This window comes from Mangifera indica, chromosome 8 (genome assembly GCF_011075055.1).
Source record: "Mangifera indica cultivar Alphonso chromosome 8, CATAS_Mindica_2.1, whole genome shotgun sequence".
Taxonomy (NCBI): domain Eukaryota; kingdom Viridiplantae; phylum Streptophyta; class Magnoliopsida; order Sapindales; family Anacardiaceae; genus Mangifera; species Mangifera indica.
In genome coordinates, this window is record NC_058144.1 from 10,829,557 (window position 1) to 11,092,444 (window position 262,888).

At 32.6% G+C, this 262,888-nt stretch overlaps 30 protein-coding genes and 2 pseudogenes across 46 annotated transcripts; 19 read left to right on the forward strand and 13 right to left on the reverse strand.

Annotated features, from left to right (window-relative positions):
• Positions 1-2,602: 2,602 nt before the first annotated feature.
• Positions 2,603-4,091, forward strand: LOC123222952 (F-box/kelch-repeat protein SKIP25-like). Its single transcript, XM_044645982.1, has one exon. The coding sequence runs from the start codon at positions 2,847-2,849 to the stop codon at positions 3,996-3,998; it is 1,152 nt and encodes a 383-aa protein (XP_044501917.1). The 5' UTR covers positions 2,603-2,846; the 3' UTR covers positions 3,999-4,091.
• Positions 4,092-5,841: 1,750 nt separating this feature from the next.
• Positions 5,842-8,122, reverse strand: LOC123223355 (phytochrome-interacting ankyrin-repeat protein 2-like). The gene is made up of 4 exons (XM_044646510.1): positions 7,776-8,122; positions 7,484-7,611; positions 6,520-6,691; positions 5,842-6,376 (listed from the first exon to the last, which is right to left on the reverse strand). The coding sequence occupies exons 1-4, from the start codon at positions 7,894-7,896 to the stop codon at positions 6,162-6,164; spliced, it is 636 nt and encodes a 211-aa protein (XP_044502445.1). The 5' UTR covers positions 7,897-8,122; the 3' UTR covers positions 5,842-6,161.
• A 122-nt stretch (positions 8,123-8,244) lies between these two features.
• LOC123223354 (ATP-dependent DNA helicase Q-like 2) lies at positions 8,245-16,413 on the forward strand. Of its 2 annotated transcripts, none has more exons than XM_044646508.1 (20): positions 8,245-8,375; positions 8,449-8,669; positions 8,837-8,983; positions 9,072-9,287; positions 9,638-9,742; positions 9,861-9,965; positions 10,242-10,364; positions 11,116-11,204; positions 11,510-11,546; positions 11,625-11,658; positions 12,526-12,578; positions 12,660-12,737; positions 12,823-12,888; positions 13,043-13,109; positions 13,202-13,255; positions 14,105-14,212; positions 14,683-14,747; positions 14,989-15,067; positions 15,664-15,884; positions 16,028-16,413. In XM_044646508.1, the coding sequence occupies exons 1-20, from the start codon at positions 8,312-8,314 to the stop codon at positions 16,226-16,228; spliced, it is 2,133 nt and encodes a 710-aa protein (XP_044502443.1). In that variant the 5' UTR covers positions 8,245-8,311; the 3' UTR covers positions 16,229-16,413. The 2 variants fall into 2 exon arrangements, with proteins under 2 accessions (XP_044502443.1, XP_044502444.1); XM_044646509.1 differs by having other exon boundaries at positions 8,265-8,375; positions 8,454-8,669.
• Positions 16,414-16,912: 499 nt separating this feature from the next.
• Positions 16,913-18,615, forward strand: LOC123222927 (protein MOS2-like). The gene has a single exon (XM_044645953.1). It carries the CDS (start codon positions 17,054-17,056, stop codon positions 18,305-18,307), a length of 1,254 nt encoding a protein of 417 aa, XP_044501888.1. The 5' UTR covers positions 16,913-17,053; the 3' UTR covers positions 18,308-18,615.
• A 4,451-nt stretch (positions 18,616-23,066) lies between these two features.
• LOC123222929 (acyl-CoA-binding protein-like) lies at positions 23,067-24,588 on the forward strand. Its single transcript, XM_044645957.1, has 4 exons — positions 23,067-23,225; positions 23,917-24,034; positions 24,118-24,180; positions 24,270-24,588. The coding sequence occupies exons 1-4, from the start codon at positions 23,214-23,216 to the stop codon at positions 24,347-24,349; spliced, it is 273 nt and encodes a 90-aa protein (XP_044501892.1). The 5' UTR covers positions 23,067-23,213; the 3' UTR covers positions 24,350-24,588.
• An 825-nt stretch (positions 24,589-25,413) lies between these two features.
• LOC123222928 lies at positions 25,414-28,426 on the reverse strand. 2 transcript variants are annotated; one of them, XM_044645955.1, is made up of 4 exons: positions 27,746-28,426; positions 26,389-26,444; positions 26,106-26,298; positions 25,414-25,812 (listed from the first exon to the last, which is right to left on the reverse strand). In XM_044645955.1, exons 1-4 carry the CDS (start codon positions 28,337-28,339, stop codon positions 25,462-25,464), a joined length of 1,194 nt encoding a protein of 397 aa, XP_044501890.1. In that variant the 5' UTR covers positions 28,340-28,426; the 3' UTR covers positions 25,414-25,461. The 2 variants fall into 2 exon arrangements, with proteins under 2 accessions (XP_044501890.1, XP_044501889.1); XM_044645954.1 differs by having other exon boundaries at positions 25,414-25,815; positions 27,746-28,425.
• A 6,001-nt stretch (positions 28,427-34,427) lies between these two features.
• LOC123224086 (formin-like protein 14) lies at positions 34,428-44,440 on the forward strand. 2 transcript variants are annotated; one of them, XM_044647614.1, is made up of 18 exons: positions 34,428-34,583; positions 34,795-34,920; positions 35,030-35,733; positions 35,813-36,034; positions 36,281-37,608; positions 37,719-37,842; positions 38,679-38,750; positions 40,210-40,308; positions 40,397-40,438; positions 40,936-41,016; positions 41,104-41,154; positions 41,229-41,310; positions 41,411-41,505; positions 41,775-41,846; positions 41,964-42,080; positions 43,281-43,349; positions 43,428-43,494; positions 43,829-44,440. In XM_044647614.1, exons 2-18 carry the CDS (start codon positions 34,848-34,850, stop codon positions 44,017-44,019), a joined length of 3,489 nt encoding a protein of 1,162 aa, XP_044503549.1. In that variant the 5' UTR covers positions 34,428-34,583; positions 34,795-34,847; the 3' UTR covers positions 44,020-44,440. The 2 variants fall into 2 exon arrangements, 1 of the variants encoding a protein (XP_044503549.1); XR_006503897.1 differs by lacking the exons at positions 43,428-43,494; positions 43,829-44,440 and having other exon boundaries at positions 41,989-42,080.
• Positions 44,441-47,710: 3,270 nt separating this feature from the next.
• On the reverse strand, positions 47,711-58,983 carry LOC123224104 (urea-proton symporter DUR3-like). 2 transcript variants are annotated; one of them, XM_044647636.1, is made up of 10 exons: positions 58,604-58,983; positions 58,150-58,257; positions 57,973-58,068; positions 57,803-57,885; positions 57,503-57,723; positions 57,123-57,385; positions 56,768-57,006; positions 56,018-56,667; positions 55,899-55,923; positions 47,711-48,023 (listed from the first exon to the last, which is right to left on the reverse strand). In XM_044647636.1, the coding sequence occupies exons 1-10, from the start codon at positions 58,781-58,783 to the stop codon at positions 47,768-47,770; spliced, it is 2,121 nt and encodes a 706-aa protein (XP_044503571.1). In that variant the 5' UTR covers positions 58,784-58,983; the 3' UTR covers positions 47,711-47,767. The 2 variants fall into 2 exon arrangements, with proteins under 2 accessions (XP_044503571.1, XP_044503570.1); XM_044647635.1 differs by lacking the exon at positions 47,711-48,023 and having other exon boundaries at positions 55,429-55,923; positions 58,604-58,977.
• A 5,408-nt stretch (positions 58,984-64,391) lies between these two features.
• On the reverse strand, positions 64,392-67,793 carry LOC123224105 (urea-proton symporter DUR3-like). Its single transcript, XM_044647637.1, has 9 exons — positions 67,476-67,793; positions 67,063-67,170; positions 66,883-66,978; positions 66,713-66,795; positions 66,413-66,633; positions 66,033-66,295; positions 65,676-65,914; positions 64,926-65,575; positions 64,392-64,832 (listed from the first exon to the last, which is right to left on the reverse strand). The coding sequence occupies exons 1-9, from the start codon at positions 67,653-67,655 to the stop codon at positions 64,552-64,554; spliced, it is 2,121 nt and encodes a 706-aa protein (XP_044503572.1). The 5' UTR covers positions 67,656-67,793; the 3' UTR covers positions 64,392-64,551.
• Positions 67,794-76,866: 9,073 nt separating this feature from the next.
• LOC123224108 lies at positions 76,867-80,647 on the reverse strand (annotated as a pseudogene).
• Positions 80,648-86,417: 5,770 nt separating this feature from the next.
• LOC123224107 lies at positions 86,418-92,265 on the reverse strand (annotated as a pseudogene).
• Positions 92,266-101,262: 8,997 nt separating this feature from the next.
• Positions 101,263-104,691, reverse strand: LOC123224106 (urea-proton symporter DUR3-like). The gene is made up of 9 exons (XM_044647638.1): positions 104,432-104,691; positions 104,019-104,126; positions 103,839-103,934; positions 103,669-103,751; positions 103,369-103,589; positions 102,992-103,251; positions 102,636-102,874; positions 101,886-102,535; positions 101,263-101,791 (listed from the first exon to the last, which is right to left on the reverse strand). Exons 1-9 carry the CDS (start codon positions 104,609-104,611, stop codon positions 101,511-101,513), a joined length of 2,118 nt encoding a protein of 705 aa, XP_044503573.1. The 5' UTR covers positions 104,612-104,691; the 3' UTR covers positions 101,263-101,510.
• Positions 104,692-109,778: 5,087 nt separating this feature from the next.
• LOC123224405 (ubiquinol oxidase 1a, mitochondrial-like) lies at positions 109,779-111,244 on the forward strand. Its single transcript, XM_044648060.1, has 4 exons — positions 109,779-110,192; positions 110,287-110,415; positions 110,580-111,068; positions 111,185-111,244. Exons 1-4 carry the CDS (start codon positions 110,013-110,015, stop codon positions 111,242-111,244), a joined length of 858 nt encoding a protein of 285 aa, XP_044503995.1. The 5' UTR covers positions 109,779-110,012.
• Positions 111,245-113,594: 2,350 nt separating this feature from the next.
• On the forward strand, positions 113,595-115,864 carry LOC123223971 (ubiquinol oxidase 2, mitochondrial-like). The gene is made up of 5 exons (XM_044647462.1): positions 113,595-113,812; positions 113,907-114,035; positions 114,228-114,716; positions 114,827-114,876; positions 115,732-115,864. Exons 1-5 carry the CDS (start codon positions 113,633-113,635, stop codon positions 115,862-115,864), a joined length of 981 nt encoding a protein of 326 aa, XP_044503397.1. The 5' UTR covers positions 113,595-113,632.
• An 11,548-nt stretch (positions 115,865-127,412) lies between these two features.
• Positions 127,413-128,974, reverse strand: LOC123224353 (ubiquinol oxidase 2, mitochondrial-like). The gene is made up of 4 exons (XM_044647991.1): positions 128,506-128,974; positions 128,283-128,411; positions 127,708-128,196; positions 127,413-127,598 (listed from the first exon to the last, which is right to left on the reverse strand). Exons 1-4 carry the CDS (start codon positions 128,950-128,952, stop codon positions 127,533-127,535), a joined length of 1,131 nt encoding a protein of 376 aa, XP_044503926.1. The 5' UTR covers positions 128,953-128,974; the 3' UTR covers positions 127,413-127,532.
• A 6,247-nt stretch (positions 128,975-135,221) lies between these two features.
• LOC123223972 (ubiquinol oxidase 1, mitochondrial-like) lies at positions 135,222-135,810 on the forward strand. The gene has a single exon (XM_044647463.1). The coding sequence runs from the start codon at positions 135,322-135,324 to the stop codon at positions 135,808-135,810; it is 489 nt and encodes a 162-aa protein (XP_044503398.1). The 5' UTR covers positions 135,222-135,321.
• A 36-nt stretch (positions 135,811-135,846) lies between these two features.
• On the forward strand, positions 135,847-136,806 carry LOC123224335 (ubiquinol oxidase 1, mitochondrial). 2 transcript variants are annotated; one of them, XM_044647970.1, is made up of 3 exons: positions 135,847-135,969; positions 136,125-136,613; positions 136,729-136,806. In XM_044647970.1, the coding sequence occupies exons 1-3, from the start codon at positions 135,907-135,909 to the stop codon at positions 136,738-136,740; spliced, it is 564 nt and encodes a 187-aa protein (XP_044503905.1). In that variant the 5' UTR covers positions 135,847-135,906; the 3' UTR covers positions 136,741-136,806. The 2 variants fall into 2 exon arrangements, with proteins under 2 accessions (XP_044503905.1, XP_044503904.1); XM_044647969.1 differs by lacking the exon at positions 136,729-136,806 and having other exon boundaries at positions 136,125-136,668.
• Positions 136,807-147,152: 10,346 nt separating this feature from the next.
• LOC123222310 lies at positions 147,153-149,927 on the forward strand. Its single transcript, XM_044644997.1, has 5 exons — positions 147,153-147,531; positions 147,617-147,747; positions 147,978-148,103; positions 148,300-148,427; positions 149,402-149,927. Exons 1-5 carry the CDS (start codon positions 147,321-147,323, stop codon positions 149,664-149,666), a joined length of 861 nt encoding a protein of 286 aa, XP_044500932.1. The 5' UTR covers positions 147,153-147,320; the 3' UTR covers positions 149,667-149,927.
• Positions 149,928-150,302: 375 nt separating this feature from the next.
• Positions 150,303-152,645, reverse strand: LOC123223974 (protein CYCLOPS-like). The gene is made up of 8 exons (XM_044647464.1): positions 152,619-152,645; positions 152,467-152,519; positions 151,627-152,324; positions 151,452-151,495; positions 151,305-151,350; positions 151,152-151,200; positions 150,904-151,032; positions 150,303-150,787 (listed from the first exon to the last, which is right to left on the reverse strand). Exons 1-8 carry the CDS (start codon positions 152,643-152,645, stop codon positions 150,664-150,666), a joined length of 1,170 nt encoding a protein of 389 aa, XP_044503399.1. The 3' UTR covers positions 150,303-150,663.
• A 1,886-nt stretch (positions 152,646-154,531) lies between these two features.
• Positions 154,532-158,838, reverse strand: LOC123223742 (putative pentatricopeptide repeat-containing protein At1g31840). Of its 3 annotated transcripts, none has more exons than XM_044647082.1 (2): positions 155,672-158,838; positions 154,532-155,507 (listed from the first exon to the last, which is right to left on the reverse strand). In XM_044647082.1, the coding sequence occupies exon 1, from the start codon at positions 158,190-158,192 to the stop codon at positions 155,778-155,780; it is 2,415 nt and encodes an 804-aa protein (XP_044503017.1). In that variant the 5' UTR covers positions 158,193-158,838; the 3' UTR covers positions 154,532-155,507; positions 155,672-155,777. The 3 variants fall into 3 exon arrangements, with proteins under 3 accessions (XP_044503017.1, XP_044503016.1, XP_044503019.1); XM_044647081.1 differs by having other exon boundaries at positions 154,532-154,992; positions 155,262-158,838; XM_044647084.1 differs by having other exon boundaries at positions 154,532-155,067; positions 155,262-158,838.
• Positions 158,839-158,961: 123 nt separating this feature from the next.
• LOC123223743 (ATP-dependent Clp protease proteolytic subunit 4, chloroplastic-like) lies at positions 158,962-162,258 on the reverse strand. The gene is made up of 3 exons (XM_044647085.1): positions 161,736-162,258; positions 160,962-161,463; positions 158,962-159,316 (listed from the first exon to the last, which is right to left on the reverse strand). Exons 1-2 carry the CDS (start codon positions 162,122-162,124, stop codon positions 160,980-160,982), a joined length of 873 nt encoding a protein of 290 aa, XP_044503020.1. The 5' UTR covers positions 162,125-162,258; the 3' UTR covers positions 158,962-159,316; positions 160,962-160,979.
• A 13,698-nt stretch (positions 162,259-175,956) lies between these two features.
• Positions 175,957-181,008, forward strand: LOC123224052 (probable methyltransferase PMT20). Of its 4 annotated transcripts, none has more exons than XM_044647545.1 (8): positions 175,979-176,403; positions 177,777-178,069; positions 178,188-178,336; positions 178,442-178,637; positions 178,788-178,998; positions 179,188-179,863; positions 179,964-180,041; positions 180,579-181,008. In XM_044647545.1, exons 2-8 carry the CDS (start codon positions 177,800-177,802, stop codon positions 180,796-180,798), a joined length of 1,800 nt encoding a protein of 599 aa, XP_044503480.1. In that variant the 5' UTR covers positions 175,979-176,403; positions 177,777-177,799; the 3' UTR covers positions 180,799-181,008. The 4 variants fall into 4 exon arrangements, with proteins under 4 accessions (XP_044503483.1, XP_044503480.1, XP_044503481.1 ...); XM_044647546.1 differs by lacking the exon at positions 175,979-176,403 and adding an exon at positions 177,280-177,297; XM_044647547.1 differs by lacking the exon at positions 175,979-176,403 and adding an exon at positions 177,325-177,439.
• A 5,060-nt stretch (positions 181,009-186,068) lies between these two features.
• On the forward strand, positions 186,069-190,046 carry LOC123224283 (mechanosensitive ion channel protein 10-like). Its single transcript, XM_044647900.1, has 5 exons — positions 186,069-187,372; positions 188,593-188,716; positions 188,842-189,134; positions 189,491-189,580; positions 189,666-190,046. Exons 1-5 carry the CDS (start codon positions 186,156-186,158, stop codon positions 189,919-189,921), a joined length of 1,980 nt encoding a protein of 659 aa, XP_044503835.1. The 5' UTR covers positions 186,069-186,155; the 3' UTR covers positions 189,922-190,046.
• Positions 190,047-196,091: 6,045 nt separating this feature from the next.
• Positions 196,092-200,146, forward strand: LOC123223906. Of its 5 annotated transcripts, none has more exons than XR_006503887.1 (11): positions 196,101-196,351; positions 196,597-196,773; positions 197,454-197,501; positions 197,591-197,630; positions 197,709-197,809; positions 198,433-198,625; positions 198,701-198,799; positions 199,099-199,216; positions 199,407-199,534; positions 199,681-199,734; positions 199,864-200,146. XR_006503887.1 is itself a non-coding variant. In XM_044647374.1 (10 exons), exons 1-9 carry the CDS (start codon positions 196,292-196,294, stop codon positions 199,525-199,527), a joined length of 957 nt encoding a protein of 318 aa, XP_044503309.1. In that variant the 5' UTR covers positions 196,102-196,291; the 3' UTR covers positions 199,528-199,534; positions 199,681-200,146. The 5 variants fall into 5 exon arrangements, 2 of the variants coding, with proteins under 2 accessions (XP_044503310.1, XP_044503309.1); XR_006503888.1 differs by having other exon boundaries at positions 199,983-200,146; XR_006503886.1 differs by having other exon boundaries at positions 196,102-196,351; positions 199,954-200,146.
• Positions 200,147-205,462: 5,316 nt separating this feature from the next.
• LOC123223905 (scopoletin glucosyltransferase-like) lies at positions 205,463-207,262 on the forward strand. The gene has a single exon (XM_044647373.1). The coding sequence runs from the start codon at positions 205,601-205,603 to the stop codon at positions 207,191-207,193; it is 1,593 nt and encodes a 530-aa protein (XP_044503308.1). The 5' UTR covers positions 205,463-205,600; the 3' UTR covers positions 207,194-207,262.
• Positions 207,263-207,468: 206 nt separating this feature from the next.
• LOC123223908 (transmembrane protein 45B-like) lies at positions 207,469-210,641 on the forward strand. Of its 2 annotated transcripts, none has more exons than XM_044647376.1 (3): positions 207,469-207,628; positions 208,106-208,542; positions 209,914-210,641. In XM_044647376.1, exons 2-3 carry the CDS (start codon positions 208,196-208,198, stop codon positions 210,407-210,409), a joined length of 843 nt encoding a protein of 280 aa, XP_044503311.1. In that variant the 5' UTR covers positions 207,469-207,628; positions 208,106-208,195; the 3' UTR covers positions 210,410-210,641. The 2 variants fall into 2 exon arrangements, with proteins under 2 accessions (XP_044503311.1, XP_044503312.1); XM_044647377.1 differs by having other exon boundaries at positions 207,471-207,628; positions 208,007-208,542.
• A 1,574-nt stretch (positions 210,642-212,215) lies between these two features.
• On the reverse strand, positions 212,216-216,499 carry LOC123223909 (MOB kinase activator-like 1A). Its single transcript, XM_044647378.1, has 7 exons — positions 216,349-216,499; positions 214,168-214,216; positions 213,838-213,946; positions 213,549-213,642; positions 213,023-213,156; positions 212,652-212,815; positions 212,216-212,427 (listed from the first exon to the last, which is right to left on the reverse strand). The coding sequence occupies exons 1-7, from the start codon at positions 216,369-216,371 to the stop codon at positions 212,353-212,355; spliced, it is 648 nt and encodes a 215-aa protein (XP_044503313.1). The 5' UTR covers positions 216,372-216,499; the 3' UTR covers positions 212,216-212,352.
• A 14,202-nt stretch (positions 216,500-230,701) lies between these two features.
• On the forward strand, positions 230,702-234,296 carry LOC123222798 (growth-regulating factor 5-like). The gene is made up of 5 exons (XM_044645763.1): positions 230,702-230,826; positions 230,932-231,098; positions 231,182-231,428; positions 233,514-233,980; positions 234,059-234,296. The coding sequence occupies exons 1-5, from the start codon at positions 230,708-230,710 to the stop codon at positions 234,085-234,087; spliced, it is 1,029 nt and encodes a 342-aa protein (XP_044501698.1). The 5' UTR covers positions 230,702-230,707; the 3' UTR covers positions 234,088-234,296.
• Positions 234,297-240,409: 6,113 nt separating this feature from the next.
• On the reverse strand, positions 240,410-243,627 carry LOC123222862 (cadmium-induced protein AS8). Its single transcript, XM_044645850.1, has 4 exons — positions 243,548-243,627; positions 243,212-243,458; positions 242,929-243,135; positions 240,410-240,604 (listed from the first exon to the last, which is right to left on the reverse strand). Exons 1-4 carry the CDS (start codon positions 243,548-243,550, stop codon positions 240,591-240,593), a joined length of 471 nt encoding a protein of 156 aa, XP_044501785.1. The 5' UTR covers positions 243,551-243,627; the 3' UTR covers positions 240,410-240,590.
• Positions 243,628-245,106: 1,479 nt separating this feature from the next.
• LOC123224325 lies at positions 245,107-247,289 on the forward strand. Its single transcript, XM_044647960.1, has 4 exons — positions 245,107-245,559; positions 246,385-246,480; positions 246,587-246,635; positions 247,109-247,289. Exons 1-4 carry the CDS (start codon positions 245,218-245,220, stop codon positions 247,195-247,197), a joined length of 576 nt encoding a protein of 191 aa, XP_044503895.1. The 5' UTR covers positions 245,107-245,217; the 3' UTR covers positions 247,198-247,289.
• Positions 247,290-248,642: 1,353 nt separating this feature from the next.
• LOC123222696 (protein PAM68, chloroplastic-like) lies at positions 248,643-250,852 on the forward strand. 2 transcript variants are annotated; one of them, XM_044645602.1, is made up of 2 exons: positions 248,643-248,928; positions 249,985-250,852. In XM_044645602.1, exon 2 carries the CDS (start codon positions 249,997-249,999, stop codon positions 250,687-250,689), a length of 693 nt encoding a protein of 230 aa, XP_044501537.1. In that variant the 5' UTR covers positions 248,643-248,928; positions 249,985-249,996; the 3' UTR covers positions 250,690-250,852. The 2 variants fall into 2 exon arrangements, with proteins under 2 accessions (XP_044501537.1, XP_044501536.1); XM_044645601.1 differs by having other exon boundaries at positions 248,647-248,928; positions 250,003-250,852.
• A 3,740-nt stretch (positions 250,853-254,592) lies between these two features.
• On the forward strand, positions 254,593-260,099 carry LOC123222965 (protein BREVIS RADIX-like). The gene is made up of 7 exons (XM_044645998.1): positions 254,593-255,409; positions 255,663-255,813; positions 256,413-256,573; positions 258,209-258,588; positions 258,818-258,944; positions 259,115-259,464; positions 259,562-260,099. Exons 3-7 carry the CDS (start codon positions 256,457-256,459, stop codon positions 259,638-259,640), a joined length of 1,053 nt encoding a protein of 350 aa, XP_044501933.1. The 5' UTR covers positions 254,593-255,409; positions 255,663-255,813; positions 256,413-256,456; the 3' UTR covers positions 259,641-260,099.
• Positions 260,100-262,888: the final 2,789 nt, after the last annotated feature.

The window sequence follows — 262,888 nt, forward strand, 5'->3', positions numbered from 1 at the left end:
ACATTAACAGCTCATGGGTGGGAAAACTGGATTTTCATCTGGCGTGTGTGGTATTTTGAGAACGCATCAAAAGTTGGGTGGGAAATAGTCCTTCTCCCTAAATTTTATCATATATAATAATATAAATAAAAAATAATATATATTATATAATTTATTAAATTAATATGATATAATAAATATATAATACAGTATATATTATATAATATAATATAATTATAGATATAAATTAATATATTTATTTTAAAAAATAATAATATAATAATTATATATAAAAAAAATTAAAAAATTAATAATATTTTTTAAAATAATTATATATTAATTATAATTTTTTATTATTTTATTTTTCTAAAAATATATCACATAATATGATAAAAAAAAATTGATTTTAATATATTATACATTATATGATTTCATTATTATAATTGACAACGTAGAACAGTTTTAGTTAACCCGTGATCAATTATTTTTGTTAATAATTTCGTATTTATCACTAAAACTATATTAATGCTATATGTGACGGTGCGAGGCCTAGTTGATGTGAATTTACGTACATAGACTAAAAGCACACAATATATTGAATCTTATACAAGCGACAATAATGTCAATTGAAATTATTACATAATTCCGTATATGCTATATGATATAGGTAAGTAGTGTTGATTAAGTGGGTTAATGTGTAGGAGAAATAGAGACCAAAAAAACAAATATTACGTGGTTTGATCCATTATTTGAGTATTTAGAGTTGACAATTTTCAATATAATTTGTTAATTGGATATGATATAATATAAAAAATATTAGGTTAAGATTGAGTTTTTTGACATAAATTTATTTCAGAGCATCCTGATATGACTCGAAATTAACTCGGATAATATTAGAGTTTACACAAAAATAACTCGATACGACATGAATTGACTCGAATATTTTGAAGAAATATTATGGATAAATTAATGAAATGTTGATAAACAATACCAATAAACAATAGTTGAAATCTTTATAGAGTATGTATAGTTATATTTTTATATAATTATAGTTTTTATATTATTATTTATTTTTATTTAAATATTTTAATTTATTATTAAATAAGATTATAAATGTATTTTAAAGGTTTTACTTATATTATAATTACATGTTATACCTTTTGTGTATAGTTGTATCTTTGTATAATTATAATTACTTATATTATTTTTTATTTTTATGTAAATATTTCATTTTATTATTAAGTAGTAAGAATTTGATTTGATTAGTCAAATTATCGATGTGTTTTAAAAGTCTTAAAATGTAAAATTTTAAACTATTTATCAATAAGACAAAATGTTATATTATCTGTTTTATTAATAGTATGTTTGAATAATTTAGTAAAAAAAATTAATACAATAAAAATACTGTTAAGAGTTAAAATAAGAGATAATTTTAGATTAATTTAGATTGGATCAGATTAGTTCGAATATTAAAGTGTTGAGTTAGAGTTAAAAAATTTTAACATGATTTTAAATTGGGTTTGGTTATAGTTAAAGATTTTTAATATAAAACTCAAACTGATTTAATACAAATATAATTCGATAATACGAATTATCGAATCTACGGGTGTCTATATTCATAGTCATTGACCGAATTAATTGTGGTTGTGAAATTACCATATGAGTCTCATTTTGGGGAGCAGTCTTTCAATATAACAGTTGTATTTACGTGGAATAATTGACTTGTGATAATAAAGCAAGAGCTTTTGTATATAATTTATGGCATAATTACGCGGTTCAACAGGCTCACGGCACTGAGTAGTTGCTGTAAAGAAAGCGACCTTGTTATAAACAACATCAAAAGAAGAGAATTTTGAGTATGCTTACAAACTTTTGTGGCTTACCCAACAAAAAAAAAAAAATAATAATACTAAACTTTTGTAATTTTATAATGGAGAAGAGGATGATAAAATGAGTAAACCCATTTATAGAAACGAAGAGATAATTGTAAGGGTATAATTGATATTTTAATCATTCTTGTAAGGGTAAAATAAATAATTCATTCGTAATTTTAAGCACAAATGTGGTTATATTGCATGTAAGATGGTGCGATTGACCAAAATCATACTCAGAATAATGCAATCTAATGATATGAGTAAATTTCGTTAGAATTCTATATTAGATAGTGTGATTTAACATAAATTGTATTATTTTGAGTATGATATGACTAGATTATCTTTTGAGACTATGATTTAAGATTACGTAAATCGGCCATCTCATATGCAATTTCAATCATATCGCACTATTTGAATTGTGACATGGTCTATATGCCACTTAAAAACCCTATTTTTATTGTATGGAATGGTGCCGATTAGAGTTTTGACATATTTTAAGTGAATAATTTCTAATATGGGGAAAGATGTATTATATTTAAAGGGTAAAAGTGATATTAATCTAAAACTTGTGAAAAAGTGTAAATAAAGCAAATCTTGGCTGAGAAATTGTTGAGCCGCCCCTTTCAACCGAGATTTTTTGTAATGCCGGCTCATCCCCGGGCCCCAACCTCCCTAGATTTGTTCATTTGGATCATAGTCAAAGATTCATATTAAAAAAGAGAGAGAGAGAGAGAGAGAGAAAGTTTCATAAAAATATTATTAAACTTTCATGCAAACACCTTAAAATGAAAGCGAAATTGGAAACACGGAGCAAGCTTTCTCTGCAGCAATTAATGGCATCACCTACTTTAATTACAAATAAATAAAGTTTCTGAATTCAGCTTTTGGCTTTAATTTTTGGTCCAGACTTATGACATAAACACAACGAACTGCCCATCCGTTGTCGCCAAAACACAAGATACAAAACACAAGTCCGGTCGTCGCCAATTTCTCATGTCTCAAACTGAAACTGATGTCCATTCCAAGCGCCAACATCGGACTCAACAAAAAACTGACGATAAGCGGCCGCCTTTACTTCCCGGACTTCCCGATCAAATCGCTCAGATTTGCCTCTCCAGAATCCACCCTTCTATTCTCTTCAACATCTCCCGTTCTTGGAGACGGTTGATTTACTCCCCTTCTTTCCCTCCTTTTCTTGCATTATATTCTCTTTTCTCTTCCAAATCTGATAAAATTCTTCATTTTTACTCGTTCGATCCCATTTCTTCCTCCTGGGAAGCTCTTCCTCCTCCGCCGTCCAATCCTCCGATCCACCTCCTCCTCCATCACCCTTCTTTTTTATCCCGGAAGCTTCCGATTCAGTCCGTTTCCGTTTCCGGAAAGCTCGTACTTCTCGCTGCTACTACTCATAATTTTAACCCCGCCCTCACGCGTCCTCTCTTGTTCAATCCCATCCACCGGAACTGGGTTTTTGGGCCCCCGCTCCTGACCCCACGCCGCTGGTGCGTTGCCGGCTCGCTCCGCAACGTTGTCTACGTGGCGAGCGGCATCGGATCTCATTTCTCGACCGACGTGGCGAGGTCGGTCGAGAAGTGGGATCTGTGGAAAACCAATAATAATAATACTTATTATCACAATGGTGACGTGGGGAGCTGGGAGAAGATGAAGGGGCTTAAAGATGGAAGATTTTGCAGAGACGCCATCGATGCCGTGGGGTGGAGAGGGAAGCTATGTATGGTAAATGTGAAAGGGTACGGCGCCAAGGAAGGAGTAGTTTATGACGTTGATGGGGACACGTGGCGGGAGATGCCGGAGGGGATGATTAAAGGTTGGAGGGGTCCGGTGGCGGCCGTGGACGAGGAGGCGATGTTTATGGTGGATGAGAGAAACGGCGCATTGAGAAAGTATGATGAAGGGAAGGATGATTGGATTGAGATAATTCAATCCAATATGCTCGTCGAAGCTCAACAGATTACCGGTGGCGGTGGGAGAGTTTGTGTTGTTGATAGGGAGGGTGGAATTGTGGTGGTGGATGTGGTGGCAGCACCGCCGCGGATGTGGGTGGTGGATACACCGAATGGGTTCCTAGCTTTAACGGTTCATATCCTCCCTCGGATGAGCCAGCCGGTTACAAGCAAGTCTTGATTGATTTTATTTTATTTTTTTCCCGCAATTTTTTATGAAATTGTTGAAAATTTCTTGTAAGAGATCATAATATACACAGATTTAAATTATTAATTATTAATTTAGAAATTAATTTAATAGGTGCTTGCGTTAAAAGTGAAAATTTGTCGATTGCTTGCAGCACAGAATGTAGACTTAGATTCTTAACTAATTTAAAGACTCAAGGACCAACTTTTAAAATACATATCGCCAATATCTCGTGAGATGATATAAAACTGTATTTATAGAATAAAAATAAAAATAAAAACTAACCGACTTATTTTATATACATAAATAAATATATATATTTAATATATATTATCATATAATTAAATAATTTTAAATTAATATTAAAATAATATTTAATTATATAATAATCTTTATAAATATGTATCAATTTATTTATTTAAGATATTTTTGTATAATATTATTTTATTTAAAAATTACTCTAATGCTATCTACTCAATTTTATTTTGTATAAATAAATTACACCATTTATTTTTATATATAATGTTTAAAACCAAGCCACAATTGCCGGTGGCCACCATTAATTTTGGTGTTTCCCTGTTTTGGCAGAGAAAATGTTTGACAAATGTCCAAGTGGCGGTCTAATCAGTCATATTCTCAAACTCAAAGTTTCAAACCATTAATATCAGTTCACATTACAAGACTGAAATGCTCTTGTCATGAGACAGGCTCTCCACTCCAATTGTTAGTATTTGTTCCCAAAGGGTGACTTTGGTAGGCCTGATATGGTCGAAATTGGTTTGATTTTAAAAGTTGATTTGATTTGATTTAATTTAATTCAATTTTTTTTATTAAAATTTGAATTGAATTTAAATAAAAAGATTTGATTTATTTTTTAATTCGAACTGAGCTAAACCCAAGAGGTATTCAGGTTAATTTAATTTGACTCGATTCAAATCTAATTTGAATTCGTGACTCGAATTAATAGTTCAAATTTATGGTTTAATTCAATTTGAATTCATTACTCAAATCAGCTCGAATTTAGTAGTTCAAAAACACAACTTTATTCTGCTCGAATTAGAAATTTTAAATATTATTTAGATAAAATAACATCATTTTATTAATAAACCGCAAACTCAAATCACAAATTCGAGTTATACAATTGAGCTATCAATTTGAACCATTAATTCAAACCGAATCGAACTACGAATTCAAATAATTAATTAGAGCTATAAAATCAAGCCAAACTCAAATCAAATCGAATTAAATCATTTTTTATCTGAACCGAATCTAATTTTGGCTTAACGAACTCAAACTGAATTTCAACCAAACCATTTCTATCAAAATCAAACTCAAACCAAGGAATGTTCGGTCTCATTCTAACCCAAATCCGCCCCTAGATTTAGGTGGTAAAAAGGTCAGATTTCAAGGTGGAGAGGTTGGATTAAGTCTCCCACATTATACTAAGATAATACTCTTATCTAATCCATTGATTATAAGACCAGCTATTAGACCTAAAACTTGACCTACTTAGACTAGTTAATTTAACCTAGAAAGAACGTTTCAACTTAAGTGAAATTCTTCCTTCAAAAAAAAAAAAAACTAGGGCTCCCATGAATGTTGGCATTGTCCGCAAATGTGCTGCCCCCTTAACCTGATTACGTACATTTGTCCATTTCAAATGATTTGGGCCAAATTGTTTAGCCCATCAATTAAACCCACTATATGATTTAGGACACTGCAAAGATTAGAATTAAGAAAGCATCAAATTCATTGCCCCCAAGGTGGGGAAAAAGAAAAAAGGATTTTCCTTGCCCAATGTAAAGAACCAACAATCTAGTTATAACAGCTAAAGGCATACACAGAAGCACCAACCTTAATCAAGTTCGTATTCAGTTCTTGGACACAAAATACAACCAAAGCCTGATTGGCTACTAACATCGTTTGCTTATAATGTGAACAAGCATCTGAATCATACAACTATTATTATAACATCACCCATATTAGAAGTGAAACCATTATCATAACATCACCCATATTAGAAGTGAAACCAAACATCATCGCACAGCAGACTTTCCTGGACATAGGACGAGACTATAACGCATAAAAAGTTGCAAATACCAAACCAGAAGAAAATGTAACAAGCTTTCACGTGAATGAGATGGAAAGCAACAGCATTCAGTTCTCGGAGCTATAAGAGGTCTTGCCTGCAGATAGATTTTCTCTTTGAAAACGGTTCATCTCCTCGTATGCCCATTCAAGACCAGGACAATAATGAAGTGGTGGATTGAATCTGCTATCGTCGATGTTATCCGGCAAAAATGCTCCATTCTCAATCAGGAATTTAACAGCTTCCCTCTTTCTTTCTTTGGCTGCAATGTGCAGTGGGGTCCCTGGTTTTAGATGTTCATGAAGAAATGGTTACCATTAGAGTTGAGTCAGTAGCACATAACATTATAAAGTAAATAGTTTCTCTTACAGTGAATTGCCGAAAAAAAAAAAAAAAAGAGTACTTATTATTGATGAGAATACTTACAGCCACAAGCACCCTTGGTTCTAGCATCAATGTCAGCACCCTGCTCAAGCAATTCATCCATGACTTCAATGTGGCCGCCTTGAGCAGCAAGGTGAAGTGGGCTAACCCCATTTGATTTGGGGCCCCATGCCGACACATTCACATCCATTCCTTCATTAATAAGTTGCTTCACCTGCTCCAAAGAAAATTTCAATCAACAACTATTCACCCATGCTGAAATTCTTGGCACAAAATGATAATCAGGAATCATCGCAACTATGATAGAAATCAATAATCTATTTCCTGAACAATATACCAGCCTCATTTTAGCATTATAATATAAAAAGTTAAAGGAGAAGATCAAAGACATAATACAAAACAAGAATCAAAAACTAAATTTTCAGAAGGATCTATGGAGAAACTAAACAATTAAGAAGCACCCAACTGTCAAAGTTTGTAAAATCTCCTGAAACCATAGTTCTGTGGTTACAAGCAACGTCGCATAGAAAGAAAGGAAGGCAAAATTAAAAAACACTCGTAATGATTTTTTAAGATCCGCAATTTGGGAGATTCATGATTTATTAAGTCATTAGTTCATGATCTAACAGTTGAACCCATAAAGATAGGAACCAGCACAAAATTAAACTCTACCTCATTTAGAAAGTATGTCTCTCAAATGGGTTAAAACTAATCAGTTAGTCTTCTTGATGTAAGCATATGAAGGCAGGAAAGAGAAAAAAAGGGTTAAGAAAAGAGTAATAAATACAACCTAAGTGCAACAACAGACGACCATCCAGCTATAATTAGAATACAAATAAAATATTCCCAAGTTCTCTTAAGCATTCTTCTTGTTTCCGGTCTAACAATTAATTCCAAAAACATATAAAAAAAACCCAAAAAAGAAAACATCTATCTAAAACAAAATTTAAAGCTATTTAGAAGGAGATAAATAAGCGTAAATAAATCAATAAATAAAACAACTCACCGCTTTGAGGTCACCTTTACGAGCACTGATATGAAGGGAGGTCCAACCCCTATCATCCCTGTCCACCAGAGACCTAAAGAATCGCTTTTTAGACAACTTACGCTGAAAACAAAACGGACCCAGTTGCTCTTGGGGTATGCTGTCAATCATCCTTTCCAATTTTCTTAATCAAACCGCCAGAAACCAAACCCTGAAAATTCAATTATCCTTTTGTTCGCAACAGCAAATTGACTGAAAACAAAACAACGAACAAAGAAGCCGATTTACATGATAGGAGAAAACAGAAATTAGCGAGAAGAAGAGGTGTGATTGGCAACGCAATAGGGAGAGAACGGATTGAGACCAGGACCCAAAACGCGAAGATTTTGACGCACGACGACGGAATTAACTACAGATAAAGATGAAATAAACATAGTAATCGATTAAGAATCCTAAAAACACAGAAATTTATCTGAATATTCGTAGATTAAAGAGAGATCAATTAGACGAATCCGGGTTTGATAAGAAGAGATTTGGGAGGAAACATTAAAAGCTAAAACTTTTGCCCCAATTGCAAAAAGAAGGAAGAATTTTACTAGAAATGAATTGAAAGAGAGGGGCCAAGGAATACTTTTACACCGGATATCTTTCCTTTTTTCGACAATGCCAGTTCAAGTTCTAGGGGATTTGCTCTATTCATGGTAAAAAATATTGGGCTTTGATGGGCCTGTCTCGTAGCCCATGATATTTTATGGGCCGGTTTTTCTAATGGAGAAATAAAACCAAATTTACATAAATATATTTATTCCTTTGCTCGCGCTCGGTCTCCCTCAGTCGCCGTCGACGACGATGGACACTGAAGAGATATTGCAAGAGTTAGATACCGTTAATGTTGAGCTCCAACTTGTGCAAGGTGAGGTGTAAACGTATTTGAATCATAAAATTCGAATTTATTTTGAAATTTTTACTACTAATTAACATTACAGACCAGATAAAACAATTGCTTGATCGGCAAGAGAAGTTGCAAGAGAGGCAATCGGAACTGAAGGCTTTATTGGAAGCATGTGAAGCATCGGTGAGCCGTACACAGTGTGGTGGCTCGGTTGGTGTGGAAGACTGGTCGGGGCATTTTGAGTGGGACTCTCGTGCCGATGACGTTAGGCTCAATGTGTTTGGAATTTCTACTTATCGTGCTAATCAGCGGGAGGTTGTTTAGTTTGGTTTCTGAATTACTTAATTTATTGTTATTGTTGTTTTATGCTTTTTTTAGTTGGTAGTAGAGTGGGGTTCAACATTTTGATTGCTCTAAGTGTGCATTAAGTGTGCAAAAGCAGATACTTGGTTGACTAGTAATTAATTTTCTATCTTTACCAGATTGTAAATGCTGTCATGAGTGGAAGAGATGTTCTGGTGATTATGGCTGCGGGTGGTGGCAAGAGCCTTTGCTACCAACTTCCAGCTATCCTTCGTGACGGAATTGCTCTTGTTGTCAGTCCATTGCTTTCTTTGATTCAGGATCAGGTGCTATTTGCTTATTTATAAATAAACAAAGTGTTGTGTACAGACATTTTGCTTTATATAGCTTTTCTTACAAACTTCAATGCTTTAGGTTATGTGCTTGGCTGCTTTAGGTATTCCAGCATACATGTTGACATCAACAACTACTAAAGAGAATGAGAAATTCATATACAGGGCCCTTGAAAAAGGTGAAGGGGAGCTAAAAATATTGTATGTCACTCCAGAAAAGATATCAAAAAGCAAGAGATTTATGTCGAAACTCGAAAAAAGTCATCATGTTGGTCGTTTTTCTTTAATTGCTATCGATGTAAGTATATGATTCAATGTTTTAGACTTGACTTTCAATGCGTGCACGTTTGTGTGTATATATATATACATACACACACTTTTTTCAATAAAAAAGTTATTTTCACTGTAGGGTTCTTGACAGACAATAATTCATAGTTTGTTGTAGAAATTCTATGGAATCATTTTGATGCTTGCATATGGTATATATCATTGTGCGTGTTGTATGATAAACTTATCATGTGACAGCAAAAAAACTTAATTTTGATTATTAGCCACACTTGGTATTCTTAATGTTGACCTGTTGAATGGTGATCTCATTTAGTAAAGTTCATCAACAGGAACAGTTTGATTGGTTGGGTTGATTTGCAGGAAGCTCATTGTTGTAGCCAGTGGGGTCATGATTTTCGTCCTGACTACAAGAATCTTGGCATTCTTAAGACTCAGTTCCCCAATGTTCCTATGGTGGCTTTGACTGTATGCCAATTTCTCCCTCTTTATAAAATATCTATTTAAAATGACGATCTATTGTTTGTGTACTAGCTGCAATTCTTGGGTTAATTTAATGAAGTTTGCTTTCTAACCTACATTTCAGGCAACTGCTACCCAGAAAGTCCAATATGATCTAATGGAGATGTTGCACATTCCAAAATGTGTTAAATTTGTCAGCACGGTCAACAGACCAAATCTCTTTTATATGGTATAGTTACTGGTGATCTTTGTTTGATCTGTGTAGTTTCCAACTTAACAGTCTAGGTGCTAATGTGGTGATTTCATTTGAGATGATATATTGCCAGGGGTACAGATTTCTTTGTGTAGGATCTACATAGCATGTATTTGTTACTGGGGGGGCTGATTTTGATGTTCATGTCATCCTTTGGACCCTTGGTTTAGTTTTAATCATCTTCTCTCTTTAAATGAATTTGTTTCCGTTTCTTGAAAAAAAAAAAAAATTATGGTGACTCTCTCATTGCAGGTACGAGAAAAATCATCAGTGGGAAAGGTGGTTGTTGATGAAATTGCTGAATTCATACAAGAATCTTATCCAAAGAATGAGTCAGGGATTGTCTATTGCTTTTCTAGAAAGGAATGTGAACAGGTTCATAACTTTCAATTTTGTCTGTCTTTTTGGTCCTTTTTATTTCATCTCATTTGCTTCATCTTGATTGGGAGTGGTTTTTTTTTTTTAAAATTATGGATTTTGCTTTAGTCATATATCTGTTGGATTAGGAGTTGGCAGTTTCGTTAAATTATAATAATGTTAGAGTGTCTAAGACTGTATTTGACCATACAAGTTGGACATGCAAATTGAATTAACCTTTTGAAATCAGTATGATAGTAAGACAATAATGTCAAAATCGTAGAATTGTTGTGTATAAAACTCTTTTAAAATGAACCTGCCTTGACTTATTCTTGATATTCAAGCACTCTTGCAAGGAATTTGGACTCAACAAGATGCCACATATTAGGTCCTTTCAATCCATTGCACTACGGAATACTTAAAACAAAATAGTACAAGGAATCATAACACATAGTTAACTCCTGCTAAATTTGAGTCTCTCCCTTGGAATTATTACCCTGTAAAAACATTGAAATCATTTCCAAGACATTATCTGGCAACAACCTTAATTCATATGGCCTCCTGTTTCCCGGGTGTTTTAGGTGCTCATTTTCTTTGAAGGTTGCTTTCTGATTGATGGGATGAATTTTAATTTTCATTTTGAAACTTGAGATAGCATTCTTATTTTAATCTAAACATCTGTGTTTTAGTCTGTATTGGATGTGCTAGGAAATATCTAGCGTTTAGATGGAGTGAATGTTTATTTCTAGCTCATTGTCAAGAGTTGTAGGTTGCTCAGGAGTTACGTGAGAGAGGAATTTCAGCTGATTATTATCATGCAGACATGGATGTGAATGTTCGTGAAAAAGTTCATATGAGGTACAAATATATATTAAAGTACTGTTTTTCCTAAGTATGTTTTAGGAGCTTAGTGAATATCTTAAAAAGGTGGTATCAGGTGCATAGTATTGCCATCTTAAATATACTGCTCAGTTAGAAGACATTGTAATACAGTATAATTTTGCTTGCTATACAAAAAACAATACAAGTGTCTTTACTGAAGCTTTCTGAAGCTATAAAACAATGAGCAGTACACCGTTTCTGTCATGGCTTTACTTTATGGTCTCATATATATGCTTAATTTATTGAATCATTTATACGTTTCTTTTTGAAATTTATGAAAGGTGGAGCAAAAATAAGTTGCAAGTGATTGTTGGTACGGTATGTAAAATTGTGATTATCAGTTTTTATTGGTGCTGATATTGCTTTATGGTTCTAATACTTTTGCTTACATGCCAGGTGGCATTTGGTATGGGGATCAACAAACCAGATGGTTAGTATTGTGAGTTCAAATTTGTGCAGCTGTTAGCACTAATTGTGAATGAGAAGCAGACTGAATTCTAGCCGTAATTCTTGGGTTTTCACTCTTTTGTGTATGAGAACTTTAAGGCATTTCTTGAAAATGGACTAGTCCATCATATAATATCATTTATATGAGAAAATACAGTATTGGCACAGTAATGTATCTTTATTTGCTAAAATGAACCCAAGGAAGAGTAAAACAGAGTTAAATTATGGCACTTTTCCATTGGGCATTACTTGTACATTTTGATTGATTGTTAAACCAGATTTTCTTGCGGTTCAATCGGTTGTATGACAATTCTTAGAAATATCTGCACATTGAGTAAACATATACCTCAATTGTATGAATTATTGTTCTAATTCTTCCAACAGGTTCTTTTTACTGGAACATATGTAATTAGTGTTTTAGTTGCGTGAATGTGAACATTTTAATAGAAATGAATTGAAACTAAATTTCTTCTGGTTGTGCCTTGTTCTTTCACCAGAAATGCATTTTATATTAATAATTCCTCTCTTAATTTTGGCATTATCTCTCTCTTTTTGTTTTGCCCATGTGACTGGAATCTTCTGGCTGTGAGTGCTTTTGCTTCACAGAAGTTTCTTTTCTACCTATTCGCCTTCACCACTTCCCCAATCCGTAATTTATTAACATGCTTTCTGTGCTGTTTATTTCTAGATCTATTCACAGATACACCCAACACATATTGCCTTCTTATTAAATATGAATTTTCCTCTCTATTATGTTGCTCTCCTGTTTTCAATGTTATAATAAATTCTTGCATTTCAAATATATGTTTCTATACATGTTCTTGTATTTAATATAACTAGTTGCTTGTAGTCAGGTTTGTCATCCATCACAGTCTGAGCAAATCAGTGGAAACATATTATCAGGTTCTTAATCGTTCCCCTGTAAGCAATATTTTTTTCCTTTTTCCCCATATATTCTTCTTTCTGTAATTGATTTTGCTGCAGGAAAGTGGCCGTGCTGGACGAGACGGACTTCCTTCTGAGTGCCTACTCTTTTTTAGGCCTGCTGATGTTCCTAGGCAGGTACTATATAGTTTGGCATTCCGAATATATGCTATATTTTCTCAATTATTCCTTTATTTGTAAATTGTGACACTTCTGTGAGCAGAGTTCAATGGTCTTCTACGAGAATTCTGGATTGCAGAATCTCTATGACATTGTACGATATTGCCAGGTACAAGCATTTGTACTTCTTTAATTTTTTTATTTACTATGGTATTGCTATCAACCAATAAGGAGTGCATGAGCTGTTGTTCATCATTGCTTTGAATGATGGACCTTGAAATATTTTATCTCTAGACATTAATTGATCTGTATACTTGTACCAGTCTAAAAAGCAATGTCGACGAAGTACTTTTTTTCGGCATTTTGCTGAGCCATTACAGGACTGCAATGGTATCATTTTTTGTTATTGAAATTCTGGTGACTTGTTCAAATTTTTTATACTGATTTTTGAATAATATAGTGTTAATGTTGTGTTTTCATAGGGATGTGTGACAACTGTGCATTCTCAAGTGAGGTTAAAGAAGTTGATGTATCTCGTATGTTTCCTTTTCTATTAATTTATACAAATATATGGTTTCTGGTTTTATTTTTAGGCACTGATCTAATTCAGTCACTATATGTCTGATATTATTAAAATTTTGAGTGTGTTCTACCTTTGCTTTTAAAATTCTTACATTGCCCCTAAGGTAAACTATAACTTTTTGCCTTAGTTAATGGTACCTTTTTGGAACTCCATTATTGTCCTTAAGAGATAATAACTCTTATGGCACGGTTTTTCCTTGAGCGGTAAAATCTCTTATGGCTTGGTTACCATGCTGGATAGTGGATAGTACACTACAAAATTTTGGTACTGTATTAAATGCTTCAAGGCAGGTGTTTGACACACTTCCAACTTGGGACTGTATTCAGTAAAATGATCAAATATTATAACGGAAGTGCACTAAGTAGTACCATGGGGTCGGGTTGGTTAATTTAGTGTATGGTTGTGAGTTAAAGAATTAAATTCTGCTGCCTATCCTTAACAACTTAAATTTTACAGTGGTTGGTTAGTGTCCTTTCCCAGCAAGTAGTCTTAAAGCGAGTTAACAGGTTTGAGTCCCAGATTGTTAGGGGAGATTGTGGGCTTATGGAGGCCATGAAGCACTCTGCAACTGTGGTTGTTTATAGTCAGTGTGCTGCTTCTAGCCAAAATTATATTTTCCAACTATTTATAATTATTTTACTGAAAAGTTTAAATCTGTTCTATGGCCTATATTCAGCTGAAACTTTCTTGATGTTACAGGCTTACTCTCTTTATTTTTGTTAATATAAAATTGATATCTAATGAACGAATTAGAAGGCAAATGTAATTGCTTTATTTCTGCATAATACGCCTATTTTTGCAGGTCATGCAAAATTTATGGTTTCTTTCCTGCAAGACATGAAAGAGAATGATCAGAGATTGACATTGTTGCAACTAGTGGACAAAATGAAAACTAAGCATAAGGAACTAGGTAGGTTTTGTGCCTCTTGTTGTGCCCAGGATGAATGATCAAAATTCTCGTGTTTATGAACAATAGAAAGACATGAAACAGAGCTATCTTCAATATCTGGGTTGGTAAATGGGTGTTGCATTAAAAACTATAGAGGGTCTCTAGGCTAATTTTTTGGCTATTAAAGACTTGGAAGATAAACCTTTATGGGTCTTTTACAGTATTCTTTTTTGCTTAAAGAATACAAAATTGTCTTTTAATACTGATATGGCATAAGTTGCTTGTGACAGTTATAATTTTCAATAATTGTTCCTTAACATTGTGTAATATAGCTATTGTAATGATAGTATATTTTGTTCATGTTAAGACTTCTATGTCCAGCTCTATCTTAATCATGTAAGCACTTCTTGGAGTTGATGCATCACCATTAATGTTATTTGAATTTAACTTTCCTTTAATTTGCCTTTCCCTTCTCTGACATCTGATATCAGGTTCTGACCTGAAGAAAGAAGAAATACAACAGCTTGTGTTAAAGCTTATCGTAGATCGTGTTTTGGTAAGATATAGACCCTTCAGATATGGAATCTTTTCATATGAGCTAGCTTCTGCTTATTTACTTGTCTGGCTTAAAAAACTATGGAAAATGTTCTATTTTGTTATAGATTAAGTGAGTGTTTTATTTCAAACTTTTAAAGACATAAGCTCAAATAGTCATTTCTAATAAAGGGAACAGAATTCAATCTGTTTATGGTCTTACCATTTCAGCTTGTAATGGAAATCTGTTTTTTTTTTTCCAGAATGAAGAATTTCAGCATACAGCTTATTCTACAAATGCTTATGTAACAGTAGGACCTCTGGCAAGACAAGTGCTGCTAGGTATGTGGCTTTTTTTTCCAAGGAAGATGACATGTTATACACTTTGAATAGGAGATTTCTATGATTAGATTATATACTACTATTTAACACTTTAATATTTACTCCTTTTCCTTGTTCATAGAGAGCTTTTCTTCAATGGATATGTTCATGATGATTTGGATGCTCAATATAAGTTTAAAACATGATCTTAGGCTATTTGTCTTTTAACTCTAGGTCATTTATGCTCATTCATTTTCAACATTTTTATACTCTCATCACATTCATCATGGAAGATTCCATGGCAAAATTTTGCATTTGTTAGAAAAATTGTCATTTATACAGATCGATTACAGTTAGGAGGGAGTCAATGTGCTAATAACATGGTCTGTTACTTGCCTTTGTTGAGTTCAAAAAGAGATCCTCAAGATGAAATTAAATGGCCTCCATGTAAATTGCTTTTGCTTTAAAACTTAAACAGAACTAAATATTCCCTTCCAGATTAACATATGGTTGTCTTCGTCTAATATATTTCATCAGATAATATAATCATATTCAAACCCAAATATTCATGTGCTATATTTTACAATTATTTTTTATGATTGACAATTAATTAACAGGGAAGAAGATCATTAAACTTGAGATTTCTGGCGGACTGAAGAATACGAATGGTGGAAAGAAATCAACCAAATGCAGTGTCGGCTCATCTTCATTGGAGCTTAAGCTTTATGAGCTAAGGAAGGAACTTTCTGCTGCTGATGGAGGAATACTTCCTCATTCTGTTTTGTCTAGTCAAATGATCAGAATTATAACTGCCCAGAGGCCCAATTCGATGGAAGAGGTAAGTTTCAACCATGTCAGTTTTCCCTATGAAGAGATGCATATTTAGTGACTTTGATGTTGAAAACTTCTACAAAATTATCAATTTAGGGATCATTATAATAATCGAAATCATAACTGTATATCATCTAATGTCATTCTCAGTTGGAGAAGATAATTGGAAAGTTGAAGACAGATAAGTATGGGACCAAAATTCTTGAAGAAATCAGCAAGTGCACCATTGCGGACCAACCTGATGACTATGCTGCGAGTGAAGGACAAACAAGTGAAACTAGAGCTAAGAAGCGCCTGAAGACAGAAAAGGTGCTTGTCATTGTTGAGAGTAGCGATGGTGAAGACGTGTGAAAGACTCCGGAAAGTTTTGTGAATTTCCTGAGAGCAACGATGATTTAGTGTGAAAGGCTCTGGAAAATTTTGTGAACTTCCTGGAGCTGCTGCTACTAACAATCATCAATGCCGGCAGAGACATCTGAATGTAAATGTATGTTATGATTTAAGCTATTTTTAATATAACTTTTCCAGTTTTTGAATATCTATTTTTCGGCATTTTTGGCACATGTATTATGCTCAGTTACAGCCTAGAAAAACACGCACCTAATTGGCATTTCTGGGTCTAATGGGATAAAAAAAAAACCGCCTTTCGTTTATTTTCTGAAACAGAAATATTATAATTTGGGTCTCCGTAGTTTTGAACTTGATTTGTCTCCTTTTGAATTTGAGTTTTTAATTATTTCGTTATTAAAATGACATCATTTATATATATATTAGTCGAAATAACTTTGTTTTGTATCAAAATTTTTAATTGACAAATTTAATAAGTAGTTTAAGCTCGAGCAAATTTGTATAAGATTGATTTGTTTTAGACTCGTTTAAACTGAATGTAAACTTGAGCTCGAATAGACTTAGTTTGAATCTAGCCTTACATCAATCAATATAATGAACTGTTATTCTATATCAAAGGTTGGGGGTGTTTGTGTAGTTTCAGAAACTATTGGGTCTACATGAGCGAAAACATGAGAGGAAAATCCTTTGGAAAAAGAATGGCTGAGCGTTATAACTTGACTATTAAATCGTGTTCTGAGGCGTCGATGTAATTGTAGCAACACAACGAACGAGTTGCAGAAGATAGAGGGAAATTTGAAAGCTGTGTATTTGCTTCTCTCTCTCTCAATGAGTTCCAATGCCACTAAAATTTCTTTCTCTGTTCAATCAAAATCGAACCGGAAACAGTCGAAAACAGTGCATCGTCAACAACATGACGATCAACCTAGTAAACACTTCGTCACCGAATTCGATCCAAACCAAACCCTAACCGACGCCAGCCCGAAGCCCAGACTCATAATCCCTCCCAAAGCCAATGAATCGCGTCCGCACAAGAAGATGAAGAACATCGACCTCTCCAACGAAACCTCTGATCAACTTCAGTTGGAGCTTCATAGCACAACCGAATGTACTGACGGTGGTGCCGGTCAAATTATGTACGGTCTTAATTTGAGGAAAATTGTTGGCGGCAATAAGGATGAGGAACAAGCGGCTGAGTCTGCGGCCGCGTTTGAGCCGGTAGAGAGGGTGAAATCGAAGGATGTGAAGTTCGATTTGGAGGGATTGCCGGAGGACGAGGGGTTTAAGCAGTATGAAGATATGCCGGTTGAAGATTTTGGTGCTGCGTTGCTTGCTGGATTAGGTTGGTATGAGGGTAGAGGGCTTGGCAAAAACCCTAAGGGAAATGTTCAGATTAAGCAAACTGAGAAGAAGAGTTTTGTTTCTGACTATGCTATTGCTAGTAAGGACAATAGGATAGAAGAGAAACGCACTGACACAAATGGAGGTGATAGAAAGGATAACCCAATCAAACATCAAAGTCAGGAGAGTGAAGATAGAGATAGAGAGAATAGAAATGGGAGCCAAAAGCATAGGGAGAGCAAACAGAGAGGCAGTATTAATAATGGGAGTGAAAGAAGTAGTAGAAAGGGTGAAAAGAGAGGCAGTAGTAATGATGGGAGAAAGAAAAGAAGTAGAGAGAGTGAGAAGAGAGTCAGTAATGGTGATGAAGAGAGGGTTTCTTGGCTTAGGCGTAATATTAGAGTAAAGATAATAAGCAAAGAGTTTGAAAAGGGCAGATTTTATTTGAAGAAGGGAGAGGTGGTGGAAGTGGTGGGGACTTCATGTAATATATTAATGGATGACGCTAGAGAGTTGCTAAAAGGTGTTGATCAAGATCTTCTTGAGACTGCATTGCCAAGGAGCAAAGGCGGCGTAGTTGTGTTGTATGGAAAGCATAAAGGTGTATATGGGACTTTAGTGGATAGGGAAATGGATAGAAATACCGGTGTAGTTTTTGATGCTGATACAGAAGATTACTTGAATGTAAAGCTAGATCAGATTGCAGAGTACACTAGAGGTCCTAGCAGCTTCGAGTATTGATTCTCTTGCTTTAACAAGATGCAAGACCTGTTTGATGGGCTTGCGGTGTGCCTCTGGTCAATTGGTATTTCAACCTGTACCTCCTGTTAACACATTGGCTGATATATAGTTCTTTCAATGAATTTTTTTGTTGTATTTTAGTATGGTAGTTGTCACTGTGATCTTTCTATTTGAGTATTTGTTCTGTGGGAAGAGCTATGCTCGGTGATTTATTTGTTGTATTTATAAGTTTTTCATTTTATCAGCTACTGGTTTTTGTTCTTAGAAGATATTTGCTGGAAATTATTAAATCATTGATACAACAGTAATGCTGACTCTATGGTGCAATACTGAGATAAATTGAAGTTTTGAAATCTTCTTTAATAGGTAAACAAATGTTTTGCACATTCATGATCACACTCTAATGTTCAGTGTTTAGTAACTTTTACAATCACAGAATTCTTATCTGTAGACAGAGATGTGAGGAGATCACTGGATTTATGAAATTCGTTAAATGATTTTTTTTGGTCATCTTTGACAATCTATTTGTTGTCAATCTATGTTTGGATATTTTTATTGTCCATTTAATAGTTAAGTAACTGTTTTGGCTCCTTTAGTTTGAACCTTTGCCATTATGGTATTCAATGCATATTATATAGTTTGTGGCCATTGTAACTGGATATGAACTTGGTGTTTGCATTTTATTGGCATAGGAAAATTTTTTATCCTCTGACATTTTAGCAGTGTAAAGGTGATTGATTTTACAATACAGTTATTGGGTCAAGTGTGATGCACAATTGACTATTTTGTGTTTTATGTGCGGGAAAATGATGTTAGAAATTGGGGCGTGCATCATGGAGGGTATGCTTGAATAAGAAATCATTCTTTGTTTAGTTTAATTCTTTAATTGCATTGAATTGATCCTTAATGGATTCATAATTTTCCAAAATCTTTTGGAATTCAGCCGAGGATTGGATAATCCATTTGAAAAGATCAGTAAGTGTAGTGTAGATTTATATTGTAAGTTTGAATTTCTTGCTTCAATGGTTTCTTTTGCGAGAATTGACACTTGTGATTGGATCCAAAGAAGAAGCTCAGATGTTTGTTTTTCACCATATTGGTGTTTGTAGTATAAGAGGCAAGGGAAGAGTAATGAGCATCCTTTTTTGGTCTCTTGATCTTGAAGTGCTATGCATTGTAGATTGCTGAATTGTGTTTGGACTTTGGATGTTCTGTTCCCCTGCAATTTCTTACTCGTTGAATAACTTTTTGGGTTGGTTATGGAAAAGAGTGCTGCTATACTTTCAAAGTCTATTTTGGGTTATTTGGTTGGAAAGGAATATTCGAAGATAGGGAAGAATAAGAGTGATAATAAACAGAGATTTAATTTTCAGTTTTCGTATGGGCTTTTGCTAATTATTTCTGAGGAATTGTTTTGTATATCCAGATTGTGATGTTGCTTGTCTGTTCTATATTTTTTCTTCTTTTGTTTCTTGATAAGAAAATTATATTCTATTCAAAATAATTTTGATGAGAACATATTGGAGTTGTTCTTTTTTGGTTGGAATAATAATTTTAGATGCTTACATAGTGATGGAGTAACACTTATTAAGAACAGTGATGATAATAATAAGGTTGAGAGAGATTGAAATTTGATTGTTAGTCTTGATAGAATTATTTATTGTTTGGACTCTGAACTTAAGGTCTATATCTTATTTATGGTTATTTTATGAACAGTGAAGAATCATTAGAAAGGAAGGAACTAGGTTTTAAAATCCTTTACAAATTGTCTTGTATTTTCAATAAATCTTGTGTATCAACAAAGCAATCTAGTGTTTGAAGAATACATTATGTATTGTCCCCTTCAAAATCACAGTCACCATGGCTACATCCTCAGTTGCTTTGGCTATTGGATTTACTTGTATTGCTAATCTTGGTTAAGAACTGAAGTGGTGGTTAGGTAACTCATTTCTTTTAGGGGCATAAAATCTTTTCAACTTTTAGAAATCCCAGATTTCAGTATGTACAATATGATGGATGGTTTTGTTTTGATAATCGTATGTATGATGAATGTTATTTATGAAGTTTGTTATAGGTATCTAGCAACATGCTTCTTTGTATTTTTGAGAGAGAACATCATTAAAGACCGACCGCTCTTCCAACCACTATCCAAATTCTACAATGAATTTTCAACTGTATTGCATTTATTAGAACATTTTCATGTCTGCAGAAGTTAGGTTTATTTCATACCATCAAGATTTGCAATGTGCCCACATCATATTTTATCCATTTATCATGTGCATTGAGTTTTAATATATTTTTGTTCATTTGTAACTCCATGATTTAGTTGATATTTTCAGAAGAATAGGATGAAAGAAGATATAGGCTATCCAAACTTTAAGATAGGATCATGTTTAGGGTTTATGGGTTTTTGTCATTTTGTGGTTGGGAGATTTTAAATTAAAAATAAAATCATATTAAATCATATTATTATAATACACGATTAGATACTTAAAATTGGGTAGTACGCATATCATTGTTTATGATAACCTACTTTGGTTTATAGAGATGTGATACGATCAAATACGAGTAATGGTAAACCTAATTGGGTTTAGAGAGCTGTGTGTGACATAATGAAATTTGAATCATCTTTTTCTCATAATCTTACACTATAGTATGATAAAATCATCATTATTTTATTTTGTCAACAACCAATTGCCCCAAAGTGAAGTAAGAAATAAGAATACGCGACTTAAATTAATATTAAGAGTGAATCACGTTACGTTTTCCGGCTGAAGATTGGTCTTAAAACACTCTGCCACCCTTAAGTGATAAATAAGTGTCATATGATTCATAAATAATTTTCCTGTTCAAAATTAAACTCCCATAATTAAACAACAATATCAAAAATTGAAATTATTGTTTTTTCCCTATGAGTTCATTTTTTAAAAATTATCAAAAAATCTTAAATTAACTAAAATAAAAATACAATAAAATTATATATATATATATATATATATATATATATATATATATATATATATATATATATATATATATATATATATATATATATATATATTTATATTTGGGTATATGGATGATGTATTATTGTATAATTAGATGATTTTGAATTAAAGTTAAAATAATGTTCAATTATATAATAACGCATCATCTGTATACTTAAATTGTGTATAAAAAATATATACATATAACATTGTTCTTAAAAATACCTTATAAATATCTAAATTATGTAAGAAACTTTTTATCTTCTTTTCTTTCACCGTCGTCTATTCTTCCATCTCTTTCTATATATAAAGTTGTCTTTATTGTATAATTGTATATCAAAGGTCAAACTATAACTTCTAAAAATATTAAGGTTTTCTTTTTTTTAATTTTTAGATGCTATTAGAAATTCAAAAAAATTTAATTATTTTTTAAAATATTTAAAATATTAATTTACTTTTTAATAGTTTTAAAAATGATACTTATACTCTTAAATAATTGAAAAAAATGAAACAAATTATGGATGTAAATATCATATTATAATTATTGAGATCACATTGTAGTTTCAAAATATATAAAAGTTTGAAAAGATTTCAAAAATTGATTTATAAATTTTTAAATATTTTTAAGAGTTATATTACTATATTTAAAATATTTGAGCCTAATAAAAAGTTATTATTATTTTTTAAATTAATGAGTAATAAAATTATTATTTTACTTTTATGTCTTTAATTTTTTTTAAAACCAAATTTGATTAGAAAATTTGATATTTAGGACGGGAAAAGGTTATTTACTCTAATATAAATTATGCAGCACTGGACAGAACAGATGCGCAAAATATTTGCCAGATTTTAATGGTGCCAAATGTGGGTGAGCAGAGGGCAGCTGTCAAGACAGAAATTTTAGGATGCTTTTAGGTGCAATTCATTTGACTTTGATTAGGGATGAGAATTTCGGCATAAATCTAAGATTTTTGAGCTCCTCTAATCTTAATCGATAGGAAATTCTCTAATAAAAAGAGAAATAAAAATGAAAAATATTTTTATAATCAGAGAGGAAGATATATATGTTCTCTCTTTATCCTCTCCTCCCCCGATTATGTCTTTTATATTAATATATTTATTTAAAATATTAATATGTTTTTATAATTTCATATTTTTTATATTATTTAAATTTATTTAAAATAGTGTGTTAGTTTCAATTTTAGTTAATTTTATTATTTAATATATTTATATTGTGTTTAAATGATACGGAGAATAGATTTTTTCTTGTGAGAATGAAAAGAGATTTTTCTTTGTAGAGAGAGGACAAAAAATCTTTTTTATCCCCATAATAATAATGGGCCGAGAACAAATATTGATATCCAAAGACAAAGAATTGAGATTTCCTTGTCACCCCCTCTCTATTGCCATCCTTAAGTTTCACCTAAGTCTCCTTTTAAAATGACACTATTACTCTTAACAATTTCAGTATAAATATTATTTAATAAAATAAAATACAATCATAATAAATACAATTTTTTCTTTAACAATTATTAGATGAAAAAATATTATTCTGATTTATCTACTAACACATTTGATTCCCCTCAACTGGTTTCTTACACAATTTATTTCCCATCACTACTTTATTTTCTTCATACTGTTTTTTTATTTAAAAGATAGATCAATAAATATAGCAATAAAAATAAATTAAAATATTATAAATTTTGTTGGCCACTTCTGCTCATTGTCAAGCATCTAACAACAATAAAGGCCACGCCCACATGGCATGTACAATGTCAAAACGAATATGCTTCTTGCTCCGACTCATCCGCCCTATTTATTCTAACACTCCACCCCTCAAACTAGAGCCATTGGCGTTACGTTCTGAGTTTTAATCACTTTAAAGAGAGAAGGGAAGCCATTCCAACGCCAAATTCCTAATGGGTTTGAAGGTATAATTACTCCTTTTTCGTGTGTGTAATAAAAACCAAATCTTTCGTTTCGTTTTGTTTGATCTGTTTTGTGTTAGACTGGGATGAGATTTTTGCATGTTCTAATAGCTGGATTGAATTCAGGCTTTCTTTTTGTGCCTCGCGTTCTGTTTTGAGTTTGATTTGTTCGATTAGTTTCTTGTTAAACAGGATCTGGGTTTTCTTATCCTCTGTATCTACTGTTAGCTATACTGTATTAAGATTTTTTTTTATGGATAATTTCTAGTAAAACGATTCATTTAATTGATTTCTTTCGATCACTTAAATCACGGATCTTTATCTTCTAGATTTTTTCTGTTGATTGCTGGCGTTCTTTCGTTGGGTTTGATTTTAAAAACTGTTTATATGTTGTTTCTTTTTAATGTGTTCCTTAATCTTTGTAGGATGATGATGTATGGGATCTTTTAAATTGCATTTCGTATTATTATTATTTTTTTCATATTTGGGCATTTCCTCACTAAGTAGAAGATCTTACAATTGTCCCCAGTTTAGAACTAAGTGAAGCTTTCATAAAGTTTGCGGTTAGCAATGTTTAGACTAATTCTGTGCGGTGTATTGGATGTGTTTTTTCTTCACCTTTTTGCAAAACATATATTGTAAACAATTATTATTAAGTTTGTGAGTTAACTGTGAATCTCTTTGGGTTTCACAGGAGGAGTTTGAGGAGTATGCTGAGAAAGCTAAGACCCTGCCAGAGAACACAACAAACGAAAGCAAGCTTATTCTTTATGGACTGTACAAGCAAGCCAATATCGGACCAGTGAACACTAGTAATTATCCTACAGTGTCTGTGAAAATATTCTTTTTTATATTCTTTAGTCTTCCTTATTCTTAATTGATATCCGATTTGCAGGCCGTCCTGGAATGTTCAACCCCAGGGACAGAGCGAAGTGGGATGCCTGGAAGGCTGTTGAAGGTGGTTTGATTTATGGTTTTGATAACGTGAGAGAAATTTGCTTGTGACATTTATTAGCTGCAACTACTTACTGGTTATGTTTCTGGCAGGGAAATCGAAAGATGAAGCCATGAGTGATTACATTACCAAAGTAAAGCAGTTGCTGGAGGAAGCTGGTCTTTCTGCTTGACATTTCTCTGTGTTCTTGGCTCCTGAAACTTGTGCTTTAGAAGTTGAAAATAAGAAGTCATAAAAACTATTAGTTGTTTGGGAACTACATTTAAATTAAGTTTTTAAATTAAATATGATATGTACTTCTGTTAATTTCAATGGTAATATGATTATGGTGGCCTTGTTGTTGAGCACATGGCTGCAGGAGCCTTGGCTCTTTTTTCAGTGCTTAATAACTATGTAACTGATTTCCTGCAACTCCTGTTTACTTGGGATGTTTTGGTTAGAAATTTTGGTACATCCATACCCCTTGTATTTGATTGTCACTGAAATGCCCAAATCATCCGATCTTAACATTAGACTTAGTAAATGAAATTAGGTTTCTTTATCCAGATCTAGTTTCATCTAACGACAAAATAAAATAAGATCTTTTGCATTCACATTTTAAATCATTAAATACATCTTCAACAATAGAATTCTTACCTCAAGTTTCATGAACCTTAAAGGATAGTTATTGCCGTTGGAGCCACCATCGGGGCATTAATGAGCATTAATGGGAGTCCCAACTGCTTCCTGAACCTAATTACTATGGTATAATAACTCCCAATTGTTGCTTATGTTGACATCTCTAAAAATTTTGATCAAGTAAAAGAACAAAACAGAAATAGAACAAGAAGCTATTATTATCGTGACTGTCGAATTCTACACTTCAATCTGGCAAAAGATGATTGGAAACCCTATCATAGTTTCGTTATTTAGAAGCAAAATGGAATAACGCAGTTGGCATTTAATTCTCACCAAAATTTTCCTGCTACTAGATTTAGTCTAACTCTTCCTGACCTGAATGTATCAAACCAAATCCGGTAATATGGAAGACAAAACAAAATTACATAAGCTTCGCAAGAACCTTGGATCAATACAGGTCATTGCATTTTCATGAATTGCAGTAAAGCTTTTTTTTATTTTTTTTTGTGATAACTTGGTAGATCAGTATGCGAATTGACCGCACGTTAAGATAAATGCAGAACAATTTCATCTTAATATTAGACATCTTACTTCATCTTTCTGGTTTTAGATCAGCATATAATACTTTTGTTAGATCAAGATTTGGGAAATACCAATCTTCAGATTCTATTGAACAAAAGGATATCTAGTAATGTAGCATTCCCTTATAGGTGAAGCGCCATCTCTGGCCAGAATGCCTTCAAGATCTCCGATAATTCTCGCCAACCATATCTCCAAATTTCTCTGGACTTCTTTCAAATTGTTTCTAATGCAGTCTAACGACCGTCTCGTGGTTAAATTGGGTTGGCTCCCTAGCTCATCATCATAGAAAGATTTCCCCATCTCAGTTTGTAATGCAGTAAGCTTCTGGGCAGTTTCAGATGCACGCTGCTGCAGTCGAAATGCTTCAAGCAAAAATTCTGTTTGCCTTTGCGTTCGAAACTCCAGACTGAGTGTGGATTCACAAGGGTCACTAGCCTGCTGTAAATGTGAGGAGTAAATAGACTTGTGCAACACACATCATTAAATCTCTAATCACCAATATCAACCTAAAAATATGAATATAAGACATTGGGAACTGGTAGGAGTGAGAATGTGTGTGACAGAGAGAAATATTCCAAGCTCAAAATATGCGGTCCAAGCCCTATTGGGAAGGGAACTCTTCTGTATCATTCTCAACCAAACTTACATGTTTTCTATGGTTGCAATCAAAGTTGAAGAAGAATGCAAACAATTCTAATAAAATGTAATGTGAGGCAGAAAAATCTTACCATTCTTCTGCAAAGATCATCTATCTTCCCAGCAAGAGCTTGATATCTCTTAGCCTGCTTTCTCATTACTGTCGGCACCTTTGACAGATCATTTTTTCCTAGCTTTTCCATATTCAGTAGCTCCTCTTCAAGTAGCTTTAGTTTAGAGGAAACTCCTGTTGATTCACCATCTACCTTCCAAGGGGATTCTCTTCTGAAAGGAGACACATGTCGGTTTTTTAGTTAGCATAGTGTTGCAGCAATTATTACCTCAACAAGAATTAGTTTCTACTGTTCAATTTACCTTGCTACAAAATGCTTCATATGGTAAAGTGATTCAAGGGATTCATACTGTACATCCTGCAAGTACATTAATTTTTAATCAAAACAGAGTAAACACCTTCACTACAGATCAACTGACTAGTTAAAACCGTCTAGTTCAAAATAAATATATCTATATATTTACCAATTCAAATCATTTTCTATGCCTCCATTTCATCTAAATTGTTTTATTCATGATAGGAATTGATTATTCTCATGTTGAAAGAAATGCAACATGATAGATAAATGCTGACAGATGCCAATAAAGTTTAAAGGACGAAAAGTCCCCTCATTATCTTAAAGAAAATAAGTTCAAGCAGCAGCAGGCCAAAAATCTATTTGCACATCCATACTGATACCATGTTTAGACAGGGAATTGGGTAAAGAATATAAGTAGAGGGGAATTGTGGGAGGAAGAAAAATTTCCGTATTAACACTTCAAAACAGCACAATAATCAATTTACACATCCTTACAGATACCATGTTTAGACAGCCAGGGTATTTGGTAAAAAATATAAGTAAAGGGCAATAGTGGGAGGAAGAAACATTTCCATATTAACACTTCAATACAGCACATAGATATCTTTCTAGCAAAGTATATTCACTGAAACAACTAAATCATGTAGTCAATCCCTGGTGTTCACTGGAACATGGGATGAAAATGGACCACTATTTTACCAAGAATGCAATATTATACAGCTTATTGTATACTTTTTTACCTAGTTAATGTTTAAATTCAAACATGCACATATTAAAGAATTCAGTCTGGTTGTTAACAGACTCCCTGTGGTCCAACTCCATCAACAATATTATCAAATTGAGCAAATATAAGTAGAACCCTTCTCCTGAAACCACGGATAAGAGTGGTCCCATCAACGCTGAAGTTACATTATGAGCAGCAAGAAACTGGCATCACGCTTCTAGTTGCTACCAAATTAATTATATTATCATATCATCTAGTTACTAAGTAAGGACAAATTGCAAATTTCGATAAGTACAAAAGATGAGACAAAAGGAAAATTGTTCAACGTTCAACCAGAAACATTAGCAATCAGGAACTCGAAAGACCCTTGAATCTTTCATTTTAAGTATTCCAATTGAACTTCAAACAAATTCAGCTTTCAGAAGACTCTCTTTGTCAAGAACATTCATCAACCATGCCATATTTTCTCATTTTCTCGAAGACCAAACACATAATTAAAATTTTAGCATTGAACATTAATCTACATGAATTATGTAAATATGAGAGGAAAATATTTAATTTTTAAATCTTTTATAGGTCGAAATACACTCAAACGATAAACCATTGACAAAAATTATGACAGAAACAGAGCTCAAACCTGCCAAAGACTAGCTTTCTCAGCCCAAAACTTGGAAGCAGAGGCCAAAAACTCAGAGGTGAATCCAAAATTACCATTCCGACCATCATCCCCACCGTAAAACTCCCTACTCCCATACCCACCTAATTGATCCTCTTCTTCTTCAAACTCACAGCCTCCTCCTCTTCGAGACATAAACCCAATCATTTCCTCAAGCTCCTCAACTCGCCTCTTCGATTCCGCCTTCTCCCTCTCCATTTCCTCTATCTTTGATCCGAACCTCGCCATCTCCTCATTCGCGGTGTCGATCTGTTGCAGCAGTCGCCTCTCCTCCGCCTGCCACGTGTTCCTGTGGGTAGCAAAGATCTCCACCACCCTCGCATTCGCCTTTGAATCCTCCTTCCTCCGCGACTTCATGAGCCTTAGCTGCTCCTCCGCCGTCATCAGCCGCGCTGTAAGCTCCCTCACTTGAGATTCCAAACTAGGTATCAGCAACAGAGACTTCTCCGGAAACAAAGCTAAAAATAAAGAGAAACTTAAGCCGAGATATGAACGAAGAATCTTCTTCGTCTCTTGCTCTTCTTCTTCTACCTCGACGAGCTCATGCGCAGCCATTTCAGTATTTTAAAAAATTTTTAGCATTAATTTTTTTTAATTGCGGGGATTGTCGTATTGCTTACGCTTCAAAGGAAACGGACAACTGACAGAGTGTTGTTGCAGACTTCATATCTCGAAAGCTTCTTCACTTTTTTACCTGTAACTTGTTAAACCGGTTTCTAGTAACCCAAGGGAAATGGATAATGTTCCAACCCTTGTTTTATAGGTAATTACCTTTGGCCCCCTTTTTAATTCCGCTTGAATGTCTGATTTGCCTGGTTTAAGATTTAAGATTTTTGAGCATGCTTTGGAAAATTTAATTACTGAAATAGGATTATTTTAGAGTTCCAAATTATATTAAAATATTTTGAAATGATTCTAAAAATAATATAAAAATGATTTAATTTTAGATAGGGTTTTTGTTATTCATTTTAAATAGATATCAAATTTAGTACTAATTTGAAGTTTATATAATATTACCTGTAAATGTGTTTTGGTTTATTCAAAGAAAGTGACCCTATATTTATTTCCCAAAAGCATAGGGGCTAATCAGTAATACCCAAAAAATTTGTTGGATTGTGAGATTATTACTCTGTAAATTAAAAAAAAATATTTATACGAAAAGTTATGTTTGAGAAAAAGTATAATATATAGTTTTATATATAAATAATTATATATTATTATATTATAAAAATAATATAAAATAAAATTATTTATATATGAAATTTATATACCTAATATTACTGTTTTAAAAATTTTAGCGAGAAGAAAGAAATTTTAAGTTTGAAGGATAAAGCCCGGTGAGAATGATGTAAGGAGGCAAGCACATGAGGATTAATTATGGTGAAAATAAATAATAATTATCCAAGTAATTATGGTGATTTACCAGAGCTAATGATGCTCTTTGTTCGCCAAATCAATCATTTATCATGTAAATAATATTACTCTATTTTTCTAATATTATTTAATTAGAATAATAACTTTTGCCACCCACGTTTCACTAAATACTTAAAATAATTAAAATATCCTTATCATAAATTATCATTGATTCTATTTAATATTATTTAAGGTTTATGTTTGTTTTTCACTCTTATTAGTTACAAATTAATATTAAAATATAACTTCTTCGAATTATATTTAAAATTTGCATGAGAAAAATACAGAATGTAATTTATTGCATCCATTTAATTTATATGTTAATATATGAAAGTGATGATATAATTTATTTCAGAGATATTGAATTTTTATCTTTCTTTTTTTTAATTGTGTGTGTCACATCTTAAATTATAAACAAAAATATTACAATAGTAATACATTTTTCTAAAATACCTCAATTGATGAAACTCATATAGAAATAAAAAATACCACAATAATAATTTCTCTTTTTTCTCAGCCTTCCAATAAAAAAAAATCTCTACAATATAAAAAAAATCTTCAATAAAGAAAAAATTTATAATTGAACAGTAAAACCTTTGAGAAAAAAGTCATTATAAAGGATTCAACTTAAATACAACGGATGGAAATGTAGGATTTTAACAAGAAAATTAAAATTTTTAGATCATGTTCACATTATATGTAATGATGGTAACATAAAATTTACATGTTGTTTTAATAAATAAAACATATAAACATATAAATTACTTTGTATCTTGTAATTTGATTTGAAGTTAGAAAGTTTGAATCACTAAAATAAATGATCTCTTGACTTGCACCCTTCAAGAAAGAAAAAAGGAAGAAAAATAAAAGCTTTCTTGGCAAAAAGAGAAGAAACAAAATGTATCATATTTTCTATATTTTTCTCTTATTTATTAAACTAAAATTTGATATTTATCAAGTTAAATTATGTGTTTAATTCTCATTGATTGATAATTAAGAGTAAATCATAATTTAACACATGTTGAATAATTTGTGCCTAAAATTATTAATGCAACTTTCTAAACAATTTAAAAGGTGCAAAATGACAATTTTGCCCATTTTTCAAATCTTATTTGAAAACACATTTTTTATCCTCGAAAAGTGCTAGCTAACCATAGATAAATATTTTCAACTTCATAACACTATTTTCTTCCTTGAAATATGGGTATGACCTTCAAGTTTCATAGTGACATAGTCGTAGGCCCCATATCAGATAATACATTTCATTATATCATTGTATAACTCAAAACTATCTTTAACCGATATACTTCGTTTTTCGCTACAAAACGAAACTCCCACTGATTATATTGTGTTATCTAGCAATGTCCTATGACATCTATATCACAATGAACTACAAGTTTCACATAATGTCAAATGAACATTTCTTATTCACACTTACCATATAGTCCAATCCCTCTATCGTTACATCCCGATTAAACTTGGATTCATAGAATGTCAAAATCTAATATTTAATCTTTTCGAATATCAAGTAATACATCATAACGTGTCACATCAAAACTCTCTCAATGTGGTCTTTTATCTACACTGGCCAGTGTTTTAGATTTTCATGTTTCTCGATATTCATATGAGAACTCGGAAGCAGTCGAACTGACGGATCCCTATATGATCATCACTTGTCCTCTCGCTCAAACAACATATTTTCGAATATCAAATAATACATCTTTTGGAATATCAAGTAATACATCATAACGTGTCACATCAAAACTCTCTCCATGTGGTCTTTTATCTACACTGGCCAGTGTTTTAGATTTTCATGTTTCTCGATATTCATATGAGAACTCGAAAGCAGTCGAGCTGACGGATCCCTATATGATCATCACTGGTCCTCTCGCTCAAACAACATATTTTCGAATATCAAATAATACATCTTTTCGAATGTCAAGTAATATATCATAATGTGCCACATCCAAACTCTCTTAATGTGGTCTTTTATCTACACTGACCAATGTTTTAGATTTTCATGTTTCTCGATATTCATATGGGAACTCGGGAGCAGTCGAGCTGACGGAGCCCTGTATGATCATCACTTGTCCTCTCACTCAAGCAACATATAATCAAAGCGGCTTCTGAACGAGACGTGATTAGCCTCATGGTATACACCGTATGAACCATACGTTCTGGAACAAAGCACAACTGTGATATCTCAAGTCAAAGGATTTATACACTAGTATGATTTACAATATATCATTGACTACATATTAATGCCCATGTGATTATCGTTTAACGATCACGTTCGATAAACAATATAATATAATAACTTTTGATCAATTCTCTAATCATCAAATGGTTATATTGTTTACCCATATGTATATACATCATGTCTAATATCATCCACTGATATACTGTGGTGATATAACACACACCCACTATGCAATACTATTGCCCAAACAGATTGCCTATGCAGAGAACAATTTGATGACGTTTATTAAAACTCATCGGAGACTTTTCACATGTCATATGTATGTAACTAATATGAATGTAATATACAACTACAACATAGATATAAAAGTAACGTAGAAAACATGTAAAGTATGACATAACTCTTCTTTTATTAATAATGTATATACAAAATATACAACCCTTGAAACTAATAAAACGATTGGTTTTTAGGACATATTCTAACAGGAGAGACGAAAATTGTCAATTTTTTTTTTAGATAATTCACATTTGTCGCAAAAATTTTATAACAAAATCATCCACATTCAGGTCAATCTTGATTCAAACCCTTATGTTATGTGTTTTCTTATTTAACAATTAAAAATCAAATAATATAAGGTAGGTTCATATTTATGACTTTATGTGAAATATAATTTTGTTGTAATTTCATATTGTTAAATTATTTAATATTATAATTTCATCTTGTTATATTATTTAATATTATTATAATATTGTATTGATAGTTAAAAAATACGAAAATTCAGTTTTGGATAAAAACCAGATGAAAAACAAGTTGGTTAGTATTAATGGCAACCCCCTTGATCCCACATATCTTTAACACAGGAGGGTTGGTGGCGTTGACCCCTGACTTTTCGTCAACCTATTCTTTGCCTGGTTTTTATTTATAATTGAATTTTCATATTTTTTAACATCAATATAACATTATAACAACATTAAACAAGATAACAACATGAAATCATAACATTAAATAACATAACAACATGAAATTACAACAAAATTATATTTTACATGAAGTCGTAAACTTGAATCTATCTTACATTATTTGATTTTTAATTGTTAAACAAGAAAACACATAACATATAGACTTGAATCAAGACTAACTTAAATGTAAATGATTTTATTTACAACAAATGTGAATTCTCTAACAAAATTTGACAATTTTCATGTCTCCCTCCTTTGTGTCCAAATTAAGCCTTTTATAATAGTTTTTTCTCACGAGTTTTATTAATCAATCACATATGTTTTCTCTATTAAATTTTTTTTTTTTTAATATTGTAGAGATTTCTTCATTTGTTGGAAGAGTGAGGAAAAAGAGAGAGATTACTATTGTGGTTCTTTCTGTATGAGTTTTATTAATGAGAGTATTTAAGAAAAATAGATTACTATTATGATATTTTTGTTTAAGGTTTGAGATAGGTGACATATATATACAAACGGTTTAAAAAAGGGTAAAAAATTCAATATCTCTTTATTTTAACACTTTTAAAGTTAACAATAAAAAATACCTATTTTGGAAAGCAGAAACATAATTATTGAATGTTAATAACAATATGATACTGAAAACCATTTTCATATCAAGAGGACTATTATTTTCCCCAAAAAGTTAAAAAGAAAAACAATCAAGTATGATAAATGAAAGTAAAACTAAAGTGTGAAAAAGAAATAAAATTTTAGTTTTTTAATAATATTATTAAAATAATAATTTTATTCTTAATTATAATCAAAAATTTTAATAAAAATTAGTTTATGGGTAAGATTTAAAATTTTAAAAAATTAATGAATGCGAGTTTAGAATTATACCATATTTTGTGCACAAAAAACTCTTTTGAGCTATTTTATTTTAGCACTTTTGAGTTAACAATAAAAATACCAGTTTTGGAAATAAGAAACATAATTATTCAAAATGTTAACAACGATATGATACTGAAAACCATTTTCATATCAAAAAGATTATTATTTTCCCCAAAAAGTTCAAAAAAAAAAAAAAAAAAACCAATCGAGTATGATCAATGAAGTGAGTAGATGAGAAAACAGGAAGCCCTCCTTTGGCACTACAATTATTATAAAATCGCTACAAATCAGAGAGAATGATGAAGACAGAACATAAGAAAAGTGATTTCAAAGGAACTTGTTCTAATTAATTAATTTGGACCAAACAGAAGGGTATTATAAAAAATGAAATTCCAACATATTTGATATAATAAATTAATTTTGAAGCGGAAAATGAAATTTTATAAAAAATGAAACCCAAACATATTTGATATAATAGTTATAGATTTGATTATTGTGTCTCAGATATACTTATTTAATAAAATGGGATAAGAACCCAATCATAAAAAATTAAAAAATGAGATTTTAAGGTTTTGAATAAGGTCAATTTGAGAATAGTACAAAAATGTATACACTAGATACACCGAGGCTTGAATTCAGTTTGATTTATAAAATTGAGGTTCATAAATTGTGGCACCCTATGAGGAATTTATGTGAGTCCTCAAAAAATATATGTTTAAAAGCAATATGACTCGAAATTCAATTTGAGTTTAACTCAAACTTAATTTATTTATTCAAATAAATTTAATCATTGATTAGAACTCAATTCTATTTAAGTTTAAATTTGACTTGCGTGATTTAAACTCAATCAAAAATAATTTTGATAAATTTAGGGAATATATATATGAACTTGGGATTTAATATTAATGGTTGATTATTTTTGATTGATTTTTGGATTTTGTTTGAACGGAGATGATGAATTTGAATTTGGTGGCTATTTGTTAAAAAACTGATTTTTTTTTCATATTTATTTTATTTATAAATTTAAATAAGTAAAAAATTACTCTTGTGAGGGCAAAAGTGTTATTTTAATACGTTAAAGATGGTAACCTAATGGTAAAAATGGACAAATATGAAATTACCTTGTACTGGACCACATGTAATTTAGGTTATCTGTGGGCACCAATAGTTTTGGGCCCAAAAATGGACAACAAAATTACAAATTTAACATTCGACAGCAACGGCAAAGTCATGTCTCCTCTCGTCTCTTCCGATTGGTCCTAAAATTGAAAGTGAAAGTTCTCAAAGTGAAAGTGGCGGTGCCATCTTCAAATCCAACTCGTTCGGACTTCATAATGCACAATTTCTCCTCTCTCAGGTTTCGCCTTCTATTAATTAAACGTAAAATATATTTACATTTCTTTATCAGTGCTGAGATAAGTTAAAAATTGAACTGAATTCTGTTTATTTCATTATAAAAAAGAGAAATAAAACCCATTTGGATACTCGGGGTCAGCTGTAAAAAGTTTAAGTTTTGATCGTTTTCAAGTAGAAGGATTATTCAGGTTACGCATTTTCATTTTGTTCAGGTTTCAGCTCATTGTTGTGAACCCAAACCCCGTTTGTGATTGAATTGACAGAAATGTCTCTTCTTAGTAGATTCTTTTACAGAAGACCTCCTGATGGCTTGCTTGAATTTGTTGATAGAGTATATGGTTAGTGTTTGTTCCTATTGAGTTGAGTGGATTTTGATTTGGGTAGTGAATAATTTTGTTAGAGTTTATTTTTATATGTGGATTTTCGGTTTTTTTTTTTTTTTTTCAGTTTTTGATTCATGTTTTTCGACTGAAGTTCTACCAGTTGGAATGTATCACATATATCTTCATGAAATTATAACTGATTTGCATGAAGAGTTTCCTGATTCATCATTTCTTGCGTTTAATTTTCGTGAGGGTAAGAAGAGGAGTCAGTTTGCTGAAATTCTATGTGAATATGATGTTACTGTCATGGATTATCCGCGACAGTATGAGGGTTGCCCTCTCCTTCCAGTGTCTTTGATTCAACATTTCCTTAGAGTTTGCGAGAGTTGGCTTATGATGGGGAATCATCAAAATATTATTCTTCTGCATTGTGAGAGAGGGGGTTGGCCGCTACTGGCATTTTTGCTTGCAAGTTTTTTGATTTTTGGAAAGTTTCATAGTGGAGAGCATAGGACTCTTGAAATTGTTCATCGAGAGGCACCTAAAGGTTTCTTGCAGCTCTTGTCTCCTTTAAATCCACTTCCTTCACAGCTTCGTTATCTTCAGTATGTTGCCAGGAGAAATATTACTCCAGAGTGGCCACCTCCGGAGCGAGCACTTTCTTTGGATTGTGTTATTCTTCGAGCCATTCCAAACTTTGATGCACAAAATGGATGCAGGCCGCTTATTCGTGTTTTTGGTCGGAATCTCCACAGTATGGGTGGTCTTTCAACTCAAATGCTCTTCTCCATGGGCAAGAAGAAGAAGACCCTTCGTCATTACCACCAGGTGTGAGGTTTTCTGTTGTACTTGTATTTTTCTCCATTATTTGCATACTGGTGCTGACATGAATGTCTTCTTCTTTCAGGCAGACTGTGATGTGATTAAAATAGACATACAGTGTTTTGTGCAAGGAGATGTTGTATTAGAGTGTGTTCATTTGGACTTGGATCCTGAAAGGGAAGTCATGATGTTTCGAATAATGTTTAACACTGCATTTATCCGATCCAACATAATGATGCTTAACTCCGAAAACTTGGACATTCTTTGGGATTCAAAAGAGCAGTATCCAAAAGGTTTTCGTGCAGAGGTGAATAGACTTTGAAGCTTAACTATATATTGTGGATATATGGGAGAAGGGAAAGGCAAATGATGACAGTTTTTCTACAAAAAAGGAAAAAAAAGAAAAGCAGTATTATGTATTTATGGAAGTTTCTTCTCATTTCGCTCTTCTTTCCCAAGATTAAGGACACTAAGAATTTCAGCAAGATTCTAAGACTTTGTTTTTTTTTCCCCTTTATCCTTTCATCTAACAAAAATAACTTTTCAAGTTCAGGTTTTGTTTGGGGAAGTTGATAGCATCTCCCCTCCAGAGGCTCCGACTACAATTTTAAATGGAGAGGAGAAAGGTGGACTGCCCATTGAAGCTTTCTCTAGGGTTCAAGAACTTTTCAGCGAGGTTGAGTGGGTTGATAGCAGTGATGATGCTGCCCTTTGGCTACTTAAACAACTATCTGACTTAAGTGATGCAAAAGAACTTTCAAGACAGCAAAATAGTGGAAGTTCATATACGTCACCTGTGGATTCTGAAGAAGAAAGCACTGCATCTTGCGTGGCTGAGGCTGATAGTTTGGATGAGGCATTTGATGTTTTTCCTAAGCCCATAGCAGATACGGAGAAATTACTGCCTTCAAATACTACTAATTTAGTTACCTTTACTTCTGAAAATGGTGGTGCACACAATAATATTGTTACTTCCGAACCTCTAGATCAAGTTTATGCAGAAACTATTTTATCTCCACTTCATCCACAATCAATAGTTCCTACTGATGGAATTTTACCTTGTTCCCCTCCATCACTATCTCTGTCTCCTCCCATTACCCACATATCGGACCCACAAACTCCCCCACTTTTTATATCTGAAGGAATTCCCGCACCACCGCTGCTGCCACCAGCACTACCATTTTCTAATGCCCTCCCACCACCACCACCACCACCTCCTCCTCCTCCTCCTTTTAATTCTTCTAAAGCCATCCCACTAGTCCCACCACCACCACTGCCCCCTCCCCCTTTTAATTCTTCTAAAGCTATCCCACTAGTCCCACCACCACCACCTCCTCCATCTAATTCTTTTAAAGCCCTCCTATCAATCCCAACACCTCCACCACCACCTCCTCAACACAATTCTTCTAGAGCCATCCCACTAGCTCCACCACCTCCCTCACTTACTTCTAAATCTAGTCAACCATCCCCTGCACCTCCACCACCTCTATTTTTGGGCAATGCTAATAATGCACCACCACCTCCACCTCCACCTCCACCGCCTTTAGGACCTACAAAGTCAGGTTCAATCCGGCCATCTCCACCACCAGCTCCCAAACTTCCTACTGCTCCTCCTCCTCCTCCACCAATTCCTGGCATGAAGCCAAGTCCTTCCACAATACTTGGACCAAAAAACTCTACAGTGCCACCACCACCTCCTCTATCTATTGGAAAAGGAAAAGTGACTTCAGAGCCAACAAGTCTTGGCAGAGGTCGATTAGCCAGTGGAGGTGGTATTGCTCCTAAGAAAACTTCATTAAAGCCCTTACATTGGGTGAAAGTTACTCGACCAGTGCAGGGTAGTTTATGGGCTGATTCTCAGAAACAGGAAAATCAGTCCAGGTGCGCTAAAGTTGGTATATTTATCATACATCACCTCTTTGATAAATTCTTTTAGATGCTAAAAAAACATCTTTCTATTGTCACCTGATGATCTTGAAAATTCTGGGTAGGGCCCCTGAAATAGATATGATGGAACTTGAAAGATTGTTCTCAGCGGTGTCAGATGCAAGTGGAACTAACAAAGTTGGAGTTCGACGTGGTTCTAGCCTCAATAAACCTGAGAAAGTGCAATTGGTAATGCCATTTTTTCTTTTATTTTCTAAATTTTTTTTGGTGAAAAAGGTTGCATTTATTGCTCTTATTAATTGAAAAGAAGGTATAACTTGACCCTCTGCATCCATAATTTTCATTAGTAACATTACAGATTATATAATCAAATGAAATTTGTTTATCGTACTTAAGAAGAAAAAAGGAAAGAAAACTAGCAGTATTAAGAGAAAAAAATTTGGAAGATCCTTGTCTACCTGAAATAGAGATGAAAAAATAAAAGTGGTATGCATGAGAAAATGGATGGGAAGTAAAATTATGCATCATAAAATTAAAGTTAGATATGCTATTGACTAATATTGCCTGCTAGTTTTTTAAAATTCTTTGTTTTCTTTCAAGCAAATATCTGAAATTTTAGTAACTACTTAGGGATAATTTATATCTGAAATTTTAGTAACTACTTAGGGATAATTTAGATCTTAGGCTTTCCAAAAAACCTGTTTTGCATTATGTTTGTCCTTGTGTAAATTTGATGCTTCCTTGAGAATTCAAAAGTATACTACGATCATATTTTTGTGTGTATATTTTTCTTTTTACTATCTTACCTAAACAAATCTGAAAAATCGCTGAAACATTAATTTTGACCTTGGCATTCTATTAACATTGGAGGATGAAAATTGTTTTAAGGGAATTGAATGAATTTCTGATGATATGGTACCTTCCTGGTGAGCCTGGTTATTGAGAAATGGCATCATTAGCGATAAACTAAAAGTTGCCAATTTCATTTATGCATATACATTTGAGATTTTTATTCTTACTATTGGCATATGGATCAAGTTTGTTATTTTTGCTATATTTGACAGGTTGACTTGCGTAGAGCATATAATTGTGAAATAATGTTGACGAAAATAAAAATTCCTTTGCCAGATATGATTGTAAGTTCACCTCTGCTCCATGCTACATGTCTTAATATTTTTTTCACTGACTCATGGGAATATCAATTTTCATTGAATCCATATTTCATAGTCTTTATGTAAAAGAGTTTGTTTGTCAAAAGAGCTCTTAAATTCCGAGATTTATCTCTTCATTTTATATGGTACTACAGTATCACATTTTGATTATGTTAATGTCTTTGTTTCAATCAAGTGTTAAATGTGCTTTAGCTATCTGATTGATTTCCAAATGATCTTAGTACTGTATTTTTAACCAAGGAATATAATGATATTGCTGCATCCATGAACTTAGAAAATATTGCAAATTACCTCTACTTCTGCAAACTTAGAGAAGTCCCTTTATTAAAGTTCCATGCATCACACAGTGCTATGAGATAGCACTGGTCTTCTCTCCATTTTCTCGAAATGTATTTGTTTCTGTTCAGGTTTTCTGTCACTTGCCTTTCTTGGAAGAAAATGTCAGGGATGGCCAGTTGTGATATTGACATCTCAGGAATTTATTTTGTGCAAATTATTTATGTTTTGCATCTTGCCTGATCTTGGTGTGCAAGTTGATTTAATAATCTTGTTGCTATGCCATGATTTGAGGTGTGGCTTTAGTACACCATACATGAGAGGTTTCTAATTCAAGAGCTGGGGAGGTTTCTGATCCCTCTGAGGCAATTAAGTTTTGCTTCTTATGTTCATGAGTAAGTTGTAGCAATTTGTATTTAGATTGTCGAATATGGATGTACAAGTTCAAATGAAAATAAATTATACTACAACAATCAACATGTTGCATACTGTCAGAAATGGTTTGTTATTGTTTGGGGATGCGGAAGTGATGAATGTATGGACTGCTAATGTTAGGATACATTTTGGTGTTGATCATTTGACTGGTTAGGGACGTGGATCTTGACTGGAGATATGGTAAGAGTGTGATGTGAGAGGTTTTGGAGGTTGGAGCTATATCTTTAAGGCTTTGTTAGTACTGTATCTTTGATTTCTTATTTCTAGTCCTAAATGATTGTTCACATAGGAGCTAGGGAGTGTGTTGCCTTGCCATGTTTCTTTGCAGTTTTCTTTAGTAATATAAAAAAACACGATATTGATGTTGATTTTTGCAATTCTATGATGGAACTTTCCATCTTGCAACAATTATCATGATTCATATTGTTGTGGTATTTATCTGGTAAGCAGTGATATTCGTGAGCCAAAAATCAATATTTGGTAAAAGTGGTGAAAATTTTCCTGTCATTAGTTTGGGGACTAAGACAGTGGTTACTATATTTATTTTCTGCTAGAAAACTGACTCTATTCTTTGTCCCAATTAATTTTGCTTTCTCTCTCTCTCTCTCTCTCCCCCTTTTTAAAAATTAACTTGTGTTCCCTCTTATATTTGATTTTTGAACATTTTATTCTTGAAATTGATGTTCTTTTTCTGTTTTGTTTGTGTTTCCAGAGTGCAATTCTAGCTTTGGATTCTTCTGCTCTAGACATTGATCAGGTTGAGAACCTAATCAAATTCTGTCCCACTAAGGAAGAAATTGATATGCTGAAGGTAATCCTATATGTTCATATGAACCTTTTACAGAGTAAGTGATATGTTTCTGTATATATGTCTGACATGTTATTGTTTCCATTTTCAGAATTATTCAGGTAACAAGGACATGCTTGGAAACTGTGAACAGGTCTGTTCAGATGACTTATGTCTTAAAAATAGTTTCACTCATTAAATTTACATATGATCTTCTAGTGTGAGAGGGACAGAGAGAGATAGAGAGATGTTCCTAGGTGTCTACTTATGTATCACTAGGAGCAAAAGCTCACAAAAAGTGTCATTTTTTTCTTCTTTGTTTTTTTTGGATACGAATGGATCTTAGTTCTTAGATCAGACATTGGCACTTAAGAACCCCAGATGGGTTGGCAGGTTCACAAATAGACCAGTTGGTAAGTGCTACTTGACTAGTGTGTGGATTTTTCTGGTTGACTTGATTGGGATGATTGGATCATTTAGTAAGGTTTTGAGGGGTTACTTTGATTGGTTTGTAGACTGGTTCTCCAGTTTTCTGGCTGATTTGATTAGCTTGGTCCAGTTTTTAAAAACATGACTTATGTAATTATCTTGAATATGTGCAGGTACCTTTTTTTATTATTCTAATATACTTTTCATCATATGACGTTTCAGTTCTTCATGGCATTGATGAAGGTTCCACGAGTAGAAGCTAAGTTACGAGTTTTTTCCTTTAAAATCACCTTTTGTAGTCAGGTATACTTCCAGGCAGTTCGTATATTGAATTCTGCATACTATTATTATTGATGGTATACGGTGTTTAATTTCGCAATTTTATGAAAGGTTGAGGATTTAAGACGTAACCTGAATACCATTAATGCTGCTTCCAGAGAGGTAACTTCAAAATTAATATTGTAATATTTATGAATATACAAATTATTTGCATTCTATCTTGCTCATATTTTCAGGTAAAAGAATCGGTGAAATTGCGTCAGATAATGCAGACTATTCTCACATTAGGAAATGCTTTGAATCAAGGCACAGTTCGAGGTGCAACTTTGTTGGTTAAATTTTAATTTTTGACAGTCTTGTGCAATTTGCTTCTGATGCCTGTATTTTTATCATTGGTTTATTTTGTATTGTATTGCAGGATCTGCTGTAGGGTTCAAATTGGACAGCCTTCTCAAATTATCTGACACTCGTGCCAGAAACAACAAAATGACTCTAATGCATTACTTGTGCAAGGTAGAATAACTAAAATAATGTTTCAAGTTTTTACCTGGATCATAAGTGGGTATTGTAAAATAGTAATTTAGTTCTTCTCTCTCAGACTGTTGGGAGGCAAAATCTACCACAGTTAATTGATACTTATCAGGAAAAACGAACCTAATGCTTGTGTCATAATTCATCAAAAGCATTTTCTAAAATCCTGCATTATGAATTTTCCATTTGGCATTTTTGATGTAAGAATGGGTTTTTTTGTGATAACTTTGTAATATTTTTGTCTTCATTAGCTTCTTGCTGAGAAAATGCCGGAGTTGCTGGATTTTGACAAGGATCTTGTTCATTTGGAAGCTGCATCGAAGGTATAATTATTTCTGTTTTCTTATTAGGATTAACTTGTTAATGATAGCCTTGCCTTTCTGCTTCAATAGCGTGCTTTTCTTGTTTTCATTAACTTTTCCTTCACATCAAATAACTAGATTCAATTGAAAATTCTGGCTGAAGAAATGCAAGCTGTAAGTAAGGGTCTTGAGAAGGTTGAACAAGAATTGTCAGCTTCAGAAAATGATGGTGCTATTTCCGTGGGCTTTCAGAAGGTGAGAATAATAATGACACCTGCTCACTCTATAAAATAATCTTTTGTATAAAAAACACATGGTTAAATATTTTAAATAGAATAAAATCAAGGAAAATTTCTGTACCCTTAAGATTATGGCATATGTAGATTGATTCAAGCAACTTGCTAACTATCTCTTGTGCAATAGTTTTAGATATATGCCTCAGTTAATTCATAATTTGGTGTTTCCTTTAGTAGAGATTCTTGCTTTACTTCCCAGCTGTATGAGACAAAATAGGACATTAATACCCAATAAGGAAATTTTACTGGTTAATCATTGACTTTATCCTGGATATCAATGGTATTGTTACTAGTGGCCATTTACTTATTTATGTCTTGTTACTGGTTGATTCTGTGTGGTCCATGTGTTCTCATGTAAACAGCATAGAATCCTTACATAGATGGGTTTTAAAAATCCTTTGATTTGAAGTTAACTTGATCATAATCAAAATGCAAAGATCTTAAAAGTATAATCTGTAGAAGATTCAGAATCAGCCAGTCTTTGTAGTAATTTGAATAATCTCAGAAATCCACTAATGTAGGCAGAACTGGAAGAACTTGGCAGATAGGAACTGAGCAAGACCAGTAGAGACATGAATACAAACCACTAGCAAGTGTGCTTAAGGAAACAACTTGGCCTGATCAAAACTGAACTTAAGCTGCTATTTCAAGTAGTTTGTGTTAATTCATAGCCTGATTAATTTTTCCTTGATAAATAATTCTTCAAATTATGCAACAGAATTTTGTGTGAACAATTTGATCATAGCTGTGATTATTGGGTCTAAGGTTCTCTGCTGTTAACACAAAATTGTGTATGTTTCCTTTTTCTTTCCCCTCTAAAGAGGTGCTTGGGAAAGCGCATTTTAACATAGTTAAAATATTTTTTCTTACCTCACCCACTATCTTCTTTAACTAATAATGATAATAACTTGCATGGTTTTACATATCTTGTTTCATTCTTTTGGAAGAGCATCATAGATCTAAGTTGTGTTGTTAAGTAGTTAAACTATGTGAAGAGCTTATTTCATCTAAGAGAGTGTCCTGTACTAATTCCACAGTGAGCTTGTTTCCTTAGACGTGAACTTTCTTGATGAACATGATAATGATGTTCAGTAGCATGCCAAAACATTTTTTAGCAAACATGTGCTTTGCATTAACATATAAACTTCCTGCTTTTCAGGTGTTGATAAATTTTCTTGACACTGCTGAAGCTGATGTAAGGGCCCTTATATCCTTATATTCTGAAGTGGTGAGTCTAAGATTTCAGCCCGTATACTGAAGTGCATTTTAGCTCTAGTTTGCATCTTAAGAACGGATTCTGTTTCAGGGGAGAAATGCAGATTCATTGTCCCATTACTTTGGTGAAGATCCAGCTCGGTGTCCTTTTGAGCAAGGTTTGATACATTTTTCTATAATTTGTCTAAACTACCAGTACATTTGATGAAGAAGAATAATCAAAATGTTTTTTCACCTCTATGATTTTTCTTTATTTTTTTGTGTTTTGTGGCATTTGTGCAACTGTCGAGTGAAGTTGGTAATAATTCTGCAATTGATTAGAGTTTTGCTTGTTCTCCTATTTCTAAGTAGATGAAGTCAATGCAAATCATTCAATATTTTCTGTCTATATTGCTCAGAGTTAGCAATTTGAGGGAATTCTTCTCTAAAATGATTATTGATCAAATTACATTTTCCTATAAATTGGTGATTCTTTATTGCTTCTGAATGCAGTGACACAGATCTTGGTGGTTTTCGTTAAGATGTTCAAAAAGGCACGAGAGGAGAATGAAAAGCAGGCTGATGCAGAGAAGAAGAAACTTGAGAAGGAAGCCATGAAAGACAAGGCAGCAGCTAATTTATCTGCGAAGAAAGACGGTGTCTCTACTTATAATTTGAGACATAATATTCAAGTTCAGAAATAAGACTCCTGAATACACCTCAATGAATGCGATGGCAAGCACATGTTAGCAAGATGCAAGAGCTGCATTAATCATTCAAAACAGAATGATGAACTTGATTGTTTGTGGTGTTGCGCAGCTTCTTCACTGTAAACTCTGCTGTCTAATTTGCAGCAAAATGGGGTTTCTCTCAGTCAACCTTGAAGAGAGTTGAAATCTTCCATGAAGCTCAAAATTTTGATATGGGGTGGTCTTTCCATAATTATGTTTTGAGCTGTAAATAGTCTATGTGAAAGACAATTTTTCAACTGGAAAGCATGTTCATAAATAAATCCCATTCTGCATTATAACCATAGAGGTGTAAAAATTTTCAGCAATTCAAATTATTTATTTATTTGCTGGGTTGTAAGACATTATTATTTGTCTTGCCCCGCACAATTAACTTTAATTTCCCATTATATTCACATCTGCAATGTCTGAATGAAGAAGGCAAGCCTTACCAGCTCAAAAATACAATTTTATATATTTTACTTTTATGTTTAAAGTCTGTAATCGACTTTCTCTTATGATATTAATCTAATAAACTTATGTTTAAATTTAATCTTCCTAATTATTAAAGCATTTATGGTTTTGAATATTGGAATTTCCCATTTAACTTTGGTGGTTTTGTTTTAGGGTTTTAAAATAAGAAATTCTGTTTAAATTCCTTTTTTGTTTGAAGAATTTGATGATATGATATATATATATTGTCCATATTATTTCACAACTCACATTGGTTTTCATCTTTGCTTTGTGATATCTGAACCTGCTAGGCAAGCGTTATCGCCTTAACATGTGGATGCTTCTCTCCTTTTCTTAGGATTTAGAAGTCTGCAGGAATTTTACAAATTCATTAAACAATTAATATTAATTTATCAAACCTATATAAAATATGTATCCATGAAATTTTCTTTATGATATTAAAAAGGAGTAATATTATATGTATTTATTTTTTATACAAAATTCGTATATAAAAATAATGTATTATCATATAATTAGTGATTCTGAATAATGTGTTATTACGTGAAAAAACAATATCTAATTACATAATTTTGAAAATAGACATTTCACGTGCATACTTAACTTTGAAAAGTGACTTTTCCACCCTTAAAATCTTGGGTTTTCTTTTCTTCGGTGATGGCCACTATCTCTGTCCTCCCTTCTTCTTCTGCAACCACTGATGACTTTAATGACTTGTGAAGAAGCTTCGACGACAACCAATGAAAGACGAATTGAGGACTAATCGAAGGGCATAGATTAAATGTATATAAATATCTACAAGTTTATATGTGTTATCACATGTGTTATTTTATTTTTAATTTAAAGTTATTAAATCATATGATGATATATATAAATATATATATATATTTATATATTTAAAATAAAAACATATAATATTACTTATTAGATAAATTTGTATTTCTGGTAAGATTTTTATTTTGTCTAGATTATTGACTTAATTTATCGGGTAACTCTTATTTAACGTTTGATTCCAACATAATAACCCTCTTTGTCTTGTCCTACAGAATGAAATATATATTTGTTACAGTAAAATTTGTGTTCATCGTTTAATGTAAAAAAAAATTATGGTAAAATAAATTTATTTGCTCATGTGAAAATTCAAGAGAGAATCTAATCTTGGGCACTATCAGATTATTTTCCCATTTAAACTCTGCTTTTTCTTAACCAGATGACATAAATAAATAAACTCTCCTTGTCTGACACTGAATTAACTTTTATTTTTGTTTTCAACTTTCCTAATTAACTTGAAATTCTCTTTGATTTTCCAATTTGGGTGATATAAATAAATAATGTCCTTTTATTTCTTAACTCAAAATTTTGTTTTTCTTTCAGTTTTCTTCTTCTCTTCTCTGCACTTTAGAATTTTTCTCATCAATTTCTAGAGCTGGAAGGTTGGTGGTACTGTCTCGAAGTTCACTCTTGCAAAGTAGTAAAATATAAATTTATATTTTTGTTTTAGTTTCATTTTTTTTTTTAACTCTCTAATTATGTTTTTATGTTTTTAACATCAAGCAAATTTAGGGGATTAACTTAATTTTTTTTTTCTTTTTCTAATTCTCATAATGGTTAGAGTAACAGTAAAAGCTTGTAATACTAATAAAAAAACTTATAACATGAATATAATGTTAATCTAACAACTTTATAATATCAATTATACATGAAAATTTAATGATTTTCAATTCTATTCTATTGTTTCTTTTATTATGAAATTCATAATTTTGGTTCAACAAAAAAAAAAAAAAAAAAAGCAAAAATATGTTAGGATTGTTGTAATCTTGCCTTTCTTTTTCTCTTGACATTCTGGTTCCATAATTGCTCGGATTGTTCTGAATTTTTTTTTTTTTTTTTTTTTGCATATTTTGGTGGAGTAGTATTATATGTATAATTTTATATATAAACAATGATATATTATCATGTGATTGAATATTTATAAATTAAAAATAAAATAATACCCAATTATATGGTGACGCATCGTTATTTGTATCTATATTATTATTGATTTTTGCGATTGTAATTAGAGGAGTACTATATGCACAAATAATGAGTACAAACTTGTGCATAAATAATGACATATCATTATGCGATTGGTTGTTGTTTTATCTCTAATCAATACTATCTAATCACATAAGACATTATATTATCAATAAAATTATGTGTACAATTTTATGCACAAATAATAACATGCGATCATATGATTGAGTAATTTTAAATTCGAGATAAAATAACATCTAATCATATGGTGACATGTTTTTATTTGTACACAAAGGTGCATATATAACGCTAATCTTAGATTATTTGTGCATAAATTTGTATTTATTGTTTGTGCGTATAATTTTATTAGTGTAATTAAGTATTGTTGTTATGGCTTTTGTACAGGAAACAAACCATGGAGAATGAGTGGAAAGCTGCTCTTACTCTTCTTCGTATGAACTCCCAGAAACTGGACAACGAAACAGCACTTTCTTTGAATAATTTGATTAAATCCAGGAAAGAAATTGCCAACTCAAATGAGTCACACGATTATATACCCCTAGCCATTCCTCAGGCGCCAAGCTTGAGAGGGCTTATTCAAAAGTGTGTTTGCAGCAAGCCTTTTGAAAAGCTTCTAACAAGAACCGATTTGAGACCTGATCAAAGCCGATTGTCATTGAACAAAAATGATGTCCAAGAATGTCTAATTTGGATGTTGAATAAAGATGAGAATCTTGAGGCAGGAATACCTGTAACCACATATGATATGAAGGGGAAGCAATACCCCATGATTTTTAAACTTTGGTGTTGCAAAGTTTATGTTCTTACCTCTGGATGGATAGAGTTTCTGCAGAAAAATAAGCTTACAGCTGAAGAAGATTTGGTAATAATATGGATGTTTCGCCATGTTGAGACACAAAAACTTTGCTTCGTCATCAGTTCCAGGAAATCTACACGGCTTCCACAGCCAATGAACACTGGAAGGTTAAGGATTAATTGAGAGCTGGGTCATTAGTTTAACCTAGAAAATGTTGTTTTAATTAACTAATATATCCAATGAAGACAGATTATGGATACAAATAAAAGTACTCAGCAAATTTATTAGCTCTTAATAAATCTGACATTACAATTTAAGTTTATGATAAGGAAGCTATATTTTATACAGTTGAAATCATATGCACCCAAATGCTTGATATGTTGTTATTTGTTGAGATGTTGAATGATGCAATGCAGAGGCTCATTAAGCTTGTTTTTGTGTTGAATCTTTGTTTTTTGCCTTCTCTCTCTGAAGCAAGTAAATTTTCTCGGCTTCAGGAACTGCTAGCATGATGGTGTCAAGTTTGAGATTCATTTCTTCAACTTTTTCCATTAGCCTATCATTTGTGAACATGCCGAGGCAAACACTTTGGATGGTTTCCCAGCTTTCAATTAGTGGTAAAGCTATAATCACTGCTGATCCAATTGTGCCCCAGGCTATGGCCACCGCAGCCCAGAATCTGAAGTATCCCAATTGTGCCCCAAGCTATAATCATCGATTTAAATATTCGGAACATGTTATAATGAACATCCTTCATATGACTTGCATTATACTATTCACCAAAGATTTGATTTTAAATATTTATCAATGTTTGTTTCATAACTCAAATCTAGATCGAATCATTGGATGTTCAAAACCCAGTACTTTTCGAGTCAACAAATCCCATCTTGACCATCATTTTTCTTCATATACAAATAATACATGACCAGCATGACTTGTCTTACGAGATGTGGTTAACCCTGTATATATATACCACATGATCAATCTATTCGTATCGGATCTGACCATGACATTTCAGGTTAAAAGATTACTTTGTACACTAGTGCAATCTTACAATAAGTCATTGACTATGATTTAATAACCATGTGACTTATCGTTATTTGGTCATGTTCGAAAAATGATTCTCTAACTGTTAATCCATACCAATACCGTAATGACATGACCATTATCATCACTCGCACTATTGTCATTTCATGACATTCAATAGAGGTATACAATATGCCTACCATATAATATAATTGTCCAATTTATATCACATTCGTAAGGAACAATTCGACGACTTAGTAAATATATTAAGTGAATAATCCAGACAATTCACATACATACTTTATATTATTGCAAATAAATAAAACAACTTATGTATATGAACAAAAAGACTACTTCTTTTATTAATAATTTATATAAATGTACATACAAGATTAAAATACCTTCAAAACTAACAACACAAATAATTCCTATGACATACACTAATAGAGACCTTGCATTGTTCTCGACCCTAGGAATTATCTAGCTAGTACCAATATGTAGACACCCAAAGGTATCGGATAGTAGCAATGAATAGCAACCATGATTGACCTTTTAACTTATAAAGTAATGATTGCAGTGAGTAGTTGCTTCTCCCTATCAACTTGTAAGCTATAATGTCAATTCCAGACAAGTAAAAAGAAAACTCCAAGCACTTTATTAATCCAATAAATAATATATAATTTTAATATTTTCCATAATTTTATAAACATTTTTGTTGTATCAAAAAAATAAAAAAAACATTTTTGTCGACTGATCCATGAAATATTGGAGCATGTCCATCAAAGACTTTTAACTATTGACATATGAACTTTTAATAGTTGGCTTGTGAACCTTCTTTCTTGTTTCTTCTTTACGATTTGTTCAGTATAAATTACTACACTTGCAAATTAATACTCAATAAAAAAATCTTTGCCTTCAAAATTTACATTTTCTACCATTTTTATATATCTAAAGCTTTGAAAATGAGTCATAACACTACTGCGAAGTTATCAGGTTGATTATATCTCTATTCGGTCTTTGCAATTTCTCAGCAACATCTGTGAATGTCTCAAAAACATCCCAAACCTTGGCCATATAGGCTTGGGTCTGCAATTTGGAATTTGAGAGCTTCGACTTCCCTAATGGCTTATTAAACATCATGAATCAACAAGTGTGAGCATGGAAAGGCATCATCATAGCACAATGCAGCGTAATCAAATATCTAGCCCAGTCTCAATAAGAATGCAACATCAGTTTAGGTGTGTCTAGCTCAATCTCTAATAAGAGTACATCAGTTTGGTTGTGTCAAGCTTACTTTCAACTATTGCAAGAGATTGGGTTTTTAGCTTATTCTAGAATGTGCCAACAAATAGAGGTTAGAATATTTGAGTATTGAGAGATACCCATAAAAGCCTGAGGTAGTTGTGTATTGAGAGGCATCATTTATTGTATATTTAGTTTTTAGGTTCTTTTTGTACCTATATAGAGGACACTTTGTACAACCAAATCAATCAAACAATACAATCATTTTTTTAGCACAACTATAATCTCTCATTGTTTTTTTTTTTTGTTTGGCCTTCATTTTGTTTTTGAGTGTGCATTCATCACTCTTATTTTGTCATTATCTTTTCATTGTTTTCGAGCAACGTTCAAGACAAGAGACTGATTTAACAAGAGTTTTAACTAAGTGTGGCAAATATGTGTACATGATACAATCAACCTTTGACATAAAGGATGAGAAGAATGTCTCTATTAGCCTAATAAGTTGCAAAATGGTGTGACACCTCTTAACTTGACTAAAGAATATTAAATAAAATGTTCATTCCTATTTTGGATGATTCTAATTTTGTTTTATTCTAATCTTAATGTGTGTATATTATTTTTCTTATTTCTTAGGATTTAGAATCCTCATAGGATTCAGATTCCTATTAAGATTGTCCAGTAATATTTTAAATTATACAACATTTAATCAATAATATTTATTCAGTTTTATAACCCTAATTCGAAATTATTCATTGTTTTAGAGCGGTTAACATCCTAATGTGTGGGAGCATGTCAGATTGTTGTTGTGGGAGCATGTCCAATTGTTATAAAGTATCATAATGAGCCACCAAAGCCATTATAATTCTAATCCTTATTGGAAACATCCAAGAAGGTTTCATTGAAATCTATGCCTTCTTTTTGAGCAAAGCCTTTAGTAACTGATCTTGCCTTAATCTTGTCAATTTTGCCCTTAGAGTTTTCTTGGTCTAGAAAATCCATTTACGACCTATGCAATTGACACTAATAGGTGACTGTGCAAGATCTCACACTCCATTTTCATCCATTAACTACATTTCTTCCTTCATGGCTTTGAACCTTTCATCATATTGTGGGCTTGAAATAACTTTCTTACAGTTCACAAGATCTATTGTCTGACCTATGTCATAATTTATCTCACCAAGATAGACATAATAATCATTATAGATAGCTCAACGCCTCTATTTGGTTGATCTTCTAATAGGAATCTCAACTATTGGTTCATTAATAATAAACTTTAGTCATTGGTGGTTGATCTAAGGTGGGATCTATAAAGTAATTTTAATAGTAGCCTCATTTTGAACAATCTTAGGTTTTGCATGAGTTTCAAAAACCTGTTGTCTAGACTTTATGATAGGATTTGGTAAAATACCACCATACCTATCAGAGGAAGGAGCAGTACTAGATGAACCTGATTCATATTTCTTCAAGGATAGAGTGCTACTACCTTTTACTGCATATAGTTCAAGAGACTTTACTATCATGGATTCAACCATTCTAGTATTATGAGAAGGAAAACAAGATCTATATCCTTTGGAATGCTTGAAATAACCTATGATATATCCTAGAACAATCTTAGGATCCAATTTATTCTCGTTAGGGTCATACACCTTTACTTTAGTTGGACACTCCTAAACACAAACATGTTATAAGTTAGGTTTCTTCCTTGTCCAGAGTTAAAAAAGAGTACACTGATTTTGAAGAGCCCTATTGAGAATATACAATGTAGTCATAATTGTTTCACCTTACAAATATTTTGGCCAATTAAATATGCACATTATGCTTCTTATCTTATCCTTGAGTGTGCAATTACATTTCTCAACTACATCATTATGTTCAAGAGTCCCAGACATGGTCTATTGAAAAGCAAACCCATAATCTTGCAAATAGTTGACAAAAGGTCCCCATTGTTGTCTTGAGTCATCATATCTATCATAATACTCTCAACCTAATCAGATCTCCAACTTTGTTGACTTTCCTAATTTGCTTTTCTGATTCAGTTCTAAAGATCTTAAAATTCTCAAGAGTATTAGATTTCTCTTTAATCAAAAGAACATAACCATATATAGAATAATAATCAATGGAGGTGATAAAATCTATTACCACATAAGATAGTTAAGTAGGGCTACTTTTATTTATATTAATAATCACTAATAGATTTTGACTCTAGTTGATCCATGTTTCTTAGTCTTAGTTAGTTTACCTCTTATACAATTAACATAGGTCCCTAGATTTTAAAAATCTAAAAGAGGTAGACCTTCCTATTTGATAAGCCTATCAATTCTCTCTTAAAAAATATGTCCTTACCTTTTGTGCCAAAATAAATAGGATCTCTTTCTAATAAAAGGTTTTTTAACACCAACATTTTTTGTATTTAGAGAACACTAAACACAATTAGGAGCCAAACATAATCTGTATGAATTATCAGATAGAACACGACATCCAATAATGTTTTAATTAAATCACAAATCCACTTTTTCATTTGCTAAAATAAGTTTGTATCTCATTTTGTCAAACAAAGAAACATAAATTAACTTCCTCCTAAAGGAGGGAATATAAAAGTAATTCCTCAAACAAAATTCATAACCAGTATCTAAAAATGACTTAACTGTATCTCAACTATTGATTAGTCCTTGTAAGTTAAAAGTCACATAAATAGAAACATCACTATTGAGCCACCAACTATCTCTAGGAACATTAATAAGATTAGACTTACAACAAACAAAACCTAGAGCATTACCTTGCTCCTTATTCTTCTTATCTAACCAAACCTTGAGTTATTAACAGTTGGCCCTTATATAACTTTTCTTCTTGTAGAAAAAGCTCTTATCTTTAAACCCTATTTTCATATGAGGCTAATCAGTATCCCTCTTTGTAAAATTTCTAGTGTTCTTAGGAGCATGTGCCTTGTGTTTCTTGTTATGCCATTTCCCTTTGTGGTGACCTTTTGATGAACTAACCAAGTTGACAGTTTCTACTTTTTCTAACTTTAACTTCTCTTCTTTAGCCACACATTTAGTAATCAAATTATTAATGCTCCAATTCTCAAATTTACCTATTCAACAAATACATCGGAGGTTCAGGTTAAAAAAAAGGAAAGAATAAGAACAAGTACCCCATGGTTTTCAAACTCCACCCTATCAGAAGTTATGTTCTTGCCCATGGATGGGTAGACTTTGTGCGAGAAAATCACCTTCAAGTTAAAGAGTTTGTAACAATTTGAATATTTCGCCATCTTTATACTAGAAATCTTTGCTTTGTTATCACTATATCCTTCCTCTTCATTAGGAACTAAAAAGTTCAAAGATTTCATAAGTTAAGAGTTTATTTTACAAGATTTTCAGATGTCATTAGTTAGAGTTTATTTTTAGAGGATTTTTGTATTACTAGGTTAGATTATTCATTTGAGTTGCTGGTTTAATTTAGAAAATTATATGCTAAACTATCCTTATTGAAATAATTGATATGATTTTAAATATATATTTATGCTAATGATCAGTTTATGGGTTTTTCATAATTTTAATTTGTGATTATACGTATATATAACCTTAAATATATCTATATAATTCATAATTAATTCAACCAAAAAAAAAAAAAAAAACAATTGACAGGGAGAAAAAATTAAAGTAAAAAGAATGAACTTACAATATCTGAATCCATTATATAATTATCAATTTAGAATATAAAAATTTCGTTAATCCACCCATTTAAAAAAATACGAATATATTTTACTGAACTTTTTAAATATGTTAGGATTAATCTTCAAAAAGAGATGGCGTCAGATAATACACCACAATGAATTTGATGACAAGCATAATTCAAGACAGGATGCTGAAGTTGCTTGTGGTGTTGTGCAGCTTCTTCAGTGTAAACTCTGGGATCTATTTTGCAGCAAAGTGGGGCAAGTTCACTTCTTTCTCCCCGTCAACCTTTGAAGAGAGTTGAAATCTTCCATGAAGCTCAAAATGTTGATATGGGGTCTTTCCACAAATATGTTTTGAGTTGTATATACCATTTAATATGAGTCAAAGTCATTCTTCAACTGAGAAACATCCTGATATTTATATAATGATGGAAAGGGCATTCCATTACACAAGAACAGAGACTCTAGAACGGAGCCGTTCCAAGCTAAAAACAACAATTTCAAGTGATAAAGAAATTATTCTATTAAATTCGTCGTTACACGTATTATATGCATCTTAGTTGTTTCAAACATGTATATTGCATAAAAATTATAGCAAAAAAAACAAGAAAAGAAACGAGTTTGTTCTACGAAGAACTAGTTAGGTTGAAGAGTTGAAGGGATATTCTTTCAAGCAAATTAAAGTTTTTGTCCGTTGAAACATTATTGTAATTTTTGGGTTACTTAGGTTATTAATCCTATTTAATAAATTTATATATATATTATACATGTTTACTATATTTTATCATTTTAAACTCAACACGCCTCTATATCATCCAATTATTTTAACACTTGTTGTGTTCTCTGCTCAACACACATCTGTATCATCCAATTTGGAAAATCAAGTTATTTATATCATCCAAATTATAAAGTCAAACAGAATGTCAAGTTGAGGAAATTCGAAAACAAAAACAAAAATGAATTAAGTGTCAGAGAAAGGAGAGTTTCGAAAAGGACAAAGAAAATGGAGAATTTTCGAAAAGGACAAAGGAAAAAAAGAAAAGTTTATGAAAAGGACAGAGTTGGATGACATTAATTAAGATAAAATTTTATGTAGTTATTTTGTATATATAAATTGATATATATTATTAAATAATTAAATATTATAAATTATGAATGAAATAATATTATATTTATATATATTTATAAATAAAAAAGCACGTACATATAGAATTGCTCTATAAATAATGTCCCTTTTATTTCTTAACTCAAAATTCAGTTTAGCTCTGAGTGTTCTTCTCTTATCTGCTCTTCGAACTTTTCTCCTCAATTTCTAAAGCTAGAAGGTTAGTGGTACTGTCTCCAAGTTCACTCTTGCAAAGTAGTAAAATATAAATTTATATTTTGTTTTAGTTTCATGTTTTTTGTTTCCGTCTCTAATTATGTTTTATTGTTGTAATTAAGTATTGTTGTTATGGCTTTTGTATAGGAAACAAACCATGGAGAATGAGTGGAAAGCTGCTCTTACTCTTGTTCGTATGAACAGCCAAAAACTGGACAATGAAACAGCACTTGCTTTGAATAATATGATTAAATCCAAGAAAGAAATTACCAACTCAAATGAGTCACGCGATTATAGACCCCCTGCCATTCCTCAGGTGCCGAGCTTGAGAGGGCTTATTCAGAAGTGTGTTTGCAGCAAGCCCTTTGAAAAGCTTCTAACAAGAACCGATTTGAGACCCGAGCAAAGCCGATTGTTATTGAATAAGCACGATGTCCAAGAAGGTCTAATTTGGATGTTGAATAAAGATGAGAATCTTGAGGCAGGAATACCTGTAACCACATATGATATGAAGGGGAAGCAATACCCCATGATTTTTAAACTTTGGTGTTGCAAAGTTTATGTTCTCACCTCTGGATGGACACAGTTTCTGCAGAAAAATAAGCTTACAGCTGAAGAAGATTTGGTAACAATATGGATGTTTCGCCATGTCGAGACACAAAATCTTTGTTTTGTCATCAGTTCCAGGAAATCTACAGAGCTTCCACAGACAATGAACACTAGGAATTTAAGGATTAATAGAGAACTGGGTCATTAGTTTAACTTAGAAAATGTTGTTTTAATTAACTAACATATCCTATGAAGACAGACTATGGATACAAATAAAAGTACTCAGCAAATTTATCATCAAAGCTCTTAATAAATCGTACTCAGCAAATTTATTATCAAAGCCCTCAATAAATCTGACATTACAATTTAAGTTTATGCTGGGGAAGCTAAATTTTACACAGTTGAAATCATGTGCACCCAAATGCTTGGTATGATATTATTTGTTGAGATGTTGAATGATGGAATGCAATGCAGAGGCTCATTAAGCTTGTTTTTGTGTTGAATCTTTGTTTTTTGCCTTCTCTTTTTGAAGCAAGTAAATTTTCTCCGCTTCAGGGACTGCTAGCATGATGGTGTCAAGTTTGAGATTCATTTCTTCAACTTTTTCCATTAGCCTATCATTTGTGAACATGCCAAGGCAAACACTTTGGATGGTTTCCCAGCTTTCAATCAGTGGTAAAGCTATAATCACTGCTGATCCAATTGTGCCCCAGGCTATGGCCACAGCAGCCCAGAATGTGAAGTATCCCAAACTGAATTTCCCTGCATTGAGAGAGGAGTAAAAATTAAAAAAACAGTTCAATTCAAAGAGATTTGTTAGGCTTAAATCCAGATTGCTAATGAAGTTGAAATTTGCCTGCTGGAAGAGAGAGAATAGGCCACAATATGACAATCACAATAGTGAAACCAACACCCCACTTCACTATCCATAATTTTGCTTTTATTAGTTTTCCCTCATTGAACTCTTCTTCTGGTAGCTCACTCTTTTCTTTTTCAACCACTGTGATCTGCTTTGTGGTATCCCAGTCATAATTTTGAGGCCACAAAAAACTACACACAGCATGAACAGCTCCTCCAGTGAGTATGGAAACAAGGTTTCCAGCAAGCATTGGGGCATTTCTACCAGTAGTGTCAAGGTTTATTCTGCCATATTCAATGGCTGTGACTGATAACCAAGTTACAATGCCAAGAACACAACCACTGATTGTTCCAACAATGGCTCCGATTGCATTCGCCTTCCTCCATAGAAGCATAAAAGCTATTGGGAGAACGGCTGAACCGATTAGCACTCCCATGGCGAGATACATCCAACCCAATGAAACTCCGGCTTTGTTCAAAATTACCGCTAACAATCCCATGAAACAACCAAAGCCTAATACAATAGCCCTTGAAACTTTGAGAATCTTTTTTCCACTTGCTTCCGGATTTATGTATGTACGGTAGATATCATATGTGCATAATGAGGAAACTGCAATTAGCTCAGAGGAGCCAGCAGATGTCACTGCCCTGTTTGTTAATAAATGAAATAAAATCAAAGTTCAAAAAAGATTCAACAATTGCCACGTAGTTCCAGTTTCAAGCTAGCTAAATTAAAGTTTTAACTTACATGAAAAGCATAGTAAGAAGGAGAATTGATCCAGCTTTTCCCATCAAAGCAGTAGCAGTAGCAGGAGGAACAAGTCCGTGGCCTGCCTCACTTGCTGTTAGTGGTAAATCAAGTGCAAGAGCTCCCAGACCAAGTGATGTTGCCAAAGAGAATGGCACTGCAAACCACACTAGTCCACCCAACAAGTATCCCTTGTGTGTTGATGAAGGCCTTGCAGCAATAGCACTCACCCAATATCCCTATACATTTTCATTTCAAGATTTTAGACAAACATAATCGATAATATGGTTTTTATTTTCTGTATGGAAGAGCTGGAAGTGGTTACAGAACACCATAGAATGGTGCTGAAGCTTACATTATCAACAAAAACAGTGCCAAAGTTGCCAACAATATTTATGATTCCAAACACAAGCCCTCCAGAACTCAACATTGTTAAGTAAGACCCCTTGTAATTACCATTAACAGGGCCACAGGATTGCCCATCGTGGGAAAATGGCTCTTTACATATTCTTGACTTGCTTGCTACCTCCACTAGACGGTTGTATACCACACTAGGACTGCCAAGCTCACTGCTTGCTGTGTAAACTAGGTACACAAATATGACTAATACAACATGCACTGAAACCAATCACGCAACAAAATTAACTCTGAAACTCAAAGAAGTTATCATAGATGAAATGTTGTATAGCTAACATGTACACAGAAAGGAAGAGTTCGAAAGAAATTTGAGAATACCAATAACAGAGTGAATATAGCTTGCCAAGAAGGTCGCTTTAAGTCCTCCTGCTAGAGTGTAGACAATGACTCCAAGTGGTATCAGAAAGCTAGCAGCATAAATGTTTACTCCAGTAAGAGCATTAACAACAGCCGAACCACCAAGGAGCAACATAGCCGTCACTATGATATTTGTCAAGAAGCAGAAAGCAAGAAAAACGAAATGTGCAGCAGTTCCCCAACTGAGTTAAAGAATAAGATTTCAATATTGCACGTGTATATTTATCAAAATAATTTACTTTTATACAGTGTATAACATACCGGGCTTTGACAATTTCACAAACAGTATGGGCATGGGGAGCCTTTCTTTTAATCTCTATGGCCATTATACCAAACAAAAGTACCTGTTGATTAGCATACAGAACAATTTAAGTACCCAAATCTTCGATGTAAACATTTTTTAAAGTAAGAGGGAATAGTTTGAAACATGCCTGGATGGTGGCTCCACTTGCATACCAGAAGGGTCCACTCACTCCATACTGCCAAGCAACATTGGAACTTTGCAAAATTGTGGCAGCCCAAGTCCACTGCAAAATAAGTCCACCATTAAGATGAATTTAAAATCTATCCAAATGTACATAAGGCAGTTGCAGGATGAAAAACTTTGCCTGGGATACAATCACACTGGCAATTAGCCCAGTTTTAACATTCCTGCCTGCAGTGTTAAACCATTCAGATGTGTGGCGAGACCCAACATATCGCTTCTCCAGCCAAACCTGATAGTTCCAGAGTTTGAAACATTTAACAAACAACATAAACTGGTGCTAAAAATGAAGATGTTAATGCCACAGTTACTAAAATTTAGTCCTGTAATAGAACATGCTTGATTTGTAATGTAAAACATCACATTTCTAGGCAGGAAGTCTCCCTAGAGAGTGCTGGCCAAAATTTTCATAGGATGTTTTTCCGCTCAGTTCATACAATTTTGCAGTGAATAGTAAAAATGATAGGATGGTTAAACAGTGACCCCTTCAAGCTAAACCCACCACACTAAACGGGCTACTGGAACAATATTGAAGAGAAAAAACAATTTAGAAAAAAGAAAGAAATTAACTGACATACCAGGAAGGAGGTGAAGACCGCAAAGAAGGCGCCAAAACCCAGAATAACAGAGTAGCCAACGCCCTGATTCAACACAGTTTTTCCCTGGAAGAAACTGCTCTGTCTCACACATCCTTCTCCATCTTCAGAAACATGGTAATATTTTCCCGAGAAACTAAAAGGTGGACACTGTGAACCCATCTTCCAATTTCTTCTGAGCTCTCTTCGGTGGTCACTCAGTCACCACCGTCTCTTTCTGTAACAAAATCCAAACCACTATACGGACATACAGAAGCTAAATCTTCCTGTTTTAGCAATTACAAATTAAGAATTATAACTCTATGGCTGGCTGATTATCTCTTTGGCCAGAGACGAATCTCTTGGATGACACATGATTACCCTTTATTTTAACGTAGTATTTTGTCCAGATTGAAACCTGTTCTTGTAATTTTGGTCCTTTGATTTGACAGGTGCACAAGAATTGAGGCTCCAACTCCGATTGGTCCTGGGATGGCGTATTATTTTGACTTTAATGTTTCCCAAGTCAATTGGGCCAAAGGACAATTTCCCACCTAAACTATACTGAAACTTCAAAGTTTTTTTTATTAATTTTGAAAGTATTATTTATCTACTCATAATCGATGAAATTTAATAGAATCATAATCCTTAAAAATTTAATCTCATTCTCTCTCCTAAAAGTTTAAAACCTAACATTTTTTCTCTAAACTAAGTTTCAAAAGATCACATTTCTCCCATAGGGTTTAATTTCAAAACATGTTCAATTTCTCTGACCCTATCACCAACTGTCTGTCCCTCTCGATGGTTTCTCTTTCCTCAACGGCCCACCTCAACTCCACCTAATCCATCTGACGCTGAGAGATAAGACGACTCATCTTCCCAGAAGGGGGCAATATGATTTTTTTAAACTTGATTTAAGGAAAAAAATTAGTTTTTTAAATTTAGGGAGAAAAATGAAATCATATATAAGTTTATTTTTAATATTAAATATAGAATGATGATTTTACCTTTAAAATTAATAGATTTAAACGGCTATGGGTAGATAAATGAGATTTTTAAAATTAACTAGGGAAACTTGAATGTTCAGCATAGTTTGGGTGGGACATGGTCATTTGGCCAGTCAATTGTTAGGCTGGAAAAGGAATATCCATTTTTATTCATTTTTGTTTTCTTTCTATTGGGACATTCAGAAAGAAATGTGAAAGAGCTTTTGTACAGAGAAGAAAATGGTGAATGAAAAGCTAGGCCCGGTAGGTTTGGTTTTGAAATTTAGTTCCTAATTCGGCCCTGGTGATGATAAGATGAGTATGGTTAGTCAATTTTTTCATGAATAAAAATAAAAAAACCAACACTTGAACTCTCTCAAGACCCATCATTTGGTGGATCTTGGAAAGACAAGACCACGAACTAACCATAATATATATATATATATATATTATGAGCCAACCTACTCAAAATCCATAAAAGAATAACCTAATAAATTCTAAGCCGTGTTCTAAATCTTTCCATGATAAATCTTGATAGGACATGAGTGTGAAGAGACCTTGCATTATTCTCAGCCCTAGGAATTATTTAGCCAGTACCAATATGTAGACACCAAGAGGTATCGGATAATAACAATCAATAGCAACCAGGATTGACAAATTGTTACACTTGCAAATTAGTATTCAATAAAAAAAATTTTACCTTCAAATTTTACATTTTTTATCATTTTTATATACCTAAAGCTTTGAAAATGAGTCATAACACTGTGGAAAAGTTATCGAGGTTGATTATATCTCTATTTGGTCCTTGCAGTTTCTTAACAACATTTGTGAATGTCTCAGAAACATCCCAAACCTTGGCCACAGGCTTAGGTTTGTGATTTGGAATTTGAGAGCTCTGACTTCCCCAATGGCTCATTAAACGTAGTGAGTCAATGGGTGCAAGCATGGCAAGACATCATCATAGCACAATGTAACGTAATTAAGCATCTAGTCCAGTCTCAATATGAATGCAACATCAGTTTAGGTATGTTTAACTCAATCTCTAATAAGAGTATATTAGTTTAGTTATGTCAAGCCTACTTTCAACTATTGCAAGAGATTGAGTTTTTAGCTTATTTCTAGAATATTCCAACTAATTGAGGTTGAGATAGTTGAGTATTGAGAGATACTCATAAAAGCCTAAGGTGATTGTGTATTGGGAGGCATCATTTATTGTATATTTAGTTATTAGGTTCTTTTTGTATCTATATAAAGGACACTTAGTATAACCAAATCAATCAAGCAATACTATCATTTTTTTAGCATAACTATAATTTTTCATTGTATTTTTTTATTTTTTGGCCTTCCATGTTTGTGAGTGTGCATTCGTTACTCTTATTTTATCATTATCTTTTCATCATTTTCGAGCAATGTTGAAGATAAGAGATTGATTTAACGAGAGTTTTAACAAAGTGTAATAAATGTGTGACAATTAGCCTATGACATAAAGGATGAGAAGAATGTCTCTATTAGCCTGATAAGTCATAAAATAGTGTGACACCCGCAAACTTCACCAAAGAATGTTAAATAAAATATTCATTTCTATTCTAGATGGTTCTAATTTTGTTTAATTCTATTTTTAATGTGTGTATATTATTTTTTTCAAAAATTTAAAAATCCTAATAAGATTCAAATTCTTATTCAGATTGCCTTATAATATTTTAAATTATAAATATTTAATTAATAATATTTATTTAGTTTTACAACCCTAATTCAAAATTATTCCTAGTTTTACAGTGGTTAACATCCTAATCTTGTATCCTTTAGTTTTAATTTTTTTTTCCTAACCCATATTTATTTTTTTTAAGTTTTAACAAATTGCATTTTAAACACGTATTATACGTGTTTACTATATATTACCATTTATAATACATTCAGTCATATTTTTAAAACTAAAATGTATAAAATGTGTATTTTATATGCTTATCTTATTAAGCTTGATCATATTGAATGTTTGTACTATATGTTACTAACAAAGGATAAAACGATGCTATTTTACAAAACACAAAATACCGTTATTTAAATAAAATATATAAAACTCAACCCAAACATTGAAAAGTTGTATTTATTTTTCTTTCAAACTCATATTTTTTTTAATTTTTTTTTTTTTAAAGGGACAATTCACATAAGTGATCTGATCAAGGTAAGAAACCTATTACTTACTATTTTGTCAAATTTATATTGAAATAATCCCGTAATGATAAATTTTGAACTTGATTGATAATACCTAAAACATAATGATCGAAATCACAATTACTATATTAGATAAGTGAGGTTTCACAAGTCTGATAAAAACTTGAACTCAAATTTTCTTCGTGGAAGTTTTAGTGTTTCACCAAATTTGCTAACTTTTGGGTATTGTGATATTTAATTAGCTATTTTATGTATTTGAAAAACTATAATTGAATATTGACTATTTATTGTATTTGAGAGAATTAATACTATTATTTGAAAATCTATTATATATGACGTTACTTTAGGTTTAATAAACAGTTAAATAATTTAATTTGAAATATTATGTTGATTTTAACCAAATGTTTCTTAAAAAGTGTTGAAATATTTTTAGAAATGTATATTTAATGATATATTGTATTAAATCTATGTATATATATATTTTATATTTTTTTTGAATCTGATTTTTATTAATATATTTTTAGAAACATTTTTTTAATCATTCACCATATATATATATATATATATAATTTTCATTTCATTTTTTCATGTTCTCATATTCATTAACTGGGTTATTAACTTAATTTAAATAGATTTTCTTCGTATTAATAATAAGAAAGACGGCTCCGTGACCGTAAGCGCACTATCAAATTAGGTAAATTTGCCTGTTTTTTCTGGATTTTCGCCTTGACTTAATGGGTAAGTCTAATTATACAATTTATTGTGAATGGCCTGTCTAACATTGCATTTCAGATCATTCAAACCAATCATTTGGCTGCTTTAAGCCAATAATCTTAACTTAACTAGATTATTAATTATAATAAGTTTAGAGATTATTATTATTTTAATTCAAAAATCACACAAATTTAGAAAAAAAACACGTAATGGTCTAAAAAGATTTTTTTTTTTTTTTAATTGGAAACCTCTACAATTGATTAGATTAGACATGTAAATACTTAGATATAATAATTAGATTTATAATTATATAGGGAAAGTTAAAGTTTAAAATGATTGTTAATTGCTTTAAAATTTATTTAAAAAAATTTAGAAAACATAAATGTTGTTAACTAAATAATTAAACTGATAAATTTAAAAAAATTGAAATTCTTTTTGAAATGGAGTATCAGTTGTTTGATTTCAACACACATTTATATCATCCAATTTGGAAAATCAAACAGAATTTCAAGTTAATCAGGAAAGTTGAAAACAAAAATAAAAATTAATTAAGTCAGGCAAGGAGGGATTAAGAAGAGGACTGATTTGATTTTCCAATCTGGATGATATAAATAAATAATGTCCTGTTTATTTCTTAACTCAAAATTTTATTTTCCTTTGAGTTTTCTTATTCTCTTCTCTGCTCTTAGAATCTTTCTCCTCAATTTCTAAAGCTAGAAGGTTAGAGTTATGGTATCGGAATTCACTCTTGCAAAGTAGTAAAATATAAATTTATTTTTTTGTTTTAGTTTCATGTTTTTTTTCGTCTCTCTAATTATGTTTTTAACACCAAGTAAACTTAGGGTTTAGGGTTTTTTTTTTTTTCTTGTTTTTTTTCATATTTTTGTGATTGTAATTAGAGGTGTATTATCTGCATAAATAATGAGTATAAATTTAGGTATAAATAATAATATATTATCACGTTATTGATTATTGTTTTATTTTTAATTCAAAATTATTCGATCATATAATGACATTATATTATTAATAAAACTATATGTATAACTTTATATATAAACAATGATAAATCACTATACAATTAGGTAATTTTAAATTAGAGATAAAATAATACGTAATTATATGATGAGATTTTATTATTTGTATACAAAGTTGTATATATTATTTGTATATATAACACTACTTTTATATTATTTGTGTATAAATTCATGTTTATTGTTTGTACATGTGGTTTTATGGTTGTAGTTAAGTATTGTTGTTATGGCTTTTGTATAGGAAACAAACCATGGAGAATGAGTGGAAAGCTGCTCTTACTCTTGTCCGCATGAACTCCTAGAAACTGGACAGTGAAACAGCACTTGCTTTGAATAATTTGATTAAATCCAAGAAAGAACTTACCAACTCAGATGAGTCTAAGGATTATAAACCCCCAGCCATTCTTCAGTTGCCAAGCCTGAGAGGGCTTATTCAAAAGTGTATTTGCAGCAAGCCCTTTGAAAAGCTTCTAACAAGAACCGATTGTCATTGAACAAAAATGATGTCCAAGAATGTTTAATTTGGATGTTGAATAAAGATGAGAATCTTGAGGCAGGAATACCTGTAACCACATATGATATGAAGGGGAAGACATACCCCATGATTTTTAAACTTTGGTGTTGCAAAGTTTATGTTCTCACCTCTGGATGGACAGAATTTGTACAGAAAAATAAGCTTACTGCTGAAGAAGATTTGATAACAATATAGATGTTTTGCCATGTCGAGAAGCAAAATCTTTGCTTTGTCATCAGTTCCAGGAAATCTACACAGCTTCCACAGCCAATGAACACTAGGAGGCTAAGGATTAATTGAGAACTGTGTCATTTGTTTAACTTAGAAAATGTTGTTTTAATTAACCAATAAATCCAGTGAAGACAGATTATGGATACAAATAAAAGTACTCGGCAAATTTATTAGCTCTTAATAAATCTGACATTACAATATATGATGGGGAGGCTATATTTTATGCAGTTGAAATCATATGCATCCAAATGCTTGATATGTTGTTATTTGTTGAGATGTTGAATGATGCAATGCAGAGGCTCATTAAGCTTGTTTTTGTGTTGAATCTTTGTTTTTTGCCTTCTCTTTTTGAAGCAAGTAAATTTTCTCCGCTTCAGGGACTGCTAGCATGATGGTGTCAAGTTTGAGATTCATTTCTTCAACTTTTTCCATTAGCCTATCATTTGTGAACATGCCAAGGCAAACACTTTGGATGGTTTCCCAGCTTTCAATTAGTGGTAAAGCTATAATCACTGCTGATCCAATTGTGCCCCAGGCTATGGCGACCACAGCCCAGAATGTGAAGTATCCCAAACTGAATTTCCCTGCATTGCGAGAGAAGTAAAATTAAAAAAACAGTTCAATTCAAAGAGATTGGTTAGGCTTAAATGCAGATTGCTAATGAAGTTGAAATTTGCCTGCTGGAAGAGAGAGAATAGGCCACAATATGACAATCACAATAGTGAAACCAACACCCCACTTCACTATCCATAATTTTGCTTTTATTAGTTTTTCCTCATTGAACTCTTCTTCTGGTAGCTCACTCTTTTCTTTTTCAACCACTGTGATCTGCTTTGTGGTATCCCAGTCATAATTTTGAGGCCACAAAAAACTACACACAGCATGAACAGCTCCTCCAGTGAGTATGGAAACAAGGTTTCCAGCAAGCATTGGGGCATTTCTACCAGTAGTGTCAAGGTTTATTCTGCCATATTCAATGGCTGTGACTGATAACCAAGTTACAATGCCAAGAACACAACCACTGATTGTTCCAACAATGGCTCCGATTGCATTCGCCTTCCTCCATAGAAGCATAAAAGCTATTGGGAGAACGGCTGAACCGATTAGCACTCCCATGGCCAGATACATCCAACCCAATGAAACTCCAGCCTTGTTCAGAATTACTGCTAACAATCCCATGAAACAACCAAAGCCTAATACAATTGCCCTTGAAACTTTGAGAATCTTTTTCCCACTTGCTTCTGGATTTATGTAAGTACGGTAGATATCATATGTACATAATGAGGAAACTGCAATTAGCTCAGAGGAGCCAGCAGATGTCACTGCCCTGTTCATTAACAAATGAGATAAATTCAAATTTTAAAAAAGATTCAACAATTGCCACTTAGTTCCAGTTTCAAGCTAGCTAAAATAAAGTTTTAACTTACATGAAAAGCATAATAAGAAGGAGAATTGATCCGGCTTTTCCCATCAAAGCAGTAGCAGTAGCAGGAGGAACAAGTCCATGGCCTGCCTCACTTGCTGTTAGTGGTAAATCAAGTGCAAGAGCTCCCAGACCAAGTGATGTTGCCAAAGAGAATGGCACTGCAAACCACACTAGTCCACCTAACAAGTATCCCTTGTGTGTTGATGAAGGCCTCGCGGCAATTGCACTCACCCAATATCCCTACACATTTTCATTTCAAGATTTTAGACATGCATAATCGATAATATGGTTTTTATTTTTCTGTAATGGAAGAGCTGGGAATTGTTGCAAAACACCATAGAATAGTGCTGAAGCTTACATTATCAATTGAAATAGTGCCAAAGCCGCCAACGATGTTTATGATTCCAAACACCAGGCCTCCAGAACTCAACATTGTTAAGTAAGAGCCTTTGTAATTACCGTTAACAGGGCCACAGGATTGCCCATCATGGGAAAATGGCTCTTTACATATTCTTGACTTACTTGCGACCTCCACCAGACGGTTGTATACTACACTGGGATTGCCAAGCTCATTGCTCGCCGTGTAAACAAGGTATACAAAGATGACTAATACGACATGCACTGAAACCAATCAAGCAACAAGAGAAACTCTCAAACTCACAAAAGTTATTATAGATGAAATATTGTATAGCTAATATGTACACAGAAAGGAAGAGTTCGAATGAAATTTGAGAGTACCAATAACAGAGTGAATATAGCTTGCCAAGAAGGTCGCTTTAAGTCCTCCTGCTAGAGTGTAGACAATGACTCCAAGTGGTATTAGAAAGCTAGCAGCATAAATGTTTACTCCAGTAAGAGCATTTACAACAGCCGAACCACCAAGGAGCAACAAAGCCGTCACTATGATATTTGTCAAGAGGCAGAAACCAAGAAAAACGAAATGTGCAGCAGTGCCCCAACTGAGTTAAAGAATAATATTTCAATATTGCATGTGTATATTTATCAAAATAATTAACTTTTATACAGTGCATAACATACCGGGCTTTGACAATTTCACAAACAGTATGGGCATGGGGAGCCTTTCTTTTAATCTCTATGGCCATTATACCAAACAAAAGTACCTGTTGATTAGCATACAGAATAATTTAAGTACCCAAATCTTCAATTTAAACATTTTTCGAAGTAAAAGGGAATAGTTTGAAACATGCCTGGATGGTGGCTCCACTTGCATACCAGAAGGGTCCACTCACTCCATACTCCCAAGCAACATTTGAACTTTGCAAAATTGTGGCAGCCCAAGTCCACTGCAAAATAAATCCACTATTTAGATGAATGTAAAATCTATCCAAATGTACATCATAAGGCATTTGCAGGTTGAAAAACTTTGCCTGGGATACAATGACACTGGCAATTAGCCCAGTTTTAACATTCCTGCCTGCAGTGTTAAACCATTCGGATGTGTGGCGAGACCCAAGATATCGCTTCTCCAGCCAAACCTGATATTTCCAGAGTTTGAAACGTTTAACAACAAACATGAACTTGTCATGAATATGAAGATGCCAATGCTGAAGTTACTAAAATTTAGTCCTGTAATATAACATGCTTGATTTGTAAGGTAAAACATCACATTTCTAGGCAGAAGTCTCCCTGGAGGCTGCTGGCTAAAATATTCATAGGATGTCTCTTCCGCTCTGTTACAATTTTGAAGTGAAAAGTAGCATGATAGATGCTTAAACAGTGACTAGAACAATACCGAAGAGAGAAAACAATTCAGGAAAGAGAAATAAATTAACTGATATACCAGAAAAGAGGTGAAGACCGCAAAGAAGGCGCCAAAACCAAGAATAACAGAGTAGCCAACGCCCTGATTCAACACAGTTTTTCCCTGGAAGAAACTGCTTTGTCTCACACATCCTTCTCCATCTTCAGAAACATGGTAATATTTTCCCGAAAAACTAAAAGGCGGGCACTGTGAAACCATGTTCCAATTCCTTCAGTTTCTTCTGAGCTCTCTTCAGTCGTCACTCAGTCACTACCACCTCTTTCTGTAACAAAACCCAAACCACTACTAGGGATATACAGAAGCTAAATTTTCTTGTTTCAGCAATTACAAATTAGGAATTATAACTCTATGCCTGCCCAATAATATCTTTGGCCATGATAACGTAGTATTTTTTGTCCAGTTTGGTAGCGGTTCATGTAATTTCAGTCCTCTGATTTGACAGGTGAACAAGGATTGATTTTGCCATACCCATTGGTGCTGGGTTGGCGCATTATTTTGACTTTAATGTTTCCCAAGTCAATTGTTAAGCTCGGAAAGGAACATCCATTTTTGTTTTCTTTCTATTGGGACATTCAGAAAGAAATGTCAGAGAGCTTAAGGAGAAGAATTTGATGAATGAAAAAGCCACGAATTTGAAAAACAGCCAACAGCAACTCTAAGGGCTTGGAGCTGCGTACTGTTGATTTTTGTATCCAGTTAACTCCCTTGCGGTTTGCCTAAAATTGAATCCTCTAACAATTTTAAAATAATAAAATTATATTTATTTATTTTAAATATACAAATAAATATTATTTTATATATATCATCCCATATATACTCTTTGCACAGTTTGCCTGTGAAAGCACAATTGTTGAACATGGAATGACTATATTATCCTTATAATTTACCTATCTTTGCAGAGTTTTTCGTCCACACATTTTTTTTGGTTTATCAAGAGAAAATTCATACCTGCACCGTACATGATCTCAATTTTTTCCATAGACAACACATCATAAAATATAACTTACTGGATCTGACAGAGACCCGAAAGCACTTTTTTCCACCTATTACTTTGCCACAAAAATCTGGCACTTCTACACAAAAATACGAAAACTTAAATTACCATATTACCTATAGATATTTTCTCAACTTTTTTCTTTCCAACTTTTCAAAAGCATGACTACCTTTTATATAAGGAAGAAGTGGTAGCAAAATGGACTTTCTAATACAAAATCTATTAATTTTTTAATACAGAAATCCCTTGAATTAAGCTAAGTCATACCTCTTAATTGCTAAAGATAAAAAAGTGAGTTATGTTTTCCCTAAATCTAGGAACCACGTCTCTTAGCTTTGTAACTAAATTTCTATCTAGTTCTAAGCCAACTAAATACACAAGTTTGAGTTAAAATGGGCTTCAAAAGAGTCTTGGGTGGATTGGGCTTGGAAAGACACCATGTGAAGCTTATTTTAGGCCGAAAAAGCAAACCAATCAAGGGATTCTTGAGTCCAACTAATAAGGTTATGCCCAAAAATGAAGTTGGACCAAAATTGAAAGTGCAATGCTTTATTTGGCTTGATATTTGCTAGTTCTCATTCTTATTAGCTTCAAAGGCTGCATGGAGACTTGAGGATGACTTAGAACCCAAAAATGACAATGAAGCCATGTATACATCATTCTTCTCGGGTTGAGAAGGATTTGTCTTCAAATCCTCAAGATGGTTATCCTCCACTTGCTGACCATTTTTAAGCAAGCTCTCTTTCTTGACTTCGTTTCCTTTAATAGCTTTATGAACTTGTTATGGACTAAGAGGAGTTACAGTGATAGTCTAGCTGTTGAATTTAAAGGAGTAAGTGTTCTTCTTGCCATCATGTTTCACTTCCTTATCAAATTGCCAAGGTCTTCCCAATAACAAGTGACAAGCATCCATAGAAATCACATCATGTAAAATCTTATCATTATAATGATTGCTAATGGAGAAGGAAATAAGCACCTGCCTTGCAACTTGTAGGCTGGTTCCATTACTTAACCATTGTAGTTTGTATGGTTGAGGGTGTGGCATGATGGATAACCCAAATTTGTTTACTAAGGTGGATGAGATCACATTTTCACAACTCTCACTATCAATAATTAAATAACACACTTTATCTCTAATAGTGCACCTTGATTGAAAAATATAGAGTCTTTGCTCTTCATGAGGAAGAGGCTTGGCATGCAAATCTCTTTTAATAACTAGCAACTCTCCTTCATCAGCTTCTTGTAGAATTGCCTCTTCTTCCTTATTGGCTTCATCACTTTCATGGTTGAAACTTCACTTTCTTCTTCTTTCTTGAATGGACTCTTCAATTGTTTGTATCTCCATCAAGGATAAAACTCTCTTGTTAGGGAATTTAGGTTGTAAGTGTCCATAGTGTTGGTATTTAAAGCACTTTTTATTAAAAAGGTTGATCTTCACCATATTAGACTTGTCCTTAGTTAGTTCCACCACTTTTTCCTTGCCTTTCTCCTTGGAAGAAGAATCAACAACATTTGTGTAGGATGGGAAACTTTTATGGAAGATAGTTCCCTTGGTAAAAAATATGCTTTTGTTAAATAATGTCCCTTTGGAGAATAACTTGGAAACCATAGGCTTCATGACCTTCTTTTGCTCCTCCACTTTAATAGCCAACTTACACACATAGTCAAAAGTGCAATATGGTTGCAACTCCACCATATGAGCAATGTCTTGATTCAATTCTCCAATAAATCTTGCAATGGTTTGCTCCTTTATTTATGGCAGCTCACTTCTCATCAATAGCTTCTCAAGTTCCCTTATATAATGCTCAACATTATCACTTCCTTGTTTGAGAGTGTGTAATTTGAGGTAAAGGTCTTGCTTATGATTGTCAAAAAGAAATCTCTTTTTCATAAGCTTCTTAAGTTTCCCCCAAGATCTAACTTTCTTTTTACCATCCCTTTCTCTTTATTTTTTTAAATTTTCCCACCACAAAGAAACATAGTCTTTAAACTTTAGGGTTGCTATTTTGCACTTTTTCTCATTTGAATAGCCTTTGTACTAAAAAACCCTTTCTATGGCATGCAACCAATCAACAAAATAATCTGGATCCATACTTTCCTCAAATTTCAGAATTTCAATTTTCAATCCTCTATCATCATCCTTATTACTCCTAGATGCCCTTTCTTGTTCTTCTTCACTTGAATTATCATGAAGCATCAGTTCCTCCTTAGTATGTCTAGGAAGAGGAGGGGAAGTTCTAATATGTCTTCTTGGATGATGCAATTGGGTTGAATGAGGCGGAGGTGGGGGGTATTTGGCTTTATGTTGAAGTTTGGGGTTGTGATAAGGGTGCTTAGCTTTGAGTGAGGGTCAAGTCTCTCATCATTGCATCATTTGGTCCCTAATGGCCTTAAGTTCTCCTTTGACCTTTTCCTTTAGTGTCATATAGGCAAATTCTCAAGAATAAGGAGGTGAGGAGAATGAGGATGAAGTTCTTTTATAAGACATTTTTGGTAATGGCTAATGGTTATAAGTATTTAAGGGTGGAGTGAGTATTGGTAAGTATTTAGGTTAAATAAGGTTCGCATTTAGGCAAAATGAAGGTTCTGTAAACAGTAACTTTTGGTGAACAGTAAATTCCAACAATAAATAGTAGCTTTAGGAGGTAGAAATCAGTTAATAAATCACACAAACACTCTAGGCTTTGATACCAAATGGTGCATTTCCATCAAGATAATGCAACAACACACAAACTCAATTTTGAAGATTATTATTGATTTGGCATAACAACAATTTGTCTTTTAATTTTAACCAATCAAATGACTTTCAAATCATGTAAATTATATATCATTGAAAAAAACATTCAAAGAACTTTCTAAAGGTATATAATATCAACCATAACTCAATCAACAAGACATTCAAAACTAGTTTCAAAGTTTGCTGGCAAAAACTAAAAATTGCAAAATCACAAACTGTAAACAGTAACCCGAGGCATACAACACACATTCAAATCTTCACACTTTGGATTTCAAGGGTAACAAGAAAAATAACTAAGGCATAAAGGAAATCTCACTAACCTTGGGATCTTCCACCACAAATTCTTCCACCAAAAATGAATTAGATAAAGGAAAATGGAGAAAGCCAACAAAACTTTGCTTCAAACTTTCATTATATCAAATTGTCTAAACTCTTATAAAAGCATGGCCACCTCTTGTATAGGAAGAAGTGGTAGCAAAATGGGCTTTCCAATGCAAAATCTATCAATTTTTTAATACAAAAATCCCTTGAATTAAGCTAAGTCATACCTCTTAGTTGCTAAAGACAAAAAGTAAGTTGCATTTATTTTACAGGATTTCTAGTACAAAAAGTGGTAGGATTAATCTTCGAAAAGAGACAACGTCAAATAATACACCACAATGAATTTGATGGAAGCACATGTTCTTAGCAAGATGCAAGAGCTGCATTAATAATTCAAGACAGGATACTGAAGTTGCTTGTGGTGTTGTGCAACTTTTTCAGTGTAAACTCTGGTGTCTATTTTGCAGCAAAGTGGGGCAAGTTCACTTCTTTCTCCCCATCAACCTTTGAAGAGAGTTGAAATCTTCCATGAAGCTCAAAATGTTGATATGGGGTCTTTCCACAAATATGTTTTGAGTTTTATATACCATATGGTATGCGTCAAAGTCATTCTTCAACTGAGAAACATGTTGATATTTATAGAATGATGGAAAGGGCATTCCATCACACAAGAACGAGGAGTCTAGAACGGAGTCGTTCCAAGCTAAGAATAACAATTTCAAGTGTCAAAATGATCGTTCCAACAAATTCGTTGCTATCCGTATCATAAGCATCTTAGTTGTTCCAAATATGTTTATAACACTAAAATTGTAGGAAGGAAAACAGGAGGAGAAACAAGTTTGTTCCATGAAGAACTAGCTAGGTTGTAGAGTTGAACAGATATTCCAACAAGCGGACTAAAGTTTTTTTTGTTGGAGCATTATTGTAATATTGGGTTACCTAGGTTATTAATCGTACTTAGTAAATTCATGTATTATACGTGTTTACTATATTTATTATTTTAAACACGTTCAATCGTATTTTTGAACTTTAAATATATAAAATGTGCATTTTATATGCTTGTCTTATTTAGCTTGACCGTATTAAACGTTTCTATTATACATTGTTGACAAAGGATAAAACAACGACGTTTTACAAAATACAAAACAATGTTATTTTAAATAAATATATAAAACCCAAATATTGATAAGTTGTGTTTTATTTTTCTTTCAAACTCTTTTTTTTTAAAATAATTTTTTTAAGAGCTTGCTAATACTTGGAAACGACAATTCAGATGAACTTGATTGATAATGCTTGGGACATAATGATCAGAGCCACAATTGCTACTTCGGATAAGTGAGGTTTCGAAAGTTTGATAGAGGCTCAAATGCAGATTGTCTCCCTAAAAGTTTTAGTATTCCACCAAATTTGCTAATTCCTTGGGTATTGTGATATTTAATTAGCTATTTTGTGTATTTAAAAGACTATAACTGAATATTGACTATGTATTGTATTTGAAAGAATTAATACTATAATTTGAAAATCGATTATATATGACATTATGTTAAGTCTATTGGGCAGTTAAGTAATTTGATTTGGCACGTTATGTTGATTTTAACCATATGTTTCATAAACAGTGCTAAAATTATTATTAATATTATTATATTTTTATAAATATATTTTTAAAGATATATTGTATTAAACTTGTATAAATATGTTTTATACTTTTTTCGTATCTAAATTTTATTAATGTATTTATAGAAATATTTTTTTTTATCATTCACCGTATATATATACCTATATAATTTCCATATAATTTTTTCATGTCCCATATTTATTAACTAGGGTACTAACTTAACATACGAGGGAAACCTAGTTTGCATGATGTAATCAATTTAAATATATTTTCTTCGTATTAATAAGAAGAAAGACGACTCCGTGATCGTAAGCGCACTTTCAAATTAGGTAAAATTAATATTTTGCAAATGTGGGTTGCTCTTTTCCTTTCTTTTTTTTTTTTTAATAGTAATTTTAGATAACTTTTCCTATCATTTTAAAAACTATTATTTTAATAATCTTAAATTGGGCATTTAGTAATATTATTTTTTATTTAAAATTAATATATTATTTAAATATTTAATTAAATCTATATAATTTTATTATTTATCTTAATTGTGGGTGCTACCTCAATTTCTATCACAAAATTATATATTATATCATAGGTGATAAATTATACACTTTAGCATAGTTCTGGATTTTTCATGAGCTCAAATTCAAACTTTAATTGAATAAATCTAATCTGAATTGATGATTTGGCTCTTTTTTATAAACAAGTTGAACTCAAATTTATCCAAATAATTAAATCTAAACTGATTTGAATTGAATTTGAATTAAATTATATTCAAATCAAGTTTGAGACTCAATTTATCTATCTCAATTTAATTTTTTTATATTTAAATTAATTTTAAATTGAACTGTATTTTTAATTTCAACCCAAATTAAACCCTACTCTCACGCAAGATTGCACCTTTAAGCCATGAGCCATTTTTTTGTATTAATTATATCAATTCATAATAATATTTAGACAAACAAATAATTATATCAAAATCAAATTCAATATTATGCCTATAAATCGTGTTTCATGACCCACCAAACGGCATCGTCTTGCTCAATCAAATAAGCACGTGGCCGTGGATGGGAGATTTTACGATGGACAACTGGAGGGCACTGACTCAGCTTCAGCCTCTCCACGCTCATGAATTTACAATACCGTAGGACGGAATAACGTTACCGTATGTTAACATTTTTCAAGAAAAAAAAATATTTTTTTAGTATAATCTGAGATTATTAGAATTTTAAAAAGAGTTGATCAAGATTCGGAATATTTCGATTAGACCATTCTCTTCTTTAATTGCTGCCTCCAAAATTGTGGTTCATATTCTGTTCAATTGCCGTCTTTTCGCTTAGCTTTCTTGTCACTCTTATTGCTTTTTGTGTTTCATCATTTTCCAACCATACAATTTACAATATCACTTTCCAATTATTCCAAATATTCAAAAATTTAATAAATTATAATATTTTTATGTGCTAGTATAATCCACCGTTGATTCTCAAAATCACATCAAAGCTAAGTGTATCATATTATAGGTGTAATTTTATGCAAGTTATTATAATCAATTATGAAATTTTGAAATAATAATAAATAAACCTAACATTGGTAAGTTAGAGTTTAAAATGATTGTTAATTGCCTTAAAATTTATTAATAAAAATTTAAAAAATATTAATGTAATTAACCCAATAATTAAACAGATAAATTTAATAAAGTTGAAATTCTCTTTAAACAGAATGCCAATTGTTTGATTTATCAATTTAGATTATCCTTGTCTAACAAAAAGTTGTCCCTAGCACTTCATTTGGATGATATAATTAATGTCCTTGACACTTCTTGTCTTCTCTGCTCAACCCACATTTGTATCATCCAAATTAGAAAATCAAACAGAATTTCAAGTTAATTAGGAAAGTTGACAAAAAAATAAAAATTAATTAAACGTGAGACAAGGAGAGTTTAAGAAAAGGACAGTTAAAAACAAAACCAAAAAAGAAATCATAATAATAACAGAGTGCCAGAGAAACGACAATTTACGAAAAGGAGTGAGGCCGGTGAAGAAAAAGAAGAATTTAAGAAAAATGGGTAGAGTTGAATAGTTGAATAATATAAGGTAAGATAAAATCATGTGTATTTATTTATTTTATATATATAAATAAATATATATTTGATATATATTATTAAATAATTAAATATTATAAATTATAATAAAACATTATGTTATATGTATATACGAAAAAACAGACTCTTTATTTCTTAACTCACAATTTAGTTGTCCCCTGAGTCTTCCTTCTTCTCTTATCTGCTCTTCGATTCTTTCCTCAATTTCTAAAGCTAGAAGGGGTAGTTTATTAGCTGGATTGACAAAGAAAGGCGACCCTACACTATGGCCATGCTTGATCACTATAAATATTTCCGAGTCTTCCTTCTTCTCTTATCTGCTCTTCGATTTTTTCTCCTCAATTTGTAAAGCTAGAAGGTTAGTGGTACTGTCTCCAAGTTCACTCTTGCAAAGTAGTAAAATATAAATTTATATTTTGTTTTAGTTTCAAGTATTGTTGTTATAGCTTTTGTACAGGAAAGAAACCATGGAGAATGAGCTAGGTGCTGTTGAAGTTCTTGCTGGTTGGAGACGCCAAAGACTAGACAATGAGTCACGCGATTATAAACCCCCAGCCATTCCTCAGGTGCCAAGCTTGAGAGGGCTTATTGACAAGCGTTTTTGCAGCGGGCCCTTTGAAAAGCTCCTAACAAGAACCGATTTGACACCCGCGCAAAGCCGATTGTTATTGAAAAAGGGTGATGTCCGAGAATGTCTAATTAAGTTGAATAAAGATGAGAATCTTAAGGACGGAATACCTGTAACCACATATGATATGGAGGGGAAGCAATACCCCATGGTTTTTAAACTTCGCAAATCTTATGTTCTCACCTGTGGATGGACAGCGTTTCTGCAGAAACATAAGCTTACAGCTGAAGAAGATTTGGTAACAATATGGATGTTTCTCCATGCCAAGACGCAAGAGCTCTGCTTCGTCATCGGTTCCAGGAAGGCTAAGGATTAATTGGTAACAATATGGTCATTAGTTTATGTTGAATGAATGCATCAGCAGCGGTTGAGTTCGTAAAAATCTGCTGATTATTTTTTATCAAGTCATTTTTAATTTTCTGTTATTGCCAGTAGCTAAAGTTTAGGAAGTTTATTGCTTTTATTTATATTTTTCTGTTGCAAACTTTTGTATTTAAGTAGATCATTCATTAATGAAATACGTAAAAAATCTTCTTTCTTCCAAGTTTCTTTTGTTCCATATATGCTCTCTTCCTCTTGTTAAGTTTAACTAAGTAAAAAATACCATCAGTTTAACTTAGAAAATGTTGTTTTAATTAACTAATATATCCTGTGAAGACAGATTATGGATACAAATAAAAGAACTCAGCCAAATTTTTTGTCAAAGCTCTTAATAAATCTGATATTACAATTTAAGTTTATGATGGGGAAGCCAAATTTTATACAGTTGAAATCATATGCATCCAAATGCCTGATATGATGTTATTTGTTGAGATGTCAACACAGGGGCTCATTAAGCTTGTTTTTGTGTTGAATCTTTGTTTTTTGCCTTCTCTCTCTGAAGCAAGTAAATTTTCTCGGCTTCAGGAACTGCTAGCATGACGGTGTCAAGTTTGAGATTCATTTCTTCAACGTTTTCCATTAGCCTACCATTTGTAAACATGCCCGGGCAAACACTTTGGATGGTTTCCCGGCTTTAAATTAGTGGTAAAGCTATGATCACTGCTGATCCAATTGTGCCCCATGCTATGGGTACAACAGCCCAGAATGTGCAGTATCCCAAACTGAATTTCCCCGCATTAAGAGATGAGTAAAAATTAAAAAACAGTTCAATTCAAACAGATTTGTTAGGCATTAAATGCAGATTGCTAATGAAGCTGAAATTTGCCTGCTGAAAGAGAGAGAATAGGCCACAATATGGCAATCACAACAGTGAAACCAACACCCCACTTCACTATCCATGATTTTGCTTTTATTTGTTTTTCCTCATTGTACCCTGCTTCTGGTAGCTCACTCTTTCTTTTTCAACCCAATGAAACTCCAGCCTTGTTCAGAATTACCGCTAACAATCCCATGAAACAACCAAAGCCAAATATCATTGCCCTTGAAACTTTGAGAATCTTTTTCCCACTTGCTTCTATGTAAGTACGGTAGATATCATATGTACATAATGAAGAAACTGCAATTAGCTCAGAGGAGCCAGCAGATGTCACTGCCCTGTTCATTAACAAATGAGCTAAATTCAAAGTTTAAAAAAGGTTCAACAATTGCCACTTAGTTCCAGTTTCAAGCTAGCTAAAATAAACTTTTAACTTACATGAAAAGCATAGTAAGAAGGAGAATTGATCCGGCTTTTCCCATCCAAGCAGTAGTAGTAGCAGGAGGAACAAGTCCATGGCCTGTCTCACTTGCTGTTAGTGGTAAATCAAGTGCAAGAGCTCCCAGACCAAGTGATGATGCCAAAGAGAATGGCACTGCAAACCACACCAGTCTACCTAACAAGTACACCTTGTGTGTTGGTGAAGGCCCCGCGACAATTGCACTCACCCAATATCCCTACACATTTTCATTTCAAGATTTTAGACATACATCATCGACAATATGGTTTTTATTTTCTGCAATTGATGAGCCGGGAGTTGTTGCAAAACACCATAGAATAGTGCTGAAGCTTACATTATCAACAAAAACAGTAAAAAGTTGCCAACGATGTTTATGATTCCAAACACAACCCCTCCAGAACTGAACACTGTTAATTGAGACCCCCTGTAATTACCATTAACAGGGCCACAGGATTGCCCATCGTGGGAAAATGGCTCTTTACATATTCTTGACTTGCTACCTCCGCTAGATGGTCGTATACCACTCTGTGACTGCCAAGCTCACCGCTTGCTGTGAAAACTAGGTACACAAATATGACTAATACAACATGCACTGAAACCAATCACGCAACAAAATTAACTCTAAAACTCAAAGAAGTTATCACGGATGAAATGTTGTATAGCTAATATGTACATAGAAAGGAAGAGTTCGAAAGAAGTTTGAGAATACCAATAACAGAGTGAATACAGCTTGCCAAGAAGGTGGCTTCAAGTCCTCCTGCTAGAGTGTAGACAATGACTCCAAGTGGCGTTAGAAAGCTAGCAGCATAAATGTTTACTCCGGTAAGAGCATTTACAACAGCCGAACCACCAAGGATCAACATAGCCGTCACTATGATATTTGTCAAGAAGCAGAAACCAAGAAAAACGAAATGTGCAGCAGTGCCCCAACTGAGTTAAAGAATAAGATTTCAATATTGCATGTGTATATTTATCAAAATTATGAACATTTATTCACAGTGTTGAAGTATTACATACCGGGCTTTGAGAATTTCACAAACAGTATGGCATGTGGAGCCTTTCCTTTAATCTCTATGGCCATTATACCAAACAAAAGTACCTGTTGATTAGCATACAAAACAATTTAAGTACCCAAATCTTCAATGTAAACATTTTTTAAAGTAAAAGGGAATAGTTTGAAACATGCCTGGATGGTGGCTCCACTTACATACCAGAAGGGTCCACTCACTCCATACTCCCAAGCAACATTGGAACTTTGCAAAATTGTGGCAGCCCATGTCCACTGCAAAATAAATCCACCATTTAGATGAATTTAAAATCTATCCAAAGTACATAAGGCAGTAGCAGGATGAAAAACGTTGCCTGGGATACAATCACACCGGCAATTAGCCTAGTTTTAACATTCCTGCCTGCAGTGTTAAACCATTCGGATGTGTGGCGAGACCCAACATATCGCTTCTCCAGCCAATATGCACACAGAAAGGAAGAGTTCAAAAGAAATTTGAGAATACCAATAACAGGGTGAATATAGCTTGCAAAGGAGGAGGCTTTAAGTCCTCCTGCTAAAGTGTAGACAATGGCTCCAATTGGTATTAGAAAGCTAGCAGCATGAATATTTACTCCAGTAAGAGCATTTACAACAGCCGAATCACCAAGGAGCAACACAGCCGTCACTATGATATTTGTCAAGAAGCAGAAACCAAGAAAAACGAAATGTGCAGCAGTGCCCCAACTGAGTTAAAGAATAAGATTTCAATATTGCATGTGTATATTTATCAAAATAATTAACTTTTATACAGTGTATAACATTCCGGGCTTTGACAATTTCACAAACAGTATGGGCATGGGGAGCCTTTCCTTTAATCTCTATGGCCATTATACCAAACAAAAGTACCTGTTGATTAGCATACAGAACAATTCAAGTACCCAAATCTTCAATGTAAACATTTTTTATCGTAAAAGGGAATAGTTTTAAACATGCCTGGATGGTGGCTCCACTTGCATACCAGAAGGGTCCACTCACTCCATACTCCCAAGCAACATTGGAACTTTGCAAAATTGTGGCAGCCCACGTCCACTGCAAAATAAATCCACTATTAAGATGAATTTAAAATCTATCCAAATGTACATAAGGCAGTTGAAGGATGTCAAACGTTGCCTGGGATACAATCACACCGGCAATTTGGCCAGTTTTAACATTCCTGCCTGCAGTGTTAAACCATTCAGATGTGTGACGAGACCCAACATGTCGCTTGTCCAGCCAAACCTGATAGTTCGAGAGTTTGAAACATTTTAACAAACAACATAAACTTGTGCTAGAAATGAAGATGTTAAAGCTACAGTTACTAAAATTTAGTCTTGTAATCGAACATGCTTGATTTGTGATGTAAAACATCACATTTCTAGGCAGGAAGTCTCCCTAGAGAGTGCTGGCCAAAATATTCGTAGCATGTTTTCCCGCTCAGTTCATAAAATTGTGAAGTGAATAGTAAAATGATAGGATGCTTAAACAGTGACCCCTCAAGCTAAACACACCACACTAGACAGAAATGTTGTAAGAGAGACTAAAACTCATATTCTTCTCCGTTTTATCAATCTAGCTACCCGGGCTACTAAAACAATATTGCAGAGAAAAAAAAATTTAGAAAAGAGAAGGAAATTGACTGACATACCAGAAAGGAGGTGAAGACCGCAAAGAAGGCGCCAAAACCAAGAATAACAGAGTAGCCGACGCCCTCATTCAACACAGCTTTTCCCTGGAAGAAACTGCTCTGTCTCACACACCCTTCTCCATCTTCAGAAACATGGTAATATTTTCCCGAGAAACTAAAAGGTGGACACTGTGAACCCATCTTCCAATTCCTTCTGAGCTCTCTTCAGTCGTCACTCAGTCACCACCATCTCTTTCTGTAACAAAATCTAAACCACTATACGGATATACAGAAGCTAAATTTTCTTGTTTTAGCAATTACAAATTAAGAATTATAACTCTATGCCTGCCTAATAATCTCTTTGGCCAGAGACGAATCTCTCGGATGACCCATGATTACCCTTTATTTTAACGTAGTATTTTGTCCAGACTGAAACCGGTTCATGTAATTTTGGTCCTTTGATTTGACAGGTGGACAAGAATTGAGGCTCCCATTCCAATTGGGTTGGCGTATTATTTTGACTTTAATGTTTCCCAAGTCAACTGTTAGGCTAGAAAAGGAATATCCATTTTTGTTTTCTTTCTATTGGGACATTCAGAAAGAAATGTGAAAGAGCTTTTGAAAAGAGAAGAAAATGGTGAATGAGAAATCTAGGCCCGGTAGGTTTGGGTCTGAAATTTATTTCCTAATTCAGCTCTGGTGATGATAAGTTGAGTATGGAGTATGGTTAGTCAATTTTTTCCTGAATTAAAAAAAAAAAAAACCAACAGTTGAATTCTCTCAAGACCTATCATTTGGTGGATCTTGGTAAGACATGACCATGAACTGTCCTTGGACTGTATTCGGCCCTATGAATTATCTGGCTATACATATATATATAAAATGAGCCAACCTACCCAAAATCCACAAAAGAATAACCTAAAAGGTTCTAAGTGTGTTCTAAACCTTTTCATGATAAACCTTAGTAGGACATGAGCATGAAGAGACCTTGCACTGTTCTCGGCCCAAGGAATTATCTAACCAGTACTAATATGTAGACACCAAGAGGTGCTGGGTAGTAACAATCAATAACAGTTAAGATTGACCTTTACCTCATAAAGTAATGACTACAGTGAACAGTTGTTTTTCCTTATCAATTTGTAAGTTGTAATGTCAAATCTAGACCCAAAAAAAAAAATCTCCAAGCACTTTATTAATCATGAATAATATATAATTTTAATATTTTCTATAATTTTATAAACATTTTTGTTGTATCAAGAAAATAAAAAACATTTTTATCGAATATCAAGTAAACTGATCCATAAAATATTGGCGCATATCTATCAAAGACTTTTAATAGTTCACTTGTGAACCTTCTTTCTTTTTTCTTCTTTACAATCTGTTTAATATAAATTGTTACACTTGCAAATCAGTACTTAATAAAAAAAATCTTTACATTCAAATTTTATGTTTTCTATCTTTTTTATATACTTAAAGCTTTGAAAATGAGTCATAACATTGTAGAGAAGTTATCGAGGTTGATTATATCTCTATTTGGTCCTTGCAATTTCTTAACAACATCTGTGAATGTCTTGGAAACATCCCAAACCCTGGTCACATAGGCTTGGGTTCGTGATTTGGAATTTGAGAGCTTTGACTTCCTCAATGGCTCATTAAACGTCATGAGTCAACGGGTGCGAGCATGGCAAGATGTCATCATAGCACAATGCAACGTAATTAAGCATCTAGTCTAGTCTCAATATGAATGCAACATCAGTTTATGTATGTCTAGCTCAATCTCTAATTAGAGTACATCAGTTTAGTTGTATCAAGCCTACTTTCAACTATTGCAAGAGATTGAGTTTTTAAGCTTATTTCTGGAATGTTCCAACAAATACAAGTTGAGATAATTGAGTATCAAGAGATACTTATAAAAGCCTGAGGTGGTTGTGTATTAAGAGACATCATTTATTGTCCATTTAGTTTTTAGGTTCTTTTTGTATCTATATAACAGACACTTAGTACAACCAAATCAATCAGACAATATAATCATTTTTTAGCATAACTATAATATCTCATTGTCTTTTTTTTTTTTTTGGCCTACCTATGTTTGTGAGTGTGCATTTGTTACTCATATTTTGTCATTATCTTTTCATCATTTTCGAGCAACATTGAAGACAAAAGATTGATTTAACGAGAGTTTTAACAAAGTGTGACAAATATGTGAACATGAAACAATTAGCTTGTGATGTAAAGGATAAGAAGAATGTCTTTATTAATTTCATAAGACGTAGAATAGTGTGACACCCGCTAACTTGACTAAAGAATGTTAAATAAAATATTGATTTTTATTCTAGATAATTTTAATTTTGTTTAATTCTATTTTTAATGTGTGTATATTATTTTTTTTAATTTTATAACATTAGAAATCTTTATAGGATTTAGATTCTTATTCAGATTGTTTTATAATATTCTAAATTATACAATATTTAATCAATAATATTTATTTAACTTTACAACCCTAATTTGAAATTATTCATGGTTTCAAAGTGGTTAACATCCTAATCTTGTACCCTTTAGTGTAAAACTTTTTTCCTAACCCCATATTTATTATTATTATTTTTTAGTTTTAACAAATTGCATTTTAAACATGTATTATACGCGTCTACTATATTTTACTATTTTAAACAAGCTCAATCGTATTTTTGAACTTAAAATATATAAAATGTGTATTTTATATGCTTGTCTTATTAAGCTCGATCGTATTGAATATTCGTATTATAGGTTGCCAACAAAGGATAAAACAACACCATTTTACAAAACACAAAATAATTTTATTTTAAATAAAATATATAAAACCCAACCCAAACATTGAAAAGTCGTATTCATTTTTCTTTCAAACTCATATATATTTTTAATTCTTGTTTTAAGAGAGACAATTCACATTGGTGATTTGATCAAGGTAAGAGATCTATTACTTATTATTTTATCAAATTTATATTGAAATAATCTTACAATGATAGATTTTGAACTTGACTGATAATGATCAGGACATAATGATCAGACCTATAACTACTGCATGAGGATACAAATGTGGTAAAAACTCGAACCTAAACTTTCTCCCTGGAAGTTTTAGTGTTTTACCAAATTTGCTAACTCTTTGGGTATTGTGATATTTAATTAGCTATTTTATGTATATAAAAGACTATAATTGAATATTGACTTTGAATTGCATTTGAAAGAATTAATACTATAATTTGAAAATTGATTATGTATGACATTATGTTAGGTCTAATGACTAGTTAAATAATTTGATTTGAAACGCTATGTTGATTTTACCCATATGTTCCATAAAAAAACATTAAAATTAACGTTAATATTACTATATTTTTAGAAACATATTTTTGACAATATATTGTATTAAATTCGTATATACATATTTTATATTTTTTTCGTATCTAAATTTATTAATGTATTTTTAGAAGCATTTTTTTTTATCATTCATCATATATATATATATATATATACACACACCTATATAAGGGAAACCTAGCTTGCATGATGCAATCAATTTAAATAGATTTTCTTCGTATTAATAATAAGGAAGACTACTCCGCGACCGTAAGCACAGTATCAAATTAGGCAAATTTGTATGTTTTGTCTGGAATTTTGTCTTGATTTATTGGGTAAGTCTAATTTAATATTTTGCAAAGATCAAAATTTAGAAACAACAATGTCTTGACAATTTATTGTGAATGGCCTGTGTATTATTGCAATTCAAATTATTCAAACCAATCATTTGGCTGCTTTAAGCCAAGAATCTTAACTTAACTAGATTATTAATGATAACGTGGTTAGAGATTATTATTTTAATTGAAAAACGACACAAATTTAAAAAAAACACTTAGATGTCTAAAAAGATTGTTCTTCTGTTTTGTTATCCTAAAAACCCATCTCCGATTGATTTGGATGTGTCAATACTTAGATATAATAATTAGATTTATAACCATTACATCGGTCATATTGGTAAGTTAGGATTTAAAATGATTGTTAATTACAGTAAAATTTATTTAAAAAAATTTAAAAAACATAAAAGTTGTTAATTGAATAATTAGACAAATAAATTTAAAAAAATTGAAATTCTCTTTGAAATAGAATATTAATTCTTTGATTTTCGAATTTAGACTGTCCTTGTATGATAGAAAGTTGTGTTTGACATTCCCTGTCTTCTCGATTCAATACACATTTATATCATCCAATTTGGAAAATCAAACAGAATTTCAAGTTAATTAGGAAAGTTGAAAACAAAAATAAAAATTAATTAAGTCAAGGCAAGGAGAGCTTAAGAAAAGGACTGATTTGATTTTCCAATCTGGATGATATAAATAATGTCCTGTTTATTTCTTAACTTAAAATTTTATTTTTCTTTGAGTTTTCTTCTTCTCTTCTCTGCTCTTAGAATTTTTCTCCTCAATTTCTTTAGCAAGAAGGTTAGTGTTATGGTCTCGGAATTCACTCTTGCAAAGTAGTAAAATATAAATTTATATTTTTGTTTTAGTTTCATGTTTTATTTTAATTTGTTGGAGACTTAAATAAAACAGAAAAAAAAAGTTTCATATCTAATGAATAGAACATAAAAGATTGTTATATAAGTGTGTGGATTGGACTTTAACACAAGTCAATTGGTTTTATATAATATGAGTTTCAATCTTCACACTTGTAAGTCCAAAATATATATTTTTGATATGATATTAGAACATGAGCCAAAACGACAGGTTTAACACCTTAAGTGTTCCTGGATACAAATGACATATACTCAACCAAAAATCAACTGAGCCAAATAGCTGGTTTAATAACCTAGATGGTTATACTTAAGCAGGGGTGAGGTTGTTGAAGACTCAAAAAGTCTTACATCTAATAAATAGAACATAAGAGAATGATATATAAGTGGGTTTTTGTAGATGGTTGCACTTGAGCACGAGCCAAAACGGTAAGTTTAACAGTTTAAGTGTTCTTAGATACAAATGACAATATATTTAACCAAAAATCGACTGAGTCAAATGGTAGGTCTAATAACCTAGGTGTTTGCACTTAAACGGAGGTAGGGGTGTTGGAGACTCAAAAAGTCTATTGGTTTTGTGTAATATGAGTTTCAATCTTCGCATTTGTAAGTTCAATATATATTTTCGATAGTTTTTATGTTTTTAACATCAAGCAAATTTAGGGAATTAACTTATTTTTTTCTTATGCTAATTCTCATAATTGTTAGAGTAACACTCAAAACTTGTAATACTAATCAAACAAAGTTATGACATGAATATAATGTTAATCTAACAACTTTATAATATCAATTACACATGAAAATTTCATGTGCTCTATTCTATTCTATTGTTTTTTTTAATTATTAAATTCATAATTTTGGTTTAAAAAAGAAAATGTTAGGATTGATGTAATCTTGCTTTTTTTTTTTTTTAATCTCTCGAGAATTTGGTTCCATGATTGCTAGGATTGTTCTGAAAGGGTTTGTTGTTTTTTTTTTTCCATATTTTTGTGATTGTAATTAGAGGTGTACTATAAGTATAAACAATACTATTTTTAATTTAAAATTCTCTAATCATATAATAAAATTATATTATCAATAAAATTATATACACAACTTTATAAAGCAATAATGACATGTCACTAAATGATTAGGTAACTTTAAATTATAGATAAAATAATACGTAATCAATAAAATAAAACCTAATTATATTATGATATTTTATTATTTATGCAAAAAATTATGCATATTGTTTATATACGTAGCACTACTTTTATATTATTTGTATACAAATTTGTATTTATTATTTGTGAATGTAGTCTTATTGTTGTAATTAAGTATTGTTGTTATGGCTTTTGTATAGGAAACAAACCATGGAGAATGAGTGGAAAGCTGCTCTTACTCTTGTTCGCATGAACTCCCAGAAACTGGACAATGAAACATCACTTGCTTTGAATAATTTGATTAAATCCAAGAAAGAACTTACCAACTCAAATGAATCAAAGGATTATAAACCCCCAGCCATTCTTCAGTTGCCAAGCTTGAGAGGGCTTATTGAAAAGTGTGTTTGCAGCAAGCCCTTTGAAAAGCTTTTAAAAGGAACCGATTTGAGACCTGATCAAAGCCGATTGTCAGTGAACAAAAATGATGTCCCAGAATGTTTAATTTGGATGTTGAATAAAGATGAGAATCTTGAGGCAGGAATAAAGATGAGGTTAAGGATTAATTGAGAACTGGGTCATTAGTTTAACTTAGAAAATGTTGTTTTAATTAACCAATATATCCAATGAAGACTGATTATGGATACAAATAAAAGTACTCAGCAAATTTATTAGCTCTTAATAAATCTGACATTACAATATATGATGGGGAAGCTATATTTTATGCAGTTGAAATCAAATGCATCCAAATGCTTGATATGTTGTTATTTGTTGAGATGTTGAATGATGCAATGCAGAGGCTCATTAAGCTTGTTTTTGTGTTGAATCTTTGTTTTTTGCCTTCTCTCTCTGAAGCAAGTAAATTTTCTCCGCTTCAGGAACTGCTATCATGATGGTGTCAAGTTTGAGATTCATTTCTTCAACTTTTTCCATTAGCCTATTATTTGTAAAAATGCCAAGGCAAACACTTTGGATGGTTTCTGTTAGATCCCGAGTATACATCAAACAGAAAAAGAAAGCACAAGGAGATGGGACACGTGGCGGAAGTAGGCTCAACAACAAATCAATTCATGTGGAGACAGGTGGCTCTGCAGCAGTGGAGCAGAAGGCATGCATGCAGGCATCAGGACCACCAGCAGAAAAGGAGAAAACGAGGGATAACAATAAAGGGCAGGAGGCAGGCAGAGAGGGGGAGCAGAGAGAAAAGAAGTAAGGCAGGACAGGAGTGGGAGAGCACTAGGCCTCTAGAATTGCCTAGGGAAAAAATGGGAAACATCTTCGTGGTAGTTTTGAATATTGTTTTCAGTTGAATGTAAAGACTTTTAGTATTGGGATTTGCTTTTAAATGAATGAATGAATGAGCACATTTGAATTATTTCTTTATGAACCATTTACTGTTACATTGATTGACTGCCAACTTTAGTTTGTCAATTACAATTGTTCCGAAATTACATTGCCTGAAGAGAGCGCAAGCATCGTCTGAGAGCTCGTAAGCGAGGCAGCAGTGCAGGTATCTAACAGTTTCCCAGCTTTCAATTAGTGGTAAAGCTATGATCACTGCTGATCCAATTGTGCCCCATGCTATGGCTACAACAGCCCAGAATGTGAAGTATCCCAAACTGAATTTCCCTGCATTAAGAGATGAGTAAAAATTAAAAAACAGTTCAATTCAAAGAGATTTGTTAGGCATTAAATGCAGATTGCTAATGAAGCTGAAATTTGCCTGCTGGAAGAGAGAGAATAGGCCACAATATAACAATCACAACAGTGAAACCAACACCCCCACTTCACTATCCATGATTTTGCTTTTATTAGTTTTTCCTCATTGTACTCTTCTTCTGGTAGCACACTCTTTCCTTTTTCAGCCACTGTGATCTGCTTTGTGGTATCCCAGTCACAATTTTGAGGCCACAAAACACCACACACGACAGGAACAGCTCCTCCAGTGAGTGTGGAGACAAGGTTTCCAGCAAGCATTGGGGCATTTCTACCAGCAGTGTCAAGGTTTATTCTACCACATTCGATGGCTGTGACTGATAACCAAGTTACAATGCCAAGAACACAACCAGTAATTGTTCCAACAGTGGCTCCGATTGCGTTTGCCTTCCTCCATAGAAGCATAAAAGCTATTGGGAGAACAGCTGAACCGATGAGGACTCCCGTGGCCAGACACATCCAACCCAATGAAACTCCAGCCTTGTTCAAAATTACCGCTAACAATCCCATGAAACAACCAAAGCCTAATACAATTGCCCTTGAAACTTTGAGAATCCTTTTCCCACTTGCTTCTGGATTTATGTAAGTACGGTAGATATCATATGTACATAATGAGGAAACTGCAATTAGCTCAGAGGAGCCAGCAGATGTCACTGCCCTGTTCATTAAGAAATGAAATAAATTCAAAGTTCAAAAAAGATTCAACAATTGCCACGTAGTTCCAGTTTCAAGCTAGCTAATGTAGAGTTTTAACTCACATGAAAAGCATAGTTAGAAGGAGAACTGATCTGGCTTTTCCCATCAAAGCAGTAGCAGTAGCAGGAGGAACAGGTCCATGGCCTGCCTCACTTGCTGTTAGTGGAAAATCAAGTGCAAGAGCTCCCAGACCAAGTGATGTTGCCAAAGAGAATGGCACTGCAAACCACACTAGTCCACCTAACAAGTATCCCTTGTGTGTTGATGAAGGCCTCGAGGCAATTGCACTCGCCCAATATCCCTACACATTTTCATTTCAAGATTTTAGACATACATAATCGACAATATGGTTTTTATTTTCTGTAATTGATGAGCTGGGAGTTGTTGCAAAACACCATAGAATAGTGCTGAAGCTTACATTATCAATGAAAACAGTGCCAAAGTTGCCAACAATGTTTATGATTCCAAACACAAGCCCTCCAGAACTCAACATTGTTAAGTAAGAGCCTTTTGTAATTACCATTAACAGGGCCACAGGATTGCCCAACATGGGAAAATGGCTCTTTACATATTCTTGACTTACTTGCGACCTCCACAAGACGGTTGTATACTACACTGGGATTGCCAAGCTCACTGCTCACCGTGTAAGCAAGGTATACAAAGATGACTAATACGACATGTACTGAAACCAATCAAGCAACAAGATTATCTCTCAAACTCACAAAAGTTATTACAGATGAAGTATTTTTTAGCTAATATGTACACAGAAAGGAAGAGTTAGAAGGAAATTTGAGAATACCAATAACAGAGTGAATATAGCTTGCCAAGAAGGTCGCTTTAAGTCCTCCTGCTAGAGTGTAGACAATGACTCCAAGTGGTATTAGCAAACTAGCAGCATAAATGTTAACTCCAGTAAGAGCATTTACAACAGCCGAACCACCAAGGAGCACATAGCCGTCACTATGATATTTGTCAAGAAGCAGAAACCAAGAAAAACAAAATGTGCAGCAGTGCCCCAACTGAGTTAAAGAATAAGATTTCAATATTGCATGTGTATATTTATCAAAATTATGAACATTTATTCACAGTGTAGAAGAATAACATACCGAGCTTTGACAATTTCACAAACAGTATGGGCATGTGGAGCCTTTCTTTTAATCTCTATGGCCATTATACCAAACAAAAGTACCTGTTGATTAGCATACAGAACAATTTAAGTACCCAAATCTTCAATGTAAACATTTTTTAAGGTAAAAGGGAATAGTTTGAAACATGCCTGGATGGTGGCTCCACTTGCATACCAGAAGGGTCCACTCACTCCATATTCCCGAGCAACATTGGAACTTTGCAAAATTGTGGCAGCCCATGTCCACTGCAAAATAAATCCACCGTTTAGATGAATGTAAAATCTATCCAAATGTACATCATGAGGCATTTGCAGGTTGAAAAACGTTGCCTTGGATACAACCACACCAGCGATTAGCCCAGTTTTAACATTCCTGCCTGCAGTGTTAAACCATTCGGATGTGTGGCGAGACCCAACATATCGCTTCTCCAGCCAAACCTGATAGTTCCAGAGTTTGAAACACTTAACAGACGACATAAACTTGTGCTAGAAATGAAGATGTTAATGCCACAGTTACTAAAATTTGGACCTGTAATAGAACATGCTCGATTTGTAATGTAAAAGATCACATTTCTAGGCAGGAAGTCTACCTAGAGATTGCCGGCCAAAATATTCATTGGATGTTCTTGCGCTCAGCTCATTCAATTTTGAAGCGAATAGTAAAATGATAGGATGCTTAAACAGTGACCCCTTCCACCTAAACCGACCACACTGAACAGAAATGTTGCAAGAGAGACTTGAACTCATATTTTTCTCCTTTTCATCAATCTAGCTACCCGGGCTACTAAAACAATATTGCAGAGAAGAAATAATTTAGAAAAGAGAAGGAAATTGACTGACATACCAGAAAGGAGGTGAAGACCGCAAAGAAGGCGCCAAAACCAAGAATAACAGAGAAGCCAACGCCCTCATTCAACACAGTTTTTCCCTGGAAGAAACTGCTCTGTCCCACACACCCTTCTCCATCTTCAGAAACATGGTAATATTTTCCCGAGAAACTAAAAGGTGGACACTGTGAACCCATCTTCCAATTCCTTCTAAGCTCTCTTCAGTCGTCACTCGGTCACCACCATCTCTTTCTGTAACAAAATCTAAACCACTATACGGATATACAGAAGCTAAATTTTCTTGTTTTAGCAATTACAAATTAAGAATTATAAAGTCTATGCCTGTCTAATAATCTCTTTGGCCAGAGACGAATCTCTTGGACGACCCATGATTGCCCTTTATTTTAACGTAGTATTTTGTCCAGATTGAAGCCGGTTCATGTAATTTTGGTCCTTTGTTAAGCTAGAAAATGTGCAGCAGTGCCCCAACTGAGATAAAGAATAAGATTTCAATATTGCATGTGCATATTTATCAAAATAATTAACTTTTATACGGTGTATAACATTCCGGGCTTTGACAATTTATAGGCATGGGGAGCCTTTCCTTTAATCTCTATGGCCATTATACCAAACAAAAGTACCTGTTGATTAGCATACAAAACAATTTAAGTACCCAAATCTTCAATGTAAACATTTTTTAAAGTAAAAGGGAATAGTTTGAAACATGCCTGGATGCTGGCTCCACTTGCATACCAGAAGGGTCCACTCCATACTCCCAAGCAACATTGGAAATTTGCAAAATTGTGGCAGCCCACGTCCACTGCAAAATAAATCCACTATTAAGATGAATTTAAAATCTATCCAAATGTACGTAAGGCAGTTGCAGGATGGAAAACGTTGCCTGGAATACAGTCACACTGGCAATTAGGCCAGTTTTAACATTCCTGCCTGCCGTGTTAAACCATTCAGATGTGTGACGAGACCCAACATATCGCTTGTCCAGCCAAACCTGATAGTTCCAGAGTTTGAAACATTTTAACAAACATAAACTTGTGCTAGAAATGAAGATGTTAATGCTACAGTTACTAAAATTTAGTCCTGTAATAGAACATGCTTGATTTGTGATATAAAACATCACATTTCTAGGCAGGAAGTCTTCCTAGAGAGTGCTGGCCAAAATATTCATAGGATGTTTTCCCGCTCTGTTCATAAAATTGTGAAGTGAATAGTAAAATAATAGGATGCCTAAACGGTGACCCCTCAAGGTAAACCCACCACACTAAACAGAAATGTTGTAAGAGAGACCAAAACTCATATTCTTCTCCATTTTATCAATCTAGCTCCCCCGCCTACCAAAACAGTATTAAAGGGCAAAAAACAATTTAGAAAAGAGAAAGAAATTAACTGACATACCAGGAAGGAGGTGAAGAACGCAAAGAAGGCGCCAAAACCAAGAATAACAGAGTAGCCAACGCCCTGATTCAACACAGTTTTTCCCTGGAAGAAACTGCTCTGTCTCACACATCCTTCTCCATCTTCAGAAACATGGTAATATTTTCCCGAGAAACTAAAAGGTGGACACCGGGAACCCATGTTCCAATTCCTTCTGAGCTCTCTTCGGTCGTCACTCAGTCACCACCATCCCTTTCTGTAACAAAATCCAAACCACTATACGGATATACAGAAGCTAAATTTTCTTGTATTAGCAATTACAAGTTAAGAATTATAACTCTATGCCTGCCTAATAATCTCTTTGGCCGGAGATGAATCTCTTGGATGACACATTATTACCCTTTATTTTAACGTAGTATTTTGTCTAGATTGAAACCGGTTCATGTAATTTTGGTCCTTTGATTTGACAGGTGCACAAGAATTGAGGCTCCCATTCCAATTGGTCCTGGGTTGGCGTATTATTTTGACTTTAATGTTTCCCAAGTCAATTGTTAAGCTAGAAAAGGAATATCCATTTTTATTCATTTTTGTTTTCTTTCTATTGGGACATTCAGAAAGACATGTGAAAGAGCTTTTGTAAAGAGAAGAAAATGGTGAATGAAAAATCTCGGCCCGGTAGGTTTGGGTTTGACGTTTAGTTCCTAATTCGGCTCTGGTGATGATAAGATGAGTATGGTTAGCCAATTTTTTCATGAAATTAAAAAAAAAAAAAACCAACACTTTAACTCTCACAACCCATCTTTGGTGGATCTTGTTAAGACATGACCATGAACTGACCTTCAACCGTACTTGGCCCTAGGAATTATCTGGCCAAATATATATATAGGGAATAGGACTATTTGTCACCCATTTTTTACGCTATTTTCAAATCTATATCTACGAGAGATCAAAAACCCCTTTTTTTCATTCATGACCACACTGCTGTCCAATTTTTCAATTAAAGACAGGGGTAAAATCGATATTTTACTGTTTAAAACCTTAAAACTTTAAAATTTCACCATTTTTCCCCTCTAGGTTTTAAAACTAACAACTAACCCATCCTCAAAGTTTGAAAAGTTTAGATTTCACCTCTAGGGTTTACTTTCTTCTTCGGCCACCATTGACGGCCGACGTATTCCACCGATTTCCCATCTTCGACTACAAAGGACGACTCTTCATCACCCAGATTTGGAAGAACAAATGAAGGACGACGCTTCATCGTCGAGTTTGGACGACGTGACGAGCGACGAAGCGTCATCCTTCGTCGTCTGGGTGGAGTTGGTTCGACAAAGAGATCTTTGTCTCTTCGTTTCACCATGCGACGAGGAGATGAAGATCTTTTCATCGCACCAGGAGAAGGAGTAGGTCAGTGACGACGTTGGAAGACGAAGTTGAAGAATGGGGGTGAAACTGCTATTTTTGAAAGTTATGGGGGGTGACTATGTTTTGAAAAATATAGAAACCCTAGGTTTAGGGGTGAAAATGTTAGTTTTCAAAGTTTAAAAACTTTAAGTAAAGGTGAAATATTAGTTTCTAAAATCTAAGGGAGTGAAAAGTAGTAAACTTTATAACTTTTTAATATAAATAGTAAAATAACGATTTTGCCCCTATCTTTAACTGAAAATTAGACAACAGTTTAGTCATAAGTTGAAAAAAAAGTTTTTGATCTTCCGTGGGTATAGGTTTGAGAATAGCCTAAAAAATGGGTAGGAAATAGTCCTTTTCTCTCTCTCTCTCTCTCTCTCTCTCTCTCTCTCTCTCTCTCTCTCTCTCTCTCTCTCTATATATATATATATATATATATATATATGCCAACCTATTCAAAATCCACAAAAGAATAATCTAAAAGGATCTAAGTCGTGTTCTAAACCTTTTCATGATAAATCTTGGCAGGCCATGAGCATGAAGAGACCTTGCACTGTTCTTAGCCTTAGGAATTATTTAACTAGTACCAATATGTAGACTCCAGGTGGTATCGGATAGTAGCAATCAATAGCAGTCGGGACCTTTATCTCATAAAGTAATGATTGCAGTGAGGAGTTGGCCCCTATCAACTTGTAAGTTATAATGTCAATTCCATATTAAAAAGAAAAAAAACTTCAAGCACTTTATTAATCGAATGAATAATATATAATTTTAATATTTTTTGTAATTTTATAAACATTTTGTTTGTATCAAGGAAATAAAAATATTTCTTTTTGAATATCAAGTCAATTGATTTATGAAATATTGGAGTATATCCATCAAAGTCTTTTAATAATTCACTTGTGAACCTTCTTTCTTCTTTCTTCTTTACGATTTGTTTAATGTAAATTGTTACACTTGCAAATCAATATTTAACAAAAAAATCTTTACCTTCTAATTTTATATTTTCTATCATTTTTATATATTCAAAGCTTTGAAAATGAGTCATAACATTACAGAAAAGTTATCGAAGTTGATTATATCTCTATTTAGTCATTCTAGTTTCTTAACAACATCTGTGAATATCTCGAAAACATCCCAAACCTTGGCCACCTAGGCCTGGGTTCGAGATTTAGAATTTAAGAATCTAACTTCCCCAATGGCTCATTAAACATCATGAGTCAATAGGTGCGAGTATGGCAAGGCATTATCATAGCACAATGCAACGTAATTAAGCATCTAGTCCAGTCTCAATATGAATGCAACATCAGTTTAGGTATGTCTAGTTTAATCTCTAATAAGAGTACATCAGTTTAGGTATGTCTAGCTCAATCTCTAATAAGAGTACATCAATTTAGTTGTGTCAAGCCTACTTTCAACTATTGCAAGAGATTGAGTTTTTAGCTTATTTTTAGAATGTTCCAACAAATAAAGGTTGGGATAGTTGAGTATTGAGAGGAACTCATAAAAGCCTAAGGTGATTGTGTATTGGGAGGCATCATTTATTGTATATTTAGTTATTAGGTTCTTTTTGAATCTATATAAAAGACATTTAGTACACCCAAATCAATTAAGCAATACAATCATTTTTTTTTTAGTATAACTATAATATTTCATTGTCTTTTTTTTTTTTTGGCTTTCTCGTGTTCGAGAGTATGCATTCGTTACTCTTATTTTGTCATTATCTTTTCATCATTTTCGAGCACCATTGAAGAGAAAAGATTGATTTAACAAGAGTTTTAAAGTGTAATAAAAGTGTGTATATGAAACAATTAGCTTGTGACTAGACACGTCAATTGGGCCGGGTCGAATGGAGGCCCAGCCCGAAGCACGAAAAAAAGCCCGGGCACGACAAAGCCCGGCCCGTACTGTAGCGTGCCGGGCCGGGCCCATGGGCTTATCGGGCCGGGCCTTGGGCCTTAATATTAAACCCATGGGCTGGCCCGGCCCGGCACTGTTCACATATATATATATATATATAAATAATTTTTTTTAATTTTTTCTTCTGCCAAATGGCAGAAGCTGCTTCTGCCTGGTGGCAGAAGCTAATTCTGCCTGGTGGCAGAAGCTGCTTCTGCCAAATGGCAGAAGCTAATTCTGCCTGGCAGAAGCAAGCTTCTCCCAGGCAGAAGCCCAGGCAGAACGCTTCTGCCTGGCAGAACGGCTTCTGCCTTGGCAGAAGCCGTTGGCTAGCTTCTGCCACAAGGCAGAGGCAGAAGCCGTTGGCAACAGCTACTGGCGCCAGTAGCCGTTGCCAAACTTTGTTTTATTTTTTTTTTTTAATTAATTGATTTTTTCCTATAAAAACCTATTCAATTTTTCATTTTCATTTTCAATTACAATTACAAATTTCTCAAACTCTCAATCTCTCAAACTCCCAATCTCTCAAACTCTCAATCTCAACTATTTATTATATTTTTAATTTCATTTTATTTTAATTTTATCATTACAAAATATTACAAATGAATCCAATGTCAAATGAATTCAATCCATTTGAATATTATCATACTGGCGCTGATGATATTATTGATGATGTACAAGGTGGGATAGGTAGAGCACCAACAGGTGAAAGTGGTACTGGTACAGGTTCGCATTGTTCGACAGAGAGAAAAAGAAAACAAACGTCAATGGTATGAGAACACTTTGATAGAATAGAGGAAACAATAGAGGGGAAATTAATTCGTCGAGCAGTATGCAAACATTGCGGTTCTTGTTTAACATGTGCAAGTACAAGTGGGACGGGACATCTTCGCCGACATGTTACTGATTACTGTAAAAAAATTCCATATGAACTTAGAGGACAAAAACAAATTGCATTCACCAGATCGCGATCTGTTGGTCTAGGTGCCACTTCAGCAGGAGGTCCGAGCGGTTCTGGACATATGGGAGAAATGTCAACTTTTACGTACGATCAAATGAAGGTTCGAGATTACATGGCCAGGTATGTCGTTGCTTCTGATCAACCTTTTAGTTATGCAGAAGATGAAATTTTAGAATGGATGATGCAAAATAGTATTCAACCAGCATTTAGAAGAATTCCTAGGTCAACTCTTAGGTCAGATATATTGAGAAATTATGAACTAATGAAAATAAAAATTATTGGAGAATTAAGTAATTTTAATGGTGTTATTTCAATAACTTCTGATTTATGGACTGCTACAAATCAACGTATAGGGTATCTTTGTGCAACTGCTCATTATATTAATTCTGATTGGCAATTATGCAAAAAAGTTATTGCATTTAGAAATTTAGAATATCCACATAATGGTCTTGCAATTTATCGTTCATTAGCAAATATTTTTGATGAATATAAAATTAATAATTCTATTTTTTCAATTACTTTAGATAATGCTAAAAATAATAATAAAGTTATTGAATATATGTATAATCATTTATCTCCTCCATTTAATGGAAAATTATTTCATGTTAGGTGTGCATGTCATATTATTAATTTAATCGCTCAAGATGGCTTGAGTTTGGCAAAAAAACATTTAGAAGTAATTAGACATGTCATTGCATATATTTCATCATCCCCATCACGGGTACAAGCATATCATCAATTATGTAAATCAATGGGGTTAAGAAGGAAAAAATTAAAAATAGATATTAGCACTAGGTGGAATTCAACATATCTCATGTTGAAAGCATGCGAAGGGTATGAAGTTCCTATAACACGATACTTCAATACCCAACCAATAGATTCGCAAGATCCTATTTTTTTGACAGATCAAAATTGGGAAATAGCTATGGCTTTAATGAACTTGTTAGAGCCATTGAAAACAGCCACAGATCATTGCTCAGGTGTGTATTATCCGACAACTTGTTCTATAATATATAATATGGTAGAAATAAGTGATATATTTAAAGAACATAGGTATCGTCACTCTCATAATGCTTTTCAAAATATATGTATGCAAATGGAACAAAAATTTAAAAAATATTGGAGTGAAATTCCTTTACTTTATTCTGCAGCTACTATTTTAGATCTTAGGACAAAAACTAATGGATTACAAAATTTATTTGATGTTATTAATGAAAATTTGTCAATTAATAGCAATGTAAATTCTGTTGAATATGTTCAAGAATTTTTATTTGATATGTATAGTATTTATGAACAAAAATATGGAAAAACTGGACAAAGTTCTGCACCAGAGGTAAGCTCTGGTAGTTCAGGTAAAAAAAAGTCACGCATATGGTCTTTATTGCGCAAAGGTAAACAAACTGTTAGTCAAAGTACAAATTATAGTCAATTTTACAATTATATAAATATTGATCATTATTCTGAAATTGTTCAAAGATATAATGCTGAAAAACTAGATGTTTTGGCATGGTGGAAAGACAAGGCAGAACCTTTCCTGTGCTTGCAGCCATGGCTCGAGATCTACTAACACCTCCGGTGTCAACTGTAGCATCGGAATCCGCTTTTAGTGCAGGGGGATGTGTGCTGGATGATAGACGATCCAATTTACATCCAAATATGGTCGAAGCGATAATGTGCATGAAAGATTGGATCAAAGCTGATTTTAAATTACAGAATCGTGTGACAGAAGATGTCTTTGAAGAATTCAAAGATTTGGATGTAGAAGATGAATAGATAAATATTATATAGTAGATAAATTTTATTTATGTTTTGTAATTTATACAATATGTAAATTAATTTATTTGTATTTTATTAACAATTTATAATATTTTTTATCATGTAACCACGGTATTCCTCCGCCATAAGTGAGGGATTATAAATAAAATATTCGGGGTACTGTCCTCGATTTTAATAATTGAAAAATAATTTGTGTTTAAAAATTTTAATTAAAACTTTTTTTAAAAATATTTAATAAGGCCCGGCCCGGCCCGTTTACTGAGGCCCGGCCCGGCCCGTTTACTAAGGCCCATTACTGTTTGGGCCTCGGGCCCGGCCCGGCCCATTAGCCCAACGGGCCGTGCTGGAGTCGGCCCGACCCGGCCCGGCACGGCCCATTGACGTCTCTACTTGTGACATAAAGGATGAGAAAAATGTTTCTATTAGCCTGATAAGTCATAGAATAGTGTGACACTCGCAAACTTCACCAAAGAATATTAAATAAAATATTCATTTTTATTCTAGATGGTTAGAATTTTGTTTAATTCTAGTTTTAATGTGTTTATATTATTTTTTTTCATAAAATTAGAAATCTTAATAAAATTCGGATTCTTATTCAGATTGTCTTATAATATTTTACATTACACAATATTTAATTAATAATATTTATTCAATTTTACCACCCTAATTTGAAATTATTTATGGTTTCAGAGTGGTTAACATCCTAATCTTGTACCCTTTAGTTTTAAATTTTTTTTCCTAACCCCTTTTTTTTTAAGTTTTAACAAATTGCATTTTAAACATGTATTATATGCGTTTACTATATATTATCATTTTAAACACGTTCAATCATATTTTTGAACTTAAAATGTATAAAATGTGTATTTTATATGTTTTCTTATTAAGCTTGATCTTATTGAATGTTTGTATTATATGTTACTGACAAAGGATAAAACGACGCTATTTTACAAAACACAAAATACCGTTATTTAAATAAAATATATAAAACCCAACCCAAACATTGAAAAGTTGTAATCATTTTTCTTTCAAACTCATTTTTTTTTAAATTCTTTTTTTAAAAGGGACAATTCACATAAGTGATCTGATCAAGGTAAGAAACCTATTACTTACTATTTTGTCAAATTTATATTAAAATAATCCCGTAATGATAGATTTTGAACTTGATTGATAATACCCGAAACATAATGATTGGAGTCTACATTAGATAAAGGAGGTTTCACAAGTTTGATAAAGACTCGTACTAAGATTTTTTTCGTAGAAATTTTAGTGTTTCACCAAATTTGCTAACTCTTTGGGAGTTATGATATTTAATTAGCTATTTTATGTATTTGAAAAACTATAATTGAATATTGCCTATGTATTGTATTTGAGAGAATTAATACTATAATTTAAAAATCGATTATATATGACGTTACTTTAGGTCTAATAAACAGTTCAATAATTTGATTTGAAACGTTATGTTGATTTTGACCAAATGTTTCTTAAAAAATGTTGAAATATTTTTAGAAATGTATTTTTAATGATATATTGTATTAAATCTATATATATATATATATTTTATATCTTTTTTGAATCTGAATTTTATTAATATATTTTTAGAAACATTTTTTTAATCATTCACCATATATATATATATATATATATATATGGAGGTCATATTGGGAAAATTAAAGTTTAAAATGACTGTTAATTGCTTTAAAATTTATTTAAAAAAATTTTGAAAACATAAATGTTGTTAGCTAAATAATTAAACAGATAAATTTAAAAAAACTGAAATTCTTTTTGAAATGGAGTATCAATTGTTTGATTTCAAATTTAAATTTTTTGTAATTTTATAAACATTTTTGATGTATAAAAAAATAAAAATTTCTTTTATCAAATATCAAGTCAATTGATATATGAAATATTGGAGCATGTTCATCAAAGATTGCCTTATAATATTTTAAATTATACAATATTTAATTAATAATATTTATCTAGTTTTACAACCCTAATTCGAAATTATTCATAGTTTCAGAGTGGTTAACATCCTATTCTTGTACCCTTCAGTTTTAAATGTTTTTTCCTAACCCATATTTATTTTTTTTAAGTTTTAACAAATTGCATTTTAAACACGTATTATATGCATTTACTATATATTACCATTTTAAATACGTTCAATCGTATTTTTGAACTTAAGATATATAAAATATGTATTTTATATGTTTGTCTTATTAAGCTCGATTATATTGAATGTTTATATTATATCTTACTGACAAAGTATAAAATGATGTCATTTTATAAAACACAAAATAACATTATTTTAAATAAAATATATAAAACCCAACCCAAACATTGAAAAGTTATATTTATTTTTCTTTCAAATTCATATAAATTTTATTTTAATTCTTTTTTTAAAAGGGACAATTTGTTGTGAATGGCCTGTGTAACGTTGCATTTCAGATCATTCAAACCAATCATTTGGCTGCTTTAAGCCAAGAATCTTAACTTAACTAGATTATTAATCATAATAACGTTAGAGATTATTATTTTAATTAAAAAATAACACAAATTCAGAAAAAACACTTAGTGGTCTAAAAAGATTTTTTTTTTTTTTTTTATCGGGAACCCTCTCCGATTGATTGGATATGCAAATACTTAGATGCAATAATTGAATTTATAATTGATTTTCCTTCGAGCTTTCTTCTTCCCTTCTCTGCTCTTAGAATCTTTCTCCTCAATTTCTAAAGCAAGAAGGTTAGTGCTATGGTCTCGGAATTCACTCTTGCAAAGTAGTAAAATATAAATTTATTTTTTTGTTTTAGTTTCATTTTTTTATTTTTAATTTAAAATTATCTGATTATATAATAATATTATATTATCAATAAAACTATATGTATAACTTTGTATATAAATAATGATAAATCACTATACAATTAAGTAATTTTAAATTAGAGATAAAATAATAAATAATTATATAATGAGATTTTATTATTTGTATATAAAATTGTATATATTATTTGTGTACAAATTTATATGTATTGTTTGTGCACGTGGTTTTATGGTTGCAATTAAGTATTGTTGTTATGGCTTTTGTATAGGAAACAAACCATGGAGAATGAGTGGAAAGCTGCTCTTACTCTTGTTCATATGAACAGCCAAAAACTGGACAATGAAACTTGCTTTGAATAATTTGATTAAATCCAAGAAAGAACTTACCAACTCAAATGAGTCAAAGGATTATAAACCCCAGCTATTCTTCAGTTGCCAAGCTTGAGAGGGCTTATTGAAAAGTGTGTATGCAGCAAGCCCTTTGAAAAGCTTCTAACAAGAACCGATTGTCATTGAACAAAAATGATGTCCAGGAATGTTAAATTTGGATGTTGAATAAAGATGAGAATCTTGAGGCAGGAATACCTGTAACCACATATGATATGAAGGGGAAGACATACCCCATGATTTTTAAACTTCGGTGTTGCAAAGTTTATGTTCTCACCTCTGGATAGACAGAATTTGTACAGAAAAATAAGCTTACTGCTGAAGAAGATTTGATAACAATATAGATGTTTTGCCATGTCGAGAAGCAAAATCTTTGCTTTGTCATCAGTTCCAGGAAATCTACACAGCTTCCACAGCCAATGAACACTAGGAGGCTAAGGATTAACTGAGAACTGTGTCATTAGTTTAACTTAGAAAATGTTGTTTTAATTAACCAATAAATCCAGTGAAGACAGATTATGGATACAAATAAAAGTACTGGTCAAATTTATTAGCTCTTAATAAATCTGACATTACAATATATGATGGGGAGGCTATATTTTATGCAGTTGAAATCATATGCATCCAAATGCTTGATATGTTGTTATTTGTTGAGATGTTGAATGATGCAATGCAGAGGCTCATTAAGCTTGTTTTTGTGTTGAATCTTTGTTTTTTGCCTTCTCTTTTTGAAGCAAGTAAATTTTCTCCGCTTCGGGGACTGCTAGCATGATGGTGTCAAGTTTGAGATTCATTTCTTCAACTTTTTCCATTAGCCTATCATTTGTGAACATGCCAAGGCAAACACTTTGGATGGTTTCCCAGCTTTCAATTAGTGGTAAAGCTATAATCACTGCTGATCCAATTGTGCCCCAGGCTATGGCCACCGCAGCCCAGAATGTGAAGTATCCCAAACTGAATTTCCCTGCATTGAGAGAGGAGTAAAAATTAAAAAAACAGTTCAATTCAAAGAGATTTGCTAGGCTTAAATGCAGATTGCTAATGAAGTTGAAATTTGCCTGCTGGAAGAGAGAGAATAGGCCACAATATGACAATCACAATAGTGAAACCAACACCCCACTTCACTATCCATAATTTTGCTTTTATTAGTTTTCCCTCATTGAACTCTTCTTCTGGTAGCTCACTCTTTTCTTTTTCAACCACTGTGATCTGCTTTGTGGTATCCCAGTCATAATTTTGAGGCCACAAAAAACTACACACAGCATGAACAGCTCCTCCAGTGAGTATGGAAACAAGGTTTCCAGCAAGCATTGGTGCATTTCTACCAGTAGTGTCAAGGTTTATTCTGCCATATTCAATGGCTGTGACTGATAACCAAGTTACAATGCCAAGAACACAACCACTGATTGTTCCAACAATGGCTCCGATTGCATTCGCCTTCCTCCATAGAAGCATAAAAGCTATTGGGAGAACGGCTGAACCGATTAGCACTCCCATGGCCAGATACATCCAACCCAAAGAAACTCCAGCCTTGTTCAGAATTACTGCTAACAATCCCATGAAACAACCAAAGCCTAATACAATCGCCCTTGAAACTTTGAGAATCTTTTTCCCACTTGCTTCTGGATTTATGTAAGTACGGTAGATATCATATGTACATAATGAGGAAACTGCAATTAGCTCAGAGGAGCCAGCAGATGTCACTGCCCTGTTCATTAACAAATGAGATAAATTCAAATTTTAAAAAAGATTCAACAATTGCCACTTAGTTCCAGTTTCAAGCTAGGTAAAATAAAGTTTTAACTTACATGAAAAGCATAATAAGAAGGAGAATTGATCCGGCTTTTCCCATCATAGCAGTAGCAGTAGCAGGAGGAACAAGTCCATGGCCTGCCTCACTTGCTGTTAGTGGTAAATCAAGTGCAAGAGCTCCCAGACCAAGCGATGTTGCCAAAGAGAATGGCACTGCAAACCACACTAGTCCACCTAACAAGTATCCCTTGTGTGTTGATGAAGGCCTCGCGGCAATTGCACTCACCCAATATCCCTACACATTTTCATTTCAAGATTTTAGACATACATAATCGATAATATGGTTTTTATTTTCTGTAATGGAAGAGCTGGGAATTGTTGCAAAACACCATAGAATAGTGCTGAAGCTTACATTATCAATGAAAGTGCCAAAGCTGCCAACGATGTTTATGATTCCAAACACCAGGCCTCCAGAACTCAACATTGTTAAGTAAGAGCCTTTGTAATTACCGTTAACAGGGCCACAGGATTGCCCATCATGGGAAAATGGCTCTTTACATATTCTTGACTTACTTGCGACCTCCACCAGACGGTTGTATACTACACTGGGATTGCCAAGCTCACTGCTCGCCGTGTAAACAAGGTATACAAAGATGACTAATACGACATGCACTGAAACCAATCAAGCAACAAGAGAAACTCTCAAACTCACAAAAGTTATTATAGATGAAATATTGTATAGCTAATATGTACACAGAAAGGAAGAGTTCGAATGAAATTTGAGAGTACCAATAACAGAGTGAATATAGCTTGCCAAGAAGGTCGCTTTAAGTCCTCCTGCTAGAGTGTAGACAATGACTCCAAGTGGTATTAGAAAGCTAGCAGCATAAATGTTTACTCCAGTAAGAGCATTTACAACAGCCGAACCACCAAGGAGCAACAGAGCCGTCACTATGATATTTGTCAAGAAGCAGAAACCAAGAAAAACGAAATGCGCAGCAGTGCCCCAACTGAGTTAAAGAATAATATTTCAATATTGCATGTGTATATTTATCAAAATAATTAACTTTTATACAGTGCATAACATACCGGGCTTTGACAATTTCACAAACAGTATGGGCATGGGGAGCCTTTCTTTTAATCTCTATGGCCATTATACCAAACAAAAATACCTGTTGATTAGCATACAGAATAATTTAAGTACCCAAATCTTCAATTTAAACATTTTTCAAAGTAAAAGGGAATAGTTTGAAACATGCCTGGATGGTGGCTCCACTTGCATACCAGAAGGGTCCACTCACTCCATACTCCCAAGCAACATTTGAACTTTGCAAAATTGTGGCAGCCCAAGTCAACTGCAAAATAAATCCACTATTTAGATGAATGTAAAATCTATCCAAATGTACATCATAAGGCATTTGCAGGTTGAAAAACTTTGCCTGGGATACAATGACACTGGCAATTAGCCCAGTTTTAACGTTCCTGCCGGCAGTGTTAAACCATTCGGATGTGTGGCGAGACCCAAGATATCGCTTCTCCAGCCAAACCTGATATTTCCAGAGTTTGAAACGTTTAACAACAAACATGAACTTGTCATGAATATGAAGATGCCAATGCTGAAGTTACTAAAATTTAGTCCTGTAATATAACATGCTTGATTTGTAAGGTAGAACATCACATTTCTAGGCAGAAGTCTCCCTGGAGGCTGCTGGCTAAAATATTCATAGGATGTCTCTTCCGCTCTGTTACAATTTTGAAGTGAAAAGTAGCATGATAGATGCTTAAACAGTGACTAGAACAATACCGAAGACAGAAAACAATTCAGGAAAGAGAAATAAATTAACTGACATACCAGAAAAGAGGTGAAGACCGCAAAGAAGGCGCCAAAACCAAGAATAACAGAGTAGCCAACGCCCTGATTCAACACAGTTTTTCCCTGGAAGAAACTGCTTTGTCTCACACATCCTTCTCCATCTTCAGAAACATGGTAATATTTTCCCGAAAAACTAAAAGGCGGACACTGTGAAACCATCTTCCAATTCCTTCAGTTTCTTCTTAGCTCTCTTCAGTCGTCACTCAGTCACTACCACCTCTTTCTGTAACAATACGCAAACCACTACTAGGGATATACAGAAGCTAAATTTTCTTGTTTCAGCAATTACAAATTAGGAATTATAACTCTATGCCTGCCTAATAATATCTTTGGCCATGATAACGTAGTATTTTTTGTCCAGTTTGGTAGCGGTTCATGTAATTTCAGCCCTCTGATTTGACAGGTGGACAAGAATTGATTTTGCCATTCCCATTGGTGCTGGGTTGGCGTATTATTTTGACTTTAATGTTTCCCAAGTCAATTGTTAAGCTCGGAAAGGAACATCCATTTTTATTCATTTTTGTTTTCTTTCTATTGGGACATTCAGAAAGAAATGTCAGAGAGCTTAAGGAGAAGAACTTGATGAATGAAAAAGCCACGAATTTGAAAGGACAGCCAACAGCAACTCTAAGGCCTCGGAGCTGCGTACTGTTGATTTTTCTATCCAGTTAAGTCCCTTGCGGTTTGCCTAAAATTGAATCCTCTAACAATTTTAAAATAATAAAATTATATTTATTTATTTTAAATATACAAATAAATATATATTTTATATAAATCATCCTATATATACTCAAAATAAAATAAATATGGACAGTATTACCTATTTTGAAATTTAGCACTACCCCCTTGCCGTCAGTGTACGCTAAAATCATTTGCCTGTGAAAGCACAATTGTTAAACATGGAATGACTATATTATCCTTATAATTTACCTATCTTTGCAGAGTTTTTCGTCCACACATTTTTTTTGGTTTATCAAGAGAAAATTCATACCTGCACCGTACATGATCTCAATTTTTTCCACAGACAACACATCATAGAATATAACTTGCTGGATCTGACGGAGACCCGAAAGCACTTTTTTCCACCTATTACTTTGCCACGAAAATCTGGCACTTCTATACAAAAATACGAAAACTTAAATTACCATATTACCTATAGATATTTTCTCAACCTGTTTTCTTTCCAACTTTTCAATTTCATAGTGTTTTCCATTTCCCAACAATTTGTTCCTCTTCTTTGTGGTGGTAAGGTTGCTGCCTTTCTGTCTAATGACTGTGTCTTGCATAGCCCTTTCTCACCGTGTCATCATCATCATGGTTGTGTCACCTTCACCCATAACACCGGAATGATTATAATTAGGTCATATCTAATCAGATTTATCCACCTTGCTGGTGTATTTCCATCGTCACAATGTAAATTTTAATCAATCAAATAACTTTCAAATTATGTAAATTATATATCATTGAAAAAAACATTCAAAGAGCTTTTTAAAGGTATATAATATCAATTATAACAATATCAACAAGATATTCAAAACTAGCTTTAAAGTTTGCTAGAAAAAACTAAAAATTACAAAATCACACACTGTCAACACACATTCAAGTCTTCGCACTTTGGATTTCAAGGGTAATAAGAAAAATAACCAAGGTATAAAGGAAATTCCACCAACCTTGGGATCTTCCACCACTAATTCTTCCACCAAGAATGAATTGGATAAAGGAAAATAAAGAAAGTCAACAAAGCTTTGCTTCAAACTTTCATTATATCAAATTGTCTAAACTCTTACAAAAACATGACCACCTTTTATATAAGGAAGAAGTGGTAGCAAAATGGACTTTTCAATACAAAATCTATTAATTTTTTAATACAAAAATCCCTTGAATTAAGTTAAGTCATACATTTTAGTTGCTAAAGACAAAAAGTGAGTTACGTTTTCTCTAAATTTAGGAAGTATGTCTCCTAACTTGAAATACTTGCTCTCTCACTTTGTTTGGCTAAAAATTGTAAAAAGTGGAGTGAAAATCATAACACATTTCACTTCATTTTATTTTTATCAAATAACACCATGTAAGGTTATGCAATCCTCATGCCCAAGTGTACCAAGAATCATAAAAAATGCCCAAATCTAAAAATTTAAACGCCATGTACTACTGTACACTTCCTTATGTACATGCATACATTGCAACTTAGCTAGCATTATTCATAATTCATTGAATGTATAGGTGTACGACTCAATATGTACAACCATATATTCTCCTTACTCAAACAATTTCATAAGTAATAAATGAAATGCCCATTTTGCCTTTCTTAACTCATATATAGGTGTATACCTGTAACACATACGTCCATACGAGCTCGAAAACACAAACACATTCAATTCAAAACAAGAGGAAAAGACCATTAAGTCACATATATGGGTTATCCTACGCAAAGGTAAGAAACTAACGGTTAAAGCTCCAATTATAGTGAGTGTTATAATTTTATTAATATTGATCATCATCATAAAATTATGAATAAGAAAGGTGATTCTTTCGATGTTTTAACATAGTGGAAAACACATCAAAGCATGCATCGTGCACTTTTTGTCATGACATGTGATCTACTAACATCTCTGATGTCTATTGTAGTATCAAAATAAATTTTTAGTGCAGGTGGATGTATATTGGATGACAAATGGTCTTACACTCACATATGGTCGAGGCCATATGTGCATAAAAGATGAAGTGATTGTAGAATCAGTTAGCAAATGATATTTTTGAAGATTTCAAGAAATTAAATGTTGAAGATGAGTAAAAAGTATATTAATAAAAATTGGACCCTATATATTTTATAATTGAATTTATTGTTATTATGTCATTTTGTTTATTTTTTCATTATTTAACCACGATATTCCTCTTTAGAAGTGAGAGATCTTCAATTAAATTTTCAAGGTATTATCCTTATTTACATTAATTTGAAAGTGAATATAAGTTATTTTATTTTAATTATATAATAAAATAAAAATATGCTTATTTATAGGTGGTTGGTTAGCTCACCAAAAGCTCACGGGTTAACCTATTAATGGTCTGATGCGATATGACCAAAAGGCCATAGGTCATGTTGTGAGCCTTCGTCTATTGGTGGCTCAACTCGACCCACTAAGTAGTGGGCCTAGACATAACTTGGCCCACTAGCATAACAAGTTGTGCCAAAGTTGACACGGATCATTGATACCTCTTACTGGATAACATAAAAATTAAATTACTCATACACTAGCAATTAAAATTGTCAATATAAATTTAATGGTTACTTGATGCTTAATTACATAGGATGAACCAACGTTCACTTTTCATGCATGGTTGTTTATCAGCTCAAATTTTTCAATTTTATCTTTTCCAATAATCAATAACAACCCTAATTAATTTATAAAAGACAAAAATACCCTTATCCCCATTTATGGGTGTTACAAGTTACAACTGCTTAACCCCTTTATAAACCACCATAATCTACTGCATCATTATGTGGATATTGAACCTCAATGTTGATGGTTTCAGGAGATGCATTTCTCAATTTGGAGATACTTACCACATAAATTAAAATGCATTTTCTCAACTGTTGAGAAAGGCTAATAAAACAATCAATATGTTTATTGTCCACCATTTTGATAGCCTTTTACTATTAACATTTTCTAGTTTTATACTTATCTGTGTATGGTTTTAGTTATGGTTGATAAGAAGGCGTTTTGTCATTAATCAGATTAATCCCTCAAAAGTTGTGTTACAAGAATTTATATCATTATCTCTTCACGACCAACACATTTCATTCTATTACCATATATCTTTATCTATTTCTCTCCATACTAAACAAAAGCAATAACCATACTTGTCATTTCGATCAATCCTACAATGGTATATACATTTTGTAACTAAATTAACTAAAAATTTCATAAATAAATGTGCAAATAAAATCTAATAATGCAGTTGTTTGAAAAATTCCAATTTTTTTCCACCTACATGGTAAAATATGATTTACGCACATATCGAATTTAAACAATAACAAAACTTGTTATTTTGATTAATCTTACAATAGTAATATATAATTTTGTAACTAAATTAACTAGAAATTTTATAACTAAATGTACATATATAATCTTTAAAGAATGTTATTGTTCGAAAATTTTCTATTTTTATTTACACACATGTTGAAAAATATTAATTTAACCTTGCATGGTAAATTATCAACCCTAGCATTTTTCTTTTGGAAAAATATAATTTCAAACCTTTTTATCATTCATTTTTTATTATGAAATACACTTTAAATTTATCAAATAAATTCAACACACAAAAAAATTACACAATCTTCAAATAAATAGAATTTTGAGTTAATGTTTGTATAAATATTTGGATGCATCAAACTTCCTTCTTTGATTTTGTAATCACAATGATGAAATTTGAGTTGAATATCAGAGTTTTCAAAATTTGTAAGGTTTGATATGATGTTGGTTTGTATAAAGCATTAGGATGTGTCTGAAAGGGGATAAATGTATGTTAAATAATTTTAGTTTTTGGTTATATTTGCATGATTGGTAAATAGTTGATAAATTTCACATACACATTTAATTTTTGAATTTTAATTAATAACATGCAATGTCATTAGTCAAATAATTAACTACTCACATGGCCAAGATATGACTACATTGAATGGACCAGATTGATCTAACGTGGCTTAATTTAGCGCAATTGAGTCCATCGGATAGTCCTTCCACAAATTGGACTCCTTTAACAGTAAAAAGACAGAAGACAAGACAAGTTCCTTTTGTTTTCATTTTTTTTTATTGTAATAAAGAAACATTATTTAGGCCGTATTGTGTTTTTAGAACATAATCGTTCACATTAAACAAGTTAAATCTCATGTGTAATAATTTATCTTAGAATCATTATATTGGTAAATCAAGGGTTTTATCTTAATATATTGTTAATCAATCCCAAATTCAAACCCTTTAACTTTTAAATAAAATTAAACTCTTTTTTTTTTTTCAGTTTTCTTGATCAACAAGAAACTTCTGTTTCAATCTTTTATACAGGTTGGTAAGTAATAGCAATAATACCATATTTGCAACGCCTGGATATGTAACCAAAATAAATATTTTGGTTTCCATATATATCTGAGTTCACGTTTGTTACCTGGTGGCAACTTACTACTATAAGTTAAACCCTTCCTTAAACCCTTCATCATATTACTCAAGAAATAGTCAAGATTGCATACACGACTCTGATTCTAAACTCTGATTTTGTTTGTTTTCTAATCTCTGAATTTGAAGATATGAGTTGTTTTGCAGTGTCAGGCCCTCGCTTGTTCTCCTCTGTAACCACTCGTGCGGTGTCCGGAGAGTCGGCTGCTACTTATATTCTGACGGGTTGCAAAAAGATTGGGATTGTTGGCGTGAATTGTAGGAGAAATTTGGCATTTCATGTGAAGGAACACGAGAAACAGAAGGAAACGGTGACGGTAACCACCGGTGACGGTAACAATAACGAAGAGAAGAGGAGCGCGAGATACGATTACAAGCTTGGGATTGGCATGGAACATAGGAGAAATTTGGCTTTACATAACAAGGAACAGAAGGAGACGAAGAAGGAAACGGTAACCACCGGTGAAGGTAACAATAACGAAGAGAAGAGGATCGTGAGTTACTGGGGTCTGGAAGCTCCTAAGTTCACTAAAGAAGATGGTAATGAATTGCGATGGAGCTGCTTTAGGGTACACAGATCAGACCTTCTTCTACTACTACAATCTTCTGCAATCTTCTGTTATTAAAGCTTTATGAATTAATTATGTTTATCGTATGTTACAGCCATGGGAGACTTACAAAGCTTATTTATCCGTTGATCTGGAGAAACACCATTCGCCCGCAACATTTATGGACAAAATGGCTTTGTGGACTGTCAAAGCTCTCACATGGCCTGCTGATATATTCTTTCAGGTAATATATATTGTGATATAATTTTATGGATAGATCTAAATTATAGGAGGTCGCGATCTGAATTGTAAAATAAGATGCGGTTGAGTATCCTAGAACATCCCGGGTACTTTATGTTTAGATATTTACTTTAGGGCTGATTTTTTTTCCTTTGCTTTTACGTACAGAGTAAATATGGGTGCCGGGCAATCATGCTTGAAACGGTGGCGGCAGTGCCCGGAATGGTGGGAGGCATGATGTTACACTGCAAGTCATTGAGGAAATTCGAGCACAGCGGCGGCTGGATCAAGGCACTTTTGGATGAAGCCGAGAACGAGAGAATGCACCTCATGACTTTCATGGAGATTGCAAAGCCCAAATGGTATGAGAGGGCTCTGATTTTGGCAGTCCAAGGTGTATTCTTCAAGGCATACTTTTTGGGCTATTTGATTTCCCCGAAATTCGCTCACCGCATGGTTGGGTACCTGGATGAAGAAGCCATTCACTCTTACACAGAATTCCTCAGGGAATTGGACAAAGGAAACTTTGAAAATGTACTGGCTCCGGCAATAGCCATTGATTACTGGCGCCTGCCTCCAGAATCAACTCTTCGTGATGTGGTGATGGCGGTCAGAGCCGATGAGGCCCGCCACCGTGATGTCAATCACTTTGCTTCGGTGAGCCATAGTTGATTTTAATCCCGATTATTTGATGATAGCAGAAATTTCAATTAGAATGTAAAGCCATTGTTATTATTGATGATTGGTTCAGGAAGTTAAATTTGGATTTGCAGGATATATATTATCAAGGGCACGAACTGGGGGAGTCGGCAGCGCCCATTGCGTATCACTAAATGTCAAGAAAAAAACATATGGGACAAAATGTTTGGTGCCGAAAACACTTTTCACCGCTCTGTAAAGGTTATTATTCGTTGAAAACAATTGAAAAACAACTCTTTATATATTTGGAGGCTTTTACAAGTTTTAAAACATTCAATTTAATCTCTTAATTATTTGGAAACCATATATACTATAAGTTCACTATTGTCATGATCTCATTATCTCCACGAGCTCATCTCTGTCTTGAACTCTTTTTACTATATCCTTGATCATGTTTAGCTTCTTAATGTCAATCAACTAGTTGTAGATAGTGTGAGATTGACTTGACAACTTGGAGATTTCATTGTGTCGTCAACTTAAACATTTGGTTGTTAACATTCTGACATTACAGAAGATGAGAAGCATGATAGAGATTTGAAGGATGAATGGATTTTTTTTAAAAAGTCACTTGTGAGGCTGCAAATGTAGGTGGCTTGTTGGGGTAAGAAGGTTAGTAATAGTAATGGTGGTCCACGTGTTTAGGAAGAAGATAGTAAAAATGAAAGGAAAAAAAGAACATAGTGTTGATGTAACATTTACAATTTCTAACATTACATAAGATAGCAACAATAAGATCAGATAATTAACTTTGATTTCCTTTGTAGTATGAAATAAATTAATAAAATGGAGGTTGGACATCCAGTATTTTTTATTGTTCTTCTTTGTGCTGCTCGGGAGTCTATATTCACAATTATAGTATTAATAACTCTTGAAGAATGCCTACACAGAATATAAGCATAATTACATAAGAAATTTCTTGAGAGTGACTGGATTTTGGATAAATCTCAAAGAGAGTTGTTAGATTTTATGAAAGCGTCCTCACCAAACTTATGATGATATTTATCTAATCTCAAGTATTTGATATATGATTTTTTTTTTTTTTTTTTGTCCCTTTGATTTTCTCTTTTACCTTTGAAAAATCTTTATATTTATAGGACGACACGGAGTAGTTAAAATCTTATTAGTTATATTTTACACTCAAACTTAAATAATAACTTTCTAATTTATTATACGTATGTGGGAGATATGATAATGACCAGAGTTCATAAGATATGAAGTTATCGTTTTTCGTGAGTTGATGACAGAAAAAAAATGTTAACTAATACATTACATTTGCTAAGCTAGCAAAATCTATCCATAGATCAAGTATGGACGTGATACCTTTTTTTAGAAGTATTACCCTTCAGAGATAGATGTTACAATAGTAATATATAACAAAGCTAGTTACTTCAATCAATAATATTATTAGAATATATAATTTTATAACTAAATTAATCAAAAATTTTATAACTAGGTATGCAAATATAGTCTTAACAAAATATAATTGTTTGAAAGTTTTCCATTTGTTTTCAACAGAAATGTTGAAAAACATCAATTTACGCCTAGCGTTTTTCTATTGGAAAAAAATATTAATTTAGACCTTTTTATCATTTTTTATTTTGAAATACACTTTAAAGTTATTAAATAAATTCAACCCACAAAAAAAAAAAAAAATCACAATTATCAAATAAATAGAATTTTGAGTTAATATTTATATACATATCTAGATATAACAAATTTTTTCCTTAATTTCGAAAATATGATGTTGAAATTTAAATGAGTGTGAAAATTAGAATTTTCAAAATTTACAAGGTTTGGTTGTGATGTTAATTTATATTAAAAAACATTTGGATTTATAAGAAAAAGAGTGGAAATATTTTAATATTTAATTTTATGTTTCAATTTCTTCACTCCCCAAGAGTTTAATAATTGTGTTTATTGGTCCTATGACCCAAATATGACTAGGTTGAATGGGACTGGATTATCTAAGGTGGTCAAATTGATATAACGGCACTCAAAGTGTCTTAATTTAGGTCAGCTAAGATAATTGAGTTTACGAATCAGTCCTCATATAAATTGGACTCCTTAATAATAAGATACCATTAGGGATTCCTTCTATTCCTATTTCAATTTCTTATACTTGTTCTCCAAGAAATAGTGATACCATAAATGCATAGCCTGGATATTTTACCAAAATATGTATATTTGTTTCCAAATATATCTGAGTTCACGTTTATTATCTGCTTGGCAACCAAATTTATTTGAATGATTTGAAGTTTATTCGCCGGTTGGCAACTTACTATATAAGTCCAATCTTTGGTTATATCCTAAGAAATAGTCAAGATGACATATATTATTCTTTTTAACAGGAAATTTTAAATTCTGATTTTGTTGTTTTCTAATCTCTTAATTTGAAGATGATGATTTGTTTGGCTGTGTTAGGCCCTCGCTTGTTCTCCTGCGTTACCAATCCTACGGGGTCTGGAGAGTCGGCGGCTACCCGGATTCTTACGGGTTACAAGTACAAGCTTGGGATTGATGGCATGAAATATAGAAGCAATTCGACTTTACAAGAGAAGGGCCAGGAGGAGAAGCAGAAGACAACGGTTACCACCAGTTACGGTAAAAATAACGAAGGGAAGAGGATCCTGAGTTACTCGGGTCTGAAAGCTCCTAAGTTCACTAAAGAAGATGGTACTGAATGGCGATGGAGCTGCTTTAGGGTACACAGATCAGACCTTCTTCTAATACTAAAATCTTCAGCAATCTTCTGTTATTAGGGCTTTATGAATTAATTATGTTTATCGTGTGTTACAGCCATCAGAGACTCGCAGAGTTGACTTATCCATTGATCTGGAGAGACACCATGCGCCTGCAACATTTATGGACAAAATGGCCTTTTGTATCGTCAAAGCTCTCAGATGGCCTACTGATATATTCTTTCAGGTAACATATACATATACATATACATTTATATATATTTTATGGACAGCTCCTCTAAATTATAGGACGTCGCGATCTGAACTGTAAGATCAGATGAATCCAGCTGTGGTTAAGTATGGTGGAACGACCGATTACTGTATGTTTTATATATTTATTTTAGGGCTCATTTTCTTTATTTTTAAATTTTGCACACAGAAGAGATATGGGTGCCGGGCTATGATGCTCGAAACAGTGGCGGCAGTGCCTGGAATGGTGGGAGGCATGCTGTTACACTTCAAGTCATTGAGGAAATTCGAGCACAGCGGCGGCTGGATCAAGGCACTTTGGGAAGAAGCGGAGAACGAGAGAATGCACCTCATGATTTTCGTGGAGGTCGCAAAGCCCAGATGGTATGAGAGGGCTCTGATTTCGGCAGTTCAAGGCGTATTCTTAAATGCATACTCTTTGGGCTATTTGATTTCTCCGAAATTTGCTCACCGCATTGTTGGGTACCTGGAAGAAGAAGCCATTCACTCTTACACAGAATTCCTCAGGGAATTGGACAAAGGAAACATTGAAAATGTGCCGGCTCCCGCTATAGCCATTGATTATTGGCGCCTGCCTCTGGATTCAACTCTTCGTGATGTGGTGATGGTGGTCAGAGCCGATAAGGCTCATCACCGTGATGTCAATCACTTTGCATCGGTAAGCCATCGTTAGTTTAATCCCAATTATTTGATGATGGTAGACATTTCAGTTAGAATGTAGAGCTAAAGTAATGTTTGTATTAATGAAGTTAAATTTGGAAATTGCAGGATATATATTATCAAGGGGGAGAATTGAGCGAATCGGCAGCGCCGATTGGGTACACTCAAATGTCAAAAAAATACATATATATATGAAGTAGAATAAACAGATTATTCTGACGGATGTATGGATAACATGATGTGTTACTGATATAAGAATATTTATTATGAGTGATTTATATCTTTCGTCCTCAGTTATGGCCTAAAATACTTCTTTCCTCTATTCAGATTCTTTTTCGTTTAAAAACAAGTTTTTTCAAAAGATATTATAAAGGCAAAATAATTATCTAATTTTTTTAAAAAATAATATTTTTTTATATATCTCACATTGATGTTTTAAACATAATATTTTAATCCTTTTATAAGTTTTAAAACTTATAATACATTCCTTATAATTCTTTGAAAACTATAAATTGACATAAGTTCATCACTACCACGATTTCACCATTACTATGAGCTCGCCTCTATCTTAAACTCCTTTAACTATGTCATTGACCGTGTCTAACCTCTAGACATTGATTGACTAGTTGTAGACCATGTGAGATCAGCTTGTCAATTTGGAGATTTTGTCAAGTTGTCAACTTGGAGATTTCGTTATCAACATTCTGATGTAAAAAATATGTGATTTAATGATGAATGGGTTTTTTTTTTCTAAAGTGATAAGATGACTAGTACAGTTGTATATAATTATTAATTTAGAATGATAAGATTATCTTTGTATATATCATTGTAATTCCAATTTTATAACTTCTGTTTTGGATAATAGTGGTTATATGAGATATTCCAAGGAGCTATTGTAGGATTAGTTTAAGTAATGTTTTTACACATGTGTACATGCACTAACACAATACTTCCAATAACAGAACAATATTTTCAAATCATTGTGTTACTTTTCAAAAAGGGTGGCTTGTAAGGTTAGATGTGTGGGTGACTTGTCGAGATATAATAGAGTTACTAGTAGTAGTGGTGGTGGAGACCAACCAGACCATGCAGGAAGAAGAGGGTAAGGGTGAAGTGAAACAAGAAGAGAATGTTAGTGCAAATTGAATAATAAAGGTTTTACTTTTATAATTTGTTAATTTTCCATGATATGATAATTTAAAAAAAGTATAATAATGAAAGATAATATGACAATTTAACTTTATGACACTGTTTCAAAATTTTTTGCTAATGAAGTTAGGTTTTAGGAAAAAAATGTGTGATTTATGTGTCAAGGGAAAACTTGTTTTTAAATTGTTGATGAGATCTCTCGTAACTAACTTATGTGCACAACATATATATATACACACACAATGAATGTTGGACATAGAGTAGCTTTTTAATATTGTTTGGTCTATTAATATTTGAGAATTCGTGTCCACAGTTATGGTATTTATAACTCTGGAAGGTTGCTCTAGCAAAATATGAATATAACTTACAAGAGAAATGTCGTGAGAATGACTCATTTTTGGACAAGAGTCTTGAAGAAAGTTACTTGCAAGATTTTTAAGAGAGTCTCATTGTCTAACATGGAATGATGTTTATCTAAACTTAAGTATCTCACATATGATTAATATATCTTTTTGCTTTACTCATCCTGTCGTACCTTTAAATAATTGTTTATGTTCATAGGATGAATTTAAGGGGTTACAATTTACAATTTGGGATGTTGTTTTTCTCTTCTCACCTAACTTAGGATCATGCTTATCAAATTCTATGTATTTGATATATGATTAATATATCTACTTGCTTTACGCTCTTCTCTTCTCTCTCACCTTTGAATAATTCAAAGGATAAATCTAAGAATTTATAATGTTATTATTTATATTTAAAATTTTAATTCAAATAGTAACTTTTTCTAATATATTATATTTGAGATTAGATCAAGATTGAGAGTTGATAAGACATGAAGTTATTGGTTTTTTCGTAAACAAACGACGTAGAAAAAATGTTGACCATTAGATTTGTACTCCAGGTGAGAGAAATCTATTATGTAATATCACTCCAAAAGTTTGCCCTTCGAAGAGAAACACTATAAAACTTAACTAACAGAGCATGCATTCACTTTAAAATTAAATACTATACACATGTATTACTAAATAAATGGAAAGCTCAAACCAAAACATATATTACTAAGAAACTAACATAAACATTTCAAAACATGTCATTGATAACCACAAAGTATAATCCCAAATAAAAAACATGAAACCAAATGCATATATAAAAAATGAATTTCATATACATAACAAAATCAACATTGGAACTGACAAAAAAACCGTCATGATTGTCCATGCCAGTTGACCCTCTCATATCGCAACCATCATTATAACTTCTCACCTGCAAGACAAAAAAAAAAAGTAAGTGATAATCACTCAATAAGTAAAAAACTCTACTTAAAACATTTTAATCCCCATTTCCCTTTTAACTTGATCCACCCTAACCTAGTCATAGGGAGTACTTCTTTTACTTTATACTTAGATAACGCGGATTTAATTATTGATACATTTAACTTAGGATCTCTTTTCATCCTCTAAACCTATCTCAAGAAATTCTAAGGTTTTGTACAGTCATCTAGAATTTCCTCGAGATCCTAAACTTAGATAACTCTCTAAACCTTGATACTCAAGTGAAAGCATATAACTTGATTGTAACTATAACCTCTATATCGATTAAACTTGGTTGAGATAGGGATTTGACACATTGGTCATGTGAATTCAAATGTTATACAACTCTTTCCCTACAAACACCCTTAAACTACTAAATCATGGCTCGAGCCTATTACGGTCCATTACATCCTACTACAGGGTGGCTAAGTCCTACTGTAGACTATTGTACCATACTCTAGGAATGTGTAGAAATTATTTCACATGTGTTCTCTCATAACGACCTTCTTGATGCATACTTGACTCATAAGTGAAACTAGTCTCATGGTCAAACTATCTAGGACATGATTATGGAAGTGTATGCATGTGACTCAAGCAACCTAACTATAGGCTTGGAAGCAACTTTCATCCTACTTGACTTATTCTTATACTCTTACATGGCTTAGGATTTCTAGGCATGGTTTCAATATCTTAATATACCCTATATGTGTTCATTATCCTGCAAGACTACCTCAAGAACACCTTATCTGGAAAATTAGAACACTTCTCGTACACACATTGACATTAGGCATCTTAGCATATGAGATGATTGTGCGATATTAGAAAAGGCCTAGGGTTTTACTCCTTTTATGATATGGTATTCATAACCTGAAGCCTAACTGATAAGTGTATTGAGTGCACTTTATGATTAATATCTAGGATGTCTTATGCTTTTACTAGGCATTTGCGACGCTAACATATATCATTTACCATTAGTCATTCAATATGACACCATCATTGAGTATTAGGTATTGAGCATTAAGATAATTTGGATAAATATCTAGGATGGTGGAAAAACATTTGTGGCACCACAAGGAGATTGAACAAAGGACACATATGAGATTATGAATAATTGTGATACGTATACATTTATTAGATGTTATGAGGTCACCTATTTATCGAGTGTGTTTCACTCATTGTACTTATTTGTGGTTTTGTAAATAGATTATGAAGCAGTAGGGTGATGGTGGTAGAGGAGCTAGTGAGTCAACTTGAGACAACATATGCAACAGAGGTATTTTGGTCATTTTACGTGATGGGTGATATTTATATAATTGAGTTATTTGTGATATTTATGCACTCTATCTTATGACATTGGATTTCAGACATTGGGATTGATATTATGTCTAAAATGATTTATTACGCTTTTTCGGATTGTGGGAATGACTTGTTTATCATGCATATTTGTTATTTGTGTTATGAATTTATGTGAGAAAATCTCTAATTAACACCTCTCTTTAGATACCTACTTCAGAAAGGGGTATATATCTTAAAAGGGGTGCTACATTGTGTGCACAAGTGATAAAATATATAAAAGCAATAGGGTTATATGAAAGATAAATACTTATGAGATGCATCATGTACTCAGTGCCAAGACACAATAGTTATATAGTTTAGTTCAATTCAACTATGCATGGTAAGGGATTGTGTCATTTTAGTTAGTTCCTCATATTGTCAATGGGATGCATCATCTATACATTTGTGGTAAAGGCTACCTAAGGATAGTAATTTAGATAGCAGTCTCGTAACTAGGCGTATAGGGTAAAGGAAGGACTATAACTAGTTTTTCTGTGTGATTAGGGTATCATAGCTAGTTAGCTTGATAGTTTGGTTTACACATGCTTAAGGTACAATAGTTAGATAACATTTGGAAAAGGCTCTAATTATCTATATGAGATGGCCTATGTACTTAGGGCATGGGGGTGTTGAGAGTAGTCAGATGGGCATAGGAGAATGTCGAAAAATATTCATTTAAACCACATTTAGATCTAGTAACGTAATACCAAGATTTAAGTTATGTTGGATGCAAGGTGTCAAGAGTTCACCTACTTACTAAATATTTTCACTCACATGTTTGTTTTTTATAGTTTTGCAAGTAAAAATGAGTAATAGGGGATGGTTTAGTTCAGTTCATTGTATGAGGCTAAGGGGTAGTCTTACCATTATTTCATTATGTTAAGTTTTCTATGTAATGACAATAGTTTAAGATTATGAATAATTATGCACATTTATGTTTGGTCTATTTTGGAGACACAATATTTTTTAGTTTTGAATGTATTTAAGACTATTTAGTATTTATTTAGTTCATGCTTTTTTGCACACATTAAGTTTAAATATTTAATTACATGTTTTAATTTCCATTGTACATGTAAAGAGTTCAAGTTATGCATACCTCTTTAGGTCATAATTCAAGTAGGGGTATATATTTAGAGAAAAGTGTTACATTCATGATATCAAAGTATGATTTTACGATCCAAAAAGGTCTTGAGTCTCAATATGTCTTAAAAGTTCATAAGTTATGAAAGTGGCCCCTCATGCCACACTGATTAGTATGTTTTAACCTACATTAAGATAAATAATGCATATGTCTAAGTTATGTTATTATTTCAAGATAAAGAGATCTAAAAGGCTTATCAGAAATATTCTTAAGGTCTTTAACTAAGAGAAAAGCTAGGTAAAGGCTTAGACAGAAGCCTCCAGTGTGGTAAAGCACTGTCAATAGAAAGTGAAATCATCAGACAGATTATATAGGAGGTTTTAAGGAGAACTAAAAGACATCTAAAAGTGTTAGACATCTAGTTAAAACTCTACTAGTTGTAAAACAATGTCCAGTTGTTAAGTTGTCACCTTAATAAAACAAAGTGGACAGGGAGGCATTTAGAGTTATAGTAATGGGTGGTAGCAGAAAGCAACTTCATCCTATTTAAAGTTTAGCAAGCAGATATCAACCTCTTGAGTTTAAAGGTAGTTTAGTTCTAGGTTCAATTCCAATAGAGGAGTGGTTAAAGGTAATTAAGGATGTCATAGGGCTATTTGAGATGACAAATTTAGAAAAGATTTACTATGCAAGTTTTATAGTAAAAGGAGATGCCAAAGTAAGGTAACAAATGTTGTGTGATACCCATCCAGTTTTAGAGATGAATTGGGTTGATTTCATATAGGTTTTTTAAGAAAGAGTACCTATTAGCAAACATTTTGTAAGTGTAAGCCTATAATTTCATAAATCTGAAATAGGGCAGTATGACAACAAAAGAGTTTTCTACCAAGCTGAATGATCTAGCTATGTATATGCCTTAGGGATACTCAATACTTATAACTATAGGATAACTTGTACACAAAGAGAAGGATGCACACCTATGCAATTAGCCATGACCAAGTTTGCCCTTAAATGGTCAACTTGTGCACAAAAGGAAGAAGATATGATTGTGTACTCGATAGTGCAAGACCGTGCACTTAAAGAAATAAGGAAATTCATCTAAATAATGAGACCACGTTTTCTTGAGGTGGTTCAAAAGATATTAAGGACATATAAAGTATACCATGATATCAAAACCTTACCTAGGAAGCCTAAGACATGTAAGAGCATAAGAAGTCCAGTAAGATGAAAGTTGCTTATAAGCCCATAGTTAGGTGGCTTGAATTGCATGCATGCATATCCATGATCATACCTTAGATAGTTTGACCATAAGACTACTGTCACTTATGAGTCAATATGTATATGATCTAGCAGTCTACTAGTGTATGTAAGGAAAGAATTGTATAACATTTGAACTTGTATGACTAAGGTATCATATCTTTATCTTGACCTAGTCTGACCAATACAAGGTTATAGTTGCAGTCAAGTTAGAAGCTTTCACCCAAGTATTGAAGTTTAAAAAACTATCCAAGTTTAGCATCCCAAGGGAATCCTAGATGACTGTGCAAAAGCTTAGAATTTCCTAAGTTGGGTTTAAGGGACCAAAGGAGATCCTAAGTTAAGTGTATCAATAATTAGATGTGATAACATCGTTAATTGTTATTATTTTGAGTTCTAATTCTCTTATGTTGTGTGGCAATGTAATTGAATCTAATGAAATTATTTATCTTTTACACTTAGAAAGTTTTGAATATTTTTTTGAGTAAGTTGGGCTAAGAAGTCTAAAATTGAAGCAAATTTATGAATCAACAAAAATCTGTGATGCTGACTAGGCATGGGCACGTAAAATGATGAAAATAGAGTTCAAAAATTAAATCTGGATGTCTAAATCAACTGAAAAAGTATACAAAAGTCAAGATTTGCTTCTTAGAAAAAGGATAATTATTAGTTGGAAAAAGGGATTAATTGAGATAGATAAAGAAGAATATTTTTGGAGAAAGGATATACATTAAATTATATATCTTTTCCTTTCTTTTTGAGAAGATATGTATCATCTTTGCTTGGCTGGATTAGGAGATTAGTATTACCTTTTATTTCTAGATTTTAGTAGGGAGAAAATATATATATTTTTATTTTTAGTTAGCTAGGATGATTCATCATTGTAATTTGGAGGATTAGAGAGCTAAATTCGGTTTACAGTGGCTAAATATTCTCTTGGTTGAAGGGATCTGAAACCATGGAACTATAATGATTGTGAGATTAAGTTTTGTTCTTTAATGCATCTTTTAATTATTCAAGTATTGATTATCTTTCTGAATTATTTTTCATGATTGTGTTAGTTGATTGCTAAGGCTTGCGACTAGTCTATCAATTAATATAATCTACTGCTAGTTTAGGTGCTGAATCTATAATTATTCAATTCATCTAATCAAAATGGCAACTGGGATTTATCATTTGCTACGTCAGGAACTATAAATCCTAGGAAAATAATCAACTGGATTAAATGCAATGTCGTACACTTATGTTATCTTGCTTCGTTGGTCTTTCTAATTCATAATGCTATTGTTTAATTAAATTCGAAATCGTATCCGAATTATTAATCAATAAAGGTTAATTGGAATATATGTTTTTGGTTAACTAACAATAAGAAAGGATAGGTAATAAATACCGCAACAAATATTTAAATAATTAATTTAATATTTTTGGTATTGATGATCAATCGTAGTTCAATGGTAGATATGACCGTAGACCAAGGTTTGTTTAATTGATTAATTACTTTTAGATTATTTTACTGAATTTTTATTTTATTTCCTTATTTTGATTGATTCGAGACGACGTAATAATTAAAACTCTTCGATGGAATAATCCATGCTTTCATTTATTACATTTTTGTTACAAAAATTTAGGATTTTAATTTGGGAGATGCACTCTATCCAAGTATCACTACAAAAAAAAAATGGCACTAGCGAGATGAAAATAAGAAGAGGATAAATATTCGATTGTTATAAAAACTATTTTTATGATTTTAATAATCAATTATTTATATTCTCATTAAAAATAAATAAATTTATGATTTTAACAAGAGGGAAATGATTATTAAAAATATAATCTCTATCATTACAAAATTTTTGTCATCTATCGTTATAGCTTTCTTCTGTCAAAGTATATTTCTATTGTTAATACTTTTAACATGGGAAGTTATAATGATAGACAACGAAAAATTTTTCTCTATTATTAAATTTTTTTAATTATGGCAATAAAACCTTTAGTATTTAGTTTACATTAGCATCCTCTTCTTCTTGTTTTCCCTTCACTGTTACCCTCTTCTTCCTACGTGGTCTAGTTGGTCTCCACCACCAGTACTATTGCTAACTCCCTTATGTCTCGACAAGCAACCCATAGTTCCAACCTTATAAGCTACCATGTCTGAAAAGTAATACAATGATTTGAAAGTATCATTCTGTTATTGAAAGCATTGTGTTAGTGCATATACATACACTTATACAAACATGACTTAAACTAATTTTATAATAGCTCCTTAGAATATCTCATATAACCACTATTATCCAAAGTAGAAGTTATACAAATACAATTACAATGATGTATAAAAAGATAATTTTATGATTCTAAATTAACAACTATATACAACTATACTGATAATCTTCGTGCATGCTTAGGATGCACACTTGTGCACCTGATTACAATTTGATTTTTTTTATAAAAAGTGCATTATCACATTGATTAGGAGGCTATCACATATTATTTACAACATATTCTTATCTGATTTTGAGAGAGAAAAACTTATTTCATAGAAGAGAGATCTCTAATGTCCAACAACATTTATCAGTAAGGAAAAAGGGAAGATAAAATGACTCTAAATCATCTAAGGCATCTAAGTAAGTAGGCTTACTTGACTTAAATTTCTCTTCTTCAATGATTTGTAATACCCTTAGTTGTAAAGGTATTTTGGTCATTTCCCCTAAACATGATTTTGAATCTGAATAAAAAAAAGTTGAAATTCAAACTAATTTTTTATATTGGCCTAAGGTACTATCGTGCATGCCTATACATTGGTCACCATGCAGACATCCCATATTGGCAAGATTGCAAGATGTACACTTATGCATCCTTAGAAAGCACGATTGTACATCGTGTTTTATAGAGAAGTTTTATTAAAGGACAGATTTTAGAAATGAGGAGTTTTGATGAAAATACAAATTTATCTCATCCTCACAAGAAACCCTAGAAAGCCAATAAAAGAATCTTGGAGAGGGGAAAGACTTTTAGAGGTGCCAACAACAAACTCCAATAAGGGTGATGAGACAATCAAGAATTAGAGAGAGAAAGAACGACTTCAACCCTGTTTGTTTTACGTCCAAGTAAATGGGAGATGATCTTTCCATATGTTTAATTCTATCATGATAGTTTTGTTATTTCCTAAGTCTCTGATGTATATGATGATGAATCTTGGTTATTCGAAATGGTAAGGAACATTAGTCTTTGTTCAACAAGTTGATTGTTTGAAAGAATTCATAGGAACCAATGTAATTATAGGTTGTATAAATGCAACTTTGATTGCTTAAATGTTGTACATGGTCATGTTCTTGTTAGAGTTATGATAATTAAGTAAATCTCGATCGAGAATGGCTTGAATTTCATTTTCCAGAACGTCATGCACAACTGTAAAAGAAAGAGTCATGACCATCCATGGACACCTAAACAATAGAATATAAGTAGATGTACACCAATACGCTATCAAGTGTACACTTGTATGCCATACATTTTCAAGTACACACTTATACATCAATCCTAAATAATTAGAATTCATGGCAAATGAGCATATGACAAGGATGAATGGTAATTAGAAAGTAATCAGTATCATGTACGCTTGTACATCCTTAGACATGGTCATGCACAATTTGGATGCATGATAGAACCCTTAGGGTTTCGCCAAATAAGAAGATAAACAATGTGATTGTTGATGCACAATCATACGCTTAAAAGAGTCGTACCTCTAAATGAACCCTTTATATATGTATGCCCATGAAGCTTTGAATGTGTGCATACATTATTATTGACCTAGTATGCCTAAATATTGTTGAGTACACCACTATGCAAAAATATATATATATACACATCCCTGACAAAGCAACAAATAGCCATACATAGGTGATTTTGAATGACTTCTAAATAGAATTAAGGCTCGTTGAGATGATAAAATGTGTCTGTGAGATAGAGAAATGAATTAGGATCATAGAATTGATAAAGGAATAGAAGTAGAGACAAAAACAATAAGATTGATAATTCATATAGTTTTGAGTAACTTGGTATCAATAAGGATTCTAATATTCTGGAAGAATTGAGATAAGCCACTACTTGCGAGACAAAAATTTATCAAACTATGTGTTGACTTGGGGGAGTACCTTTAACCTAGGTACACTCATAGATAAGGCATAGTCTGTTGATTAGCATCCTTAGATAGAGATTAAATTACCAGTACCATCTGTTTATTGATTGGCTTAGGACTTACCAAGACATAGATATTTTGATGATAACACCAAGACCACGAGTTTGTCAATCAATAAGGAGATAGGAAAACTAGGACTAGAGAGAACCTTAGAGATTGGTCACAAGAGTGGGCAAAAATCTCCCTTGATTTGGATTTAGATTATAATGTTTGGGATTTGATGTTGGTTACTTTAATAATTGATTAACAATATTTTAGGTGTATTCATTATTTATTTTGGTTGTGCATGATTTAATTTAATTGATTAGGTGCACTTTATTGAGATTTAGCAATACTTCACCTTAGGGGACAGGACTTTTAGGGTGGGTAATTATATGATATTTATGTATTTTAGATCCAATAAAACTATATAAACACACTTTTTAGTATATAATTGAATACATAAATAATGTATCATTATATGATTAGATGATTTTAAATTAAGAAAAAATAATACTTAATTAGATAATAATACAACATTTTGTATCCAATTGTATACACATAATATTGCTCTTTGGATTAGATGATAAGTGCCCGTGATAGTGTATAATGGATTTTATTTTTATACACACACACTACAAAGTTTTCTTGAAGTAGTTTGAAGGATACCATAGACATATAGGGTATACCACAATATTAAAACCTTACCAAGGAAGCCTAAGACATGTAAGAGGACAAGAATAAGTCAAGAAAGGTGAAAGTTGCTTACAAGTCCATAGTTAGGTGGCTTGAATTGCATGCATGCATATCCATGATCATATCTTAGACAATTTGACCATGAGACTGGTTTCACTCATGAGTCAATATATGTCATGATTTAGTGATCAAGTAGTGTATGTAAGGAAAGAATTGTGTAACATTTGAACTCACATAACCAAAATATTAAATCCCTATCTTGACCTAGTCTGATCTACACAAAGGTTATAATTACAATCAAGTTATAAGTTTTCACCTAAGTATTAAGATTTAAAGAGTCATCCAAGTTTAAGATCCCGAGGGAACCCTAGATAACCATGCAAAACCTTAGAATTTCCTAAGGTAGGTTTAGAAGACCAAAGGAGATCTTAAGTTAAGTGTATTAGTAATTAGATCCACTTCATCCAAGTATCACTATAAAAAAAAAAAAAAAAAAGTTGGCACTAACAAGACAAAAATAAGGAAAGATAAATATTTGGTCATTATAAAAACTATTTTTATGATTTTAGCGATCAATTATTTATACTCTTATTAAAAATAAATAAATTTATGATTTTAATAAGGGAAAAATGATTGTTAAAAGTCTATTATCTATCGTTATAAAATTTTCGTTGTTTGTTGTTATAACTTTCTTCCGCTAAAAATATATTTTTGATGCTAATACTTTTAACGGGGAAAGCTATAACGACAAATGATGACGAGATTTTTTTTGTAATTAAAACTTTTTAATTAGAAAGATAAAACATTTACTATTCAATTTGCACCAATATCCTCTTCTTCTAGATGTCCCTTCACCCTTACCCTCTTTTTCCTATGTGGTCTAGTTGGTCTCCACCACCATTACTGTCACTAACTCCCTTATATCTCGACAAGCAACCTACACTTCCAACCTTACAAGTCATCCTTTCTAAAAAGTAATACAATGATTTGAAAATATCGTTCTGTTATTGAAAGCATTGCGTTAGTGCATATACACACACTTATACAAACATGATTTAAACTAATCCTATAATAGCTCTCTAGAGTATCTCATATAACCACTATTATCCAAAGCATAAGCTATACAAATACAATTACAATGATGTATATAAAGATAATTTTATCATTTTAAATTAACAATTATATACAACTATACTGATAATCTTATCACATTTTGAAAAAGCTTACTCATTCTTAAAATCTTTACCTTATGTCACATCTTTTTTATATCAAAATGTCGATAATGAAATCTCCAAGTTGATAAGTTGATCTCACATGTTTTACAACTAATCAATCGATTTCATAAGGTTAGACACGACCAATGGCATAGTGAAGGAGTTCAAGATAGAGGTGAGCTCATGGCAGTGGTGAATTCATGCTAGTTTAGAGTTTTCAAATAATTATAAAGAATGTATTACAGGTTTTAAAATATATAAAATGATCAAAATACCATGTTTAAAACATTAATGTGAGACATAAAAATATTTATTTTTTAATTTTTTTTACGTTAGATACTTACTTTACCTTTATAATATAATTTAAAAAAATTGCTTTTTAAACGAAGAAGCACCTAAATAGAGGAAAAAATATTTTAGGGCCATAATTTGGGGGGGGGGGGGGGGGGGGGGGGGGGGGGGGGGGGGGGGTGTGGGGGTGTGATATAAATCACTCATAATAAAATATCATTAGCTCAGTAACACATCATATTATCAATCCAAAAGTCAGAAGAAATCTGTTTATTCTGCTTCTACCAAACATTTTGTTTCATATTTCTTTTCACTTTTTAGTGTACCCAATCGGCGCTGCCGACTCGCTCAATTCACGCCCTTGATAATATATGTCCTGCAATTTCAAAGTTTAACTCCATCAATACTAACATTATTTTAGCTCTACATTCTAATTGAAATGTCTACCATCAACAAATAATTGGGATTAATTAACGATGGCTTACCGATGCAAAATGATTGACATCGCGGTGATGGGCCTTATTGGCTCTGACCACCATCACCACATCACGAAGAGTTGAATCCGGAGGCAGGCGCCAATAATCAATGGCTATTGCCGGAGCCGGTACATTTTCAATGTTTCCTTTTTCCAATTCCTTGAGGAATTCAGTGTAAGAGTGAATGGCTTCTTCTTCCAGGTACCCAACTATGCGGTGAGCTAATTTCGGAGAAATCAAATAGCCCAAAGAGTATGCAATGAAGATCACACCTTGGATTGGTAAAAGGAGAGCCCTCTCATACCATCTGGGCTTTGCAACCTCCATGAAAGTTATGAGGTGCATTCTCTCGTTCTCGGCTTCTTCCCAAAGTGCCTTGATCCAGCCGCCGCTGTGCTCGAATTTACTCAATGACTTGCAGTGTAACATCATGCCTCCCACCATTGCAGGCACTGTCACCACTGTTTCGAGCATCATTGCCCGGCACCCATATCTCCTCTGTACGTAAAAGCCAAGAAACAAAAAATCAACCCTAAAATAAATATTTTATACATAAAGTAATCGGAACGTTGTATATATATTACCTGAAAGAATATATCAATGGGCCATCTGAGAGCTTTGACGGTCCAAAAAGCCATTTTGTCCGTAAATGTCGCTGGCGCGTGGTGTTTCTCCAGATCAATGGATATGTCAGCTCTGTAAGACTCCCATGGCTGTAACACACGATAAACATAATTAATTCACAAAGCTTTGATAACAAAAGATTGATGAAGAATTTAGTATTAAAAGAAGGTTTTATCTGTTTACCCTAGAGCAGCTCCATCGCCATTTAGTACCATCTTCTTTAGTGAACTCAGGAGATTCCAGACCCCAGTAACTCACGATCCTCTTCTCTTCGTTATTGTTACCGTCAGCACTACTTACCGTTGCCTTCTGCTTTCCCTCCTGTTCCTTCTCATGTAAAGCCAAATCTCTCCTATCTTTCACGCCAACAATCCCAAGCTCGCAATTGTAACTCACTATCCTCTTCTTATCTTCATTATTGTTACCGTCACCGGTGGTTACCGTTGCCCTCTGCATCTCCTTCTGTTCATTCTCATGTAAAGCCGAAGTGCTCCTATTTTTCATGCCAACAATCCCAAGCTCGTAATTATAACCCATCACAATCCGAGTAGCCGCTAACTCTCTGGACACCGTACGAGTGGTTACAGCAGAGAGCAAGCGAGGTCCCAACACAGTCAAACAGCTCATCATCTTCAAATTTAGAGAATATAAAACAACAAAATCAGAGTTTAAAAATTGTTGTTCAAGAGAGTAGTGTATATATTCTTGACTATTTCTTTGGGTTTTTGGCAGGTTTAACTTATATAGTAGTAAATTGCCTATCATGTAATAATCGTGACTCATTCAGACATATTTGGAAACCAAAATACATATTTTGGTTAAATATTCATTCTGTGCGTTTATGGTATCATATTTTTCTTGGAGGACAAGTATAAGATATTGAATTAGAAGGTGATAAGAACACCAAAAAATAATTTTAAAAAATAAAGTTTAATTATTTAAAAAACTGGAAATAGAAGGAACTTGTCTGATCGTATCTTCTTGCTACGGAGTCCAATTTGTCTGGGGACTCTTCAGTTGACTCAACTGACTTAAATTGAGCCACCTTAGATCAATTGGTCTCATTCATCATGGTTATATCTGGGTCATGCAAAAAGTTAATTATGTGATTGATGGAGCTGCATGTTAGTATTTTAAATCATGGTAGTCAAATATTAAAAACTTGATTTTTTATATTATCTATTATAGAGAATAGTGCATATTTTTAAATAATATTAATAAAATAATAAAAACTTTTAATTATTATATCATTATCTTAGAAAATATCATAAATATTCTCTAAAAATTTTAAATTTCTCAAATATATACTTACCAAATCATCATTTTATAAAAAATGTGTATTGATCTATATCAATAATATATAGAGGCGTCAATGGGTTAGATCAGCTCTGGCAAGGCCCTTGGCTCGGTCCATTTATATTAATTAATAATAATAAATTTTAAATAAATATTTAAATTAACTAATAAAATTTTCCTTCTAAATTAACACAACCGAAAATCATAAATTGCCTGTCGATCCCTTAAATCATATTTTATTTATATTTTCAAATAACATTAAAATCATTTTGTATTACTAATTGTCCTATTTAATTAAATAAAACTCTTTATGTTATCAGTGGCATCGTAATAAATTTGTTTTTTTTAACTACATCTTATTGACTTATCGAACACTTGAGCCAAGACAATTATTTTTTATACGTTTAACCACCAAAATAAACCAAATAACTCGCATGAGTGATTGTCTAACAATGTCTCTAACATTTTTTTTATACCTGTTAGTATCACCATTTCATTAATGTTTGTTAACAACTTAGTTTTTATTTTGTTTTACAATTTTGTTAATTATTATTTTTTAAAATATTTTGATAGTTAAAATACTTAATATGTCTAAATAAAAAAAAGTCTTCAAATAATTGAGACAACTTCACTTTTATAAAATCAATTAATCAAGAATGAGTATAATGTAAACATTGTAACATAGGTCTTACACGGTCTCTATTATAGTGTTTATAATGCACCAATTCTCGATCAATTAAGTTGACAAAAGTTAATTAAGTCATCTCAATCACTTGCTCACATTTTTTCGTTTAAAGAAGATTAATTTTTTTAATTATGATAATAATTTAAAGAAAAATAATAATTAACAAAATTGTAAAAATAAAAAAGAAATTATGTCGGTAAGAAATATTAAGAGAATTGTGGCAGTAATAGGTATAGCAAAATTGGCAAATGGCATTGTCTGAAAACTAGCCACGTGAGTTATTCGATTCATCTTGGTGGTTGAGCGTATGAAAAAATAATTGCTCCTGCTCAAGTGTTCGATAAGTTAAGAAAACATAATTGAAGAAAGCAAGTCTATTATGACATCATCGATAAAATAAAAGTTTCACTTAATTAATTAGAACAATTAGTAATACAAAATGATTTAATATCATTTAAAAATATAAATAAAATGTGATTTGTGGAATCGACTTAGAATTTATGATCCTCGCCTGTATTAATTTGGAAGGAAATTTTTATTACTTAATTTAAATGTTTATTTTAAAAAAAATTTTGAAGCAAAGACAAAAAAAAAATTAATACAAAAATTGAATGAACAGAATGTGAAGAGAAATTGAGATTAAAATTGAATAATAAAAATGTTGAATATAAAAGAGACTGAAAAAAATGAATGTAAAGAAAGTTGATAAGAGAAAATGAGAATAAGAATGATGAAAGATTGAGAGATTGAGAATTTTAGAGTGTGAGTGTGGAAATGTGGAAAAGAGAGAAGGGGGGTTTTCTATATAGAAAAAATTAATTTTAAAAAAAGCAAAATAATTGTTGAATGACTACCTGTTATGTGCCAAAAGCCAAAACGACATCTACCACACAACATTAAAAGAGCAAAAGTTGTTATGCCCTTTAAATAAAATATTTTTTTTATGTTAATTAAAAGGGAACAGTTTGGGTCGGGTTGGGTAAGCCCACGTCCCACCCTGGAAGGCGTATGGGTTAGGCCCAACCCACTATAGTAACAAGTTGGGTTCTTTCGTGTCAAGCTTTTCTATCGTGCTTTGGTTTAGGTTGATGCTAGTCTTTTATGTTATGCTTTGAGTCAGCCCAACGCGATTATTATTGTATTGTGTGATATATATAATAATAATTTGATATATCTTAATATATGTATTATTTTCTATTTGTATTTATAACACCCATTTATAGACACATACTCTTAGGTGGAATATGGCCTAAAGAGACATGTACAACTTAACTTCTTACATAATGTGATAGCAGAAAAGAGCATGAAATAAAACACTTAACTAACATGCGCTTGCAAAAAGGTGGAATAAAAATAAAATCCTTTTGAGTTATACTAACAATAGAAGTAATAATATGTCATTCAATAAAATATTGTGTCTAAAAATCCATTACTCAAAATAAGCGCATAAGCATAAAACATCTGTCTGAAATAACATTGATACTAGTAATAATGATAATAATAATGTCAATAATGCCCCTTAGCCTCATGTAACAAACTAAGTTGAATCGTTCGCTTCCCTACATGTTTCACTACTCGTTTCTACCTACAAAACCACAAAAGAGAATATGTGAGTAATAAAACACTTAGTAAGAAGGTGTCAAGAGGTTACCTAGCAAAAATATAACTAAATTGACATTCCACTGCTAAAGAATCTATATGGTCATAACTTGGCACCTCGTACCCTAAACATAGGCCATCTCACATAGTCTAATAAGACTTAAGTTGAACTCGACATATCTAATATCTCATAAAAACAATTAACATCTAGAAAGTTACATTCTTGAACCTAGATGTATTGCTACAAATGGATTTTTTTTCATACCAAACATTTGATTGCCCTAAAACTTTAAAATAAACATCTCATCTGAAATGTATGAAGTTGTCTCACGAGGTACCTCTTAGGAGCTTGTCGACACCGCAAGGAAACAGGAATTTCACAACCTAAACTCAATCCATGCTCCCTAGAATTTTCTAGCCAAGAAATCAATACTTAATATCCAACATAACTCTTGATTGCACCATGAAAAATCTCCCAAAAGATCACACAACATACACACATAAGTTTCTTCATGCAAGTTGCCCTAAACTTTTATAACATGCATGCAAATCTTGGTGATTTGCTATAAGATTTTCAAGAATTTCTTTCTTGGCTGGTTGCTCAAATGAAATATGAGAATACATCTAGCAATTCCCCATCATAGCAAGCTTTGATGCTGCCAAACTCAACCTAAACCATCCTTAGTGTACTAACTACATTCTAGGTTCAAGAATGTAACTTTCTGCATCATTTGGAATTTTTCTAGGATTCCAACCATAAAAATCATCAAAATAGTCCAAAAACATTCAAGAACACATCCAAGATTTAAGGATAATAAAGCAAGAAGGAGATTATATCAAACAACTAGAAAAATCCAATCAAGATGCAATAACTTTAGGGAAGAAGCCTACACTACTTACTTGAATTTGTAGCCACATTCCAACACCAATAATTGGTTACTAGAGAAACAAAACACAATTTCCACCATTCAAAATAAAGGAAAATAAACATGTACTAGCAGTCCAAAAATCATAGCGATATAACTGTAGAATTGAGAGAAAAGGAAAATCTCCTACAGACATGCATTGAAAATCAGGCCACTGTATTATTCTCTCTTTTTCTCCTTCTTTTTTCTATTCTTTGGCTTTCGTTTCTTGCTTCTCTTGAGTGCCAATCCTACCTTTCTTTTCTCTAAACTCTATTTTTTTTTTCTTTTTTCAATTAAGGTGGTTGAACCAAAGAACCCTAAAGCTTGGGTGAGAAGTAACTTATATAGGTCAATTAGCCCTAGGGTACTTAGGACTTCTAACTAATGAAGACTCTATTGCCCTTTTAACTAATTAAAATCCATCTTTTAGGATTTATTTATATGGCCTAGCTCTTAGGCCCAAAGAAACTTTCATATCTAATTTTGGCCTAACAAAAATAATATCTTCAATTTCGATCCGATTCAAAATTGAAGCTTTTAGAAAAGAATTAATACCCTTGAGGTTTACTTACAAGTACTACATTTCAACCCCCTAAATGAATTTTATCCTTAAAATTCACTCAAAACGTTGTGGAAACCTCTTTCTCATGTCCTTTTTGACCTTTTATGTGGTCTCCTTGACTCGATGATTCCCTAGAGAACTTTAACTAAAGGAATCTGTTTGTTTCTAAGCTCTTTAACTCATCTATCCAGAATCTACATCAAACACTCCTTATAGACCAAATTGTTTTTAAGCTTAACCTCATCAATTCCTAGCACATGGGTCAGGTTGTTAATATACTTACGCAACAACAATACATGGAACATATTATGAATATGATTCATGCTTCCTAGCAACACAAGCTAGTAGGCTACTTTACCTATGTGCTTCAATACTTCGAATGGTCCCACAAACCTTGACGCTAGCTTTCCTTTTTTTGCTAAATCTCATGACGTGCTTATAGGGGACTACTTTCACAAAGACCTTATCACCCACTACAAACTCAAGATCTTTCCTCTTCTTATCAAAATAACTCTTTTGAAAGTCTTGAGGTTGTTTCATTATTTCTTAAATCTAACATCTTCCATCATCCTCTAGGTCAATTTTGGCCTTAACACCTCTGTCAAGGTATCTCTCTTACCTATTTCATCCTAATGTAAAAATGATCTACATTTTCTACCACAAAGGGTCTCATAGTCAGTCATCTTAATGGTTGTCAAATAGTTATTATTGTATGCAAATTTCATCAATGGCAACACCTCTAACCAATTAGCTCCCTTATCCAGGCAACATGTCCTTAATGTGTCCTTGATCACCTAATTGACCCTTTAATTTATCTATTTGTCTAGGATGGTAGGTTATATTGAAAGCTAAGTTAGCACTCAGTGACCTATGTAAACTTTGCTACATCTTGCGTCATACTTGACCACCACAAAAATATAATTTTAGACCTTTCTATCATTCTTGATTTTGAAATACACTTCAAACTTACCAAATGAATTCAATGCACCAATAACAAAATACACAATCTTCAAATAAATGGAATTTTGAGTTAATATTTGTATAAATATCTGAATATAACCAACTTTCTTGATTTTGAAATCACAATGTTGAAATTTGAGATAGAGTGTGAAAATCAAAATTTGTAAGGTTTGGTTGTGATGTTGGTATGCAGAAGGTATTAAGATATGTATGAACAGGGATTAATATATTTTGATATTTAATTTTAGTTTTTGGTTATATTTGTATGATTCTTAAAAAGTTGACTAATTTTACATACACAGTTAATTTTGGTATTTTAATTAATAACGTGCAATGCCATTAGTAAAATAATTACCTAGTCATATGGTCAGACATGACTACATTGAATGGACCAGACTGATCTAACGTGGCTCAATTTAGGTGAATTGAGTCCCTCAATTAGTCCCCCCACAAATTGGACTCTTTAACAATAAAGACACCAAACAAGAGAAATTCCTTTCGTTTCCACCTTTTTTAACGGGAAAATGTTATTCGAGTTAGATTGTCTTTTAGAATAAAACTGACAACACCAAACAGGTGAAACCTCGAGTATAATAATCGATCTTACAACTATTATACTGATAAATCAAGATTTTTATTTAAATATATCATCAACGAATCTCAAGCCTAAACCTCCTCACTTTTAAATAAAATTAAACTTTATTTTTTATTTTTCAGTTTTTGGTTTTCTTGATCACCAAGAAACTTCTGTTACAATCTTTTTATACTTGGTTTGTAAGAAATAGTGATAATACCATATACGCAACGCCTGGATAGGTAACCAAAATAAATATTTTGGTTTCCATATATATGAATGAGTTCACGTTTAATAGCTGGTGGCAACTTACTAGTTGCTACTATAAGTTAAACCCTTCCTTAAACCCTTCATCATATTACTCTTTAACAGCAATTTTTTAACTCTGATTTTGTTGTTTTCTAATCTCTGAATTATGAGTTCTTTGGCAGTGTCGGGCCCTCGCTTGTTCTCCTCCGTAACCACTCGCACGGTGTCCGGAGAGTCTGTGGCTACCTATATTCTGACGGGTTACAGCAAGCTTGCGATTGCTGGCGTGAAATATAGTCGAAATTTGGCTTTACATGTGAAGGAACGCGAGAAGAAACAGAAGGCCACCGTCACCACCGGTGACGGTAGCAATAACGAAGAGAAGAGGAGCGTGAGTTACGATTACAGGCTTGGGATTGGCGTGGAATATAGGAGAAATTTGGCTTTACATGAGAAGGATCAGAAGGAGAATCAGGAGGCAACAGAAACCACCGGTGACGGTAACACTAACGAAGAGAAGAGGATCTTGAGTTACTGGGGTCTGGAAACTCCTAAGTTCACTAAAGAAGATGGTATTGAATGGCGATGGAACTTTCGGGTACACAGATCAGACCTTCTTCTAATACTACAATCTCCTGCAACCTTTTGTTATTAAAGCTTTATGAATTAATTATCTTTATTACAGCCATGGGAGACTTACAGAGCTGACTTATTCATTGATCTGGAGAAACACCATAGGCCTGCAACATTTATGGACAAAATGGCCTTTTGGACCGTCAAAGCTCTCAGATGGCCTACTGATATATTCTTTCAGGTAATATATATTGTGATATAATTTTATGGGTAGATCTAAATTATATGACGTCTTGATCTGAATTGTAAGATAAGATGAATCCAGTTATGCTTGTGGTCAAGTACTTTATGTTTTCGATATTTATTTTAGGGCTGATTTTTTTATTTCAAAAACAGAGGAGATATGGGTGCCGGGCTATGATGCTCGAAACAGTGGCAGCAGTGCCCGGAATGGTGGGCGGCATGCTGTTACACTGCAAGTCATTGAGGAAATTCGAACATAGCGGTGGCTGGATCAAGGTACTTATGGAAGAAGCCGAGAACGAGAGAATGCACCTCATGACTTTCATGGAGGTCGCGAAGCCCAAATGGTATGAGAGGGCTCTGATTTTTGCAGTCCAAGGAGTATTCTTCAATATATACATGTTGGGCTATTTGATTTCTCCGAAATTCGCTCACCGCGTGGTAGGGTACCTCGAAGAAGAAGCCATTCTTTCTTACACTGAATTTCTCAAGGAATTGGACAAAGGGAACATTGAAAATGTACCGGCTCCAGCAATAGCGATTGAGTACTGGCGCCTGCCTCCAGAATCAACTCTTCGTGATGTGGTGATAGTGGTAAGAGCCGATGAGGTCCACCACCGCGATTTCAATCACTTTGCATCGGTAAGCCATCGTTAAATAAACTCGATTATTTGCTAGTGGAGGACATTTCAGTTAGAATGTAAAGCCAATGTTATTATTAATGGTTGGTTGATGGAGTTAAAATTTGGATTTGCAGGATGTACATTAGCAAGAGCGCGAACTGGGGGAGTAGGCAGCGCCGATTGGGTTTTACTTAAATGTTAAAAAAAAATAAGGGACAAGATGTTTGGTGGAATAAACAGATTATTCTGAATTGACTAACATTTAATGTGTTACTCAATAATATTCTATTATGATTCATGCTGAAACTTTTCGCTTGAATGTATAAATCATTTTTTCTTTCACTCAGTTGTTGAGATTCTGACAGTGTGGAAGATGCGATGCATGGTAGGGATTTTAAGGAAGGGTGGGTTTTCTCGGAAAGGTGGTTTGTAGGGTTGAAAGTGTGGGTGGTTTGCTGGGGTTAGAAAGTTAACGATACTAGTGGTGGTAGGGGTCGACCGCGCCGCCTAAGAAGAAGATAGTAATTGTGAAAGGAAAAAGAATAAAATGTTAGTGCATATGAGATATCTGAATGATTTTTTTTTTTAATTTGTTAATTTAGGTTATTATAACAATATTAAAAAATAAAATAGTTAAAGGTAATATAATAATTAATTTAACTTTGTAAAATTGTGTCAAAATTTTTTTCGTTAACAAAGTTAGATTTGGATGAGAAAGTGTTATTTATGCATCAAGGGTGAAAAGTGTTTATAAATTGTCAATGAGATTTCCCATCACCGACTTATATATATATTATTTCTAGTGTTTCACAGCATAGGTTGTGGTAACGATAATAAGAATCAGAAGTTAGATAATTAGTCTTGATACTCGTTACAATATGAAATAAAGAAAGCAATGATGGTTGGACATAGAAAATTATTTTAATATTGTTATGTATGTTATTTGGAAGTCTATATCCACAGCTATGACATTAATAACTTTAGGAGAATGCTTCTGTAAAGTTCGAACATAATTTATAGGAGAAATTTTCTGAGAATGACTCAATTTTGGACAAGAGTCTTAAAGAGAGTTACTAGATTTTATGAAAACCTCCTCACCTAACTTAGAATGATGTTTATCTAATTCTAAGTATTTGATATATGATTTTTATGTCTCATTGTTTCGCTCTGTTCTTTTCTTTCTTATCTTTGAATAATTTTTTATATTTATTGGAGGAAGCGAAGTGGTTACATTCCTATTAGTTACAATGTAAAATCAAACTCAAACAATAACTTTCTAATATGTTATATATATGTGGGAGAGATGCTCCTGATCAAGAATTGATAAGATCTGAATTTATCATTTTTCATGAGTTGATGACATAGCGTTCAAAGCGTGGATGTAAAACCTCTCTCTAAAAGTACCAGCTTCTAAAAAGAGATGTTAAGTCTCTTGACTACACATGCATGATAATCCTTAACATTCAAATTATAAAAAATTAACAATATAAATTTACTAAAATATCCTTCTATTAAAGTCAACAAAATATCAATAACTATCAAAATATGTCAAATAAAATTTGTATACTTCAGTTTGTAGTTAAATAAAGCTGATATAACATAGACAAGTCCATAACATAATTTGAACATTCTAAAGCATGTGCCATCATGAACAACCTTGACTAACCTATTACTCTGCATTTACCTGTAAAACATTTAGGAGGTGTTTGTTTCAAGTATTAAAAAATTATTTTGGTATTTTATCATCTATTACTGATATTACTTTATTTGGTTTATTACTTAGTAAAAAATTTTGGTAATATTTTATTACCAATAATAATGTACCAAGTAATATAAGTAATAATCTGATTACCACATTCATCTTAGGTATTAAAATATTACCAAATTAATCCTTATTTTATTATAATTATTTTCTTATTTATTAACGTTTTAAGACAAAAATAACCTCATTTTTAATTAGTATAATAAATAACATAAAAATATTTTGTAATAATTATACCCAAAAACATTTAAATAAAATAATTTTAATATTTTTTATTACCTCTAACTAAACACAATAATTATTTATATCTATTCATTTTTATCAAATTTTATCAAATATAGTAATAATTTATATTCAATAATCTTTTAGGTAATCTATTTTTAAGGTAATATTTCATTTTTAATATTAAAACATTATCCAAATGCACCTTTAAAGGAAATCAATGAGTGATAATCACTCAATAATAAGAGACACTACATCATACACTCACCACCAAAAAAAAAAAAAAAAATAGCTTTAGCAAGGAAAAAATAACAAGGAGAAAATTATTAGTACGTTATATGCACTATTTACATGATCTTAGTAACCAATTATTTATACTCTCATTAAAATTAAATATATTTATACTTTTTAATAATGTGCTTTTTAAATTTCTCACAAAAAAATTTATAAGCCCGTTGTCATTGATAAGATTGAATTTGAATCGAGTTAGCTTAGTCTTAAAAGTATGGTTAGTTCTGAACCAAGCTGATTTGGTCTCAAAGCTTAACTCGATTCAACTCTATTCAAATTTGAGTTGAAAGATTCATTTTTTTAATTGAATCAAACTTGAATTAGGAGGTGTTCGATTTGAATTTGTGGCTTCAATCTATGATTTTAGTTTGTGGCTAAATTCAATTCAAATTCATAATTTAAATTAGTGGTTTGAATTTATGGCTCGATTTGGATTAAATTTATGGCTTGAATCACTGGTATTATCTATTATTTAGATAAAATAGTATTATTTTTGTCAATGAGACTTAAATATACACTATGAATTCAAAGTATTGATTTAAACCATGAATTTGAGTCAAACCAAACTATCAATTCAAGCCATAAATTTGACAGTCAAACCCAACAACAAATTTGAACTATCAATTTGAGTCAAATTTGAGTTGAACTAAGTCAAACTCGAGTCAAATCATTTTCTATTTGAGTCAAACTTAAGTTATGAGATATTTGGGCTCAGTCTGATTCATATCTAACTCTATTTGAAAGTCAGTTTAGCTTAGTTTAACTCAAATTTAAGTCAAGTTCAAACTGACAGGATTGGCTTATTTTTGAAATTGAATCAAACTCAAATTAGAGGAACCTAGCCCTAACCAACCCTAATAATAAATTTGGTTCACATGTGGGCAGGATTTGATTCAGGTCAAGCCAACTCAAGCTCTTTTAGAGGCTCAACTCAAATAAACCTGAACAACACATGTATTTTTGAGCTTGAGCCTAAAATAATTTAGCAACTCAAACTCCAACTTAAGCTTTGTGGAAACGAAAACAAGCTATTTGCGAGCCACTCGTTTTTGTTTAAAAAGGACATCATTCGGTGCTACACTGAATGACTTCATTTTCAATTAAAAGAATTTTAAAAATTAAGAAAAAAGTATGAAACTTTGTCATTTCACTCCCATATGCAAAAACAAAATATCAATTTTAACACTTGTCCAAACTATAACAAAAGTGGATTTCTCATTTCCACTCAGTAGCTTATCTTCAGTCTCTTCAAACCCAGATTATTATTCTTGAAGTCTTATAAAATCAATGACCATCAACGACCCAACAATGACCAAGCAAATGGTGACCAATCAAGGGGAACAAATGAGACTATGCAACGATAATTGAGAAGCAAAGGACCGATAGACAATAAGGAGAAACGAAATCTGATCGACAAAGATTGAGCGATAAACTAAGAGGATGACCAACAACCAATGATTACAAGAAACAATATCTGACAGAGAATCGAACTAAAATTGTAAATTTATGTATCTTGACTCCATTTGATTTTGTTCCAATGGAATTTTTTGGATTTTATTTATTTTTTCTTCTTTAGAAATTTCATCTTGTTACATGTTTATGAAATTGAATATTGGTTGAATTTGATACTCTGTTGAAACCCTAACACATTGTTGCCAGCCTTGTAAATTAGAAGTTGAAAATCTTTTCATAGGGTTTGCTTATTGTGAATTAGGAATTTGTTTGTTCATTTATTCACATTTGTATTTGTTTGCTAACCTACTTGAGAATCATTTTTTAAGTTAAAATTTTGTTTGTTCATTTTCTTTGGACAACGTTTAAATCCTGTAAGTGTGAACTATAAGTTCTTCAAGGGATTAGTAAGACTATTTTTCCTTGTTGAGTTTTTTTTTTTTTTAATTCCAATTTTAGTGATGTTTTATTTGATTGTTGAGAAGACATAGAAAGAAACAAGTGGAAACAAGATTTCGGTATGTTGAAAATTGGTAATTGACCTATTTGAAAATTTGTCAGAAGAGAAAGAGCATATTTTTAAAATATTCCCCTTACCATAATTATAGAAACCTTTTTTAGTGTTATTTTAATTATAGATAAATATAGTTATTACAACAAATATATTTAGTAAATATTAAATATAGTTATATCGATAAGAATATTTATTGTTATTACTATTTTTAACAATGAAAAACATTATTTTAACAATGAAAATATCTGTTGTTATTATTATTTTTATTCATGGGGCTTGCATCTCTTACTATTTATATTAATGGTGAGATTTTATTTATAGTTATTTTTATTTTTAATAGGGAAAACTATATCGATGGACTACAATAAGATTTTTTCCATCACTTAAACTCTTTAACAATATGAAAAAGGCTTTTAAGGGTTATTTTTCCTTTTATTAAAGGCCTTTGTTTTGTAATGACTTCATTTCTCTTGTTCTATAACCTTAAATTTCCTTAACATTTGAACTTGAAAATCTAATGTATACCTTTGAACCCAAAATTTTGATGGCATGAAATTAGTCCTAGTCACGGTTCATGAATCGACGGTTTTGATTTGAGACTATCGGTTCACGATTTGAAAAAATAAGGGTCCTAATCGAAACCGTAATAGGATAGTTTGTAACCGATTCAAAACTAACGATTTCGGTTCATGACCCCGGTTTGAAACCGACATTGAACCATCAATTCTAATACATAATCTTGATTTAATTTTTAAATAATTAATTACAATAATTGAAAATTAAAATAAAGGCTTGGACTTAATTTTTCAATTAAGCTTCCTACGTATCTTCTTAGGGTTTAGAAGAATCAAAGTCTACGTAATTCTCTTATCTTTGCATATCCAATAATCGGCAGTATCCACTTACCTTATCATTCACCTCCGCTATCTTGACTATTATTTTCCGTCATCGAACTATCCATAATTAAATCAAACGATTCTTTATTGAAGTCCGCTTTTATATCTTGTTGGCGTAATTCGGCTCTTGAACTATCTACTTTTATATAATAAATAAATTTAATTATATAAATAAATTATATGATTAATTTGAAAGATAATAAAAAATAATAAATAAAATTAATTATAGGAATAAATTTTATAATTAATTATAAATTGTATAATAAAAATTGAAATTGAAATTAATAAAAAATAAAGAAAGAATTTAATTAAATTTGAGAGAATTTGATTGAAAGATTGAGAGAGTATTAAAAATTGAAAGGATGAGAATGAGAGTAAATGAGAGAGTTTGAAGGTTTTAGTGTGAGAGAGTTGAGAGATTGAATGGATATATATAAGAAAAATTTTAAAAGGGTGGTGAAACGAAATTTAGAATTTTTGCAGAGGACTTTTTGAAATATGCAGGGGACCAACCGTCCCCTGCAAAAGATTTTGAGGGAACCAATGGTTCCCTGCATGTAGCGAACCGTTGGTTCTTTTTTTTTTTTTTAATTTAAAATAATAAAAAAATTCAAAAATAAAATAAAATTATCGGTTCAGAAGATGTAAACCTCTGGTTCATAAACCGGATGTGAACCGACGATTTTATAATTTAAAATTATATAAACCGGAACCAAACCGTCAAAATCTGGTTTCGGTTCCGGTTCAATCTGGTTCCAGCTCTTTCGGTTCTAGTTTTATCCAGGCCGGTTTCAATCCTATTCACAGGCCAAACCGGCCAATGGCCAAGTCTACATGAAATGCAATGGATAAAAATATTTCTAAAACATTAATGAAGACATTTTATTTCATAAAATATCACTTATTTGAAAATATTATAACCATGTCAATCAGATTAGGTTAAGATCGAGATTTGGTATCTTAATCATGTGAGTAACATAATTGTGTAGTTGTCTTTTGATACATCATTGAACTATGACAACATATTTGTGATCTGCAGTGGACATGTGTATAAAGAATCTCTAGGAGATATATGTTTTCATAGGGCAAAACAAGTCCCACACATATACTTCAAATACTCTAGGCTCACATATCTACTACAAAAACTTTGGGCCCACATGGGATCAAGCCTCACATGGCTTGACAACCTAGAAACTTAGAAAAAATGTGAAAACATTAACTTGTCTCACGCATAAAAATCTGTAATATGTTTTCATGAAATCTATGAGCTCAAACCTTTTAAAATCATTACTTGGGTTTGCATATCACTTTATCACCATTCTTAAACATGGTCATACTCGTACCCTAATTCATAAACTATCTTAGACATATATTGGTACTATCACATACCCCAAATCGTGCCTTAAGAACTTGCGAGACAGTATTAAGAATAGGTGTTTACTTATGGAAACGATTGTTCTCTTCCATATATTAACATACGACTATTCACTATTATGGGAATGGGTGTTCACTTCTTTCATCATGAATGATTATTCTTTCTTCTTCATGATCGGTCATGCCTTTTAACTTTACAAATGACTATTCGTGACTTGGAATGAATATTCACTATTATCTCATTAACGTTTAACTAAATATCTCTTTTCCAACCATTTGTCTATCAAAGGATATTTCATCATTTTATATATAAATAGTTGTATTACACTTTAGTACGAGCATTCATCACATCCTAGTTGATGTGATAGGAACGATTTACTTATCCTTGGGATGGGCATTCCTTCACAAATCATTAAAACCTAATTGACTAAGTAACGATGGTTCATATTCTTGGAATAGTCATTCTTTCACATCTAAAGCAACAAAAAGGCTAGTTTCATTAGAAATCTACTATACCAAACAATCCCAATCACATAACATAAATCATAGGTCATTTAACCATCCAGTTACAACCACACATACATTATAATCATCATATCCGAACTCTAGTATCGAACCAACTCAAGTCATCAATTCTAATCAATATACTAACCTTAAATATGATAAAAACCATCTTGACCTACATACATCATCACAATAAAATCACATTTTCAAAATTTACCATAACATCCGCAAAATTCTTTCATTCATATCCATCAACCATAACTATCATCTCTTAGTCCATAAAATGTAAAATCTCCTACTTAGCTAGATTCCAAGCATTAGATTTGTCATCTAATCCACTTTTTTTATCACTTACCCTCTCTTTTGATGTCTGAAACCATTGAGTAGTGTAAGAATTCTATTTATTGATATTCTGGAAATGTGTTTTTGTGCCTGTAGTGCCTCTTGTTATAGACTTTTGAATCAAATAATTGTCTAAACAAATGTGCGCCTTAGTAGAACAATTATTTAATTTATGCACCTGGCATTTCATGAACAGGATAAACAATTGTTCAACTGCTTATATTCATAAACTCTTTAACTCAACCATATTTTATCATGTCCACACATTAATATTAATTGAAACTCAGAGTAAATTTATAAAGTTGACCATGCTATGTAACTATGGCTGTTACAACAGATTGTTGCTTCCGTAATTGGTCATTTTTCTCAAAGATGTTAAGCGAGTTATATTTTACAGTATAAAAGATGCCAAACCTTGATCGTAAAAATGTAAAGCCAAAAGACTTATTCCCACCTAAGGTTTAGTTCATTCTCAAAAACACATTTGTGAAGTTTTAAAAATGCAAACACCCATTATAGACTATTAAATTTAACAAAAATCATTAGTTATATAGGGTAAAATCATTATTTTACTATTAAACTCTAAAACCCTCAAAGTTTATATTATTTTTCTTTCTAGTTTATAAAACTAACAATTTCCCCCCACGATTAAGTTTTGAAATTTTCAATTTTCTCTCTAGGGTTTTCTCTTCTTTCTCTAATGATCGAAATTTGTTTCCACCGTCAATCAGCCTTCTAACCATCTTTTTCTCCTATCGACAACTTTTCCATTAGTAACAATTTTATCAAATGAAGACGAATTGTCTTTTCTGATGAAGAGACAAAGACGATTCATCAGCTTCGTCTCATCGGTTGGATGAAGATAATTTGTCTCCATTCAGTTGATAAATTGGCATCAGACGAATCTTATGATGTCAATCTTTGTTTCTTCCAGTGCAGTCAATGATTTAGAGCCGACAATTCAAAGTCAATCTTCATCTCCAAAATAGCTAAAACAAAGATGAAAGAGCAAATGATTCCACCAACGATTCAGAGCTTAGATCCACCAAGGATGAAATAGCCAACGATTCAATGGAGAAGATTGGTCGAGGGTCAGATTCCATAGAGCCACAAAGATTAAACCTTAAAAATGGGGGGTGAAAAAAGTTTCAAAAAGTTTGGGGGTGATTGTAAAATAAAAAATTTTAAAAGTATGAAATCCTAGAGCTAAAGGAAAAGTGAATTTTTCAAAACTTAATCTTGGGGGGGGGGGGGGGGGGGGGGTGGAATTATTAGTTATCCAAACCAAATAGAGAAAATGATATAAACTTTGAGGGTTTTAGGTTTTAGTCATAAAATGATGATTTTATCTCTTATAACTAATAGTTTTAGTTAAGTTTAAATACTCATAGATAGGTATTTGGGTTTTTAAAACCTTATGGGTGTGTTTTTGAGATTAGGCAAAACTTTAGGTGGGAATGAGTCTTTTGGCCAAAATGTAAATAACCATTCAAGGTTTAAAAGAGACTATAATTAAAGAATTTCAAAATCAGCCTTCCAATGGGGAGGTTGGGGAATGGCATTTAGCTCGCACTGCCTTTCCCCATCTCTTGTTCAGAATATCCTCAATTTTCATTGTATAACTTCATATGAAATTTTTTTGTTCTATTGCTAAATAAATATCTATTCAAGGGTAAATCAGTTTTACATTCTGTAGGTTTATTAAGCTTTTTTTATGTCAAAATTTAGTGAATGATATCATCATATTATCTTTGAAAGCATTTTAATATATTTCTTATAATTTTAAGGAGGAGGTTTTAGCACTGGATATCAGAGAAATTAAATTAGGTATAACAAATACTTAAATACAGTTGCAATTGAAAATGTCGAACATAAATTTAATGGTTACTATATACTTAATCACATAATAACACCTTGTGTATTGGGATATCAACAGATTATTGTTCTTGTAATTAATTATGATATGGCTAAAGAGTTATTCCCACCCAAGGTTTAAGCATCCCCAAACTTTTAACTGTTAATTTTAAAAATTTAAATACTTATTCATTTATTAAATTTTGTTATTACTGTCAGAGATAAAAACATCATTTATAGAATTCATTTAAAAAAAATTATCTTATTTTCTAACGTTAATTTTGAAAATTAGTTTTTTCTCTCTAACTTCATATTTTTTAAATTTAAAAACTAACTTCACACCCCTCCCCCCATGTCTTGGGTTGCAACATTTCGTTTTTTTATTTACAACTGCCCTAACCTTATGAAAAATTTCATTTTCACCCTTTCTTCAACTTCGATTTCCATATGGTTGTTGATGTCATTCTCTCTCCATCTCTAGCATCATCCTCTATCATGATCGGGCCATCATGGCATTTTCCTTCATATTCTTTCCATTTGTCTCTTATCTAGCATAAAATTTAATAGAAATTCATCAATTACCCGTCATTGTTGACCTCTCCTGTTGTGGCCAATGATTGCGTGACCATCTCCTTCCTCCAATTTGTCGAATCGAAGCAAAGGAGAGCACTGATTCATCAAATCGACCAATGAATCAAAGACGAAGCCAAAACCCTAAGTCATGCATTTCACACTAATTTAGTCGATAATGGCTTTGTGTTTAGCCTTCGTTGTTCGTCTATTGATTCAGGAGTGAGAAGGTGCTGACAAAACAAAGAATGGCATTGAAAAGGGAGCGGCAAACCGGATAAGAGAAGGGGTTATAAGAGTAAAAAAATTTGGGGGGTAGCGAAGTGTAAATATGAAACCTTAAAAAGGGGGGGCAATGTTAATTTTGCAAACCTAAAAAAATTAACTTTTTAAAACTAAGTTAAGGGTAAAATATGAGTTTTTTAAATTAAAATAAAAAAATGAGATAAATTTTTTATATAAATTATCTAAATAATGATTTTACCTCTTATAATAATAATAAATATTTAAATTAAACATTTAAATTTTTTAAATTTAACTTGTGGGAGTTACAAGGACACACCAACCCTTAGGTGGGGGTAAGTCTTTTAACCCTAAGATAACTAACGACGGTTTAACCAAGGTCACAAGGCAGAGAAGAATAGAGGAAGGAAAAATTTTAAAATACCCCTCAGAGCATCCATATATTCAAAAGAAACCCAACTACCATGGAATTGCCATTTTTAAATTTAAAACAAAGGTCACGAGGATATGGGCGAGGAGGAAGATGACGCACCTGACAACGTAATCAATTAATAGGCGATTTAAAATGCTAGTAAAAGTGGAAATCGAAAATTTGGCTGCTCTCAAAAGAAATATCTTCTTCCTCCCAAAACCATTTCAACAATCACCGGATAAATGATTCCGGTGTCTCCATTTCATCCTTAATTTCCATTAATTTCACGTATGGATTCCGTTCAAATTCCCCACTCTCACACTCAGTCCACTAAGAAAAGTTTAAAATATATACTGTTTCGGTTGATTTTAGCCCTCGTTTTTCCAATCTTTCTTTTCTTTTTCTTGTCTTTCTCGATCGGCCTCGTCGTAATTTTTTTGGGGGAATTGTCGGCTTCCAGTTCCATTTTTGTTCAGTCTCAGTGCAAGATAGTCTCTAGTGGTAAGTTCATATATTTGTTTATTTATTTAGGTTTTAATATTGATTATCTGAATAATTTTTTTTCTGGTTGATAAAATTTGTTCAGGCGTTGATATAAGGTCATCTAAGGTTTGTGAGCTTGGAGTGTTGAATTATAAAGCGAAGCGTGTGTTTTACCCTTTTGAAAGGAGTAAATTTCGATGTCGGTATGATTATTACTGGGCTTCTGTGTTCAAGGTAAATGCCTGAGCTTTGATTAAATTTATTGGTTTTGATCATTATAATTCTTTCAAGAAAACGTGCAACTTTAGTGTGGTCACAAATTACAAGTTCAGCTTGCTTCTTCAACATGTATATGTGCTTATTTTACGTGTAGTTTTTACGGTTATAGGAATTGGAACGAGGAATAGAATTTTTTTTTTTATGTCTCTTTGGTTGATTATATTTGTGGGATTTAACAATTTCAGGTGGAATATATTGATCACTCTGGGGGTCAAGTAAGATTTGCTTTGGCAGAGGCTCCGAATGAGGCTCTTCCACTTAATTGCAGGCCAAATTTTGGTGCTGCATGGTTGACCAAAGATAAGTTTAAGGTAGGGATTGTGAAAACTTGAGGTCTACCCAATTTAACTTCTATAAGTAATTGAGTTGAAGGTTCGTTAAAGAATTTCTCAGTTGGTTAGATGGTTGAGATGGATACATGCTGATATGTTTCAGATTCTCGTCTTTTTTTTTAATTTACAGGAGTGAATGTTTATGTATGGTTTCTGTATTTTTTCTTTTTCTTAGGTAAATGAGACTTATGACTGCTGGTATACATCTGACATTTCCAAGGTGAGCTTATATCGTGATGGTTTCTTCAGTTGCCAGGAAAAAGAACCATCTGCAATTGAGATGTTTAGACGATATTCTATCCTGTGAGTAAATATGCTTTATTATTAGCCGTACAATAGTTGCCCTTCTTATTTGCTTTTTATCTGGCTTTGGTGCATTTTAGGCATATGGTTGACCTTGTTTGTGATTCATTTTGGTATGTGGCTAGGCTCTAGTTGTTTTATAATGATCTTTTGTTAAAATAAAGAGACTAAAAGTAAGAAAACCTTCCCTGTTAGCTTTGGTGCATAATGTTTCCTCAAATGAATGAGAGGATAGAAAAATTTGGGAGCTCCATGCTTTTGACATCTTTTCTTACCAATTCTCCTTTTTTGGTTAACTGATGAGGTTAGGCCACCAACTGGCTGCATGGGTCACAAATGAAGAATTAAAGGTTGTAAGTTACAAGTGTAGGAGTCACAACAAAGAATAAAACTTACAAGTAAAGAATTAAGGAGAATTGAGAGAAAAAGGGAACTGAAATAAAATAGGAGACTATAGAAAGGAGAAAGAAGAAGAGTAAAGACATCAAGAAAGAATTGAGGGAAATAAAAATCGGGAGTTTTGGCCTAGTGAAGGACTGGCTCCTCTTGTTGCCAGATCTATTTATTTGTCTACTTTCTGTTTTATGAGATTAATTTGTGCTTAGGGAAGGAGGTCCCTAATAGATGATCATTCGTTTAGTCTTTCTTAATGTCTTGCATGATTTGCGAAGTAGAAGTCACGATTTTTGCCTAGACCATCTGTCTTGGTAAAATCAGTGTGTGTAATGTTGATTTTACCAAATTGAACTAATCATACATTGAACTATTAGAGCAGATATAGAACTAGCGATAAATCCTTTTCTGCATGTCTCTATGTCTCCATGACAAAATTTCAAATTCAGCAGGGTAAGCAGGAAGGGAAAATGTCAAGTTACTGTATTCAAATGAACTGCATGTTTGTGATTTTTAAATTAAATCTTTATCTAATTCAGTGCCGCTGTTGTTTTTTTTTGTGTGTGGTTGTCTGTCATCAGGTCCACAAAGATCATACAACTTTGGTTTACTCACAACAGAAAAGCCAAGTATTGGAGGTGGGAGACAATAATTGGTGTTTTTTCCGGTTTCTTAACTCCGTTGATCACCATCAGCATTGTTAGAATTCTACAAAATATTAAATCTTGGATGCTAGCTCAGGCCTTTTATACTGTCTTCTTTAAGCGTGCTTGTTTTCTTGTAGTATACTTGCTAGTAATGGGCTGGTTGGCCATCTGTTACGGAAAATGGCTTGGTCTTCTATAGGTTTAATTTCCTAGGGAGCATTCTCTTTTACTAGTGCTTCTAACTCTTCCTCCTGCCGAAGGCCAGAGTACTGCAGATTCAAAAGGTTGCAGTATGTAACATTCCTTGTGCAACATACTTTGGTTAAATACCTAGACTAAATGAAGAAAATGTAGCTGAGATGAAAAGGGAAATCTGTGTATACGAGATTTGTGTTATGAAACAGCCAATGTAATATAAGATACATTACAATTAAGCATTTGATAAGTTGAGAGTTGACAAGCCAAAATGTTTTTATTTAATGTATATATAGTCAGATTGATTACAGCTTCTCATTTTCCTATGGTTCACGTAGGGTTGATGCAATTTTATAATTTGATATGGGTTGAGGCAAAATGCAGGAAGAGAAGTAAGATTTGAACATTTCAGACCACGCTTCTACAATCAGTTTGCTGAAGTGATTTCATTATCTCACTGTCTGTGTTCCCAAAAATTGTAATTTTACTTGCAAGAAAACAGCTGGGTGGCTACATTTTGATTCTGCAGAAAACTGTTTCCTGATACATGAAATCAAATGGCTTTTACAGCATACTGTCTTTTACTCTTTAATCACCAAGAGGAAGAGATTTTGGAACAAATTTATAGATGCTTGTTGGCTGCAGGAGCACCAAAACTTTCTCCTGTTGAGATATGAATTTCCCAACAAATTGGAGTTTGAACTTGCTATTAAAATCAATAGTACAGTTTAATCTTCTCAATTTCTACCATAACCAAAGTTAGAAATTGGATTACTACCCATATGGGCTTTCTTTACATGTGTATACCAAGCAAGTCACTCTGCCTCTACAGATACGTACATCACGGGAAGGCCTCCAATCTTTCGTCTGCTTACTCAATTGCATGCTGATTCTCAATTGGTGCCTGAAGTGGATCTTTAGGACCTTTGACATTGTTACCAATAATTTTCTTGTTGCCAAAACATACCAAGAGCTGGAAAAGTGACTAATATAAATCAGTTCTACATCTTTCCCGTTTCTGAGATGATCCGCTCGATCTCTCCCAGGAGACGCCTCTTTTCATCTACCAAATCTTTGTTTTGCTTCTGAAGTTCTTCTATCTGTTTGGTCTGTTCAGAATCCTTCCTGGAATTTTACAGTGCAACACTTGGTTTATGAACTAGAATGTATTGTTTGACTATTTAGTTAAAATATTGTATGAAGTTTTCTAAATAAGCCAAGTTCAATTTCTTTTTTATTACCTGTTCATGAAAGACAGGTTAAGTTTGAGCGATCGTACTTCCTTTTCAAGATTTTCACACCTTTTCAGAACTGACTGCATATCAGATGGAATTGCTGGTGTCAAATTCCTTTCCTTTGCCTCTGCCATCCTACATCAAACCATTGAATATAAGTAAAAAATAAAAAATAAAAAAACTTTGGAGCATTGAAGAACAAATCTTAATGCAAGTAGGAGAAATCTCCTCAAGTTTTGGGATGTTTTACATACTTTCTCGACCGCTCAACCCTACGCCTTTTTGTGGGATCTCCTTTGTCTGCTGCATAGTTCTGGTTGGTTAGAGACATGTTTCATCTTATAGCTAGTACAGTTTTTTCTTAATTTTCAAATAGATACTAGTGAAGTCTAAGCATAATTTATTACCTGAACCAGCTGAAGTCATAGATCCACATTGAATTAGTTCTCCCCTCTAGTAAACATTTCGAAACAACCATTAAAGCAAACTGGAAATCAGTAAAATCTTGCAAGTTTTAAGAAAAATTGTTCTCAACATCCGAGGGTGGCGAATACCTTCCTGTCATCTTTCAAATTGTCAATTATTCGTCCTCGGATATCTGCAGTTTGAAAAGAATATACTATAGAAATTTATGATATCTTCATCATGTTGCAAGAATAGTTAAGAACAAAGAATGAATGTGCGTAAGTGAACAAAAGGAATTTAAACATCAATAAGTAAACAATGTACCTTTTGCTCTGGAGCCATTATCCATGCTTCTAGAATTTTCAGCTTGTCTCCTTGAGCTTTCACAGATGCTTAGAGTTTGACAGGAGTTGCTAAGACCATCACATACTTCAAAACCAGATGAGATTAATGGTGCAACAGCAGAAGATTCACTCTGTGAAGGTTCCCGAGAAACTGTGCTCATGTGAATTGTATGTGTTGGATTTACAAAACCTTCAAAGTCAATCTCCAAAGATCCTTGAATTCCTTGTAAAACTGCAGGATTCTTCACTTGGCCAGCAGACAATTCTTGAAAAGTTCCTGGCATTTCATGAATTTGATTCACATGTCCTTCACTAAAACTAGTATGAACTGTAGCTTCTTGAGCTGGATGATAAACCCCATTTGAGCTTTCTTCAACAGCTTCTTTCTCAATCTGATTGCTGAGTTTCTTGTGTTCTATGGTACCCTTTAGCATGCTTACAATAGAGGATACTTGATCTATAGTACCCGTTTGCAGCATGTTGAATGTAGATGAGGATGAATTGGATGAAGACGCAAATGAGCCTATTTGATTGGGAGTCTCACACATAGGAAGATCAGTGAAATTATTTGGATTTGAAAATTCTTCCTTCATTTCGTTGGGGCCATACCGCAAAGCATTGTGCATAGCTTCCACACCTAGTGTTTTTTGAGTTGTTTGCATGGCAGCATATCTCCTCCTACAGAAAGAGCATTCATATTGAGTCAAGCAATACAAAAATTGAGGTGAAAAAGAGAATTAAAGAAAGAAATTTTGCTTATTTCAATGATCTCAAGAGAAGGATATGAATTTTATAAGCATTTTAAGGGTAACAATGATACTGCAATTCAGAGGATCGACTTCTTGTCATTGGCTGAGAACTATGAAACCAGGCCTGCACAAAAGTAGAGATGCATCAGAAGATCTTGAACAGATACAAATAGATTTTTCCCAACAATTCAATATGAACAAACCTCGGCTAAATATAAATTACTAGCCTGGAGTCCTCTCTCCACAGCATTCCTGGTGAATATGGAGACAAAATGTGATGACTTTTTTCATAACACACATTAATGCAAATAATAATCACTGAAACTAAAAGAATAGATATTAGAATCAAGTGATGGGCACCTCATTGAATGTTGATTGAGGTCGCCGGCGATTTCTTCACCAAAAGGATTGTTCTGTGAATATAAGACATCATTGCCTTTTTTCTTCTGTAGCATGGCTCCATGTTGGTGATTAGACAAACTGTTTAGCTCTGTGGATACCCTGGAATCGTTACAAAAAAACAGCCATTAAAGTAAGTTGCATGACATTCTGAAGAGAGAAATTTATGATCAATTCTTGAAGGAAATCTGGTAAAGATGACTCATTTGATTGTCAAATCAACTTAAGAATTTTGTTTCTTTTTTTTTTGGCTCAATCGTTTCCCAAAGATTGCAGGATTATTTCTTGAATCTACTCACCTTCTTGATGCCTGTCTTGTTCGATGTGCTATGCTTGATGAATTGTGACCATGATTCTGAAATAGTACCAATAGAACCAAAAGCAATTCAATCAAAAAAGCATAAACTAACGTACATGCTATAATATTGCTACATTATAAGAACTCAAATCAATAAAAAAGATTTACACAGCAACTTGCCTCTCCATTAGTGAGCCAGCTTTTGAATAGCTCTTCACTGTCACTTCTTGAAGTCTGAGAAAGATTTTTAAACCCTAACATTTCCATATTTGGAGCAGGCATTCCAATGGCAGTCTCCATCAACGACTTCAAAAACATTTCCTCACTTGCATTCCTATACAAATCTGAAAACCCTCTTCCCTCAGCCTCCTTTAAACCCTTCTTCCCCTCACTCCTCTGAACCATCTGTCACTTTAAAAAACTAAACTTGATCTCTAAAAACCACCCATTTTCCCAAAACAAAATCACAGAGAGCTTGAAAATGAAGCTGCAAAATCAATCTTCTTTCAGTTCACCTTTAATTAAGCATTATAGTACTAAGAATGGTTATACGCGTGTTCTCATAATTTAGTACAATATTAAGCATCTAGCAGGCATGAATTTTTCAGGTTTCTGTTTTGATTCTATAAAGTGTATATTTGTCTTTTTCTGCAAAATTCTGAGGATTTCAACCCTTGGAAATTGACGGCAGAATTAGTGCATCAACTAGACCCTTAATTTTGACATTTAGATTCTATAAGAAAATTGTAGTCGTTAAACACCTTAATTGTTTATTAATTATTTCTCAATCACCAAATTTCATCATTAATGTTTAATTAATCATGGTCAAAATAAATAAATAAAGGGATAACAGGTCCATATGTTAAATTTTTTTAATTGGGAAGACAAAATTATTTTTTTTTGAAATGATTAAATTTTTTTATATTTAATCATTGCATAATTCCACTGAATCACTAATGTTGGCCGGCAATGTTTATAACTACTTTATGCTGATACAATCAAATAATGAGACATCTAATATTAATTTCATTACTTTTTGTATTTATTTTACTGTTTGACTCTGTTTTTATCTCCTTGAATTCTTACATACCCACTACCTTTTTCTTAAATTTTCACATTATTTTAAAATATAATTCAAATTGTTGCCTCTTACTTGTTTGTTACATTGTATAGTAATGACTTTCAACAATCAGCTTTATTAGAGACTTAGATTAAATAAAGCCAACAAGACTTGTAATTTTAGGTCAACTTGGAAACAGGTTTTGATTCATGACTGGACCTGGATATTCAACAAGATGATTTTGCTCATGAAAATCTCATAATGTATGTATATTAGAGCACTGGGTTAGCTCTCCTGGATGCTGTTCTCTGCTGTTTGGCTGCTGCTGGAGCAAGAAACCTGGAGTGGTTGCATTCTGCTACTGTTGTATTGCAATAAATTGTATTCAAACACCAGAACTATATTTGTAAAAGGTTGATTGTATTGAAATGATATTCCAGAATGCAATAAGAGTTCTCCGGTTTAATATTGCATTTTCTACAAAGAAAATAACATAAATTCAGGAAACACACATGAACTCAGTAACAACCATTCTATCCAGCATTCCAGAGGCTGGAACTCTCCCTTTTTTCCTTCTATACTACTTTCTTTTTCTGCTGCTCATCCTTCTCCCAGGCCTTTTCTTCATTTTTCTCTCCATAACTGCCTATCTTATCCTGCGCCACCACCTCAACAATGGATATCCCACTGGTCCCCTGATTTGGCTGCTTGTCTACAAATTCTTCATGGCTGTCTGCCGCATGCTCCCCTGCTGGATGTGTGCCACTTGTTGTCTCCAAGGTTTGGCCACCTGTCTTCATAGCTTTCTTTCTTCCTCTCCATTTCACATATACATTGGTCCTAACAGTATGAGTATAACATTTTCTCATAGGTTCAAGGAGAGTATATTCGATTCAAATGATACTTAAGAATTTTCTGAAACAATATAGTTCACAGTAAGGAAATGGAATGAACAGAAGACTTGGTATACAATAAGTCTAACATAGATACTTTGGCCAGTATCATCTTCTGAATGCTCATTCTAATGATTCTTTTGAAAAGTTGAGTGTGATTCTTAATTACAATATAATGCAAATATGCACAAAAGATATACTGTGAAATCAGCATACCCTTTTCTGGAACAGGAAGTAACCAGAGAAAAAATGCCATCTCTCTATCGATATTCCATGTTGAACTGCTTCAGTTGGAGACAGGTAACAATGAGCAATCCCTCAAAATCTTGGTGGACTTGTTCAAATCATCAACCAGTTAAAAAGTCAAATGATGATTGTGAGATTATTCTCTTCATGGATGATTCTCAAGTTTGGAACCACATCTATTGCTTGGCCATAAAACATGCTTCATTAGATAGTTTCCTGTTGAAAAATGAAGCAGTGGGCGAGAATTTCTTCCAAAACCCTTCTCATTTCACATTTCATACATGAATTCATGTTTTCTATATTTAGATCGGATAACATATAATGAAGTAAAAAAATTCAAAACAACTATGATGTCCATCACATCACTTCACATCATTTACCTATTCTGAAGATGCAGGATACATAACCGCTCACCATGGTCCAAGAAGTTGGTGAACCATGAAACAAGAGATCTCCTCCAGCATGCTTTAGTTAACCAAAGATCTATCATTTCACAATTTCTCGAAGATTATGCTGGGTGAGTGTGCTTAGCAACATATGGTCAGGCATGATTCGGTTTCTCACCATATGGCCATACAGTTGCTTGGCTTCAGTAAGTCTCCCAGCCTCACAATAACCATGAATCAGGATTGCATAAGTAACCATGTCAGGCAATAACTGAGAATCTAAAGCACAATGAAATACATACAACGCATCCTGCATAAGTCCGTTCTTGCAGAGACCATCAATGAGGATGCTATAACTAACAATATTCGGAGAGATATTGCGTTCAAGCATCTCTTCATAAAGCTCAAAGGCACCTTTCATGTTTTGGGATTTGAAATAACCATCAATCAAACAGCTATATGTGATCACATTTGGTTCAGGACCCTTTTCCAACATTTTAGAGAACATCAGCATTGCATCATCAATTCTACCTTCTTTGCAGAAAGCATCAATCAGTATAGTAAAAGTAATAGCACTGGGTTTGATATTTTTACATGCCAGCTTTTCAAACAGCTGAATTGCCTCATCCAACCTTCCCAATGAGCAGTAACCACAAATCATTGAATTGTATGTTATGATATCAGGTTCTAGACCTTTATCAGCAATTTGTTTAAAAAGTTTCAATGCAGCATCTAATTGGCATTCTTTCAAAAGGTTATATATGAGAACATTATATATCGTGATATCAGGTTCTAATTGATTTATTTTCATCAGCTCAAAAATCTGCAGACCAGCAGTGGAATTTTTCTGCTTGCAAACCACATCAATGAGAGCAGAATATGCTACAACATCTGGTGATAAACCCTTCTTCAGGATTTGGAAGAAAAATGATAGAGCCTCATCCAATCTTCCTCGGTTAGCAGTCTCTCTAATAAGCGTAGTATAAGTAACTATATCTGGTGTTATATGATACATCCCCATCAACATGACCAACTTCACAGCTTCTCTTGTTTGCGTCAATCTACAGAAACCATCAATTAATATGTTAAATATATAGATATTTGGATATAAACCCCCACCTATTGCCTGAAAGAAGAATCTAAGAGCATCACCCATCAACCCTTGTTTGCAAAGGCCATTTGTAAGCAAACTATAAACGACAACATCACATTTAAGGCCATTCTTTATCATACTTCCATATAAACAAAACCCATCTCTCAATCTTCCTGATTTGCAAAAGCCATTAATGAGACTACTACAAGTTAACAGAGATGGCTCCAAACCTCGTTTTACAATTAGACCGAATACCCCATAAGCCTCAGCAACCCTATGCTGTTGACACAACCCATTAATAAGAACACTGTAAGTAACAACATTAGGTGAAATCCCTTCGTTCAACATTCTACTATACACCTGCAATACCCTTCCAAAATCTCCATTTCTAACGTACGCGGCCATAACTGAGCTGAAAAGAACCACATCCAACTTTATACCTTTATCTAAAACCATCAACAAAAAATCATGCCCCTCCTTCAATCTACCTGCCTTCAAAAGGCCATCAATAAGAATACCATAGATAATTAAATCAGGCACCACACCCCTCTCTATCATGACATTATAAAGCTCAAACGCTTTATCCAATTCCATCTCCTTACAATATGCATTAATCAAAGTGCTAAATGTCACAACATTTGGCTTTGGACCAACTGTTAATAGTATCTCAAATAAATTAGAAGCAATTCTAACCTGATTGTCTAGGCAAAGACATTTCAAAATTTTATTGCAAGCAACAATATTAGGCACAAAACCTCTCTGAATTATCTTTCCTTGAAAATTCAAGCCATTTTCAATTTCACCCCTCTTTAAAAAACTATCCATCACAAACTCATACACACAAAAGTTCTTCCCTCTCATTGCTCTACATAACTTATAATAGTTATCAACAAGAACGTCGACAGACTTTAAATCAACCAAACATCCCAGCATTCTCTGCACCACATCAGGGGATACACAAATACCCTTTTCACAAACATAAGCAAAAGTCTTAACAGACTCACCAACCAGACCATTTCTACAATAGTTTTCAATCAAGAAGCCATAACAAGCACCTGGGTTCGTATCAAAATCATTGAGACCATCACAAAACACATGAAAGAAGTCATATTTGTTCCCAAATTGAGTGACCATTCTGTCAAAAACTTGCGAGGCAACATCGAAATTACGGTGTTGCAGCAACATGTGAATAAGTGAACAGAAGGAAGGCACAGTCAGGGGGAAGCTGAGAAAGCTGGGATGAGACTTCAGCAGGTTTACTACAACCGGTTTAACGTGGTTGGGGAGTAATTGCAAATTTGAGGAAGGCTGTGCTGAATTGTTTTTAAAGGAGTAATACTTTATAATAGTAAAACAAACGGGAATCAACAGGTTTCTGCACAAGGGTACCTTAGAGAGCATGAAGCGAGCATCTCTGAGCATTTCCGTTTATTGTCAGAGACCACTCTGCTTTAGGGGCTTCAAGCAAACACATGGGAAACCAAATATTCGAAGGATTCTGAGCTTCTGCTTCTTTATAACCAAAGCCTTCTCTTCGCGCTAAGCACCAATAGAATTGTCTCCTGTTTTTTTATACTGTATTATTGGGCCTTTCTGGAGTTTTATATCAAGCGAGATTTGTCCCCTTCTTTAAATTATTTTACAAATTTGAGGATTTTTTGGGGTAAATTCATTCATGTATTTTGATTTTTTTTTTTTTAATATGGGTGGCTCCGGATTAGGGTTTAGGGTTTTCTATAGTGCAATCTTGTACATTTTAGGCCTCGTATAGAAATTTTGTGCTTTTTCAAAATTATAAAGATGAAAAAATTCATAAATTTAGTGTACGTGCATGTTAAGCCGGCTTTTCCAATTTAGAATAACAAATTGGGATTAATAGTTGTCAACTAGTAAGTCAAGGGAATTACCCCCAAACCCTACTATCATCTTTTTTTCATCCCATTGGAGCCAATGTTAAAAGGGTAACAGTATTTCCTGTTGATTTATTGAATTTAATTTTTTATGGTCTCCTAAGTAAACACGTTCACCGTTGGTGCTAAATGGATTGATGACCACAATTTTATCTAATCAACCAACCATCATCTACCACATGGGAGGAATTTTTCACATCAAAGTCCGGGTGAAAATAAAAGTGACACTTCAAAATTGTTAGCCTATAAATATTGATACCATTGTCGAGTGTGGATTTGAGTTAGAAAAATTTCCCCAGTGAGATGTAAGCCATGACCAAATTCTACAGAACAAATAGATCCGGCATAAAAATTTCCCTAAAAAAACAAAAGTCTATTAAGCAGTGCAGGCAAAAATATTTGAATAAATGACTTCCATGGCGTGAGACAAAGATAAGTGCAAAGCTTTTCTCAGACAATCTATTTTGATATAACTGGAAGATCATAAACCATGCTCTTGTAACTGAGCATTGCTTCCAAAGTCTGCACTATGTCACCCCGGCAAAATTTTGGGAGAGCCAATTACCATTCACCCAGATTTGCAAGGAATACATGAGCCAACAGCCAGCCGAAGGATCCACCGATTGATTTAAATACCTGCAGGGAAAAAAAAGGAAAAGAACTTTTTCTCACGCATTTTCAAGAAATTCAAAATAAGTGACAACATCATAACAACAGTACAGGGAAAAAGCCCAAAGATTTATGAACTCATACAAGGTTGTTTACATGGAAAAAACCACCAACAAAACTGAAATTCTTCCAAATAACAGAAAATAGTCAAAATAACGTCACTTCCTCCCTCTTCCAACTATATCTTGACAGGCAAATTGTTTTCAAACATCTGACTTCATCACCATCTTAGTTCTAAGGCATAGGACTTCTAGGTTTTAAAATGATAATTGTTAGACTATGTGGACGCTACTAATCCATTGTTTTTCAATCATAATTTTAGCCCAAATAGCATTACAAAATATAACATAGTAAAGATGAGATGCTGATTAGGTACTTGTAACTTTTACGAGCTTATTGAGCATAGACACTAGTATTATGCCATTAGCTGCATGGATCATGATTCTAGCTTCAAACTTTATAGCCAATGAATAAAGCAGCAACATCTTATCTAGGAAATTTGTCACTATGAAGTAGCTTTGTGGATAGTAAGACTGAGAAAATAGATAAGAGTAAATGGAAATTGCAAACTCAACATGTTGTTTTGAGAGACAGTAAAAGCCTCACAAATAACGGCTTTGCTTTAGTCCTCAAGAATTTATGAAGAAATTACAAAATGAGCTACATTTTCAGTACAAACAAAGCAAGGTGATATGCCCCAGTATTTCTCCATTATAGGCAGTACCATGGGCAACAATTTCTAGGTTTTTAGAAGGGAAATACTTCACTAACTTCTTCCAACAGTAAAACATGAATAAACAATCTTCAAAAAACAAATTCAGTAAATAAAGGTTGCATTTATATGAGAAAATTGTGCCAGAACAGCTGAAACCATTCCCACAGCCAGCTTTAGAATTAAAAGACAGTGCAGCCAGGAGACGAAACTGTCAGGAATTTGACACTCTAAACAACCCACTGCGCCCAGAAGGTGATTTTAATTAGAGATATGAGCTCATGCATGTTACATTAAGATTCAGACAACTTTCTGTTAATTTCTGAAAGTTCAGTTTCCGATGATCACATATTAAACTGAAGTTAGGAGATGACCGCATCAAAATGGATAAGGGCCACTTGCCACCCGGAGAAATTTGGAAACAGAACATAGGTGCAGAGCAGAGAAATATATCCAGTACTTTCATAACTGCTGCCATAACCTCTTCCTTTATAGAAATAAATTAATAACATCTCAACCTTGATACAGAATTTGTCGAGACAAGTTCACATATAAGTAGATGTTATGACCATATATCACAACCTGACATCAAAAACTAAAATTGTGGGTATATGAGAACCCGTTCATTCAAAACTGTCTTACGCATCAAAACATTACGACACTTTTAAGAAGTACATGGTATGTTTCCCAGGTTTTCATTAACAATTCACAGTGAATAACTTGCTCTAAAAAAATTATGAATGCATATAGCTGGTACAACTAGAACTTGGGGGCAGAAATTAGCATCATCTACTTAATGCTCATTCCAACAAATTAGGTAAAGCACAAAGCAAATTAGAATAATGCATCAATTGTAGAGCAAATGCACATAAAAAAAAAATGATTGAAAATTTGTCATACCACTAAACACATTCCATGCTAGTAAATCTCATCATCAGGAACATCTGGAGTCAAGTATTTCCTCGGATCTTTACTAATTTCCTCATAATTGAAGTTTGGTTTGACCTTATCTGGCACAGGCACCAAAGGAATGATGCTATCTCTATCAATAACTCCATCAATTATTCCATACTCAACTGCTTCAATTGGGGACATATATCGATCCCTATCAATCTCCTTTTGCACTTGTTCAAAAGGACGGCCAGTGAAACCAGATATAATTCTCGTAATATTATTCTTGTTATGCATAATTTCTTTAGCTTGAATTTCCACATCAATTGCCTGCCCACTAGCCCCTCCAAGAGGCTGATGAATCATAATTCTTGTGTTGGGCATTGCAAGGCGCTTGCCTTTGGTGCCACCACCAAGAATTATCGAAGCAGTTGATGCTGCAATGCCAAGGGTAACTGTGGACACGTCAGCTCTCACCAGCTGCACCACATCATATATAGCCATTGTAGCACTGCCACACAGAAACCAAAATAAATATATCAAGGGCATCTTCAAAATAGAATCTAAATACAAATTTTCGTTTTGAAAAACAAGAACATTAGAAATTTAACGGAAACGAAATGAGTTATAACGTTGTTTCAAAAGAACAATTTTTGAATGCAATCCTAAAAATTATAACAAACTATTTGTTTTCTAAGGAGTTTAATGAAGATAAAAATCTTAAAACCTTAGAATATCGAACACATTTTCCAAAAAAAATTCCCCCAGTTACGAAAATTTTACCTAAGAGAGCCGCCAGGAGAATTGATGAAAAGTCTGATATCTTTGGTGGGGTCTTGAGCATCAAGTAACAAGAGCTGACTAATAATGGCATCAGCGACGAAATCGTCGATTTGGTTGCCCAAAAAGACAATTCTCTCCTTGAGGAGGAGGCTCATAGCGTCGGACTCGGCGCCTCGCATAGCGGTGGCGGGGGTCTGGGGAGCAGAAGATAAATAAACATTTTGATGTTTCTGTTGAAGTGCTGGGGTTTTGGCGGTTAATTTAGGGGTTTTAAAAGAAGAAATGGGTTTGAAAGAGTGAGGCAAGGAATTGGAGCGAAGTGAGGAATTGAATTTAGAAACGAAAGGGAACTGAGAAGTCAACGGCGAAGAAAGTGAGAGCACGTCCATGCTTTAACCTCAGATACTTGAAGAAAAACTTGGGTAAAGTAAATTGAAGACGACGACTCCGAACTGTGAAAGCTTCTGCTGAGGCACAGGTACAAAAGGATCAGATTCGACCCACCCGAGTAAGGATTTATCCGACAGGTTGGCTCGGGTCTAAATTACGAAAAGAGAAAGGCCAATAGCTGTTCCTACCCAGGGTTTATTGTGATTTCACCTTTCGCTTGTTAAGTTTTAAAAATTAAAAAGCCCACCTATATGTTGTTAAAGTTAACAAAATTCATTAATTTTAGGGGTAAAATTATTATTTAACTAATGATATTAAAAAAATAAAATATTATCTCATTTTTTCCCTTAAATCTTAAAAACTAACAATTTTTCTCAAGTCTCAATTTTTAGGGTTTTTAACTATTCAATTTGGACTTTAGCAACGCCCCAAATAAAATAAAACTTTATCTTTTGCCCCCAACCTTAACTTTCACTTTTTGACATGCGAGGATGAAACATCGTTTACTTGCTAGAGGGGTGTTCCAGTTGGCCATCTCTCCTACATGTTTCCAATTAATGGAGTGGTCGAAAATCAAGTCTGGACCGGTGAAGAAATCACTCCAAAACGAAAGCTTGCACGTTTCCAATGAAGAAAATCACACATTTTCAACTTTTGTGATTTTCTTCACTAGACCTATTACTGGTGAAGGCAGGAAAAAGATAACCCAAACATGTTCCAATCTCTCTCTCATATGTTTCCAGCATCTACGATTCACCAGACGTGTTGCTAGCAAAGAGAGGACAAAGCCAACCCAAACACAAAAAGTGTGATTTTCTTCACCGAAAATGTGTGAAGAGATTAGGAAACGGCAACCAAAGAACGTATTAGTGAGGGTGCAGCGAAGACAACAAAGTTCACCATCTCTAGTGATCGAACAAAACCCTAAGGGGAAATGGCCACTTTTCAAACTTTAAGAAAAAAAAAATTGTTAGATTTTTAAACTAATAGGAGAAAATATGATAAATTTTTAATCTTTTTAATATTTTCAGTTAAATAACATTTTTATCCTTAACTCTAATAATGAATTTAAATAGAATAGTGAGTATTTAAGTTTTTAAAAATTAACAAATATAAGTTTAGGATTTCACCAAACCTTGGGTGGAAAAAAGTTTTTTGGCCAAAAATAAAACCCTATTTTAATTAGAATATATGTGTTTATTAACGTGGGTAATATTACTTTTATCCCAAGTCTAAAAAAAAAAAGTAAAATGTTTTTATAATTCTTTTAACCTCTACATTGTTCCCATATTTGTTTTGGGCCTTTGGGAAGTATTAGGCTTAGGTATAGGATTTGGTATACGGGATTTATGTACAATTTTTATATATTTTATTAATTCATAAATATAACAATTAAATCTTGGCTCACTCCTGTTTGTTAATTAAGTTGATTTTTGCATCCAAAGTTTCAAGGATGTCTTGATCTTGTGAATAACAGAGGTCAGTATTTAGGGTGTTTTTGTTAGTGAAAAATAAATGTCAAGTGAATTTAGCAGATCCTAAACATAAATCAAGGTCAAAATGATCTCCAAAATTTGCTGGGTTGTCCTTCGATGCTGATTGTTTAATTAAGACATGTCCAGCAGGCCCAAGCATTTGTGTTCTTGGACTTTTGTATCAGTGGATCAGCTCCATCCCGAGACTGGGCCCATGATTTGGCCCAAGCCTATTATTCTGAAGAAACAATATCAACATAAAGAAAATGTAGGCATCGATGTTAATTGTACTTGGGGTATAATTATGTCAAATCATACATCAAAAATCTAATTTTAGGTATTATATATTTAGTATTATATTGTATTATATAATAAAATTTTTAAAAAATAAAATAATATAATAATATAATAGACATATCATTATTTTAAAAAATATCATGAATACTTATAAAAATTTAAAATTTCTCATGTACACCTCTACAACATCATCATTTTCTCTAAAGAGTGTATTGATTTATATCGGTAATACATATCATATCATATGATACGTATCTTATGATACATATATTATATCTTATTAATTACGATACATCTCATGATACGTATTATTTTTTATTTGTAACATATCGTATCATAAGATACATATCATATATTATAAAACATTGATAACTATAATTTATGGTATCTTAATAAAGCATGTTGAATTTTTGTTGAGGTAAAAGTAAAAATATGTATAGTTCTTTTTCTTCATACAATATATTAATTTGACAGTTTCAATTTCAAATGGGTAATCATGAGGATATTAATTCGAGATTTATATATAAATGAAAAAAATTTGTATTATTCTTTTAGAGTTGTATTAAGATGAAATATATTATTTGATATATGAATTAAAGTTTTATCATTTTTCATATGAATATTAAAGATTATATCTGTTCGTAATTTGCATCCCAAATTTTGAATTAAAAATGGACGAGTTGTCTGCCTGAGGATACCCTCTAAAAAGGGATACGAGTTGTAAGTTTTTTTCTAATTGAATAATTAATCTTATAATTATTGAATCAAGTAAATTAAGAATTTTGATAATTATTATAAGGTAATTCAACATAATAGTTAAAACGTAAATTCTTAATTGAAAAAATAAATTCGGTTACAATTATAACTTGACCTATATAATAATATAAATGATATAATTCAATGTCCTCATTAAAACCAGAAACGAAAATAATAAATGAAACGCAAATATCCTTATTAGTTATTTGTTTAATGATAATTAATTCTTCATCTAATCTACCCTCTTCCTTCCTATCTTAATAAATTGTCCCAATGCAGTAAAATTTTGTCTCATTTCATTTTTCTCAAATCCCTTTGTCAAAAACAAAATGGAAAAGGCTCTGTTGAAGTCGGCTTTCCTTCTTTCCTTGATTGTTTCATCTTGTCAGTCTCGCACTCTTATATTACATTACTTATGAAATCACCAGAATAAATAAATTTTATAAATTTGTAATTTGATGATATAATTATTTATATTTTTTATTTTAAAATTATCGAATTAAATATTATAATTATAATTTATATGAATAAATTTATTAATTTCTTTTTTAATTTTTGGCAGGCATGTCAATGTCATTCACAATGGTGGTGGGAGAAAATGTGGACTTCTTGCGGGATTGTAAATCCAACGGTGATTGCATAGATAGTTGTATGTACGGGGGCTTTTGCGTTTTCGGCGGTTGTTTTTGTCTTAAAAGGGAGGAAGCCCAGGCCCATTCTGATTCTGCTGCTACACAAACAACTGTCGATGATGGGAAATTTTAGGCATCATTAGCAGGTGATTATGTGAATTCAAATGCCCAATTTCTCTGGGAGGAAAACGATGAGTACAAGTTTTAAATAATGCTGAATCAATCAATCAACCTTCCAATAAAAGGTTGTTTTCCGTTTAGTTGTACGTATTTTATACCCTCCACAAAATCAAATTATAAAATATCAAAAGCCTTGTTTTCATTCGAGGTACGATGAAAATTTAAATATTTATTTTTAATATTTAAAAATTTAAATATTTATTTATGACTTAAATTTTATTAAAGTTAAGAATAAAATTTTTATTTAATAAAAAATTAAAAAATTTAAAGTTTTATCATATTTTCTTCTTTTAATTTAAAAATCTAATATTTACCCCACACATAGTTTAAAAAATGATAATTTCTCTCATAGGTTTTCTTTCATTCTCTCTAGTGATTGATTTCTTTTCAGTCATCGATTAGTCTTCCCTCCTTCTTCGTTGGTGCTCCTTCTTCTTTGTCGGAGACAAAGACCATTGTCTCTATCTTACAAAAAAAGAGAGAAGAAGGAGGAGCGTTAACGGAGAAGAGGGAGTGAAGGTCGACCGAGTATTGAGAAGAAATCTATTGCTAGATAGATAGAGAGAAAAATTTAGAGGAAAAATTGTCATATTTTAAATTTTGAAGAAAAATTTGAGAAAATGTGAGATTTTAAAATTGAAGAGAAAAAGTATAATTAAAATTTAGTTTTTAAATTTTTTTTAATTAAATAATGATTTTTTTTTAATATTAATTAATATTTTAAACATAATTTAATTAATTAAAAATTTTTAAATTTTTTAAAAATAAAAAGATAATTTTGAGATTTTACTGCTTCAGTTAGAACAAGCTTTTCGGCTATTATAAACAGACGTGGGCAATTTGGTAAAACAAGAAAAATTGAGACCTCACCGAAACTGTGTCACGCGGGGAGCACATGCCATGAATCAATCAATCAATCCACAGGATAATAAGAGGGGGGGCCCATCTCTGTTTGCCGATATTGAAAACTGAAAACGCGTGACCTCATCTCACATCTCTCTCAGCCTTTGTCCAAAACTCCTTTTCGTCTTCAATCAAATGAAAAACACCATGCATGTGCAATCATTCAATTTCTCTCTCTTCCACAACTCCATTTCTAATGAAACGGTTTGCATCTTTTGTTGCCACGTGGCCACCCGCCTTTTTCTCCCCCTTAATTTATTTACAGTAACACGCATTAATTTTTTTCGTAATTTGGAAAGAAAATATTTAAATTAGCAGAGAGAGGCAGGTACATCAATAGTCTAATTGATATTTACACGTTGTTCACGTGTACATATGATTGTTCCATTAAATAATTTCACTTTTATTATCGTGTTAAATTTAAAAAAAAATCAACCTTTCGAAAAGATTGGCTATTTTCAGTAGTAACATGTATGGAGAATTATCAAAATATTATAATCTTAAAAGAGCTGAAACTTTATAATTAATTAAGTTCAATTTGTGACAGAAAACTCTCGAGTTTAAAAGTGTTAAGTATTATTATAATAAGAAGAAAGCATTACAATATCAGTTAAATAATTTAATCTTACATGTTATAATAAAATAAGGCTAAAAGCCTTTGCCACCCAAGGTTTATTACAAATTAAAAATAGTATCTATTAAGTATTAAAAACTCAAATAGTTATTTATAAAATATTAAAATTAATAGAAATAATTAGTTTTAAGGATAAAATCATTATTTAACTAGTAATATATTAAAAATAATAAAATATTATTTATTTTTCCGTTTAAGTTTAAAAAATTAACAATTTTCTTCTCTTAAAAAAATTAAACTTTAAAAAAATCACATTTTCTTTTATTAGGTTTTACATTTTTCGACGAGTTTTCTCTAGCTTTCTTTCCCTTTTATGACCTTATTTCTCTTCTCCCCCTTCATTAGAGATAAAAACTAGATTGTTTTTGTAAAAGATGAAGATAATCCAACCTTCGTCATCGAAAAAGGAGGAGAAGGTCACTTGAGAGAGATAAGGTCACCACAGAGAGCGAGGGTTGGAAAATACAAAATTTAGTAGAGAAAAAAGTAATTTTTCAAAGTTTAATTTTTTGGAAAGAGGGTAATTGTTAATTTTCTAAACTTAAGAGAGAAATAAATAATATTTTATTATTTTTAATATATTATTAATTAAATGATAATTTTACTCTTGAAACTAATTATTTCTGTTAATTTTAATATCTCATAATTAAAATTTTAAATTTTTAATATTTAACAGATACTAGTTTGAGTTTACAATAAACTTTGGGTAGAAAAATGTGTTTTGGCCGTAAAATAAACATATAATTATACCCGGATCTGGAAATATAAAAGAATTTCAAGAGAAATGGCTAAAAAAGTGTGATGCAAACATGCAAAGAGATATAATTAATAAACAAATTACATTTGAAAATAGAAGAAACAAACAAGGTGTATAAACGAAAGAAAAGAATGTGTATAATGAATTATATGAAAAAAAAAAAAATAGAGAGAGAGAAATAAAATTAATGGTAATTATTTATTATAATTAAGATATTTTTTCCCGTAAATAAAAATAAATTTCCAGACGGCAAATCCATTTTGAAAAGGCCAAAAGATTTATTCTCGTCCAATTTGTAGTGCAACCCCAAACTTTTATCCTTTAAATTTTAAAATTTTAAATACTTATCTATCTGTTAAATTTAATTATTATTATTAAAGATAAAAACGTTATATATAGATTTTATATTAAAAAAAATTACCTTTTTTTTCCATCTTAATTTTGATAATTAACAATTCTTATCTTAACTTAGGTTTAAAAAATTACTTTTTTCATATTTTAAAATTAATAATTATTTCTCAAAAAATTCAAAATATTACATTTACATCCTAAAAAATTTATTATATCTTTTTTATGATTATATTTTTTCAGTGATTCATTTTGGCACGTTATTAATCTTACCACTGATACTTTTTCTCCCTTTTCAATGGTTTGTCAACGTAAAAACTACCTAAAATCTGATCAAAATAGTCAAAATTTATTGCATCAATCTGTAAGTAAATCCATAACTGCAAAACAATGCATGGATAAACATAATTACATGAAAAAATTACATGGATAAGCATATAGTACCATTTGTTCATGAAAAAGTAATTTTCATTGATAATTCTTTAGGACAGAATAGACAAGGAAGAAGGCAAAGCAAAGAATAAAGCCAACATGTCGTTGAATCGGATTTCTTTATTTGTTTTAATCTTGAATTTCGTTTGTATTAAAGTTTTAACAAAACAATACAAAGACGTGCCTCTCAGGGTGCCATATTTGTTCTCTTCAATCTTTATGGCCCTCCATCCATGTGCCACTATTTTTTTTATATTTCGTTATCATCCACCCAAAGTATCTTCAAATTCAACACTGAGTCTCTTTTAAATATTCACGCATTATATCTTGAGTCAAATTGAAAGTTACGTTTGTGGGTCAAAGCCTAAAATTCGATGACCCAGAAACTAGAGTACAAAAAATGTATGCTGAAAATTGCACTAAGGTTTTGGGTAAAGTCTAAGAAATTAAAAAAAAAAAAATTGTTAAGGGATAAAAAATTGGGTAATTGAATATTTTATCCTTTTCTTAATAGTATTTATATATATCACACAACTCATTTGTTTAACAAAAATACAACAATAATAATATTTTTTCTCAAAATATCCTTGTTGGTACAATCTATGTAGATAGATTTTCTATTTTTCATTAGCCTTCTAGTAAAGGAGAAATCTCTGTAACATGAAAAAAAATTTGAAATAGGACGATTCTTCAACTCTGAAAAATAATTAAAGCAAACACCTATGTTTGGATAATAAAACCCATGAGAGAAATTCAGAGAAAAAAATCTCTAACCATTATAAAGAATTCATATAAATACAAGGGAGAGAGAGATAATGTGATAATAATGTGATGAGATATATTGGTGGGAATAAGAGAGAGATATGCATTGACACAAGTGTTAATTTTGAAGGATTCATAGTGGGAATAAACTTTCATCTAAGACTCGATCAAAGTTAATCAAATGTGCATGTATTTATCTTAAGTTATGTGGGTCCAATGAAAATTGTATAAGATAATGATCTAGAGCATGTGATAGTTGAAGCAAGAAGTTTACGAGAATCAACCATACTCTATGTTACTAAGAGTCCAATTAAAGGAAGGGACAATCAATAAGCCAAAAATGTTCATGAGAAAGAAAGAGAGAATCTTCTATATCTTCTTTCCTTTAATTATATGTATGCAAGAGACGAGCCTAAAGTATGAGTCTGAACCCAAGCTTGAAGCCAAACCGAGTGAACCCGAGTTAGGTGCGAGTCGAGCACAAACACTTAAATTATAAAGCGAGTCGAACACGAAAGTATGTTTTGACGAGTTCAAAACAATCCTGAGCCGAGCTTAACTGAAAACGAGCTGAATCTTGTTCAGGCTCGACTCGGCTCGTATCCACCCCTAATTGCTACAATTCCCTAGAGCTAATCAGTTTGTATATTTGTAACTATAAAATTTACTTATTTATTAATAAAAAGTATTCTATTGTTCATGCATATTAATATTAAACATAATATGTTTGTAAGAATAATATGCTCTCAGAATAGTAGAACTGTGATAAAGGAATCGACAACTAATCGTGGGAACCCTATGACAAATTAGATGGTCATTATAGAAACGTTCATAATCTCAACATTACTATGACCAAGGGCACAAGTAATAGTGATAAGATTATTATAGTGTTGAGCGATCCCACCGGAAGGTGGCGATAGCTCTTACATGTCAAAACTATTACTGACAGTTTTATGCAACACATGGGTATACGTTAGACACATTTGTTCATTAGACAGACTCATCAAGAGGATTTCCAAATGAATGGTTGTTCTAGTATTTATATAAATAAATCCTCTAACTCACAAATACATGTGGTCCTTAGACTTGAGATCATCGAACTATCTCATATAAGGATTGATATGGTTCAACATTATTCAACGTGTTGTCGTAACTAGGGTACCATAAAGATGGTGATTGACCATATTGAAATATGTATAAAGGTTATAATAGATTAATAAAGAATTCGTAACACACTGAGCACAAGAGGTGATATCTCGAATGAGAATACTGAAAGATATCATAATCACTCGAATTTGTGGCTATGGCCAGAATAGGTTGTAGCCCGGTCCAAGTCTTTTGGTTATTAATGCATATCAGTTCATATCAAGAAATCACTAACATAGGCACGCATTTGTGTCTCAACCTATAAAAATGTCGATTGACGAAAGGATTAAGTTGTTCATAACTATGTAGTTGACAAAGTTGATAATAGTTCATTGACACTCTATCAGTCGGGTGGCCATCATGACTTGCTAAAGGCCAATCTCGGTTTGTGTATGGATTTAATTTGAATCTGAATACTATCAATTTGATAGAGATTATGAGTCACACGCATATAAAAGTTGATTTTGACTCTAAGGCATTGAATTATTTGGTAATAATCTTGGTGTCCATGAAGTGATATAAATTTTGGATCGAATTGGGCTTGTCTGATAGGATTGAATTAGCTCAATTTGACCTTTATTGAACTATGAACGACCAATCATGTGTCATGAATGACCGTGAATGTCTAGTAAAAAGGAACGATCATGCATGCCTTTAATGCATAACCGTTCATGACATTCTCTATTTATACGAACACGATTTCATAATTCAGAAGTGTTCGTCACAAACTCTAGTTGTCAACCTAACTGTTGGTGTGATTTATCATACTGAGGTTTGACCCCAGCTAGACCCTTACCCAATTCAAGGCTCTCTTCAGTTATTAAAACAATAATTCTTAGTTTTTATATTTATTAACTAGATGTGGATACAAATTTTATAAATTTTTTAGGAGCAAATTGTTAATTAGCTTATGTGAAGATGGTAAGTATTTTTGTCTTTTCTTCATCTACGTAAAATAAATTAACAGTTTTTATTAACAAATTTAATGGGATAAATGGACGAATAGACTTTCAAAACTTAAACGGTAAAAAACGCATTTCATCAAAGTTTGGGTGGGAAATAGTAACTCAACCTTTATCTCATTATCGTATATTTCTTTCCTTGCATTGAAAGGGAAGATGTTTTCACTTTGTTCTCTTTTACCCTATTACTGTTAGGGTATGCATAAAATTGTTTAAATGGTAAATCAAAACAAATTGTTCAAAATTCGTATTTTAGATTGAATTTTAAAATAATTTTGGTTTGGGTTAAAAAAATTATGAAAAAGTTTTCAATTTGATTTACGATTTAAAGGATTTCTAATTTTAACAAATCTATAAACCATTTTTATAATATATACACATATATTTTTTATACAATCAATGCATATTTGTATGCTATATTAGAATACTTGATAACTATGATTTTATTCGACTTGTCTTTTGTTTCGAAATTGAACCCTATATATGTGAGAAACACTCCAATTTTTTAAGAAAGTTTAATCGAAGACTTACAATATTTGTTACTACTCCCATTTTTTTAAAAAGTTTAATCCAAGACATACAACATTTGTTGATAAGACTTAGCTCACTTATTATCATTATTTGTGATTATTTTTATATTTAAAGCTATTAATATTTCCTTAAAGCAAGAATGAGAATGTAATTATTGTTTAAAAAAATAAGTATATTATACAAGATTCACACATGATATGAAGCACTTTAATATGATAAAACAAATCATTATAATTTCTAAAAAAAATACATTGTTGGGAAACCGTGGTCGTCCGTTATAGAAAGAGTAGATTTGCTGGAGTATCTCCAATAATTTGATATATAGAACAACATCTAATTCAAAACAAAATGCAAAATTTGCTTATATTGATTAGGAATGACAACGATGAGGGGTGGGAGGAAATTTCAATTCCCATCCTTGTCTCTAAGAGGATATCGATTTCTATTTTCGGTGCATCTCTGTTATGGGAATAATAAAGATTTTTCGTTCCCTCATGCAAAGAAAAATCCCCTCACTGTCTCTGCTCCTGTGAGATAAACTATCATTTTTATATCCTCTAAACACAATATAAATATATTAAAAAACTAAATTAATTAAAATTAAAATCAACCCATTATTTCAAATATCATAAATTAATCAATTTAATATGCACAACAAAAATATAAATAAATTTAAAAAATATATAAATATCTTAAAACTATAAAGATATATTAGTATTTTAAATAAAAATATTAATATTAAGGGGCATAAATGGGGATAAAGATGAGAACAAGGACAGGGACAAGGACTAGACTAGGGTGGGGTGAGATGAAAACACATGTATCGTAGGTGCATTAAAAGTAGGGAGAGTATGTAGAAGAAACAGACAAATAAAATGCGGATTTTAATCAGAGTTAGATTCAAATTGAGTCAAATTCAGTTTGATTTTATGTAATAGAATTCAAGTTTGAGTTTGAGTTCATCGATCTCATAAAAGTTAAGTTCAAATTCGAGTTTTTAAATAGTTCGTTATTAAAACGACGTTATTTTAATACATATTAATCAAAACGATATCATTTTGTATCAAAATTTCTAATTTACAAATTTTGAAGAGTAACTCAAGCTCAAGAGTGTTAGTTCGAGCTCAAACAAGTGTATATAGAATTGATTTATTTTAAATTCAATTTGAATTTAATCAAACTTTTGATAATAAAAATATAAAAAGGGAACGCGGTCTTAGATTTTTGACAAATGGAAAGCCACGAGAAATAGGGAACTGTACTCAATTAACTAGTTCGATCTACGACTTCAGTGCTACTCATCATGTGGTCACCTCAACTCCCACCTAGAATATCACCTCTCCCTCGTCTCTATAAATAATTTTCTATTATTTAATTAAAATAAAGTCATTGCCTATTTGGCCACTTGCAATTTATTTGCACTCACTCTCAGGTTACCGTCCGCTGCCCCTTCCGCCACACCATCCATTCCATCCTCTTTGTTGAACTAAAAATAAATTAATTTTACAAGTGATTAAAGATACAAAGACATGGGATGGGACTCTTTATCTAGAGGTAACAATGATTTTATAATTTGACCTTTACACATAATTAATCTATAATTTATAATATAAGATTCGTTTCCTTTAAGAAATAAATCAATGTGATTACTGTACTAATGATTTCATATAACTAACTAGACTTTGAGTTTACGCAGAAGAAAAATTTATGGAGGTCATTGATTTATGGGTCTAATTTTACACCTATAAAGCCTTAAGGAGGTGGGGATGGTGGTTGGTGTTGGTGATTCACAATTTAATAGGATATATAGGAATAAAAAGGATCTTCCTTTGTTTTATATATTATATAAAACAACCATATTTATTTTTATTATTACGGCCAAAGGACTATTTTTTTATCTAAGTTTTAATACAAAAACAGATACATATTTATGATCATCCCTTTGTCAGTGTTTCTTTATTGACGGAGATGAAAAAATTTTGTCAGAAATGACTCCGACTCATCCATCATGTTTTTAGAGGTCATTGTCATTGGGATAGTTATCAGTGAAAGGAGAAAGAAAATCTAGAGATTTAAAAATAAAATAATTACTTTTCAAATTTTGAAAATATTGGATAAGAGAAATTATGAGATTTTTAAATCTAGAGAATAAAATTTTAATTTTTTTAGTAAATAATAATTTTATCTCTAATCCTAACTAAAATTTTAATAAATTTTTTTTATTAATAAATATTTAAGTTTTTAAAATACCAAACATAGTCTTTTAACCTATTATTATTTTGCATTAAATTTGTACATCGACTTATTAATATCTACTTATTAATATTAATAAGTAGATGTACAAATTTAATGCAAAATAATAATTTTATATATATATATATATATTTTAATAAGGTCGATCAACCATCATGATTTGGGAGATTATTGAGACCCCCATCGGGTTTGATTTAATATCCTATAATGATATTAAGTTTGACCGTAATGTTTAAATTTAATTAAATTATTATATAGTTTTGTATAAACATCTTCATTAACACTCATTGATACAACCACGAGAGTATGCTATGCTGATGATTTACTACATCCACTCTATTCATCATTTATTATCACTAAGAACAGCGGTTAGTTTTATTTTTCCAAAATTACCCCTAATCTATTTAATTTTTTTAAGGCCAAATAACTATTTTCCACCCAAAGTTTGATGCAAATCCAATTTATATCTGTTAATTATCGAAAATCTAAATATTTGCTCGTTTGTTAAATATCACTATTACTGTTAAGGATAAAATCACTATTTAAAAATTTTATTTAAACTCATATTTTAGAATAATTCCTTAAATTTTGAAAAATTATATTTTTCTCCTAGATTACCTTTTTTCTTTAGGTTTCAAAACCTGTTATTTCCACCCAAGTCCTAGGGTTTCCTTGGCAAATTCTCAAAACCTCATACATATTTTTCTCTTTGCTTGTTGCCACCCTAAGGTTTTGAAATATTGCCAGTGCACACTCCGATATCTTATTCCAATTGCTGTTGTATATCCAACGTCGTCCCCTCAGTCTCTAACCACCAACCTGCTAGAGATCGAGCTATTGTCAAGTCTAGTACTAGTCTCTAGCGAGTTTGCTCTTTCTTGGCGACCTCCAAACAAGATTTTTTTCTCATTTGTGTCACCATTGAGCCCCTCCTTCTCAATTTCTTGCCACTATCGTCCACCAAGATTGAGCAGGTCTAGTGAAGTCCACTTCTTTGACACCAACCTTCCTCCCTAATGATTCTTGTGAGTGCAAAATGGGGATAAAATTGAGCAAGATCTCTTACTCAATTTTATCCCCATTTTGCATTGACGGGAGTCACTAAGAAGGAGGGTTGGCACTAGTGGTTTGATCTCAGAAGAGAAGCACACCTACGATGGAGGAGGAGGAGGATGCCAACAATGATTGAAAATTGAAATTGAAGAGGGGTAAAACTATGATTTTTCAAAAAGTAGGGGCGATTGTAGACAAAAAAATGAGAGTTGAAACCTTTGATTTGGGGTGGGGGGGGGGGGGGAGTCATTTTTTAAACTTGGAAAATGTGAGGGTAGCAGGCAAAAATAAAATATTAAAACTTAAGGGTAATCATAAAATATAAGTTTAAATAAAATTTTTAAATGATGATTTTATTCATGACAGTAATAGTAAACTTTAACACAGATGAATATTTAAATTTTAAAAAATTAATAATAAAAAAAATTTACATCAAACTTTGGGTGGGAAATAGTCATTTAACATTTTTTTGGTCACTAAAATAACTCACTAGTGCTGAAAGACGTAAGAATTTTAATAGTCTTGTCTGATATTAAAATTTTGATAGTGATTAATTAAATATGATTAATTGATTTTATATTAAATTTAATTTATTAAAAATAAATAATTAAAAATAATGAAATAATTTGAAATTTGAGATAACCCTTTGAAAATTTGAACTAACGATGTTTCACCTCACACCCCGGCGGAGAAATTGGCATGACCAAAACGTCTCTCCGCGTGTCGTTTAGCTCATGCTCTAATAACCATTCCGGATTTCCGGTCATCTTCTTTCTCCTGTTTTTCTTTTGTTTTTTTTTTTCCTTGACTAAAATAACAGATAATTATGGAAAGATTTACCGAAGAAGAAAAATTTAGGAAATATCAACCCAAAAAGAAAGGGGGAAAAGAATAAGACAGCTCATCCATCCGCCAACAGTAGACGCCACTGTGAAGACTTTGAAGCTGGCTGAAGGTTCAACTTTAAGATAGACGGGGTTCTTTATTTAAAGGCTGAGGTCCGCATAATCTTTTCATTCCATTTCAAAGAGAGGAGGGAATAAACCTCAAGCTGGTGTGGACGTACTCCTCAACACTTGCTGCTGCTGCCGCTTCTTCTCCTCTCTTAACCCAAATTTTAGAGACTCTTTTTATCTGACAATAATCCATAAAGAAAGGTACAAGACTCCTTATTATTGTAATCGTCATCCTCTATCTGTGATTATGTTGTTGTGTTGTGTCTGCTCTCTTTACTTAAGGTTGACACTTCTTGAAACTTGTCCAAAATCTGTTCTTGCTGGTGGGTTATCTTTGTTTTAACTCAATACATTTGGATCTGACATTTGTTTTTGCTGGTCTATTTTTAGATCTTTGGTTTTATGCGTATTTTGCAAGGCTTACACTTTTGCGTTTTAATGGCTTGTGTATTTTTAGAGATTTACATTGCTTTTCTACACAAAAAATAGAATTTCACGAAAAAGAAAGAAGCAGAATGCAGATTTTGTTCCTGTTCTGTTTTTCATATTGCTTTTTCATCTAGCGTTGTGTGTAAAACTGCGTAAGTTTCAGGCTATTCTCTTTTTTAGGTGCGTTTTTAACCGTTGTTCTTTCGCATTTTTCTTGATTTGTACTTTTCTATAATAAAGAGTATAGCTGTTGATGATTTTTGTAACAACTTCAAATAACAGAGAAGCAATCCGATTGGAAATGTTTTCTCTACTGAAATCATTTAAAAAATTTTCTTGTGTTTCAAGAAAATGATTAGATTAGAATATATTATCCTGCATTGCTTTTTGCTTTTTTTTTTTTTTTTTCCTTTTTTCCTTTCCTTTAATTTGGTGCAAGATCCACAGCTTCTTTTTGCCTTTTTGACTTAGTGAGGTAAATAAAAACACAGAATGGGGCCATGTTAATAGGGCGGCTGAGTTTGGTAAAGTTAGGACCCATATCATGTGGAAAATGTCTAACGTGTCGGTTGTTTATAACTAATCTTTATACTTCTATGTTCTTTCACGGTTGGTTTTAACGTATTAGTGCTTATGGATCTGTTATTAAAGATCTTTGTTTAACCAGTTTGATTTCTTCAAGCTCTTTTACCCTTGGTTTAGTTTCTGCTTTTGTTTGTTATTTGTAATTGTTGGATGCTTCTTCTACTGATAATTCATATCTGTCTCAACCCATTGTCTTGATTCGTTTCACTTTCTGATCTATATGGTGAATGCACTTTCAGAATTTTTGCCTATAGCCATATATATACGTATAACTTTTAGTGTTATCGGTAAATGTTGAACGGAATTTTTGAATAAATGTACAACTGTAATCAGTGGTTGATTCATCTTCTTGACGTAACTATACGACTTTATGTCATTCAATATAGTTAAGATTTTCATAGTGATTTTGCTAAGTCAGTAGTGAGCTTGAGTGAACCAATATTCTGCCTAGTTTCATGTCCTAGCGATACAGTGAAAGGGGCATCTAGTTTGAGCTTGAAATTTAGTTGTTCAGTTAATCTTTTTCCTAATGTGGATATGTTTGCATTTTATATGTGCAGGTTAATACTTATTTCTTAACATCATGAAGCATAAAGATGGAAAACCAAATCCTCACTCTGATAAAGGTCCTAAGATTGTTTCTTTAACAATAATAGTTCTTGCACTATGTGGGTTTTCTTTTTATCTTGGTGGAATCTTTGGCTCTGAGAGAAACAGAGTTGAGGTTATTGATGTCAAAAAGGCAGTCCCAGCTCCAAAGGAAGCTGTTGTTGCTCCTCTCCAGATCAAAACTATTACCTTTCCGGAATGCAGCAGTGACTATCAAGACTACACTCCGTGCACTGATCCAAGGGTATTGCTTAAAAAATTACTCGAAATCTAATCTTGTGATAGTAGTGACTATATTTGTTATGCTATATATAAATGCAGCATCAAATGTACATATTGTTGATAAATGTTTATTGTAACAGAGGTGGAAAAAGTATGGTGTTCATCGCCTTACATTTATGGAACGCCACTGCCCTCCAGTTTTTGAAAAGAAGGAATGCATAATTCCACCTCCTGATGGGTATAAGCCACCGATCAAATGGCCAAAGAGCAGGGATGAATGTTGGTACAGGTATTATGGTCTGCTATTTATGTTTGCAATTATATTGCAAAGGGCATTGGTCGCTGTAATGTGTTAGTTTAAGTATCTTATGTTTCCCTGTGAATCCTGTTTTAGGAATGTGCCATATGATTGGATTAACAAGCAGAAGTCCAATCAAAATTGGCTGAGAAAAGAAGGGGAGAAGTTCCTCTTTCCTGGTGGGGGCACCATGTTTCCACGTGGAGTCTCTGCCTATGTCGATCTGATGCAAGATCTAATTCCAGAAATGAAAGATGGGACTATTCGGACTGCCATAGATACTGGATGTGGGGTTAGTTTTGTTTTAGTTCTCCGTTTGTCTAATTCAGTCATTTTTCTTACTATTGGAAGACTTTTTTAAAGCCATCTATTTGAAGGGTGGATCTTATTTTTCTTAGGGAAGCTCAAGTCAACTTAATTTAGATGGCCAATATATTTGTAGGTTGCAAGTTGGGGAGGTGATTTATTAGATCGTGGAATATTAACAGTCTCTCTTGCACCTAGAGATAATCATGAAGCTCAAGTTCAGTTTGCACTGGAACGTGGAATTCCTGCAATCCTTGGCATCATTTCTACACAACGCTTACCTTTCCCCTCATATTCTTTTGATATGGCTCATTGCTCAAGATGCCTTATCCCATGGACAGAATATGGTAATTAATTATTTCAAACTATGATTTATCTTTGACATGATTGCCTTAGAAATTGCATCTTTGTTCCTATGTATAAACCATCATAAGGTTTTGGTTTAATTAATATCCATCAAAACAAGATAGTGGCATGAATTTCATTCACTAGTGATGCTTGAGGTTTTTCAATAATTATAGATATCTTGGTTTCAGGTGGAGTTTATCTCCTAGAAATTCACCGTATACTTCGTCCTGGTGGATTCTGGGTACTGTCAGGCCCACCAGTCAACTATGAACGTAGATGGCGAGGGTGGAACACTACTGTGGAAGATCAGAAAAAGGACTATGAGAAGTTGCAGGAACTGCTGACTTCAATGTGTTTCAAATTGTATAACAAAAAGGATGACATTGCTGTGTGGCAGAAATCTTCAGATAACACTTGCTACGATAAGCTTACTTTAACAGACATGTACCCACCCAAGTGTGATGACAGCCTTGAACCTGATGCAGCATGGTATACACCACTCCGTCCTTGTGTTGTTGTTCCTAGACCACAACTAAAGAAATTGGTTTTGAAATCCATGCCTAAGTGGCCTAAGCGGTTGCATGTTGCACCTGAACGCATTTCAGATGTTCATGGTGGGAGTGCTAGTGCTTTCAAGCATGATGATAGCAAGTGGAAAGTGAGAATTAATCACTACAAAAAGTTACTCCCTGCAATTGGGACTGATAAAATAAGAAATGTAATGGACATGAATACAGTTTATGGAGGATTTGCTGCAGCGGCAATTGATGATCCCTTGTGGGTTATGAATGTCATGTCATCCTATGCTCCCAACACACTTGCTGTTGTCTTTGATCGGGGCCTCATTGGAACTTATCATGATTGGTAATTTTCAATGAATTATTTTAGGGCCTTTCCTGTATCCTATGTTTTATGTGGTATTGGTATAGCTAATGTGCTGACTTATTCATTTTGCTGTTGGTAGGTGTGAGGCTTTCTCCACATATCCTCGTACCTATGATCTCCTTCACCTTGATGGTCTCTTTACTGCAGAAAGCCACAGGTTGGTCTCAAGTTTCGTTCATTGCTGCTCCGAAATCACACGAATATATATATATATATATATATATATATATATATTAATTTGTTAAATTTGACATTTCTTACCAGTTGAGGAAATTTTGGTAGGGATTGACATTAAGGTCTAGACATTGGACTTATGTGATGCTTTAGTCAACACATTAGCATAGGTAGTTGAATTGTCACAAGTTGTTGAAACTAGACTTTGATAAGAATAGGCTAATCAGTTACCTGCCTAACTTCACCAACCAATGGAAAAAGTTGCAGTGAACATCACATTTTCAGGATCCTTGGGCCTTTTTAGAATTTGGGAGGTGGGCTTGACAGAAGCCATTTGCTAAAATCTATCTTAAGTTCCCCTAAGGCTAAGACATAAAGTTAACTCTAGCTGCTGTTGCTTCTTTGATATATGTGCAAAGGCTTCTTCTAAATGGCAGAAAACCATCTGGGTAGGGAATACCAAAATCATGTCAAAGAATGTCAAGAATATGGTTCTGATGATTGTTACTACTTGTCACAGATGTGATATAAAGTATGTGCTGTTGGAGATGGATCGGATACTACGTCCCAATGGATATGCAATCATCCGGGAATCAAGCTATTTTATGGATGCTGTAGCTGCCATTGCCAAAGGGATGCGGTGGGGTTGCCACAAGGAGGATACTGAGTATGGCACTGACAAGGAAAAGCTATTGATTTGCCAGAAAAAGCTCTGGTACTCTAGCCAAAGTTCAAGGTAATAAAAAATTACTGAAGGCTGAGAGTATAATTTATAAGTCAAAGTGGGAAGAATCTGAGGAAAACCAAGTTCAATACCACACTGTGATTTAGATTTGTCCAATAGGAGTCAAGAATTTTTATATTTAATATTGTCAATTGTAGCTACCTGATAATATGATTTTTGTTGTTATATAATAGCCATATTAATATAAATATATTCTTTCCAAGAATCAACATATTCCTAGTACCGTATCAATTTTATTTTAATTTTTAGTACTCATCCTTTTTTTTTCATATATCTTTGTATGTTATACTGTGAAAGCAGTGGATTTGAGAATTTTCTGTGTATGTATCCTATGATGTGATATGATACAGATATAAAATGATATGTATCATGAGGTGTATCAAGTTAATATGATATAATAGACGTATCATATGTTACGATATGTATTTTATGATAAAATATATATTATCAATATATTTTTTAGAAAAAAAAATATATAATAGAGATATATATGAAAAATTTTAAATTTTTAATAATATTTATAATATTTTAAAATAATGACATGTCAATTAAAATTTTTTTTATTATTTTATTTTTTAAAAATTGTATCATACAATATGATATGATATTTGATATATAATACAAAAAATTAAATTTTTGATACACGATTTGATAATCATTTTTAGTTGTCATTACTATGCTTTTTAAATTTGATTTGTTGTCAAAGAAAGATTTCATGGTGGCAGTTATTTTCTTGGATTAGTCTAAAGTCTAAACAAAGAATTTATAAGAAATCAAAAACAGAAGGCCAGAAGATAAACTAAAAGGGCCAAATTGATTTCAATGGCCTATTTTTGGGCCTAGTGAAAATAGCAAACTTTAATTTTTTAAAACTATTTAAAATGACATAAAAATAAAAAAAATCATGTAAAAAAAAAGTCTTCTAAGTTTGGAATCTTATATGAACCAATAACAAAATAAAATGATTTAAATGACATAATTTTATTGGATGTGATTAGAATAAAACAATGGCACTTGTCCTTTGTTTGTAAAAAGGGGGTCAAAATCTGTCACAATTCATGGCTTTCTTCTTGGAATTTTTATTATGTCATTGTAACTGTATTATTGTGGTCCTCTCCTCTCATGCCCACAAAAATTAGTCACATGCAACAAAATCACATCCCTAAGAGTTGAAATTCCATTCAAGTGTACCATGGAATGAAAATAATAGACAAAGTTGAATTTATGCACCGGCAAACACAAGAAAATTAAAAAAAAAAATCCAATTTGATATTTTTTTAGAGTTTCATTGGTTATTATATGCTATTATAAATCTGTATAATAAAACTATATGTATATATATTTTATACATAATTTATATATACAAATGATATGTCATTATATGACTGAACGATTTTGAATTAAAAATAAAATAACATTTAATCACATAATAATATATTATTTGTGTATCTAAATTATATACAAAAAATATGTATACATAACATTACTCAAATCTATAAGTTGTTAATTGTATTGTACATGATTGTAAATTCAGAAGAAAATTTCCAATTTTTGTAGCAGAAAATTTTCATTTTGGTTTTACAATTTGATCACTAAATTTTTCAAAATTTCAATAAATCATTTTGTTATAAAACCATTAATAATGCTAATAAATTATACATTATAAGCTATTTTATATTAGGAAAATGGGTAATTAATTAAATTAATCTTATTTGACAGGGTTTAAACGATTTTATCTAACATTCTAGGGATTATATGAATATAACCGATAGAATAAGTTTTGATAGTTTTAACCCCCAAATATAAAAATGTTTTTGCAGCGAGTACAACTATATTCAACCCGTGAATCCAAGAAACAAAGAGAAATTCTAGCAAAAGTCGTCATTTTTAAATTAAAAGTTATGATTAGTGTAAAATAATTCCTAAAGTGAAGGTGATATTTTTGTAGGTGAAATTGGGGATTAGATGATATTATTTATATATTAGGTGCTAACTCTTAAGTGGATGTGAAGGTTATTTTTTTTCATATTTGCACAGGCCACCACACATAGGGGATAAATTGATACATGACACTAGACTTTATGGGGATTTTCTTGATATTTTTGAGACTATTAGAATTAGAAGGTTAACTGATATTTGTCATAAGGTTTTGATTAAAGAGTTTTTCCAATTTTCATTGGGTATCTTTACAATAAGTGAATTTAATTAACTATAAATCCAAATTTCTTAGGTACTTAATAAATATTTAATTGTGAAATATTAATTTCCAACATTGAGTAATTCTAATCATAAACATTATCATACTTTTAACAACAAACATATGAAGGTATAATAATTCATACAAATCAAATACAATATATAATTAAGTTCAATATATAAGATAAGGAAAATCAACAATAAGTAACATGTTATAAATTGGTGTCTTCATTTGAACAATTGTGAACCAAAATGACTATGTGATAAACCCCAATTGTTACAAGAAGAGTTGGGCCACTGCCTCTCTTAGAATCATGTGATGCTATACCAGGAATGGTAGTTGGCTTCGAGAGTTAAATCTTGTATGTCCAAGTTGTTGATGTCAACTACAATAATGTACTTGCACTTCCTCGTCTTGTGATGAAACTCTATTATGACCCAAAGATCGGTTAACATGTCAACATTCCATAACTGAAGCATAAATTATGTGAGAATTATCTAGATAAACCCATTCTAACTAGTCTCTAAACATGTAAACATACAATTCGGAGTGTTGCATTTGCGTAGTCAATATCACTTCCAGAATTACATACCAATCATACATTACACAATTTCAACAAATCATATATCATCTATCTCATCAATAAACTTGTAACTAACAAACACAAATCAATTACAGAGTCATATTTGTAGATTATAATAACTATACAACATGCTTATACTACCAATCCATTCATCTTAAGCCACAAACATGGTATACATTTCAACAACACCAACTACACAATAAGGTTCACCATACATGCATCTCACATTGTTTAGAGATGTTAAGATGTGACTAGTTAAATAGTATATGAACTCTTTAAACTGTTAAGACATGTTTTATGTTGTAAACCTAAATGCAAAACCATGATAAATTATGTGTTCAAAGTAGATAAAATCTTGACAATTGGTCGGGCTATTAGACTAAGGATATTACAAGTGGTATTAAAGCCACTCCACATGTTCTTTTGAGCAATGCGATTAAATCTTAGTGAGGATGTTGCGTTCATAATGGGGGTAATTGTAAGACTCTTAAGCAAATCTCATATTGGTAAAACACGAGAGAGATGTTGAATATGTATTTGTATCCTATAGCGCTTGGGGATGCTAATATGTGACTGATTAAATAACATATGAACTTTTTAAGCTATCAGAACACGTATTGTGTTATAAAACCTAAAAACAAAATTATGATGGACTAAATGTCCAAAGTATACAATATTTTGATAGTAGACTAAACTATTGAAGCATGAATGCTACATTAAAGTTTTGACTCTAAAATTATGAAAATACTGATAATAAGCTAAACAACCATGAAATATGTTTATTTTTATCCAGATAACACCATGAATGGTCGTTCTTTTCCTATGAATGGTGTTCTTTTAGTTAGTCAACTAAAAACATGTCTTTAAATCATTGAAAAACTTATCCTTACCCAATTTTAAATTTGATAGACTCATAAGTGACTGTACATTCCCTGTGCATAGTTGTTCATCCTTGCACACTTAGCCAACATAAAATGATGATTTTGCCCTTTTCAAGGCATGAACGGGTGTCCACTCCAACGGTGCACATCCATTTTAGATCACAAATAATAATTATTCAATTTACACTCTTCAATTCAAAAGAAACGCAAAAAAACCAATATACCCTTAAACGTACTTATGGGTGTTATAGTTATTGATAATCCATGAACATTCTTAACTAATGTATTGAAGAACTCTACGATGCTGATTGTCATGATATAGTATCAAAGCCAAGGAAATTATGCGTGTGCGCATTTATATAACCCAGTGATTGTCAGGTAGACAGTTGCTTTTGGATTAAAATAAAAAATTGACTTCATGAAATCTTGACAATCTGACAACCAATATGCCTTGGCAGCTTGACAATATACACCCTTAATAGTTTTTATCCTTTTGTACTTGATGCACATGTTATATTTCAAATGTTAACAATAAAAGTCATGGTTTTCATTAGAAAATATGTTGGCAACAACAATTATAATGACAAGGTGTTGATTTGAAATAAACTAATTATCCAAGTCACTTGGGCAATCCCATATTTTCCTCATAAACAAAGTCCAGGGATCTATCTCTTTTTTACCTCTAACACCAAAAGGTAAAAGATAAATTTAGTTGTTACCATCTTTTCTAATACAAAAAACAATGTCTTGAAATATCTCTCTTTCAAGAATGCATAGTCAATGCAAATAATGGGACAAATGTACTCTTTGAATACTCTTATTGAACACCATTGGGTCATGAACAAGAATATAATCAATTTGAATCATCGATCTCAATATGAGTCTACCTGTCAAGGTTATGAGACTCTAGGTTATTGCAATATTCTAATAACAATCTGGACTCATTGGGTATACCTCTTAACACCTTTAATGCTCAATTTTGACTCGTCATATTTGTGTATACAAAATATCAATCTTATATCTTTTTATCATATTAATAATAATTTTTTTGGGTCTGTATATACGATACACCATAATAAACATCATTTTTAATTTCAATACACAAATTACACCTTAGTTTAACATATAGCCATTTTTCATTAATGGACAACAAATTTGAAATTAAAAAAACTGATACTCATCACAAAAATTTATGCTTCTTTTGTTTTTTGCTTTTTTTGTTTTGTGTCAAGAAACCTCACTAGAGCAAAAAAAATTTATATTACCTATGTTCTATTTTTATAACGAGAAATCTCATTTAAACCAAATTATCTCTTTAAAATCAAATCTTAAATCTAATGACTATTTTCCAAATAATTAATTATACGATTATTTGGATGGCATATTTTTTTTATACAGAGAGAGAGAGAGATGACGTAACATGACAGGAGGAACTTTTAGTTTCTTTCGCGAAACATGAAAGAAGTCAAAAAGCTCATGTCATGGTTGTCACTTCGGTCATGCAATCTTCAAGTAGATCGAAAAATTAAGCACGCGTCTCTTGTCATTTCATCCTCTTTAATTCTTGTTCTCTCGTTCTGTGGGACACGAATATTCAACCTAAGTGGAGTCCCCACTGTGGAGAATCGCTTTACAAAATTATGTTTAAGCGTTTCATTCTCTAGAGAATTCACAAAAAGCCACCCTTTTTAATGGAAAACCCTAGCTCTGATCAGCTCGTTCTCTTCATCGATCAACAAAACCCTAAACCTTCAAGCATGGAAACCGAGCTCAAGGACCAAATAGCTGAAGAGCAGAAGTCCTGGAACCCGCCAGCTAGAACGAAAACCCTTCGCCGCCTCAGCTTCTCCAAACCAAAAGCTCGATTACTAGAGTTCAACTATCCGGCAACTGGCCACAAACCAATTCCTGAATCCGAGGAAAGCGAACCGTTTCTGGAAAACTATTCTTCAAGCGAAGATGATGACGATGAAGATGAGAACGAGTGGGAGAAAGAATATGATGAAGATGACGGAGGAACGGGAGGAGAAAAAGTGAGAAAGAGGAGAAAAATTCAATGGAGACTATTGATAGAATGGATGTTGTTCATCATTATTATGACTTGTTTGATTTGTTCTCTGACGATAAAGTCGATCAAGAATGAGCTCACTTGGGGACTTGAGACGTGGAAATGGTGCTTAATGGTGATGGTGACCTTCTGCGGCCGCCTGGTTTCGGGGTGGTTAATGACTTTCGTCGTCTTCTTAATCGTCCGCAACTTCATGCTCAGAGAAAAGGTTTTGTATTTCGTTTATGGACTCAGAAAAAGCATCCAAAACTGCGTCTGGTTGGCTCTCGTACTCCTCTCATGGAGTATGTTCAACGGGAAAGTCCACAAAAACAAAATTCTCAAGAAAGTCTTTCAAGCTCTCGTTGCAGTACTCCTCGGTGCAACGATTTGGCTTATGAAAATCTTTCTAGTGAAATTATTAGCCTCATCGTTTCACGTTACCACATATTTTGATCGAATGAAAGAGAGTGCCTTTCATCACTATATTTTGGATACACTTTCAGGACCACCAATGAACATGGACGGGATCGTGAAACAAGGCCATAATCTGACGGAATCGAAGTCGATGCCGGCGAGATGGAAGGAGGGGAAGTTGAAGGAAGCAAGGAATGTTTACAAGTCTAAAAAGTTTGGGTCTAGGAAGATTGACATGGAGAAGCTGAGGAGGCTGAGTACGGAGAGGAGGGCTTCGGCTTGGACCGTGAAGAGGTTGGTGAATTACATAAGGTCATCAGGTTTGTCAACCATTTCTAAGACTGTTGATGAATTTGGAAACGCTGAATCGGAGATCACTAGCGAATGGGCGGCGAGAAACTCTGCTCAAAGGATCTTCAAGAACGTAGCTAAACCGAATGCCAAGTAATTTTTTATCTCTCTCTCTCTCTGAAATTCTAATGGCTTAGATAAAAAGGTAAAAAACAAAATGAATAAAGAACAAATACATTCAAGAAGTTTGCCTTAATTTGGTGCTAAAGAAATCGATTCATTAACTATAAATAATAATCTGAAATTTGTGAGTACAACATTTGATAGTAGTTGATCATGCGATACATACAATATTTATATTGAAATTTTCTAGAGTTGCTCGAGAATCCTTGTAGACAAATAGTCAGCGATCTTAAGAAATATTGGTTACCCTAGAATGTGTGGCCACACTAGAGTATCAAAATTACAGCTTGGTTTCCTTAGAGAGCTAAAGAAAAGATTTAATTTTTCAAAAGATGATGGTGTTAAAAATGGGATTTCAATGGAGCTCAAATCACCATATACTTTTAGAAATGGGGTTTCAGGCAGCTCGCCATAACTGATCAAGAAACGGATGGGCTTTGTCTGGGTGTCTTTTTCTCTTCAGATTCTTTCCAATGTACACAAGACATTTAAACGTGACAATGATTTATCTCAGTGTGCATAAATTACTGGTGGTCCAAATAGTAGATAAATCTGTGTTGATAATGGGATTCTTACTTATCTCTTATAGAATTGTTCTTGCCAGTAAATCGAACCCTGGCGCCTGTGTGATTGGAGTCTGTATATTTTCCACTAGGGTCATGCAATATTATTCAAGTGGAAGAAAATAAGGTTTTCTTTGTGGTGATTATTTTGGGCTGTCCTTTTCTCATTGGAATTACTCTTGAACATTCTTGACCATGAGTTCGAGTTAGATTGATTGCTTGGTGCAGATTTCCTTATTACATTTTGGTGTTATTATTAAAATCATTTCCCATGGTGGAATAACGAAGTGAAAAAGGTGAGCAATGGTTCCCTTTTTGGGACCAAAAACTGAGTGGTATACAAGGAGGAATGGAAAAATTCATTAATGATTTCTTATATGCTAGCGACAAGCGAAAAAGGTGAACAAAGTGGGCGGTGGTTCACTTGTTGGGAGACCCAAATTCGTGACAATACGACGCCTAACATTATATATATATATATATAATGAAAATTCTTAGATCTGCTCCAAACAAAGATAATTTTTATTTGCATTTAATGTTAATTAATTTTTTTTTTTGGGTCACCAACATTTTTTTTTTAAGTGAGAATATCAATATACCTTTTGCTTTTGCTTTTCCTTGTTGTAGGTATATTGAAGAGGAAGATTTAATGAGATTTTTGACTCGTGTTGAGATTCATACTATATTTCCACTCTTTGAAGGGGCCCTTGAGACTGGAAGGATAACAAAATCTTCATTTAGAAATTGGGTGGTATGAATCTTTTCCTCATTACTATTATTCAGTCAATTTTATCACCATTCAAATCTCCTCTGCTATTAGTAGTTTATTCATCTTTGCAATTCCAAGCCAATTAATGGTGTTTTTTTCATCGGCAGGTTCGAGCTTATCTTGAGAGAAAAGCCTTAGCGCATTCGTTGAATGACACCAAAACGGCAGTTCAACAGCTGCACAAATTAGCAAGTGCAATTGTCAGTGTAATTATACTTGTGGTGTCTCTCATGGTGATGGAGGTAGCCACTTCAAAGGTAATAGTTTTTGTCCTCACACAAATTGTTCTTGTGGGCTTCATGTTCCAAAACACTTGCAAATGGTCTTCGAATCCATTGTCTTCATCTTCATCATGCACCCTTATGACATTGGAGATCGCTGTGTCATTGATGGTGTTCAGGTTAGTATCTTCTCATATAGTAATTCTAACTTTTCAATAACAAATGTATAATAAACTTAAATACCCACCTTAATTATGTCTATCCAAATCATAACTTTTATATATATTAAACTTATTTTATTAATTATTTAAATATATTTGTAATTTGTCATTAAACCATTTAATTATTCAATTTTATTAAACTATAATTAATATTAACCCGTATTAAAAAGTTTTCTAACATATTCATGTGGTTTTGAGTAAATGATTGTAGAAGAAATGAATATATTAACCACAGTATTTCTCCGATACGATATGAAGAAAATATTTTATCCGAATGTGGTGTTGCTCACCAAGCCAATAAGCAATTTTTACAGAAGTCCGGAAATGGCAGATGTTATTAATTTCAGTGTTGATATTTCTACGTCCATGGATTCTATCATTGCGCTTAAGAAGGCGATTCAAGCGTAAGTAACTTGTATTAATCATCCTATAATTCAATTTCTTTGATTTCATAACAGTAAATTCACAAGTTTTGTATCATTAATGCAGATATATCGAGAGCAAACCCAACTACTGGAACCCTAAACATGCAGTGATAGTGAAAGAAATTGACGAACAGAACAAATTGAAAATTTGTGTAAGTGTTCAACATACCATCAATCACCAGAACTATGGGGAGAGGAGTAGTCGGGTATCTGAGCTTATTCTTGAGTTGAAAAAGATCCTTGAGAATCTTGGAATCAAGTATAGTCTTCTTCCTCAAGAGATTCATCTCACGCAGGTTAATTTCGAGGATTGGAGCTAGATGTATAGCATGGCATGCATGCCATTGATTATTGTCTTACTTAAATATATTAATTATGGTTATCTTCATGTTTAAAATAACTATAAAAGCGATTTCTCTAATTAAGTTGTGCTACTTTCGTACTATTGTTTAAGGCTATTTTTTTTTTTAAAGTTAATTTTATATGAAAAAAATACAAAGGACCAAACACAAGGGCTCAAAACCTTCCATTTACAACTGTAGTTTCAAATCAAGGGTGGAAGCCTCCTAATACAATAATTATAAACTCTCCATTTTCAACTTCAACCCTAATTGAAAGATAAAATTGATATAAAAAAGTGGGAGTCTAATTAAACGACAGTTCAGCACCAACAACAAAATCTAACACAAAAGATTCAAATCAAAATACACGTCAATGGTTGTTGTTAGAAGTATGAATTTTTGAATTAAGTTTTTTATTTTACTTCAATCTAGTACTTTACTTTATTGACCTCAAGGGTTAATAAAATTATTAGAGTATTAGAACTTTCAAGATAAAGGTATGGATTCGAGCATCCGTTATGCTTGTAAAAAATCTTGACTTACCCAATACAGTAATTTTAGGTTTGACCACTATACCCCGAGTTTATTTATTTAACAAATATGGACGAGATTTCCGGTTATAAAAAAATTTAGTACTTTACTATATATTATTGTCTGTTGATTTTCATGGCCACTCAAGCTAAGAAAAAAAATTATAAATTGAAGAACTTATCGAAAATAATAATATGATTATATGAATTTTAAAACATGTAGTTAATTTCTCTGTAAATTTACATAAGAATTTTCTTTAATAAAAATATTAGCAAGACTAGAAGTTTATGATAGGGGTAGATTTGAACTAAGCTCAACTCGACCTTAATTAATCCACGGTGAATTATATTTTTTCATCCAAGATTGGGCTCAAAAACACTTTTTTATTCTTTGACGACATAAATATTGTTTCACCCAAAACTTAACCATGTTACTAGAAAATATGATCTAAAATAGTATAAAAATTTAAATTACCATATTACCTATATATTGAACTTCCTTTTCCCTTTGTATGCCTCTTACAAAATTCAAACCATCAATGCCATTTTCTTTTCTCTCTCATTTCAATTTCTTTCTCCTTCTCTTGCATTCAATCAATCAATTAGAGGTTTGGAAGAAGAGGCTGAGATGGTGAAGATTCTCTTTCTCTTGCATTTGATCAATCAGAGGTTTGGAAAGATGGGGCTGAGATGGTGAATACGGTTTGCAAAAAGATAAGGGCTGGTTTGGGTTTTCTTCAATGCTGCCTATTGGAATGGTTTGTGAGTTATGTTTGTAATTTGATTGAATTAGTGAGAGGAAGAAAATGAAGATGTAGAAGTTTACTTGTTAAATTATGTAGAATTTATTAATTAAATAAAAAAATCCATTAATTATATTTACTATTATTTTTTATTTTGATTTTATTGTGAGTTGTTGATAGGGGTGCAATCTAACTAAGTATTAGTTGGTTCGAACTCGATTCAATTGCTTAAAGAGGAGCTCGAACTTAAGTTTAAATTTCAAATAAATTTGATTTGACTCAAATTAAAACTTTCTGTCTTACTCAACATGTAAACTAAACATCTCATATATCTCTTGCTCAAAATTTTTTTTATTTTTACATTGTTGATGATCATACTCGAAGAAAACCATTTGCAAAGGTAAACTCATCATTATCATATAAATTGAATCAATTTTTTTTTTCTTTTACAATCAATCTTAATGTCATACCTTTCCATGAAATTCATACCTAAAATTACATTAAAATCTAGCATTCAAATAAATATCAAATCTACTCTTCGCTCTTGGCCTCTCATAGTCATTGTCTCACCCATCAAAATCTCAATATTGAGCACACTATAATTGTCAATCAACTATACTTTATTTGCTCTACTATCGAGAGCACTAACATTAACCTCTCAACTATGGCATGTGCAATAAAAAAATGCATAACTCCAAAATCAATCAAAACTTAAGGAGGGTTAATATAATAAAGCAACTAAGTCATAATTATTGATGGGTTGGCCTCTACTTGGCTTTAGGCCACATTGAACACTTTGACATTGGCAACCCCAATTGTCTACTTCATTGGGCTGGTGCAACTGTATAATCTCTTGCTAGGTAGTTAGGTTGTCTACATATGAAACACACCCTCCAACCCATCATACACTCTCTTAGGTGGCTCCTCTCATATTTTCTAGCAGGTGGGGTGATCTCCCTTTCTCTGCTTCTTAGTCTTCCAGTTTTTATTGCCTAATCCAAACATCTCAGCTGCATGGCCTTTTCGTTTGGCATTAGTGGGTGTAACTGCTGGGCACTCTCTTGGGCTATTATTTGTATGAGCACCTCTGACCTATGAGCCTTAGTCAATGCCTCTTTGTAAGACTTAAGAGGTTGTGCACCTTTTATAACATCTTGGGTAATCTCTGGGTTAAACTCATGTATAAATTTCATCATCCTAGGTTGACAAACAAGCGAACTTATGAGAATTATTTGCATGCAAAGACAAATCACTACTGAATAATACCTTGGAATTTTATTGAACTTTCTAGAAAAATTACGTGAGAATTACATGACCCTGGTTTACATAGAATTCAACACACCTACCACTTGGAAACAATTGTCAATTTCATCTTCTAAGGTTAAACATTTCACCTGAAAGTGACGTGTCCCTGCTCACCTTTGTCGTCGGATGGTTTTCCAGCACCTGAGAATGTCAAGACGATGAAATAGTCCCTTAGTTGAACCGTTTGCCTTCTCCTCTGCTCAATATACATTTCCCTTTCGCACCCAATGCCTTAAAACCACACTATTCCACTTAAGTATAAAACACAATGTTTTGAAAGTTGGTTTTCAAATCTTCCCCACCAGAAAACCAACACAATAGACCACATTCAGCTCCACCTGATTTGCAGAATAACAATTATCTTCCTTTAAGAAAAAAACGACTTCACCTTCTATCTTCAGCTACACAATTCTTCCCTCAACATTAGTATTGCTTTAATCTATACACAGAGATTACATAACACTATCTTCCCTCAACAACAACACTATACACCTAGAACTTGTTTCACCACTTTGTTTTGCTTCTCCCTTGCATTACCTGACAAGTTAAGGTTTCAACATTCTGTACCTCAGCATCTGGTTCTTCAATCGTCATTTCATTTACTCATCCTCCAACATGTTGTTTTCAATCAACATTTTGTACTCCACTAAGTTCAGCTTGTTTCTTAACACAAAAAATGGATTACTTGATTGCAACTTTGTTGGGGCGAATTCAAATAAAATAACTAGAAACCAAATCCAAATGAAGTTAAAGTAGTTGAAACATCTCTAGTCACCTAAATTAATTAACTCATAATAACCCATCTTAATTTTTTAAGTCTAAGCAAGCATAGGAAATATTCTACTCATTTATTAATTTTAGTCTAAAGGTCTATGTAAAGCTAAACTACGTGCAACGACCTTCATAAAAGCGACCATATTCATAACATAAAAATGGCCAAATATAAAACGAACTGATGAACTTATAAATTTGTTTTATTTTGTCAGGAATTAAAAGCAAGAGATCAGTAGAAAGAGATGGAGAAAAGCAAAGTTTTGATTGTCGAGTCGAGGCTACAGGTTATTTGGGGAAAAGGTTAATTAAGGCGAGTCTAGCGCTTGGCCATGAAACCTATATATGTTCTTCATAAAGAAGAGTTGGTGTTGATATTGAGAAAGTTTTGATTTTTGCTTTTTTATAAATACATATATACAAGACAAACAAGCCAATTTTTATTTGTAATTGAACCAGTCAATATAGTCTAGTTTTAATAACATTGATAAATAATATAATTATTACTCTTATATATCTTGTAACAATATTAAAAAATGAAAAATAAGACAAGTTTTTCAAGAAAAATAAAAACTGTGGACATGAGTCAAATTTTGCATTTGGATGCAGTCACTTAAAAAAATTTAATTTTTAGTTGATTCATCATTAGAGATAATATCATGTACATAAATAATTAAATAAATTGGCGTGATGATCTTTTGTTTTCAATAATATATTATTTATTTTAATTTGTTATTTTAAAACTATTTAATTATATTAAATATATTAATTTTATTGATAAATTTGTGTTAACAATTTGGTGATTGATGAGTTCAGACGTTTTTTATTGCATTGTCTTAAAATGTGTGACATATCCTCTATGTGGGTTGACACATTAACAAAGTCCCTCCCACTAGGTTTTGAAAAGGTCAAAGGGCTATTTCCCACCCAAAGTTTAGTGAAAAAGACAAATTCTCATTCATTAATATTAAAAAACTCAAATATTTATCAATCTGTTAAAATTCACTATTAAAATTAGAGATAAAATTTTTATTTAACAAAAATATTTAAAAACCTAAAGTTTTATCGCATTCTCTCATTTAGTTTCAAACTCTTAACAATTTCAACCTACTTAAGGCTTGAAAAATTACCATTTTCTCTTAGGGTTTACAATTTTTTTTTTCTTGCTGCTTCTTCGGTGATTGAAGTCGACCAATTGGCAATCTCCCATCTTCCTGGAGAGGATGAATCATTGGTTGATGATTCGTCGATACAAATCTATGCTACGTATAGATCGATTAGACAAAGTTTATAAGTCTTTGTCCAGCTAAGATGTGCGTTGCACAAATCTGTGTCAATAAATCATCGGCCAACCTCTGGTTAATCGATGATTTGTCCTCTCCAAGGAGATGGGAAATTGGTCACCGAAGAAGTGGCAAGGAAAAAAATTGTAAACCTTATGGGAAAATAGTCATTTTTCAAACTTTAAGTGAAGTAAAATTATTAGATTTTGAAACTAAAAAGAGAAATATGATAAAACTTTAATTTTTTTAAATAATTTTGCTAAATAACTTTATCAGTGAATTCTAACATATGGTGAATATTTGAATTTTTTAAAATTAATGATAGAAATTTGTCTTTTTACTAAATTTTAGGTGGAACATAGTGCTTTGGCCTTTTGAAGAATAATAATTAGGATTATTGATCCTAAGGTTTATGTGATGTCAACATAATATGTTAGTAAGGTTCCTTTTTTCATACAAATATTTGTCATAATCGTAACAATCCTTGAAGAATAATGATATTGCCAACCCTAGGATCAATAATCCTAATTTTATTTATGCAAAAGAAATGTTATCTTGAAGGCCAAAGGACCATTTCTTACTCAAGTTTTAATATAAAGAGAAATGCATATTTATAAGGTTTTAAAATTTTAAATATCTTCTCGTATACTAATTTGTATTAAAATTTATTATTAAAGTTAAAGGTAAAATCATTATTTTATCAATAATATTAAAAAATATATAATTTTATCTTTTTATTTTTATTTTTGAAAACTCGCATTTTATCCTACAACCTCAACTTTAAAAAGTAACTCTCCCCCCCCCCCCCCCCAAATCCCTAAGATTTGCTGCAAACTCCAGCAACAATGACGATGACAGTCAATTAGTTTCGGTGTCGACCAACCTTTTGTGCATCTCCTTCTATTGCCACCGATGAAGCTAGATGAAGCCTGAAGACCAAGAGGCTTCATCTAATTGGCTCCAAATGATGAGAATCCATTGCGTTTTTCGTTGATTCAACTTCAAATCTGGATGACTGTCAATAAAAACCCATTCTCTGGCCACGAATGCATTCATCGTGTGATGATCCATTGCAATTGTGATCGAAGAATGGTGGCCACGTCCTCATCCATGCAGTGGGAGAGAATGTCGACAAATGAGAGGTTTGCTAGAAAATAAATATATAACTTTTCAAACTTTTGAGCGGAAGAAAAAAAAGTTAATTTTTTAGACTAAAATGAAAGAATAATTATTAGTTTTTTAAATATAATTATTTAATAACAATTTTACCCTTATAATTAACAGTAAGTTTTAAAAAAAAATCTATGATGAATGAATATTTGAGTTTTTAAAACTTTACAAATGAATTTATTTTTATACTAAACCTTGGATGAAAATAAGTCTTTATTACGAGGAACCACGAGGGCAAGTATACTTGTTTGAGCATGAGATGAGCAGAGGCACAGATTAGAGATGGAGAAAAGCGAAGTATTGGCTTTTAATTTTTTTTTTAAATAAGTTGAATCCTAGAAACAAATAAAAAGAAAAGGTCTTAGATCTTGTATCATTATGCAGCGGGTTATTTGGTGTATCCATTTTCTCAAACGACTCGATCCGACCCGTCAAATTCCAAGTGAGGGCAGCAGTAACAGACGACAGAGATTCCATTATCTAGCAATATCCACCATTATCAAATATAGGAGAATTCAGTCATCTCCGTCCCTCCCTCGGCTTAAAAATGCCATCATCTAACGCCGCCACCGTCCTGTCTACGGTTCCTCCAATTCAAAGTCCAAAGGCGAGCCAATTTTTAGCTTCTTGTTTTGTCATATCTTTCAGTGCTCAGCTTTTCATACAGATTAATATCCATTTAAATTTTGCTTTTCTTTACTCAGAAATAATCAAATGCTTTGTTTTATAAGAAATGAGTTGCAGATCGCTTTTATGTTTGCTTTGTTATTCTGAACTGTAAATTTCCTAGTTAATTTGTTTATTTTTAAATTTTTTGAGCTTGAAATTTTTTTTTTGGGTCATAAATTGTAGTTTAACTGCAAAAGGGTCTCAATAAATTGTCATGGCAATTTTGGTGGTAAAACGGTCAACACACTGACAGTGTTTAGAAGACTCAATTGTTCTACTCATACCATTGCACGGGATGGTAGTAAGTCGGCTGACCTTGATGTGCCATTCCCCGGTGACTACTCTGAACTTCTCGAACAAGTAAGCTTTTACGTAATATGCATTGCAATTCATGATTATTCTGTAAATTGATTATGTGAAATTTTGGTAGTGTAAGGCGTAGAATGAGGAAATTCTGCTTTACAAGACTTTTAGTTCAACAATATTACTGAGTGTTTGCAAAAACATTATTTTCTTTTGTTGATTGAAAAAGAAATAGGAGAAGATTAAATAAGAGAAAGAGAAAAAATAGGTAAGTTTGGGTACTAAAAAACAATACTAAGTCAAGAAATGAACATGCAATCAACACTATTGAAGTTGTGCCTAATGATGCTTCAAAGAGTTAAAATTGTGTATTATTAAATCTGGATAGATACTTTTAGCAAGTTTGCTTTCAATGCTCACTAGTATGTTTTTATTGTAAAGTTTCTTTCTTTGTAATTTATTTAGATAATTATATAGATATGAGATTAATGTAAATGAAACAATATCATCAATCAACATTACTTGTATATGACAAGTGCCTAAAGATGAGTGATAAAACCAACTTAAAAATTGGACGAGGAACAGAAACTCCGAGGAACTTTTTGGAGTGTATTCTGTGTCTGTCAAGGTCTATATGGTATGTTTCACTGTATCCAACAAAATTATAATTTGTATGTCAATTCCTCTAGTTGTTACTGTGGTTGCAACATTTACTTTGGGTTTGTAACAATTAACAGGCAAAAAATGCTGTTGAATTAGCTGTGAAAGATGGCAAACAGTTGATGGTGAGTTATAACTGGATAATAGAACTTATAAGCTAGCACACTCGACTGCAGAAACTGTATTGTTTGTGACCAGCAAATATATGTTACAGGAAATCGAATTCCCAACAGCTGGACTTGATTCTGTACCTGGTGCTTTCCACTTGGCCCACCTTCTTCTCTCTTGTTTTCCCAGTTATTGGCTCCCAATTAATGAAGACTATGTTACAGGTGATGGTGAAGGAGGAATAGAAATGACTGGAAGCATGATGCTGATACGTGAATTTTGTGATCAGTTTGTAACCCCTGAGAAAGCTACACGAACTAGAATAGTAAGTCTTTGTGTATATGAGCAGTACTAGAATAATATTATTGCTTTGATTCATCTCTTAAATATAAGGCATTCTGCTGTTAGGGGAGAGGTTTTGTTGTGGATCCTTCTCTGCTATGTATTATATTTCCAGGACCAGCATTGCAGCACTAGATAAATGAAAAATGATTGTCATTGTCACTAACACTATATAGTTTATGTGAATTTGTATTCATGATTGTTACCTGAGAAAAATATTTTGCATTTTTTATTTCAGAATGATTTATATGTGAGAGATTCTTATTTATATATTATGATTAAGTTGAAGATGTTAATGATAGCGAACTTGATCTATGTTTGGTGATATAGGACATTGTTGAAAATTTGTTAAGAAGTTCATATATGTGTGTGTGTGTGTGTGTGTGTGTGTGTGTTTTCAGACTGCATTGAGACTCAAGAATATCACTCATACATTGTGTAAACATCGCTACATGGGCACCTTACCAAGGCTCTGCAGTCTAATGACCTTTTTCTGTATGTCTGATATCTATGATCACAATTGATTTAGTGATTTTGATCAGTCATTTGGTGTTATCATTTTTATGATCAAATTTATAAGGATAAACCTGACATTTGTTTCTTCAGTTTTTCCCGGAGGCAAATGAAGTAAAATTTGCAAGAAAATCGGCTTTTGAAGGAGCATCTTTTAAGTTAGACTATCTTACAAAGCCTTCATTTTTTGAGGATTTTGGTTTGACCGAAAAGGTCAAAATGGCAGACCGTGTGCAACCTGAAGATGAAATGTTCCTAGTTGCTTATCCATATTTTAATGTCAATGGTAGCTTCAAAATCTTGTCCTTTTAATAGATATTCATTCTATAAGGTTCTTATTTCTGCTATTCTTTCCATTTAGAGATGCTTGTGGTGGAAGAGCTTTACAAGGAAGCAGTCTCCAATACTACACGAAAAATGATTATATTCAATGGAGAACTTGACCGGATAAGGTCTGGTTGTATCCTCTGCCATTGTTGCATGATTGTCTTAAATCCCATTGGTTTTGGCTAATTTTGATGCTATAGAATAGTTTCTATACACACACCCATCAAATTGGTCACTTGTTTCACCACTTGGTATTATTTTAATTCTGATTACTTTCGACTTTCTGCCTTCAATTTTCTTTTTAATTAAAGGAACAGTTTTTTTTCTGGCATTGATAGGAAGTTCAAGGATCAAACTGTAGCTGCATATGTCCATATTGTTGGTACCTTTGTATTGTCTATTTGGATCAAAGTTATCCTTGAATGAAATAAGATTATCCACCATTCTTCTACCCTAAGCTTGCTGCACTAACCAAGACTCTCCTGCCAAAGATGGAGACTGTATATTATATTCACAATTTTAAAGGACGCAATGGAGGAGCCCTTTTCAGGTGTGCTAGCTTGTAATTGAGATTTTGCTGCTTTAGTAAATAACTTGTTTATGTTTTTAAAAAATTTGAAAACCTCTACTGTTACTTGTTGTTTGGCTTCTTAGAGAGTTGCTATTTTCGAAATTTCGTCACCATTTTCTCAATGTCATAGTAACTGCTAAATTAAACAGTAATTTTCCCTTTCTGTTAGGTGCTACCCAGGTACTTGGAAAGTCTTCAAGAAAGTGCGGGATAAATATCTTTGTTTGCATGAACAGGAAGCCATGCCATCCCTCAAGGAAGTTGCCTTGGACATCCTGCCGTCAGCTTGAGATCTCAGTATGTAATGAAACTTGCACTTTTTTTTTTTCAAAATATCAACTATATGCAAGAATGTCCTACATTTTGATCAAACTAACAAAAACGCTCAGAAAGATTCGGAATACGTGTTCAAGTATTAATAAAATGTACTAAATTACTTGCAGGTTATGTTGGCCTCTCATGAGGTCCTGGAAAGTGCAACAAGAAAGCTCAACAAGGTACAAGTTTGATTGTACTAATGGTTTTTAAATTTATATATAACTGCATTGGTGATTCTTTCTGAATTTTAAATGTTCATTCAAAACATGAAGTATCAGAAACATATATATAAGTTTATGTTTGAGCAGATGAATTTCTATATAGCACTTGGCTGAAAAAGCTGAAAATGAATTAAACCTTTACTATGGCATTGACAAAAAAGCAAACTCATTGCTCGGTTTATCAAGTTATGTCACCTGAAAAATAGTTTTGAAGAAGGAAGATAACGGCTTTGGAATTCATTGTTCTCATATTGCTATAAGGATGGAAATTTGGGAGACAAGGGAAGTTCCGCATCAGTCTGTATGTAATGCAATTCCTGAAGACAGCTTCAGAAGGTGATTTATTATAAAAGAATTTATGTGTATAAAATTTTTCGTTTGATCTTTTCTTTAAATGTTTGCTTATAACTTTTTTTTCTTAAATTGTTTTACTGATTGTTTGAAGGAACTTAAAGTTTGAATTTCTTTACTAAGTTGTTTTAAGCTTTTTAAAGTTTTCTTCATACATAAATATCAGAACATAGATTTTCACTACCATAAGGAAATAAAGACATCTTAAAACATTATGTTGTTGACATAGATGTTTCTACTACATTCAGGAAATATACACTTCTAAAAACATCAGGTTGTGTTCTAAGGTTAAGTTGCGATAACTATTGACATATTATAACCATAGATTCTCCTACAACCCTAGAACAAAATGAAGAAAATACGATTACTCTAGCAATAACTTGTTGCAATAGGATCCAAGTTAATGTTGACATCATAGGGTCAATGCTATGTTGTTGCCAACAGGGTCAAAGCTAAGGCCTGGAAGATGGAATGAGGAATCCTGTATAAGAAGAAACCTATACAGAGAAGAGAATCATATATAATAAGGAAGAGTCTCATATCATTAACACCCCTCTTCAATGGATTAAAGACCAAGAGTTTGGACCAAAAAAGCTTCGATTTGGTAATTGTTTGAGCCTTAGTGTTGCAAGTTGTTGCGATGTGATAATCTACTTCAATATGTTTAGTGCATTAATGAAATACATGATTGTTTGCAATCTTAAAGAAACTCTGATGATAAAGAAAAACAGGAAAGAGAGTATTGATTCCGATATCATGCATGAGGAAATGAAGCCAAATGATCTTAGATATCATACCTGCTATTGCGTGATATTCAACTTCAATATTGGGTTGAGATACAATATGTTACTTTACTGCTTATTGTGCCAAGAAATGGAAGAGTATCCCAAAAAGATTCATAACTCAACAATAGAATGGCGACTATTAGAATCACTGACTTTTCCCTCATTAGTGTGACCACTGAGCTCAAGAGAATAATATGACGACAAGTGATCATCATATGGAGCCACAATGGTGACAAAGAACTTGAAGAAGGGCATAGTGAATTGAAGCAGGATTACTTATAAAGTGAGTCAAAATAATGTACAACATGAGCAATGTTTAGTTAGATGATTGTAAGATACAAAAGAACACCAAGTAATTCTCGGTAACAAATGGGATTTCAGAGGGGCTCACCGTCATCCTTATGAAGTTTCATGTTAAGCTACACTGGAGAATCAAAAGTAAGAGAGTCTATATTAGAGGCTTGACTGAGTAGATCAATGGTGTACTACTTCTGCTAAGAGAGAAGATAACCACTAGAATAATAGGGCTACTTTGATGCTAAAAAACCATTTTAGAGGTTTAAAAATATTTTATTTCAAATTGCTAATGAAGATGTTTCACAAAGTTAATGATGATAGTATCATCTCATGCAATAATCATATCATCCATAGAAATGATGAGAATGCTAGGCTTGTGGGGAGTAGTTCAAGCGAACATAACATAGTCGAAGAAGTTTTTGGTAAAGCCAACATTGAGTATTGAGTGACAAAACTTATGAAGCCAAGCACACAAAACTTGTTTGAGGTTATAAATGATATGATAAATATGACCATTTGAATAGTATTTGCAAAGGAGTTATAAATGAATCTACGAGTTAACTTATCATTAATAGATTTAGAATCATTAAGCCTGCTTTACATATAATACTACCAAGAATCACTATAAAATACTATATAAAAGATCATAGGGTCAAACAAATTCTCTGTAATAGTTATGACTTGTACTTTAAGTCAACTTAACTCTTGTTTCAGGATAATAAGATCAGTCAAGTTAGGTTTTCTGGTTATTGGGATAGTTGAATTATTATTATTATTATTAATCAACCCAGCCGGAAAAAAAAAGAAAAACGGAGGTTGCATTGCAAACAAACTTCCTCAGAAATAAAATCATTGAGAAAAAAACATTCTTAAATATTCATATGATAGATAGGCCACTCATGAGCTAATGCAAGATCAATGACCAACTCAAGCTGCTCAGCAGAGAGTGTTTGCATTAATATCATTTTTCTTCTAATTATTAATGTTTTTAAACTTTTTATTTTTCTTTTTTAAAAAATTATTCTTTAAGTATTTTAATTAAAAAAATAGTTAAAAGGTAGAAAAAGAATAAAGGGTATTTATATCTTTTTGACAATTTCTATTAAAGTTAAGGTTCAATTACTATTAGATATACTTTAGTTAAAATGTATGTAAATTTTATCCTTTCACTGCTCAAGTCTGGAGAATTTGTACCCTATCAATAATATTCCTTAAGAATATAAATACTGTTTTGTTGTGACCTGAAATCTCACATCGCTCCCGTGTAGTCCACTGAGCATGTATATAGGCAGGGGTCAGAAGCCTTTAACTTGTATGACGCGTTTTCATAGGAGAAACAAAACTGTGCCGGCCTGAAGCCCAAAGCGGACAATATCGTTTAGGCTGTTTATAACATGTTATCAGCATGATTCCCAATTGGGGGGGGGGGGGGGGGGGTGTGTTGTGACCTGAAGTCCCACATCGCTCTCGTGCAGTCCACTGAGCGTGTATATAGGTAGGGGTCAAAAGCCCTTAACTTGAATGACGCGTTTTCATAGGATAAACAAAATCGTGCGGGTCTGAAGCCCAAAGCGGACAATATCGTTCAGGCTGTTTATAACACGTTATCAGCACGATTCGCGATGGGGGGGGGGGGGTGTGTTGTGACCTGAAGTCTCACATCGCTCACGTGCAGTCCACTGAGCGTGTATATAAGCAGAGGTCAGAAGCCCTTAACTTGAATGACGCATTTTCATAGGAGAAACAAAACCGTGCGGGCCTGAAGCCCAAAGCGGATAATATCGTTCAGGCTGTTTATAACACATTATCAGCACGATTCGCGATTGGTGGGGGGGTGTGTTGTGCCCTGAAGTCCCACATCGCTCTCGTGTAGTCCACTGAGCGTGTATATAGGCAGGGGCCAGAAACCCTTAACTTGAATGACGCGTTTTCATAAAAGAAACAAAACCGTGCGGGCCTAAAGCACAAAACGGACAATATCGTTCAGGCTGTTTATAACACGTTATCAGCACGATTCGCGATGGGGGGGTGTGTTGTGACCTGAAGTCCCACATCGCTCCCGTGCAGTCCACTGAGCGTGTATATAGGCAGGGGCCAGAAACCCTTAACTTGAATGACGCATTTTCATAGGAGAAACAAAATCATGCGAGCCTGAAGCCCAAAACGGACAATATCGTTTAGGCTGTTTATAACACGTTATCAGCACGATTGGCGATGGGGGGGGGGGGGGGGGGGGGGGGAGGGTGTGTTGTAACCTGAAGTCCCACATCGCTCCCGTGCAGTCCACTGAGCGTGTATATAGGCAGGGGTCAGAAGCCCTTAACTTGTATGACGCGTTTTCATAGGAGAAACAAAACCGTGCGGGCCTGAAGCTCAAAGCGGACAATATCGTTCAGGCTATTTATAACATGTTTGTTATTATTATTATTATTATTATAATATCTTATAGGTAATTTTCACAATCTGTGTGTCAAATATAAGTTTTTCCCCCTTAAAACCCACACTCATTTTCTTTGAAAAAAAAACTAAAATATATATTTAGACACAATGAAATGGAATGGAATACCTTGAGGGGGCATTTGGTTCAAGCGGTGAAAAGATTATTTTAGTAATCTATTTTTTATTGTTTATATTATTTTGTTTAGTTGGTAAACAATAGAAAATTCTAGTAACTTTTATTATCAATGGTCATATAACAAGTAATATAAAAAATAATTTGATTATCATTTTCACTTTAGATGTTAAAAGATTATCAAGATAATTTTGATTTTGTTATAACTATATCCTTATTTATTTATTTTTTTTAGAGAAAAATAATCTCATTTTCAATTAATACAACAAATAATATCAAAAATATTTTAGTATAGTTAAACCCAAGGACATTTAAATAAAATATAATACTAGTATTTTTTTATTACCTCTAATCAAACACAATAATTATTTATATCTATTAATTTTTACTAAATTTTATCAAATATAGTAATAATTTATATATAATAATCTTAAAAATAATCTATCTATAAAATAATCTTTCAATTTTAGTAAAAATATTTTTTAAACTAAACATCCCTTAAAAGTTGAAATGGCCAAGAGAGATGATGATGATGATGATGATAATATTAAATTATAGAGTTTTGTTATTTGTTATTCATGACATGATCTTATTTTGCACGGTAATGTTGTTTTGACATTTGTTTTACATTTGAATATATAATTACATGTTGTTCGTCCATGACCTTATTTTGCCTAATAATGTTTTGTATCTTTGTACTCTTTGGATCTTACTATGCTGCATTACTTACAGATCAATCATGTAATAATATTTGTTCAGATTGCCGACATGCCCACACAAGGCCAAAAGACTTCTTCCCACCCAATGTTTGATGCATGCCCAAAGTTTCATCTGTGCCATTTTGAAAATTTAAAACCTTGACTATAAAATTATTAAAATTAAAAATAAAATTATTATTTAATTAATAATATTAAAAAATATAAAAAATTATATTATTTTTCTTTTTAAATCTTCAAAACTAATAAGTTTTTTTGTATGATTATACTTTAAAAAATTACATTTCTTCTTATAAGTTTTTAAATTTTCAAGCAAACTTTTTTTTCTAGTAACCAGCACCCTACAATTGTCCCTCTCTCTTCTTCTATTCTTATCCTTGTTAGAGAAGATTAGTATTTATTTAGACAAAGATGAATCGATAAAGATGATAAATCATTTTTGTCAAAAAATCTAAAACACCGAAATAGATCGATGCGACACCAAAGTAGAAATCGACAAAGACACAAACCATTTTTCAATGAAGACAAGAGTCATCTTTATCGATTTGTTTTCGTCTAAATAAATACTTGTCTTATCCAATAAAAATGAGATTGGAAAAAATAAGAGAGATAGTCAAAGAATATCAATTACTAGAGGGGGTAAGGTTTGTCTTAAAAATTGAAATTCTAAAAATATATATATAATTTTTTAAATTTTAAGGAAGAGAAAAATTATTAATTTTTACTATTTAAAAAATATATATAAATAAATATTTATTACAGAATTTATGAGCGTATACTGAATCCATTTTATCTTCACCGACCTCATGGCATCCATGTTAACATGTTAACAGCACATGCGGGGGAACACGTCTTTTGGCCCCACACAAATCAATATGATAATTCAATGGTCCTGATCTTCCCACGTCAAACACCTTTATGGCTCGCAATAATGAGATCCTGCTTTCTCCCATCATCTCCAACCCTAAGGAACTTTTGGTAACAAACGGTCAAACTATGAACACCTACGGGTAAAAACCTCCCAAACCCTTCGTTGCTAAGCTTTCTCTTCGTTTAAATATCAAACTTTCTTCATCCCGAAACCATCCAACAAAACATCAAACATGTCTTCTTCTCTTTCAACTTTTCCTGATCACGATGCCGAGATATGGATTGTTCCATTCTTCGGCCAAGGCCATCTTTATCCTTGCATGGAATTATGCAAGCAATTAGCCTCCCGTAGTATCAAATCCTCCCTTATCATTTCTTCCAATATCGCCAGTAACATCCCTTCCTCTCTGGGTCAATTTCCTCTCGTTCAAATTACTGAAATACCCTCGTCTCCGCCTCCGACGTTGCAGCCTAGCTCGGTCTCGGACCCTCTTCAACACCACCGTCACCAGCACGCTCAGATGGCCCAGGGCCTTCAGAATCTTTTTTCGACCCGGGTCCCACCGGTTTGTGCTATTGTTGATGTTATGATGTCCTGGACGGCTGATACTTTCAAAAAGTTTGGAGTTCCGATGATCGGGTTTTTCACTTCGGGCGCTTGCTCTGCTGCTATGGAGCATGCCAGCTGGAAGGCCCACCCAGAAGATCTAAAACCCGGGGAGATCCGTTTGCTGCCTGGGTTACCCGAAGAAATGGCTTTAACTGAGTCGGATCTTAAACGCAAGCCTCACGGACCTCCAGGTGGTACGTTCGGCTCACAAGGTGGTGCTGGCCCATTTCCAGGAGCAGGCCCAAGACCGGGTTTCCCTGGCCCACCGGGCGGAGGCCCGAGACCAGGATTTCTTGGTCCACCTGGCGCACCTGGGCCTAAGATGATGGGCCCACCTCGTCCGGGTCAACAACCACCGTGGGTGGAGGAAGTAGCGGGCTCAATCGCGATGGTGCTCAACACGTGTGACGAGCTCGAACGACCGTTCATCAAGTACCTAGCTGATCAAACGGGAAAACCAGTTTGGGGAGTCGGACCACTATTACCGGAACAATTCTACAAATCAGCCGGTTCATTGCTTCACGACCGCGAGATAAGGACGAACCGCTGGTCTAACGTGACAGAAAACGAGGTAATCGAATGGTTAGATTCGAAGCCACGTGGATCAGTGTTATACATTTCATTCGGTAGTGAAGTCGGTCCCAATATGGAGGAGTACCCACAGATAGCGGACGCATTGGAAGCATCAAACCAGCCATTTATTTGGGTCATCCAATCCGGAGCAGGTAGATCGGGTCCGCCACGTCAGCTACTGGGCCTAAGCGGCCCAGAAGGCGAAGAAGAAGGGTATTTTCCACATGGGCTGGATAGTAAAGTTGGGAAAAGAGGTTTGATAATACGCGGATGGGCACCACAATTATTGATACTGAGTCACCCGTCGACGGGCGGATTTTTAACGCACTGCGGATGGAATTCAACGGTGGAAGCACTCGGGCGTGGGGTCCCATTTTTGGCGTGGCCAATCAGAGGGGATCAATTTGATAATGCAAAATTGGTGATCAATCATCTGAAAGTGGGGTACATGGTTCGTGATGACCAATCAAAATTGACGAGGAAGGATGATATAATAAAGGGAATCGAAAAGCTGATGGGAGATGAAGAAATGAAGAAGGGAGCTGAAATTATTGGGAAGAAATTTGCGAATGGTTTTCCTGCCAGTTCAACTGCTTCTTTGGATGCCTTGACTGATTTTATTATTAGGCAGAAAGCAGTTTAGACGTAAACTTTATTTTGTACGGCTGAAATATTGCCATATGATATGAAAAGATCAATTACATTTTGCATAGACTAATGTCGAATTATTATATTATTATAAGCACATAAGTTTCAGTTAACTGAAAACTTGAGGATTTAAAAGGAATATAACAAACCCTAGGGGTTTTACATGATAGTTGCCAGATTTTTGTTTATGCACGTGTAACAGAAATCACATGGTGTGATCCACGTGTCAATCAAAAACTCAATTGTGTTCTAATTGCCGTCACATTTTTCTTGTGCATTTTTCTTTCAAGTTTTCAGATGGGCCGATTCTGATTCTCACTGTCATCTCCACTCACCCACGGACTTCACAAATTTTTATATTCTTTTTCATGTGCCTTTTTGGATCATGTAATTATACGCCTCGCTTCAATCATCTCTCGTATCGTAACTTGTAAGTACGAAATATAATATTCATCTCCATCGCCTCTTCTCTTATTTTACCTTTCATGGGCTCTCTTTACACACCATAACTACTCATTTTCCTTGCTTTGTTTATATGTTTTTATTCTGGACAAGTTTAATCCATATAATTGACCTGTTAGATTTGTGATAAAATAAGATCTATTTCCTCTTTGTTCTTATTTTTATGAGATTTCAATTTGCTTCTTGTTGTATTATTCGTAGTAAGCTGTAAAAAGATTCTTTCAAGGAAAAATTTTTAGTAGGTGGTTTTCTTTTTTCAGTTAAATTCCAAGGAATGGGTTTCTAAATTTGTTTAGATTTGTAGTGGTTTCTATTATAAAGTCAAAGTTTAATTTTTTTTTATTAGGTATAATATAGGGCTTTAACGAAGTGCAATTGTTCAGAGAGATAGTCAGAAGTCTCTGCTTTACAATTGAAGAATGAATCTGAACCTTCTTTGAAACAGGAATGGTTCTCTGATTCAAGAAGAGGCGGAGCACTTAAAGAAACAATTAAAGGTTTAAACCGTCAAGCCCGAGTGTAAATAACAAGAAAAATGGGATCTTTTAAAGGTCATGCTCTACCAGGAACTCTTTTTCTTTTAGTTGGTGTGTGGCACATATGGAGCTCTGTGGTTCGATATGTATCATATCCCAAGTCATTTCGGGTCCGGGTTTGGAACCCAGTTCCTGGTTTTGATGGGAAGCTCAAATATTTGGAACTTTATGTGGTAGCAATTGGTGCTTTTCTTGATATGTGTATTGAGCTTCTGTACTCAACCCATCTGAAGTTTTTGGTCAATGGTGTCTTGAACCGGCATCACATGAACGATTTTGAACATTCTGGGATGCTTCTTATGTTCTTTATCTTCGGTGTTATTTGTTTGCTCTCTGAGAAAACGAGGTTGGTTGCTCCTACTTTGCCTTTTTCATTTCAATGGCCTTTTTGTTATGTTATGTATTGCTTAAGTTTTATCATATTTTAGTATCTTCTTCATGGGAATAAATGATGTAATAATTGAGATGGAATAGACTACCGGAGTAATTATGATTTCTTATCAAAATTATGTAATAATTATTTGTCCATAGTTTTGATTAGGTGAGGAAACTATTTAGGAATAGTAAAAGAACCTAGAAAATGAGAATCCAATGATAGAGGATGATAATGATACTCCTTTAAAAAAAATATTTCCCAATGCTTTGTTGAGAAGTTACAAGAAAAGAGCATGCATTTTGCGGGCTTTTCCACATAATGACTTCAAAAAGCTAAACCTCTTTTATGTAGATCAAGCTTTAAATTTTAGTCTTTTAAATTCTGATAGTAAGGGAAGACTCTTAAGTGAATTTCTATTTCTCAGTGTGCTTAGGATTGTAAAGTTATATGTTTCATACTTCTTGAAGCTTGGGAAATTTGACTTTAGAATCTATCAATTGAATTGAGGGCCTAATTCTTTTGGGTTCTGAAAATCTGAACTTCAAATGCTCAAGTTTTTTTTTATAACTGTTAATGTTACCGGTCTGATCATAACTGCTACTGAGAGATATGAGATTTGATTTGGTGGGTGAAAGGAAAAGAAGAAATTGTAAAGGGCTAAAGCTGCAGAGTGTGAAATTGTAAATGAAAATCTAGATAGAAGTTTCAGTATGAGGCTTGCTGAAAAAATTTTCAGTGACCTGTAGCGAATCCCAGTAACATCGTTTCATACATATTTCTTAGACTTTATTTCTAGTGATAACTGCTCTGGCATTAAACCCCTAAGTTCCAGCAAAAATCCTTTTTTCTTCCCATGATTTCTCAATATGAAACTGAAGTATGCAGACCTGGAAATTTATAAACAAGTAGAAAGTTCAATTTATGAATTCATCACTGATTAACTTTTGCTTTGCCCTCTCATCATCTTTGTTTATGTAGTATCAGACTCAAACTAGGTTTTCTTTAATAACTTACACTCCTTCTTCAGGTTTAGAATTTCTTCTTTGTTTAAAGAAAAACTAATTTTCACTGATTTAGATATTAGTTTTATATCTTTAGATTTCTTGAGAAATTTTAACATTTCATGTACAAAACTGACTTGCAACAATGATTGTGTCCCCATCAGAGCAGACCATGATTTTGTATCTATTTTTTTGTTATTGTCAGGCTAATCATTAGCCATTGGAATGATGTTGAAATTTCATTACTTTTTTTCCAATTAAAATATTTAGAATAAATTTTTGATAATCTTAGATATATTGCAAATTGATTTTATGTTTCCATTTAAATCATTTTCTTCAGCTTTCTTCCCTTGCCTGAAGGATCCCTTGGTTTGATTGCTGCCACAGCATTCTGTGCAGAGTATCTACTATTTTATTTTCATTCAACAAGTCATAAAGGCCTTGAGGGGTATTATCATCTCCTTCTTGTCCTCTTGGTAGGGCTTTGCATTTTAACGAGTGTTGCTGGAGCTATCTTCCCAACCAGCTTTCCTATTGATCTATGTAGCGGCATTGCTATAACTCTCCAAGGCCTCTGGTTCTATCAGACTGCCTTCACTCTCTATGGTCCCATGATGCCAGAAGGCTGTGGACTCAACGGAAATATGATTTCTTGTCACTCCAGAGACAGCGAAATTCGAGGTGAGTTTTTCGCTAACTTCCAGCTCTTTTCCTTGGTATTGGGAGTTCTTGTCGGAGTTGTGGCGGCATATGTTTTTGCAGCCTCAAGATATGAGAGTTCTGAATCTGATATTCAGAGCTTACAAGTGGTCCGGGATGGGTCAAGATTAAATTAAGGGTATTCTATCTTTCCGTGTAATCTGTTTAGGTAGATATAAACTGGAGATTCATAGTTTCATTTGAGTTAGTAGCTCTTTCAGAGTTGATATAAATTTACTGTTTAGTGCATAATATAACACACTGATTAACTTTTGAAGCATGTATAATAATGCAGTCTGGATAGACTGTTAAACCAAAATTTGTAATGATAACAGATGTTAATGTAATTTGGGACATCTCATTCTACCATTGATGATCATACCGAGACAATTATACGGTTTTAAAGCTTTCCAGTGAAAGATCAGGTAGAGATGGACATGAATGGCGTTGCGTTTTCAACATTGAGAAAGTGTGAGACTAAAAGAGAAATAGTATTATCTTCATGCCTTGCGTAAGTAAATGAGATTATCTTGTGGCTTCAAAATCAGGAGGATAATTGATAAAATGATAGACAAACAGGTGTAGGAATAAGGATTAGCAAAGTCCAAAGTTCCTTCATTATTGAGGCCGGAGACAAATACGGCTTTCCATGGGGCTTAAACTGTGGATTTGTTTGCTTTGAATTAGGCCAATTACCTATTTCCAACCCAAACTATGATGTGAAGATTTTCACCTTTAAAGTCTGAAAATTTTATTTGCCCACCCATTTTAGAGTAAAATATTGTTTTGTCCTTTGTAAATAATTGATATATGATGATTGAGTTGTCCCAAACTGATATAATAAAAAACCAATAAAACCAAATTCAATGAATCATCTCAACCACAACATAACAAAAGCATTAACACCAAAAGACAAAAACCGCAAAAATAGAAAAGTACAGAGCAGGTTCAGAATATGGTCACCCATTTATCTCCTTCTCTCTCCCAATCCGAACGTTCCCCAGATTGGATACCTTTCAAATTTCAATCTCTTTAGTAGTAGAAGAAGTTGGAACATAAATAAATATAATAGAGTCGTAGAGATTAGAAGCCAAATTCACATAAAAAGATAGTTGAACATGAACATGTGGTGCAAATGCAATGCCCACAGCTGCTGCCACATATGTTAAAAACAATCGTAACTCAACAAACATCATTTGAAAAAAATTTCAAATCTCCATCCATGTGTAACTAACTCACAAGGGAGAATGGATAGGGGACTGGTAAGAAACAAAATGGAAATGCAAAAAAAACCACTATCAATACAAGCATTCAAAACTATTTTGATTGAGAGACTTGTCTGAGAGAGAACCGCCATTCTTCTTCACTTTAAAATAACTCTTTTTAAGTTTAAACTTCAATGCACCGTTATGTATTATTCCAAAGGGTTTCAAATTTGCCCCATCTCGCTTGGTAGACCGCCATAAAATTCAGATTCAGTTTATTTGGCTTAATCAATTCATGATAAAAGGATGTGATTACTGAACGTTCGATAAACAAGTTGTCCCATTTTGTGTGAAAGGCTAACGGGTGTTGCTCATATAATAAACAAACAATAGTTGAATAACCTTAATTTCTCCAAGAGAGAGTTTGAAAAGAGTATTCATAACTATTTTCTTATAATCCACCCAACATCATGTAAAATCTATTTCAATCCAATAATAGCTAATGCAGTAAGTTTGAAATTTTAAACAGTATAAGAATTTGATTTATCTTGCTACTTTACACACATTGAAACAAACCCATACAAATTCCAGCTTGTAGCAGCTATTTAAACAAAATTCCAGCTTGTAGCAGCTATTAAAACAAAGCCATACAATTGAGAAATAAGCACATTAGATGCTCATTTTCGGAAAACAAGCACAGAGAATTTGCTAAAGGAACTATTTGAGAAATGTAAGGAATACAGCAAATTCAGGGAATTTATAATATTGTGCAGTGTAAGCGACAATTATGTCATATATAGTATTAATTGAACTTTATTCATATCCCTAAAAATAATAGCTTTTCTATCAGGATATGCCAAACCCATGATCACTGTTCAGTACGGAACGATAATGGAATCTATAAGCTCCTGAAGTGGAGCAAGCTCCTTCTTGTCAATTAGACCAAATTCCTGCATTCAATAGCAGTACACTTAATATAGCAACCAACAAAATATTGATAATAATAGAACTAAAGACACATTCCTCATCAGAAAACATGCATGTCTTGCCCAATTGTTTAACTTCATAACTGAACAGGGGAAAAAATGCTGTGATTGCAACTTATACCTAAACAGATATAAAGAATAGGCACATAATCTGGTCTACCATAAGGTTGGGATGAATTGTAACTTACACAGGTAAATAGTATGAAGTGCTTGAAGCATGTGTTCAGATGAGCTTCTTCCTTAAGGTTCACAATTTTTTGGAAGTGAGAGTGATAAATGTGAGCATATACACGGAACAATCTTTTGAATATTGTTTTCACAACATCCTTAAAGTTGGGCGGAAATGGAACACCTACAAAATTTTCAGAGATAATTAAAAATTAGCAGGGTACACAAATATATACAATCTGGTTACCAAGTGAAACCAAAATAGTGTGCCAGTAAAGATAGTGATTCTCATCACATAGGATATGGTTTAAAAAATTCTCACCCTGAGCTGCAACTTGACCTTATAATAAAGAATTAGAAGAATAAAGTACATCTGTGATAATCTAAATACCAAGCTTTTGAGGAAATATGGACTCATCATCAAGCTGAGACTCAATCCAGTCCATTAAATATTCCACATATTTTGGAGCAGAGACCTCAATAGGTTTTTTGATTTGTACACCATCTGCCCATCTGTACTCATACCTGTGAAGTTTCCCAACTTTATCAAGTGATGAACATCAAAAAGATACAATGTAGATAATTAAATAGTAGTTTCAGAGTCTTCAAAAATCATGGAGGCAACTTAAGTTGATCAAGCAATAAGGAAAACATAAATGACGTTTTAACTATTTCAAATTTTTTTTGGTAAACTGTAGCTTACTTTTTAGACTAGTTACAACAAAAAGAGAAAGGATTTTATGAAGCAACACAACTCTTAATACTTCAAAAGATATTGAATGACTGAAGCAATTACATCTTAATGCCAAAATTGATCAAATGGTAAGACACTGAGGCAAAAAACAAACAATATTTCTTTGGAGTCCCAAAGAACAGATTATATAGTATAATTTGAAATTAAAAATCTAATGGCATACTTGGGGCCTGCTGTCATTGTAGGGCAGTTCTCAGCAGTACAGAATTCTGTTAGGGTACCATACAGCAGATTTACCTGGTTGAAGAAATCCACAGCTGAAATAGAGAAACCCAATAAACTTATTTCAGAAATGTACTACAGAAGATTGGTAATAACTTATAGCGAGTGGAAAGTTTGTTTTAAGACATTTTCTCAAAACATCTTTCAAAAAACAACACATCTATTTGCACCAATGCAGTCTATTTCAAAGGGAAAATAATAATCTATAATATGGGAGTGAAGAATATTACTGTTGACAGCAAGCCACTCATTTAGATCCTCCCCAGGAGGAAGCCTTACTGCTTCCCTCAGGTTTCCACTACCTAGGGTCGCATCAATATGTTTCCGAAGCTGTGCACCCTGCATCCAAAGTTCAGTAAAAGATAAACATTAAAATTTTCGTTTTCAATTTATTTTTTAAAACAAAAACACAAAAAGTTACCAAACACATCTCAATCTTTCAACCAAAAAACACAAATATGAACATCATACCATACATCGGAGAATAGTAAATATCACATGTTATTAAGATAAGAGCAACTTCAAAGACAAAAACTACTAGTTACAAGAAGAATACCAACCTTACTCCCTGATGGGGCACTCTTTTTTGGGCGAAATGTCCTCTGATTTCTGTTTCCAGAAAAATTTATCAAGCAAGATTACAACTGAAAATTAAGTAACAAAGTTCTTCAACTCATGATTATATATCAACATGAAGTACAATAATACCAGACAAAGTCCCTTCAAACACATGATTATATATCAACATGATCATCAACAAATACATGAAAAAGTGAGCAGGGAAGAAGGGTGTTCATGGTGAAGGTTTGAAATATATTACGTCAGATGGATATGTAAGCAAGAGACATCCCTATTTTGAATGTCAACATCAAGGCTTTTCTCAAGGCAATATCGCCATCGCCTTGAGTATGATCAAGGCAACCGGTGGTCCAAAGGCGATTGTCTTTAGTGGATTTTCAACACCTTTGGAGAAGCTTTGAGCATTAAAAAAAGTATAGTTTATAATCACACAAGACTTCGGTGATGTTTGAGGCAATTTCGAGGATTATCGGTGAGTTTCAAGGTCGTTAGAGAGATTGACAAAGAGTTCTAAGATCGCCAAAGAGGTCATCGACCAGTTCTGAGGTCATCAGAGATGCTATTGGAGAGATTTAAGGTTTTTGGAAAGATCACCAACAAGTTTGGAGGTTGTCATAGAGGTTGCAAAAGAGATGGTGATCAAATAATAATATTTCATTTATAATTTTTTTTCCTTTATTATAATTTTACACCTGTCACATAAATTGCAACCACCTAACAACTTTTTATTTACCGATTTTTCTTCTCCTTCACTTAACCCTCTACTCCATTTTCTTGTTCACTCAAAATCCCTTTTTATTTTTTTTATAGCCTTTGGTCCAAAGGCGACACCTTTGCCTCACTTTTTTGTCTAGGCGATAGCACTCCTCATTGCCTTTAAGTGCTTTTTGCTGTTAACAACTACGTCAACATCAATTCAAAGTCCTACTATTGTTTAATTATTACAAACCATAAATTACTACACATTCCCTTGACGGTCCATCATCCTAGAATTAACAAAGACAATGTTTCCATCTATAGTAATCTACGTCTGCATATTTCAAATTTCTACTCACTCCCACACATAAAACTTTTTTGACATCAAATCATTATGGTTTGAAGTTTGCACTTACATTTGAGGGCTATAGTACCTTTCATTAAAATTATTTCACAGACAAAATCATCAGTGAATCCACAATTTTTTAAGACACATTAAAACAACTATATTGATCAAATGTACAAATCCTCGTACATAACATGATGTATCACAAATTGCCACAGTATGAAGAACAGGACATGACTGCTTATACAGGAAAGCATAAGGAGATTGTGGCTAGCAGCCTCTGAATGAATCCTTTTCATAAGGAATGCCATCAATGGGAATTACCATGTACCTTCAACAACAATCTATGCTGAGTTTGGTAGTCAACAAAACTTACTACATGTCCACACAATAAACTTTTATCATAAAAAGAATATTGATATTATAACATTAATGTTTATCGCTCACCCAACTGAGCTTCAACAAGAAATTAAATCAAAAAGAGATTAAAAAATAAGGATAGCTTGTGTTATTTTCAATTAAAAATTAAACTATGTATCTGGTGAAAAGTGGGAACTTAGAGGACAAGTTAGAACCGTTTTCTAATCTAGATAAATAAAGTTCCCGCTACACTTAATTGAAATTGCAGAAATAGAAGATACTTTTAACAGTTCATAATCACACAATTATAAAAAGGCTTAAAGCCTTAAATAAAAAATCATGCAAAGAAAATGTTTAAATCTCAATATACTTGCATGATCTATATCCACGCGAATTATTCAAAACATATACAAGTAAATTTTATTAACTATACTTTTTACAAACTGCTAAACACAATCTCCTGAATCTTTATTCGGCAACCAAAAAAAAAACACATGAATTCTATTTCATCAAAGATTCAATCCATAAAAAATGAATACACAAAAACTCGACTCGCCACTTCACAAACACAAATCAGAATAAGATATTCACAACATAAAAAGAAAATTCATTAGATTATTAGAAAACAGAAGACATGAAATAAATAGAAGGAGCGGGGCAAAAAATAAGTCCAATTGTAAACCAAAAGGAAACTTCAGATCACAAATTATTAACAGATCGGATCATATTAAATGCAAATTCGCTTTTGATTCGAACTCACCTCCCTAAACCGAAGAGGCTCATGGTCGGAGAACGACTCGTGCGTCTGCGTGTGCGCGATTTATTTATTTATTTTATTCGGCTCAAAAACTGGAAAAGCTTCCTTAATTTCTGGCTTTTTATTTTTATTTTTTAACTTGTTTGATTGTGCCTATTTTTAAGGTGCAAAGAATGTGTTGTACTTTGTGCTTTAAGAGTGGTACTCTATGCTTCGTTGATGGAAAGATTCATTTTAAGAAAATTAATATTTTAATTATTTTTTCGTTATACTATTTTAAATAAGAAAATGCAATTTACCGAATTTGCCCCTCAATATTAGAAGGGGAAGCAACGTATTTTGCTCACTTCGGCCGCCTTGCCCATCCAACCCTCCCACGGTATTGTCACTTTATTCAATGATTTTCCCGTCTAGAACTTGGTAACTGTTAGACATGACAGATGGGTTGAGTTAATTCGAAACCCAGTTAAAAAGCATGGCCTAAAAGAACATAGTCTGCCACGTGCCATGGGTTGGCTTGATTCGATACAACACTATAATTGGGACTATTAAAAATAAAAATAATTTAATTGTTTTTGGCCCTGTGGATGCAGAAGTCACTGGCCCAGTAGACGTTGGCCTGGGAAAAAAATTAATTTATTATTTTTTTTTTTTTCAAATTTTTTTCTATATAAACCCCTCTCCCCCTTTCAAAATTCATCTATGCACTTTCAATCTCCCAGTCTTTCAATTTTTTTTAATCTCATATTTTTTTCATCAATCTCTCATTCACAAACTCTCTGAATTCACAAATAATATTTTTCTATGTTTATAATTTAATTTTTGTTTTAATTTTGTCAATCAATTATTATTTTTCATAACTTTATTTATCAAAATATTTTATAAATGAATCTAGACTCAAATGAGTTCAATCTGTTTGAATATTATAACACTAATGATATCATTAATGATCCATATGGAACAGGAGCATAAACACTAACAAGTAAAAATATGACAGTTATATGCTCGACAGAAAAAAAAAAGAAAAAAAAAGTTTATGATATGAGATCATTTTAATCAAATTCAGGAAATGATCCAAGAAAGAGTTTGTTGAGCAATGTATAAGCACTGCGATTCATGTTTAACATGTGTGAATTCGAGTGACACGGGACATCTTCATTAACATATTATAGCGTATTGTAAAAAAATTTCACATGAAATGAGAGAGCAATAAGAAATTGTTTTCACCAAATTGCAATCCATTGGTCCTGATGCCAGTGCAATAGGAGATTCGAGCAATTTCAGGCACATGGAAGAAATGTCCACTTTCACAAATTTATATTTTTATAAATGTCAGATATTCTTCGTATTTTTTCTCTCATTATTTCCTTATATCTTCCTGTTTTTTCTTCTACTCATTTTTTTTCAATAAATATCAACATATCTATTCATACTCTTGCTCTCACTTATTTCTTTTCAATTTAAATACATGTAAATCTATTATTTTTGGGAGATTTTCCTATGAAATTTAAAAATGAAATAATAATGGTAAAAGTAACAGGACGAGAATAATGATCAATGATAAAGATGATTGGAAGATAATGATGATCGATGATTTTGGTAATGAAAATGATTGAAGAAGGATGACTGATGATTGATGGTAAAGAATTAAAGTTGACATGAGAGGAAGGAATAAAAAAATAAATAAAATAGGGAAAAATAATTTTTAGAAAAGGTAAGTAATAATGATAATTATTAGGTGATAAATTGGTATATTCAATATTATTCAATGATAAATAGGTGAATTATATTTTTATTTTTTAATAAAAAGCATGTTTTTAAATTTAATAAAATTAAAAAATTTGATAATTGAATATTGTATATTTATATTAATAAAGAATAAAACAATAATGTGCACTAAAACTAAATGGTGTGAATTTGTTGTTTACTAAACATTGGGTTGAAAATAGTCGTTTGACCTTTAATTATTTATTCTTGGACAACTTTAGCCTTTAGCAGTAAAGATGACAATTTTGACCTAAATTTAGAGTTCATGGTCGACCCCAATTATAATGGAGAGAGGATTTATTGATATAAATGGGAAAGGGATGAGGACGGAAACAAAAAATATCCCTACAACCAGTGACAAGTCAGGGATAGGGATACATATGTCCCCTCCTTGGCCTATCCTGCCTGCATCCTTGTCTTTGTCTTTTATATTAATATATTTACTTAAAATACTAACATATCCTTATAGTTTTAGATTATTTATATTTTTTTCAAATTTATTTATGTCTTTTATAATGCATATAAGGGTGGCTAGCTTATGCTATTTATGATATTTGAAATAGTGGGTTAATTTTAGTTTTAGTTAATTTTGTTGTTTAATATGTTTATGTTGTATTCAAAGGATACAAAGATAAGATTTCCCCCCAGGGGGTACGAAGACAGTGAGAGGAACTTTTTGCAATTAAAGGATGAAGAATTTTTGTTATCCTCGTAATGGAGATGAAGATTGATATCCCTTATAGTAACAGAGGCAGAGAAAAGAATGGAGAATAAGGTATTCGACTTTGTCTCTTCCCATTGTCATCCTCATAATGAAGAGAGAGAATTTTTGTCATTCTCATAATGAAGAGAGGGAATTTTTGTCATCCTTATAACAAGAATGATGATTGATATTCCTTACAGTGACAAAAATGAGGACAAGAATAGAAAATAAGGTATTCGACCTCATCCCTCCCCATTGTCATCTTTATTTAGCAATAGCATCCAAAATTTAACCAAAAAAATGTTTTTCACTGTTTTAGTACAAATATCAACATCAAAACATACATATTTCATAGTATATTACAGAAAAATTAAATAATCTATGACAAATAATATTATTACTTTTTAATTATATGTCCAATAAGAGTGGTTTTTTTTTCTTCTATCAGTCATAAGTAATATGATTCATTCTAGTTAATCTATTAGGTATTTGGAGAATTTCTTACAGCCACTCCTCTCTATAGGCTAGCTTTAGCACTGTAGACCTTGTAACACTGTACTTTTGTAATTTATCTCCACCAATACAAATGTGATTTCCATGTTGTACTATTTTTTCTCCTCCTCTCTCAACACTCAAGCAACACAACTAAGCAAATAAAACACTAATGGAAGATTCAATGAAACAGTAAAAACTACTCACAAACAAAAGCACAAATTTATTCTATTTATTTTTGGGAAATGGATGCAAAATTACATAGGTTTATTACACCATATAATTCATCAAAAATAGAAAAACCATAGTCCCAAAATTACAAGAAAAAATAAAATAGATTCCTAGTTGATATCTTAAGCAATTCAAAAGGCCTAGTTCTCTTTAACAATTCCTTTCTTCTTCTTTGAATTTTCAGATGTCTTTTCTCCACACATGCTCTTCCTTTTTGTTGTGTCTAACCACCTTGTTCTCTATTGCTTTGTCATGTTTTTCCTCTATCTTTGGTGGTCCAGAACAATTGTGTGCATGCCATTTATTCCAATCCTAGGCTATCATGTGTGTATGCTTGCACCAAATTGTTGCTAATCTTACTACTACCATGTGTCCCATTCCTTAGTGCTTTCATTTTGCAGGAAACATATATCTAGGGCCTAACATTACCCTTTTCAACAAGAACCACCTTGTCTTCAAGGTAGAAGTATGGAAATCGAGTGGTTTTGTCAAGTTGAATCCAATGAAGTTGAGTCCTATTGAACTATTTCTTAGTTGATAATATTTCCCCATAATTTGAATACCTTGTATTTTGAAGATTAATGTTAGGTTCAATTCCAATATTTCATATCTAAAACATGGGCCAATTTCCTTATCTCCATAATTGTAAAATATTCACCTTTGATAACCACAATCTCATCTCTTATAACTATAAGATAATTCATTGTCATGAACATAACCAAAGTTAACACATATGTCTCATTTTGCTCATAACAACAAATCAATGCACTCCAAGAGGCCAAATCTTTCTTAGTCATGTGATTAGACAACTTACAAGTTTCATTAACATATGCAACCATTGAATTTGAAGTAATTATGTCTCTTCCAAGCATTCTATCATAAATTTTCTTCATTTTTTGTGCAATTCCAATAACATAACTAACACAAACAAAGCTCCACAAAATTAAGTCAATAACATTGCTTACATATGAAATGTTGCATGCATCACACAAATTTCTACCAACAACGTGCATTTTCTTCAATGTATCACTAACACACATAACTGAATCAAAACTTACTTTCACAACGTGATGACTAATCAATTTCTTGTCAAAAACAATTGAATAAAATGTGTTAATTTAAGCATCAAGAGGGTGACTATAATTAGCAATCACCACATCACCCTTTCACATAAATTTGTGCTAAGAATTGGTTTGAAAGTAAAGCGACTTTAGGGTATCTGAATCAACCACTGACCTTGATTTTCTAACAACAACATTACTTTCAATTAGAGCTCTTGATTAAATTTTTGAATGTCTAAAATTGAATAAGCCACTTATAGGGTATAACTTGAGTTTCTCAAACAATTCCTCTTGTGCTTGAGGCCTCAGATACATAAGTACCTCATTTACATAGTTAATGTGTGACACCTTTTTAAGGTACTCTATGTAATTCCACAAATACTTAATGCCCTTATTTCCAAAGGGAAGATCTTGTGTGGATGCAAAGGTAAGTGTTTCATCAGGAATATTGACACAATTTCGAAAGCCAATTTTTATTGTTAAAAGCTTGTTCATTTCACCTTTAACAACAATGATATCACCTTTTTGCCATGTGTCATCCAAATCATAAAATAGTTTTTCAATATCTTTTTCCTGCCAAAATTTCTTCTTGATATCCCAATATTCGTAATTTACAAACTTTCCCTTTTTTTGATAAGAAATACCATTGTCATCTCATTATTCACATTTTGTTTTTCCATAACACAACTCCTCTATAGAGTTTTTAAGGTCATCTTTTGCTTGGTAAAATAACCAAAAAGTTGGCTTGATAATGACTGGTAGTGCTATCGTCTACACCCAAATTAAAATCCTAAATTTTTGTAACAAAAATGTAGTAAAAGAAAGTAGGGATTGTTCCCTCAAACAGTTCCAATTAGTAAGTCATTACTTATCTCGCAAAACAATGAAACTGGGGGGTTTCTGAATTGAATATGAATTGTAATTAAAAACAGTAAATAAAATTCAACAAAATAATCTAAAATAAATAATCAATTTGACAAACTTTGGTCTACGATCACATCCACTATTAGAACTATGATTGATAATCAACACCCAAGAATATCAAATTAATTATTCAAATATTCGTTGTGGTATTAATTACTTGTCTTTCTTTATGATTAGTCAACCAAAAACATGTATTCTAGTTAACTCTTATTGATTAATAACTTGGATATGATCTCGAATTTAATCAAACAACAACATTAAGAATTAGAAAGACCAACGAAACAAGACAACACAAACGTATGACGCTGCATTTAATCCAGTTGAATATTTTCCCTAGGAATTACAATTCCTAACGCAGCAAACAATAAATCTCAGTTGTTATTTTGATTAGATGGATTGAACAATTATTGATTCAACATTTAAACTAGTAGTAGATTATATTAATCAATAAACTAATCGAGTGCCTTAACAATCAACCAATACAATCATAATAAATAATACAAGAAAATAATCAATACTTGAATAATTAAGAAGATGTATTAAAAAACGAAAATCTTACAATTCTTGTAGTTCAATGAGTTCAAATCCCTTCAATGAGTTCAGATCCCTTCAATCAAGAGAAAAAATTTTAGCCCACTGTAAGTCATGCTCAGATATCCCCTCATTAAGATAAGATGAAAAATAGAAAAAATAATCTCTCTTCTCTAAAAAGATATATATATATATATATATATATATATATATATATATATATATATATATATATATATATATATCCTCTCCAAATTGAGTTTTGTCTCTTCCTTGTATATCCTTTATCTATCAAAAAGTATTTCCTTTTTTCAGCTAATAATCACCCATTTTTTAAGAAACAAATTTTGACTTTCCTAGAATATCTCAGTTGATTTGGAATTCAAAATTTAAATTTTGATTTCTGTTCTTGTCATTATACATGTCCATGTCTAATCAGCATTACATATTTTGTTGACTAGTAAATCTACTATACTTTTAGTCTTTTTGGCCCAAATTTAGCTCTGGAAATATTCAAAGCTTTTTAAGTGCAAAAGAAACATAATTTCATTAGATTAAATTAAATTTTCACACAACATAAGGGAATGAAAAATCAATATAATGACAATTAATAACACTATCAATGACTCTAGTTGCAAACCTTCTGTTGATACAACTTTTACCATCTCATCAAGATCAACAACCTGTTGTTTGCTCATGCAAAAAGTTCACACATTACTTTCATGAAAATTTGAAGAAGGTACATATTGGTGCTTCTCTAACAATGCTTGTAAATAAGTGACTTGTGTGACATCATATGCTCAACAGTTAAATATCTTGGACAAGTTGAAATTACATCGATCAAAGTAAATAATATGAGCAAGAGAGTTAATTACATGTATTTCCTTCTCCAATTTACCAAAAGTATCTTTGGAAGTCTGTGAAAAGAGTAATTCAATCTTGTTAAAAATAATAATGTTCACAAATGTTGTTGGATGATTTGCTTCAAGAAATGAAAATACATCACGATGCTTATATTTTTGGAAAAGAAAGTTTTTGGCATTTATAATGATGATAATAGATTCAAGTTTGATAAGTGATTATGGTTGAGATACCATAGTAAAGTTCCCTGACCCAATAGTCTCAAGCTTTATATGATCAAATCCTCTTTTCATCTTTACAAGTTGTTCTCATGCTTGAACTAAGCTATTCTTAATAATATAAGAAATGTGACCTTCTGACAAATCAATTGATTTGTCAACAGTACACCACATTTTCCATCAGTTATCATCATTTTTTCTACTCTAATCTTTTCTAAAAATCCATTCAACATCGCCGATAACATCTGTAAACTAGCATCAAAAGTCATTCACCAAGTCAAATTGTTGTTGCATTAGAAGGTCCCCATACGATGGTTCATCTTGCATCAATTGGATGTGTCTTAGGAGGCTCTGCTTGAAGTTGCTCCAATCGAAAAATGGCTTTTATCTCTCTTGCCATTGCAAATAATTTTGGTCGATGCCTTGCATATAGAAAACCCTTGTCATCAACCTCTATTGTTTAATCAAATGGTTTATTGGAAGATATCACTTGGCTCAAAGTGCCTACCTTATCGAACCTTTGTTATTGAGGATTGACAGTTCTAGTTATTGGCGAGACATGTCTTAATAGTCACTTCCTCAATTCTTTCCTCTTCTTATCTCTAGAAAATTATGAAAAAAATTAAAAGATCACAATGTCATTTACTCAAGCATGAGTTGGGAGTGATAGAACGTTGGTTTGGTGCATCACCATAGGCAAAATTGGACTAAGAAGATTCAATGGTTATGGTTGCATTGGCTTGGAAAATAAGAAGATGAAGGGTCAAGTGGGGTGGGGTTGTAATGTTTAAAGTAACTGAGTTGGGTTGGGTCAGGTTAGAGAAGTTTGGATTAGGCTAGGTAGGAATAAATGAGTCTAAGTTAGAGTTTTAAATATAATGGGGCTATGTTATATAGGTTTCATTCTGATTAAATGAGTTAACGAGTAGATTTAGGTTGGGGCATAAGTGATATTGGGTCTAATGTGAGCCAATTGGGTTTTGAGTCTAGTCTTATAGTTGGGCTTTAAGACTTTGGGTTTGATCAGACATTAAACATTGGATTCTTCTCATTTTCTTGAAAGATAATAAAGCTGAATTAATCTTTTATCATAAAACGAAATCTCCTCCCTTTTATTTTTTAAATGTTCCAAGTTGGTTAATCATACTTGCAATGCAAAGAACTTTTTGCTCCCTTTCCTTTGTTTATCTGGTATATAACACAAGGTCCAAGTCTCAGAACAAGATACATGCTCTTACAAACCAAGAGCAAACATTAATATTCAGTAGAAGAGTTAAACAATACAAAATATTAATCCATATTAAGAATAAATGATTTCTTAATTCTCCACTAGTGATGCAATGCCCAACCTTTGTAAGTACTGATGTGTTAATTCTCCATTAGTAATACCTCATGTAAAGAAAGAAGTATCAAATCCAAAGCTCTTCATATGATTTATATAGTCAAGTCATCTAACCCAAAAATCTAAAGCTAAACATTACAAGGACTGATACACAAAATAAGTTGACATTCTCCATCATGTACACAACCAAAACTTATTACCAAAAATACAACCACAAATAGTCAAGCTCTATCACTTTCACCATCTAATAAACACAACCCAAGAATTTAAGTTGTCAAACTATTATCAGTTTTCATACAAAATATAATTATATACACAAGCTCTCTTACAAATTGATGTGAAATAATATTCTTCAGCTAAACAATTCGATAAGTCATTACTGCATGAATGAACATGTTTTTTTTTAAACTGTAGTTGGGTCTCGAACTTTGAATTGGTAACAACCTATCAACTGTCGTGCAGCCTCCAGCTATCAGAGACAAAGGGTCAAGTATGTGAGTAGTGAAACAAGTTGGGGTATAAAAAAAATTTTGACTTTAGGTCTTTTTTGAAATAATGTCATATATACATATGATCATGCAATTTAACGATCTACAAATGTTCGTAAAGCCTACAACAAATTGCCATGAAAATAAAGTTTATGGGAAATACCTAAAGAAGAATACTTACCTCACTAATCCCACCCTTGTCGATTTTGGATATTTGTTATTAAATTGAAAACTTTATAATGTAATAATCTAGCAAGAAGTTTTATTCTTCTTTTTGTTGTTGTGGGGGGAGAAAATCAAATTCTTGTTAATCAAGTTCTTCTTCTTCTTCTTAGGGATGTTGGTGTATCAACATCATTAGCATTTGTTGTATCCACATCTTCCTCTACATCACATGTCAGTAGAATTTTTTGTATTTATAGCAGCTTCGAAATTCTCAACTGCTACATTTTCATCTTTTCCAATCCAAACAGGTGTCTCATCCTCAGCTCCATTTTCCATCCTAGCAGCTTCTTCATCCTTAACTGCATTTTCCATCCAAGCAGCTTCCTCATCCTTTACTGCATTTTCCATCCAAGCAGTTTCCTCATCCATAGCCCCCTCGGCACTCTCAAACCTACAGGCAGTTGAGTCTCTTTCAATCTTAGCTTCCTTATCCACATCCCCCTCAACCAACTCATGCACAACCCCTACAACCACATTATTATTTTGTTCCTCACCAAAATTGTCTTGTCTAACCAGCCATTGCTGGTCTTCGACAAAGGTCCTAACTACAAAAAAATCATCCCAAAATTCTATATAGTTTACTACACCTGTAGATTTTAGTGGAGAAATTAGTTATCAAGCATATGCAAGAATTAAAAGAAAAAAATTAATAAAATGAAGCTTTGATTAATTAAAAAAAGAAGACTTACTAAGACCACACATTGGTTTTCCCTTTATTACAACCTTATGACCATACTCATTAAACCATTGTCTCATAAGAGCAATTTGTTCCGACAATAATTCATATTGTTGTGGAGCTTTATGTGGCACATGATAAACACATGTGTCAAAGCAAAAAAGTGGCGAAATTGCCAAGCTCCGATATTTTTGCCTCTTCAAATGTGCTGGTAAAAGGGCTTGAGGCAATCGGTCATAAGGGGAAAAAGAAATATTCTGTAAAAACAAAAATGTATCATTTCATATTAAAATAACTTATAATATATTCAAATTATTTATTATATCTATATAAAATATATGTTAGCTTATCTAAAAAAAAAATTTAAAAAGTATTACTTCTTCCATTATTGTCTGAAATAATGCTAATATAACATCTTTATTTTTCAAAGTTGACCATATATTCTTCATCGGTCTTTCTAATTGGGGAGACCACCCCATAGACAAAGGAAACTCCTCTAGTAACTTCACTAAAACATTCTTAAAAATTTCAGTTTGAATAATGTTTATACGCTTTAATACCCAAATCTAAAATAAGAAAAAAATGGTTAACTATAAAAATGTAATGAAATTTATTCCTATACAGATTTTAATAAAAAACAATTCTTACCATTAAGGTATAAGAACAACTGTTAAGTCCCTTTGCCTGTTTCTGTTGATATAAAGCGAGACTCTTATGGATATTTACAAACAACATCTCCCTTCATGCATACTCGCCTAATTCATGGAGGTTTGTCAATAATGATGCATAACTATTTACATAACAATCGGTGTGACTGACTGCTATTGTATTTCCTAATATGTACATAACAACCGTCATTATTCTGTATATTAATTCACCCTCACCAGTTGTTATATCTTTCAATATATGTAACCTAAAGCCCTTTGACCTGGTGTATAAATTTCCAGGAGCTTCAAGGAACAGTGTCCTAGCCAATATTCTACCATCTTTTTTAATACCTAATATTGGCAAACCTATAATGTACAAAATATCTAATAAACCAAAATGTAAATTTATTTGTTCATTTATTCTAAGTCCCTTTGCCTATTTCTGTTGATATAAGGTGAGACTCTTATGGATATTTACAAACAACATCTCCCCTCATGCATACTCGTCTAATTCATGGAGGTTTGTCAATAATGATGCATAACAACTATTTACATAACAACCGCCATTATTATGTATATTAATTCACCCTCACCAGTTGTTATATCTTTCAATATATGTAACCTAAAACCCTTTGACCTGGTGTATAAATTTTCAGGAGCTTTAGGGAACAGTGTCCTAGCCAATATTCTATCATCTTTTTTAATACCTAATATAGGTTTGTCAATAATTGGCAAATCTATAATGTACAAAATATCTAATAAACTAAAATATAAATTTATTTGTTCATTTATTCTAAAACAAGAGGTATTCACATCATAACACGTAGCCAAGGCCTTTAAAATACATGTAGAATGTTTCGGCATATTATATAATTTAAGAAGATTGTTGAAGCCCATCCTTTGTAGGGCTTCCATAACATCATCTGCAACATCAAAATTTTTTAAACCCTTTGCATGTTCACGGATTCTGTAAGCCATTTTTCCTAAAACAAAAATAAAAAAATGAGCAATATATTTATATTAATGTAGTATGTAGAATTTGTGGACAAAAAAAAGATAAAGATAACTAATATTGATAAACACCAACTAAGGGAAGTGGGTCTTCAATAGATATGATTACCGACTTCTACTGAATTGATTAATGGCGGCAGTGTAGTCTCACGTGCATCGAAACAATGGATCAAAGATCACATTCCAAGCAGAAAAACGGCTGGCGCATTAGCAAATTCGACGTCTAATGACAGTATAGTGAAAAGATAACATGAATTTTGAAAAGAAAAAGAGTGGAGAGGGGATAAAAAGAACAATAAGGTATAGAAGAATAAGTTATCAAACAATGATTCTTGAGCGTCAAAGGATATGAGCAAGCTACAGAATAAGAATCTTCCTCATTAAGGTGCATCTTGTTCTCAGGTTTAGGTTAGGGCATAAGTGATATTGGGTCTGATGTGAGCCAATTGGGTTTTGAGTCTAGTCTTATAGTTGGGCTTTGAGACTTTGGGTTTGATCAAACATTAAACATTGGATTGATTTGAGTTAGGAGAACCCTGAGTTTGGGTTTATAGTAAGTTAGGTTTGGACTATTGATGTGTGGGTTTATATGTCTAAATGGATTCGTTTTTTATATGCTTAGAATTTAGGTGTGGAATTGTTATTGGGATTTTGTTGAAATTAAGAAATACGGGGCTTGGATTTTAAATGAACATAGGGTTGGGTTGTAGGTTGAATTGTTAGTTTTTAGTTCTAGTCAGATCTCTTTAATTTTCATACCTATTTGAATGCCTTCTTCTCCAGTTACTCTATCCTTTTATGTTTCTTTCAACTAGAAAACATAAGGGGCAAATAGACAAGTTGATTCTTAGGGTTGGTCTTCGTCGGATCCAACCAAATATTTGCTTTTCTTGTCGTTGAAATCTTCCATCTCTGCTAGTTCAACTTCCTTTCTTTTTGTTTCTCTATCAAACTCAATTAAGATACCCTCCCTATACAAATCATTTTCCTCCATTACCAAGACAACCCAAGACTTACATTTACAATTATGGTTCGACTTTTCCTTGCCTTTTACAACAGATACACACTTTGTTCTCCCATCATTCTCAAATTTCCCACTATGTTAGTCATTGGATGGGCCTCATAAGGTCGAGTCTCTTTATCCACAAAATCAAAGGCTCTGATACCAATTGTTAGGTACCTTAAGAATGTCTTGCAACAAATCCTTGTACAGGCTAGCTTTAGCACTCTAGACTTTGTCACATTGCACTCTTGTAATTTATCCCCAACAATACAAATGCAATTTCATTGTTATACTATTTCTTCTCCTCCTTTCTCAACACTCAAGTAACACAATTAGGCAAATAAAACACTAATAAAAGATTCAATGAAGCAATAAAAGCTACTCACAAACAGAAGCACAAATGCACTTTATTTACTTCTGGAAAATGAGTGCAAAATTATCTGGGTTTAGTACACCATATAATTCATCAAAAATAGAAGAACTATCATCCCAAAATTACACGCACAAGCAAAAATGATTCCCAACTGATATCCCAGGCAATTCGAGGGGCCTAGTTCTCCCCCACAATTTCTTTATTCTTCTTTGAATTTTTTGATGCCTTTTCTCTACACACGCTCCTCTTTTTTGTTGTCTATAACCACTTTGTTCCCTACTGCTTTGCTACGTTTTTCTTGTGTCTCTGGTGCTCTGAGCAATTGTGTGCATGTCATCTATTCTAATCCTAAGCTACCATGTGTGTATGTTTACACCAAATTTTTACTAATCTTGCTGCTACCATGTGTCCCAGTCCTTTGTGTTTTCACTTTATAGGTAACATATATTCAGGCCTAACATTTTCACAATATCATTAATACACATGTCCAAATTTATATTATTATCATATGTAAATTTACCTATTATTTATTAGAAATCATATGAGATGAAATGATTGACAAGTATATTATTATTTTTTATGGTACAAATTATTGGCTAAAATTTCCTTGTTCTCCCAAATTGAATCCAAGTATCCAACATTGAGCTATGTTACCAAACATCAGCTCAGCTATACAATTGAATTAATAAATCAAACAAACAAATTTTATTTATAAATCTATTTATAAAGAAATGAGTAATTAAATTTTTTCACCCAAAGTTCAGTTTACAAAATTTTTTCACCTTTTAATGATATAAATAATTTTTTTAAACCCAAAATCAAATTCTTTTTAAGAAAACTAATGGTATAAGGGCAGAATAGTAAATTTATTATATATTAATTTTAAAAAAAAATTATAACTCTTTTATAGATCAGAACCAAACGTTATAAATATAATAATTTAATCCTAACAAATGTTTAAAAACTCATAAATCTATATTTGAAACCTTTTAAAAACTATATCCATGGCACTACTCATTTAAAAATTACATATTACCCCTATATATATATAAGTATTATTATGAGCCCCAAAGTTTATAATATGATTTTATACCCCTAATTTTTATGTTATATTCAATTTTTGGGACTGTAATTTTCATTTTTAAAATTATCAAGGGGTACATTAAGTTTTATAAATTTTACACTCCTAATTTTAAAAAAAATTATTAATATTTTTAATATTTTAAAAAATTATAATTTATCTTTAAACATACAATCTTACGCAATTAACACTCTATTTATTTTTGTACTATTAAAATTACTATTGTCATTTGTTAGCATTATTGTCTTAAAAATTGGAAAGAGAAGAAAAATAAGTGAGGATGAAAGTAAAGGAAAATAAATAAAATTTTATATAGTTTAGATATTTAAAATTTTTTTATTTTTATTAATTTAGAATTATATGTTTATTTTAAAAATTAAATTAGTTGAAATAAAATGTAAATTTCACTCCTTAATAATATGTTTGTTTTTTTATTATTTAAGTTTAATTTCTTACCTTGAGTGCAAAAATGTAATTTACTCTAAATAAATATAATAGAAGAATAAGTTAAACATCTGTGGACTCTACTTTTAAGATAAAAAGAGCGTGAATTAATTGCTTTGGATTGGCCCCAATCTGACACAATTAAATGGCCCTAATCTAAATATTATTTTATTTCATTAAAGAAGGTAAAAAAAAAAAAAAAAAAAGAGATATTTACAGGAAAGCATTATCGATTTTGATTGAGGACTCCAATGACAAGTATTAAAATATAATTATAAAATTTTATGATAAAAATGGTGCGTCATCGTCATTCTCAAAGAAGAAAGCACAAACATAAAATAGTATTTGTGAGATGCGCAAGTAACAGATCCACCGCCTCGGAGTCCACTGGAGGCATGCATCTGTGAGTCTCAGTCTGTGCATTTCATTTTCATGGAATCAAAACCTCTGTTTATAAGATTGTGAATTATAAGTAAATGAATAAATATTACTCTAAAAATATGAGCAGTAGTAGTTCTACCTCAGCTTTTACGGTGTCGCAGTGGCACGAGCTTGAGCATCAAGCTCTTATCTTCAAGTACCTCAAAGCCGGCCTCCCCGTTCCCCCTGATCTCCTCGACCCGATTCGTCGGAGCCTTCAGTTGATCTCTTCAAGTTTGTTCCACCACCCGGCTTGTAAGCACCTATTATTTACTTCTTCTTTTTTTTGTATTTTATTTTATTTTTAGTTGTTAAGAGCTAGGGTTTTGGTTCTGTAGTGGGGTATTATGGGAAGAAAATTGATCCGGAGCCGGGGAGGTGCCGGAGAACTGATGGCAAGAAGTGGAGGTGCTCCAAAGATGCACATCCGGACTCCAAGTATTGTGAGCGGCACATGAACCGAAGCCGTTACCGTTCAAGAAAGCCTGTGGAATCACAAAATGGGACCACCGCTGCCCAAAATCCCATCGCTAATTCAACCTATCTCTCACGCTCTCCCTATTGTATTACTAATAAGGACTACAGGTATATCATTCTTCTTCTTCTCCTTTTTCAGATCTGTTTGATGAGTTTATTTTTCTGTAACGTCTATTTTTGTTTTAGGTTAACCTTGTTTTATTGGTGCGTCAGGTTTATAAATTCATCTATAAGATAATGGTCCATCTCATTTATTGGACCTTTCTTGTAACATCTTCGATACACATCAGAGTTTTATTAAATACTTCTGGACATATTGAGTATATTTTGTTAATTTATTACTGGAATTTCTGACTAATTCATCTAACTAATTTTGATTATATCATTTGTTGGAGATCTTTTGAATTAAGTGGGAATCATGAACTTACCGACTCTATGTGTTTAGGAATTTTCAGTAGAGGCGCTTTTTCGTTTGTTTATAGTTTTAGTTTGGTGGTGGATCAAGATATTGGTATGCTTTCATCATTTAGGAAAAAATATCTGGACTGTTCTTCGGAGATCTGTTGTAAGTGGCAAATGGTTTGGCCAAAGTTGCTCATATATGCCTTGTTTGAAAATCTTCTGCTCCCTTGGTCCTATGTTTTAATGTTTTGTCAAGTCATTCAGAAGCTTTTATTCTCTATGAAGAAATTTCACAGATCCTTTTTTTTTTTCTTATATAAAGACATAAAGGCCCTACAAATATATATTTGTAGCTATTTAAAATAGCTTACCTCAGACAACATTGATATTGTGCATGAGTAAGTTTCTAAAATAATTGTGGGTCTCACCTCTAATGTTGGCACCATTTGACCTTATGCTCTTGCTGAAAGACTATCTACTTGCACCCAAGGGATACTTCCTGTTTTAGAATTACAAAATTCCCTCCCCCATCTCATTTGAGGGGAGAACAAATATTATTTTCGCCTGGTAGGGCCCCACATACTTCTGGGATCAGTATCTAAATTAAAGGGACTTTGGTTTTGTGTTAAGAAAAATTTTTTCTAGTCTTTTGAAAATAGTTTTTGTTATAATCAATTCATTCTACGTGCATGCTATAATTTTGACAAGTCTTTAATACTGAAAAAATGAATTAATACTTATAGCTTTTGTTGATCTGTCTTTGTGAGGGCCGAAAAATTTTTATTGGTTTTTAGAAGTGGCATTAAGTCTTAGTTCATAAATTTTGTTTTAGTTTTAATAATATAAAACCTTTTTGGAAATTATAGCATGCTTGTATAATTTAGTTAATATAGGCAAAATTGTTCTTACGCAATTTTATATATAGCTTATACTTTGTACAGAATCCTAGTTTTTGACTAAATTCTAAATTGTAGTTTTCAAACAAGTATGATAGTATCTTTTTCCTATATATGTATGCACAACCATTTTTAAAAAAAATTTTATTTGTTTTGTTGCATGTTTTGATATTAACCATTAGTCAACTCTTATAAATTTATGCTATATATAGTCTATTGAACTTTATGAAATTTTGTTGTAAATGGTCTACAGAACTTTGTTTATAAGCACATGTTGATGGTTATGTTAATGAAAATGTCAGTGACATTGGATTAACACAGCTGTCATGTTCACATAGTTCTTATTAACTTTTTACATCTTTTCCTCCTAACATGTATGAAAATGTCAGTGGCAAAGACTGGCCATTAAAATTCTTATTAAGGGCATATATGTTGAACTTTATATATCAACTGCTTGAGGATGGGTTTTAGTGGCTTGACATTTTACCTTCATAAGAAACCTCAGGTGAAAGAGATTGCAGTCTCAGTGAGCAAATACAGGTTTTATGATTGGTTGTATAACATTACAGTCTTCTCATGTGTGCTAGAGATAACAAAATAACATTCTTGTAGAGCATGATTAATGTATATGTATTTTTCACATATTATTAACATTTCTGTGAAATCTTAAATTTTGGTGATTAAGAACTAAAACTTAGAGAGAGATCAAAGGCCGAATTAAAGGTATTGGTTTGATTTAGATGTGGCTTTGCTTGTGTTGTAATTTTTGGCATTATTTGGTTGACCGTTTTTCCGTGGTGAAATCAGTCTTTTTGTCTTCACTTCGTTAGGGACTTCTCAGTTGGGTAATTCATTGAAAGTAAACTAACAGAATGTTGTATGCTTGGTATTACAGGTGTGTCCAAGGAATGAAGCCTGAAGTAGATGATGGTGTCTTTCCAATGGCATCAGAGAGTGTGAGGAGTTTTGGGATAAATTCTTCTGTAGATGGTGCATGGCATCTTACAGCATGTGAAATTCCCTCAAACCGTTTATCAGATCAGAGAAATGGTGCATTTCTTCAAACAAGCAGCTCCACTGTGCAGATGCTACAAGATTTTGAACCAATTACTACTGAAGCAGCAATATCAAAACAACAGCAACATTATCTATTTGGCAGGGGGTTTGGCTCACCAAGGTCTGTCAAACCAGAGAATCAATCCCTTCAGTCTCTTCCAAACGAGTTGCCTAAAACCATAGATTTCGGTTACTATCTGGATGATCAGAGAGCTAATAAGAATTCATTATCCGCAACTCAGCTATCAATGTCTGTCCCAGTGGCTTCTTCTGAATTCTTTCCAAGGCCTACTCAATCTTCAAAGGGTAAGCCCGATCCCACCTAGTTCATAGTTTTCAAATTATTATGATTTTCTTATCCTTATAATATTCATTTTGTTGCAGATACCTCTATGGAAAAGTTTCTGAGCTAGAGATGTAATGGGTTCGTTAGAAGACTGGTCTAGTTTATTGTCTTTGTATCATCATGTTTGAGTTCCCACTTTTGCTGCATTAGCAGCTTGTGTACTAGTAAGTTGTACGATTTTACTTTTCTGTGGCACCTAGCTGAATTATCTTCCAACTTAAAAGTGTGCACTTAAGTTTACTATCTGGAATAAATGTGCTATGAATTCACGGAGTCTGAGAATCAGAATACATTGGTTTGTCTGACCTTTTAATCTTGAGATTTTTCATTGGATTAAATTCGGTGTTTTGGATATCGCGCTAAGCTTGGATTGAATCCAGCGTTCTTTTTCACTTGTATCATCTCAAAGAACCACCGGTGCAGGGGGATTTTGGTAATCTTGACAAGTTCCTCAACCGCTCTGCATCCCTCTCATCAATTTTACTTGACATTTCATGCAAACTGGCCAATTTTTATAAGTTTTTAACTTTCTTTTTAGTTCATGAGTTCTAGTATTTTCATTTTTTTTTTTTTTGTTGCTTTTTTATTTGTCTTTATGGTTTACGGGTTTTAATATTATCGTCTTTGGTTTACACGTTTGTTAGTTTTAATTTGTTTTTTAATATTTTATATTTTATAAAGGCCAAAAGGCTTATTCCCTTTTAAAGATTAGGGTATTTTCACTCATAAAATTTTAAAATTTTAAATATTTATTTGTTAATTAAAATTTATAATTAGTGTCAAAACTAAAAAAGTTATTTATTAGTTTTATTTTTAAAAAAATTTATTCTTTTTTCTTATTTTTGTTTTAAAAATTGATAATTTTTTTTAAATTAGTTTTAAAAAACTACTTTTTTACTCTATCATCTAAGGTATCTATATGCTAGGGTTAAACCTCCCCCTCATTGTTCAAAACACTACATTTACATCCCTAAAAAATACGTTCTCTCTTTTTAACGATTATTCTTCTTGACGATTTATTTTGACATGTCGTCAATCCTACTATCGACAACCTCTCTCTCTCCCTAATGGTTTTCTGGTGCAAAAATCACCCATCATCTTACCAAAATAGTCAGTGTTTTGAACTTTAAGGTAAGTGATTGTTAACATTAAAATATGGAACCTATAAATGGTGAGAGTGAAAAAACTAACTTTTTAAAATTAAATCATAAGAGAATTATTAGTTTTTAAAACTAAAGTGAGAAAAAAAAATATATTTTCTTTAAATAAAATCAATAAATAACATTTTTATCCCTTACACTAACAGAAATACTTAATAGATGGGTGAGTATTTAGATTTTTATAACTTTTTGGATGAAAGTTCAAGAATGCACTAAACCTTAGGTGGGAATAAGTCTTTTTGCCTTTTATAAACTATGGTATATTGGTACTATAGGTTTATTAGTTTTACCTCAAACGTAATCAGATATCAACGGAGGCCACTTTCATAGTTGTTAACATAGTTACTTTCTTTTAAAACGATTGATCTTATGAATATTTTATACTACCTCAAATAAATTTAAGACTCTGACGTGCTGCATAGAGTAGAGGCTCGGCAATTTGGCTACCTATCAATTGAAACTTCATGTCATATTACACTACAAAAACAAAAAGAAGCTTTTTAATCAGTCCAGTTACACTTCCTGCAATTTAGATGTGTCTCGCACACTGATGCTATCAAGTCTAGGGATTTTCATGGACAACATCTTCTTTGTTCCCCCCGGCTCAACTCAAACGTTATATTTGTTAATTTCCTCGTTAGAATCAAATGGCTGAACAACAAGTCTTACCACTATCCAATCACCATCGGTCACCGACAAAAGTCGATCTCCCAGCCCACGGCAACACCCCACTACTCCATTCATTGAGATCCCGTGTGTCAGACTGGACTCAACCACAGGTCGGTAGATTGGCATGGTTGGACATGCTAGGCTAGTGTGCGTAATGGAGACATTATGAGATTGCTGATGGATTAAGTATTGAGAGTTTGTGCTTTGAATGCAGCTAGAAGTGACTAGCATTTGGCGCTGGCAAAGGAGAATGTGTTGGCCAACACTAAACAAGTGTGCGGACAAGCACAGAATTGGAGTGCGCAAGGTGAGCGCATAATATGAGAAGCAGGCTAAGATACTTCACTCTTGGCCCCATCAATGTCAGTCTCAAAATTATCCACCACCACCACCACTTCATTAAGAGCCAAATAGGATATCAACCTCACCTTCAAAAACTCAGGCCGGTTGTGGGAAACTTACTTAGATTGCATTATATTCTACCAGGAAGATTTTAGCCTGGCCTAGAATCACTCAGTTCTAGGCGAGGGTGCTGAGCCTTTCAAGGCAAATATGATGAAAGAAAACTCAATGACTCTGAAATGAGTCTCATCGGCTATAATATTTTAAACAATAATAATTCTTATCGTTGATTAGTTATAAATTACACCAAGGTCTTCTCTTTCAATCAATGTTATTATCTTCATCTCTTGAAACAGACTATTCCAGAATAGAGTTTACTAGACCCCGAAGTTTTAGCGGCCAGTAGTTAATGTGACCTTACAGAAGTACCAGGATGACAGTTAAAGTTTGTAGGGTCATTTTCCAATCTGCGTTTTGAAGTGTCTACACTAGTGATTTAATGGATGGAAAACTTTTTTTTAAACCTGGATGTCTATAGTTGATGAAAACCTGCCATGGATGTAGAACAAAATAAGTTTTTTTTTTTTTAAAAAAAGACAACCACGACCAATTTCAAGTTATTTGCCTCAAGTCCATAGTACTAATAATGGCCACCTGTACATTTACCTCCTCCTAATACTTATCAAACTTAGTTGTCATCCTAATAACCATGTTCGCCACATACGGATTATGATCGAATTCCTACTCTACAAGGATTTCCTTAAATCTTAAATACCTCAATAATATACAAATTGGATGTGGGATACTCTAATCCTTATTAAAACAATTATTTTATCTCATTTTTCTTCGTAAGACAATAAATCACATAACTTTGATCTATGCAATTATACTTAGTAGGGTTGGATTCGGGCTTAATTGAGCTCGAGCTTATGGAAGTTAAGCTTGAACTCAGTTTGAATTCGGTTCGGCTCATTTCGAGCTCAAGCTTTTAACTAACTTTTTATTAAAATGACGTTATTTTAATATATATTGATCAAAACGACGTTGTTTTGTATTAAAATTTTTAAATTTATAAATTTGATGAGTAGCTCGAGCTCGCGCTTCAAAATGTTAGCTTGAGCTCGAGCTTGTATAGGGCTAACTTGTTTTGGGCTCGGTTCGAATCTAACTCTAGTACCTAAGAAACACCTCTTTGAACCTTAGTGTCATATTAGACATATCGTATGTTATGTTCCACCTAGTGGATCAATCCAAGATAAGTTTCCCTTCTTTTATGCCACACTACTACGCAATCTCGGAAAATGCAAGTTGTCTTGCCGCTTCCCTCAAAATTCAAAACATTGCACTTACACCTCAAAAAATGCATTTTCTCATTTCGACGACCGTTCTTCTTGACAATTCATTTCAGCATTTCGTCAACCCTACTACTAGCACCTTCTCTTTTTCCAGTGGTTTTCTAACATGGAAACCACACAAAATTCAATCAAAATCAACTAATGATTGCATAAATTTGTGCAATATGTTGCACAAATTGGTTGGACAACTATGTGTGATCACTGCACGTTTTCCTGTGACGTTATCCAACCAATCTATGCGTCAATCAATACACAAATTTCTCGTACAAATCTATGCAATGGATCACACAAATTTGTGTAACCATTGACCGATTTTGATTGGATTTTGGATGGTATCTACATCTGGAAAACCACTGGGGAGGGAGAAGGTATTATTGGTGGGGTTGACGATATATCGGAGTAAATTATAAGGAAAAGTCGTCGGAAAGAGAGAATACATTTTTTTTTGGGGTGTAAGTGTAATATTTTGAACTTTAAGGGAGCAATTGTTAACGCTAAAATATGAAAACCCTAAATGATAGGAGTGAAAAAGTAATTTTTTAAAATTATGTTAAGGGCAAATTTATCAATTTTCAAAACTAAGATAGAAAAAAGAAATAAATGTTTCTTTCTTTAAATAAAATCATTAAATGATGTTTTTACCCTTTACACTAATAACAAAATTTAACAAAAGTTGAATAATAGATACACTAATAACAAAATTTAACAAAAGTTGAATAATAAATTAATATTTAAGTTTTTAAAACTTAACGAACAAATGTTTGAGAGTAGACTAATCCTTTGGTAAAAATAAGTCTTTTGGCCCTAAATTGTATTATTAGTTATTCTCAATCATTTTCAAAAAACAATCTCAACCTCTCAGCCACATTTTCCAGCCAAAATCCTATCACATTAACTAAATCAACCATTTTCTTTGAAGAACAAAAGTGTATTTCAAAGTTTTGTTCATCATTTTTTGCTCTTGTTCATTGTTCATCACTATTCTCCTTCGTTTGGTGTCCAAACCTCGTGTTTGAAATGTTTTTTACTTTGAAAAATGAGAAAAAATGTCAGTTGTGACTTTTTTCATGCTACATTGTATACATTTTATGATAACTATAGGTTTGAATACAAATTTTTAAAGATTTGAAAAAAGTTATGGTTTTAGATTTATATGTTGAGCTTGAATGATTTTATTGGTGTTGGGGTGAGTGTGCTGTGAATGTTGTTGGTATTGAAGAGAGTATCAATGTTGTTGGTTATGTAGGATGAAAATGTTGGGATTGATACTCTAGAGTCAAATTTTTCTAGCTATATATGTTCATAATTGGTCTTATTTATATAACTACAAGTGGTACCATTTATTTGTGAATGTATATATTTGTACGTATATTAAGATAAGTACCCTTAGAATGGTAGATCAGGACAAGAGGATCAATGTATATCTTAATCATAAGAATTTTATATACACATTAGTGGTCTTTCTAAAATTGTTTATAACCTTAGTATTATCCTAAATTATGAGACATATAATAATATAAGGTTATCATCGTAACGAATATTCTTACTAAAAAAATAATGACAGATCTTACATGTTAAAGTTATTTGTGACAATCTAATGCAACACATGAATGCATATTGATTGTATATTCACTGAACTGACTTGCCAGAAGATTTCATATAAATGGTAACTCTATTGTCTATGAAAAAAAGCTTCTAATGATGTATGTGATCCTTCGAGTTAAGATCACCAGTGTGTCATATGCACCGATCAATATAGTTTAACACAAACTAAACATGGCTTTTTTTAGGTGTTGTCAATACAAATTATTAACTATGTCAAGAAGTGTATTATGGTTATGGTGGACTGATACAAGATTCCTCACTCTTGGGTACAAGAAAATATATCTCACCATACAATTTAGTTACGACAATTTATTAAAATCTATGGGCATAGTAAAAATGAATTGGTATCTGATCTAATATTAATTCAATCATTATTTCACTAACTAAACTTTAACATCAAGAATGATATAAGGTAAATACAATTTTTTTTTCCCTCAGCATTGATGAGATATTAGTTGATGAAAGAATTAAATTACATAATAATTGTACCAATGAAAGGTAAAAATTAGTCTTTTGTTATTTCTTTATTATTTTGATAGTTATGATGTCTCACTAAAGGTTATTCATGATATACAATTTGAGGGTTGATAAAGTGTAGATTAACCATGATTTGATTAACTATCAACATAATAAAAAACCTATGAGTTACACACAATTAGGGTTGATTGCAAGACAAGAAGTTATGGATTTAGATTTACAGTGAATCACGTAAGGGTTTTCCCAATTGTAATGATTTTGATCTCCATTAATGAGTGACTATAGTCCAATCAATACCGGATAGATTCAACACCTATTGTGGACTTAAATGTAAGATTTCAAACCTAAAGAGCCAACAATAATGACCCAAAAGTTGAGGGGCTAAAGTAATCTTTTTGAAATGTTTAATATGATTAAAGTCTTATCCCATAATTTTCAAGAGCCCTATTTCATGACAAAAGGAAGAAATTTGTTCTTTTCCCTCAATTCACACATTCGCTCACAAATCAAAAAGTAGAACACGAACTAGCATTCATGTGTCCATGACAGCTTCACCAACATCGTGTGGCTTTCTTGGCACCTCCATGTGGATGAATACAGTTATTGTCTGGTGAGGAATTGTGGAAGCACAAGTGTGAAGAGGTTGATTCTTTTTATTCAAAAATTGATATGGGAAGCAACAAAAGATTACAATAAAATGAGATATTTTACATTCAAATCTTTCTTTTTCAAAACTTCAAAGAAGATATATATATATATATATATAGAGGACCAAATTTAGTAGAAAGGAAAGGTGACGGCAGAATAAAGTTGCCTGTTGCTATTGCTTAGATACAGCTCCATTATTCAATGAGATACTATACAATATGTATAAAGGCATCAGCTTCTCTAAGAACCACCTTCTTACAATTCTAGCAAACTAGAAAGAAATATAGTCACATATCTGACAGGTCCCCCTGGTATTAATCCGTTGGACCTGCAAGTGAGGCATATGCATAATATATTTCTGTTTGATTTCACTACTTTAGCCAAAAAGAGTATTAGTTAAAAAAATAATAACGGCAATGAATCAGATTACAAACGACAGCTAGCTCTTGTTAAGGGACTATCAAACTTCAAGTTACAAAATTTTTTAAAAGTGCAGGTCATGCATGATTGTGTGAACTTAATAATCACAGTTTCCAGCATTTGCCAGGCATCTAAGAGGAAGGTTTTAAGTTCTGTTAAGATTCTGGGTTCAAATGTAAACCAAAACATTTCATAAAGCACACAAGTACAATTGAAAAAAAAAATCAGCTGACACTAGATAAGAAGCCACTAAATGTAATGGGGTAAGCATGTCAAACAGCTGTTAAATCCTTTTGTTTTCACAAGGGAAGATGTCAATACTGTCTATAAATGATTTGTTTTTATTTCCATATCTTCCATTTCTTTTCCAATTCTGAAACTGATACTTGTAGCGACCAATTTGCCCCAAGGGCATCATACATTCATGTAATATAGGAACATATGAAGTACACAAATTATTACTGATATTGCCTATCAAAACATTCTCCCTAAAATTTCTGCCATATTTTCTCCTATTTCTGATCTTCATTTACTAATATATAGCCCAGTTAAACTAAGAATGCTCTCACAAAAAGGTGTACAACAAGATCTGCCTTCTCATGACAAACCCCAAAGGAATACCTCCAATCCAGTGAGGAACTACAGCCTAAAAGTCACACAAATTATGAACAGAGGAAGAATCATTTCAGAAGATTCAAAGTTTTTAAAGTGACACGATAATAAAATTCCAATAGGCAAGATACCCATAATAGCCATTATGAACTTCAGAGCCAGGTAAAACAAGGATATGGAAATAATCTGCAAACCACAAATCCTGAAAGAAGCAAAGTTCTAGATCTGTTCTGTGTATTAAAGTTGGGGCAATTTGTGGTTCTTCAATACAATAATCACCTTTTTAGCTGAGCATAATCAGCTCTAGTCTATGGATAGAAAATGGAGTGCGAATCACAGAAAATTTTAGGCTTTTCATGGTCACAGTCTAAATTATGTAAACCCTTAAGCCTCAGAGATAATATAGCCCTTGGCTTAACAGAGAAGAACAATTCTATATTTAACTATCAGTGCATCAGTGTAAAAGCCAGGTAGAAAAGATCATTCTTTAGTTTCTTCACTGCCCTATTAAATTTAAATTGGTACAAACTTTTCATGCTGCTAAGATATTCTGGGTGATTCCAGCTCCATGTATTTCTTTGTTTTCATAACACTCTTGTGCTCGGAGAAGAACAGCATCAATATCATGGAGTATGTTTAAGGCAGATTTTTTGGTTATTTATTAGGGAAATTGTGGAAGGATTTTTGAAGATGTTTCAAAGAAGACTCTGTTTTTTACTCAGGAAGGTACAGTACAGGCTTTTGTTCCAAAGGGATTCACAAAACTTTACTCACTTATTCAGAAAAATCAGGAAGTTGTTACTACAAGTAATGAGTTTCTATTAGTGGGCTACTGATCCACTTTGTATCAATCACTTACTGATATTTATATTTTTTCTTCTTTATTATCAAATAACAAGTAGATAAAACAAGATCTTCTCTTCTAGTATAGTGTAGCAGTTTGAAACTCTTAACATAAATTGATCTTTGCAGAACTATAATGATCACTTCTACCTATTGACATCAAACACTAGCATGTCTTACAGATTTATTGCAGGCAACAGCTTCATATCTACCATCCGAATTTTCATTCATCAACGTATCAAATTTAAGGAATTACTAGCCATTGAATATTTAAGATATCTACTACATGAATCCAAATAAGTGGATTCAGATGGAAAACCCTATTGATGGGTATTTACAAGTAGAAACAATCTTTTGGTTATTACTATCTTCCCTCAAGCATTTGCTTGATACACTTTAACTCAACATGTAGAACAGAAATCCAGTTAGCTTAAAAAAGTACATGTTAAAAATATGGGTGTTTTATTTTATTCTTTATAACATTGTAACCAAGATTTAACATTGCCGGATAATGCCAACATTTGAGTCATGAATGATGTGACTAAATATTAATTAGTCATCCAAAAATTCCTCTTAGGGCACTCAATATTTATGCAAGTTTACTTCAAATTACTACTCTTCACCAGAATGTGTGCAGATGCAAATCTATGCAACTTCAATGGCAGTACAAAAGATATTGATTCATATCAAAAGTGACTACTTTTACAAAGAAACCAGGATTCGAAGTAAAACAAAAACCAACATTTACACACTAAAAATAAGTATTTGATAGCATACCTTTTCTGGGCCCGAAAAAACAAACAACAGATCTTCCAAAACTTTCCCGTATAGACTTAACATGGACATCACTGGTTTGCTTGAAGCTAGAGAATCTTGCAGTAGCTTCTCTTTGAACGCAAGAAATACGATTCCACCCATCTCCAGCAATATTTTTCGCATTTGATAAAGCCAACTCAAACGCACGACTTCTTGTTGCATTAATAGCTGTAACAAAAACATACATCAGAAATCAATTGAAAAACTTACATTTACCACTACATGTAAAGAAAAGCAAACTCACCATTATTATGAAGTTGAACGATAAAGTTCGCCGGCAGACCAATGCCAAAACCAGCTAAAGTGAAGCCAACACTGAACCCAACGCCACACCCGGCTCCAACATAGCCAATCACCTCCGGCCCAAAGCCGGGACCCCACCCGACGCCGCACCCAATCCCAACGCCCATCCCCCAAAATGCTCCACGTGTTGGATGCACTGGGTTCCATCTCGCGTATCTCCTGAACAGCCCTTTTATTATCATCACTACCTGACGAAAGTAAATAAACCCGTAATTCGTAAGTATTTCAAGAACCACGCAGAAAAACACGAACTTTTTTCCTTCCAAACGGACATTACCATGAATCAAACTGTTCTAAATTTTATCGTTATTTCGTGTTCCTTCTAAGGCTCTGGCTGTGGAGTTGATTGTATTTATGTGACTATGCTTTGCTTCTGTAGGCTGAGCGGGTGAGTGAGAACCAAGACCCACAAAATGGACTACGGGCCCGGTACATTGTGGACCAAGTGTTGTGGGCGAGTTTATTTTCACCATTTATTGGGAGGCCCAGAGGAATGCATGATCGAATTTAAATTGTAAAATTATATTAAATTATTTAAAAACTATAATTTATTTTAATTTAATTTTTAAAATAATTTGATTTTAGTTGATAAATTTTTAAAAATTAATTTTTAATTTAAATTATTTTCAAATCGACTCAAATCATAAACTATAATTTTTTAAAATATATACATATAACAACATTTGACTGGATTTAATAAGTATTTAGACTTCTAACTTTTTTTTATATTTATTTTTGTATATATATTTTATATATATTTTATATATTTATATTATGTTTTAGAATATTATAATTTAATTAAATAATATATGTTTTATAAATAAATTATTTTTAATAGGTTTAAATGGTAATTCAAACCAAACTAAACCTTATTTTTTTCAATTTGATTTGGTTTAGTTTAAAAATTAAAATAGTTTGATTTAGTTTGAAAATTTTTAAAACTATTCTTTTCGGTTTAATTTAAAAAAACTTTTAAACTAAATCAAATTAGACTGTACACACAACTAAAAATTTCACGGGACCTTATTTGATTAAAGGATTATTAATTACAACCTTGATATTTTCTTTATATCTATCTATTTCACTTATTTTTATAATCTATTGAAATAGAATTGACAATTTTCAATATGACACATTAATCCAATAAAATACGAAACAAAAAAAAAATCGAATTAAGGTTAAGTTTTTTTTACACAAAATTTATTTTGAGTCAATCTGATATGACTTAAAATTAAATTAAGTAGTATTATGATTCACACAAAAATAACCAAACACAATGTGAATTGATTCAAATATTTTAGAGAAATATTACTTTAATATAATTTATTGAGAATAAATTATAGAAATGTTAAAAACCAATATTAACAACAGTTGTATCTTTATATAACTATAATTACTTATATTTTTTTATTTAAATGTTTTATATTATTATTAAATTATAATAATATGATTTGGATAGTCAAATTATCGATGTGTTTTAAAGATTTTAGTATATAGTTTTTATGTCATTTGTAAACAAAACAAAATATTATATTGTATGTTTTATTAACAGTATATTAGAGTAATTTAGTGAAGAAATTAAAACGATAAAAACATTTTGATAAGTGAAAACAATAGATAATTTTTAATCAATTTAGATCGGATTAGATTAGCCTAAATATTTAAGGGTTAGGTTAAGAGTGGGGTTAAAAAATTTTGATATAATTTTAATTTGGGTTAAGTTAGAGTTAAAAATTTTTAATACAAAATCTGAATTGATATAATATGAGTACGATTCGAAGACACGAATTATCGAGACACCCCCTAATGATTTTGCACGCGCCAGGAACCACGCGAGCTTCAAGAATTTGAAAAACCCGCCATTTTGAATACTCGAATCACCACACGCAACGCAACACATTGAACTTTGAAATTGAAATTTGAAATCAGCAGGGGAAACGGAGAAAGATGAAGAAGAGAGCAAAAGTGAACGGAAAGTCTTCGTCCTCAGCTTCTCCGGAGAGTCCAAACCGATCTCCTAAATCAAACAAAATAGCTTCAGCCTCAGCGCCCAAACAGAAAAGCAATTACAAGTATAAGAAGCCAATGGCCTCCGCTCTCCTGTCTCCATCGCCGCCACCACGGGCTCCTATGAATTTCGGTAACAAAACTCTAAGCAACATATCAGATCTGAAGGAAATGGCTTTTTCGCGTTTGGATGATCTGAAACGCAATCTTATCGAACGTTCTCACTCTGAAATTCTCAAGGATCTCGAAGCTTCTCACTCTCGCCTCCACAAGCGCTTCAAGGTAAACATACTTCAAAATAACAAATGCTCTTTTTCTATTTTTCCGAAAGTACTTCCTTTAGAAACGTTTGCTTATCAAAATACTTTCTATCAAAGCCGTTTGATTTCTCACCGCTATTTAAGTTTAGAGATATAGATCAATTGATAATTGATATACAATTTTGTGAAATTCGATCGTTCACTCTTGATTGAAGGCTTGGACGTTTTCATAATTAGTCGATTGTTGGTAGAAACGTTCGAATTTTATCTCTCTGCAGATGGAACTTACTACAGCTGTATAGCTTAGAGAAACTGAGTTTGAATTTTGTGCAGTTCAGTTTAAGTTTGTGAATCATACTTTAGAAGTTAATTCCATTTTCGTGCAGGGATTGGCTTGAAATGTGATAACAGGAATTGATAGGTAAAAAACTGCGGCGTTTTGATTGTATTTGCACGGCTGTTTCAATTTATGGAGATGTGCATTTTAAATTTCTTGTACCATTTTCATGATAATATAAATAGCTTCTTAATTATTTAAATTAGAATTTATTTTCATGCTTTGAGAACATTCTACATTTTTCTTTTATATTTTTAACTTTTCAGTGCTTAAAATCCTGAACTGGACAAGAGCATGAACTCCTTCGGCTTCCTAAATTTTAATTGGTTCACTTTTGTCCTGCGGACAAAATTTTCCGCCTAATTCTTTATATAAAGATTCTCAGCTTCTTCTGGATTCTTTAATGAAAAATTAAAAGATGGAATTATTGGGATGGTAAATAAGTATAAAAGCATTAACATGTAATTATCAAAAGATTATGAACTTACTTTTCCCATTTTGAATTTATAGATTCAAACACAAACATGCCAGCAAATGAAGGATGAAGCAGAGAAGGAATACAAGAAGATGACTGAAAGAATTAGCAAAAGTCAGGAAGCAATGAAGGTGCTTTCTTGTGCGCAACAATGAACTAAAAACAATCAAACTTCATCTATAATTTACTTTCTAATTTCGAGGGTCTGATTTTCTTTTTAACTGATCGTTTTATCAGGCTTCATATGTAGAGATCATGGAGGATGCACAAGCAACTGCATCTAATGGTAAATTTTTTTTCTCCTGTTCCTGTTTATATCTTTTGAGCTGATATTGATTCACTGTTCAGAAGAAGTTCAAGAGCTATGGTGACCCTATTTGGATAATAAATTTAGTTTAAAATGTTGCCTTAAAATGTCTTGAAAGCATGGGCCACCAAAACAAGATAAATTACCAACTACAATTTCTTTTGTTTTTCGGATTCTAAAACGGGTATTACCCGACTGTAGATTCTAGATTCCCTCTATGCATCAACAAATTTTCAGATCATGCATCATTGTAACTTGATTAACTCTATTTTTTCTTCTATGTTATTGTTTAAAATCTAACTTAACAAGAAAGAAAATTGACCCCTGAGTAGGCATGAAGATTTACAGATTAATGAGGTCATGAAAAAACAACTACAGGGTAAAACCTAACTCTGTTTTATCAGCTTATTAATCACTGCTTAATTTTATTTTTTTTAAATTTGACTATGCAGTGTGCAAAAAATCCATCCCGGAAATTGCAAGTTCTTTTGAGAAAGCAATTGGTGCTCTCCAAAGCCGTTTTGGGATTCAGTCAACCTAGAACTGATTTTTCCTGGTCACTCTATTACTCTGGAATGAACATTGCTTGAATTTCTTCTTTTAATAATACTGGAGCATTATGCATTTTCTATACGTCACATATATCAGATATAATTACTCTTTCAATATCACTATTTTTTCTTCAGCGTAACCCGTTGAAATTTCTGTCTAAAGTAGTATGCCTAACATCAACCAGTATGAACACTAGGATTCTGTGGTTGCAGGCATTTTCTTTCTCTTGGTTTCCTTTTCCTCCCTTTTTTTCTTTAATCGATATTTATAATTAATATATAAGTATAAAGATAATTCTTCAAATTTATGCCCCAAATGAAAATATATATATATATATACACACACATTATAACAGCCTACTTGCTAATGATGATTAGAAGGAACAATTTCATCAAGAAATGGATAGTCACTTTAAGAAGCAATATGGTTTTGATACCTGCTCATGCAAAATCTTAATGTAGGGGAGTTGTGTTTATTTTTTCAATAAAACTATATGTAAAAATAATAAGTATAATTTTGTATATAAATAATAATATATCATTATGTGATTAGGTATTGTTTTATTTGTAATTTATAATTACTCAATTATAAGTTGATATATTATTTTTTATGCATAAGATTGTGTTTATTATTTGTGTATACTCATATTTTTTACTAATCTATATTTAATTAGTAAATTGAGGGGAAATATTAAAAAATTTAGGAACTTTTGGATTGTTTTAAGGCCAAAGGACTTATTCTCATTTAAAGGATACTCTTTCTCAAGTTTTTCTTCTTTAATTTTAAAAAATCTAAATATCTATTTATTTGTTAAATTTTAGAGTTATTATTAAAGATAAAATTGTTATTTAATTAAATATATTAAAAAATATTTAAAAAATTATAAATTTGTTATATTCTCCTCTAAGTTTAAAAATCTAAAATTTTTTTCACTCAAAGTTTGAAAAATGATTATTTTCTTTCTAAGTTTTTTTCTTCTCTCGTTGGCAAACTGCTCCTTCTCAGCCATTGACGTTTTTCCTCGCGATTGACTTCTCTATCCCTCTCAGTCTTGTCTTCGCCTTTTTTTAGTTTAACAAAGATATAATCATCTTTGTCTAAGAGATGAAGACCAATAAAGATAACTTGTCTTTGTTTGAGACGAGTCATTTTTATCCTTGATAAAGATGATTGTGTTTTTATTAGAGCAAGGGAGAGCAGTGATGAGACTGAGAGAAAGAACATCAATGGTTAAAAAGAAATGGTTCGTTGGAGAAGCGAGAAAAAAACTCAAACAAAAAATGATCATTTTATAAGTCTGGAGTTAAATGAAATTATTAAAATTAAAAAAGAAAATTAAGAGAAGAGTATCCATCGGCTTGGGAATAAGCCCTTCGGCCTTGTTTTAATACCTTTTCCCAATTTCTGGGGATTGCAGAATATATTATTTAAAAAAAATTACGCGTCACTAACAAATTATTGCCTTACCGTACATGTAACCTTATCCCCAACTGGTTTATCCTCCACTGTGTTTGTTACTGGCGGGTCTCAGCTCAATAACGAAACATGAAGCCTTTTAGATCAGACTAACAATATTTTTGCTCTCTCTCGTCTTTCCCATACAACCCAAAGCTACTGTGTTGCTCCTCTGAACCACCGAAAGGAAATAAAAAGAAGAAGTGAATGAATGGCTGCAATAGCATGGCCCTATAAACTCTGTCAAACACAACCCTCTTCTAAGGTAATATATCTTTCTTTCTCTTTAGTTTATGTTTTTATTTGCTATTTTTTAAACGCTGTTTAGATTCATATATATCTTGCTGCATTCTGCGTCTGATTTGAATACTGGCCTATCTTTGAGAATGAATTCCATTTCAATTTCCGATCAGTATCAATCCCATATTTGCGTTGACACTGAGCAAACTATATCATTGAGTAATCAGTTGGCAAATTTATCCCGTTGAGTTTTCCTGAACACTGGCAGTTTTTGTCTTCCTGAAACCCCCCAAATCCTTATCAAAAGGACCTGGGTACAGTCTTTAATTAACATTAATGTCCCTGCTTTAGCGATGCTGGTCTGGTGGTTTTTCAGGTTTTCAACTCCATCATGATTTATACTAACTTGGCCTTTCAAAGCTATAGCCTTTCCTATTGCCTTAATCAGGAAGTTGGCTTTTTAACATAATAAATTCCTTGCTTTACGGTGTTGAGTATATATATTCCTGCTGGGTTGGATGAAGCTTATGAATATGATCAAGAGAAGGAACATACCAACTTGATACTCCAACTTGGTTTGACCCCATACTGCACACTCCAAATGGGTATATTCAGTGAAATAAATCGAACTGACAAAATCAAACCCCATGTCTTCTAGTGTATATTGGCTCAAAAAATTCAAAACTTGTTGTGTTGTCCTGTATTGTTGCCATCCTCATCTTAATCAGTGTTTTTGGTGTATACAAAGGTCATACTAATCCTTAGTCAGATTGAAGGTATATCTTTCTTGAATCATAGTTTTGGGTTTTCATTTAGACTCAGAACTGCATAGAATTTTGTTGGGCGAGCCTTTTTAACCGCTATAGAAGTGATTAGTTGTCCTCTTTTTTAAGCCTGAAAATTGTTCTTGACTGGTGCTTTACTCTCTTGGAGTTTAAATTGGTCGACATTAATAGTTCATCTTTTAAGCGTGACTGATATATTTTGAAATGATACATCTCATTATTGACTATGTGAGGTTTCATTATGTGACCTTGAAATTTGTTAATGTATCTATCTCTTTAACTTGGGAAATAATCAGTAACCTTCAAGCATGCAGATTGATTGTAGTTATGACCTATCAAAACCAGTTCCAAAGCTTTGCACCTCATCCATCAAATGTGAAACAAGTCACACACATTTAAGAAAGGAGAAAGGCACAGAAACCTCTTCACTTACAAGAACACTACCAACCTTAACACCTGCATCCTCATCGTCATATTTGCCAGCCAAACAACTTTCTGAATTCCCAATTTCCAAAACAAATGTGAACCAATACCAATTTCACTTGTCACACTCAACAACTTTATGTGCTGCCTTGAATAGTCCACGAGGCTTCGGACCTTCACCAAAGAAAGCAAAAAAGATGAAGAAGTCAAAGCCCGAAAATGATAGTGATGACAAAGATGAAGACAATGAACGAGAAGAAGGTATAATACCAGAAATAGTAACAAACAGAATGATCAGTAGAATGGGGTTTACAGTGGGAATTCCCCTGTTCATAGGACTCCTCTTCTTTCCATTTTTTTACTATCTCAAAGTTGGTTTAAAGATTGATGTTCCAACTTGGGTGCCCGTCATTGTTTCATTTATCTTCTTCGGGACTGCCCTTGGGGGGGTAAGTTATGGCATTGTATCATCTAGTTGGGATCCATTGAGGGAAGGCTCACTTTTGGGTTGGAATGAGGCACAGAAAAACTGGCCTGTTTTTTGGCAATCTCTTTGGGGTGGATCTCGCAAGAAGTAAGACCTGACTGTTTCATTTTGGTTTCAATATGAACTAATTAACAAGTTTTCTGTGTCTTTTGTCTGAGAGTGGAAATGATGTTGTTATAATTAGATAATCAAAGTAAATTTTGGAGTTATTTAGACTTATTATAAAAAGAAAGAAAGAAAATTTATATCCTTAACCTACCCCTTCTTTTAATTCATCCAAATTTTATGGGTTCTTTTGCTTTCTTCTAAGTTTTCTAGGAATAGCACTTTCTTTATATTCTTAAGTAGACTATAGTAAACCTACAGAGCTTCACTGGCAGAAAAGACTGAATATCTCTTTGAAAAAAGAAAAAAAAAGATATAGGCTTTTGTCGCAGTTCTCTGAAATCTTTAGGAGCTTTAAATGAATTCTGCAATCTTAACATATGCATCTGTGAAATTATTGAACAAAAAAATTATTAGAGCAACTCTTATTTCTCAGATTTTCTATATATTTTTTATTGTCATTTCCAATTAATTCTCTGTCTTCTGGGGGAATATTATTGAAATCTATGACCTCCTCACATTATGGTTGATAATGGGTATGGGCATAATTAAGATCATTGTCTCATCCTCGTGTTCTACCGAAGACAAATTATTAATTCTTATTTGAATATTATATTAAACAAGGAAAATTATCAACTCTACCAATAATGTATCGTTGTATGATTATGTATTATATTATTTTTTTTATTCAAAATTATCTAATTACGTAGTCACATGTTATCTACATAAATTAGACATGTAAAATATTGTGTATGGATGTGGTAAAGAGGTTAGGAGTTTGTATTAATAATCTAAATAGAGCAAATTTGTATTGATTTCCCTCCCTCCCAGGCAGTACAAAACAGCAAGGCAAATCTTTTTGGGCCCCCAATACTTGAGTGAATCCATAAAATTCAGATGAGTCCTGCCTTTCCATCTACATATATAATCTAATATCGCCTTTGTTGTTTCTTTTTTTCTTTTCCTTTGACCACATTACATACAATACAAGCCTTTGCTTGAATTGAACACCTGGGCTTTTCAGCTGGAAAATCAAGTACAAGGGAGTTTACAAGATTAGGCATAAAAGTTGAAAATAATCCACATAGGATAGTTGGTATGGGTCTCTTCTTTTAACAATGGAAATGTTTTTATCTGAAACAAGAAATCAAAAGATAGAAAAAATCAATGAAACATTGGAAATAGGGAAAGACTTAGGAATTAGATTTAGATCTAACTTTAGAATAGATCGTTTAATTGCTTTATAATCACTTTTTCAAAATTTAACTTGTGAAAACCCCCTCAACTCAACGTTCTAATACTTAACCATATGGTTATGGTATTTGGGTTTCATCTTTGCACAAAAGAAAAGCATATGTGAATAATAAGAAAGTTTTCAAATAAAGTAATGGGTTCTTGGTTTTGAATTTCTTGCTTCAAAAATCAAAACCAAACAAATGGGAAAATCAAAATGATTTTGAGAGAGTAAGTGAGGTTATGGCTTTGAACTTGGACCTTGACTATGCTTTTCTTGCTTAAGAAGATCTTGTTGCAACCTCTTTATCTAAAGCTTGGCTTTCCATACCTTGCTACCTGCCATCCCATTGTTTTTAATTGTGTAAAAAAAAAAAAAAATTCCATAGAAGAGTTACCTTAAGAATAAAGGTTACTTGTTTATGTTTAAAAAAATTAAAAGAGTAATATTATTGGTTAGTTAACAATAAAATTACGTGTACGCATTTTAAGTATACAAATAGGTATACACTTAATATGTATCATTAAATAATTGGATAATTTAAATTAAGAATAAAATAATATTCAATCATATAATAACACACATAAGTGTATACCCATATATGTATTAAAAGTGGATACGTATAACATTGTTCTAATGTTAATGGATATAAACAAATTGATGATTTATCATATGATTGAGTGATCCAATTGTTCACTTTATCTTTAATTTATAATAATAAAATTATGTATACATATTTAGAATATACAAATAATATATCATTGTGTGATTTGATGCTTTTGAATTCAGAATAAATAAATATCTAATTACTTGATTACACATTATTTGTGCATCTATTTTATATATTAAAAATTTATATATATAACATTACTTATTTGTAATTATTTATTTATAAGAGCATGGGTTACTTTATTTATATTTATTAATACTCTGTCGGTTATTGAAATAAAAATAGCTTAGATTTTAGATATGTTCATCATCTGTAAATTATATTGAATTTTTGATAAGTTGAATGTTTTTGTTTTTTGAATGGCGAACATTAAGTTTAGGTGATCCATTCTTTGTAAAATTAGAGTTTGTTTGGTGGGAGAGAAAGAGAGAGAAAACAAAAAGGAAAATGGAATTGGAATGAGTTTTGTATTGTTGTCCCGTGTATTCCAATCCAAGGATCCTTTGCTTAAAGAGCGGTTAGCCTTAGTCCCAGAGGGAAAGGAATAAAGGTACGGACTAAAACAATGGGGTTAAAAAGTTAAAGCATATTTTCTTATTTCTCTCTGCACAATGCCGCCGATGCCATGCCATGCCAAAGCATCTCCCTGCCTGACAACCGACAGAGAATGCCCACCTTCATTTCCATTGACTAATTTCTCCGCCCCTCGTCTAGCTCTCACTCAATTCAATCCTATAAATAACCCAATTAGAGTAGAAAATTTGAACAAAAAAACAAGAGAAATAAAATAACTATGAAGCCTTTTTGGTGTGGCTGTGGCTATCGCCTGACAAGATTGAATGAAGATACATACGTACACTTTTTCTACCTGATTAGACTTGACCATATACGGACCTTAAGATTCTACTTGTAAAATTAAATAAAACTTGTCACTTAGATTTTGCACTTTGACATCATGTCAAATCATATCATTTTATCTACTGCATATCTGCTCCTGCTTTTTTTTCTCAAATCAAATCCAATTGCCAGCCTTTTTGTTTCCCCAAATGCTCCTCCATAAAACCCTAATCTTATTCTCAATTACCATTCAGTATTTCTTTGAGCACTTTGAAACAAATGACCCACTCACACTCCCACTCTCACTCTCGTTCTCATTCTTACTTTTATTCATATTTACACTCATATTTTATTTGTATTTATTTCTTTTTTTTAAATATAAACATAACAATAACCAAAAAAAAAATCAATCTGTTTTATAATAATTTTATAAATATCTCGATTTATAAGTTATTAAACTTATAATTAATGTGATAATACTAGGGTATGCTATCAAAAAAAATATTGTTAAAGAAAATGTTGTCAAATAAAAAAGCTATAAAAAAAAGTTTGTCTAAAAAAGTTTAGACATAAATTTTTTTACCTATTTTAATTAGCATCTTTCTTTGAAGGATTCTGATTTGAAACAACTTAGTCTTTGAAATTGACATGATGATATAAATATTTAAAGCTAAAATGATTCTACTTTATCAATTTGAGGTTTAATGTAAAAACTTATACATGGAATAACTAATATATTTTTACCTAAAATCAATTATTTTTTTATAACGAGAAACTTTATCACTTATTTGAGATCGAATCAATCATACTGAGTAAATAAAATTTATGATCTAATGACAAACTTTATTATCATTATTTTATATAAGTCAAAAATTTAATTTAAAATATTATTGAAAAAGATTTAAACTCATGTTATTCTTACGGAGAAGGTACCCATGATCTTTTCTTCGGTTATAATGAGAAATTGTTTCAATTGCATATATACACATTTTTTTAAATATAATTTATCATACTTTATATATTTATTTTAAATATATAAATATCTATTATTATATAATTAAATGATATTTTATTTTTAATTTAAAATAATTTAAATATGTTTATATTTATGTATATAATTTTATTGTTATTGAAATATAATATTTATATTTGTCGGAATTTTAAATTATACACAGAAATTTGATATGAGCAACTATATTCTAATTTTTCCACTTGAAAATAATTATAAATTCCACCAAACTCAGACAGAACCCTGACGTGATTGTTCTTGACCTTCTGATCATCAAATCGTAGCCTTTCGTTTCATTCATAGCTTTTCCACCACTCTTTTAATGCCACGTAGCCTACTTCCTACACAAGCAAGAGATCCCTCCCTAGCAACACCTAGACATATAGGTCCCACGTGTTCTCTGTTATCGGGACCAAAATTTTTTTTTCCTTAATTTCCAAAAAATAAAAAAGAAAATTTCTCCCTTATCAAACGGGTCCGGTTCACGTATACACGAATCAAAGCTTTATATTTCCCGTTAAGTAACCGATTTATGTAACGCCGTCAAATCAAGTCTCTTGTATATAAATACCCGAACTCCAACATGCTCCCTCTTCGTAACGTAAAACCCGGAGATGTATATCTGAAACTTTCCTTTTATTTTCCATTTTAAAACTGTTTCGGATTCCAACATCGATATATCGCCGGCGTTTTTGTCTTCTCAGATAAAATTTGTCTGTTTTATCTTGGTTTTGTTTTTTACTGAAGATATTTTTGGCCTGGAAGTCTTAAATTTTCTTAGAAGATTCTTGAGTTGATTTTGGGAGCGAAATTGAAGGGATTACGATTATTACTGAGAATAGTTAGTGGTGTTCAGCTGGAAAAAAAGTCAAAGGCTGATAATTAATGCTGTACAATCTCTCCATTTTGAGCTACTATCAAGCAGCAAGTTGTTGGCAGTAAAGGTTTTGATGGAGGTAAGGGTTTTCGCTTTGCTTTCTCAGCAACCAAACAGAGCATTACTTTCGCTTTTTTTTTTTTTTGGTTCTTTTAATTCTTTATTCTACTCGCTTTATTTCCTCAAAAAACAAAGAATAAAAAGTGGTTTACTTGAAGACATGATTTCAGATCTTGTTAAAAGGGTTCACATTCCATTATGTGAATTTTCTTCTGTGTAGAGTTCATTCATAATTTTCTACGAGTTTCCTGAAATTTTGAATTTATTTGCAGTTTCTAGTTGAGGTTTGAAATGATGGCAGAGAGTACAGTGTTGCTAAGAACGAAGAAGGACAACTGATGATGCTGAGTTATTCTGAGAATTAAGAAGACAGCTAAGAGACACCCAAATAAAATAAATATAAATAAAAGAAATTTTGCCTGGGTAAGTCGTTTTCGAATAATAATGATGCAGATGATGAACAAATATCAATGTGATTCTTCTTCGTATGTTAACCCTGTCTCTATGTCTTTTCATCCATTGTTTTCATTTCTCGACATTGCTTCAGATCGGTCCATCACTATCCACAACCCTTAAACAGTTTCGAAAATAGAAAACAGTAATTTTCCGGGTATTTTCTCATCAATACTTTGTCATAAACTTCGGCTCGGAGTTTTGTTTATTCTTTTCTTTAATGGGCTTTTAGACCTCTTTGAAGTGGCATGTCCCCATTTTGTTTCTTTCAATTATTGATTGACTACAGTCTAAACATATTTTTCTTGGTCTTCTCTGATCCCGAGCTCCCTCCTTTTCTTTTTCCCTTTTGTCTTTCCCCAAAACCCACATTCATTATGATTCCAAATCTTCATCCCTTCCACTTTCCTTTCGGTTTCTCTCTTTTGATTCTTCCCCATTCATCTTGCTGTAAAATAGACGTTTTCAATAAATTAATCATTAGGATCTGGAGAATGTTTGGTTGTTTCTACTTTCTCTGTGATTGTGGGTATTCTGGTAATTTAATTTGTTCAACTGAATTTGCTCAGTGGCTGAGAAAGAGAAAAACAAAACAGAAAAGAGCGGTGGGAAGATGTTTACGTGTATCGCATGTACGAAGCAAATGGCAGAGGGTGGGGAAGAAGTAGAAGGAGCGCGTGGAAGTGGCACGCCTAGTACAAAAGAAGCCGTCAAAAGCCTGACGGCGCAGGTTCTTTTCTTCGTCTCCTATCTAAGCCTTTCTTTTTCAGTAAAAACAAAAAAAAAAAACATAACTCCATTACCCACCATATTCTGTATGGGCTACAACCACCGACATTAATTTTCTTAAATTATCCTAATATTTTTATTAATTTAGGAATAAGCTAATAATTCTATTTAGTTTTCTTTTCAATGTTATTTGGGTTTAGGCAATAGACGGGGTTAGGTTCACGTGTGATGGGGTGTATGTTCTGTTTTATGCTGTCGACATTAATTTATGTCACGTGGAAAAATGACCACTATTATAATAGCTTTGCATTCAGATTTCAGTACCCACAGGCTATAGACTTTGACCATCACGTGATTGGCGTGGCGTCATCTTTTTTTTTTCTGTTTATTTTTAATATTGATTAAATTTGTGAATAATTCTGAATCTTTTTATTGAGATACACGAGAGTTACTGTAAATTGGATTTTTTCGTGCTACGTCTTTCGTAATTCGTACACTCGTAAAAAGAAGGATTTTTTTTTTTGTGTGCGTACATGAAAGATTCCACTAAATTTTTTTAATCTTCACCTCTGAGATTCACTGAAAAGAGAAAGCTTTATGTTTACAGGAAGGCTATGGCATTAGGGTTCTGAGCACACTGTCCTCTCTGACCAGTAGAGTATTTGATAGGACGAATAATAGAAGAATATATTTTATATATAAAAAATATATAAATATAAATTTTTTATAATAATATATTAAAATTTAAATTTAAATTTATTTAATTTAATAATTTTAATAATCCATCTTATAAATTTATTTAGTTCAATAATCTAATCTCATAGTCTTATTTGATGTAATTGCTTTCAATGCATTTGGTTTTGCCTCTGTGAAGTTATTGACATCCTCATTTCTTAGTTTAGTCAAAACCCTTGACTGATACTGTTTCATGGATAATAAAAAATAAAAATATATTAATAGTAATTGGGAAATATATCATGCTGTACTTAAAAAAAAAAATCTTAGGTGATGAATTTAGATGAATGAAACCTACATTGATTTCGATTTCTTTATTGTCAAAATGATGATATTAAATATCAATAGGATAGGATATCCTTTTAATGTTAATTTATTATTGGACTCTTATGATACGATAATAATAATAATAATAATAATAATAATAATAATAATAATAATAATCTTTAAAGTCGGTCTTAAAATAAAGGTCCCATAGAATATGTAATTGTAGTGCTTAATAGTGGTAACATATTCCTACTTAAGCAATAATCAAAATCTTTATAAAAAGACTAGTGGTTTTAGAAAAAGATTTTCGGTGCCCTTGGCCTGCCCCATGTTTGAATTCTTGTCGATGCACAGTGTTCCAAAGAACTAAATCCAATAAAATTTCCATCTAAGTTAACGGCCAAAGGAGGCCTCAGGATTTTATGTAGCTGAAAAGTAATTGTCCATTTCAGACTCTTACACCATCTGGATTGAATAGTTTGACCAAATTTGTTTAGGGAATTTCATTGACCAAAATTAATCAAATAGACACCATTTCCACAGCTCTTTGCTGAATTAAATTGACCATTGACTTGCTTGCATTGTGACACCATTTGTCCAGGTTGTTTATCCATGTTGACCTTGTATTATGCAGATCAAGGACATGTTTATCAAGCCCTGCACCGGGTCTAGTAGCTACAAGAAAGGACAAAGGCCTTATCCGGATTATGATATGGCTTCAGAAGGTGCTCCATATCCGTATCTGGGAGGTGGGAGCTCGAGTTCAACTCCTGCGTGGGACTTTACAAGGTCTGGTCATCATCAGACTGGGAGGTCAGACACTAGATTCACTGGTGCATTTGGCGGTGATCGGACCCATGGAGGGATGGATACTGCCTCAGTCCAATCTTGTGATGTGGTTGTAGAGGATGAGGATGAATCCAAGGAATGGATGGCACAAGTGGAGCCTGGTGTTCACATTACTTTTGTTTCTCTTCCTAATGGAGGAAATGATCTAAAACGAATTCGCTTCAGGTATGCAATTAACATTCTATTACCGAGAACTTAAGCCTAGAGATTTTGAATTTCCAATGTTCGTTTAGGTAGAAAACTAAGATATGAACTACTTTGTATATAGAGAGAGATAGGATAAGAAAGATGTAGAACCTTAAATTTCTGCATTTGTCCTGCAACTTTTTAATGCTGATACTCTACTAACTTACACCAACACAAACTGATTATATTGGGAAATTTTAATTTGAAGTCGAGAGATGTTTAATAAGTGGCAAGCGCAACGATGGTGGGGTGAGAATTTTGATCGAATCATGGAGCTTTACAATGTACAGAGATTTAATCGCCAAGCTCTTCACAGTCCACCAAGGGAGGATGAGGTAACTGCTCTCTTACATCATTACCAGGATATTGTATAACCTTAACTATGACTAATTGCACTTCTAGTTGATAGTTGCAAGCAACTTGATACTTTTGTTACCTTTAAAACATGCATATTTTTATTCGTGTGCATACTAGCTGATTTGGAAAGGATATTATAACCCTTCAGGGACAAAGAGATTCCAATTACACAAGGATAGAATCTGCAAGGGAAAGTCCAATGATCAAAGAGTGGATGCCAAAAAACTACTATAAACCCTCAGGACACCCTATGGATCATGGCGGCACCCAACATTATAATGCCGGATCAAGTACTTATGGTGCAACCGGTCCAAGAGGTGAGACATCTTCTTTCGATGCGTCACGAACAACGACCTCATCCAGAGATGAGCCCTCTATTTCCGTTAGCAATGCTAGTGAAGTAGAGGCAGAATGGGTTGAGGAAGATGAGCCTGGAGTTTACATTACCATCAGGCAATTAGTTGATGGAACTAGGGAGCTCCGGCGCGTCAGATTCAGGTAATTGAAATACTAATGCCATCTTTGAAACTTGTTAACAATCAATGTTAAAATCTTTCCTGCATTTACGTTACAAGTTCATTCTGCTTGTTCACAGTCGAGAAAAATTCGGAGAAGTGCACGCGAAATCATGGTGGGAAGACAACAGAGAAAGAATACAAGCTCAATACCTCTAAATTAGAATGAATTTACTGGCCATGAATGAAGTTAAACTAGACTTATTGAGGGTACACTTGGACGTCCTGGGAACATATATATATAAGCTCATTCAGTTTTGTTTCGTAGCTCGCAATGAGTCCCAAAAGGTCTCCTCCAAGACCAAAAAGGGAAGGATTTGCCAATTGAGATCTTCATTTATTAATTATTATAAACAGAGAGAAATTATATTATACTTCACATTTGTAGTGCCGGCTACATTTTTTGAATGACAAATATTTCTCCCCCATGTCCAAATGTGCCCTATTTTGTCTTCAACATTGCTTCCCTTATTAGTTTTTAGTGCCATTTTAGGACCTTTTTTTTTTCGGGTTTTTATCTTTTTGGGAGTATTTTGTCTCTCAATTTATGAACCAGAGTTTGTTCTTTGTAACATACTTACAGTTGATGATTAAACATGATTCTATAATTTGTCTTCACTTTATTCTTGCATTTTTGCTCGTTATGGGGATTGTCAACATAATAAGCTAAGATCTTATGTGCATATAAATTTATCAAATTCTGATGATATAAATGAATATATATTTAATATGTATTTGTATATTATTAGATGATTTTAGTAAAGTAACACTCAATTTCATAATGATTCATCCAATATAGAGTAATATTATAAGTATCGATTTTAAATAGTATTCACTTATTCATATCATCATGTAATTGAGATTATTTTATCTTTAACTTAAAATTATTTAATTATATGATGACACACATAATTATATATCTATTTGTATGCTCAAAGTAAATATATGTAGTTTTATTATCAAATATATATCTATTTGTATACTCTACGCATAGTTTTATTTTATAAATGCCAAAAAACTTATTCCCACCTAAGATATAGTGTGATTCCAAATTCAGATAAATTAAATTTCAAAAATCCAAAATCCCAAGGTAATCAAATAAGGTAATAAAAGATAGATTACCAAGGTAATTTTTAAATCCTAAAATCAAACAATCTCTGAGGGTAAAATCATCATTTTAACAATAATATTAAAAAATTATACAATTTATTATATTTTTCTCTTTAAGTTTTAAAAAATGACAACTTTACTCTTATTTAAAGTTTTCTAATTTTGAAAAATTACATTTTCTCCTCTAACTTAAGGTTTTTTTTTTTAAATCTCTGACCACTGACAACCTTTTAACCATAACCCATCGTTGTCTCTCTTTAAACCATCTCTTCGTCTAGATTGGAAGAAAAAAAACTTAGGGAAGGTCAACAATTTAGGATTGAAATGAGAGGTCACTAGTGGCTAGAGAGATAAAGAAAAAAATTCAGGTTTAGAGGAAAAATGTAAATTTTTAAAATTATAAAACTTTAAATAAGGGTAAAATTATTAATTTTTAAAATTTAAGAAGAAAATATAATAAATTATATATTTATTTAAATTATTATTAAAATGATAATTTTATTCTTAACATTAATTAAAAATTTTAACGAAAATTAATTCATGAATAACAATTTAAGCTTTTAAAAATGGATATGTGTAAATTTGAATTTACTGTAGGAAAAAGTCTTTTGGCCTTCTCTGAAATACGAACTACAAGGTAACATTGATGTATACATAACATATACACTCCGTGCCGGCGTGGTGACCAAGACAAGCAACAAAAAGGGCATTTTCGTAACTTCATTCTACTGCAGATGACCTTTCAGATGTTTTACACCTAACAGCGATTGGTAGATTCGTGGCGCCACATCATGACCAATCTCTGACACCTCCCCACCTCACCACCCAACCGAATATTCTTATTTTATTTCTCAAGCAAACTGATAAATAAACGCATGAACAAGAAACACATCATCGACTGTAACCTCACCCACTTTACTTTTCTTATGATTTTATCATTAATATATTTAGTGGGTTCTTATTTCTCTGATTAAGATATTACTGTGACGGTATTTCCTATCTTCTGTTACAGTGGTCACGCCTGTAATACGGGTGGATAATATGACAAAATATTTTTTTTTTCTTGTTTTAAATATACAAAATAAATGTTATGTATTTATAAAAGGCCAAGTGACTATGTCCCACTCAAAGTTTGATGTAAACCTACTTTTCATCCACTAATTATTAAAAATAATAAAATATTATCTATTTTCTCTAGGTTTAAAAAACAACAATTCTACCTAAAAAAATTAAACTAAAAAAAAATCTTTTTTTTTTGACTTCTCTCTCCCTTTTCGATGCCAAAAAATAGGGACTCTAGACAAAGACATTGTCTTCATCCAAAGACAATCGTCCTCGTCTCTAGACAAAGATGATGCTTTGTCTCTTGCTTTATCCAAAGATGAAGCCTCGTCTTCGTTTAGAGATTTCTGATTTCAAGCCAAGGTTTCATCTCTGGACAAAACAAGAGATGAAACATTGTTTTCCTCCAGAGGCTTCATTTAGAGTCTCTAGTTTTCGATGTCGAAAAGGTGAAGAAAAAGGAGAGAGAAGTCGGAAAAGAGGAAGAAAAGGGAAGAGAGAGAGAATTCGACTAGTGACAGAGTCGAAGAAAGGGAGAGAGAAAAGAAGGAAATCTTAGAGGGGAATATGATTTTTCAAAGTTTAATTTTTTGAGAGGGAGATGAATTGTTAGTTTTTTAAACCTTGGGAGGAATATATAATATTTTATTATTTTTAATATATTATTAGTTAACGATTTTATTTCTAGAATTAACTATTTTTATTAATTTTAACATACTATGGGTGGAAGTTTAGATTTTCGATAATTAGCATATCGGTGACAAATAGTCATTTGGCCTTTATAAAATAACTTGGATTATTTGATCTTTACTAGGATAGCTATATCATGAATAATAGGGATGGTAACGGGGAGAGGTGGGTAAAAGATCTCAATCCCCATTCCCATTCCCTCAAGGGATATCAATCTCCATCTCTATTACAGGGATGATAAAGGTTCCTCGACCCTTTTTCGTGAAGAAAAATATTTTTTTCGTGCCTTTCCTATCCCCACAGGGAAAAATCCTCTCTTTGTACTTGTGGGAAAAAAATTTCCTCTCATACTCTCTAAACACAACATAAATATATTAAATAATAAAATTAAGTAAAATTAAAATTCACTTACTATTTCAAATATCATAAATATCATATATTAACCATTTTAATATGCACAACAAAAACTTAAATAAATTTAAAAAATATAAATAATATGAAATTATAAAAATATATTAGTATTTTAAATAAATATATTAATATAA

Bases quoted from the DNA above. Each gene is read 5' to 3' on its own strand.
- LOC123222952 (XM_044645982.1), top strand. From the start codon at position 2,847: ATGTCTCAAACTGAAACTGATGTCCATTCCAAGCGCCAACATCGGACT.
- LOC123223355 (XM_044646510.1), bottom strand. From the start codon at position 7,896: ATGTTTATTTCATCTTTATCTGTAGTTAATTCCGTCGTCGTGCGTCAA. The intron at 6,692-7,483 runs GTGAGTTGTTTT...TCTTTGGAGCAG, and splicing joins GTAAAGGTGACCTCAAAGCG to GTGAAGCAACTTATTAATGA. The intron at 6,377-6,519 runs GTAAGTATTCTC...ATCTAAAACCAG, and splicing joins AACCAAGGGTGCTTGTGGCT to GGACCCCACTGCACATTGCA.
- LOC123223354 (XM_044646508.1), top strand. From the start codon at position 8,312: ATGGACACTGAAGAGATATTGCAAGAGTTAGATACCGTTAATGTTGAG. The intron at 12,738-12,822 runs GTACTATATAGT...TTCTGTGAGCAG, and splicing joins CTGCTGATGTTCCTAGGCAG to AGTTCAATGGTCTTCTACGA. The intron at 12,889-13,042 runs GTACAAGCATTT...TACTTGTACCAG, and splicing joins ACATTGTACGATATTGCCAG to TCTAAAAAGCAATGTCGACG.
- LOC123222927 (XM_044645953.1), top strand. From the start codon at position 17,054: ATGAGTTCCAATGCCACTAAAATTTCTTTCTCTGTTCAATCAAAATCG.
- LOC123222929 (XM_044645957.1), top strand. The intron at 24,035-24,117 runs GTAATTATCCTA...TCCGATTTGCAG, and splicing joins TATCGGACCAGTGAACACTA to GCCGTCCTGGAATGTTCAAC. The intron at 24,181-24,269 runs GTGGTTTGATTT...TGTTTCTGGCAG, and splicing joins TGCCTGGAAGGCTGTTGAAG to GGAAATCGAAAGATGAAGCC.
- LOC123222928 (XM_044645954.1), bottom strand. From the start codon at position 28,339: ATGGCTGCGCATGAGCTCGTCGAGGTAGAAGAAGAAGAGCAAGAGACG. The intron at 26,445-27,745 runs GTTTGAGCTCTG...ATGTACTTGCAG, and splicing joins AGAAAGCTAGTCTTTGGCAG to GATGTACAGTATGAATCCCT. The intron at 25,816-26,105 runs GTAAGATTTTTC...TCACATTTACAG, and splicing joins ATGATCTTTGCAGAAGAATG to CAGGCTAGTGACCCTTGTGA.
- LOC123224086 (XM_044647614.1), top strand. From the start codon at position 34,848: ATGTCTCTTCTTAGTAGATTCTTTTACAGAAGACCTCCTGATGGCTTG. The intron at 38,751-40,209 runs GTAAGTTCACCT...TTGTGTTTCCAG, and splicing joins TTCCTTTGCCAGATATGATT to AGTGCAATTCTAGCTTTGGA. The intron at 41,311-41,410 runs GTGCAACTTTGT...ATTGTATTGCAG, and splicing joins GAATCAAGGCACAGTTCGAG to GATCTGCTGTAGGGTTCAAA.
- LOC123224104 (XM_044647636.1), bottom strand. From the start codon at position 58,783: ATGGGTTCACAGTGTCCACCTTTTAGTTTCTCGGGAAAATATTACCAT. The intron at 57,886-57,972 runs GCATGTTTCAAA...GCTAATCAACAG, and splicing joins CAAGTGGAGCCACCATCCAG to GTACTTTTGTTTGGTATAAT. The intron at 57,007-57,122 runs GTAAGCTTCAGC...GAAAATGTATAG, and splicing joins GCACTGTTTTTGTTGATAAT to GGATATTGGGTGAGTGCTAT.
- LOC123224105 (XM_044647637.1), bottom strand. From the start codon at position 67,655: ATGGTTTCACAGTGCCCGCCTTTTAGTTTTTCGGGAAAATATTACCAT. The intron at 67,171-67,475 runs GTATATCAGTTA...TGGAAATATCAG, and splicing joins CGGTCTTCACCTCTTTTCTG to GTTTGGCTGGAGAAGCGATA. The intron at 64,833-64,925 runs GCAAATTTCAAC...CTCGCAATGCAG, and splicing joins TATTCTCTCTCTTCCAGCAG to GGAAATTCAGTTTGGGATAC.
- LOC123224106 (XM_044647638.1), bottom strand. From the start codon at position 104,611: ATGGTTTCACAGTGTCCGCCTTTTAGTTTTTCGGGAAAATATTACCAT. The intron at 103,752-103,838 runs GCATGTTTCAAA...GCTAATCAACAG, and splicing joins CAAGTGGAGCCACCATCCAG to GTATTTTTGTTTGGTATAAT. The intron at 103,590-103,668 runs GTATGTTATGCA...TCTTTAACTCAG, and splicing joins TGTGAAATTGTCAAAGCCCG to TTGGGGCACTGCTGCGCATT.
- LOC123224405 (XM_044648060.1), top strand. From the start codon at position 110,013: ATGGAACATAGGAGAAATTTGGCTTTACATAACAAGGAACAGAAGGAG. The intron at 110,193-110,286 runs GTACACAGATCA...CGTATGTTACAG, and splicing joins TGCGATGGAGCTGCTTTAGG to CCATGGGAGACTTACAAAGC. The intron at 111,069-111,184 runs GTGAGCCATAGT...TTGGATTTGCAG, and splicing joins ATGTCAATCACTTTGCTTCG to GATATATATTATCAAGGGCA.
- LOC123223971 (XM_044647462.1), top strand. From the start codon at position 113,633: ATGAAATATAGAAGCAATTCGACTTTACAAGAGAAGGGCCAGGAGGAG. The intron at 114,036-114,227 runs GTAACATATACA...TTTTGCACACAG, and splicing joins CTACTGATATATTCTTTCAG to AAGAGATATGGGTGCCGGGC. The intron at 114,717-114,826 runs GTAAGCCATCGT...TGGAAATTGCAG, and splicing joins ATGTCAATCACTTTGCATCG to GATATATATTATCAAGGGGG.
- LOC123224353 (XM_044647991.1), bottom strand. From the start codon at position 128,952: ATGATGAGCTGTTTGACTGTGTTGGGACCTCGCTTGCTCTCTGCTGTA. The intron at 128,412-128,505 runs GTAAACAGATAA...CGTGTGTTACAG, and splicing joins GGCGATGGAGCTGCTCTAGG to CCATGGGAGTCTTACAGAGC. The intron at 128,197-128,282 runs GTAATATATATA...TTTTACGTACAG, and splicing joins CCATTGATATATTCTTTCAG to AGGAGATATGGGTGCCGGGC.
- LOC123223972 (XM_044647463.1), top strand. From the start codon at position 135,322: ATGAGTTCTTTGGCAGTGTCGGGCCCTCGCTTGTTCTCCTCCGTAACC.
- LOC123224335 (XM_044647969.1), top strand. From the start codon at position 135,907: ATGGACAAAATGGCCTTTTGGACCGTCAAAGCTCTCAGATGGCCTACT. The intron at 135,970-136,124 runs GTAATATATATT...TTTCAAAAACAG, and splicing joins CTACTGATATATTCTTTCAG to AGGAGATATGGGTGCCGGGC.
- LOC123222310 (XM_044644997.1), top strand. From the start codon at position 147,321: ATGGATTCCGTTCAAATTCCCCACTCTCACACTCAGTCCACTAAGAAA. The intron at 147,748-147,977 runs GTAAATGCCTGA...TAACAATTTCAG, and splicing joins ACTGGGCTTCTGTGTTCAAG to GTGGAATATATTGATCACTC. The intron at 148,104-148,299 runs GTAGGGATTGTG...TCTTTTTCTTAG, and splicing joins TGACCAAAGATAAGTTTAAG to GTAAATGAGACTTATGACTG.
- LOC123223974 (XM_044647464.1), bottom strand. From the start codon at position 152,645: ATGCTGTGGAGAGAGGACTCCAGGCTA. The intron at 151,496-151,626 runs GTACATTGTTTA...TTCAAACTGCAG, and splicing joins TAATGGCTCCAGAGCAAAAG to ATATCCGAGGACGAATAATT. The intron at 150,788-150,903 runs GTAATAAAAAAG...GTAAAATTCCAG, and splicing joins AACCTGTCTTTCATGAACAG to GAAGGATTCTGAACAGACCA.
- LOC123223742 (XM_044647082.1), bottom strand. From the start codon at position 158,192: ATGCTCAGAGATGCTCGCTTCATGCTCTCTAAGGTACCCTTGTGCAGA.
- LOC123223743 (XM_044647085.1), bottom strand. From the start codon at position 162,124: ATGGACGTGCTCTCACTTTCTTCGCCGTTGACTTCTCAGTTCCCTTTC. The intron at 161,464-161,735 runs GTAAAATTTTCG...TCTGTGTGGCAG, and splicing joins TCTCCTGGCGGCTCTCTTAG to TGCTACAATGGCTATATATG.
- LOC123224052 (XM_044647545.1), top strand. From the start codon at position 177,800: ATGAAGCATAAAGATGGAAAACCAAATCCTCACTCTGATAAAGGTCCT. The intron at 178,999-179,187 runs GTAATTAATTAT...TCTTGGTTTCAG, and splicing joins TATCCCATGGACAGAATATG to GTGGAGTTTATCTCCTAGAA. The intron at 179,864-179,963 runs GTAATTTTCAAT...TGCTGTTGGTAG, and splicing joins ATTGGAACTTATCATGATTG to GTGTGAGGCTTTCTCCACAT.
- LOC123224283 (XM_044647900.1), top strand. From the start codon at position 186,156: ATGGAAAACCCTAGCTCTGATCAGCTCGTTCTCTTCATCGATCAACAA. The intron at 189,135-189,490 runs GTTAGTATCTTC...CAATTTTTACAG, and splicing joins GTGTCATTGATGGTGTTCAG to AAGTCCGGAAATGGCAGATG. The intron at 189,581-189,665 runs GTAAGTAACTTG...TCATTAATGCAG, and splicing joins CTTAAGAAGGCGATTCAAGC to ATATATCGAGAGCAAACCCA.
- LOC123223906 (XM_044647374.1), top strand. From the start codon at position 196,292: ATGCCATCATCTAACGCCGCCACCGTCCTGTCTACGGTTCCTCCAATT. The intron at 196,352-196,596 runs GCGAGCCAATTT...CATAAATTGTAG, and splicing joins CTCCAATTCAAAGTCCAAAG to TTTAACTGCAAAAGGGTCTC. The intron at 198,800-199,098 runs GTATCCTCTGCC...GAATGAAATAAG, and splicing joins TGACCGGATAAGGTCTGGTT to ATTATCCACCATTCTTCTAC.
- LOC123223905 (XM_044647373.1), top strand. From the start codon at position 205,601: ATGTCTTCTTCTCTTTCAACTTTTCCTGATCACGATGCCGAGATATGG.
- LOC123223908 (XM_044647376.1), top strand. From the start codon at position 208,196: ATGGGATCTTTTAAAGGTCATGCTCTACCAGGAACTCTTTTTCTTTTA. The intron at 208,543-209,913 runs GTTGGTTGCTCC...CATTTTCTTCAG, and splicing joins TTGCTCTCTGAGAAAACGAG to CTTTCTTCCCTTGCCTGAAG.
- LOC123223909 (XM_044647378.1), bottom strand. From the start codon at position 216,371: ATGAGCCTCTTCGGTTTAGGGAG. The intron at 213,643-213,837 runs GTAATATTCTTC...TCTCTATTTCAG, and splicing joins TGAGTGGCTTGCTGTCAACA to CTGTGGATTTCTTCAACCAG. The intron at 212,816-213,022 runs GTATTTAGATTA...AAAATTTTGTAG, and splicing joins CATATTTCCTCAAAAGCTTG to GTGTTCCATTTCCGCCCAAC.
- LOC123222798 (XM_044645763.1), top strand. From the start codon at position 230,708: ATGATAAAAATGGTGCGTCATCGTCATTCTCAAAGAAGAAAGCACAAA. The intron at 231,099-231,181 runs GTAAGCACCTAT...TTGGTTCTGTAG, and splicing joins TTTGTTCCACCACCCGGCTT to TGGGGTATTATGGGAAGAAA. The intron at 231,429-233,513 runs GTATATCATTCT...TTGGTATTACAG, and splicing joins ATTACTAATAAGGACTACAG to GTGTGTCCAAGGAATGAAGC.
- LOC123222862 (XM_044645850.1), bottom strand. The intron at 243,136-243,211 runs GTGAGTTTGCTT...TTTTTGTTACAG, and splicing joins CGTTCAACTTCATAATAATG to CTATTAATGCAACAAGAAGT.
- LOC123224325 (XM_044647960.1), top strand. From the start codon at position 245,218: ATGAAGAAGAGAGCAAAAGTGAACGGAAAGTCTTCGTCCTCAGCTTCT. The intron at 245,560-246,384 runs GTAAACATACTT...TTGAATTTATAG, and splicing joins GCCTCCACAAGCGCTTCAAG to ATTCAAACACAAACATGCCA. The intron at 246,481-246,586 runs GTGCTTTCTTGT...TCGTTTTATCAG, and splicing joins AAAGTCAGGAAGCAATGAAG to GCTTCATATGTAGAGATCAT.
- LOC123222696 (XM_044645601.1), top strand. From the start codon at position 248,875: ATGGCTGCAATAGCATGGCCCTATAAACTCTGTCAAACACAACCCTCT. The intron at 248,929-250,002 runs GTAATATATCTT...TCAAGCATGCAG, and splicing joins AAACACAACCCTCTTCTAAG to ATTGATTGTAGTTATGACCT.
- LOC123222965 (XM_044645998.1), top strand. From the start codon at position 256,457: ATGTTTACGTGTATCGCATGTACGAAGCAAATGGCAGAGGGTGGGGAA. The intron at 258,589-258,817 runs GTATGCAATTAA...TTTAATTTGAAG, and splicing joins CTAAAACGAATTCGCTTCAG to TCGAGAGATGTTTAATAAGT. The intron at 259,465-259,561 runs GTAATTGAAATA...GCTTGTTCACAG, and splicing joins CTCCGGCGCGTCAGATTCAG to TCGAGAAAAATTCGGAGAAG.